This window comes from Castor canadensis, chromosome 3 (assembly GCF_047511655.1).
Source record: "Castor canadensis chromosome 3, mCasCan1.hap1v2, whole genome shotgun sequence".
Lineage (NCBI taxonomy): Eukaryota > Metazoa > Chordata > Mammalia > Rodentia > Castoridae > Castor > Castor canadensis.
The window spans coordinates 5,442,272-5,721,677 of record NC_133388.1 but is presented as its reverse complement, the minus strand read 5'-3'; the positions used below and the strand labels follow the sequence as shown (position 1 = coordinate 5,721,677).

At 51.9% G+C, this 279,406-nt stretch overlaps 9 protein-coding genes, 2 long non-coding RNA genes and 2 other non-coding genes across 35 annotated transcripts; 9 read left to right on the top strand and 4 right to left on the bottom strand.

Annotated features, from left to right (window-relative positions):
- Positions 1-9,701: 9,701 nt before the first annotated feature.
- On the bottom strand, positions 9,702-65,480 carry Brf1 (BRF1 general transcription factor IIIB subunit). Of its 8 annotated transcripts, none has more exons than XM_074067010.1 (18): positions 64,965-65,476; positions 56,968-57,048; positions 49,948-50,121; positions 38,199-38,230; positions 34,244-34,316; positions 26,777-26,926; positions 25,381-25,474; positions 23,732-23,858; positions 22,965-23,004; positions 22,785-22,877; positions 18,857-19,126; positions 16,926-16,984; positions 16,126-16,207; positions 15,992-16,047; positions 15,064-15,320; positions 10,842-10,893; positions 10,508-10,679; positions 9,702-9,978 (listed from the first exon to the last, which is right to left on the bottom strand). In XM_074067010.1, the coding sequence occupies exons 1-18, from the start codon at positions 65,146-65,148 to the stop codon at positions 9,941-9,943; spliced, it is 2,034 nt and encodes a 677-aa protein (XP_073923111.1). In that variant the 5' UTR covers positions 65,149-65,476; the 3' UTR covers positions 9,702-9,940. The 8 variants fall into 8 exon arrangements, with proteins under 8 accessions (XP_073923111.1, XP_020015097.1, XP_073923117.1 ...); XM_020159508.2 differs by having other exon boundaries at positions 16,926-16,987; positions 64,965-65,475; XM_074067016.1 differs by lacking the exon at positions 64,965-65,476 and adding an exon at positions 57,950-58,016 and having other exon boundaries at positions 16,926-16,987.
- Btbd6 (BTB domain containing 6) lies at positions 30,503-33,000 on the top strand. Its single transcript, XM_020159513.2, has 4 exons — positions 30,503-30,979; positions 31,060-31,150; positions 31,252-31,370; positions 31,531-33,000. The coding sequence occupies exons 1-4, from the start codon at positions 30,600-30,602 to the stop codon at positions 32,561-32,563; spliced, it is 1,623 nt and encodes a 540-aa protein (XP_020015102.2). The 5' UTR covers positions 30,503-30,599; the 3' UTR covers positions 32,564-33,000.
- A 3,126-nt stretch (positions 65,481-68,606) lies between the features above and the next one.
- On the bottom strand, positions 68,607-74,827 carry LOC141421464 (uncharacterized). 2 transcript variants are annotated; one of them, XR_012445987.1, is made up of 6 exons: positions 74,675-74,827; positions 72,140-72,173; positions 70,716-70,854; positions 69,486-70,084; positions 69,161-69,372; positions 68,607-68,786 (listed from the first exon to the last, which is right to left on the bottom strand). It is a non-coding gene; the product is annotated as an uncharacterized lncRNA (long non-coding RNA). The 2 variants fall into 2 exon arrangements; XR_012445988.1 differs by having other exon boundaries at positions 68,610-68,786; positions 69,927-70,084.
- Positions 74,828-83,668: 8,841 nt separating this feature from the next.
- Pacs2 (phosphofurin acidic cluster sorting protein 2) lies at positions 83,669-160,313 on the top strand. 11 transcript variants are annotated; one of them, XR_012445984.1, is made up of 26 exons: positions 83,669-83,820; positions 122,402-122,489; positions 125,463-125,552; positions 127,329-127,454; positions 130,772-130,934; positions 131,445-131,518; positions 131,872-131,952; positions 133,256-133,315; positions 140,594-140,751; positions 143,097-143,187; positions 143,540-143,614; positions 144,080-144,222; positions 145,841-145,976; positions 146,310-146,414; positions 146,662-146,768; positions 147,243-147,397; positions 148,293-148,403; positions 148,767-148,875; positions 149,873-149,905; positions 153,303-153,345; positions 154,411-154,453; positions 154,741-154,882; positions 155,583-155,809; positions 156,233-156,346; positions 157,331-157,523; positions 158,087-160,313. XR_012445984.1 is itself a non-coding variant. In XM_074067007.1 (25 exons), the coding sequence occupies exons 1-25, from the start codon at positions 83,702-83,704 to the stop codon at positions 157,447-157,449; spliced, it is 2,688 nt and encodes an 895-aa protein (XP_073923108.1). In that variant the 5' UTR covers positions 83,669-83,701; the 3' UTR covers positions 157,450-160,313. The 11 variants fall into 11 exon arrangements, 8 of the variants coding, with proteins under 8 accessions (XP_073923108.1, XP_073923107.1, XP_073923106.1 ...); XR_012445985.1 differs by having other exon boundaries at positions 157,331-158,281; positions 159,823-160,313; XR_012445983.1 differs by having other exon boundaries at positions 157,331-158,281; positions 159,786-160,313.
- Positions 160,314-160,443: 130 nt separating this feature from the next.
- Tex22 (testis expressed 22) lies at positions 160,444-173,385 on the top strand. Its single transcript, XM_020159493.2, has 3 exons — positions 160,444-161,291; positions 172,949-173,077; positions 173,197-173,385. Exons 1-3 carry the CDS (start codon positions 161,136-161,138, stop codon positions 173,383-173,385), a joined length of 474 nt encoding a protein of 157 aa, XP_020015082.1. The 5' UTR covers positions 160,444-161,135.
- On the bottom strand, positions 172,217-176,003 carry LOC109683560 (uncharacterized). Its single transcript, XR_012445986.1, has 3 exons — positions 175,436-176,003; positions 174,507-174,621; positions 172,217-173,348 (listed from the first exon to the last, which is right to left on the bottom strand). It is a non-coding gene; the product is annotated as an uncharacterized lncRNA (long non-coding RNA).
- Positions 176,004-181,475: 5,472 nt separating this feature from the next.
- Positions 181,476-224,194, top strand: Mta1 (metastasis associated 1). Of its 3 annotated transcripts, XM_020159489.2 has the most exons (21): positions 181,476-181,554; positions 197,533-197,600; positions 202,357-202,450; positions 205,533-205,583; positions 206,207-206,333; positions 206,405-206,468; positions 208,895-209,012; positions 213,283-213,385; positions 214,001-214,100; positions 214,277-214,465; positions 216,786-216,860; positions 217,093-217,151; positions 217,479-217,594; positions 217,887-218,038; positions 218,136-218,325; positions 218,511-218,600; positions 219,546-219,698; positions 219,855-219,890; positions 222,894-222,925; positions 223,273-223,424; positions 223,506-224,194. In XM_020159489.2, exons 1-21 carry the CDS (start codon positions 181,527-181,529, stop codon positions 223,654-223,656), a joined length of 2,148 nt encoding a protein of 715 aa, XP_020015078.1. In that variant the 5' UTR covers positions 181,476-181,526; the 3' UTR covers positions 223,657-224,194. The 3 variants fall into 3 exon arrangements, with proteins under 3 accessions (XP_020015078.1, XP_020015079.1, XP_020015081.1); XM_020159490.2 differs by lacking the exon at positions 205,533-205,583; XM_020159492.2 differs by lacking the exons at positions 219,855-219,890; positions 222,894-222,925; positions 223,273-223,424; positions 223,506-224,194 and having other exon boundaries at positions 217,934-218,038; positions 219,546-219,695.
- On the top strand, positions 208,438-208,508 carry Trnaa-agc (transfer RNA alanine (anticodon AGC)). Its single transcript has one exon. It is a non-coding gene; the product is annotated as a tRNA-Ala (tRNA).
- Positions 224,195-227,838: 3,644 nt separating the features above from the next.
- On the top strand, positions 227,839-232,872 carry Crip2 (cysteine rich protein 2). The gene is made up of 8 exons (XM_020159479.2): positions 227,839-227,985; positions 230,920-231,014; positions 231,101-231,158; positions 231,322-231,462; positions 231,548-231,616; positions 231,692-231,786; positions 232,101-232,158; positions 232,267-232,872. The coding sequence occupies exons 1-8, from the start codon at positions 227,943-227,945 to the stop codon at positions 232,332-232,334; spliced, it is 627 nt and encodes a 208-aa protein (XP_020015068.2). The 5' UTR covers positions 227,839-227,942; the 3' UTR covers positions 232,335-232,872.
- A 6,989-nt stretch (positions 232,873-239,861) lies between these two features.
- Positions 239,862-241,472, top strand: Crip1 (cysteine rich protein 1). The gene is made up of 5 exons (XM_020159488.2): positions 239,862-240,023; positions 240,872-240,966; positions 241,042-241,099; positions 241,191-241,237; positions 241,356-241,472. Exons 1-4 carry the CDS (start codon positions 239,984-239,986, stop codon positions 241,229-241,231), a joined length of 234 nt encoding a protein of 77 aa, XP_020015077.1. The 5' UTR covers positions 239,862-239,983; the 3' UTR covers positions 241,232-241,237; positions 241,356-241,472.
- A 2,987-nt stretch (positions 241,473-244,459) lies between these two features.
- Positions 244,460-259,016, top strand: Tedc1 (tubulin epsilon and delta complex 1). 3 transcript variants are annotated; one of them, XM_020159486.2, is made up of 8 exons: positions 244,460-244,594; positions 244,698-244,776; positions 245,231-245,433; positions 245,687-245,836; positions 247,002-247,100; positions 250,176-250,262; positions 251,017-251,196; positions 252,528-259,016. In XM_020159486.2, the coding sequence occupies exons 1-8, from the start codon at positions 244,460-244,462 to the stop codon at positions 252,861-252,863; spliced, it is 1,269 nt and encodes a 422-aa protein (XP_020015075.2). In that variant the 3' UTR covers positions 252,864-259,016. The 3 variants fall into 3 exon arrangements, with proteins under 3 accessions (XP_020015075.2, XP_020015076.2, XP_073923105.1); XM_020159487.2 differs by having other exon boundaries at positions 251,922-252,670; XM_074067004.1 differs by lacking the exon at positions 247,002-247,100.
- Positions 250,531-250,672, bottom strand: LOC141422245 (small nucleolar RNA SNORA4). The gene has a single exon (XR_012446844.1). It is a non-coding gene; the product is annotated as a small nucleolar RNA SNORA4 (small nucleolar RNA).
- Positions 259,017-270,107: 11,091 nt separating the features above from the next.
- On the top strand, positions 270,108-274,028 carry Tmem121 (transmembrane protein 121). Its single transcript, XM_020159478.2, has 2 exons — positions 270,108-270,173; positions 272,286-274,028. The coding sequence occupies exon 2, from the start codon at positions 272,450-272,452 to the stop codon at positions 273,404-273,406; it is 957 nt and encodes a 318-aa protein (XP_020015067.1). The 5' UTR covers positions 270,108-270,173; positions 272,286-272,449; the 3' UTR covers positions 273,407-274,028.
- Positions 274,029-279,406: the final 5,378 nt, after the last annotated feature.

Below are 279,406 nucleotides of genomic sequence, written 5' to 3'. Positions count from 1 at the left end.
GGAACCAGGCTGGGTGGCTATCAGCCTGCAAATCTTCCTGGGCCCCAGGAAGGGACTGGGGGGTAGGGGTGCTGGTGGTTCCCAGTCCCACTCTGCCCCATGGGGTGAAAATGTGATGGAGCCTTCTCTCCACTACAGGGAAGGCTGCCACCTACACATTCCAGTCCCTTGCTGTCTGCCATGGTAACCTTGGTAGGAAAAGGCCATGTCTGTCCAGCTTCTGGCAGAACAGTGGGGACAGACAAAGGAACAGTGGTCATGATATTGGCAAGAGCTTGTCCAACAGCAGCCCAGCTGTGTGGGACACAGCAACTGTGGGTCCTGGGTAGCAGCTACCCCTCCACTCCTCTGGCCTCACTTTTGGGTTAGTGGGCTGTACTCTGTCAGTTGTGCCCACCCATTCAAGCCCTTCATGACCAATTCCTTGTGTTACCTATGTGAAATATCTGTGGCAGTTTCTGTTTTCTGATTGAGTTGGACTGAGTAAAGACTTTGCAGGGATGGCAGCCTGGGGCTTCAGACAGAGGAACAGCAAGCAGAGGGATAGAAATCACTGCACGGGATCAGAAGGGGGTAGGGGCTGTAACAGTCCTGCCCCTACTGGGTGGTCTCTGGCAGCAGGGTGAGGACTGGTGGACTGTAGCCCTACAGCCAACTCTCTTCTCCCACAGGCCTCACTCCAGCTATGGGTGAGTACACTCCTGAAGCCGGGCCAGAGGGCTAGGTTGGGCTGACCCATGGGCTAAGTGAGGCCCCAGGGAGGTGGTCTGTCCCGGGTGAGGTCAGCAGGCAAGGGCACCACACAGCCAGGAAAGGGCTCCTCCACCCATGCATAGTCCTCCCAATCCAGAGTCCCCAGTGGATTTGTCCTGCAAGTGGGAGTGGGGTTTCCACGTCTGGACACTTGAATTCCACCAGCCTGATGACAGTGGTTCTTAACCTCTTTGAGGCGGTCAGCCCCTACCAGGGATCTGCAGGAGGCAGCAGACCTGGGAGGGGCGCCCCTGTAGAAGGACCTTCCTCCTCCTTCCTCTGCCCCTCCCCCAGCTCTACAGGATCTGATCTCATGAGCCCAGCCACCCAACCTCGCTTCGCAGGGAGGGGACATTCTGGCCCACCCACCCGCCGTGTACGCCGCGAACTGGGCTGAACCCCCGGGACAGAACCCCAGGCCGGACCGGCCTCCGCGTCTTGGTTTCCTGCCGTCCGCCCCCAGCTCGGCCCTGCAGGAAGTGGCCGCCTCCTGAACAAAGGGGCCGGCGGACAATGGCCATTGAATTGGGCCGGGGCGCTCGCGCAGGGACCGGCCGCCAGCTGTCAGCGCTGATAAGACCCTGCCTGTAGGACTCAGCGCAGAGCGGACGCCCGGCGCGCCCGTCCCTCTTGGCAGCGCGTTCCCGCAAGCCGGCGGGACCCCGCAGCATCTCTCCGCTCCAAGCCCGATGCCCAGCGGTGGAGTGCACAGGCGGCGCCCCGCCCATCCAGCTGGAGACCAATGGGGAGCCGGCGCGCTCCGTCTGCCTCTTGCGGACCAATACCGTTAGCGCACCGGCGAGCTGGCTCCGCCCCGCCCCTCTGCGATTGGCCCCGCCCCTGTGGCCGTGGGGTGTAGACTCCGCTGATAGCGGCCTGCCTGAGTCCTGTGCCGGAAAATGAAAAGGCACGTTTTGATGAGGGCGTAATGTCTGCCATTTCTCTCCCAAACCAACAGACGTTATCCGTCCTGATGCTGGGAAACGTGAGCGCCGTGCTGCGCTTCCTTCGCATTGTTCTGGGGTAGAATGGCCGCCTGTGTGGCCAGGGACATTGCCTGGGTTTCTGCAAGGGTCTGGTTGTTGGAGGCCCGCTGTGCCGGTAGGGACAGCTGGACCTCACGCCCACGTGCACAGCAGGAGGCCATGGCCATGGAGGGTTCGTTCCAGGCAAAGTCCTCCTTCATCAGGCACTCTCAGGCTTTCCTCAGCCCTGCAAGACTGTCCAGTAGCCTCCCAGGGGACTCTGGGAACCCACCCTCCTCCTTGGGCCTCTTCCTCCTTCTGAAGCCCCTGGGAAGCTCTTTGTGGAGGCTGGACTGCAGGAAATGGATCCAGGGAGGGGGGGGGGTCCTTCCCGAATCCCTGGGGTCTCACATCCCCACCCCAACTAGGGGTGCCTTTGAGTGAGGAAGAAGAGCTGTGACTAGGAGAAGAAGAGCTGTGACTAGGGCATGGCAGGGCATGTGTGTTGCGCTGTCTGGGAAGAGCCCAGAACCTGGAGACCCAAGATTTGAGAGCCCCAGGACGGAGGCAGGAGCTGGGGCAATTAGTAGAGGTTTGGGGAAATGGAGGCAGGCCTCTCTTCCTGGGCAGCATGAGGTAGCTCTGCCCACTTCAACTCAGGGTTGGCTCCAGATGTTGAGGCAGGGCAGAGGCTGACTCCTATGGCACTGGCCAGTCTACCACACTTCCCGGCTTCATCTCTGCTGGTAGGCAGCTCCTCCCTCAACAAACCTCCAGCTGGCTGGGAACCTCTCCCAGGACAGACAACAGGACACCCAGCGTCAGGATAGAGGGACTCTTGCAAGCTGCAGAGGCCCAGGAGAGGGCTTCACCAAGCCATGGGAGAAGGTGGCAAGAAAGGCTTCTAGGAGAAGGGGACACTGTGTTTGCCAGTGGAGGAGGCAACAGAAGACACAGCAGCCCAGAGGGAAAAGACAGGCATTCAGGGGAAGGGCAAGGCACAGGTGTGGCACTGTTGGGCCTCTGCCCACATAGAAGGGACAATCTCCTTCCATCCTGTCTGCCCCATTTCCCGTGTTGCTTGAGGTCATGATGGTAGCAGTGGCTAAGAAGGTGCAGCCAGGCAAGGAGGCCAGCCTTGGCAGTGAGCATGCCCATGAGGTGAATAGTTGCCAGGGTCCCCAGGTGAGAGGGAGTGACAGCAGTTGACATGGTACATGGTAGATAGTGCTGGGTGTGGGGCTCTGGTAATGCATGATCCTATGGGTGGTGAGCATGATCCCACTGTGGCTCAGCCTGTGGGCTGTGTGTTGTGGCCATAGGCATGGCAGAGCACTGAGGTGCACAAGGGCTGGTCACAGGCGATACAAAGGGACTGCCATGTGACTGGGCACCTCTCAGCAGGGCTTTCCCTTGTGGAGTCATGCCAAGGAGCTGGTACTGCCTGCTCCTCCTAGGAGCAACCCATCTCCTGGGTACCTGTGATCCCTGCTGTGGCCTGGCTCAGTGGACATACCTGCCACCTCTTCCTCTGCCTTCCTGGCCTGGCCCTAGCTGTATCCCTGCTCTAGCTGCCCTCTCCATACTGCCTCAAAACTGCAGCTGTCTTTCCTTCTGGCAGTTGTCTGAGACTCCTTGCACCCACTGGGGCATTTCCCCTCCACACCATCCAAGGGTGCAGCCAGACAGGCCACAGAGCACTTTTGTGTCCTGTTTTGTGAGCCACCCAGCCCAGGCCATGGACAGCTGGGCCTGCATAAACAGATGCCTGCTGGGTGTCTGGCCCCACCACTCAGACCACAGGAAGTGGGAAGCCCAGCGGCTTCCAATCCCTGCCCTTTATCAGCCTTACTGTTTCCTGTGGCCCAAGTGGCCTGGGCCCCCTTGGCGCCAGGACACTGGGTCAGTAGTGACTCACACAGGGCCCAGCATGAGGACGCCTGCCTGCTTGCATCCTCCTGCCCTCTCCCCCCACTTTTCTACCTGGCTAACTCCCTCTCTGCTATCCCACCACTCTCCATTCATCAGCACCACCCCCACATTTTAGAGTCCTGCTCAGCTGCCTGCCCTCAGGAAGCCTCATCCCTTCGTCCCAACCCCAGTCCAGCATGGCTAAGGCACCTCCACCTGTTTTCCCCCAAACCTGGCTACTGCTGCAAGGCCCTCAGACCCCAGCACATAACACAACCTCAGTGACTATACATTAGTTCCCTACCCACAGCTGGGCTGTTCCCCACTCTGCAGTGAGCATGACACCAGCCTTTGGAAACCCTGGCTCCTCCCACCTATAGAAGTCCTCATAGCCCTTTGTTGTAGGCTCCTGTCTTTCCCCAGGTCCCTGCAGCTCCATTGGTGCTGCCTTTACACATTCTGTTGTCACCTGGGTACCAGATAGGTAGGTGCGTGCCTCCTCCTTAAGCCTGAGACTTTTTGTGCATTTTTGCCTGGCCAGATCCTGCTCCCCACCCCTACACACCTCCCACCTGGCCTCCTAGGGCTCTCCTGGCCCTTCACCATCACAGATGCTCCTGTTACTTGGGACTTGTCTCTGAGCTTTACTGGACTGTCAGCAGGACCCTGGAGTATACTGCCTACCAGCAGAACTGACTTCCACTTTCACCTCAGCACACCCTTGGGCCCAGGGATGCTGTTTGTAAGGATGGGAACTGAAGTTGGGGAGGCAGAGAAGGCCCGGGAGGCTGGTTTTGATCTGATGATGCAGATGCGTGATCCTACCTGTATTCAGGTTGCCTCCAGCGAAGTGGGAGAATAGCTGTCTGTCTGGTGGCTCCTGACTACAGGGGAAATACTGCTCCTCCCTTAAGCAGGGCTCTTGTCAGCTTTGGAGCCCCCCCCACCCCCCAGCTAAGACCCATGAGAAGAGGGCCTTCAGTGCTGCCTAGGGGCCAGGACCAAGATCCCCACCCGACTGCTGAGCCTCAAGCAAAGGGGTGCAGCACCTGGGCTCCCCCATACCTGTGCATGCATGTGTGGCCTGGACCTGAGACCTCTGAATTCTCAGCCTGAGATCACTCAGTCAATGGGGTGAGAAATCTTGTTCCAGAATAGCAGCCCTGTCCAGGACCAGGCTGAGGCAGCATGCTGACTAGGGATGTGTTGCCAGGGGCCTTGAAGGTCATCCATAAGCTGGTGAGTCCCAGATTCTACCTCACCATCCAACTCTCCCATCCAAAGACCCCTGCCTATTTCACAGACCCCTAAACTGGGCCCCAACAGAACCCACTCCTTCCCACAAGCTCCTGCCCAGACCCTCACTTGGGAGCCAACCTGGCTTCCTTCTGCTCACCTCGTGCCCACATGGGGTATCTGAGCCCTCCAGCCCCTTTCCATCTCCCCAGTCACAAGCTAGGGGCTTCTGGGAACAGAGAGGGCCAACAGGCCACTCTGCTCAGATCCTGCCTGGCCACCAGAGTGGCCTGTTTTCTCTGCTATCTGCTGCACCTAGCGTCTACTCTCCTTTTACCTGATTTCCCTGAACACTTGTGCCTGTGGATCCATCTACACGCTCAGGCATGTGTGCACTCCAATGGGTTTTAATGCCTAGCTCCTCAACAAGGGAGGGCCTGGCTGCCCCCCTCCCAGCTTCAGAGCAAGTGCTTGATCCTAAGGCTCTGCCAATGCTGTGGAGTGAAATAATTCACAGGTAAATGAGAAGCATGTATTTTCCAGTTTTGAGTACAGATGGAGGGAATGCTTGCTAAGGGGCTTTTTGGGAGAGGGAATCTGAAGGTGAGCACTCAGAGGGGGCAGCCTATCCTACCCACCCCCTCCCAGCCTGAGTCCAGGCACAGGGACAGAAACATCAATGTCTTTCCTATTATCCCCATTTCCAGGGATGCAGATGCACGCCTGTGTCTGTGCACGTAACTGTACGTGTGAAACAAGGAAATGGAAACTTTAACAGCTTAACCGTTATTCCATTACATGAGCGTATCCATGTGAAGCTGAGGCAAAACCTGGACAACCCCTCTAGCTTTGCCTGCTTTGGGTTACTTGTTTTATCCTCCACTTGTCATGTAGCTAAGCAGAATTCTCCTGTTGGCTTTGCTACAGAGTACCCGTGCGTGTGGGTCTTGGTGATCGTGTTCTTCAGGAATTTGGATAGCTCAAATTGGTTGAAACCACCAACCCTTCACTTGGGCCTGCACAAATGTCCCCTTAGTACCATTTTAACTTCAGAGGGCTGAAAACCACCCTCAGGGCCCACACAGTGCCATCTCTGAACATGCCCCTAAGGACAGTGTGCGACCTTGCTCAACCTCTGGGCCCACAGCATTCACTTCCACCTGCCCAAGTCTGACTCATGCCCCCTACCTTAGGGGCATCTCTCAGGGGCCAGCTCAGCTCCACCAGGCTGTGGGAGGCTGGAAGCAGGGTTCTTGGTGGCCCATCCCTTGAGATGTGCCAGGTGACTAAGCCAGGCTGGTGTCATTCTCCCAAGTGTTGCTGAGGCCAAGTGCCTAGAAGACTACACAAAAGGGCTAGCGCAAAGTCTCCCCAGTTGCCAAAGAAAGGGGACCCCATATCACTTGACAGAGTGAGCACTGTCTACAGATCACCAAGGGGACCAGGCCTTTGACACAGTTTTGGCCTCTTTCCCCAGCGTTGGTCCAGCTAGTGCCTCCTGGGCCTGCCAGGCCTCCACCTCAACAGCAGGGCTGGCTGGGGGCTCAGCTTTGCTGCCCAGTGTATGGCGACACCTCTCATTCACCCTACTTGCCTTTGAGTTGGCCTGACTACACAGTACCTCTTCCACCAAGGCCCCTTGGAGCTCCCTGTGAGTGCCCCCCACCCGGTGGGGTGTAGCTCCTCTCTGGCCAGTATCATTTAGAGGTAGATAACAGGGTGGCACTGCAGAATGAGAACCAGTGATAGGCTAGGGTCAAGGCGCAGATTGAAGTTGGGATTACAGTTGACATCAGCACTAGGTTCCACCAGCCAGGGGGCCCCTGCCCTCATGGGTCTCAGCCAGGCCCATTGTGTGGGGACAATGGCCTCCAAAGCCAAGTTCCCCTCCCAGCAGGAAAACCATAAAGAGCTTGCCCTTTGCCACCGCCTACAGCCCCTTTGAAGGCCTGAGCAGGCCTCAGGCGCCAACCTGCAGCCTTGGCCTGACCCTCAGCTTCCATCCCTTGCCAACCTGGCCCAGCCCAGGCCCCCAGGGACTAGCTTGCCCTCCAGGCACGTAGCAGGAAGCAGAGACAGGTGTTGAGCATCAGGGAAGCAGCGGCCTCACACACCAGAGCTCAGCAAGCATACAGAGTCCCAGGTATCTGCCCAGGAGCCCTCTCCTGGAGCTCACCACAGGCTGGGGACCCCTACCTAAGGAACCAACTGACTTCTCATCATCTCTCAAGAGGCCAGGGCACCTTTGCAGGGTGGCTGGACCATGCATATGTGACAGCCAAGGGAGTGGGGCAGGTGCTGGCCATAGGGCAGGGCCCCAGGGCTGAGGAGGGTCTACCACCTTGGCAGAGAGGGGACTGCAGGAGCCACATGTGCCCCATCCCCAATCCAACCAGAGCAGAGTACCAGTCCGCTGGTCCTGGGGCATCCCCTGCAGGCTGGGGCATCCCGAGTTGGGCTGAAAAGAGTGTGTGTGTGTGTGTGTGTGTGTTGAGGGTGGCCAGTGGTGAGACAGTTCTGCAATGGGGTCAGGACTGGGGGGCTCCAGGGTCCTGAGCATCAGCTGTCCCCACAAAGGAGGGGAAGGGACCACAAGGGTTGGCTTCTGCGGAGACCAGGCCTATGAGAAACTCCTTAGATCCCAGAAGGGAAGGAATGCAGAGGCATCTAGACAGCCCAGCAAGGGCACTGCGAGGCAGCAAAGGTGCTTGTGGTCCCATCTTGACTGTTACCTTGGTTGCTACCCTGCCTCGATCGGTCCCAAGGTCATGCCATGTGTAACCACCAGAGGGCACACCACCTGGCTGGTCCCCCCAACCTAGCCAGAGAGCAGCCCACGCGTGTCTCGTGGTACAAGCCGTTGAAGGGCTGTCAACCAGCTTCCACACCAGAGTTCTGCTTCCAGCTATCCTGCTGTGGAAACCTGTATGTATCCCCGATTACCCAGCAGAGGTCAGTAGCCCATCATGGGGCTTCTCTCAGCAACCTCTGCCAGCCATGAAGGTTGGGAAGGAAGGAGATGGCAGGCTCAAGACGGCCCTGACTCTGACAGTGAATGAAGACCACCCTCTCTGCCTCTCCTCAACAGGGAGCAGCAAAAAGGTCTGGACAAATCTGTGTACCTGGGAATGGGGAAGTGACAGGCATGCACTCACATGGAAGTGGTTATGAATAGACAAAGGTGCAGGAGGACATACATTTAAGCAGATGTACATGTAGGCACACATGTAGTGTGTGGTGCATGTGTACACATATGAGCACTCTGAATGGTATGTGTCTGCAAACATGCCCCTTTGAAGCTATGGGCACTGTCCTCTGGCTGCCTGACTCCAGGCCAGCAGCCCCCTACCTCTCAAGCACTCCCCTCCCCTTTGTTTCAGGCCCTCCACATAGGACATGTTGGCAAAGGTGAGTGATAGAGTGGGAAATCACCAAGGAAGTTCAGCAGCAAATGAAGGCAGGACATTCCCACCATGCTCCCTTGGAGCTGGCCCCTGAGACATGAAGCCAGGTCCCCTGCCTCAGCCCAGGGAGTGCTAGGCCTGACAGGCCCAGAGAATTCCTGCAGGAGGGGTGACTACAAAGCAAGCACAATGGGGTCGTAGGCATGCCTCAGTAGGGTGCCCGAGGTTCAGCCTGCCAGAGCAGGGCACCGTGAGCCCAGCAGGGGACCACACAGCAGCCTCAGCCAATTTCTGCTTGGGTAGCAGGTTTTCCTGTCATTCCAAATCATAGCCCCCCAGCCTCCTAGTAATCTGGGACCAGGTTGGCAGCTAAGAACATGCAGGAAGTAGATGGTGGCCACAGGACTCAAAGGCCTGGAACCAGTTTCTGCGCTGGGCTGGGGTCTGGCCCCTGGGAGCCAAGTGGTACAGGTCACCCAGCCCCTCTCACCTGAGGCAGAGGTTGGGCCTGGGGAGGGTGGTGTGGCTTAGCTCTACCACTGCAGCCACCCACTCCTGAGGGGCTGGTGGAATTGGTCGTGTGCCTTGAGACCATAGCCAGGGCGGAAGCCTTCCTTCCCAGGGCTGCATCAAGGAAGAGAGGCCTGAGGTAAGAGCCCTGCTGGTAGGCATCCCATGAGGAGTCCTGGGCCTTCCCATGAGAGGCTCAGGGAACCTCTGTCCCCAGGCATTGAGCCCATTCCCAGCTCAGTCAGGAGACATAAAGATTCTTAAGCCTCACTCTATGCAACGGAGCTGGCTAGGGCCCAGGACTCCATGAAGGCTATGCCCAGCACAGCAGTGACTGTGCTGGGGCAGGGGGTCTGCCATCTCTACCTAGCAATGCTGTCAGATGAACTTTACTGATCCACCATGTGGCAGCCTCATGGATTCCTGGGTGCAGACTTCACAAGACCCTGGGGTCCAAGAGCAAGAAGCTGAGGTCTGTGCTGCTTCAGAGGGTCACAGCAATGAGTGGGCCTTGGAGGTAGGAGGTAATGGGGAACTTGTGCCCACTTCAGAGGGAAGCTGGGACTGCAGCTCAATGCAGAGGGCAAGCTCCAGACTAACCTAGCCACTCAGTGTGGGAACAGCTGGCCATGCCACGTGCCTACTGCCCACAACTTTGGCTCCCTCCCTCCCCAGTATTTTCCTGATTCTAAGTCCCAGCAGTGGGCTGGGTAGTGTTTCTCAGAAAGATAATGGGGACACAGCACTTGGGCTACAGGTAGAGCGGGGTTCTGGTGCACAGGACCTGACCTGTTTCCTCACAACAGGGACACAACAGTGCCTGCCTTTGAGTATTCTTAGGTGGATCAATGACACAGGCTGTCTTGCTGTGAGACCCAGGCCTGGGCACTTATGGCCACATCTGATTAGACACACACAGATCATCAGTTTCCCTTGCTGGGTAAAAATATTCCTTACATTGCTCAAAACATGATCCCAATAGTAAGTACCACGGAAGCCACATGTGACTTTGGGATGAGAGTTTCAAAGCAAGTGGGGCAGTGCTTGGCTGGTCCCAAGTCTTGGCATTCATGCCTATGAGCCATGGCCCAGGGCCCATCTGACCCCCGCAAGACATGCTCAAGGTCCAGTGGCCAGGATGCTGCCTGGCCTTTAGGTTGTTCAGTAGCCATCATCGTCGTCACCGTCACAGCCATAATCTGCAAAGCACAGAGGGCAATTGTGGAAGTCCAGACACCCTCTTCTGCTCCCTCCTTGGTTGGTGCCTTGGTAGCACCAACCCTGCTACCCAGTCTCACGGGCCCACCACTGACGGAGACCACCATTTTGGTGGACCTGGTGTGGGGGTCTTGAGGGTACACATGAGAACTATGGCCAACCTTGCCCCACTCAAGTGCACAGGTCTGTGTCTATGGGTGTAAATCTGAGATCCCCACCTGCTGGCCAAGCAGCTGTCCTGGAAAGCTCAGAACCCACAGTCTTCAGAGGGTGCCTTGCTCTTCCCATGGAGTTGGCCTCCTGGACCCTGGCCAGTTCCTTCTGGCACATTCAAGGGCCTCAGAATCAACATGGCCAATTCACAGTGTTTTAGTTCAATTCCCTTCCTTCTAGACAGGCTTAAGTCCAGGGATTATCAGAGGCAGATGGTTTGTGCCTTTACTTCTCTGAAAGGCCCCCCTATGCTGAATTCCTGTGTCAGGCCCACCAATTATGTGAAGTCACACCCACCATTGCTGCCCATCATCTGCAGGGCACTGACGCAGGGCTCCCCCTCCTCCTCGTCTGCGTCCTCCTCGTCTGCATCCTCATCAGGGTGGTAGGACACAGGGCCACTTTCTACTAGGACTGCCGATGGCCTGATAAGCTCAGCTCCCAAGGCAGGGGAGCTGGACAGCAAGGCCTGGAAGGAAAGGACAAGGCTCTGGGATGTGAGCAGAGCCCAAGCTGCCCTCTTTACCACCACCAGCACAGAAGTGATAATTGCTGGGCCCCTGCCTGCCAATCCTGCCCATAGCTTGTTGTGTTCCTAAGGCCCTTGACCCAGCTAGGCAGGACAACTCACCTCTCCCACAGCTGCTTTCTTAGCTGGTTGCGCAGATACCAGAGGCCTCAACCTGAGAGAAAGCACAGTGTAAAGCCTCAGCAGGGGACCAAAGGCCCTGCCTGGGTGAGGGTCAAGGCTGCAAATCAGGAACCAACTCTGCCACTCCATGGGCAGACACTCCCAGGGACACACAGTTCTCATTGCCTCTGCCACATACCGTGATAAGCAGAGAAGGTACGCTTGGCACTTACTTGAACATACTAGAAGGATCCAACCTGAGGGTCCTGTTCATTGAGGGGCTGCAGGTGTTGCTGTCTGTACAGCCAGCCTCAAGTGGCTTATCCACCTGATGGGTCCCCATCCATCCCAGTGCATCTATCATGGCCCGCTCCCCATATCTCCCCCTTCCTACCAGCCTGGGCATTACTTGCTCTTCATCTTCCTTGTGTACATCCCCTTGCTGTTGGCCTCTTTGAAGCCCAGCTGTGTCCATCCTGAGTCTGCTGTTGTGTGTCTGCCATTGTTCCCATGCTGAATGACAGTATGTGCTCACGATACAAAGCTCAAAAGCCACAACAGGTGCTGCCCTTCCTGACCATGTGGTGGGCACCACGTGGCCAAGGCTCTGGCCCCTCACCTTCGGACAAATATGTGAGAGCCATGGCCACATGGGAGATTCCTGCTCAGTGCTCCCCATAACAACTCTCGCTGGTCAACCTGCAGCCCCTGGAGGTGGGTGAGGACGAGGGGGAAGAAGAGGAAGGGGAAGATGAGGAGGTAAAAGGGGTGGGCAGGGTGCTTCAACACCCACATCTGCCTCTTCTGGTCTGCTGCCCCCCACCTGGCCCACAGCACCGCCCATGCCTTCTGCTAGCAGCACCCATGCACTGGGTCCCAGGTTCCCCAAACCTTTGATGCCAATCCTCACAGGGACAGAAGCAAGCCAAGTCACCTCAAATGGGAGATGAAGTTACCCACACATGAGGAAGTGAGCTTTGTTCCTGTGCCCTGGCTACACAGTGCCAGCCAGGGCAGCAAGAGTGGACTCTGGGCACATGGGGGGATGGCAGGGCCTCTTCCTTCTAGGGTACTGCTGTGTGGGGAGATGGAGGACTCAAGCTGCACACTCTGCTGCTGGACCTTCAGGTCCAAAATTCCCAACTATGACAAGCCAGATGAACCCTGGGGACACTGGGAGGAAATCCTATAACCACTGGATGGTCACAGAACACGAAGTTCAGGAAGCCAGGCCTGTTCCAGGCAGCTGCTGGTGTGACCCAGGATCCATCTCTGTGATCCACAGGAACCAAGGTTGGCTGGCCTCATGGTAGGGTCTGCAAACACCTAGAGAACAGGGTCCTGCCCAAAATTACTTTTGCCCATAGCCTCAGTCCCCAGCCAGTCACAGGCCCAGAGGACCCGGGGCCACCAGTAGTGCAGGTACCCCCACTGTTCCCAAGATCTATTGCTGGCTCCAGCTGACAACCGCTCACTTTTGAAGGCAAATAACACAGTAGATTCCCGTGAATACACCATAACTGAGGATGACAGCCAACTCCCAAACCAGACACTCCTCACTGGACAGTGCAGGGCACATGGGGGCTGGTATCACCCTGAAGCCTGGTACAAACCTAGTCTGGGGGGACTCAGGAGCCTGTGATGAGGGCGGGGGGAGGCAGTTGCTGGGCCTACCAGAGTCCCACTTTCCAGAAGTATATGCTGAGCCCCACGGCTCAAGCCTGGCCCTCTTCCTGCCCAAGAGGGGGACACCTCAGACAGGGGCTTTGTAGCTGTGAGGACAAACAGGACCTGGAGTCTTGTGGCCTCTCTTCCTGCCCTACTGGAGTCACCCAAGCTACCCACACAATGTACAGGTGCCCACAGATGCGGGGTGGGGGGCACACCCAGCCCTGAGGCCATCATATTCCCCTTTAGTTTAGGATAAGAGATATTCAAACTCTGATCCTGGCCACTCAGGAAGGTCAACAGACTTCCCATCTAGGAAGCAGCATGCACACACATCCAGGGCCTGCTAGCCAGTGGGTTGAATAGCCACAAAGGCCATTCAGAAGCGCTGCACTGGGACAGGACTCTCCCGGTGCTGACAGAGGCTGGGCTGGAAGGGGAGGATAAGCCAGGGCCCAAACCCCACTTCAGATTGGACCTGTGAGTGCTCAGGTGTGGACCACAGCCTTTCTACACCCCCTGTCCAGCTGCAAGCAGATAGGTGATGACCGTGCTGTGGCTGCAGTGAGTAACAGTGGTGCCTTCAGGATGGCCAGGTCAGGGGTTAGGAGCCCCTGGACCTGCCCCACCTCACTTACTACATGCACAAGAAGGGGATATAAAACATGACAGATTTCCTCACAGTCTAACACAATCATGCCCAGGACTCACCACAGTAATCTGAAGGAGAGAAGCCATGCAACCATACGGAGAGGCTGAGGTCAGCCAAGAAACCCAACACCCCCTCAGAGGAACCCTAAAGCAGCCACAGACACTCCTCCCACCATTGCTGATGGTGCACAGCAAAGGGCAAAGGAAGTCCTCATGAACAGCAGGAGGTCCATAAGGTTCCAGGAACAAGACGGATGTAGGGACTCAGGCACAGAAGCAGAAGGAAGACATCGTGGAAAGACCCTTCGGGAGACACAAATGCCTGTGGGCCTGGGACTCCAGGAGACTCAGGGATGACTGTGCCCCCAAGTGGGTGAGGGGAACCTTGCAAGAATTTCCCCACTGCACAAGGGAGTCAAAGCGCAGGGGAAAGACTTGGCCCAGACATGACTCTCAGCTCAAGGAAAAACAACAGGCCACAGACAATGCTCTCCTGAGAGACTGGGCCAACACACACTACCATGCTTTGCCAAGTAGAGCAACCAACAGTGCAGTGATGGTGTATGTGTTGACAGGAGACAGCTGAGACCAAACAGGACCCAAAAAAAGCTGAGCCAGCATCACGGGTGGGGCTTCTTAGAGAGAAGCTCCCCATCCACAGCCATCCACCTGGAAATACTCTTGTGGACCTCATCTCACTCCTTTGCCAAAATAAGTTCTAGGTATTATTAAAATTTTTTTTAAATGAAATGATATTAAAAAAATGAAATCATAAAAACATTAGGAGGAAACATGACAGATTTCCTCACACTCTAGACACAGAAGAGGCCTTCACGGGCATAACACCGACCCTAGAAGCTAGAGGCCACGCTGGTAAGTGGACCTCTCACAGAACACTAGTTTTATATTGGACTGGATTTTTTTGTTTTGTTTATCTTTTGTTTTTGGTTTTGAGACAAGGTCTCACTGTGCAGCCTAGGCTGGCCTCAAACTTGCCATCCTCCTGCATCTACCTCCTGAGTGCTGGGATTATAGGCATGTACCATCACACCTGGCTGGTTTCATATTTTTAAAAAGAAAAACAAACAAACCCCTCCCCACCCCCCGCAAAATGGAAGCAACAAAACGAGGGCACATGAAAAGATGTTTGCTTCCACTTGAAATAAAAGCCTTTCCAACCTCTCTCCCTTTCTGAGCACAGACACCAATGAAGCAGCACTCCACAGGGAGGCTCCAGGAAAGTGGATGCTAAGTTCACTGGGCACTTTGACTGTTTCCATGGTCAGGGGTACACCTCACCAGCATTCTGTGACCTCATCAGGAATGCTTATGGCCACCACCCAATAGCAGGCCATGTACAAAGGGACTGAACGCAGCTTATCCACCTTGCTGAGCTGCAGAGCGATGCTGGGTATAGAGCATACTGGCCCTTGACTGGCTCCTGTTCCCCATCAGGAAGTGTCATTGTGGTTGCTGGCATACCTCCTCTATCCATACCCTATTTGTCCAGGAGTGGTTGGCTCTCCCTCCTTTCCCTACTCCCTCCCTCCCTCTTGGCAGAGCCAGCAACACAGCCTTGGTGCATAACAGGGGAGTGGCAGAGGGCAGGGCTAGAGAACTGGCCTGTCCTCACTAAGCGTCCCATCACCTTCTGAGGACAGAACAGACCCTGATACTGCCAAAGGCCCCCTTAGCTCAGGGCTCCACAGGCAAAGTGAGTCAGGACACCTCCATACCCACACCTGGAGATGGCCTATCAATTCCCAGCATGCAGTGGAACAAGTGTGGCTCTTAGGTGCTCCTGAGGTACCAGCTGGCCCTTAACGGAAGAGGTCCAAGGCCTTGGTCCTCTGCGATCCTCTACCTCCTGCCCTCAACCCGCCTGGAGGGGATGGGATAATACCTCTTCCCCATTGTAGTCCCAGGGTCAGTCCCGTTCCTGCTGGCTGCCATTTTCCTCCGTGACAGCTTCTTGGCACTGGCCCTCTCCACAGGCCGCGTGTCTTCCCTCTGTGGGCTGCTCCCACCCTTGCTGTCGAGGTCCCGGAGTACACTGTAGTTGATTTTGCTGGAGATTTTTTTTTGCTCCAGCATCTTTTCAATGGCCTCCCCAGCTGTGCTGGCCAGGATGGGCTCCCGACGTTTGCAGGATTTCTTAGGCTTGATTGAAACATAAAAGTAATGCTCTCTGTGAGTCACTGACCTGCAACCTGCCTTCTCCTCTGGAGCTGCAGCTGTGGCCCACCTGCACAGAAGGCTTCACCTGCTGAGAAGCCCTGGCTAGAGACTTATGCCACATCATGGGTATATTGAGGTTCTCTTTGCGGCTTCAGTCTGAGGCTCAACCCCTCCCAAAGGCACCATTTGGAGGCTGGAGTCACTGTTCAGGCAACAGAGTATGCTGCTAAACCAAGTTATAAAGATGGCCAGCAGGGCAGGGCAGGGAGGGCATCACTGTCAGACTTGCCTAGGTCATCAAGAAAGACAAACAGTCTCTTATGTCCTCAACAAAGAACTCAAGTCCAGGGACCTCTGTATCATCCATGAGTCTCAACTCAGTCTGCCCTTGTACCTGAGCTGGGAACCTGACCCCAAAAATGGGGACATCTGAGAAGGAGCCAAACTACAGACCTCCAGTGCAGGTTGCCAACACAGGGAAATCTGGCAGCCAGGGATATGGGTCTGGGGTCCAAAGCATACGGCTCCTGCTGCCTGTCCTGGGCCCCAGGGCCCTGTGGTCACAGGGAAGGGGACATTCCAGAGACACTTTCCTCCTATCAGCCCAGACACTTGATGGCAGTGTGGGGTCCTGGGCCATCAGAGGCTCCTACCTTGTGCTCCTTGTAGATGCCAAGCTCCTTCTCTTTCGCTATTCTCGCTTCTTTCTCTAGAAGTCAAGTAACGTGGTTAGTGTCAATGAGGGCCCATGCCCTGGGGCCCGGGTGGATGGCAAATGGGTGCTTACCCCTCTGCTCCCGCAGGTACTCTGCATTCTCCCGCATCCACAGCTCAGCCTTCACCCGGGCTTCCGACTCATTCAGGATGTACTGCACAAAGCATGGTGAGGTGGCTTCAGCTTTGAGCTTTTGTACTCAGGGCACAGTAAGAGCTCTCACCACCAAGTACATTGCCCATTTACATGCATTAATCACTACAGGAAGGGGAAATGTGGATGAGCCTCTATTCCAGTAGTAACCTGTCACTCCTTTGACCTTTCCAGCCAAACTTGTACCATAGCCAGGAACCAGAATCCTGGCTCACAGGACCCAGAGTACAGGGGGCATAGGTTCCACAAAGGAACCAAGCTGGGGTATGTTGCCAACTTAGGAGCTAACGGCAGTCTCAGGCACAAGATCAGGAGGAGAAGACCTATAGGACGGGTGCCACTGAGATAAACTGAGGGAGCTAGTGTGTACTCCGGGTCCCATGAGATGACCCAATGGCAACAAAGGTCAGGTAAAGAGCTCAGAATCCTCCAAATAGGAGCCTGCCCCAGAGACTGGCCCAGGCTTCCAGCAGGAAGGGTATGCGGTGGCTGAGGCCACCCTGGCAGAGCTGGGAGTAGAGGAGGCAGGGTCTGGATATGCATGGGTGCTGCCCTAAGACCACTCTCTCTCAGGGAGCATCTGGGGATGCCCACGGAAGGCCACAAAGCCCAGAGAGGCCAAAAACGAGTGACAGGCCCCAGGTTTGGGAGGCCAACCCCACCCTGACCTCCACAGAAGCCAACCACCTCCTGGAAAGGCACTGGAAGCAATCACTTACTCTGTCGATCTCAAGGTCGTCGATGCCACTGAGGTCCAGCTCACCATCCCCTGAGGCATCTTCTAGAGAGAAGTACCATGTCAGTGTCACTTAGGGGCAGTCTCATCAGACAAGCACAGACACCTGGCAATGGGAACTCAGGGCTGGGTCTGAGGGGTTACAGGAGCCTCTTCCTCTGACCAGCAAGTCATGGCTCCAGTCACATGTCCACTCTGAATCCACAGGGGACAGCACTGACATCAGAGTACTACGTGAGAAAACAGTATGCTAGACTGAGGCTACAAAGGAAGTCCCAATACGCCCATGCTGTGGAATAAGAAATGAACTTCTGCAGACAAGACACAGGCTCTCTGGCCCTGACGGGGAGCATATGACCGACCCAAAGCAAGGGCCAGGCAAGGTGCTCCTGGAAGGAAAGACTGCCAGGGTATGGCCGGGAGGCCTGGTCTGGGCATGCTGCTGCCTCATTGCCAGGCCAGAAGACCTGGGGTGGACATAAGGGAGAGTCCAGGAGTCTAGGCTTCTGGAACCTTCTGCCCCCTTCCTGCCCCAGTATGGTCATGAACAGTCTGCACAACCTGGGGTCAGACAGTCCCAGTTCTCCCAACCCCTTGCCCAATGCCCCTAGCCAGATCAGCTAACTCCAGCCCACACTCTCAGGCCATCTGGGTTGCTCTTCTACTTCATCTTTCATGGATAAGAATCTGGGGTGGCTCCTCAGTATCAGAACCACCCATGAAGACACTCTGAGGTCTGTCCCACTGTCCCAGCTCCCTTGGCTCTGCTCCAGGGCCACTGTGCTAGGCTGCCAAAAGCCTTTGCACATATGCTTTACACAGAGCTCTGTGTAAACTGCCTAGGCTCCTTCACAAGCAGGCATATGGTGTCCTGGGTATACCTGGCCTGGGTGTGCATGGGAAATGTCTCTGTAGTGACTGAGTGGCAACCATACAGAGAACCCATGTACAGAAGATGCACTCCAGCACCTGGCCAGGAGGGCTTGAGAACAGGGACAGGGCCAGACCACCTTTCAGAGCCACCGCATCCCTGCTGTTCCCTACAGCCCACTTTGGTGATGTTTTAAGGAAGGAGAAGGGGCTGGGTGAGATGGTTCAAGCATGTAATCCTAGTTCCTTGGGAAGTACAGATTAGGGGGATCACAGTTAGAGGCCAGCCTAAGTAAAAAGTTCCTAAGACCTCATCTCAACCAATAAAAGCTGGATGAGGCAGCACATGCCTGTCATTTCAGCTATGTGGGAAGCATAAATAGAAGGACTGCACTCCAGGCCAGCCTGACCATAAACTGGAGACCCTATCCTAAAAATAATTAAAGCAAAACAAGGGCTGGGGCATGGCTTAAATGGTAGAGCACCTGCCTAGCAAGCATAAGACTTTAAGTTTGAACCCCAGTACCACCAAAAAAAAAAAAAAAAAAAAAAAAAAAATGGCAGAGGGGGAGGTGAATAGCAGTAGGTTTCCTCTCAGGATCCCTCATTCCCATGGTGCTGAAGCTGAGCTGGTGACGCCCTGACCGGAGATGCCCAGGCCAGACTTTCCTGCTACAGCATCAGGGAAGGAGCCTAGTAATGATGCTTCTACCACCTGCAGGACTCTAGGCTCCATCAGTGCTTCCAGTTGCATGGCAGCTACTCAAACCCAGGTATACAGGCCACAAGTCAGCTAGGGCCTCCAGGGCAGGAGGGAGCCTTCAGCCAGTGGAGGGCCCCAGTGATGGTGACAGGACCTGCTGGTATTCTGGGGTGTCATCACACATTCAGCTCCTTACTGGAGACCATTGATCTGCCACATAGCCTACCTACGCCAGCCCTTCCAGAACACCACTCCTCTCAGATGAAACGCAGGGCTCCACCCACTCCACAAGAAGGACCATGTGTACTGGACCACCAAGCCGTGGGCCCTAGGGCACTCACTGGGGTCCAGGCTCGGGGAGGAGATGCACTCGCGTATGGAGTCGGAGATGCCCAGGCTGGCCGCTGTGGGCAGGGGGCCAAGCAGGGACTCCAGGGCCAGGGGCCTACTGCCCCCCTCTGTGCTTTCTTCCGCTTCTGAGCTACCGCCACCACCGCCACCCAGAAGGTCCCGGTAAAAGTCCTTGTTCATGTGGCTGGCGGCAGCCTCTAGCTCCTCATCCTCTGCGTCCTCCTCACCCAATGGGCTGGATGTGCTGTCTTCCGCAGAGCCTAGGAACACACGATGCGCAGATCACCTGTCAGCCAGGCAAAAAGCCAGAGAACCCACTGTGGCAGGAACACTCCTGTCAACTGCAAAGTAACTGAGAACACAAACATCACCAAAAATGGGTCTTTCTGCAGCAAAGAAAGTCCTGCCAGCAGACAGTGCTGGGGGATTTATGCACAGGAATGACTTGACCATTCATTCCTCATGCTTTATGCAAAAGCTCACAGGAAATGGACGCTAGGGCTAAGTGTGAAAGCTAGAAACTTAAGAGTGTCAGGAAAAAGGAAGATGCTTGTGACCTCAGGTCAGGCAAAAACATCTAGACATGACACTAAAAGGAGAGCCCATAAAACATTGATCAAATGGATTTTGAAAGAATCACAAATGTCTGCCCTTTGAAAGACACTGTCAAGATGATGAAGATGACCACAGGCTTCTTTGCAGGTCACACATTTGGCAGAGGACTTTATCTATAATATGTAAAGAGCTCACAAACTCCATGAGCCCAACTAAATTCATAGCCCAACTAAAAAAACAGGAAAAAAAAAATGTGACATATCAAGACAGAGGACACTGAATGACAGAACAGCAAGGAAAGGTGCTCAGATGGCAGATGTTGGGAAAAGGGAGGTAAGCAGAGCCAAAGTACAGGGGCTGCCCCTTCATGGCCCACAGAGCAACCAGGACCAACACTACAGATGGTGGTATCAATGGTCAAGAGGACACAGAGGAGCTGGGCTCTCGTCTGCTGAGCAAACCGCTTGCAGTCTCTTAAAGACTTAAATACTGCCTTTCCAGACCCAGCTATTCCACTCTGTGCCCAAGACAAAAGAAATAAATGTCCACAGACTGCACGCAAGGGTCCAGCAGAGTTTAATTTTAATAGTTCAAAATACAATATATGAAGATAAACAACCTCAGTACATTGATGGCCAATTAACACCATAATAAAAAGGACCAAATTATTGAGGGATGACTCAAAACAATCATTCTGAGGTCAAAAAAAAAAAAGAAGAATGCATATTATGTGTATAAAAGACTTGTATAAAACTCCAGAAAATACCACTGATTCAGTGGAAGAAAGCAGCCAAGTGGCAGGGGCAGGGAAGGTGAGGTGCATCGCAAAGGGCATGAGGACACAGAGGCAGCGACAGGTCTGTGTGTCACTCTGACTGTGGCTTCACAGGTGTGTCCACACTCAACACTCAACAGCCAAAACTGCTTCCTAAACACGTGCTGCTTGCTGTGTGTCCACCACACCCCAAAACCTGTGAGGAATTACCAGATGGTGAGCTGAACTTGAAAGACATATGAAAGCACCTCCCCATTTCAGCTGAGCCAGGGTTAGCTCTGCGTGATACAGGAAGGGGAGGGCCTGCTTCACAGGTGCTCCTCTGAGAGGGAAGAGCAGGAAGACTACCTGGAGTGCTAATCCTTCTTGATAGTGTGGAGTGAGGCTCATCTCCACAGGGGTCAGGGTTGCTGTAGGCAGCTCAGTCCTGACCTAAAGCGGCACCCTTCACATAGGCCACACCTGCCCTAGGCTGAGCTGGCCCAGGACCCGGCTGAGGGCATCAACAGAACTGATGCCTAAAGAGGTACCTCTAGAGGCCACCTAAGCAGGTCTCACCCCCACCAACCTCCACCCTGCAGGACAGCAAGCATCCTCTCAGTAGGTTGAACAGTAAGCACTGATGGAGAAAGTGGCACAGCTTTACCTAGGATACAGGGACCTCCTTCCCAAGTGCCATGGCCACTGTGTGCCCAGAAACTGCATCCAGGAGGAAAACAGAGAAAAAGGAGAAGTTGACACGTAAGAGTCCACCCACCCCAGAACTTCACAGCTAACACAAATGAGGAAGAGTGAATAGAATAACAGTGCTTAAGGACAGCTCCTGAACCAACACCAGTTGACAGAGGTGATCTGGAGGATAGAGTGATTAGAGCTGGCAGGAAGGTGAGGTAAGGCAGAACTGCTGACACAGCAAACAGGAAGGCAGCAGAACTGATGAACAAATGTAGAGGCCAGCTGAATGGGCAACCACTAACCTAGCCAGGAAAAGCCAGAAAACAAAACTGCAAATGAAAAAATGATTTAAAAAGAAAACTAGGACACAAAGAAGTCAAAGAATCATAAAATACAACTGTGCTCAATTTTGCCAATGGATGGGCAGGAAAAGGGTGACCACTACCATCAAGTGCTGCCTCCTAGGAACAGGGCAGGCCCATCAGTGGGACTGTCAAGAAAATGGACTGCATTCATAGATGGCAGAAACTCCGTGGCCTTCTCAGACCCTAAAGACATCTGAAATGCTCGCTGCTGAGATAACACCCCTCTGTGACAACACATGGATGGGCATTTCCTCAATGTAACAGGCAAGGGCAAGTCTCCCAGGTGTAGAGCTGGTTTGCAAGAGCTAGGTGGGGACATGCCCCCTGTTGCCTTGAGATTCAGTGAGGTAATAAGGGCAGGGAGCACCAGACTCAAGAAAGAAATTCAGGACCTAATAACTGGTAAAGAGCAGCAGTAGAACCAATGTATGTAAGTAACATTGTTAATTACTCAGAAAACCCAGTAAGTTGAAAACTACTAAAAGCGACAATAGAATTCCTCACACGTAGAAGCAAATTCAGCACACAGAAACAGTTACTGTCAGTAAGCAGCAAGCAGTCACCGGTTGTGGGACCAAGAGGAAAAATGCCACTTACAACAGCCACAAAGAAGGCAGCAGGACCTGGACGAAGAATTGTTAGCATGCAGAGCAGAGGGTCGACAGGCAGAGATGCCTGCTCTCAGGACGAGAAGGGGGCAGCAGGGAAAGACAAGCTCAGTGGCTTTCTCCAACCTGATGGATGAAGCAGAGGGCAGGCTGGGGAGGGGCAAAAAGGTGGTCCTAAAGTTCACGTGAAACAAAACAAGTGTCTATAAAAACTGGAGGCATGAGGAGATGCTCATCTTTCCTTCCAGACTTCCATGCCTGGCAAGGTGGCACTCAGTGGCAACACACAGTGCTGGCTTGACAGGCAGACAGCACCCCACCCCCAACCCCAAGATACAGACAGGTATCACAGGGAACAAAGAATGTGCATCCCACATTGCCCAGAATGTCAAGGAAGGCTGCAGGCACTTGTGCTCTCCTTCTGCACAGCCCAAAAGAGAGTGGTCTAGCAACACAAACGCCCACAGCAGCTCCAAGAGACCCACAGTGAGAACTGGAGGTGCATGGGCAGCACAAGGGTATGAGCACCGAGCACCAGCTGCACCACAGCTATCGTTCACAGCCCCACATGCAGCCTGAGCAGTCAGACTGCTCAGGGCCTTGGAGTGCAGCTGAAGCTAGGAAATGAGAGACTGACCTCTAGAAGCCAAAGACAGAGAGACTCAGGTGCTGAGGAAGTGCACAGAGACATGGTCTGGAGCTGGGCGGGGCGGGGGGGGGGGGAGGCAAGAGATGCCCAGGAGATAGTTGAACACTCAGTTCAGTGTGTCAGAACCAGAAGATGACCAGTAGCCATGGGTGGACATGGGACCCAGAGATGCAGAACTATGTGGCCATGGAAAGGGTAGGGGAAGGGGCAAGGTTGAGAGTCAGCAAGTTTGGGAGGTCTCAGGGTTGCTAGCCTAGAGTTCTGGAGCCCATGATGGTAGGGAGGACTTACCATCCTTTGACAGGCTGGCAAGGGCCCCCTTTGCCCTTGGCCGGCTGTTTTCTAGTTCAATCTCAATGGCATCCTGATAACTGGATATTTCACCTGAAGTAATGAGATAAAAGCAAAAAGTAAGCATAAGTCAACTTTTCTAACAAACTGAAGCATTTGTGTAGCAATGTTGTTAGTTACCTTCAACTTCCTCCAGTTTTTTTGACAGGACTTGTTCAAGCTGAAAGAGAAGAGAGGACATTGGTGAGTCCAATGCCTGAGGGCCTCACCGTCAACTAGGCCATGGGATGTCGTGGATGCATGCCTCACAGGAGGAAGGCTGGAGTGAGCTATGGGCCTGGCCCAACCCTCAGGCCCCTACCTTCCAGACAATGTCACATCTGGCCCTGGAGAGAGGCAGCCCTCCCCAAGAACCCAGAAAGCAGAGCCCCCTGCCCAGGTCTAGAAGTGCGCCTACTGCACTCCCCCAGACTCAGCCCCACCTGGCTGAAGGCAGTCCTGGCCAGTGAGATCAAGGCTACGAACCCAATGACAACATACTGAAAGGAGATACAGCTGCAGCAGTTGCTGCCTTGGGGCAGGAACAGGAACTTTATTCCTTCTCAGACTTTTGGTGTGTTCCAAAGCGCACATTGCTTGTGGAACTCACTTTACATTCTAGCTTTGTGGAGCAAACCAGAACCGAAGCATGGCTGTAGGGATGGGCTCAGTGGGCTGGAGGGTGAGAGGCTGGAAAACAGCTCCAGTAAGGATAATGCTGGGAGGCTCCATACTCAGCATGTCCTCAAGACCCCTCACTCTTGAGGCCCTGCCAGAACATAGATGGAATTGGACCTACGTTGCCAAGCCACTTGCTTGGAACAACAGACATGAAACATCGGAGCTCAAATGCTCTTAGAAACCCAAGTGCTGATGAGAGGGTGCAGGGGAGTGAGCATCGGTGCCACCTGCTTCATCCGCAGTTTCCTCTGTCCAGCTGTGTATGAGGGAGGGTCACATTCCTCTTCCAAGTCTATCTTCATAAACTCGTCGATGGTCAGCTGACTGGTGGGGGTGTCTTCAAATTCTGTCAGCCTAAAACAGATTAGTGAGCAGGGGGCCAGTGCCCTGCAAACCCACTTAAAACTATGTCTGCAAGCAGATTCCCCCACAAGAACCTATTCGCACCAGCCACTGCCATAGGCCAAGTCCCTTTCCAACAACTTCTCCCCACCCCATCCTACCAGGAGCTCAGGTCCCTGAGAGAAAAGCCTATAGCACCCTCACGGCTTTCACACGTCCATCCCTGGGTCCTGGGGGAAGACTTAGAGGCCTGCAAAGGAGGCAAAGCCAGAATCTCCCTCTGCCCGCAGCCTGGACAAGGATTCTGCATTTCTGCAACTACTAACACTTTAAAATCTTATCAATACCTTTATATATTATACAAAAATGCTTAACAGGAGAACTTTATTTTGTGGGGAGGTAGTACTGCAGTCTTACATTTGCTAGGCAAGTAAGTACTCTACCACTTGAGCCACACCCCCCAGTTCTTCTTGCTTTAGTCATTTTTTAGATAGACCTTATCTGAAAAATGACTAAAGCAAAAAGGATTTTTTTTTTTTTTTTTTTTTGGCTAGGCTGCCCTTGGACCACAATCCTCTTACCTATGCCACCCTCAGAGGTATGCACCATCATGCCTGGCTTTTTTGTTGAGATGGGGTCTCAATAATTTTATGACTGGGCTGCCCCTAAACCATGACTCCCAAGTAGCTGGGATTATAGGGCATGAGTCACTGCACCTGGTTAATAAGTTTTTAAAAAGAATTAAATGGGGGAGGAGTCAAAGGAGGGCTATATGTGAATGTGATGGAAGCGTTTCATATGCACGCATGAAAACAGAATAATAAAACAGATTAAAATTATTTTTAAAAGGGGTGGGGGTATAAGAAAGAATAATGAAGGGGTGCATTTGATCAAAGTACATTATATGCATGTATGGAAATATCACAATGAGATACCTTTGTACAATTAATATACACTAACTTAAAGAGAGAAAAAAATAAAGAGAATTAGAGGTTGACTAAAGCAAAATAATTTTCCACCTGCTGCTGGAAGCTGCTGTAACAGATGACCTCAGCTGAAACACAGCCATCAAGAGTCCAGACTTGGGATGCACACATAGTAGCAATTACAAGTCTGTAAGCATTCTGCTCAGTGTCTGGTCAGGGATGTTCTAGCTGAGCTATGAGTAACCCGTCAGCAGCTGCCAAAGCAGGAATACAAAGCCCCTGCCCTGTCCACCCAACTGACTCCCTGCTTGGCCAACCATGCCACTGCTAAACCGATATGGTGACATTTGTTTGATTCTCACTTTCCTCAGGCTCTCAAAGTCCAGAATGGGCCACACTGAACAAGGGCCTCTTGTGCATCAGAGCAGTTTTCTGCTTGCTTCCTGGCACCTGCGAGTCAGGGCATCTCTACAAACCATGCTCCACCTTGACTTACAACAGAATGGGATTGATAGGGTGCCTTCATAGGGTGGCCCTGTGGGGACAGTGGCAACTCCAATGAGCAGTGTCACCCATGTGGCCAACATATGGTGAACTAGAGCACCTACCTCTTCCGTAGTGTGGACTCACATACTTTGACCACACTGATGACTTCTTTGACAGTTCTCCGGAAGTCATGCATTCTGGCTGCAACTAGAAGTGCTAGAAAAGAAAAAGAGGAGTCCATGAGAACAAGAGGGATCCATGGAAAACTCAGCCAGAAATGGGAACTAAGAAAATAGAATTCCTTGTTGTAACCCCAGAGGGTGAGGGCTGACCCTGGGCAAGACGTGTATGCCACCAGAACAGTGACCTCACCTGGTGCCACAGCTTCTAATGGTGAACAGAGGGGGACAAGGTGGTATCCATCTTCCCTAAACAGATACATGGTACTTCGAACTCCTAAACAATGATATTTCCCATCTCATTTTGGCTTGTGGCTGTATCACACTCCACTTTAAAAGTATAAGGAGAATTAAAATGGAACATTTGAGAACTTCATGGAACCTCTCAAAGCACACAAGCTAACTTAGAGGCAACTTGTGTGTGGAACACTGGTTGCAACAGGAGCTGAGGATTCTGAGAACACAGCCTAGGTTGGGAAAGATAAGGGTATGAGGTCACAGGTGCTGGCTGACACATGTTAACAAAGTGGTAGCAGACTGAGGGGGCTTGGAATCTGCAGCACAAATGTGGACATCATTTAAAATGGAAACTGCAGCATTAGTCCTGCTACTAGCTAATTGCAGAAGCTGTTACCTGGCATTCTAAGAGAAGAGGAATATCAGAGGAGGAACAGGGCCCTGCTGGCCAGGGGCCTCTTCTGGGCAGGGGACCGTGTCTACACCACCACAGACAAGACCATGTCCAAGCACTGAAAGTAAAGCACATGGACCATGGTGGCAGCAGCAACCTGAAGGTCCTCACAGGTATGACAGGAATGACCACCCTGCTGGGCCTAGGGGCACCTTTGCAGCCAGGACTCAGCATCTCATATGATGCCACACTGCTTACCACACCAAGTGTGGATAATTCATCATAAGTGGACAGGCCAGGGTCAAGGTCAGAGCTCCTGATTGGTTGCCTCAGCCTCCGAGGTCCTGTACCTTATCTCAGGACCTGCAGAGGCCAATAGGGGAGCAAGTAGATGTCCTTAAGGGTTGAGGAGCCTGCAAGCCAGATCAGTACTGAGCACAGCAGACAACTCTTATTGCAAGGCCCACTCTCAAAACACAATCCACAACCCATGGGCTTAAGTGCTCAAGGATCAAGGCAGAGATCTGGTTATACAGCATTTGCCTAGCATGCAGGAGGCCTTAGATTTGATTCCCAGTACCACACACACACACACACAGAAAAGTATCAGGGTACAAAATGTCATGATGATATCCATCATGTCCAGCCAGTGTGACTGCCAAATGGAGGCTGCCCACCCAGGGGCAGGCCCGGGGACCCCTGTTGCACCTGCTCCACAGAGACCCGAGGGGCGCCGGCCAGTGTGCATCCAGTCCCTCTTCATCCTCTGCAGGAGCCTCAAGGCTGTCATGGAAACCTCATGGTTCTTCTCCCCAAACTCCAGTAGGTGGGCAAAGCGTGGAATGTACAGGCACGGGTCTGCAGCAGATATACCACCTCAGTGTGAATGTACATGTACTCAGTAACTGCCTGGCACCATCCCCACAGCTGGGGCAACCCTCACCCATGTACAGGCCCCTGGGGGTCAGCCTCTCTGATACTCAGTTGGAGCAGCGTGTTCACTGCACCCAGGGGAGCTGCTGCCCTCCTGCAACCAGGATGCCACTGCTCAGGGCATGCACAGCAAAGTGAGGGGAGTTTCCATCCAGCAGCCTTCCCTCTAAGAATGCAGCCTCCTCAGTGTTCTCCAGGATTCTCATAGCGCAAGGACAGGTTAGAGAGCTGGACAGGTGTGGGCTGTGCACACAAACCACCTTCTCAATTTACTGGGTGGCTTTCAGCTCATGCTCACTGTAAGAGGTACACTGGTGGGCACCAAAGTGCTTTCAGAGTCATAGGCAGTACACACATGCATGTGCACACATACACACAACTGCTCCTTATCGGTGCCTGGCACTCTGCTGGGTGCTGAGAAGACACAGATTTATGGAGCACATAACTGGAGCCAGCAAATGTAACCAAGTTACTTGAATCCAGCTCATTAGTATGATGCCTGAAGTGCACTGAAGAAAGCAATTCACAGGGATGGAGAAGATCCAGGGGCATTATCCAAAAGAACCTCACTAAAAAGGGCCACTCAGGCTCAGGCCTGAGGAGGAGGCAGTCAGGAGACAGCCACAGCTGGAAGCAGGCAAGCACTGGTAGATGACAAGGGAGGGCAACAGTGGGTCACAAAGAGCTTAGAGGCACAGGGAAGGAGGCAATCAGGACAGTTCACTTCATTTTCCAAAGACGGCAGGAGAGGCAAAGCAGGAGCACTGAGTGCTCACCAACACCTAGTGGCCCCCTCCCAAATGTCCAACTGGCCTCTACCATGTGTCTGACCTCAGATCCCAGAACCCCTATGAGATCCTGTAAGGGATCCACCCCTGCAGCTCACACCTGTGGTCTCAGCACTTGGGGGCTGATGCAGGAGGCTCTTGAGGCAGGAGTCCAGGAGTTTGAGACCATCATGAACAACATAACAAAACCCTCTCACGGACCTGACCTATACCCCACACTGACTGCTTGGCTATGCACTAGTGGCTCCAAGCTGTGTTGCACCCTCAGGATCATAGCAGCCACACAAGTCTCCAATTCAGCAGCTGTGGGTCCCCATTCCACTTTCCAGGTGAGCAAAGGGCATGAAGAAGCCACATGGCCACCACAGAGTGGACTCAGGTTTGATTCTGGAGCTATAACCCATTTCCACCTTTTTCCCCCTTTAAGATACCATTAGGAAAAAATAAGAAATTGTACTAATATAATCTTATTTTCAATAAAACACAAGCCATCAGAACTAGGGATCAGAGGCATGCTAATAAAAGATCTCATTCTGAACATTCAGGTCTTTGACACTAGTCCTTGAAATAGAAAATTATGTTGGAAAATATTGGTAAAAGCTAGGCTGGTGGCTCACACTGGTAAACCTAGTTATCTGGGAGGCTGAGAATAGGTGGATCAAGGTTCAAGGCCAGCTGGGAGAAACAGTTCTTGAGATGCCATCTTCAAAAATAACTAGAACAAAATGGACTGGAGGTGGAGCTCAAGTGGTAGAGTGCCAGCTTTGTAAGCACAAAGCCCTGAGTTCAAACCCCAGTCCTACCAAAAAAATTAAAAAAAAAAAGAAAGCACTAGAAATAGCCATTTCAAAACTACAATGATGAACACTTTTAACATAGCTCTCTCAAATTTGAGACAGACCTTAGGAAAAAATACTGAAGGGGGAATGGAAAACATTACTATAAGCTTGGTTTTAGTAAATAGTTTATATTCTTTATCCTATAACTGCAATAAAAACTCAAGTGTAATAAAAAAAACTGTACAAATTAGTCAAAAAGAAAAAACATAAACAGTCCCCTCACTCCAAACACTACTGGGAAATTAAAGAACAATCATTTAGATAACACTATAGACTTAAGCACTTTTTATAAGTAAGGATGAAACAAAGTAATGAACTGAGTAGTTAAGTAACAGAAAATTAAAAGTTAACAGAATTATTTAAAGTAGGCAAAAGGGTAATAAAGAAAAATAAGTAATAAATAAGTAATTAAAAGACCCAGAATGGTACTAGCATAAAGACAGACACACCGACCAATGAGACAGAACAAAGCCCTTGCATGCAGGTCACATGATCCTTGACAAGGTCCCAACAAGATGCGAACGATAAGGATAGGCTCTTCAGCAAACAGATGAGGAGCATTAGATTTCCACATGGAGCCTTATCTTGTACCACACAAAAATTAACTCAAAACAGATTAAAGGATTAAGCAGAGGGCTTGAAACTATCAATCCCCTAAAAAAAATTGGGAAAGGTTTAGGACACTGTTGTTGGCAATGATTCAACAAAAGTAAAACTAGATGAACATGAAAGGAAGGAAGAGAAGGAAGGAAAGGAGGGAGGGGTAACCTACAAAATGGCAGAGTATCTGCAAACCATATATCTGATTAGAGGTTAACATCCAAAACACTGGAAAAACTCAATGGCAAAGAAAAAAACTGGTTAGAAAAGGGGCAGAGCTGGGGTAGTACGGGGCCTGTCTAGCATGCTCAAGTCTCAGAGTTCAACCTCAGTAAATAAAGAGTAAATGAGGGTACAAGAAGAAAATGGGCAAAGGACTTGACCAGACATTTCACCAAAGACATGCAAATGAAAAGATGCTCGACATCATTAATCACCAGGGAAATGCAAATCAAATCACAAGATAACAACCCCCTCACATCCATTATCATGGCCATTATAAACCCAGAAAACTATAACAAGTGTTGGCAAGGAGAAACCAACCTGTGCATACAGTTGGTGGCATGCAAAATGGTGCAGCCACTAAGAAAAAGCCACTGCAAAGTTTCCTCAAAACACCAAATGTAGGGCTCCCACATACTTCAGCAACCCCACTTCTAGGTAAAGACGCAAAAAAACTGAACTCAGGATCTAGAAGGTATATTTGCGCCCCTATGGTCAATGCATGCAACCAATCCAGAGTACATCTACGAGTAAATGGGTTATCACACACAGGGGAATCTTATTCAGCCACATTACAACATGGATGGGCCTTGAGGACATGCTGCTCTGCAAAAGAAGAGAAGAGGGGCAGCCTCGCAGCGTGGGCAGCACGGGGCTGAGGGCGTCGCCGAGCTGCTTAGAGTCTTTTTCCAACGAGTGGCATTAGCCGTCAGGTTTCTCTCCAAAACTCGAGCTCCTAAAAGGGTTACAAAGACTACAGCAATGGAGAGTGCGGGGAACGCCCGCCCCTGCAGGTAGAGGGCTGGGAGCCTCCTCCGCCCCTACCACGCAGAGCCGCAGCCTGCTAGACCCGGGCACCGGGTAGGGCGGGGCCTCGGCACCCCCACACCCGGCGGGGAGGGGCCTTGGGCGCGCACCGAGGCGCGCCGTGACGCACGGTGACGCGCCGGCGCCACAGCTGGTACGTGCAGGACGGCGCCCCCTGCGGCCGGGCCGCAGGCTCCGGGCTCCGAGCTCCGGACGGGGCGGGGCGGGGCGGGGCGGAGCGGGGCGGGCGCCGGGCGGAGTGGGCCCCGTGCGGGCTGAGGCAGGCCGCGGGTGCGGGGCGAGCTCCGTGCGTGCGTGCGGGCGAAGGCTCCGCGCGGCCCCATGCTGCTGCCGCTGGCCTGTCTGCACGGGCGGGTGGCGCAGTGCCTCACCTCCTTGCTGGTGCTGGCAGAGCCGCTCCCCAGGCCCCGGCACGGCGCAAGGGCGCGCGGCGCAGCACCGAGGAGCACCGAGGCCGCCCCCGCTGCCCTGTCAGTGAAGATGGCCGCGGAGCTGTACCCGCCTGCCGGTGCGGCCGCCGCCGCTACCGCCACCGACATCGCTAACAGCAACGCCGCGGGCACGGGCAGGAAGGCCAGCCCGCGCAGCCCGCCCCGCCCGGCGCCCGCCCCGCCGCCGCCCGCGCCCGCTCCCCCCGCGCCCGACAACAACAACCCTGAGAGCCCCAACTGGCAGTCCTTCCACCCGACGCTGCGCGAGAGGTGAGCCGCCGCCGACCACCCCGCCGGCCCCGGGCCCGGGCTCGCGCTCCGTACCAGCCGTGTGCCTCTGCCCTTTGCAGGAACGCGCTGATGTTCAACAACGAGCTCATGGCCGACGTCCACTTCATCGTGGGGCCACTGGGGGCGGCCAGGCGCGTGCCGGCCCACAAGGTAAGTAGGGGTGCATCCCTGTCCCCTTGCCGGGCTAGTGGCTGGACGCAGCCTTCCGGTGCCTTCCTAGTGCTGTGGCTTACTGTGATTCTCACCCACAGTACGTTTTGGCCGTGGGCAGCTCTGTCTTCTATGCCATGTTCTACGGAGATCTTGCAGAAGTCAAGTCAGAAATCCACATTCCCGACGTGGAGCCTGCTGCCTTCCTGGTCTTGTTAAAGTAAGTGCTCCGCTCTGGGCTGGAAGGATGGGTGGTTCCTTTCAGACGGCCCTTGGAGGCCTTTGCAGCCTCAAAGGCCACGTGCACAGGAGCCGGAGAGCTCCTTTCCAGGCCAGTCCTTGCAGCCCCCCACCCCCACAAGAGTCCCTACCCTATCCAGGTACATGTACAGTGATGAGATCGATCTTGAGGCAGACACGGTGCTTGCCACTCTGTATGCTGCTAAGAAGTACATAGTGCCTGCCTTGGCAAAAGCCTGCGTCAACTTTCTGGAGACAAGTCTGGAAGCCAAAAACGCCTGTGTCCTACTGTCCCAGAGCCGGTTGTTTGAGGAGCCTGAGCTGACCCAGCGTTGCTGGGAGGTCATTGATGCACAGGCTGAGATGGCCCTGCTATCTGAAGGCTTCTGTGAAATTGACCGTCAGACGCTGGAGATAATTGTGACTCGGGAGGCCCTCAACATCAAGGAGGCTGTGGTCTTTGAGGCTGTCCTGAACTGGGCTGAGGCAGAGTGCAAGAGGCAGGGTCTGCCAATCACCCCACAGAACAAGAGGCATGTTTTGGGGCAAGCTCTCTATCTGGTCCGAATTCCAACCATGACCCTGGAGGAGTTTGCCAATGGTGCTGCTCAGTCGGACATCCTGACCTTGGAGGAGACCCACAACATCTTCTTGTGGTACACAGCTGCCAACAAGCCCCTCCTCGACTTCCCTCTGACCAAGAGGAAGGGCCTCGCCCCACAGAGGTGCCACCGATTCCAGTCTTCCGCCTATCGCAGCAACCAGTGGCGGTACCGTGGGCGCTGTGATAGCATCCAGTTTGCAGTGGACAGAAGGGTGTTTATTGCTGGGCTGGGCTTATATGGGTCCAGCTCCGGGAAGGCCGAGTACAGTGTGAAGATAGAACTCAAGCGGCTGGGAAAGGTCTTAGCTCAGAACCTGACCAAGTTTGTGTCAGATGGATCCAGTAACACCTTCCCAGTCTGGTTTGAGCACCCAGTCCAAGTCGAACAGGACACCTTCTACACCGCCAGTGCTGTCCTGGATGGCAGCGAGCTCAGCTACTTTGGGCAGGAGGGGATGACCGAAGTACAGTGCGGGAAGGTGGCCTTCCAGTTCCAGTGCTCCTCGGACAGCACCAATGGGACTGGGGTCCAGGGTGGGCAGATCCCAGAACTTATCTTCTACGCCTGAGGCTGTGAGGGGCAGGAGAGGTGCGTTCAGCCTGGCCCTTCCTGGGAGGCACACAGTAAATGCAGGGGAGGTACAATGTGCCGCTAACTACCTTACTGACACCATTAAAGGCGTGGCTTACTTGTATCAGCACATCTGTGGAACAGGCCCCATCTCCATGCAGCCAGGGTCTGTTGTGGCCAAGTTCTGGGTATCCCTTGTACACTGGGGTGCATGCCCCAAGCCAGAGGGCAGACAGGTTCAAGGCAGGCCCTGGCTCCCTGCCCAGTGGCACCCAAGAGCTGTGAGTGATTGGATGTTCCTCCCACCTGTCTGGATTCTAAGTGGCTCCCAAGTTTATCTTGAGACCATCCCTTGAAACCCCAAATTGCTGAAAAGTCACTTAAAATAGTTCATCTATTTAAGTAGACTTTCATAATAAAGGTTTCCCAAAATGAGAGCCATGTGTAGATAAGTAACTATAGGAGTTGTGAATTGAGGTGTTCTCTTTCTCATACTACTTAAAAGAGCTTGTTATCCTGGAGAAAAAAGCTTTGGTTCTATGGTTAGAAACAAATCACATCCTGGAAAAGGCCTTCTGTTCTTGGGGCTTCTGCGCAGTGTCTGGGCTGGCCTCCTTGCCAGGGCTGTGGCTAGGATGTTGTGAAAAGCCAGGTGTCAGGCTGCTTCTACCTTCCAGAGCATCAAAGCCCTATTGCAGGAGTCAGATTTGGGGTGGGTTGTGTTCTGCTGCTGAGTACACTGTAAGTGAGGCAGCTCCATGAGGCCTGGCCTGGCCTCCACTGCACACTCCACAGCAGTTGCATTGTCTTGAAAAGCCTCGGCCTAACTTCCAAAGGGAGAGACGGCCCCACCAGCAGTGGCGTGGTCTCTAAGGAGAGGGTGTGGGCACTAGCTCAGGGTGTGTAGCTGCTGGCCAGCACCAGGGATGTGGTCATGTTGATGACAGAACATACTCCGTCCTCTACCCTGGTAATGCTTCTTTACCATGAGGAGACATTTGACGGTCAAGAGCAAAGGCCACAAGTAGGCCACGAAGATCCTTCTTGGTAAAACTCATATAAAGAGGCTGTGGCTGGGCGAGCATCCATCTCCAGAAGCTCCCCTTACCCCTATGAGAGGTCCTTCCTTCCTCAGGGCACCTGCAGTTAGCTGTGTTCCTCAAACCCTGTTAGATAGGCTTCCAATATACATTATGCCCTTTTCCCTCTGTCTACACGTAACAGGCCCTGGCAGTAGGCCTTCTGGATTTGTACCAGAAATAATGCCCCACCCCACCCCACCCCACAGCTCTACCAGCAGATTTTAGAAGACTTTTTTTTTGGTGGGCAGGGGTGACGGGGGGAGAGGGCACTGGGGTTTGAACTCAGGGTCTCACACTTGTTAGGCAGGTGCTGTTACCACTTGAGCCACTCAGCCAGCCCCTAGGAGATGTTTCTTGCTTTAGGGTCTTGCACTTTGATTTGATGGCCTTCTGACTCTTTGGAACAAACACCTTGGCATGCTGGTTTCCAGAGGCCCAGCACTGCTCCTATCTGAGTTCAGCCTACCTATAGCCATTGCATTGATGCAGAGCTCCCAGGGGCCAAGTGGCACCTGCTTGAGCCTGGCATACCCATGGCTAGTGCATTAACACAGAGCTCCAAGGGGCCCAGTAGCACCTGCCCAAGTCTGGCATACCTATGGCTGGTGCATTGATGCAGAGCTCCCTCGCCAACAGCAGGAACGTCTTCCCTAGCACGTACACGTTCACCTGTGGTGGAAAGAACATAGCCAGAAATACAGTGTTTAAGGAAATGTTTGAGCTTTTTTTCCTTTCTTAAAGTGCCTATTTCACTGTTCAGTCTTCAAAGAATCCAATGTCAGGCTCCCTGCTGGCCCATGGAGCACCTAACCCCCACCTTAGAACCTAGTCTCCGCTGGCCTCTGGGTCAGTGGGGTCAGCCTTCTTGTAGGCGCTGCTCAGGACTCCCCCTGTACTATCTCGTCAATTACTGCATTTCCTTAGGAAACCTGTCTGAAGGATACCTTTCAGGGTGGGATCACATAGTGCATGCTGTGCTTCATTCAAAGTCAACACAACACCTGCAGGCAACACTCATGTCAGACACCTCCTCCACCCCAGGCTCCCACTGGTCCAGGGGTCTCAGCCTCTGAGTTCCTTCCATCTTTGTTCCATTGCTCCCACCTCCAGCCCCTGCTCCTTAACTACCCTCTCACTTGCTATGGCTCTCTTCCTTGTCACAGGGTGGGCAACAGGAGGGCTGTCTCAAGAACTAGCAGTTGGTGGAAGGAGCACTATCACTTGTCAGGAAAGTGAGGATCTGCCTGTACACAGAACTCCCAGGCACATCAGTGTGGCCCCATAATGGACTGGGCTCCCCTAAGGAACCTGGCACTTGCCAGAAACATGGGCAGGTCATAGGGAGTATGTTTCTGGGTGGGGTCAGACAGGCCATCCAGGTATGGCAGTATAGAAGATGTGTAGGGCTGGGAAAGCCCAGGTTTCCACTCCAAGCACATGCTAAGGTTTCAGAGTCCCACCCTGCCTGAGTTTGTAAAAGCCTCTCCATTCTTCAGCTCCTTGGGGACCCAACTGCTGTCTTCCTAGAATCCCCAGGGATTCTAGGGTCTCATGGTGTAAGTGGTTTGGCCTCCCCAAAGCGTCCCTTGCTTGATCTACAGGACTCTGGACAAGGCTCCTTTTCCTGGTATGAAGGTGGCACACCCCCACCCCTCCACCCAGAGCTTGTAGACTTCAAGGGACAGGAAATCTAAGGGATGATACACAGTGGGGTTCACATCAGAGGCAGGAGAAAGAAGAAGGGCTTGGGACATGTCAGCTGAGAGCCAGCCTGCAGGGAGGGCTGGGCCTCAGCTTCTATATCCAAGCAGCTGCAGGTTACAGTCTGCCAGTCACCTCCTACCCCTGGCTGGTCAGTTTCCATCTTCTCTGAGGTACTCCTGAGACAACATCATAAGGTGTTCACAGCACACCTTCTGAAGCAGTGCCATCTTCTCAGGAGTTCCTGGAGTCATCCCCCAAACTGCATGGAGTACATGAATGTGTGTGATGTGTGTATGGTGTGTGGCATTCATGTATGATGTATCTTAAGTATACAGGAGTGTGTGCTTCTCCCAGGAGTACCCTGACCCTTGTGCTGGATCACTGCCCCCCCTCCACCCTGCCAGACTCCTCCTGCACATCCCTGTTTAGGCCACTGTAATTTGGTACTGAGACATCTAGGTCCCACTGGAAAGCTAACTCTGACCTCTGCCTGCCCACCTGACTCCTCACCATCTTAACCTTGGGTCCTAGATGGACACACAGTAGATGATAAGACCAGAATGGTGAGGAAGGAGTTCTCTAAACATATTTCAAATGGAAAGTCAAAATTTTGTTTTTGGTGGGACTGGGGTTTTGAACTCAGGGTTTGTGCTTGGAAAGCAGGTGCTCTACTGCTTGAGCAATATTTCCAGTCCATTTTGCTCTGGTTGTTTTAGAGATGGGCTCTTATACACTATTTGCCTGGGCTGGCCTCAAACTGCAATCTTTCCGATCCCAGCCTCCCAAGTAGCTAGGATTACAAGTGTGAGTCAATGGTCCCTGGCTGGAAAGTCAAAAGTTTCAAAAAGCTCTTTCCAGAGATACTTTTTTTTTTTTGAAACAGGGTCTCACTATGTTGCCTAGACTGGCCTTGAACTCCTGGGCTCAAGTGATTCTCCTGCCTCAGCCTCCTAAGAGCTGGAACTATAGGTATGTGCCACCATGCCCAGCTTCTAAAGATGCAAATGTTTATGAGAATTGTTTATTAGAAATGGTCCTGTTTACAGTTCACTTCCCCATGCTTGTGACTGACAGCTGCTTCCCAGGGCAGGTGGTCAAGGCTGGACATGGCTAACCAGCCCCCTCATTTCTCTCTCAGGACAGCAGTGTATCCTACATGCAGCCGCTCTTGTGGGTCTTGGCTCTGCCTCTGAGGGGCTGTGTACCCAAGCAGGTGAGCAACCCTGTGACTGGTACCTGAACTGCTTCTGTATGGCCTGCAGGAACAATGAAGTATGAGCCAGATGGGCCACAGAGTGATTCTTGTATAGCAACAGTTCTAGCCAGAGGGTCTTAGACAATGGGGAGAAGTTTAACCTTTGGGATGTGCAGGAATCAAGAACTAAGTGAGAATCTACAATCAGAGGCTCGCTGCCAATTATAATCTTTAATTAGTTTCCTCAAAGTAGCCCTTGCCAGACCTGGTGAGGTCCTTGCTGATGTGTGCATGCCCTGCATCCAGATTAGGTGCAGAAATGTGTCCCCAGAATGCCAGGCCATCCCTAGCCCTATCTCAGGGGAACAAAGGAACATGATTTGGACTCCTACAGGAGAAGCCAGCCTTGCCCAGTCCTCACCTGCCAGGTACCCTCATACCAAGCCTGTTAGCATGGCCCTGCCATTTGAGGTGTCAAAGGTCAAAGCAAAGTATGAGTGTCTGTGCAGACCATGCAGCTCTCCCTGGCCAACACAGGGATCTCAGCCTTTACTGGCTACCTTCTTCTATCCTGACAGGCTGACTGGTTTCCTGTTTCCAAATCTATGAAGCCAGAGCTGACTGGCATACCTCCTTTGCCTTCAAGAGGTACCCAAGCCACTTATGTAGCCGCATGACCCTGGCTCTGGCACCAGTCTTTCCTGGTAAGTCACTGGGTTAGAAACCAGGTCATATGGCCTTGCCCTGAATCGAGCACAGTGCTATTGAAAGGTGGAGTCACTGGATTATCACAATTCCAACAGGTTATTTTTAGCTTGACCACAAAATATTTCAGCAGTAGCTGCTGACATACCATTTATAAAGAGGACAAAAATACAAGGTACCATCTGACTCAAGTGGAGTCTAACTGCTGTTCACTATTGGAGGGCACTGAGGCCTGAGCAGCAGAAGCTGGAGCCTTGCCTCTAGGCTCTCAGAACCCCTGGGGGACATCTAGATCTGGATAGAAGAGTTCCCTTCAATTTGAAATCCATGGCATCTTTACACTCCAGACACCTTTGTTTTCAATGACATTTCTCGTTCCTAGTCCTCAGTGGATGATTGCCATGGACCTTAGGGCCCTGCCACAACCCAGGGTGTTGAGGACTTAAGTCAGCCTCCAACCAGCTCCCTAGAGAGCTTTCAGTGGGGACACACTGCAGGGTCTTGATGCTCCACCATCGTCCCAAAATATTTAGTTGTTTGGAAATGAGCAATGCAGCAGAAAATGCTTTCCCTGTACCCAGAAAGCAAGTGACTATAAACAGACTCTAAGTATGAGGCTTTTCCATAGTTTAAAATACAAGCACAGGGTTCCAATTTTCCTTTGTCTTTCAAAGACCCTCTCTTGCCTAGGACCAAAACTCACATGGGTCTCTTAAGTGGTTGTAATTCTGGGCCACAGGGGCCCTGAACAGCACAATGACAGTAAGTTCTGCCAGTAGCTGTCTGCTCCCACCACTGCAGACCCTGGCTTTCACCACACAGCCTCTCTACCCTGCAGAGAAGCCTTTCCGCTACAAAGGCAGCACAGACCTGCCTCCAGGTGTGTGGAGGCTGTGCCCCAGACACCCTCTCAGGTGGGGAAAGACATAAAAATAAAAGCGGTCTACCTGGAGCAGGTCGCTGAGGTCAAGGAGCATATCTGCAGCTGGAGTTAAGGAGAATCTGCACAGAAGCTACCAGGGCCACATGCTTACGGAGCAGGCAGGCACCTTGCTGTCAAATCTAAGCCCAGCATCTGTCCAGGAAGGCTGTCCAGAACCTCTGTTGCTCTAGGCACCGAGGGAGTGGGGAGAAGGGTCAGGGAACCAGAAATGGGGCTTCAGCTCCCACATGCTTGCCCAATCAGGTGCACACCTCACAGAAGGTCCTCTGCCCCAACAGAACACAGACACGTGCACCATGCTCACACTCCATTTCTCAGCACTTACTTAGCACCTGTCAGGTACCAGGCAGCATCTTGATTTGGTACACACAGACTCCCAAGAGAGGGACGCAGGTGTAGCAAGGTAGTGAATGCCCGTCCAGGCCACAGGATGGCTGAGGGAACCCTTATATGGGACCTGTCCTCACTCTCAGTAGATGAGTAAGCAGAACCAAGAACATGTTCCTAGTGAGTTCAAGCTCACATGACCCACTGGTGAGGGTCACTGTCAGTAAAGTATATCTAATGGCAAACTGTGTGCTTAACATGCAAAAGGCCCCAGCATCTCCCTCCACACACAAATTCATCCCATTCATCTGCTATTGGCTTGAGAAGGGACTAAGAAACCCTCATGATGCTGAGTTGGAAGCCCAGAGCAGGTGTCCGGGGGAAAATCTTCAGGACCCAGATGTGCCAGGGAGGAGCAAAGCCCATGATGACACCCTAACCCCAGAGTCACAGGAAGCAAAACATAAGCTCCAAGCTCTTGGAGGAAAAGACATTTCTTAGGGAGAGGTTTCTTTTTTTTTTCTTTTGTCTTTTCTTTTTTGGTGCTGGGATCGAACCCAGGGCCTCAGGCATGCTAGGCAAGCGCTGTACCACCGAGCTACATCCCAGCCCAAGAAAAGACATTTCTTAATCCCAACTGGCACCTACTGCACCATAGAGCGATAACAATAAGACTGACGACACTGTGGCAGAGACCTACAACTGCTGAGAAGAACTGAAAGAAGATAGAGAAAAGCAAAATCAAAAGAAAAAGGAGGTAATCCTAACAGCAGAAATCAAGGCCATTAAAAACAGACAACAGAAAAAAGTGAACAAAGACAAAGAGTTGATTCCCAACTCTGTAAGTGTAGAAGACAGTAAAAAGACCTGTGTTGGCTGGGGTTGAGGGAAGGAGGTGACTAGGTGGAGCACAGAGGGTTTTAGCAGGACCCTAATAAAGAACACTGTAATGGTGGACACAGGTTAAACACACTTGTGTAAGCCCACACCATGCACAACATAAGTAAACTGGACTCAGGATGAAGATATGTCCATTCTGGTTTCCCAGCTGTGGAAGGAATACACCAAGTGGCCGTGGTGTTACATGACTATGAATGATCCCAGCTCTCAGGAGGCTGAGGCAGGAGGATTGAGAGTTTGAGGCTAGGCTGGGCTACGTAGTGAAATCCTGTCTCAAAAAACAACAACAACAAAAAAAAAACACCATAAACCATACTGCGGCAGATCTTGACCATAGGGAACTGCACTTCATACTCGCAGCACAGTTTTCCTTTAAGCCTAAACTGTTGTTAAAAAGCAAAGCCTATTTTAAAAATGATGATAACAAGTCAGGTACTGTGGTCCATACCTGTAGTCCCAACACTCAGGAGACAGAGATCAGGAATATCATAGTTACACAGCCAGAGCTGACAAAAAGTGAGTGAAACCCTGTATCGACCAATTTAAAAAAAAAAAAAAAAAAGGCTGGGTGTGGTAAGTAGAGGAATCATGATACAGGCCGGCCTCGGGGAAAAAATGTGAGACCCTATTTGAAAAATAACTAAAGCAAAAAGGGCTGGGGGCTGGGTGCCTGTAGCTCACGCCTGTTATCCTAGCTACTCAGGAAGCAAAGATCAGGAGGATCGCAGTTTGAAGCCAGTCCAGGCAATAGTTTGTGAGACCCTATCTTAGAAAACCCATCACACAAAAAAAAGGGCTAGTGGAGTGGCTCAAGTGGTAGAGCACTCGCCTAGCAAGCACAAAACCTTAAATTCAAACTTCACTACCGCAAAAATAATTAACTAAAATAAAATAACATAAAGGCCAAAATAAAGCTTTTATGAACAGAAATTTCATGAGGAGAAACAGCTGACACACATGAAAAGAACTTGACCACGGCTGGGCATGGTGGTACATGCCTGTGATCCCTGCTACAAGCCTAAGTAGGAGGACAGAGGTCCAAGCTGGTCCCGGGCAAAAAAAAAACATGAGACTCTACCTGAAAACTAAAGCACAAAGGGCTGGGAACATGTCTCAAGTGGTAATGCACCTGCCTAGGAAGCACAAGACCCTGAGTTCAAACCCCAGTACTGCCAAAAAGACAACACACACACACACACACACACACACACACACACACACACGCTACATCAGTGCTCACAGAAACAAATGCGAGGCACTCACAGCAGTATATCAACTGCTGGCAAGGACACAAACAGCCTCAGCTCACACACGCTGCTGGTGTGGAGGTGTCTTAGAAAACTAAGTACACTCCTACCTTCTGACCTAGCTGTTCCACTCCTAGGCATTTACCTAATAGAAACAAGTGTGCATCCAGGAAGACTTGCACAAGAATGCTCAGAGCAGCTTCATTCATAATGGCTAAAAATTGGGACCAACCCAGCAGTTCATGAATAGAAGGACTGACAAGCTGTCATATGTGTACACAGTGACATTACTCAGTGCAAAAGTAACGTGAACGAATACAAAGCATGCCACTGACAGAAACCTGATAGTAAAGAGCTCAAACCGGGCAACTCCATCTATAGGATGTCCCAGAACAAGACAGTGAGTCTGTAGTCGAAAGAAGAGCATAGTCACAGCCTCTAGGGGCCTGAGGAGTGTTCAGGGATGGTGATGCTGCTGTTGCTTGAAGACAGTGGAGTACACAGGTACACATTTGCCAGAAATCATCTAATAGTATAAGTGAGACCTGTGCATTTTGTTTTATACCAATTTTACCTTTAAAGGAAAAAAAAAGGATTATAAGTGATGAACCTGAATCAGGCAATTGCCTTCCTCTGCAGGGCTGGTGGAGTGGGCAGAGGGCCTGCAGCTTGCTTTGAAATATGTCAAAAATAAGACATTGAGGGATGGAGAACTAGGGGAGAGAGGCAATCAGAACAGAGCAAGGACAGCTAAAGTGTTCACTGGAAATACAAGTACTTCAATTTTGTGGGGTTTGAAATCTTTGTAATAAGTTAATGGGACAGATTGTGTATATTTTAAAGGAAGATTGGAATTAAAGTTTAAACCAAGTCAAACCGATGACTTTATTTTTTTTCTTTGGTGGGCCTGGGATTTGAACTTGGAGCTTCTTACTTGCAGGGGCTCTACCCACCAGGCCATCTGTAGGGGTTTGACAGAGCATGTGAATCGGTCTGTGGCTGTGCCACCACACTACCCTGGCACCATTGTGGCTACTGCTGGGAATGGCAGGGAGAGGGAAGGTGTCAGCTCCTCTGTGAGGAAGGCAGAGGAAACATCTGGCTGACCTCACTGTACTTGCTGGAAGGACAATTGCAGACAGAACCTGATTTAAATTGAAAGACATTCTCTTTTAAGTGTTAAAGTTTACAGATTTTAATAAGACAAAACTAAAAAGAACATGACGTTTCTTTACACAGCCTCATATATAAAAGTTTCCGTTGATTGGAAGTGTGGCTCAAGTGGCAAAGCACCTGTTCTGCAAGCGCAAAGTCCTGAGTTCAAACCCCAGTCCCACAAAAAAAAAAAAAAAAAGAAAGTTTATGTAGATGGTGCTCAAAGAGAAACTGCCCTTTATGTACAGACCAACAAAGAGGTGTGTCCACAACAGTTAGCACATGAATGGGGCCAGTGGAGTTCCTACACAAACCAGCATGACCCCAGGCCCCAAGGGAATGGAGACGACTACAGTAACAGATATGCATCAGGCAGAGGAGTGAAACCTCCACCTACCTGAGGATAACTGGCCCAATACCTACCACAGTCCACTAACTCACCTTTCCCAGTGGACAGCTCCATTTGGCACAGTTGTCCACAGCCCAGCCCACAGTGCGATCTAGATCCAGAGCAGGAGCCCCCAGGACACCCCAGCCAGCAAAGGCCCCAGCATGCCGCAACCTGACCTACACTCACTGGGCAGCATCTACGACAAGCAGCACCCTGCCACCCACTGTCTACCCAACACTCACACCACCGTCTGCACAGCTTTGATGCCTACTGTCCATACAACACTGCCACCCACTGTCTACACAACATTCACACCACCGTCTGCACAGCTTTGATGCCTACTGTCCATACAACACTGCCACCCACTGTCTACCCAACACTCACACCACCGTCTGCACAGCTTTGATGCCTACTGTCCATACAACACTGCCACCCACTGTCTACACAACATTCACACCACTGTCTGCACAGCTTTGATGCCTACTGTCCATACAACACTGCCACCCACTGTCTACACAACATTCACACCACTGTCTGCACAGCTTTGATGCCTACTGTCCATACAACACTGCCACCCACTGTCTACCCAACACTCACACCACCATCTGCACAGCTTTGATGCCTACTGTCCATACATCACTGATGTCTGTTATCTGCAAGGCATTGATGCCCACTGTCTATACAATTGACACCTGCTGTCTGCATGTCATAGATGCCTATTGTCTACACAACACTGACACCACTATCTACACAACACTAATACCTGCTGTCTACATGGCTTTGTTGCCTACTGTCTGTCTATACAATACTGCCACCTGATGTCTACACAACACTGACACCTATCTGCACAGCATTGATGCCCACTATCTACACAACACTGACAACCTGATATCTACACAACACTGATACCAGCTGTCTGCATGGCACTAATGACTACTGTCCATACAATACTGCTCCCTACTGGCTACACAGCATTGATGGCTGCTGTCTATACAACACTGATGCCTGTCTGCACAGCACTGATGCCCACTGTCTACAAACTGACACCTGCTGTCTCCAGAACATTGATGCCTATTGTCTACACAACATTGAAGACTACTGTCTATACAACATTATGGCTGCTATCTGCACAGTGTTGATACCCGCTATATATGTAACGCTGACACTTGCTGTCCGCACAGCATTCATGTCTACAGTCTATAAAACACTGACATCTGCTGTCTAACATTGATGCCCACTATCTACACAACATTGATACCTACTATTTACATAGCACTGATGACTACTGTCTGCACACTGAGCCTGTTACTTACATGGCATTGATGCCTATTGTCTATAACACCTGTTATTTATACAACACTGATGCCTACTGTCTACACAGCATTGATGCCTGATGTCTACACAACTGACACCTGCTGTGTACACAACCCTGACACCTATTATCTATACGACACTGACACTTGATGTCCACACATTAACGCCCATTGTCTGCACAATATTGATGCTAGCTGTCTACCCAGTCCTGACACCTGTTGTCTATACAACACTGATGCCTGCTGTCTACACAACACTCACACCTACTGATATCAGTACTGAACAGCACTGATGTCCACAGTCTACACAACCTGTTGTCTATACAACACTGAAGCCTGTTCTCTGCACAGGATTGATGTGTATTGTCTACACAGCATTGATGCCAGCTGTCTGCACAATCCTGACATCCACTTGTCTACATACTGACATCTGCTGCCTATACAGCACTGATACCTACTGTTTATACAACCTTGACAGAGTCTATACAACTCTGAAGCCTGCTCTCTGCACAGCACTAATGCCTGCTGACTACAGGATCCTAATGCCTGTTCTCTGGCAACATACCAGGGAGGAACTGGAACTGTCCCCTTCCCCTTTTCCTGCTAGGTAACTGACCAAGGTCACCAAGCTCAGAGGCAGAGCAAGAATTAAAACCTAGATAGTCTGGCTCCTGCTGCTCTTGACCCAGCAGACCCTGAGGCCCCAGAACACCCTGACACCCCATCAGAGGGTGAAGCAAACAGCCTCTTGGGATACTGGTGCCTGTCGTCCCCACCCCACCCAAGTGGATGGCTGCAGCAGCAGACGCTCCAAAAGCACACACCCAACCAAGCCCCTGCACGGCACAGCTCCTTGCAAAAGCATACAATTGGGTGTCTGAGGCTGTGAAAGACAAGTAGGCTTATACCTCAGAGCCTTCACCACAGGCTTACTGAAATAGAAACCTGGCTGGACAGAGAGGACGTCCTCAGGCCCCACATCTGCATAGGCCAGGCTCTGATGGTTCTTAGACATAGTTTGGAATGGGGCCAGTCACCTAAACTCAGGTAGCCCCAGTACTCAAGAGCTCCACAAGGACCCTGCTTTCCAGGTCACAAACAGTTCTGTGCCTGAATGCTACCTACGGACACTACTCAGCCTCAAATCTTACCAGAGCACAGGTGCTCTGGGATAGTGTCTTATCGACTGACAAGGGACCTGCTGAAGCCCACCCCTTGGTCCACCTTTCCTCTCCCTAGAAGAACCATGCCCTTATGAAGGACCCTACTCCACTGCTCCCCACAAAGCACCAAAGTCCACAGCCACAGGGGGCTGAAGCAACCTATCGTGGGCTCTCCTTTGTAAACAACACACCTCAGATAATCTAACATATCACTCTCTCTAACAAATGGCATGTAGAGAACACCAGGTGACCTGAGTGCCTTCCCAGAGCCCTGCTTTGAGGACTGAGCCTCTTCCCACATGGCCAGACCACCAGATCCAGAGATGCCCAGCATCACTGCTGCCCGCCAGAAGCTGGGCAGAAAATGCCTGGAGCCAGACTCCACTTAGAGACCACTTGGCTGCACACCCCCAGAAAATGCATGGTCCTGCCTCCCCTGGCCTCTCGGGAAGGCATAGAGCTCTGGTGGCAGCTCCAGGAACCCACCCTGTGTTCAACTCCATCCTGAACCTCTCAGGCGGTCCTGCAAATGATTCAGTCATCTGCTCAAGAGACTTTACTTGTGCTTGTTGCCCTGGTCTCTGTGTGTGTGTGTCCGTGGTGATAACTCAGGGCTTCATGCTTGCTAGGCAGGCACTCTCCCAGTTAATCCATGCCTCCAGCCCAAGCCCTAAACTTTTAAACACATCTGTACAAAAATCAACCTGATGGACCTAAAGGGCTGAGCAGCACGAGCAAAAAGCATCTCCTGATTTCCAGTGCTAGTATCTACTCTCAGTCCCACAGAAGCTGTCTCCTCTACCAAGAATGGTACCCTGCTCTCCCCTCAGGACTTCTGCTGCTCCCAAGGCAAAGCACAGAGACCATCGAAAGAGGCAGCCTAATGCTCACCATTTTGCTTGGTAGGGGAAAACAGAATTGGGTATTCAGGAATGGCCACAACAGCCAGACTTGAAGAACCAAACTGCCCAAAAGAGAGGCAGTCAAGTGAGCCCACCTGGTACATACAAGTTCCCTACAAGGCACAGGCCAAGTCCAGGGCTACACAGCATTCTGTATTTGAAAAGTGGTTAGTGCTGGTGAGATGGAGCAGTTACTGGGGCCTCACATGGCTACAGGGAGCAAAAAACGGCACAGCCACTGTGGAAAACAGCCTGCCAGCTCCTTGAAATGATAACCATGAATAACCAATCACACACCGTGCACTTTCCACTTGTATCAAATGTCCAGAATGGGCAAATACAGAAAGGTGGTGGACTGATGGTTGCCTAAGACTAGAGGCTTCAGAGGTGGGGGATAGAGGGGATGGGGTTTCCTTTCAAAGTGATGAAAATGTCCTAACATTGACTGTGATGATGGCTGAACAACTCTGTAAACAGATTAAATGCCAATGAATTGTACGTTCCTGGAGCTGCCACGAATTATGGTGTGTGAATTTCATCTCCATAAAGCTGTTATTAAAAAAAAAAAAAAGAAAAGACAGGGCTGGGAGCATGGCTCAAATGGCAAAGTGCTTGCCTAACAAGCAGGAAGTTCTGAGTTCAAACTAAGTACCACCAAAAAGAAAAAAGTAATAAAAAACTGACAACCCCCTACCAAGATGGATCCAAGAAAAAAGAGAAAAAGGCAAGCATTCCAACATAAGACATGAAAGAGGGGTATCCCTACAATTTTACAGACACTTAAGAGGTACTAAGGGAGTATCAAGAACAATTTTAGGCAATACATTGGGTAACTGATATGATGTGAATAAACCCTTGCAAAATACAACTTACCAAAAGCAAAACAAGAAAGAACAGTCTGGATAGTCTTAGGTGCATGAAAGAAACTGAATCACTATTCAAACTTTCCCAGAAAGGACACTAAAGGCCCAGATGGCTTCACTGTGTACTTCTTTCAAAATTAAGGAAGAACTAGCTCAGATCATCCCCAGGCTGGTCCCAGAGCACAGCACAAGAGGGTGCTTCTCAGCACCTGGGTGCCAGCATTACCGAGACTCAGACTAGACAGACTTCCTGACAAGAAAGCACAGGACAACTGCGCAGCTTCCTACATAAAACACCAGCAGACCAAACCAGCAATGCATCAAGGATGCACACCACTACCATGCCTGAGTGTCTAGGATTGGCTCAACCTTAAAAGTAACCAATGTGATTTTTTTACGTAATAGTTAAAGGAGCACCCACAGTGACCCTACCAATGAATACACAAAGTGTGTGCTCAATAAAGTTCAATACCCTTCATGATAAAAACTTCTGCAAAATTAAGAACAAGGTAATATTCTTAACCTGATAAAGAACCATCTAGAAAAACCTTGCAGCAAATATTTAACAATGAAGGATAGAAAGCATCCCTGAGACAGGTCTCTTTGACACTGCATTGATGGTTTCAGGCATGTAAAGGGCAACAAAAATAGATAATGGGCAAGTGGACTGAAAAGGAGAACTAAAACTAGCTTTATTAGCAGCAGACACAATGAATACATAAAAAATTCCAAAGTTCAAAGAGACTAACAATTGAATTTTGTAAGATCATTGGATATAACACCAACATACAAAACTCCACTGTATTTCTATACATTAGCACAGAACATACCGTTTACATAAGCTCAAACCATCAAATACTTTGGAGATGTCCAAGACCTCCCACTGGCCAGACAGAGAAGCACAGAGCATGCAGAAGGAGAGCCACTGGATGGAAGTCAGTCTTGTTCAAATGAATGTCATTTTCCCCAAGGGTACACAAACCCCAATCAAAGCCTGTTTTTTTGAGAAACTGACAATTTGATTCAAAACAAATCAAAACCAGAAAGACAAAAAAGACAAAGCATCCTTGAGGCTGAACAAACCAAGTCTGTGATCTCATGCTACAGGTATGAGAAACATTGTCCAACGATGGGGGTCTTCTTTTGTTTGTTTTTTTGCTGGGACTGGGGTTTGAGCTCAGGGCTTCACACTTGCAAAGTAGACGCTCTGCCACTTAAGCCACACCTTCAGTCCACTTTGCTCCAGTTATTTTGAAGATGAGGTCTCGCAAACTATGTGCCTAGGCTGGCCTCAAACCACGATCCTCCCATCTCAGCCTCCCAAATAGTTAGGATTATAGGCATGAACCACCAGTGCCCAGCAAAGGAAATACTTTTTGTTTTGGTGAGACTGGGGTCTGAACTAAGGACTTCACACTTGCAAAGCAGGCACTTAACTACTTGAGCCACACCTCCAGCAACGATGTTTTTACGATAGTCTGGTATTACGTAAGTCTGGGCAAACACCAAGGGCTAAGGGCTCAGATCCTGCCAAAAGACCCACACCCACTGAGTTCACAATGGTGGTGCCACCAGGAAACATGGGACAATAGGGTCTCTGCAGAAGTAGGTACCACATCCTCTGAATACCCAGACGGGAAAAAGCAAACCTTGAGGGTAGAGAGATGGCCTACGAGTACAGGGCCCCAACCTCACAACTGATACTTTTTGGGCTGCAGTAAACACACTTGATGGGTGGCCAAGAGGAGAAGGAACGAGGTTAAATTGTTTGCATCAAGCCCTTGTTCTTTCTGAAGAAGGATTTCCTGTGCCTGGTCCTGGGCCCAGAGCCCCACTTCTACCCATGGGCTGGATAGGAGAATCTCAGAGGTACCTCTCTAAGGTGGACCACATTCCCTGTACCCCCACCTTCACACCATGAACTCACAGCACAGGACTACCAAGTCCCATTGATGGCAGGGTGGCCAAGGAGTAGAAAGAAATGACGGGTTGGTGAGGAACCTAAAAAGGAGTAATGGAGGACCAGCATGGGGCTACATATCGCACCTCCACCATTCTACAGTCTTAGGCGCCTGCCACAACTGCATTGTCACACAGAAGTAGAGCACCAGGTCCACTAAACATGGGATGGCCTCGACAGACCAACTGAGAGAAGCATCTCAAGGGACAAGAGCTCAAGCAGCACACCACTTCCTCTGAGGAGAGATGATGCTACATGTGTGAAGAATGGGCAGAAAAAGAAGAACTACTTGAGCACATGAAGAGCTCTTAGAAGTAAAGGGTGTAAGAGGGTGAATATGGTGGAAATTCTATGTACTCCTATATGAAAATGAAAAAATGAGATCTGTCGAAACTGTTCCAGGAATGGGAGGAGGAAAGATAAAGGAGAATGATGGAGGGGATGGATTTAACTAAGATAGATTGTAAGCACTTTTATAAATGTCACAATGTACAAGTACAATATAATAAAAATGAAAATGAAAATGAAAAGAGCTCTTAGAATTGAAAACCATGAAAGAAGAAATTCATGCGGGAAAGTAAAGTTTAGGAATGATCCCAAAGCAAAAGGATCAGTAAGTGGAAGCAAAGACCACTGGAAGCCCTCAGCAGGGCAGGCAGAGTGAACAAGACAAACACAGCAGAAACCATGGTGACCCAATACATGTTCAAAGCAGGAGGTGGCCAGAGGCGGGGCCACTAGAGAATAGATGTCCCTGCCCCACAGGAAAAAGTACCAACAGTTCCATACCAAGGGTCAGGCCCAGAGGGCACCACCCCAGGCCAAGAATGATGGAGCAAGAATGCACTGAGGCAGTGCTGTGCAGTCTGGGGGGCAGATGACAACCACTTTCAGATATTCCCAGCTTGAAGCAGGTCTCTTTCTTAGGGAGCTTTCAGAGAAGATGCCCCACAAAATGAGGAGAGTGTAGGCCAGGAAGACCTAGAGGAACAGGGAAAGGAAACCAAATGTGGCACGTATATGGTGTACATGGACAGAGGACAGTGCAAAGTGAGTGGACTGGGAGGCACTGGAAGAGGTTTCCTCAGGGCAGAATCCTGGTGCATACCTGCCTGCAGAGCTCAGAACCGGATGCTCAGCAAGTGCACACAAGGACCAGGCCTGACCCTCAAGAATGCAAACCTGCAAGGGGGAGGAAGCAAAGCCAGCAGACATGGTGAGCTGTTGTCTCCTTCTTTCTCCACCACTCAAAGCTGCAGGGACACTGAGCCCAGCCTAGCTGTGCCCCAACTTCTTAAACCAGAGGAGGACACCGAAATTGGTGCCCAAGTCTGAGTTGGTCCAAGAGTGGGAAAAAAGAATCCAGGACACAGTGTCCAGGGGCTAGCAAAGCCCTAGCTCGGTCAGCCCAGTCATCCAATAAGGTGTCTGTGGGCTACAAGCAAACACCAAGCTCCTGCAGCTACCCAGTCAATATCTGAGGAATCAGTCAAGCACCAAGACGAATCCCGAGGCATCTGGACAAAGGATACGCGGCGTGCCTTCTGTGCGGCACACCAAGTACAGGCAGGCGGCGATTACGTGAGCCATCTTCCGGCCTCGTGTCAGGTGCTTGCTAACGGCCATCTTGAAGAAGTTGAAGGCCGTGTCCAGACAGTGCTGATTCAGCTGCAACTGGCTCCCCAGGTGGTGGATGTGGCGCCGCCCTAGGACACAAACATCACTGCTCAATCACAGCTTTCAATTAAAAAACAAGTGTCACAGGACCACAATAGCAATTAAAGATTAAGAATAGAGATTGCCCTTTGTCCTCATAAGTTTTTACATTCACTTTGTGTGTATATTCTGATGAATTTCTATTATGAACACTGAAATGTGAATTCCTTACGGATTTCCCATGCCACAAAATCCTGTTCTTCCCATATCATGTTTCAGGCTCTGAACAAGTCTGTGTGGAGTGGCTGAGTGAGCCTCTGTCGGAGGATCCCTGAAATCTGGGGTGTCTAACAGAGATCAATTTGGGCTGGCCAGTCTGATGCTACTCCCTGGCTGCCCTGTGGCAGAAGTTCCCTTTCTTCCATAGCTATGAGCCTAGGCCTCCTTCCCCACAGCAAAGGGACCAGGTCATCTTACCACACCCTTCCTAGCAGAGCCCTCTGCCAAGTTCAGCCTTGGACATCCTCCCTTCTAAAAGCTGAATGCCTGGCCAGAGAAAGGGATAGCCTAATGAGCCATCCTTTGCACACTTGTGAAGGGAAGGGGCAAATGACAAGGCCACACACAATACCTGGTGGATATGAGGGTGCTGGGCCTTTCTAGGAATTTCAAAGCACTTTGGTGGCTGGGATGGCTGCCTCTCTGTCCACACCCCTGCTTGGAACAAGACCTTCCCAAAAGCTGTGGACTAAGAGACGGCATGGAGAGAGGAAGCAGAGGTAGTACTGTTCCACAGGCAGGAAAAGTAGGGCCTCCTGCACCCTCAACAATGGACACTACACCAGAGCCAGTAGTGAGTGGAGGGTCTCGTGGGGAGAGCTGTTGACACTAGCACTCTGCATAGGCTTCATATACACCCCACCTGTGTGTGGGCACAAGGGGTGAGGGCAGACAGAGCCCACCTCCCAGGCACAAGACCCCTGGGTACCCAGGATAGATCAAGGTCAGGATGCCAAGAAGAACCACCAACACAGAGACTTCTAGTCCCACCAGCATCCTGTGGACCCCAGACCCACTCCTGCAATGCCCAGGCAGCTCCACCTCACCACAGAACATTAAGAGCAGGTTCCCTGGTTTCTTTGATAAGGATGTGTGAGCTGATGTGCCACTGACAGACAAGACTCACTAACCATGACTGCTAGCTAAAGGCATGTACCAGTGAGCCACCAGGGAAGGCACAACTAGGGCGTGTGGCCTAGCAAGTTAGGGAGGAGGCTCCCATTCTGGGCGGTCAGCCTAAATACATAGGGCCCACCGTGCTGCAGCCTTGCTCCTATGAGCACAAGCTCAAGGGATCCAGTCGGCAAGAACTGACATGGAGGGTGTTTCACTGTCCCCATAGCCAAGGCCTGGGCAGAACTAAGACTGACCAACTGGGCAGAAAGAAAGCAGTTCTCATGGCCTCCACCCCATCAGCACAAAGCACAGCAGATATGCCACCCTATGACCCAGCAGGGCTCACAGCCTGACAGCAGACTCACTGAAATGAGGGCTTAAGAGGTACTAGCTCTTCAGTATTTGACAAAGGTGAAAGGCACTCTCCAGAGGGCCCACACCAGAGGCTGGACCTGATCCCAGACTCCAAACCCTCGGGCAGCACACCACACTAATAAAATAAACAGAAAATCTACATAACCATTTCAGTAGGTACAAAGTGATACTAAGCATTTACATGATAAAATGCTTAATAACATCATTCCTAATAGCACAGTTCTGAACACTTCACAGTGAAGCCAGAGGTGGGGCAAGACTGTGGAGTTCATCACTGCTGCAGGATGCTACTGGGCAGTCTAGCAACAAGCAACAAAATGTAACAAGGCACTGAAAATAAATAAAAATAAGGTGGAAAAGAAGTAATAATGCCTGTTCACAGGCATTATGTGGTTGCCAGCATAGAACAGAACCTACAAATCACTAGATTTAATACGTACATGTAGCAACTTTCCAGTTTGATCTACAGATTCAATGTAATCCCAACAAAACCTGGGCAGGTTTTCCTTTGCAAATCAACAAGCTGACTGTAAAATTTATGTTGAAATGCAAAGGAAACAGAATAGCCAAGACATTGTCAACACAGTCAAACAGCAGGAAAACAGGGAACATCACCCCCAGATTTCCAGACACTCTGAAGCACAGAGGGCTCAATGTGATGTGATGTCATTGTGGATCAGCTACAGTAGCAGATGCCCCGCTGTGGGAAGGGAGGCGGGGGGGCAGGGGGGGATACATGAGGACGGGATATATGGGAAGCTCTGTACTGTTTGCTCAATTTTGATGTGAGCCTAAAACTTAACAAGCATTCCAGTGGGAGGACAAATACACACACAGGCAGGGAGTCAAGAGTTTCTCTCTCCAGATCCTTCCCCAGCATGACTCAAGTGTACACCTGACAAGTGCAAAGAGGGAGGAACCCAAGAGAGCACAGGCACAAGAAGCAAGTAAAGCCAAACAGCCCTTGGAGACAGCCAGTTCAGTTACTTCCACTTGTGTTATTTGCTTTTTCTTTTTTTCCATCTTTGTTGTTTTCTAAGAAAGATACTTAAGACTTAACACAGTGATACTCTGAAGTCAAATTCAGATGTCAACCAAATCTCCAGGCTGGGGGTGGAGGCAGGTGATGCTCTCATGACAGACAGCAGCCAGTGGCAGCAGCACAACTGCTAAAAAGTTGGGTAACCAGTATAAGAGTCATCATACTACATAAAACTTCCAGACCCTGGGAGGGTGGGAGGAGGTGAAGAACACAGAATAACAAGGAAAATAAAAAGACACCTGAGCTGGGCATTGTGGTACATAGCTATAATCCTAGCTATTTGGGAGACAAAGGCATGAGGATCATGAGTTCAAGAGCAGCCTGAGCAAAGGTAGCAAGACCTCATCTCAAAAACAAAAACAAAAGGGCTGGAGGTATGGTTCAAGTGGTAGACAGCTTGAGTGTGAGGCCCTGGGTTCAATCCCAAGTATCGTAAAAAAAAAAATAAAGGCATAGAGATAGGGCCAAGATTAAGTAAGCAAAAGACAGTAAAATCTTTTTAAAAGTTGATAAATACAAAATAAAATGTAAGAGGAAGGAAGAGCCCCAACACACCAGAAACACAGCCATAATGGAGGGTCAGAATTATCCTGTTTCCAAGGACATCTAGAAAGGGTGTCGGACACACTCCCAAATTGACAGGAAGGTTCAAGTCAGCATGAGCCTCTAAGGGCAAAGAGAAAAAAACACTTCTGCAGGCAGCAGAGGCCAGGAGCAGGCCATGTTCACCAGGGCCCAGTGGGAAAGGCAAGCAAGGGAGGCACTGTCTGCCCTCAGGACAAGGGTAAGACGTGGTCCCTGCTGCAGGTGCTCAGGCAGCTGACTAGGACCCCAGGTAAGAGCTCCCATGGAATGGTATGCAGTGGGCAACAGCTGAGGCCCTCTAACCACCCAGCAGTAACTCAGCCAGGGTGCAGGGTGCCTACAGTGAGCAGGCACCAAGGGCTTCCTGAGCCCACCCGCCTGCTGCTCCACAGACACCCATGTTTAGGGAGTCTGCACACTGCCTGGATTTCTCACATGGTAAGCATATTTAAAAGACTTAAATAAACAAACAAACAAACAAACAAAAAACACAAGATGAATTATTGCTCTCTGTGTAGTTTCCAATATCACAGCAATTAACATGTCTGCACTAATGCTACTCTTTACAGTTGGTTCTGGGTCTGGGCATAACAACTCTAATGAACACACCACAGGGCTTTTGGAAAAATGCATTATTCTGTATTGGGGGAAAAGTCACAGTCAGCAGAAGCAGAGATGGAGGATGGAGATCATATGAGCACTGTCCAGAAACAAGGGGTGAAGCTGGGCCACACCTAAGTGGGCGAGAAGGTCGCAGCGGAGGGCTCCAAATGCATGGGACCAATCAAGAGGGCTAAGACAGGCAAAGCAAAGCCCACAGAACTATGGGTAGAATTATGCCAGGCATGGTGGCATGCACCTGTAATTCCAGCACTTAAGGAAGCTGAGGTAGAAGGATTTTGAGTTCAAGGTCAGCCTAGGCTAAGCAGCAAAGACACTGCTTCAAAAAAAAGAAAAACTGGTATAGTGATGTGTACTGTAGTTTCAGTTACTCAGATGGCTCAGGCAGGACTGCTTGAGCCCAGGAGTTCAAGAGCAGCTGAAGCAACATAGTGAGAACCCATCTCAAAAAGGAAAACGAAAAGGGGAAAGGGGGGAGGGGATAGGGAAAGGGGAAGGGGGAAAGGAAAGGAAGGGAAGGGAAGGGAAGAGAAGGGAAAGAAGAAAAGCTTAGCACATGAATTATATCTTTCCATATATGTGCCTTTTATTATTTATAATAAAAAATGGAATCATTCTATTTTTTAAATCTATGAATAATTTTGTGTGAAAAAAGAAAAAAAATGTGACTAAAAATGGACAAACCCACAGTCAGGGCTGGAAAGTTGAAGATGCCCTCTCAGTCACAGGCAGAACAAACAGAATCAAAGTCCACAAGGACCTGCACTACACCCCTTAATGCAGGGCAAGGAGCCAGTAACCCATGCCTCCACTTTTGCCTAAACTGACCGTGAGCCGGGCCATGAAGCCAGCCTCAAAGCACTTCAAACTCTGAAGTCCTACAGAACTGGTCTCTGCCTACAGGAGGATCAAGCCAGAACTCAGTAAGAGAAGAGCTAACTATACTTATCTACTATGAAGTCCACAAGATCAGAGCAAAACAGCACAATGGAAATGTATACACATTCGCTCTGAGTAGTAATCACAAGCCCCTCTTGCCCTGTGCCAGTTGGTTGACAGGGATTGGCCTTGCTGGCCAGTAGGAGCTGCTAGCTGTGCCCGTTAGTCACCCACCACCTGCGACCACCAGGAATAGGACAGGTCTACAGAGCTTCAGCCTCCCCAGGATGGTCAAGGAGAAAACCAGGGTGACATGCCTTGTGCACACAAAGACTGCAGGAACTGGGCTACACCTAACCAAGGTGTGCTCTTACATGGTCATAACATTCCTGAAGGAAACAGCCAAGTCTGAGAGGTCCCTCTACCTGGACCAACCCATGGCTGCCACACACTCAATAGTGAAAGAGAAGGGCTCTGCTCTTGCCACTGCTGTTCAACATGGGAATGGAGGTTCAGCAAGTGCCATCAGGCAAGAAAGTTAACAGGCAGCTAGGATGGGAAGGAAAGGAATGCTACATCTCCTTGCAGTAGGCATGATCTTATATTCAGAAAAATCCAAAGGACTCCACTAAAAACTACTAGGACTAATCAATGAGGTCACCAAAGTTACAGGAAAAGGATCAAAATTCAGCTATCAATTGGGAAAAAAGTTAACAAAGTAAGTGTAAAACTTACACTCTGAAGACCTAAATCAGTGGAAATAACGCCCTATGTTCAGGGACCAGGCAACTCAGTACTGCTCAGGTGACAGTACTCCCGATAATGATCTACAGATTAATCTGACCCCCCTCAAAATCCTGACTCCCTTGCAGAAATTGACAAGTGAGCTGGGCGCTAGTGGCTCACGTCTGTAATCCTAGCAACTTGGGAGGCTGAGATAGGCACGATTGAGGTCGAAGCCAGCCTAGGCAAAGCATTTGTGAGACCCCATCTCCAAAATAACAAGAGCAAAAATGGACCAGAGGTGTGGCTGAAGCTGTAGACTACCTGCTTTGCAAGTGTGAAGCCCTAAATTTTAACCCCAGTCCCACAAAAAAAGAAAAAAAATCCTAAGATTTATATTGAAATTGAAATGCAGGGGACTGCCAAGCATAGTGGTGCACACCTGCAATCATGAGTTCAAGGACAGCCTTGGCTACATAGTGAGATCCTGTGTAAAAAGATAAAGGAAAAAAAAAAGGAGAAATCTGAGAGACTGAGAACAGTCAACATAACACTTCTAAAAAGAGCAGGGTTAGACAACTCATTCCTCAATTTCAGAACTTGCTGCACAGCAGTAACCAAAACCATGAGGTGTCAGCTCTAGCACCAGCACAGACCAGTAGTGCAGAACCAAGAATGTGGGAATGATTCTCAGAGAAGGTGCCAACTGGGAAATAGTCTTTCCCACAAAAACATTGAGTATCCACACACAGAAGAAGGAAGCTGGGCCCTTACCATACGCTACAGGCACTGATTAACTTACCAGGACCAACCCCTAAATGCAAGGGCTGACAGTACAACACTGAGGACAGAAGGATCAGGCTCTGTGGTGTGACTGGCTCAGGCCCAGGAGCAAAAGGACAGAATGAAAAATCTTGTACTTCAAAGGACACCATGAAGGAATGAAGACAGCCCATGGAATGAGAGAAAATTTTCTGTAAATAATGTATCTGTATAAACTCATGTCTAAAATAAATAAAGGACTTTTCAATTCAATAAAACAAGGCACCCAATTAAAAACAGGCCAAGAATCTGAACAGACGTTTTTCCAGTCTGCCATGGACTAGCACTTTTTTAAAGAGCACAATGAAAATATCACTGTCATGTCAAATTGCTATAAACTTCCTGATCCTATACTCATCTCCACAAATACCAGGAACATTTCCTGTGGGCCCAGCAGGGTCCAGGAACCTCTTCTGAGTGGCCCTGAAAGAGCTGCTTGATACCCAGAAGGGTTCTGATGACGGGGAAGGAGACTCAGGAGCAATTCCTTCCAGAATGCAAGCAGGCCTGGGCCTTGAGGGTTGCGGGCCACGAAGTAAAGCTGGAGCAGGACGGAAGCTGCAGACCAGAAGCAGCAGCTGAGGCCTATTCTGCTCTCAGCCTTTACCCCAGCATACCAACTCCATCTCCAGGCCCCCACCCCAGGGTCAGCAGTGTCTGCAGTGGGTAATACCGTTTTGCAGGGTCTGTGCTCTTGACTCCTTCCCCAGGTTCACATGGAAGCCACCGCCCAGGGTTGGGGTCTTGCCAGCACCTGGAAAAACAGAGAGAGAGGTTAGCAGAGCCTGGTGGAGAGACCCAGGTAGCTGTTTCACTGCATGCAGAATATAGCAGAGCCCAGCACTCATGCAGGGAAGAGCAGCAGGCCATGCAGAGAAGCCCCTCTGCCCTGCCTAGCCAGCAGGTGTGGCCTCAACCTGGAGCTGAGGATGGGCCCAGCCCATCTGCATGTTCCTAATGCACTACAAGTCAGTAGAGCATTATCATGTGGCTGCCTCCCAACAGAAGTGAGGTGTGCCTGACAGTGTGGGCTTGGTCCCTCATGTCCCTCTTTATAGCCCTCTGCTATGCCCCAGGCCAGCCATCCGACACATTACACTTGTATAGTGACTCCTGCTGGACTATAGGCTCTTGGAGGGCAGGGACCAAGTCCTGTGTGGCCCTAGAGTCCACCAGCCAGCTGGTCTCCAAGAGGCACCCAAGCCTCTACCTACTTGTGTGCTACCCTTCCATAGAGAACAGCTACTATGATCACAGCCATAGCACTCTGCTTTGGAACTCTGCCAACGAAGTGAAACCCAGATGGCCCACTACACACTACCCCACTTTGGGCAGGGGTGGCTTTGGGAGTGAGGGTTGGCCCTAGGTACCCTTTGAAAATATTAGATGTGCATGTGGTTTGTTCATCACACTAGAAACCCTACCATGGAAGCCTGATTTTCACGTGGACACATGCTAGAGTGAGGAAGCCAGGCAGTGTGAGCTGGAATGAGCCTTCTGACTTGCAGTGTTGGCCCTCAGCAGCTGGCACATTTATGAAAAAGCACAGACAGGAGAACTCAACATTTCTACAGTTAGGGCCACATGCACAAAACCTCAGCCCTGTAGGGAAGTTGAGCATGCAGTACCATCAGACGGACAGGGAGAGGAAGAACCTGAAATGCAGAAGTGATAGAGCCCAAGAATGCCACCGCTGAAGTCTGGGTCAGGCCCTCTGGGTAAAACACAAGGCCAGCTACCTACACCAGCAGGAACCTTGTGCCACTCTGGGGACAGCCACCAGCACAGTCAGCACAGAGCAAGCACAGCCTCTGGCTTATCTGTGAATAAAACTGGATCCCAAACAAGTACTAATAAGGCTCTTTAAAGATTGGTAAGGCAACTCTAAAATTCAGCTGGAAGCAAAAAAGGAATTACAGTAGCCAAGAAAATCTGAAAAGAACAAAGCATGGGCCTAGATGGACAGCCATTAAGCCACGTGGAGCTCCAGACCCAAGTGTCAGGGCTGGCCTGGGAAAAGAGCTGAGCAGGGCACCTGCCTCATGGGGTACTCAGCCCTCCTCCATCAGCAGCAGAAGCTGCTGAGGCCCACAGCTGACCAGTGTCCCTCTGCCACCTTCTGGTGGTTAACATGGTCACAAGGCCAGCTGGGTTGGGACCAGGAGCAGATAGTTTGGGTGCCACACTGCAGAGCTGTGTGTTAGTTTCTTGGTGCTACCATAACAAATTGCCACAACCTGTGGCTTTCAAGAAGCTGGGGCAGGACCCAGTAGTGTACCCTCCTCAGAGCTGGAGAGGCCAGGTAGAGACACATCAGGGAGCCTCTAAACACAGGAATCCAGGAGAGAGGCTAGGGGGCAATGTAGGGCCCAGGGGAGACCTGTCCAGCTGGTCCACCTAGACTAAGAATGCAGGGGCTTCAAACACCAACATACTAACTCTGGGTTCTGTAGAATCCAGCCCAGGGCCTCACTGTCTGTATTTCCTACCCTTCTTTATTTTGTGGGTAGTGTTTTTTAAAATGTTAGAATTTTTATGTTTGAAATCTTTTAGATAAAGGAAACCCAAAGAAGAAGACCACAATCATTTGTAGTCACTGGATCAGAACAACCACACCTCAGAAGCTTGTTTCGAACACATACTTCCCCTCCAACTTTTATTTAAAAAAAAAAAAGAAAAGAGTTGTCCTGTTGCTCTAATTTAGGTGACTATTTGCTTTAATAAAAGCCAAATAACACTGAATGAAAAAAAGGACACTGGTCAAAGCATAAAGGTCACTCACTGTCTGGAGACAGGGACTCAATGGCCTCCATTCCAGCCACCTTGCCCTGCTCAGACACAGAGAACAGGTAACCAAAGGTCTCCTGCCAGAACAGGATCATGGAGAGATGGCATGTTAAATGAGTGGTGACTTCAAGTTTGGCTGAGTGTTCAATGCAATATTTTCATGCTCCAAAGCACCCTGCAAAGCCACCAAGTCACTGCTACCTCCACGCGTGTGCACACACACACACACACACACACACACACACACCCTCTGCCCTCCACTCCCCTTCCTCCATCACTCTCCTTGCTCCCTGTGGGGCTCCCATATCTCACCTCTCCCCAACACCCTGCCTGAGCCTGCTGCAGCTGCACCTGCTCTGGAAGAGGCTCCTTAATTTTTGCTTCCCCCAGTCCCCACATGCGCGTGCAGTGGAGAGCATTCCTGGATGGTATAAAAAGCACTTACTCAGCAAATCTCAGCATGCTGAGGCATGGCTCACACTTAGGCTCCCTGAAGTGTGAAAGAAGAAAGTCCAACTGTGACCTCAGGCTGCAATTGCCAACTGGCAATGCTTGCCCTGTAGGTGTGCTCTACTTCTAAGAATATTTGCTGTTTTCTTCATCATTTTCTCTTTTTTTTTTTTTTTTTTTTTGGTGTTGGTTTTTTGAGACAGTCTTGCTATATAGCTCAGAATGTCCTCAATTTTGAGATCCTCCTGCCTCCTCCTCCTAAGTGCTAGAATTACAGGTTTGAACCACCACACCTGGTAACATTTGATATTTTCTATAACAAAAAATACAGTAAACAAAAAAGTACCACGTAAATGGACCTGGCCAAGACTGCCCCCTCGTGGACAGTGGAGTGGAACCTGCAATTCCAGGCCATGCAGAAAAGAGCCCTTAGGTGAACAAAAGGCACAGAGGACTGTGCCCAGGACACCAGGATCATGTCACAGCCTGGCTACTCTGGTGCACACACCACAGCCTAAACAATGGAGCAGACCAAAGGTGAGGGCCAAGTGGCTTCAGCACCTGAAAAGGCCCTCACACAGCACAATCCCTCATTCCACTCACTGACTCTTCTAACACAGAAACAGCTTTTATGAACTGTGTTGATTTAACTTAACCGAGGAGTCCTGTTGTTGCCATGTCACTCCTTTTAACCGAGGAGTCCTGTTGTTGCCATGTCACTCCTTTTAAGAGAAGGTACATGTCTGAGGCCCTGTTGGGTAGTAAAGGATGGAGAGGAATACAGGTGGCCCTGCAGCTGAGCTTGTTACCTCATGTAAGCACCCAAAGAAGGGTTGACAAGACCATGGTGACTCCCACTGCTGGTGACATCTGCAGAGATCACAGCAGTGCTGAATGCAAGCAGAACAAAGCAGCACGGGACACTACAGAAAAAAATAGCTGAACAACAGCAGCAGCCTAAACCTCTTCTAAGAGGGCCCAGCACCAAAGAGCTGGCTTGTAGTGATCACAAGAGATCACTGTGATCGTGGAGACCAAGGAGTGTGGAGCATGGCAGGACAGCAAAGCAGAAGCAACATTTTACAACCCAACTTCTCACCCAGAGTGGAATTCAACCAGCATTTCCTTAGACAGATACCTTCTACCAGGACATGGCCAGGCTTTGAGAGGTCACAGCATAGAAACAGACACTTTGAACTTTCCAACCTGGGAACCAGAGCCCAGCAAGGCTTCTAGGCCCACACTCAGCTCCCAGGACACATGGCAGACTCCGGGCTTCACAGCAGAGAGCTCCCCAGCAGATAGGAGCAGCTCCACCTGCTGGGACCCTCTCCAGGACTGGGGCAGCAAGCTCCCAGTCCCGGTACAGAACTTCGATCACAAAGGAATCTTGGGAATTTCATTAATCGTCACTGAAAACACTAGCATTTCCAAATGCCTTGACGTAGCCTTATGTAGCCATTAAAAGTTGTGATTACAGGGCTGGAGTGAGACTCAGTGGCTACTTTCCTAGCACGCATGAGGCCCTGGGTTCCATTTTCAGCACCACAAACCCAGAAAAAAATTCTGACTTTGGGAACCACAGGAAATACTCCCAACCCACCACCGTGGGTTGTGATGACAGAGAAGGTTTGCTGCTCCCAGCACAGGGGGAAGAGGCAGGAGCAGGTTGCCTGGTGTGGGAGCTCCCTCTGTGCCAAGCATCCTCAGGAGTGACTGCAACAACTCCTGAGAGGACAGTGGAGCATGTAGGTCACCATCCAATGGCAGAGGGGGGCATCGGGGAATGCATGGCACAGGATGCTGGGGTGCATGTACTTTGGGGGAGGCCCTGCTTTGCCCTGGAATCCTTACTCACAGGGGTGAGCCCAGACCCTTTTCAGTGGCACAGCCTTCCTCAGACTTGGCCAAGGCCTAGCCGATCCAACCCACCCACCACCATGCATTCTGCCACTCTTGAGCCTGCAGTCCTCAGATGGCCTGTTCTTTCCTTCAGCGAAGACTATGCTTTGAAAGCCCCCAAACACCAGAGCACAGGTGCAGTGGCTTCTGAAGACAGATTCCACCTCCTGCAGTCCCTTGCCACCCTACCCTGATTGATGTCTTATACATTGCAAAGTAGTCTGTTAAGTGTCCAGCTTAGTTCTCGCTCAATTAGCAAGAACACTTAGGAGACAGTGGCCTTAGAACCTAAAACATAGTCACACGATGAGAATGCTCAGCTTTAAGGATGAAGATGGAGGAAGGGCAAGCTGAGCAAGGGGTTCTGGGAACCAATCTGAGTGCAGGAAACTGACTTGTGATCATGCTGCATGGGGAGGGGGAAGATCTAGAAGTCAGGGGCTGTGCAGAGCAGATGATGGCCTCCAAGTACAACCTGCATTACTCCCAGGGCTGAGAAACCAGGACCACAGTGCATTCCCAAGAGCCCTGATGCTGGTTGCTGGGGCTGCCACTCCTTGGAGAGGTATCCTGGTGCCAGCGAAGAGCCTATTGAGCTTCTGCTCAATGTCCCTGAGCCAGATTTCCTGGTGTGCATAGGTGGGAGTTCACCAACACCTGCTTCACACCACACTTCCCTTACACTCTGGGGACAGACAACATGCTGTTACCAGACCATGGGGCATGCCTGGCCCAGTGCCTTCCCATGAAAAGCCCTGTGTGTCTGCTACCAAGATGACCTGTTTATTACTGTTTTTATCACCTCCACAGGCATCAATGTCTTGGCAACAGTAAGAAGACTGCAGACAATGTGCTAAAAAGCCACTATCCCAGCAGTCCTAAAGACATCCTTGAGAAGTCACCCACAAAGACCCAGTACAGGGAGGGAAAACTCAATTCCAAAGCCAGTTCTTGGGAAAGATCAACAAAACTGGTAAACTTCAAGCAAAAGAGAAAAGGAGAGACAGGACTCAAGATACCAACACTGGAAAGGAAAAGGGATATCACTACAGATCCTACAGACATCCAGGACATAGGAGTGCTACCAAGAATGTGCATGCAAAAACTCTACAATGTAGTCAAGTAGATCCATTCCTCAAAACTGAACTCCCAAGACCTACCCAACATGAACCAATCTGAAACACAACTGCAACCTCTACAGAAGCTGATCCAGTTAAAAACCTGAAAAGGGGAACCTCTAGGTCCAAATGGCTGCACTGATGAATTCCATCAAACATTTAAGAAAGAAATACCACCAGGTGTGATGGTGCATGCCTATAATCCTGGCTATTAGGCAGGCTAAGGTGGGAACGTCATGAGTTCAAGGCCAGCCTCATCTACATAGTGAGACCCTGTCAAAAAACAGGAAGGGCCACTTCTCCAGTGGTTTCATGAGACACAATACCTTGACAGCAAAGGCTGACACAGACATTAAAGAAAACAATAGACCAGGGCTGGGAGTGTGGCTCAAGTGGTAAGCAAGCACAAGGCCCCGAGTTCAAATTCCAGTACCACCAAAGAAAACTACAAATCAATATCCCAAGTGAGCACAGACAAAATATCACCAAACAGTCCAGCATCACATACAAACAACAGTACCCACAACTGAGTGAGTTTACCCCCAAACAATGAACTACGCAGTTCAATGTTCAAGAATCAGCCACACTGGTGGCAGAGTACAAGAATCATGCATGAGGCCCTGGCTCCAATCCCCAGCACAAGGGTTAAAAAAAGAACCAGACACACTGACAGGCTAAAGAAGAAAAGTATCTGATCGAATCACTTGATGCAGAAATAACATCTGATGAAACTCAACATCCATGGTGATAAAAAACTCAGCAAAGTAGGAGTAGAAAGGGAACTTCTTCAAATGTAATGATGAAGTGCAGATTCCAAAAGCATGTATCTAACATTCCACTGAATGGAAGAGACTGAATGCTTCCCTCTACGGCAAAAGTGTCTCTTCTAGGACAAAAAAAGAGCAACAAAAGGAAGAAATAAAACAGTCTGTACTTATCAACAACATGATTATCTATATAGAAAATCCCACAGTCCATAAGCTATTCCTAGAACAAGTAAGGTTAGAAAGTGACGATTACCGGCCAAACAAAAACACATCAGCCATATTGGGCTGAAAGTGCAGCACAGTGGTAGAGCCCTTTTCCAGCATGTGCAAGGCCCTGGGTTCAATCCCCAGCACAAAAAAACAAAACAAAACAAAACAAAAAAACCTCAAACTTACTATAAAATTAAAGGGAAAGGTTGCAACAATTTTGAAAGGGAAGAGTAAAGTTGGAGGACTCATAGTATCTGATTTCAAGACAATATAAAATGTCTTCAAGGGGCTGGCAGAATGGCAAGCAGTAAAGCACTTGCCCAGTAAGCATGAGCCCTGAGTTCAAACCCCAGTATCAAAAAAAAAAAAAAAAAAGTCTTCAAGACAGTGTGGTGGTAACAATGCAAACAGCACAGAACAGAAGGCCCAGAAGCAGACCCCACAGATGCTGCCCTGTGACCTGTGCCAAAGGAGCAAAGGCAGTTCAATGGAAAAGGGGAAGGCTTTTTGCAAAGCTTAACTCAAAATGTAGCATTAATTTCAGTGTAAACAGAAGGGGTTGGGGGTGCAGAGGGCACGCATGCCAGAGGTCCTGAGTGAGATCCCCAGCACTAACATGAATATAAACAAACATAAATATAACATACATAAATAAAAAACATAAACTTTTAGAAGACAAATGTAGTGATTTGGGGGCAGCCTAAGACATTTAAGACATGAAATGAACAATCTTAGAAGAAAAAAATCAACAAATTGAAGTACATCAAAATGTAAAACCTTTGGTCAAGAGTAAGTAACTTCTGCTCAGCGGATTGCATGCACAACGAAGCACTTGTAAGTAGACTACATCAAGGACTCTCAAAAGTCAAACTGTATGGAAACAACACAAATAAAAACTAACAAAGACTTGAACAGATGACTGGACAAAGAGGACTGCGGATAGCCACAGCATCTAAAAAGTGCCTATTGGCTTCACAGTGGTTAGGTGATGCCGTGGATCCCAGGGCAGCAGCCTCACACCTGTCAGAGTGACAAAGGGAAAACAGTGAAGCCAAGTGCGTCTCAACGTGGAGCAGGTGTGAGCCTGCAAAACAACGACCTCCGAAAACAGCCACAGGGACTTCCAGGCTGCCTCCCACATTGGTCTGCCGCGCTCGGATGGGGCGCAGCCCGCGGACACACGCGGATGGGAGACAGGGCGCTGGCCGCCCGACCCCATGAGCGCGCTGGCTCCGGGCAGCCCCTCCGCGCGCCTCTGTTCCCGCGCCAGGCACCGCGGGCTGCCTCAGTTTCCCACTTGGTGCAGTGTCCCCGCCCGGATGGCGCCTCCTGCCCTCTGCCAGTCTCAGTTTCCTGGCCCAGTTCCACACCCCACCTGGCCCAGCTTCCCCGATCCGGCTCACACGCCCCCCGTCCGCCTCAGTTTCCCGACCCACCGTCGAGCGACACGAACTGGCCCACGGCCGACGATCCGCCGCCACTGTTCTCCACGAACTGGACCTCGGACACGATGATGTTGTCCTCGAGCACTGAGCCGCAGCCTGTGCACACCGCGTCGCCGCGCGCCGCGTCCAGCTCGATATCGGTGCCACCGCAGCCGCGGCACACACGGCCCGTCATGGTGAGGCCGCCCGGCCCGCCCGGCCGCCCGGCTCCCCGGAGCTCAGCCCGCGGCCCTCAGCCCGCCGAGCCGCGTCGGTCAGCACCGCACTCTCGCGAGGCCGCCAGCACCGCGCCCGCCGATTCGCGGCAGCAGATTCGCCAAGCGAGCCCGGGCCGCTCCGCCTGCAACGGCCGCGCCGACGGGATCGGGAAGGGTACCCGGGCGGCGGCGAAGACGCGAGGACTCGAACCGGCGACCTCCGGGCCGGGCCGGCGCCGGACCGCCAAACAGCGAGCTAGCAGGCCTCTCCCGAGGCGCGGCGGAGGCGGGACATGCGGGGCGGGGCGGGGCTGGGCGGTGAGCTCAGCTCGGGACGGGACCTGAGCTGTGGGCGGGACCTGGAGCGGGAGCAGTGGCTGTGAGCGCTATCTGGGCAAGGGCTGTGGGCGGGGCCTGGGACAAGCTCCGGAGCTATAGGAAGAAGGACGGAGGGTGAGGGGAAGCGGAAGTTGTGGGCGGGGCCTGTATGTGGGCGGGGCCTAGGTGTGACCACAGCGGAGACCCGAGCCGGAGCTGAGGGCGGGGCGGCATGGTGGGCAGGGTCCGGGGAGCTACCTTGAGTGGCCAGGACCCGCCCCGCCTGCACCCTGTCGTATGTTCAAGGACTTCCTTCTTCCTGGCTGTTAACAGCCTCACCTCGGTGACTCCCAGCGAACGGGACCCGGGCTGTCTGCAGATACGGCTCACAATCACCCCATCACCCTGGCCATCCCTGAAAGTCTAGAAAACATTTTGCGCGCAGCCACTTTTCTCTCCTCCTTTCTGGTGGCACGGGGGTTCGAACTGAGGACTAAAGCACTTGCTAGGCAGGCACTCTACCGCTTGAGCCACGCTCGCAGCCCTGTGGTTTAGGTATTTTTCCAATAGGTTTCTGGATCCGAACCTCCTAATTACGCTTCCTGTGTAATAAGTGGGATGGGCGCGCGCAGCTTTTACTGACTGGCATAGTAGCTCCTGGTTTTGCCCGAACTGGCCTCGAACCGATATCCTCCTAATCTCCACCTCCCTAGTAATTAGGATTAAAAGGCGTGAGCCACCGCTCCTGCCACACCCACATTTTTGAAAACTCAAACCTTTCTTGCAGAATTTAACAGGAGCCCAAACTAAATAAAAAAAACGCCATTCCCCAATGGGAGCAACGTTTATAAATACGTAAATTCTTAACCAGTTTTGTAAAACCGAGGCAATCCCAACAGAAATGTCAACAGGATATTTCACAGAGGTTGGTAACCTAATTCTAAAGTCATTTGGAAGAGATAATCGTCAAGGATAGTTTTGTTTTTTTTTAAATCAGAAGGGGCTGGGCATGGTATCCAGTGTTTGTAATCCCACCTATTCAGTTGGAGGTCAGCCCCAGGCAGTTAGCTGAAGACCCTATCTGAAAAACAAACAAAAAAAGCAAAGAAATCTGGTAGATGACTCAAGTGGTAGAGCAGCTGCCTAGCAAGCATGAAGCCTAGAGTTCAATTCCCAGTACTGCCAAGAAAAAGAGAATTCAATCAAGCACAGAATATCTATGTCTTTTTTAAGGCCGTATGTTATTTGTGCAGGAACAAGTGGAATAGATCCAAGAGTCTAGAAACAAAAGCAAGTAGACAGGAAATGTGAGGTCCACAAATCAACGAGGACATGACTCTTCAAAAGTGTTGGGATTTCTGTGTGCTAAAGGGAAAGGTTAAGTAGAATGTGGACCTCACACTGTTCTAAAATTAAATTCCAGTGGTATTAATAGCTAACAGTGAAATCAAAACTGCAAAACTACTGGAGTTAAATACAAGAGAATATTTTAAGTTCACAGTGGATTTCTGTCACAGGAGCAGTGGAGCTGGCACAGAGCCCCTCCCTAAGCATGAAGCTTCTGTTCCCTGCTACAGCTGCCAGTAGTCCTGAGAACACGGGCAAGCCAACAAGGGACGCTAGAAAACTGTGCCCATGGTTCAGGGGAACACACAACACCTTAGAGGCTAAAGCCAGAAGAATCTCCTGGTGACTTTTCTTTTTTATTTTTTTAAGTAATTTATTACAAGCACATCCCTAAAAATTAAAGAGGAAACAGGAAGAAAAAAAAAGCTCAAGAGACTTAGCTAACACAGAAGTGCAGCACCTTCTCATAACTGCTCTTTGGTCCAGCTCTTTCAGTTTGGGAAGGTTGTTCTGTTTTTGGAGTCTTGGGTTTTTTCAGGGGGGTTGGCAGTATTGGGGGTTGAACTCAAGGCCTTGTGCTTGCTAGGCAGACGCTCTACTGCTTGAGCAACACTGCCAGTTTTTTTGTGCTTTGGTTATTCTTGAGATAGGGTCTTGCTTTATACCTGGCTGGCCTGCACCATGATCCTCTTACATTTTCTGCTTATCTGGGATTACAGAAGTGTGCCACCATGCCATTGGTTGAGATGGGACCTCCAGAACTTTTTGTCCAGGCTGGCCTCAAACTGCAAACTTCCTGATCTGTGCCTCCTAAGTAGCTAGAATTATATGCTTAAATCATGGAACACAGCTGGAGGGTCTGTTTGTTTTTATTTTGTTTTGTTTTAATCTAGAGTTTGCAGAACACAGTCCAGAGTCTTCCTAAAATCTACTCTTTCTCCCTGCCCTGCATTGCCCTGAATAATCACCAACTCAGATAAGTTTTTGTGCTATCCATAAACAGTATGCATTCATCCCACACAGCCACAGGAGATTGATTCCAGGATCTTCGCAGAGCCAAAGTCTGCTGTGCTCAGGTCCCTTATATAAATAGCATAGTCTTTGTATTTAACCTATGCACATCCCCCATATGCTTTTCTCTCCCCACCCCCCTTTTTCTTTTTCTTTTACTGGCCCCCGTGATTGAACCCAAGGCCTTGCACATGCTAAGCACACACTCTACCACTAGGCTACACCCTCTGTCCTCTTGTATGCTCTAGATTGCAATCTCTAGATTGCTCACGGTAACAAATAGAATGTAAACGCTGTGTACATCGTTGTTCCTCTGTGTTGTTCAGAGACTGATGACAAGTTCAATCAGACATAGTTTTTTTCCAGATATTTTCAATCTGAAGTTGGTTGAGGTCAAGGATGCAGAGGCCACAGATATAGAGGACTGACTGCATGCTATTGTTTTGCATGTTTTAAACTGTACATCATACCTAACCTCTGTCAGTTGCTTTTTCTCCTCATCAGTTTTCTGAGATTTGTTTACATTGAGAGCTTCCTTACTGTGAAAAGAACAGAGTGTAACTTATTTACCTGTCCCCTGAGGAAATAGGCTGCTGTAGTGAGCTTTTTGGTGAGGGTGCCCCTGTGTGGGTGCCCCTCCACGGGGAGCTCAGGGGGGCCAGTTCTGAGCACAAGGGACTGTGCCTTCAGCTTTACCCAGTATTGTCACACTAGTCTCCGAGACCATAACATTATAGTCCCATAGTCAAAGGTTGCTGAATATTTCAGACAATTTTTGGTATATTATCTGTTGTTGCAAAACAAATTTCTCCCAAACTAAGCAATTTAAGGAATCAAAGGAATCAAGCATTTATTATCTTACATAGTTGTTGAGGATCACAGTCCTGGAAGATACTTGACTGGATGGTTCTGGCTTAGGGTCTGTGTTAGCTTTCTGTTGCTGTAACAAATATATGAGATAAATCAGCTTAAAAGCAGGAAAGGTTTATTTTGGTTTCTGATTTCAGAAGATTCAGTCCCTGGTTGACTGGCTCTATTGTTTTTGTCCTGTGGTAATACAACTTCATGGTAGGGATATGTGGTAGTGGAGGAGGCTGCTTACTTCACAGCAGCCAGAGAGAGAAAGGGAGAGGGACAGGGACAGGGAGAGGGAGAGGAAGGGAGCTAGGGTCCCAATATCCTCCTCAAGGACATCCCCCAATGACCTACTTCCTCCCACTAGGCTCCACCTCCTAAAGGGCTCCACAGGCTTGGTGACCAAGCCTTCAAAACATGAGCCTTTGGGGGACATTCCAGATCCAAACTATAGCTCACTCTTTGGAGGTTGTGGTGGATTTGTCAGCCAGGACTCCTGAAGACATGAATGGATCTGGAATAGCCACTTTTAAGCCCTCCATGTGGTTACTGGTAGGAGGCCTCCACTTCTGCAGGTGTAGGATCCTCTTCATGGCTGCTTGAGCATCCTCCCAACAAGGTGGATTGCATTCTCCAAAGTGAGTTATTCACAATGCTTCCATGACCTGTTTCTAGGAAGAAGCAAGTCACCATGCCTGACCACACTCAAGGGTGCATGGTAATAAGTGCCACCATCCAGTCACTGCACCACACCCTGATGAACACTTGTATTCATAAAACTTACCGTTGATGGCACTGGATGCTCAAACAACAGAGGAAACTGAAGACTCCAGAGAGGAGGCCAGTGCCAGGACACCTGCCCCCCAACACATGCAAGAAGCCCTTGAGGGCAAATGCTGCCCTCTGCAGTGCAGAAGAAAGATGACATCAACAAGGAGGACCAGGACAGAACCCTACAAGCAGAGCAGCTAGACAGCAGCAAGCTGGGCATGTTGCCTGCTGACCCTCTCTGTCTCTTTCTGTATCTCTTTGTGTGTCTATTTCTGTCTCTCTGTCCAGCACACAGGGAGTACTTGGTGAACACTTAGGATTAATTGATAGGTCTGAGCCTGGCATAGGGAGATATAAGCACCAACAGCCCCTGAACCCCAACTATGGACATCCAGTGCCAGCTGGTTTCCTGCACTCATGAGCCTCTTCCCACTCAGTACTATAGGACACTTACTTGCACCTTACAGAAGAGGGAGCCTGAAGCCTCAGCTGTCATCTCACTGTCACTGAACAGGGACTGAAACCAGTAGACACAGCAGCAGCCAGGGTGTGGCCGGGGTGGGGGAGCTCTGGAATAAACCTTCCTTCACCAGGAGCAACAGGGGTATTGGGCTGAAATGAAGAAGCAGCTTTCATTTAAACTGAACATGCCTGTGACAGGAAAACCAGGAGGTATTTCCTTTCCTCAGGGCCTGAGAAAAGTGACCCACCCACAGGGTTAGTCTGTGAGAGAGTGCCTGGGCCCACAAACTGCCCATTCCTGGTGGCTCCATCTATCATGCTTTTTGCTTTCTATATTTAAGGTGTGTTGACACCTTGGGTTCCATGGACTTGGGGAGGGGCTGCGTCCCTCAGGGCAAGTTCATTCTTAGAAGTGGCAGACCACTTGCCTGCAAGGTGCATTGGATGTGCAGCCCAACCATTCTGATCCCTTTACCAGGCTTGCAAACTAGGACTCCTGGCTGCCCCAAGTCTCTGGGGGCCTGCACGGTCCTGGAAATACCCCTCCAATAGCCCAGAGCCACAGAAATGCTCTGGCCTGAGCTGACTTGGCTGGCCTACCCTGCCTTGCTAGACAACTAGAACAAGGCTTTCACCCATGCCTCTGTCCCTCTTTTCCTTGGCCACCTGGTACTTTCCCCACATGGCCTTGCAGTCTCCGCAAGAGGTCACTTTTCCTGGGGACTATGAGCAGAAACATTTTTTGCAAGGCAGTTGATTCTGTGTCTGTCGCTGAGCACACCTGACTTGACTAACTTGAGTCCACTTTCTTGAGTCCCTTTCTGCTGTGAATAGGCAGGCCTGCAGGCCTTGGTGGCTTCATCTTCTGTCCATTGCGTGGCCTCGAGTCAGTAAGTTCCTGTGGGTTTCCATTTCCTTATCTGCACAACGAGGAAAACAGTCTCTCAGTCCTGGCATTGTGGGGAACACTAGAGAAACACTGTATGCCCAAGGGGACTTGCTATTAGAATACTGCTCCAAATGCAAAGCCCGTTCCTGTCTGTCCCTCTCTCACAATTATGTGAGACTTAGTGAGCTCCAGTCCACCTTTTACCACAGAAGCCAAGGGCCGGAGCCTTCATGGCCCCCCTCCTGGCTGGCCATAGTCATATACTCCCACCTGGACAAGAGGCAGGAGGATTCCTTTGGACAGTGGATCAGCTGCTCAGATGTCAGCTGCCTGGCCAACATCTCTGGGTTCCCTGTCATGGACACGAAGGAGGGAGGCCTGAGTTCTTTCTACATCTTCTTCTGAGCCAGAACTCTGCAGTCCACTGGGATGCTCCTGGAATGTTCAGAGGTAAGGAGCAGCATGCTGGGGTAGGCATGTGGCTTGGCTCCTGCATTTTGGGGATGGAGGCTTTTCCCAGCTCCTTCTGCTCAGAGAAATCACCTCCTTACTTGATAGTTAGAAGTTCACTTGGGGATGCACCCAAGCACCCAGGCAAGGAACAAAGAGTTGGCAGTTTACCATTTGCAAGCCAGGAACCACCCTGACCTTTACCAGTATGAGGGAAGGAGAAGAAGGAAAGTAGAAAAGAGAAAGGAAGGAAGGAAGGGAGAGAGGGATAGAGGGAGGGAGGAATGGAGGGAAGGAGGGATAACAGGGAGGGAGGGAAGGAAGTAGAGCAAGGGACAGAGGGAAGGAGGGAGGAAAGGGAGGGAGGAAGGAAGGGAGGGAGGGAAGCTAAGTTAACATGTATCTGATTCTCTCCAGCCCTCTAATGACTGGACTTGCAAATGAAGAACCTGAAGGACCCTAATAAGGGGCCCCAATCACCTTGTTATGCAACACTCCAGAAGACCCTAGTAAGATAGCCATGGGAGTACCTGGTTCCTCTATGATGGGTATCCTCTGGTGAGGTCCTCAAGGCTAAGGACCAATGTCTGCCAGACCTCCTTAGAGATCATGTGACCAGAGGTGTCTCTGAGCCTTAGCTGTCCCCAGTGACTTCAATACATATTGCAATAAGGGAAAGAAGGGGGCTGGCCTGCAGAAGAGCTGGGAAGAGACAGCACAGTGACACTGCAGGGACCAGGTTGAGCCCAGCATAGCTTGTTTAGAGGAAAGACAGACTCCTCCTTGTGCTGAGGCTCCTGGGTATTTTCCAGAACCCCTTCACTATCTTGTATCTTGTATTTTATCAGGCTGACCCCTAGACTCACCTTGGTCTTGGAAGCAGGGTATGTCTTGCTATACCTGGAATAGACAAGAAAAAGTGAACTGCTTTCCACCTTCTGATCTTTGCATTCTGTTCCCTCCACCAGGCACTTTTCCTCCAGAAATTTACCTTGTAGAGAAAAAATACAGCCTGGAGCTGAGGATCACTGTATTTCAGGAGAAAGGACCCCAAAATGCTTTATTATGGAAAAGTGTCAAACACACTACACATTGAAAGAATGGGGCCGTGAAGCCTTTCTACTCCACACAGATTGTCCAATGAACACTTCCATCGCTTTTACCCACTCCTCTCTCTCCCTCTCTCCATCCCTCTACCCACTCATTGGCCTTGCTCCCTCATGACTGCTTCCCAAGTAAGGCACAGCCATCAGGCCCTCCTGCCAAAGCAGGCCAGCACGCTCTTCCTTAGCTAGAGTTCAATATTTGTTTGCTTGTATAAAATTTGCACACAGGGTACATTCATTTGCCAAGGCTACCATAACAAAGTTCCACTGACTGGGTGGCTTAAACGAAAATTGATTCTCTCATAATTTGGAGGCTGGAAGTCTGACTGAGTGTTGCCAGGTCTGATTCCTTCTGGGGCTTCTCTTTTTGGGTTATAATAGCCACTTTCTTCCTATGCCTCACAGAGTACCTTTGTGTGTCCTGATCTGCTTTTTTTTTTTTTGGCAGTACTAGGGTTTGAACTCAAGGCCTTGCACTTACTAGGCAGGTGCTCCACCACTTGAGCCATGCCTTCACAAAGCCCTCGAGGTCTGTTTTTTAATGTAAACATTTGACCAAGTTATTGAATAGGGTCTTACATTTTCCCCAGAAACTGGCCTCTGATTTTGATCCTCCTACCTATGTTTCCTGCATAGCTGGGATTACAAATATGTACCACCATGTCTGGCCTCTGATCTCCTCTTATAAGGACACCAGTCGTATTGCATTAAGGCCCACCTAGTGATATCATTTCACCTTAACTACCTCTATAAAGGCCATATCTCTAAATACAGACACATTCTGACCTCCTGGGATGGGGACTTCAATATGAATTTGGAGGAGACACAATTCAGTCCATAACATAGTGAAAATGTGCAGATCTTCCAAGTACTGTCCAACGAACTTTGACAAATCAGAACACAGTGTTTTAATATTCTATGGGAGTCAGTGGAATAGTTGAGCCAATAGTCGAACCTATTTTTACAAACTCCCAGCCCATTACAAAATTTAATATTTGGTGTAAATACATAATCTGGCCAATGGGGAAGACATTCACTAGTTACCTGTGATGGGGTAAGCACCCATCCCAGGTGGGGGCACCTGAGGCTCTCCCAGTAAAGGAAGGAGGCTGGGCAAGGCTCCTTCTGTTCTTCCCATAGGTGTCCCTCATAGCTACCTCTCCAATGCATCCAGTTTATTCCCTTCCGCTGCTGTAAAAGTCACCCTTAAACATATCAAGGTGCACCTCATTTGTTTTCAGCATCTGGGAAAGGTTTCCTGTGTGTGTGATCCAGGGCCCCGATGCAGCGGCATAGCAAAAGATGAGTTCTTCCCACATCCCAGACACTGGCATATTTGTTTGTTTTCTTTTTGTTCTGCATTCCACCCCTCCTCACCTCTCTTTCTCCTGGGCTCTCAGTTTCCAAATCTGAACGCCTTTCTCTTCTCCCTCCTCAACCCAAAGTCACATCAAGTCATGCCGAATCTGTCTTCCCAGTGGCTCTCACCCGTGTCCTTCTTCTCTATCTCTTGGCCACCAGCCCCCCTTCCAGGGCAAGTGGGGCTGGCTGTTCTGCATATGGCTTGCGGGGCACTTCCATACTTCCTTGCTCCTCTCAAAAATGTCCATGTCACTCAGGTCTCTTTTTGCCCAAAACCCCAAAGCCTTTTCCACTTCTCTGCTAGCTCCAGATGAAACCCTGCTCTTCAGGCTCTCTCCATCCCACCCTCTGAGGCATGAATGTCCAGGACCCTCCAAATTCTTGCCAGAACCTAGTGCCCAATGTGGCAAGATTAAAAGGTGGGGTAGCTGGGCATGGTAATTCCCACCTGTAATCCCAGCACTTGGGAGACTAAGGAAGGAAGATCACAAGCTCAAGGCCAGCCTGGGCTACATAACAAGACCTTGTCTCAAAAAAAGAGAAAGAAAAAAAAAAGAGGTGGGGAAATCATTATGTCATGAGGCTCTGCTTTCATGAGTGGGATTAGAGCCTTTACAAAAGAGGCTGAAGGGAGAGGCCTTGCCCTTTCCACCACAAGAGGACACAGAAAAAGACACTGTCTATGAAGCAGAGGCTAGCCTTCACCAGACACTGGATCTGCTGGCACTTCAACTTGGAATTCATGGCCATAAGAAATAAATTCTTATAATTTATAAATTACTCAGTCTAAGGTATTTTGTTTATCATCACAGGAAAAGGCCTTTTTTTCCCTTGATTTAAGGAACAATGCTGCTTTCAGATTGGCAGGATCATTATTGTCAATTAACAAACTTTAGAAAAATGAGGAAAACCGGAAATCATTCCTGCACTTACCCCAGTGCTACATGCAGCATCACTGGTGCCTGATATGGATTACTCACGGATGTCATTGGCTGTTCTCTGTATGATGTTCGGGCGTTGTTATTTTCCTTCTTTTCCAATATCTAACTTGTGTGCTTGATTATTTCGTCACTATTCCCGTTGTGGGAGGATATTCATGGTTCCTAAGAGGAGAGTTGCCCGTGAGTCCTTCTGTGCCTCACTCCTGAGCCCAGGTCCCCCCAAACACTCGGCTGTACATCTTGACTTTTCACACTATAACACACCCCGAACGTCCCCATGCGGCCTGCCCGGCAAGAGCATTCCCCCGTGCTGGCCACTCTGGCCCACGGCGGGACATGTCATGGAATGTCGTTAAGACATTCCTCAGTTTCACCATTTGAAATACCGTGCACACCTGTGCCTGGATCCCTGTGGCTACTTCTAGTCTCACCACAGGGTGTTGAGCAATGCTCAAGACCATGGCCATGCCATTTCAGAGGCCCCTGCAGGCCACCACCAGGCGCTGGGTAAGAGAGCCGGGCCACCTGAGCCTTACCTGCATGGGGATGACCCAGGCAGGGCACCAGCCCCAGGGAAAACTGAGACACAGGGTGCCATAGGCCTCCCGCCTGCATCTCTCTATGTCACACAGACAGTTGACACACACGTTGTGTTTCAGCTCATAATTCCCCATAGAGGTGACAACGAATAAAACGGTCTCGTTTATTCCTTTGTGAATCTTCTGCTACTCCTGTGCTTTCCACTGGGATTTTTTAGTGGTTTTTACAGATTCTGAAGCTGAGGGAGGAGAGGGGTACTGGGGGCTCCCCTTGTTCATTTCATTTTCCAGGACTGGGCAAGACCCCAGCTAGAGAGCACCCGGCACTCCAGTACAGCAGCAGCTCGTCCTGATGTGTCTGACCACAGAGCATGCATTACTTTCCCCCACACTTAGTACTTTTAATTATAGATGAAAACTTGAAGTACAGATAAGCAAAAAGGGAGAACAAAATTGACCCAATTCCCAACACACAGAGATAATCTCTTAGCACTTCAGATTAATTCCTGTCCTATCAATATGTATATATATATACAGTGGGGTTTGAACTCAGGGCCTTAAGCTTGCTAGGCAGGTGCTCTATTACTTGAGCCATGCCCCCAGCCTGTTTTGTTTTAAGTATTTTTTGGATCTATTCAAAATATAGATCAGCTCAGGACTGGTCTCGGGCTACCATCTTCCTACCTGTTATTACATGTGTAGCCGAGATTACAGACATATACCACCATGCCTGGCTTATTTGTTGAGATGGGTCTTGTTTGCTTTTTTGCTTGAGCTGGCCTTGAACTGAAATCCTCCTGAGCTCTACCTCCTAAGTGTGAGCCACACATGCCCGGCTGGTCAATATTTTTGAAAATAGTATTTGATATGAATAATCACTTACATATAAACATAGACATGGTTACATGAGACACCTGGAGCTTCTGGTCCACCCTCCAAGTGAGTGACTGCAGAGCCCTTGCAGGTCACCGCAGGCCCATTTCTCTCTGTGCCAGCATAGCACCTGGGTTCCACCCTTGGAAATCTGGCAGGAACAATGGCATCGCCATGCAGGAATTCTGCCTGTAACTCCCAGATGATCCAACTTGGTCTTGGCCTTGGTCTGTCACCATGAATTCCAGTCCACTTACAGAAGGCCTTCACACAACCACAGTCCCAAGCCCGTGACATGTGCCACGACAGGTGCTGAGGAATTTTCCTCCCACTTGCCCTTTTAACTTTGCATGAGGGAATTCTAGCTGCAGAGACATTTGACTGTCTCCAAGTCGACAAGCCCTGGGCTTGACAGCCAGCAATTCCTTTCAGTGTATCTATTCTTAGCCCCTCACAGCCAGAGGCAGTTGTATTTTGATGCCTTTCATATATATATGTATATACATACACATATAGGCAGTACATGGGATTGAACTCAGGGTCTTCTACCACTTGAGTCACATCCTCAGTCCTTTTGCTTATAGTTGGTTTTTCAGATAGGGTTTTGTGCTTTTTCCTGGGTGACTTCAGCCATAATCCTCCTACCTCCACCTCCAGAGTAGCTGGGATTACAGATATGCACCACCACGCCCAGCCCTTAGCGACTTTCATATTTAACTCATTACCTACCTGGTTTTATGTTGGTGTTTTGGGTAAAGTAGCCTTGAGAAGAGGCTGTCCCTCCCTCGAGGCTTGTGGGCCTCCCTCTGGCTAGGCCTCATGCATGTACATGGCATTGTGGGTTATTGATCTCTTCCTGCATTCTTGCAAACACACTGCATGATTTTAGTTACTGATGCCCTGTGAGATACTTAAGTACTGGTTAGGATAATGTCCCTTCTACCTTCAAAGTGTATCCACAGTGATGGTCACCACATTGCTGATCTTCCTCTGTGAGCGCCTGTGGGCACCAGCTCAGCTCGATTTTACACCTGTCCTCGTAGCTCATGAGAAGGGGCAGGGTGTGTGTGGCAGTGGCCCCATCTCACAAGTGAGATGACTCAGGGTGGTTTCTTGGGCGCCATGGTGGTTTATTTTTCCAGTCAAACTTTAGCATAGTTCTCAAGCCCTCCCAGTGCCCTTTCAGGCTCTAGCAATGTGCTGGGAAGTGCTGAGAGCTCCCTTAGTCTCCCCATAGAACAAGGTGCTGTTCTGCTCATACTGACTGTCCTCGTAACCCAGGCACAGTGTCTGTAGACACTGGTAGAAGGCTAGGGAATCTGGTTTCCCTTCTGGGAGGACTTGTGTCCATCCCCAAATTGGGAGCTCTGTCCTGTGGAAGATGGGAGGACAGATGCTGGTGCCCACCAGCTATCTCAGGTGCTACAGATGCTTCTTCCCCCAAAAAATTACAGTGAAACCCTAGCCCCCAAGGTGATGGTGCTGGGAGGTGGGGCTTTTGGGAATGCTCATGTTGGGATTAGTGCCCTATGGAAGGGACCCAGAGAGCAGCCTTGCTCTGTAGACATGGGAGGACATGGTAAGAAGGTGTTACTCATAACAAACACCAAATCTGCCAGTGCTTTGATCTTGGATGTCCAGCCTTCAGAACTGCAAGAAATACACTTTTGTTGTTCATAAGCCATCAAAACTAGGCTATCTGCCATAAAGTATTTTGTTTTATTGCTTTTGCTTTTGGGGTGGGAGACTTTCTTTTGCATCTTATATAAACTCTGACTAGTTTCAGGACTTTCCCAGGTTATCACCAAATTCTATTCACAACAGCAATAACACCTACTTCCCATAAGTCTTACCAGTGTTTTATAGCTTCACTGAGCATTTTAATGGGATGCCCTTGTGTTTTGCCACATCCCTGATGCCGGCCCATAAGTGGTCTGAGATCTGACTCATCCACATTATGGTTTAGCACAAGGCCATTCTCACTACACTCCAAAAAACCCTTCAGGATTTGGGGACATGCTCACAGCAAGGTGATAAATGACAAATGCGGTGTGGACACCTCAACCCAATTTTCAAAAGAAAAGCTAAAGGGTGTATGCAGCTAGAAAAACACTGTGGAAGTCAGAGGAGGGGGCCTGTAATCTCAGCCACAGGAAGCAGAAAGAGCAGGATCATGAGGGTGAGGCCAGCCTGGGCTACACAGTGAGACCCGTTGAGGAAGGAAGGAAGGAGGAAGGCAGGAAGGAGGGAGGAAAGAAAGAGAGGGAGTGAAGGATGGAGGGATGGCTGGAGGAGACTGAGGATATGCACCCTGGGCTAACTCGCTCCTTTCACTTCACTCCGTGCATCCAATGCTGGGGAGCAACATGCGTTGGCCTCTTTGTGCACACCTCTCCATCTTTGCCCACTGTGTTCAGAGTCTGTTATCTATTGTTTAACCCAAGAACATGGCAACTCAAAATAATGGCAACATGGCACCCAGACTGGTTGGGAAAAAGACCACATGATCTGAATGTAGAAAATTCTCCCAAATCCATATAGAAACAACTAGAACTGATGTGGTGCATTGGCTTTTACCTGTAATTCCAGCTACTTGTGAGGTAGAGACAGGAGGATCCAGGTTCAAGACCAGCCCAGGCAAAAAGTTAGTGAGACATCCATCTCAAAGAAAATCCAGGAGTGGTGAGCTGTTTGAGAGGCAGAGGTAAAAGGATTGCTGTCTGAGGCCAAGTCAGGCAAAAGTGTGAGATTCTATCTGAAAAATAACTAAAAACAAAAAGAGCTGGAGGCATGGCTCAAGTGGTAGAGATCTTACCTAGCAGGAATGAGGCCATGGTTTCAAAACCCCAGACCCAAAGGAGGGTTTAAAAAAAAGAAGAAACTACTAGAATCACCCTCTCCATGACAGTGGGTTGGGAAGAGAGCTCATAGGTTTGAACAATACCAAAAGCACGTTCCATAAAGGTACAAGATGGGAAGAACTTCACCAAATGCAAAATTTTGCTCTTCTAACAATGAAGAGTAGCTGTAGGCTACTCTGAGAATGAGTACTTGTCAACCCTCCTCTGCCATATGCTGGTGGCTTCTTTCCTTCAGAAATGTCCTCCCTACCTGGGGCCTTTCTCTGTGGCCATCCTGCAGGGCAACCCCATCTGGTAGCATTTTTCCTCCTGACCTGCTGCTGCTTTGGGCCAATCTTCACCTGGGGGCTGCTGGGCCAAGGGCAGTCCTGACCTACACCTTCAGGGATACCCTGCCCTGAAGAGCCTGGGCCAGGCAGACGAGTTTCTCCCTGGCCAGCCCTGCTCTTTCCTGCAGCTGGCTCTGCACTGCCCTCAGGCCTCGCTCAAACACCATCACACCGCCCCTTCCCCACTCTGCCTCAATTGCCAGATCTGAAAGCATACTGTTTACATGTTAGGCGACCTATTTATATTCTCTCTCCAGGACAATGTTTATTCCTTAAGGCTGAGTACCCATCTGATTTTTTCTTTCCTATGTCCCCAGGGCTTGAAACTGGATTGATAAATTTTTGTGTGTGTGGTACTGGGGATTGTACCCATGGTTTTGAACTGGCACTCTACCTCTTGAGCCAGTCTTTTTGCTCTTTTAGTTTGCTTTTCAGATAAGGTCTCAAGCTTTTTCCTAGGCATCCTCAGACCACAATCCTACTACCTGTGCTTCCTGTGTAGCTGAAATTACAGGAATGTACCACCAGGCTCAGCTTAATAATCACTTATTAAATAAATGAATGAACATAACTTATGACTCCATAACTTTTTGAGATCATTGGGGATATCTTCAATGGTAGCTCCTGGTAGAATTTCTGACTTTGTAACAGTCAGCACCAGTCATTTAGGGCCTGCTCCACATGTCATCAAGCAGGGTGTCCAAGATCCTATACACTGTATTGATATATGGAGCCCAGGCTTTCATGTGGATGGGGCAGACGGACATGCAATTGGGTGAGATAGACATGACAGGAACCTATGAATTTCTAACCTGTTGGTGGTGCCCCAAGAGCAGTCCTCCAACCACAGGCAGTCCTTGTTCTAATTCTCCACATGTCTGATCCATTCTCATGGACCATGCCTGCAATGCTGTGGTGCTCTGTAGTCAGTCTTCCTACTTCTGGCCTTTCCCTGCACTCCTACCTTACACCATGAGGCTCTTTGAGCTCCCAGTCACAGCATTCTTTTCCCTGAAGAGGACTGCATCTCTGGCACTCCATGTGATTACTCCATGTGGTGTGAAGTTTCTGTCCCTAACCTGGCCACACAAGGCCATATACAGGAGTCTGCAGTTCTGTCTCCACCATAGTAGGGGCTGGTCAGGGGCTTGTCCCACACAGAATTGCCTCTAGCCACAAGGAGCTTCAGAACTGTGGACTGGAGTGACTAAGCCGATGGTGCAGGGGTCCTGTAGGAGGCTCTGGCCACTCCTGATGGACTGGAACTGTCCCAAAGGTAACAGCACAGACGAGCTCACAGGTCTTCCACCAGGAAGGTGGGAGGGCTGTAGAAGGCTCAGCACCAGCAAGAGAACAGTCACTAACTGCAAGCACATGAGCCTACTGCACTTCTGGCATACTCAGAGGCATATTGTATTCCCCGTGGTCCTTGTATCTTGGAACAGCCCAAGGTCTCTGGGCCTGGACAGGAGCTCCTCTTAAGCATATGCTTGCTTCATGTTCCCAGGCCACGTTCATATCACCTTAACTTAGGCTAAATAGATTAATAGTTTCCAAGAAACCCACAGCCCAGAGCACTAGCTAGAAATGCCTGCACCCTGACCTGCTGAGGAAACCCCAGTGACAACTGGTGTACCTGCAGAAAAAGGGCTGAAGCCTCTGCCTTGTCCTGTTGCCCAGGGGTAGGACTTTGATCTCTCTTTCTTGCTGTATCTCTCTGGTGAGACTGGGGTTTGAACTCAGGGCTTCACACTCACAGAGCAGGTGCTTTGAGCCATACCTCCAGTCTATTTTGCTCTGGTTATTTTGGAGATGGGTCTCGAAAACTATTTGTATTGGCCTTGAACTGCAGTCCTCTCAATCTCAGCCTCCCAAGTAGCTAAGATTACTGGTACCTGGTGGCTTTGATCTCTTTAACACTGTGGAAGTCCTGTGGGCCATTTGGAAGCCTGATTAATTTACTACAAACACATGTTGCTGGGCAGGCAGCCCAATGTCAGGTTGTCGGCAGTGGCTTTCAGGGTATCCTCTTGGGACCCCAGGTCCCAAGACTCTCTCCTCAGGCTTCCTTCCCAACTTGCCCAGCCACCCCAGTTGTCCAGACAGGTTCATCCTGAACTGAGATCCTGTTTTAAAGAAAAAGTGATCAGAAAGTGCTCCAAATGTGTAGGTGGGGTGTCACACCATGCCTGGCTCACAGGAAGGAGCACCTCCTGGCTTTCAGGATGCTCATCTTGGACCCACAGTCCACAAAAGTAAGACAAAAAAAGCGTCACTTTTGAATACAGACCTATGAGAGTGAAAACTACAGGTTTGGCAAAAAAAAAAGGCAACTCTGATTCAAAGTGCTATCACTACTTGGAAAACATGTTCACCCATCACTACTAACATGTCCACATCTCTCTCTCTCTCTCTCTCTCTCTCTCTTTCACACACACACACACACACACACACACACACACACACACACACGGTGTGCTTGTATGACTGCCTCCCTGCCCTGTAGAACTTAAACATTTCTACTCCCTGACTCCTCCCTTTCCTAGCTGCAGAACCTCACATGCCTCAGTTTCCTCCTCTGTAAAATGGGGATGGCAGAGATGTCATATTCGCTGAGGGCTCACAATGGTGCCTGGTACAAGGGAGGGGCACAGCTCAACCATGGCCACTGGTGTCAAGCCCCAGTGTGCACGGCTTAGTCACCCCACATTTTCTCCCTTGGCCCTGGCTGTACCGCCTGCCTGGTGCACACAGACACGATGTGTCAGACGGCCCATTCATCTGCCTGCCACTGCACCTCCATGCTGTCCCCAGCACTGCTTGCCAAGTGCTGAGGTCAGTGGATATCCGTCCTCTGCCCTCGCATCAAAGGCAGCCTGTCCTTACCAGGCTGCTGCAGCTCTCTGAACGCAGCCTACCCCCTCCTAGGTACAAGCTCCACGGGCGCTGTGCTCGCTGCCTGGACAAGGCTATAGTGTAAGACAATACCCCAGTCAGCTGGCTACAGGCAGACAGACCCTTATAGCTTTCAGTTGTATCACCCCAAACTGAAGGAGCAGGGAACATGTGGGAAACACAGGTCCCCTTGTTCTCCCTGAAGGGGATCCTAGCTTTAAGCAGTGGCAGCTGTTTGCAGCAGGAGGCTGCCTCTTGCAGAGGGGGATGTAGCCCCAAGGGCCTTCTCTGGGACAAGTACTAACAGGAGCTGCTAGGGTTAAACCCCAAGGCAAAGAAAGACAGCCTGGTCAAAGCAGATTGGCCTGGACTGGGGTTGTTTCAATTAAAGCACTTATAAGTAAGTCACAGAGAGGAATGGGAGAAATGTTAACTGTGTAAAGCTGCAGATACAGAGAAACAAGACATGCCAGAAAAGCTTTTCCTACATCTGTTGACTATAGCCAGAGACATGGCAAAAGGACAGGGAGGGATACCTTCCTGAGTCCCAGAACCTAGACATCCTTTCCACAGCTCTGTCCGAGGTCCGGTAGAGTGGGCAGCTCTGGGGGTTGTTGCCTATTGGCTTAGGTCACCAGTTCACCATGAACTGGTCCCCAAGCAGGAGGGACTCTGCCCCATACATTTGTTCTCATGGTCTCGAGAAAAACTCCGAAAAGCGCTGCTGAATAGCAGGGAGGCTGTACAGGAGGAGGTCGCAGCAGGGGGAAGCTAGGGAGGACAGCCCGTGGCTTATCCAGCCTAAGTGCCCCTGAGTGGCAGGGATGGCGCCGGCCTCGCGTCCCACCTGGCCCCGCCACAGAGGGGCACAGGGGGACGGGTGGGTAGTTGGGGACTCTGGGGCATGAAGAGTGGGCCAGTGGCCTACAAGGGCCTGTGCGCGGACACCTGGGACGGCAGGGGAGAGGAGGCACCCGGGAACACGGATGCGTCCAGGCCCCGGGGTCGGGTGTGGGGAACACGGGATGGCTGAGGTACAGTGAGCATTCTCAGGGAGCGCCGGGGGACAGGGGATGCCGGAGGGTGCGAGAGACGGAGCAGAGAAGCATGCGGGCCCCGCGTACGGGGTCACTCCTGAGACCCTCGCGCCTCTTGCTCCTGTCCCTGGGGGGCGGGGCGCGCGCGCCGGGCGGGGCCTATGCGCAGGCGCGTGAACGCGCGCTCCCGCGGCCGACAGCGGGGACGCCCGGTGGGGGGCGCGCGGCACCTCACTTCCGGCGGGCGGTGATTGGGTGTGGGGTGCGAGCCCAACGTGCTCAGCAAATCGGCTGCGCCGCGCGGCGGAGGGGCGGGGCGCGGGTGCAGCCAGGACACCGCCCGCGGGCCTGCTCGACGCCCGCCCGGCCGCCGGCACCATGTGACCGCGCCGCCGCCCTCCGCGCGCCTGGCCCGCCCGCCCGCCCGCCGCGCGCCCGCGGCCCGGCGCAGCCCCAGGCCGCCGAGGGACGGCGGGGCCGGCGCCATGGCCGAGCGGGGCCGCCTCGGCCTCCCCGGCGCGCCCGGCGCGCTCAACACGCCCGTGCCCATGAACCTGTTCGCCACCTGGGAGGTGGACGGCTCCAGTCCCAGCTGCGTGCCCAGGTACGCCCCCCGCGCTCGCCGCGCTTTGTCCGCGCGCACCTGCCGGCTCCCAGGCCTGCAGCAGGCGGGCCAGGACCCCGCGCCCCCAGGGCCGACGCCCGACCGGGAGCGGGGCGCAGGTCCTCCGAGCGGTGCTGGCTGGCCGCCCGGCCCTGCGGCTCGCCTGGCTCGCGTTCAGCCTGCACCTTGACACCTGCCTCCCGGTGCGGGGCTGCGGATTGGACATGGGGTGTTCTTCCTCGCCTCCGGGTACCACAGATTTCCCCTCGCGCCCAGCGGGACTGTCAACCCACAGAGGCCTGGGCCTCAGGCGCACAGTGTCCGGAGGACACACCAACTTAGGACCACGGTGTAACCCTTGCCTGGGCGGGAGGGGGGCCCTGGCTTTCCCCCTCCGTCTTGCGGGTCGGGGTCGGTCCTCTCCTGCCCTGTTGGCACTGCGCCTGCTCCTGTAGAGACATCCCCTGAATCCATACTGCTCTTTGCCTGGAGGTGTTAATTTTGTCGGTGCAAAAGGCTTGCTGACCTCCACTTGGTAGGCGACCGCCCCCTCGCCCAGTGGTAAGGACTGGACAGGGTTTACCCATGGGGCCAGCGTTGTGGCCATCCATACTCTGTGTGGACTTGCATCTTCCTGGTTTCCCTTGCACAGCTTGAAACTTTTGTGATTTCTTGTTGGCTCGGTTCCTGCTGAGGAGGCTCCCAGGCTGGGGAGGAGAGAGGAGCTCTCCTACAAGGCTGTGGTTCTGTACTAGACCCAGGCTAAGAGGGGGATGCGGGTGTGGTGAGACCTCTCCCTGGAGATAGTTGAAGGTGCATGGGCTTCCCAGCGGGGACTTCAGGAGGGCCACCAGGCGCAGGACGTAACCATTGTGCCACCGAGGGGACACGCTGTCCCCGAGTAGAGGTTTGCCAAGGAGCTGTGTTTCACTGCAGGCAGACTTCAGGTAGGCCTTGCACGGGTATTTCTGAGCATGGTGTTAGGGATGCACAGGTGCCTACTGGTCGTGTTTGCCCTTTCCCAGGCAGAGCCAGGACTTTAGGGTCTTGGCTGTGCCCTGTGGAAAGGAAGGACTGGACAGGACTCCCACACCTGTAAAACCTCCTGCAGGACTTAGTGTATGTGAGACCTGCAGGTCAGCATTTGCCTCAAACCCAAGCTCAGGAGTGGTTCCCAGCGCCAGGATCAGGCCCCACACTCAGGGGTGGTGCTGGACCTCCTGCCCCATGTCTCTCCCTCTCTGCATCACCATTGTCACCCAGCCCCTGGCTCCTGTGCTGGCTGTCAGCCGGCCCTGAGCCCATCCCCCACGCCTGAGTGTACCACCACAGGTCCCAGAGCATTGCCTACCTCCCCTGTGCAGCTTCAGCAGCCTCTGGGCCTCCCTGAATGAGGAAAGTCTATTTTCCTTAAGGCAGAGCTATGCCCTGTTTCCCAGGCTGATCTTGTACTCTATCACTTGAGTCACACCCCCAGCCCCCACTCTCTCCCTTTTTTTTTTTTTTGAGACAGGGTCTCCATATGTAGCCCAGGCTGGCCTCAAAGTAGCAATTCTCCTGCCTCAGCTTTCTGAGTTTTGGGATTGCAGGTGTGTAGCACCATGCTGGCTCTGCGCCTTGTTTTTTGGATTGTCTAGAAGATCCCTTTTCTAGAGGGGAAGGCATGGGAAGGCTGGTTAGGACTGGCTCAGCAGATGGTGCAGGGTGGGGTGCCTGGGGCAGGTAGCACCAGATGCTGGGGTGCCCTAGGCTGTTGCCTGGATGATGTAGAGAGGAAGGGACAGACAGGATGGAGGGCAGCTGGCTCTGGTGTGGACACCAGGGGCCTGGGTGGTGGAGTAGATAGTTTGTGCAGAGTGCACACATTCTCAGGTACAATACCACCCCTTACCTGTCTCACGTGCTGTGCTCCTCCCCTGCTTTGCTGTGTGCTGACACCACCTGAGCCCATGTCCTTGGACAGTCTCCTATGTAGTGTTGCTCATCTGGGGATTTTGTGCTAATGGGATCATTCTCTCTGTGTTCTTTTAGCTTCTTGCTTTGGCCTAGTCTTTGGCTTTTTGAGCCACATCTGTGCTGGTGTGTTCTCTGCTGCATAGTATTCCCTGGAATAACAGTTCCTTGCCTCTGCTTCTGTCGAGAGACCATTGGCCTATTTGCGGTTTTTGCCTGCGATCGTAGACATTTTTGTACCTGTCTCCTGTGACTGTGTCTCTCCCTGGTGTTGGCAGGCCTGTTTTGCCTCATGGTAGAATTTAGGGGTGCGAGGCATGTGTGTGCTCAGCATTACTACCCAGTGGCTTACCGGAGCGGTTCTACCAACTCTGGCCCCCAGCAACAGGGATGAGAGTCTCCATTGCTCCACATTCTTGCCAACACAAGTCTGACTTTTAATTTTTGCCAGTCTGGTGGGTGTGAAATGGTATTGTGGTTTTTTAAATTTGAATTTCTGTGATTACGAATTGAGGACATTTGTACTTCCTTGTCAGTGAAATTCCTGTTGATTTCTTTTGCCAATTTTTCTTTCTCCCTTTTTCCTTCTTCTCAGCGGTTTCTGTAGGGGATAGTAATCTTTTCCTGGCTAACAGTGTTGAATACACCCTCTTCTAGGCTGGAGTGTCTCTTTACCCTCCTAACCCAGTCAGGTCAACCTGAGTCTCCCAAGTTGAGTGGATGACTGCTGTGTGCCACCTCGCCCAGCTCATGATGATTCATGGTGTTTTTTTTTTTTTTTTTCCCCTGTGGTGCTGGGAATTGAACTCTGGGCCTTGTGAATGCTAGGCAAGTGTTCTACCACTGAGCCACACCTAACTCCCAGCTTATGTGGGCTCGTTGGGAATCAGAGCTACCACTTAGAATGCAGAATTTCACATTGCATTGTCTAGGTTGGGCTCAAACTCCTGGGCTCAAGCAATCTTCCTGCCTCAGCCTCCTGAGAAGCTGGAACCACAGGTGTATGCTACCCTGCCTGGCTTTAGTTCAGTTGATTGTTGAAGCCAGCAGTTTCACTATTATTTAAACCATAGCTTTTTTGTAGATTATTTTGCATTTTCTATGTGTATGCTTTTGTCTTTTGCAAATGACACACTTCTGTTCTTCATACTTCCCTCCTATTTTCCTCCTCTTGCCTTGCTATGGTGGCTGTCGCAGCATTGACTAGCTGTAGTGCTCATGCTTTGTTTTGTTCTGATTTTATGGAAAGTTTCAGTGGTTCACCACTAAGAATGATGTTTGCTGTAACTTTTTGTAGATACCCTTTGGAAAGTTAAAAGGAGTCCCATCCTATTCATGGATGAATAAGACTTCAAAAAATTGTTAGCTAGGTGCCAGTGGCTCATGCCTGTAATCCTAGCTACTTGGGAGGCTGAGATCAAGAGGATTGTGGTTCAAGGCCAGCCCAGGCAAAAAAATTTGTGAGACCCCTGTCTCAATAGAAGAAAAACTGAGCATGGTGGCGCACCTGCCATCCTGGGAAGCATAAATCAAAGGATCACAGTCCACACTGGCCTCGACAAAAAGTGAGACACCCCTCCCCATCTCCAAAATAGCTAGAACAAAAAGTACTGGAGGTATGGCTCAAGTGATAGAGCACCTGCTTAGCCAGTGTGAAGCCCTAAGTTCAAACTCTAGTCTCTCTCTGTTTCTCTGTCTCACACACACAGAGGTGTGTGTGTGTGTGTGTAGATGGTGTAGAGTCAAAAACACTTCACTTTTTTCTTCGTTTTTGGGGGGTGGGGTGGGGTGGGGTGGGTGCTGGCTTGATGATAGGCAAACACTCTACCACTAAGCCATACCCCCAGCCCAATGCTTTTCTTTTTATTAAGAACACTATGTGATTATTCCCCTGTAATTGGTAGTGTGGTAAATTGCATGAGTTGATTTTCTAGTATTAAACTCACCTGCTGTTGGAAAAACCCCAGCTTGGTCATGTTGTGGTACCTTTTGTGCATTGGTGGATTTAGACTGTTATTACTCAGAGCTGGTACCTCTGTACCTTGATGGTAGAGTGATTGCTTAGTGTGGGTGAGGCCCTAGATTCTGTCCCCAGCAACACAACACAACACAACACACACACACACACACACACACACACACACACACACACACAGCGCGTTTTTTCACCATTAATATTCTGTGTAACGCTCTGCCCCTGTAACTGGGTCCTCAGTCCTCTACTCTTCTGTCATTTTTATGCAGAGGCTGAGGAGTGCATCCTTTTTGCTGCATCATAGTGTAGCTTGTGTAAAATTGGAATTGTTTGTTCCTTAAATGTTTGGGAGAATTCACCTATAAAGTAACCTGACTTTGGAGTTTCTTCATAGAAAAGTTTTGTTTTTGTTTTTGGTTTTTTTTTGAGAGAGGGTCTCACTGTGTAGCCCAGCTGGCCTCAAACTCTGGATTCTCCTACTTCAGCCTCTGGAATGTTAGGATTACAGGCATGCACTGACATGCCCTGCCTTCTTTATAGAAAGTTTAATTATTGATTTAATTTTTTTAGTGATTATAGAACACTTTTTCCCCCATTTTAGTTTGGGTAAGGCATATTTTTTCTGAGAATATGTCCATTTCTTCCAGATTTTCAGGTTTATTGGCATAAAGTTCTTTATAATATTCCTTTGTCTGCCAAGTCTGTAGTACTGTCTCTTTTTAGCTCTTATTTTGGTTATGTGTACTTGCATACATTCACTCCTAATCTCTCATCCCAGTCCATCAGTGTTTTTATTTCCTAACATTTGTACTCTTTGTGTTTATTCTGAGGTTCTGTTTCTAATTTGTTTTGTTTTATTTTTTTGAAACAGGGTCTCTCTATGGCGCTCAGGCTGGCCTCAAATTCATAATCCTCCTGCCTCTACCTCCCACCTTTGCTGGATTACAGGTGTGACCCACCATACCCAGCTCTAAGTTATTCGTCTATTTATTTAGCTGCTTGGGATTGGAGTCCAAGGCCTGAGGATGCTAGGTGAGAGCTATACACTGAGCTACATCCGTAGCCCCTTATTTCTAATTTCTTAAGATAAACACATAGCTAATTATATTTCCTCTTTCTTCCTTTAATGTAAGCGTTTATAGCTGCACATTTTCCTCAAGAAAACCCACCGCAAAAAAGGGCTGGCAGAGTGGCTCAAGTGGTAAGAACTCCTGCCTAGCAAGCATGAGGCCCTGAGTTCAAACCCCAGTGCTGCAAAGGAGAAAAAAAAAAAGGTTTTGGAGCTTGCTTTATGGCTCAGGATGGGGCCAGTTTTCCTCCGTGTTCTGCCTGTACTTAGAGGGAATGTGTGTTCAGCAGTTGACTGTGCAGTGTTTGCCATATGTCCATTAGATCAAGCCTGGCTTATTGTGGTTTTCATATGTTTCCTTTTTTTTTTCTCGAGTATGTCTTTTAACATACTTGAGATATATGTTAAAATCTAATCTGATGGAGGATTTGTCTATTTCTATTACAGCTTTTTTTTTTTTTTTTCAGTCCCTTTCTTGAGACAGGGTCTTGCTATGTAGTGCAGGCTGGCCACGAGCTTGTTATGTAGCCACAGCAGCCTAGAATGTGTGATGTGTTGGATTGTAGGCCTGAACCACCATGCTCGGCTCTTTTACAGTTCTGTGTTTCTGTTGTATACACTTTGAAGCTGTGTTTTAGGTGCATCTTCTAGGTGTTTTGAACTTTTCATTGTGTGACTGTATCTAGTAATACTTTTTGTCTTAATGTTGACTTTGATGATGGCTAGCTATGTAAGCTTTCTTTTGGATAATAATATTTGCTTGGTATATCTTTTTTTAATCTGTTTTTCTTCAAACTTTTGTGTGAAATATAACCTTACATATTAGATGTAGCTGGTTATTCAGCTTGCATTTACATTTCTTTTTCATAAATCTGACCATCTTTATTTTTGAATAGATCATTCAGCCCATTTACGTTTATCTAAATTGGTCAATTTGTTTGGATTTATGTCTACTATTTTATTTTTGTACTTTTTATCATCCTACACTTTTTGTTTGTTTTCTTTTGTCTTATTTTACATTTTTTTTCTTCCTCTTTCTTCTCTATCAGTGGAAATCTTGTCACTTCTTTCTTTAGTGGTTGCCTGTGAACTTTGATGTACATGCTTACTGCTATATTTTAGAGTACACAGATTCTTAGAGCACTTTATTCTAGCTCGGCCCTTGTGTATGAATATGCTTTTGTTACAACATATTTCAAGTGACCTCCTTAGCCCCCACATGCTCTCCTTCTCACTATAACTGTTAATGTTTGGAACTACAAACTCACCACTTTCTTCTTCATTCTTGGATCTCAGAACCTGGAGTCATTATACACACCCTTAGGCTGTTCTTTGGGGAGGATCTCCTAATGGTGAGCTGCCCTTTTTGTCTGAAGGTGTCTTGTCTCCCTCAGTCCCCTGGGGCCTTGCACTGGCTATGTGCTGGTCCAGGGGCAGGATCTGCCCCCAAGGTGGAGGTGTTGTAGCCTGACTTTCGCTTCTGGTCTAGCTATGCAGAAGTCAGCAGTCAGCCAGCCATGACTCACTGGATAGTGGTCTGGCTGGTGGCTTTGTGGTTACTTCCTGTTGTGATGGCCTGCCTGATGATGTGTCCAAGCATAGGGTTCTCTTGTGATAATTCAGGTTGGGGTTATTAGATTTTGTGGATTGGTGGTTTTATTAGTTTTAGGATGCTTTCAGTTACTCTCTCTTCAGTTACTTCTTCTGCCTCATCCTTTCTTCTTTCACCTCTGGAGCACTGGGTAGACATGTGGCCATGCCAGCCCTTCTCACTGGACACTCTACATGTGTAGATGAGCAGGGTGTCATGGTGGACAGCAGGTCTGTGTGTGCCTCTGTGACAGTAGCCCATTGTATCCATGTGCTGGCATGATGCTTCAGGACACATCCCACTCCTCTTATTGTCACAGGGGCTATGGCTCCTTCTGTGGGCACCATGTCTGACTTGTTCAGTGCTGTCCCCAGCCCTGTCCAGGGCCTTTCCCAAGTAGCTACTTGAAGAATGTCCCTGTAATTAAACCAAGATGCCTTGCTAAGGAATGTGGCTTTTGCTTTAAGTAATGGGAAAGACTGTTTTGAAGGTGTGTATTGGGAGAGGGGTGTTGGGTGGTGTGGGGGGTGGCCTGAGATGCTGTATGTTTAGATGGAGGTTGAGCTGGCGGGGAGGGCAGGGAGCAGTCCTGTGTGATTTGAGAGTGGATGCTGGGAGAAGGTTTGAAGCAGGCTAAGGGAGTAGAGCTGTACAGCGTGGGGGACTCTGAGATGGCCATCTTGGGCTGTGCATGGTCTGTGGGCTGAGCATCTCCTTGGTAGAGTCCCAGTGGCAGGATAGTGGAGTCTTTAGCCTGGTGAAGCTGTGGGAATTTGGAGGATCAGCATAGATCCATCTTCTCCACCCCTGCCATCCCCAGGCAGTGCTGAGCCCCAGGCACACACCAGGCCACATGTAGGATATGGACTTAGTAAGCTGCTTGTGACCGCTTCTTTGTCTTGGTGAGGACATAGGGACACTGCCACCCTGTAAGGAGCCAATTTCCTTGGGACTCATTGCTGTGAGCACAATTTTCCTGAAGTGGCTTTCTGTTGAAGCAGTGGCCCATTATGCCTCAGGTGACCCTTGTCTCACTGAATGCTTAATGACCTGAGAGAACTGGGTGGTACTGTGGTGTCCGCCATGGGGTTCTTGTCCCGTGTTCACTCTTTTCTTTGTCTCCTGCATCCCAGGAAGGTTTGGTAGAGCAGAGCTAGGAGTAAGAATCCCATTGCAGAGAGTGGGCCTATAGTCATGTGTGACTGCTGTGAGGGCCTGTGCAGGTGACAGGGTGACATCAGGCAGAGATGGTCTCCAGGGCCTTTTGGGAACCCAGGCATCAGTTGGCATGGCCATGGCAACAGAGGCACGGCTGATCAGGCACATGTGGGAAGGGGTTTGAGTGGGAGGCCCTGGGCTATTGTCTTCCCCAGGCTTGGACAAATCAGTATATTCTCCCCCAGGACCCATGGGCTATTGTCTGGACCTAGCTTGCTGATTCCAGACCTGAGACCCAGGGCTGCTGGTGTCTTCAGGACCTGGCTTGCTGTTGTGTTGCCACTGATGCTGATGCTCAGGAGATGCCACAGAGCGTTTCTATTGCAAGTGTGTGTGAGCACTCACACTGCTGGGTTGATGTTCAGCCTTGTGGAGTCTGATGCTGTGGCCCTGGGTTTCCTGTGTGATTCCCTAGGATTCAGGTACCTGCTAAACAGATGTCTGTAGTTATAAGGGGCCGAAATGGGGGTGGGGGATACCCAAGAAGCCAGTAAGTCTGCCTTCCTGCTCCCAGGCTCCTGGGCCTGGTGGCACATAGCCACTGTCCCAACTGGCCTTTCCTTACCAGTCTCTATTATCTCACCATTCTCCATCTGGACTTTGCATATCCCCTGCCTCCCAGCCATAGGCAGCACCCCACCAAGTGCTGAGTCTCTCTGCAAGAGGGGTGCTTCACCCTGTGGCCCAGCCCTGAGGGCACTGTCATCGTCAGGATGGGCTCTGCTCCTGATGTGTCAGCTCTTCAGGAGTGCATGTCCAGCACAGAGACAGACAAATTATAATGAGCCCCAGTCACTGGGGGCAGAGTGGCCAGGCTGGGAGGGCCCTGGGGGTGGGGGGTCAGGCTTGAGTCCCCTATAGCCCTCTGTACCATCTCTTTACTTCTGACCTCTGGCCTCCAACCACAGGCAGATGAGATTGTGCCTTACCACAATCTGAGCTCAGATAGGCCTCATGTGTTATGTGGACCCTGTGGTCAGGTCCCTCATATGTCTCAAGGTCCTTGCCTTGATTCTGTCCCATCCAGCTTCCGCTCCCTGAAGCAGCATTCACAGGGCAGCCGTGCACACCTGTGCCAAGCTGGTTGCCTGGGAGCCATCCTGGCCACTGAGGTAAGCAGCACAGTGGCCAAGCGGTCCATTCAACATTCAGCCTTCACCAGATCAGTGCTGAGTTGGCCAGTGGGGATGGGCCACCAGTACCAGCAGCCAGGCAGGCACAGATCTGTGCAGGTCAGGCCTGCAGACATATCCTTTCACAGATTTGCTTCTGGAGTGGTGAGCCCAGGGAAAGACAAAGCACATGCAGACCTAAGAGCTTAGCCTGTCCCAGCTGCCTGTTGGCCTGCAGGCTCAACTCCTGCTGTCTCCTTCCTCACAGTGGTTTCCTCCAATCCTCTGTCACTGCTGTGTCACCTGCATTGGAACAGTGGGAACCAGAGATGCATTGGCAGCTGTGGACACAGGAGTATCTTTTGTTTAATTTGAACTTTGCTTCCTACCCTAATCCTGTAGCTACCCTTATAGTAGGCATGATATCCTGTCTCCACTTGGCCAGGGCTTATCCCATGAGCTTTCCCATTAGTTTACATTCCTGGGCTCAGGCACTGCAATATGATTGAGGGTTCTGTGTACATGTCTGCAAGACATCAGGATGGGGTATCCCCATGCTGGGCCTCACTGAAACCAGCACCTTTGTCCCTGGTTCTGGACATGGGTAGGGCTGTCATGGGACCTTTTCCATTGGCCAGGGCCATCATGGTTTTGGTGGGCTTGTCCCTGCTCAGGCTAAGAGTGAACATAGCACATCTTCCAGGTTTCCCATGAAGCGCCTTAGGAGGGTGTTCTGCTGGAGGCTTGCTTCCTGCTGGCAAGTTAGTGCGTTGTAGCCAGGGGCTGTGTTTCTTCATTTGATTTCTAAGAAGAGGGTCGTCTGACCTTGCTCAGTGCCTGCTGAAACCCCACAGAGATGCTTTGTGGTAGGGCCCATGAGGGAAATGGGGTGGATGGGTCCTTCAGATCCTGGAGCAGGGGAGGGGAGGGTTGGGGGGTTGTCTTAGTGCTCAGGGCAGGTATGCAAATGATGAGCCACTCTGTACCTTCAGGGCTTCCCCCACTCCCACCTACCTCAGGCCTGGGATATGCCCTGTTTAGGAGGGCAGAGGGAATTTTGGCTGTGAAGATCTACCAGTTAAGCTCCAGTGACCTGAGCATCCAGGCGGATAGCCATGGATCTGCATCCACCCTGCAGCCAGCCGGTTGCTGCCTGCCCCCTACTTCCCTAACACACTACGCCCTACTGTGGGCCTGCCATTCCCTTAGCTCTGCTGGTTTCCAGACTAGCTCTGGACTTCCTGTTTTAACCACTGAGCACTCCTGCCGCAGCATAACTTATGGGTTATCACACTTGGAAAGTTAAATGAGAGTAGCACAGAAGTCACCACACCCGAACCCACTGCTCTCCAGCTCCTCCAACCATGGCAGGAAATGGAGCTGAGCACAGTGTGTGTTTATAAATACGGCACAGGTCAGATCCAGCACTGGGCAGGATGGTGAACTCATTTATGGGTGGCGTTTGTTTTGGAGTGAGAAACTGGAAGGGGCAGGCCTAGGGATAGTCAGGCAGGAGGCCCGTCTCCCAGGGTGGAGCTGGCAGCAGAAGGGTGTGGGAGGCAAGACCTGGAGCCACTTGCAATCTGAGGGCCACATGGAGTGCTGGATACTGCCTTACACAGAGGGAGCCCTCAGAAGTGGGGACTAGAGCTTCAATAATGAATGTTGCTCCAAAATAAGACGTGTTCAAGATAGTAGACCTTGCTGGGTCAGCTCTGGCCAGGAGCTATCCTATGGGGCCTGTCAGGGGGTAGGGAACCCATGCTTGTTGTGAGACGCTTTGGGAAAGGCAGGGTCACAGCTGCCTCGGGCAGCTCTTGCCCTGTCTTTGCACGACTCTCTGGTGGCAGTGGGAGGACGAGAGCTGGCTTTTGTGTTCTCGCCTTCATCCTGTTCATTTGTGATTGAGTAGGGCTTGGGGACAGGGTCAGGCTGGTTTGGCTGGGATCCAAGACTGTGTGTGCTGGGCAGGGAGTGGTGTTGAAGCCTCTGCCCCCCACAGTCTGGCCTAGGGTGTCTAGTCAGCTGCCATACACACCTCTGCTCAGCTCTGGCAGATAGTTGGAGGTTTCAGACCTTTCTTTAATTGGTTCTGTGAGGTCTAGCAATTGACAGCAGGGCCCTTGCTGGTCCAGGCCCCAGAGGTGGGCTGGGGCCACCCGTGGTCTTGATTTCATCAGCAGGAAATGCCTCTTTCCAGGAGCCAGACCTTCAGATGGCCAGACTCTGGATGCCATTTTGCAGGCTGCTCTCAGGGGAGCTCCCTGCATCGAAAGGGGGTGACTCTAGGTGATGGGTGTCTTCGTGGCAGGAGGTATATAGAGAAGAGGATGAAGGAAGTCCTTACAGCGGTCACTGAGACTGGAGGCCTGAGGGATGGAGAGTGTGTTCAGCTCTTCCTGTGACCTGAGAGAGAGGTGGCTTGTGGAGTAGTCTTCACACCTGTTTTCACTCATCCATGTTTTGCCTCCTGGAGGATGTGTGCCCTCAACAAAGAGCAGCAATGATCTCGTAGAAGCATCTGCTGCGTTCCAGGGTGTTCCAGGTTCAGTGGGCTCTCAGTACCTCTCGAGACATGAGGACATTCCGGTCACCAGTGTTGGACACAGCGTAGGACTTGGCTATGTGGCTGGCAACAATTGCAGGAGGCCTGAGGCAGGGGACTGGCAGGCTGAGTGGGGACAGCTGCCACTACCAGCTGGGGAATGTGCAGTGCAGACGCTACTCAGGGACATGGGAAGCCATTCTGCTCTAGGACCATCAAACCACATGTGCTCTGTACCCAAAATAGAAGCCGGGCCATTGCTGTCTTTCCTCCTAGTGTGTGGTGTGGATGTGATAGTTTAGTGCCTTTCTGCTGAAAGTGCATGGTCCTTAGTACCAGGAAGATGACCTGCTGTTGCAATTCATCTTAATGAAGCTGTTTGCTTAAGAACAAAAGGATAGGCTTGTCTGATTCAACTTACTTAAGAAAGAGTTCTGAGTGAATTTCCTCTTTGGTATCCTCGTTGCCTGTTGTTGCCTGTTGCCCCTAGATGAGAACCCTGGGAACCAGGGCCAACTTGCTGTCACTTACCTCCTGCTCCCCTGCCTCAGGGACCGGTCTGGGTGATCTTTGAGCTTGGTTCCCCAGTTAACAGTGTGGTAGAGTAGGGGTCAGGATCTTGGGCATCTTGGGGGATCCCTGTGGTGTTAGCCAAGTACAGGAAAAGAAAAAAGTGGTAACAAAAGGTAATAAGTGAAAAAAATTACTTTTTTTTTTTTAAAAGTCAATCTGCAGATCCACAGCAAATGTTGTCCTGAAGCACTGTGACTGCAAGCTTTTGCCACCTTGTACCACGGCTTATGGAGGGCCATAATCCAGTGGCCAAGAATCTGTGTTGGAGCATATGGGACCTCAAAGGCTGGCCAGCTTAGTATTGCTGGCCCAAGAGAGCTGAGTACACTGGGGCAACTCATACACCTGCCTGTGCTGGGAGGTCCAGCAGGCTCCACTCTTACCTGGGAACGGTATCCAGACTAGAGAGCAAAGTCACACTCACAGGGCAATTTCAGCAGAATTGGGGAGGGCCTACTAGAGGTTTAGGTCTGTTTGTGGGAGGGAGCAAGGACAGGAAGCTGTAAAGGACAGGTGCAGTTTTGGAAATTTCACTATAGCGTCATCCTTTCTCAGCGGAGGCCATGCAAGTGCAGGGTTGCTGTGTTCTCAAGGCTTGTGTGTATGCCATGGGGACAGGGCACACTAGGGAGCAAGGCCTAGCAGTAGCACTGTCCCCTGGGGCCAGACAGGCTGTAGCCCCTCCCTCTGTGGTTGAGTCCCAGAGTGGCAGCCAGTGCCACTTAGGTCAGCACATGAACACCCACTCCTGCTTGCCCCCGCCCCCACCCCCACCCCCGCCCCACACAGCTAGGCCCACCTAAGCCTTCAACATCTCCCATCTTCTCCAGGAGATGCTGATGATCTGCACGGCTGGCCTTGTCCCAGCTTTCCTGAAGTACCCCATGATTGTTTCTATAATCTTCTGCACCTCACATCCCATATTCCACCTTATATACATCCAGTTCCCACATCATCACTGCCCATAATATCCTGGGTTGCCTCCCACCTGTGGGGCACCATCCTTTCTGGGTCTAGGGGCTTGGCCACACTCTTGTAAGTGGCTTTGTTAAACACCTTTGCATGTTTACCTTGTGAGTCTGTGATGACAGATGTATTTGCATTGACTTGTGTTATTTATATCCTCTTTATTTTTTTTTGTTATTTCTTCCTTGAAAATTCAGATTGACCAAGATTTTATTGCATTTTCTTTATTACCCACTCCAAGAAATCTGCTTTCTAGTCATTTACCTGTTTTTGATTTGTTTAAGATGTGAGACTTACCTATTAAGAATCAGCATCCCTCCCAAACTCCAAAGAAAGCAAGTGATTGCAGGCAAAGGTCCTTATCTCTAGGCTTTCAGTTTTCACCATGTGGCTACTGCACACACAGCGGCTTCTTTGCTTCACTCATGGGTGTGGAGGCACTGTGTTCATCGTTGCCTTCTGGAGTCACCTTCTTTTTTCTGGAGCACGTCCTTCAGTAGTTCTTTCTGGTAGCCTTGTGAGTGGGGGCTCTGTGTTTTAATAAGACCAATGGTGTGTCCCTGTCACACTTGGGAATTGAAGAGTTCTAGGGTAATGATTTGCCTCCGTGGGAGTTTGATGGTTCTAGTTTACTGTCTCCTGGCCTACCTCTGTCATAGTTTGAGAAGTTTGTGATAAGCCTACTCCTTGTTCCTTTGTGGGTAAGGTGCATTCTCTGTGTTGTTCTTAAGAGCTTTCCTTTTAGTCTGGAATGTGCAGGTGTGACTTTATCATGGGCGTTTTTTTTTTCTTGGGACTCAGTTTGTTGTATGAGCATTTCTAACTTTCCTTGTTTTGTCTGGTCATGGCATTTTCCCTTCTGCCATCCAGCCCCTGCCTCTGTGGACACTGTCCAGTTGCTCCCTTCAGTTTCCATGCTTCTGTAAGGAGGTTGGTGCCCTGTGGTGAGTGAGGCTGGGTACACTCTGAGCTCCAAGTTCAACCATTTGTGTTAATCTGTCATTCCCTCCCACCTGTGTATCTGAAGTGTTGCCATTGTTCCCCCAAACCTCAGCTCTGAGCACAAGTGACTTTGCCGGTTGACCCTGTGTTTTCAAGGCCCTTTTGGCCCTGTGGACATCAATGTAGTAGGAGAGGGGTGGTCTGGAGGCTGGTCTTGTGCTCTCAGCCCACTGTGTTCATAGTTTCCTGAGGTCATGAAGGAAGCCATTAGGGGTGGGAGCCTTCCTGCACAGAAGTCTGGCCCTACTGTGCTGATCCTGTCCTGCAGCTGTGACAAGTAAGCCTCAGGGTGCAGAACTTGGACAGGGCCTGGCTGAGTTGGAAGGTTCTGAGCCCTAGCGTAGGCATCTCTGGTGCTTCCCAAGAGCAAACTTCTTCCTTAGGCAGTGGCTTCTCTATATAAAGCCTCTGGGCACAATGCAGGACAGATGTGAGTAGAAGTTGCCTGGACCATCCTCAGACTCAGGTACAGTGATCACTTCTGGGGTCCAAGTCACCACAAGACAGCAGTTCAACACCTGGCAAGTCATACACTCCTTCCTGTGCTTCAGAAGGGCAGTTTTAACTCCTAAACAACTCTAGTCTGAATGCCTCTCCTGCTATGGGGTCAAGAATGAATCCGAGATGGTCTCATGTCCCCACACTGTCCCCTGAAATTTTCGGGGACTGCCTGGGGCAGTATATGCTGTTCTGCTGCCTTCTGACCCCTCCCCAGACCCTGCTTCTGTGCCAGGCCCTTGGCACTTGTTAGGGAGTCATGTATGGCTATGCAGCTGCCATGACTTTTATCTGCTCCTGACTCAGGAGGGACTCTCATCACCTCCTGCCCTTGATACCTCTGGTACTCATTCTTGTCACCTGACAATTGGGGGCCATTCCACCATGCCAGCTGTGCCTCAGTGCCCAACACTTGCCAGGCCTCTCCTCCCCTGCCATCTGCCTTGGGCAGGGACACTGGGAGACTGGTCTGTTGGAGGTGTTCCCACTGTGGCTTGACCTTGGTAGCTACATGTGGCACAGGTACTCTGTGATTAGTTGAGAGATACTGGTCAGGTCCTCATGGAAGCCCATCACTGTGGACTGTCCTGGGCTAGGGGACATAGTGTCTCAGAGAAGGTTCTGGTGCTCACTGATGTGTCTTGCTGATGCAGTGGGCTGTGGAAAGGCTGATAGAGTGTGACCTAGGAATATGCCTGGGATTAGTGGGCTTGGTGACTACTTAGGAGGGCCGAGTGTTTGTGATAGTCAGACCTTTTGTTGCTGTGACAAATACCTGAGCAGAACAACTTAAGACAGGAAGGATTTATTTTGCTCATAGTTTCAGAGGTTTCAGTCTATCATGGCAGGGAGGACATGGCAGAGCAGAGAAGCTTACCTCATGGTGGACAGGAAGCAGAGAGAGACCTATGTTAGGCGGGCTTTACTCTTTTTCCCTTTTATTCCATCTGGCTCCTAGCTGAAGAAGATGGTTCTACAGGTCTTTGCCCTTAGTCAGTCTGCTCTGGAAATGCCCACAGGTGTCCTTTACTAATCTCCTAGGTGTCTATCAATCCAATTAAGTTAATAGTCAAGATTAATCATCACAGGTCAGCATGGTGGTACGTGTGTATAAACCCAACTACTTGGGAGGGTGAAGTAGGAGGATCACGGTCTAAGGCCAGCCCTGAACAAAAGCACATGATCTTTCTGAAAAATAAACTAAAAACAAAAAGATTAGACCAGGCACCATGGCTTATGCCTATAATCCTAGCTACTTGGCAGGCAAAGATCAAGAGGATTGGGGTTTGAGGCCAGCCAGGCCAAAACAAAAAAAGGTTGCAGGGCATGGTGGCACATGCCTACCTATCATCCCAACTAAACTGGAGGTAGAAATAGAAGGATCATGATCCAGGCCAGCCAGGGCAAAAAATGTGAGACATTATTTAAAAAATGACTATAGCAAAAAGGGCTGGAAGCTTGGCTCAGAGCTCTTGAGTTCAAAACCTCAGCCCCACCCCAAAAGCATACACATTGACACATGCTGCATGTGTGCACACAGTAAAGTAGGGGCAGAGCTGAAAGGGACTCCCCTCCTGCCATTGATCAGGTGCACTCGCACACCTGTGTCTCTGTGCACCTACATATGTGGGGGGGGTTGCTGTGGAGAAGCAGGGGGATGACCTCCAGGGCCTTTGGGTCATTGAGCTAGAAGATGCAGGCCTAGCAGGTCTGAGAACAGGGAGCCTCATTATGGCAGGACACAGAGGGGGCAATGGCTGATGGCTCTTATGTGGATGGTGGAGCCCCTTGCTGAGGTCTCTGTGTGTCTCCAGCATGGTCTTCACAGCTCGCTTTGTGACATCCCTAACACAGACACATGCTGTGAGAGGAAGTGGTGCTTCCAGCAGGCACTGTGGAGGTGGCCTCTCTGTGCTGAATGTGCCATCCTCTGGCTCCACTGCACCTGCTACTTCCCTTCCCGTGGTTCCAGAGTCCATGGCGCCAACTCTGCCCCCTTCCTGTCACTCCTGTATGGGCTGGCCTCTGCTGGAATGGGAACGTGGAGATGTGCAGACCCAGTGGCTGGAGGGTGACAGCCTGGTCCTAGCCTGCTGACCCTTGTCTACAATGAGTGCTGGCAGGGGAGGACACTGAGAAGGCACCTCTGACCTTCTCTCTTCATTAGCAGAGAGCAGCCGTGTCCAGATAAGGCTTGAACACTGGAGAAAGTTGAAATCGGCCAGTGAGAGCTGGCAGTGCCCCAGGCCACCTGGTGCAACATGGGCCCCACAAGAGTGACAAGCACTCCCAATGCAAGGCAGAACAAGCCCACAGCCTCTTGTGAAGCTTGCTCCAAAGGACTGTCCTCACGAGGGCTGGCTCATTGGGACCCTTAACAAAAGCCCCCTCCTCAGCCACTTAACACAGTGGGGCCTGGCCCTGTCATGTGGACAACCTTGAAGACACCTATATGTGGGCAGGACACTGCCAAGCCCTCCAGGGTGCTGGCCTGTGACATTCCTCTGACTACAGGGCGTGGGGGATACCTGGCCTGCTGCCACTGCAGGCCCAGCTCCCACATGGGCAGACGCGTGCAGAGGGGTGGTTCCTGAAGACAAAAGGTCTTTTAGTTTTTCCTCCTAACTAAACTCATGGTCAGCAGGTTTGGGACCCACAGATTCAGCCCCACACGAGGCTGGGATCTTAACCATTTGTACTCCCCACATGCCTGAAGGAAAGGGTGGAAATCAGCATTGGAGGCAAGCCAGAGTGCTGGTGTGTTGTTTGGAAATCCATAAAATTCTCTCCTGTCCAACTACAGTCCTCAGTGCCATTGAGTGACTCTCCCTTTGCAGGGTTGCAGAAGTGGCCAGACATCTGCTCTGGGCAAGTACGTTTTCTTGGCAATGATATCACCTGGCCATGGGTCACTGGAGAAGATCCTGGTCATGGCTACTACATAGAGGATGGGAGGCTGTAAACAGGACTGGAGTCCCCTAGTGACCAGAGTCTAGGCAGGAGGGATTGAGGGCTGAATGAGACAGGTTGACCACAGGATGCCAAGGGATGGTGGTCAATGTCCCCAGGCCATCTTTGAGCACCTTGTGTGGTAGCCAGTGGTGTGGACAGGTTCTGCACATTGTCGCGATGAGCTCTTCGCTGGCCTCCACTGCTGTCTTTCACTTCCTGGAGTGTGAGTTTATGTTTGCAAACCTGAGCCTATGCTCTCCCTTTAGGGCTAGTGCCCTTCTTGCTGCTGTTGGTAGACTGTTTAGAGTCACAGTGCAGAATCTGGTGCATCACCCTGAGGTGAGCAGCCTCTCAAGGTGACTGCCCTCTCTGCCTTGTCCCTGATTTCTCAAATAGGCTGTGTTTTTCTGTCAGCTAAGCCTAGCCTGAAGGTGGATTTCTCTCACTTAATCTGGGGGAATTCACACATCTACAGGTATATCCCTGCACTTCTGTGAGCCATGCCTGCACTGGTGGCTTTGGTGTTGGCCACATTTGATATGTTCAGCCATTTGCTTGCTGAGCTATGTGGGCCTAAGTGTTAGTTATGGAGGCTGTCCATGCCACATTGACTCACTCTCTATGAGGAACATTGGCCAAAGCCCTCGTTCATCCTGAACAGTTCGTGTGGCCTGCACGCCAGAGGGCAGGTTAAGGCACAAGCCCAACATGCACTTGCCCTCTGCTTGGCTCCCTGTGCCCCCATCAGGGCCTTTTACTCCCACATTTTGCTACCCAGCATATCTTGGGTAGCAAGATCTTTCAGCAGATCCCAGGCCCCTCACCAAGAACCTTGTCCATCGTCCTCTGTTGCTGGCACCTGCCATCTTGGGGAGAGAAGGTAGAAAGAGCAAGCCTGAGGGCCTGGAGCTCCCCTTGCAACAGGATGGACGAGCAGAGGGGAGGGCCAACACTGTCTAGGATGTGGGGAGGTAGGGCACCTGGGGGTGGCCCCAAGTGGTCAGGACATTGACCAGGTTTTGGAGAAGCCAGGAACATTTCCTTTTAGAGTGAAAATACTAAAAAAAAAGAGGGCAGAGGTGGTGGTTTGCCACAATGGGCACCTCTACTTCCTTCTGGAGCTGAGCAAGAGGCCAGGAAGGGCCTGCAGCCTGAGATGGAGTTTTGTAAGAGCCACTGTGGTGACCTTAGGCTGACTTTGAGGCCACCCTGCAGGGAGGTCAAGGAGGACCAGGCTCTGACTTCCCAGAGGAGCACAGGTGCCCTGGGTACAGAGGGTATCTGACCACAATCTTCGTTCCCTACTCTGGGTGCTAGTACGTACCATGTTCTCTCACAGAAGGGATGAGAAGAGGTGCGTGTTTCAGAGACACATGTGCAGGAATAGGAATTTAGTAGCAGAAGCTGCCATTTACCATCACCACTGCTGTGCTGGTGCTCACAGGCTCTTAGTTCCCTAGGGACTGGAGGTACCTCACTTTAGCCACTTCCACTAGCCTCACACCCTGCTCCCGTAGAGGTGCTTATCCCGGTTATGTGACCTCATCACCCTCTCGAGATACCTCATTTTTGTATCCTCTGTTCACTCTGCCCAAGGTCACCTGGGCACAAGTGCAAGAGTGAGAGGGAGGAAGTGCCCATGTGTGCTCCACATTCTGGGTAAACAGAGGGTGCTATTGAATGAGGGTCTTGCTTCCTTCTTAGGTTATGGAGCTTTGTTTGTGGGAGACAGCTGCAGAACCCCTTCACAAAAGGTTTTAATCGAAGTTAAAGCCAATCCCTGTCGGATTGGTGGGAATGTAAAATAGCATAGCAGTTGCTATGGAAAACAGTATGTAAGTGCCTAAAAATTGAAACTAGAGTTACTGTGTGGCCCAACAATTTCAAAAGAACTTAAAGCAGGGACTGGAAGAGGTATTTGCACACCTGGGATCATCACAGAGTTACATGCAGCCCACGTGCCATGGCAGATGGATGGGTAAATAAAATGTGGTCCATCCACATGATGGAATATTATCAGCCTTCAAAGGAAGGACATTCTGACACATGCTGCTTGTGAATTTGCCCAGGGACGTCATGCTCAGTGAAATAAAAAGGACAAATACTGATTGACTCCTCTTATGCAGGTCCCTAGAGTGGTCAGAGTCACAGAGAAAGGAAGGTGGTAGGGAATGAGGCTGGGGAAGGGATGAAGAGTGAATGTTTAACGGATGCAGTGTCAGATTTGCAACATGAGAAACGTTCTGGAGATGGACGGTGGTAGTGGTTGTACAGCAGTGTGAATGTGCAAATGCCACTGACCTGTGCACTGGAAAATGGTTAAGGTGTTCAGTTGTATGTTATATATACTTCACTGCCATTAGAAAAAGAAAAAAAGAGGTGTGGCTCAGTGGTAGAGTGCCTCCCTTGCAAGCACGAAGGCTGAGTTTGAATGCCAGTCCCACAAAAAGAGATAGAGAGGAGAAGAAATTGATGAGAGAGAGAGAGAGAGAGAGAGAGAGAATGAATAAATCTTTTCTGGGCCTGGCTTGGCTCTGGGTGTCAACCAGGGAGTCACTTGGGTTTCTGCTTAGCCAATCCCCACCTGGGTATCTGCCCAGACCCCACCATTTGAGAGCCTGAGCCCCCCTCCCCCAACAGATTCAACTAACAGATGCCAGCTGGCCCAGGCTTCAGGGGTGCCCACCCCTGTTCCACTGGGGCACATGGATGGCAGGTGCCCTTGTTGGCCATCCCACATGTGTCCCCCAGGGTCAGCAGGACCCTGGCCTCTGTCTGGTTTATATTGCACACAGGAATAGGGGGTGGTTTCAGTTCTCCAAAGAGCCTACATTATCCCCAGATCCTGTCCTTCCCTTCTGAGGGTATGTGGCCAAGAATGTGTTCTGGAGTACTGGCTAGGTTTCTCTAAGGAGGAAGGGGGAGCACAGAGGGCCCCAGCTCCTTGTCAACCCTGCTGAGGCGGTAACTGGGACCGGGGGAAAGGGAAGGGTCCTGCCAGCCCTGGAGAAAGCTGACTGCTACCGCTTCTGTGGAAATGGAAGGCCTCACATACGGGAACTTCCCGAAGTCAGGTTTTGTCTGCAAGTAACAAAAATTAGGGGGAATGGGATTGGAGCCCTGGTGTTACTGCAGGGTGAGTGGGTGAATCCGTGTTTGTCCTTTGTGTCCCCGGCCCCTCCCCACAATGCTTTCTCTGGCCTGAGGGTCCCTCACAGCCCAGCCCAACCTCTTGGCCTGACTCCCTGGGCTGTGCAGAGTTGAGGTCCTGTGGGGTTAGTGGAATGCTTGGTGGTGGATTCTCAGAGTGACCCTGGAGGGTCCCCACTCCCATGGTGTCAGCTTCCCATTTGCTGCCCCCTGGCTTTCTGCTCCTGTGCCTGGTGTCTCTTGCCTCAACCACAACCGTGTGGCATACCCCCAAGCTCCACTGCCCCTGCCCCTGTGCCCATGCCACCAGTTCCCAGGCATCTATCACCATGTGTCAACTCTAGAGTGTCTTGTTTGGTGGAGGGCCTGTGCTTGCTGAAGACCCTTGAATTCCCCTCCTGCCTTCCATACATCCTCCTGCATACATCCTTCCCTTAGACCCTGTACTGCTCTCCTCCAGACCCTCAAGCCAAGGCGGCTGCTGCTTACTTCCGCTTGCTGCAGCCCAGCCTTTGAATGTCCCAGTGTCCAGGCTGTGGTTACCTCAGGCTCTGCTGACCAGGGTTTGACTCTATAGGTTCTTGGGGACATGTGGCTGTCACCTTTGCTCCTTGGTGTTTGCAGGGGTCCCTGTAGCTGAGTTAATGCTGCCAGAGATGGGAAGAGAGGTGGTGTCACATCGTGCTGCTCACACAGAGCCAGACCAGCCACTTTGAAAAGGAGACAGCTCCAAGATACACGTATAGCCATAATATGGGATGGAAGCCTCAGGCGGGGATTTGTGTGGATGAAGAAGGGGCCAGGCTAGCTGGAGCCAGGAGGGGTCCCCCAGGGTGACTGGTGAGCATCTGTGATGCTCTGTGAGGCACTAGCCACAAGCCAGGGCCTGAGAAGCCACCCTTTCCATGCGGGTTCTGAGGACCCCAGAAAGTGTCAAGAAACCGCAGCTACCTGATTGTGAGCAGTGTAGCAGGCAACCACTTGGAAGATGCAGGCCCCTGAAGTAAAAATCCCACGTGGGCCACCAACTCAAGTTATATGATGAGCAGAGTGAGTTTTTTAAAAGTTAGAGGATTAGAGAGTATAAAGAGAGAGTCTTTTCTTTTCTTTTAGATACCAGGTGAACTCAGGGCCTGGTGATTGCTAGGCAAGTGCTCTACCACTTGAGCAACTCTACCAGCCTAAAAGCAAATTTTAATAAAGTAGAAAATAATATCGAATATTAACAAAACCCCGAAGCCAGCTGTTTGGAAAAGCTTAGTAAATGTAGCAGATGTTTGGTAGAAGTAACCAAGAGGATGAAAACTTAGAGTAATTTCCTAGAAAACATATGAATTATTGGTTGAGCATCCCTAATCCAAAATTCAAAATGTTCCAATGTCTGAAACTTTTTGAGCCCATGATTTCCAAAGTAGAAATTCCACACCTGACCTAATGATGTGTCCAAGTTAAATGCAGGTGTGCTAAAAATATTCTATAAAATTACTTTCTGGCTATGTGAACAAGATGTATACGAAACATAAATGAGTTCTGTATATAGACTTGGGTCCCTCCCCAAGGCAGCTCATGGTGTGTATTCAAAAATTCTAAGACCTGACTCCAATCACTGGCCCTTGGCATGTCAGGCAAGGGAAACCCAATAGTACTTAGTGATAGACCAGGCAATATAAACCTGAAGAAGCCACCAGAGACTAGAGATACTGAAAGAGGCCCAACTGGCCACTGGCTAGTATGGTAGCCTCATGAAAAACCCAGGGAGAAAAGGGGGCTCATCTCACCAACCCTTGTGGACCAGAATCCTAAATGTTGACAGAACCCTGCAAGGCATCCAGTGGTACAAATGGCATACAATGAAGTAAGGTTGCCTTGGATACATGGGTGATTTAGATAACATTAGGAGATTTATTAACCTGTCACTCACAGACCGAAAGAGAGAAATCACTGATAAAGTATCTGATGAAAATTGAAGTGTTTTTAGGAATGTAGAAACAAACAGAGTTTAACTTATTATAAGGTTCCTAGTAAGAATCTGTATCTAATATGGCAGTGCACATTTGGTTGTTAGTGAATTGACATTTGGAGTTCAGCTCTGCAGGTGGTAGCTGTTTGCTGCCCTGTTGGTGCTGTTGCCGTCTCTGCAGAAAGTTCCAGACAGTGTGGCATTGGCACGTGGTTATTGATGGCAAACATCAGAAATAACTACTTTTGAAATCAGAAGAAGAAAGGTAGCTATTTAATATTACTCTTGATGTCTTGTGCAGCAAGACATAAAAGTAAGTAAGACTGAGTTGCAAGAAAGAAGATTGCCATTTGCAGGTGACCTTATTGGTCACATGGACAGCATAAGAGTGTACAAGTTGTTAGAACCAATGAGAGTACTAGAAAGCAAATTGGTACAAGATCAATACACAGAACCAACATGCTGAAAGATCTGCAGTAATCAATTTGAAAATAAAATGCCGTTCACAAAAGAAACTAGTAGTTATGTGAAGTAAGTTGAACAAAGGATATTAAAGACTTTTACAGACAGATAGGCATGCTGGCACATGCCTTTAATCCCAGGTACTCAGGAGGCTGAGGCAGGAGGAGTTCAGTGGGAGAGCACTTGCCTAGCATACATGGTGCCCTAGCTTTGATCCCCAGCACAGAAAAGAAAAAGAGAAGCTTCTAACCATTTATTCAAGAATATTGAACACTAAATAAAGATTCAAGTTCATGAAGTGTCTATTGTCCCCAAATGTAATTTGATTTAATAAAGTCCTACATAGATTTTTCTCATAGTCTTGGCAAGCAAATTCTAAAATGTATACGAAATAGGCAAGCAATATTAAAGAAAAATAGGGTTGGTGAGGGTGAAGGAGTGTCAGTGTAGTGGGGCTGCTATAACAGAGCACCACAGCCTGGGGCTTAAACAGCAGACATTTATTCTTCACAGCTCTGGGGCTGGATATCCAAGATCAGGGTGCCAACAGATTCTATCCCTGGGTCATAGATAGCCATCTTCTCACTGTGTCGTCTTGTGGCAGGAGGAACCATAACCCTCTGCATTCCTCATGATCGGTTGCTTTGGGGATGAAGATTTCAATATGAATTTTGGGAGGGCAAAATATTTGGTCCTTGCCAGAGGGTGTTTCCCTAGCAGACACAAACTTATTTAAATGAGCTATACAAATTAAAGCTATATGACATTAGCAGAAGTCCATACACAAGCGAGACATGGTGACACTTGCTTGTAATCCCAGCTACTTAGGAGGTGGAAGCAGGAGGATTTCAAGTTCAAGATTTTCAGCCCAGGAAAAGTTAGCAAGACCATATCTCAAAAAAAAAAAAACAAAATACAGACAAAAGGGCTGAGGATGTGGCTCAGATTATAGAATGTTTGCCTAGCAAGCTGAGGCCCTGGGTTCAATCTCTAGTACTTCAAAAAAATTTTACAAAGGGAAGTATAAATATAAAAGATGTGTTTGATTATGTAAAAAAAAAATTAAAAACTTACTTGTGTGAAGCCTGCTCCTAGGAGGTGATATTTGCAATGAGCACATTAATGATTAATATCTAGAATAAAGAATTCATAGACATCTGTGGGAAAAGCCAACCTTATAGAAACCACACGTACAATTGACAGGTACTGCTCATGACCATGGAATACCTGTCCGTCCAGTCCACAACCTCTCTGCTAATCAGTGACACAGGCCATCTCTGCTCAGGTCCCCTTCTAGGGGCTGTCTTTCTAAAGCAGCAGAAGGTTGTACTCTGCAGGAGTGCACTGAACTGCTTCCCTACTTGCCAGCTTTGAGCAGATAGTAACAGAGGAGGCCATAACACTGGGTACTCAGCACGTCCCCTTATATATTCATGTTGCCTCTGTCTGTGTGATTGTACTTTATAATGATACTCATTAAAATGTTCCTGGAAAGCTGGTCCCCTGGTCTCAATGCCAATTCACAAATAATGAGTAGGGTTTTGAGGAAAAGGAAATGAGATTATTTGTCAGACAAAGAGGAGGATAAGAAGAGTCAACCTCTCAAATCTCTGTCATCCCACATCTAAGATATTTGCTTTTTATTTATATATTTATTTTAGTGGTACCAGGGTTTGAACTCAGGCCCTCATGCTTGCTAGGCAGGTGCTCTACCACTTGAGCCACTCTGCCAGCCCAAATGTCCACTTTTTAAAGGGAAGTTTAGAGGCTTAGTTTGAGTATATGATGAAATGCGTACCCTGTAATAGGTAATGGCCTTGGTTCTCCATATGTCTGGCACCACATCTTCAAAGCTGTATGACTTGGCTGATAGGTTTGTTTCTGGTGATCAGAGAGAGGTAAGAGATAGAGGACTGACTTAATTGAAGAGTAAAGGAAGTTAGCTTGGGCTCTCTAGCATGTCCACAATGAAAGAAAAAAAATGTCAGTTTGATTAACAAATGGAGTAAACTGGCCAATATGCAAGCTGGCTACACCAAAAGTTTTCCCTTTTGTAGTCCCAGTTACAAAATATGACCTACTTGTAATTCTAGCTAAGTGGAAGGCAGAAGGCAGAGATTGGGAGGATCAAGGCTCACGGCCAGCCTGGCAAAAAGTTAGCAAGACCCCATCTCAATCAGTAAGCTGGGTTTGGTGGCATGCACCCATCATCCCAGCTACTTTGATGATAGGGGGATCATGGTCTGAGCCAGCCCCAGGAAAAAAAGTATGAGACCCTACCTGAAAGATAATTCAAGTGAAAAAGGGCTGGGAGTGTGGCTCAAATAGTAGACTGCCTACTTAGTGTAAGGTCTTGAGTTCAAACCCCCAAAATGAAAATATAAAAAACCACTTTGCCTCCTTTCTGTAACTTGAATCTGTCCAATTGCAAGGTTTACTGAATAGGACTCATAGGTAAATGATGTGTGGCCTCTTGGAGTTTGTCTTGTAGGTTTGGTGTCCTTACTCCTGATTTCTTTGAGGGTCACATGTTATGCAGGAACTCTTGTCTTCACTGGCTAGTTGAATCCCAAGGCCTTTCTCTCAGAACCCACCTTGGATTAAAAGCAAATAACATAGTTGGGGTGTGGCTCAAGTGGTAGAGTGCTTGGCTAGCAAACATGAGGCTCTGAGTTCAAACCCCAAATCATTACCACAAATCAATCAGTCATACAAACAATATAGCCTGTTTATATGGGTCACTTCCTATATGCAAATGTTTGTTCTTTTAATATTGTTTGCATAAAACATTAAGGAAACATTCCTTCCAATACAAAACAACATCAATACCAAGGGTGATGTAGGCATGCATAGCTGGAACAGGGATGAGCCCTTGCTCATTGACTAGTATGCTGCAGAACCACATGCTCTCCTTGGACGTCTATAGGCGAGCACCCCTCCCATGAATGGAGCCTAAAGCCCACTGGGCCACCTGCTTCTGAGGTATGGAATCCTTAGAGCAGCAGCTGGGCTGTGCCATCAGACTGATGTTGGCATGCTGTGGACAGTTGTCACTGGACTTGGCCCACTCCAAGTCACAGAAATTTTAAGGAACATACACTTCTACCAATAGGATTCGTTAGAGCACTGAGTGCCAGAAATGGAGACTGAAAACCCCTGCCCCCACAAGGTCATGGGTGTGTGTGTGTGTGTGTGTGTGTGTGTGTGTGTGTATACCTATCTATAAATTATGTATATTTACAATTAGCTTAACCAAAGCAGGATCGAAAAAGGGTTTCTGTAGTTGACTGAAACCTTTTTAAAAAAAAAATTTTTTTTAAAGTTATCACATGGCAGAGTTCCCTCCCACACCTTCTTTTGTTTTAATAGACATAGTTTGAGTTTTAACATAGATTCCTGTGCCTATCACACATTCAGTCCCAGACACGAGACAATTCTGCCTGAGACCAATTCCTTGACTGTCAACGGGGCTCGCCCTAGGCCTACCTACAGCAGTGGTCTCTCTCTGTCTTTTTATGTTGTCTTTTCCAGAATGGGCTGACATACACCAACCTGACGCTGGCATCTGTCATTGTGTGATGCCCCTGGCATTCGCCCTGTCAGGTCCACAGTTGCTTGGATGGACCAGAGATTCTTAGTCAATGTTGGGAGGACATCTAGACTGTTTCCAGTTTGGGGCAATTGTGAATACAGCTGCCATGAGCATTGGTGATTTTTCATTGTGGTTTTAATTTGCATTTCCCTAATTACAAATAAAAAAAATGTTGACGTCTTTTCATGTACTTCTTTGCTGTCAATCTGTCCTTTCTGGGGAAGTGTCTGTTCATACATACTTTGCACTTTTTATTAGGTTCTTTGTTTTCATATGAGTTTTGAGAGTTCTTTAGATACTCTGGATAAAAATCCATTGTGAGGATTTTCTCCCACTCAAAGCTTCTTTCTTAACATTGCTTTGTGCACAGTGAAATCTGATGAAGTTCAGTTTATCACCTTTCTCTCTCTTGCTCATTTTTGTTGATGGCTTCCATCAACATCACACTTTCTTGATTGTCGCAAGTAATGGTGAATCTTGACGTCAGGTGTGAGAGCTTGGCTTTGTTCTTTTTCAAAGTTGTTTTGACTCTTCTAGCTTCTTTGCGTATAAAACTTAAAACCAGCTTGTTGATTTCAACAACAACAAAAAAATTTCCTGGAATTTCACTGGAATAGGGTGAAATGTACAGATCTGTCTAAGGAAAACTGATACTGCAGCCCATAAGCATGGCACGTCTCTCCATTTGCGTAGATCTTTGATTTCTTCCATCCTCACTTAGAAGCTTATAGCATGCAGATCCTCATTTGTTTTAGATTTAAGTGTTTCCTTTATTTGGAGCTAATAGAAGTAAATGTGTTTTAGACACTTGACTTCCAGTTGTTCATTGCTAACATATGGTCTCACCAAGCTGCACTGGTTCTCGGAGCTGTCTTCACAGTTCCTACATTCCTTGGATTTTCTCTACACATAATCATGGTGTCTGCAGAGGAGGGTAGTTTTACTTTTCCCCTTCCTGTCCTTATCCCTCTTCTTTCCTTTCCTTGCTTATTGCTCTGGCAGGACCCACACTGTGTGAGTGACAGTTGTCCTCCATCCCCTCTTAGGGGAAGCAGTCAGGCTCTCACTAGTCCTGTGACATTGACTTTAGGCATTCCATACAAGTTCTTTATCAGACTGAGGAGAATCTTTCTCTTCCTGGCTTGCTAAGTTGTTATCATGAATGGCAGAATTGCCTGTTATGCTCCACTTAGAGCATTCTAGCCTTTCTCTGGCCTGCGCCTCCAAACTTTCAAATTCTGTCTGCAACCCAGTTCCAAAGGCTTTCATGTCGTCAGGTAGAGTCATGGCGATGACCCCATTCTAGGAACCATTTTTCTGTCTTGGTCAGTGTTCCGTCATTATAGCAAACTCCTGAGATATCCATCTTGTAAGGAAGGATTTATTTTGGCTTACGGTTTTAGAGGTTCCAGTTTGTGTTGGCCCCGTGGCCTTTGTTTTGTGGTGAGGCAGCACATCATATGTGGAGCAAACCTTCTCACCTTGTGGCCAGGAAACAAAAAGGAAGAGAAAGAGACTGAGTCCTGACAGTCCCTTTTCAGGGTGTGTCCCCACTAGGCTCCACCTCCTAAAGGTCCCACACCTCCCAATGGCATCGCAGTCTGGGAGCCAAGTCTTTAACACCATAGCATTTTGACTAGGGTTACCTGTGAGTTATTTCTTGTTTATCTTGTTTGTTTAGTGAGCTACATTGATTTTTTTAAAAAGCTTATTAGCGTGTATTAATTGTACAAATAAATACATATTTATTTATTTTAGTCTAGATTCTGTGTTTTGAAGAACACGTGGTGTTTGTCTTTGAGTCTGGCTAATTTCATTTGATATAATATAGACAGTTTCATCCATTTTCCTGCATACAACACAGTTTCATTCTTTATTGCTGAATAATACTCTGTTGTGTATATATACCTCATTTTTCTTTGTCCGTTCATTGTTCATTGGTTGATGGACACCTAGGCAGATTCCATAGCTTGGCTATTGTGAATAGTGTGGCTATAAACATGGATGTGTAGGTGTTTCTTTTGTGTGTGCCAGGAGTGGTATGACACGATCACATGGTAGCTCTATTTTTAGGTTGTTATGTTTTTTTCTTTTTTGGACAATACTGGGTTTGAATTTAAATCCTGGGTTTGGGACAGGATCCTGTGCTTTTTTGCTGGGGGCCAGCCTGAACCACGATCTTCCTACGTATGCTTCCCGAAGAGGTGGAATGACAGGCAGGCACCCCCATGCCCAGTTTTTAATGTTTGAGATGGGGGTCTCCTGAATGTTTTGCATGGGCTGGCCTTGAACCTCGATCCTCCCAATTTGTGTCTTTGGAGCAGCTAGGACTATAAGTGTGAGCCATAGCAGCTGGCTATTTTTAATTTTTCGAGGAACCTCCATGCTGATACCCAGAATAACTGTACTAATTTGCATTTCTGTCACTAGTGTATGATAGTTCTTTCTCCAACTGCTGTGTCTTTTCCAGCATTTGTGTGCTGTTTTCTTGATGACAGCCATTCTGACTGGGCTGAGATGAAATCTCAGCATCATTTTGATTTGCATTTCCTTTATGACTAGGGACATTAAACATTTCTTCATATATTTATTGGCCATTTATACTTTGTTGAGAACTGTAAGTTCAGTTCATTTGCCCATTAATTGGATTATTCTTTTTGTGTTTAGTTTTTTGAGCTCGTTATATATCCTGTATATTAATCCCTTGTCCGATAAATAACTGGCAAAGATTTTTTCATAATCTGTAGTCTATCTCTTCATTCTAGTAATAGTTTCCTTTGATATGCAGAAGGTTTTTAATTTGATACAATCCCATTTGTCAATTCTTGCTCTTATTTTCTGAGCAATATGAATCCTAGTCAGAAAATTGGGCTGGAGGTATGGCTCAAGAGTTAGAATGCCCACCTAGCAAACAAGCCGTGAGGGCCTGAATTCAAACCCCAGTACTACAAAAAAAGGGAAGGAAGAAAGGCAGGGAAAGAGTAACGAAAAGGAAAGAGGAGAGGGGAAAGGGAAAGGATAAGAGTAGTCATTACCTATGCCTAGATCTTGAAGTGTTTCACCTATGTTTTCCTGTAGTAATTTCAGTTTCAGGTCAACATTGAAGGTCTTTAATCTATTTTGAATTGTTTTTTTGTACAGGGTGAGAAATAGGGATCTAGTTTCAGTCTTCTATAAGTGGATATTCAATTTTCCCAACACTATTTGTTGAAGAGGATGTCTTTTCTTCAATATGTTTTTGTCACCTTTGTGGAGAATCAGATGGCTGTAGCTGCATGGATTTATTTCTGAATCTTCTGTTTCATTGGTACCACTACTGTGATGTGTTTATTACTGTGGTGTGTAGTATAGTTAAAAGTCTAGTATTTGTGATGCCTCCGGCATTGCTCTTTTAGCTCAAGATTGCTTTGGCCATTTGGGTTCTTTTGTGCTTCCATTTAATTTTACAGTTCATTTTTCTATTTCTGTGAAGAATTTTGAATGGGATTATATTGAATTTGTAGGTTATTTTTGGTAGTATAGTTGTTTTCACAATATTGTTTCTACCAATCCTCTCTATCTTCTACTGTCTTCAGTTTCCTTGGTGTTTTATAGTTTTCCTTGTAGCAGTCTTTCACTTCCTTAAGTTTATTCCTAGGTTTTTTTTTTTTTTGAGCCTATTGTGAATCAGATTGTTTTCCTGATTTCTTTCTCAGCCCATATGCTATTGTTGTGTAGAAAAGCTACTGATTTTTATATGTTGATTTTATTTCCTACTATTTTGCTGAAAGTTTTATCAGATTTAAGAGTTTTTTGGTGGATTCTGTAGGGTCTTTTAAGTATAGGATCATATCATCTTCAATAAAGATAAATTGGCTTCTTTTCTCTTTGCATCCCTCTTATTTCTTTCTCTTGTTGTACTGCTTTGGCTAAGAATTCAGGTAATACATTAAATAAGAGTGGTCACCCTTGTCTTGTTCCTGATTTTAGAGGGAATACTTTTAATTTTCTCTGTTTAGTGCAATGTTGCCTATAGGTTTGGCACATGCAGCCTTTATTCTGTTGAGGTACGTTCTTTCTATTTCTAGTTTCTTTGGGACTTTTTATCATAAAGTGATGATACTGTATTTTATCAAGGGCTTTTTTTCTGCATCTACTGAGATGACCTTATGGTCTTGTCCTTAGTTCTGTTTATGTGCTACATTGCATTTATTGATTTGTGTATGTTGAAACATCCATGGAATGAAACCAACTTAGCCATGGAGTATGATTTTGGTTTTTTCTTTTTCTTTTTTTTTTTTTTTTCCAATATTGGGGTTTGAATTAAAATCCTCACACTTCTCACACTTGAGTCAACCCCTCACTCCTCACACCCTACCCCCCACCTGCTGTTTTTGCTTTAGTTTTATTTTGGATGGGGTCTCACATTTTTTTCCTGGGAAGGCCTCGAACTGAGATGTTCCTGCCTTTGTATCCTGTGTAGCATTCACCACAAACACACAGCTTTTTTGTTGAGATGGAGTCTTGCAAATTTTTGCCCAGGCTGGCCTCAAACTGCAATCCTCCTTGTGTGTGCCTCCTGAGTATCTAGGATTACAGATGTGAACCATCACATTCAATCAATGCATGGTCTTTTTAATGTGCTGTTGAGTTTGGTTTGCAAGTATTTTCTTGAGAATTTCTGCATCTGTATTCATCAACAAAATTGGTCAGTAACTTTCTTTTTTTGTTTCATGCTTACCCATGAATACTGGGTATCAGGGTAATACTGGCTTTGTAGAATGAGTTTGGTAGTGCTCCTTCCTTTTCTATTTTATGGAATAGTTTGAGGAGCAATGGTGTTGGTTCTTCTTTCAGCAGTCCTAGACTTTTTTGTTGTTGTTGTTGTGAGACAATTACTGTTTCCATCTCATTGCTTATTATGTTGTTTATATTCTATTTCTTCAGTGCTGTTAGGTCATATATCTAGAAATTTATCCATTTCTTTTAGATTTCCCAGTTTCTTAGAATATAAGTTTTCAAAATATTCCCTGATGATCCTCTAAGTATCATTGGAGTTTATTGCAATATCTAGTTTTTCATCTCTAATTTTGTTAATTTGGGCTTTCTCTCTTTTTCTTTTGGTTAATTTGACTAAGGGTTTGTCAGTCTTACTTATCTTTTCCAAGAACCAACTTTTTGTTTCATTGAGTCTTGATATTGTTCTTTTGGTCTCCATTGCACTAATTTCTGACATCTTTATTATTTCTTTATAGCTACTGCTTTGGTGTTTGGCTTGTTCTTGTTTTTGTAAAAGCTTGAGGTGTATTGTTTCATTATTTATTTGAGATCTCTCTGATATTTTTAATGTAGGCACTCAGGATTATAAACTTCCCTCTTAGCACTGCCTCTGCTATGTCCCAAAGGTTCTGGTAGGTTGTATTTTCATTTTCATTTGAGTCTAGGAATTTTTAAAAGCCTTTCCTGATTTCTTCAATGATCCACTGATCACTTAACTGTATTGTTAAATCTTCATGTGTTCAAATAGTTTCTCTTGATAGTGATTTCTAATTTTATTCCATTATGGTCTTTTAAAATACAGGAAATTATTTCGGTCTTCTTTATATTTGTTAAAACTTGCTTTCTGGCCAAAAATGCGATCTATTTTGGGGAACGTTTCATGGGCTGCTGAGAAGACTGTTTATCTGCATCTGTTGGAGGGAATGGAATACGCTACAGATGTCTGTCAAGTCCATTTGGTCAATGGTGCTGTTTAATTCTGAGATATCTTTGTGGATTTTTTGGTCTGGATGGCCTATCTATTGATAGGAGTGGGATGTTAAGGTCACTACTGTTATCGTGTCTGGACCTATCTGTCCCTTTATGTTCAGTAATGTCTTATGACATTTGGTGCACTGACAATCAGTACATTATTTTTTATTATATCTTATTGATGGATTGTTTCCTTTGCTAAGATGTAGTGAACTTTATCTCTTCTGACTAATTTTTGCTTGAAATCTGCTTCGTCAGGTATGAGTATAGCTACTGCTGCTTGCTTTTGACTTCCACTTTCTTGTATAACACTTCCTGTTCTTTCACTTTCAGTCTGTGTGTCTTTGCCTGTGAGATGTTTTCTCATAGATAGCAAATCATTGGATTCATTGATTTTTCAAACACTGAGCCTGCCTTGCATTGCTGGAACAAACTTCCATGTGGTCATAGTATATTATTAGTGATTATCTTTAAATATTGCTAGATTTGTTTTTACACATTTTGTTGAAGAACTTTGCATCTATGTTCATGAGTGATATTTGTCTGTAGTTTTCTTTTGTTTTTTTGAGACCATCTCACCATGTAGCCAAGTCTGACTTGGAACACATGATCCTCCTGCCTCAGTCTTCCAAATTCTGTGATTACAGGCATGCACCACCATGCCTAGATTTTGTGGTTTTATTTTTTGTGCTATTTTTGTTCAGTGTTAATAACTCATAACTGATTATCATAACTTATGAAATTATGAGATTATGAGATTATGAAATTGATTATCATAATTTATGAGATATCATAACTCATAACTGATATCTCATAAATGATTTCATAAAATGCCTTGGGAAGTATCCCTTCCTTTTCTGGTTTCTGGAAGATATCTTACAGAATTGGTGTCATTTCTTCTTGTCTTTATTTGTGTCTTATTTGTTTGCAGTGCTGGAAATGGAATCTAAGGCCTTGCTCGCACTAGCTGGGCAAGTGCTCCGCTACTGAGCTACACCCATCCTTTCTTTTAATATCTGCTTGAATTTGCCTGGAGTTTGTTTGTTTGTTTGTTTTTCCAGAATGTTTTAAACTTAATTGAATTTACTTAACAAACAGGAACCTTCCTGTTACCTGTTTCATCTTTGTGAGTTTGGAGTTGGCTTTCAGGGAATTGTTGCATCATATCTGAGTTGTCAGATTTGTATGTAGGAGTACTGGCTGTGCTTCTCATCTCCTCTTGAATATCTGAGGTCTATCATTCTGTCTTTTATTCCTGAGAAGAAACATTTTTGTCTTCTCTCTTTTTTTTCTTTGTTTAGCTAGAAGATTTATGAATTTTGTTATCTTCCCAAAAAACTAGCATTTAGTTTTATTAAGTACTGGAGATTGAACCCAGGGCCTTGTTGCTTGCTAGGCAACTAGGCAAGTGCTTTACAATTTGAGCTAAACCTCTAGCCCTTTTGTTTTTGTTTTGTTTGTAAGATGGGGGTCTCATACAAACTTTGCCAGGGCTGGCCTTGAACTCGCTATTCTCTTGTTTCTGCCTCCCAAGTAGCCAAGAGACACCCTCTTTGACCCATGTGTCAACATTGTTCAGTTTTCCCAAGTAACTGGGGGCTTTCCAACTACATTCCTATTACAGTAGTTCCCCTTAACTGCGGTTTTACTCTCTGTAGTTTTAGTTCCCCAAGTTCTACCATGGTCTAAAAATCTTACATAGAAAATACCAGAAAGATACAGGAAGTTTTCAAACATGTGGCATCTTCAATAGTCTGATGAAATTATTTGGTGTCTTGGTCTTCTTCCCTTGGTCCGCAGAGCAGTGCATACAGGACGTGGCCTTGCCTGGGGTCTCTAGCATTAGTGCAGACAGGGTATGTCCCTATTTGGAGTCTCTGGTGTCTACTAATTCAGGTTGGCCTGTGCTTGGCCAGTGAGCTAAATCGACCAGGTCCTCTGTAGGAGTTGTACAGCCTGCTGGTGGCTTTTGTTGCTCATTAGGAGCCACTCATCTCTCCCTTACCTGGAGGCCACCAGTATAAGGAGTGTCCCCCTACCCACCCACAGCTTGGCTTCTCTGTCTTGCTCAGCTCTCAACTCTCCCTGGTGTGGAGACTGTGGAGGTGTTTGTCTTTGCCTCCAATCTACTGTCCCTGCTGTTTAGTCAGAGCACATCCTTCCAGGAGAAACCCCCATCATTCTTCCACTTCTCTCAGCCTAATCATCATCATCTGAGCACCCACAATGGGCTGGAGCCCATCTTAATCCTAGGATGGAGTTAAGTCTCCCTTTATCCCGTGGGGTTACTGGTACCAGGGAGCCCATGGCCACTTCTGAGGCCCCACTGGCAGTTTCCTGGCCTGGGTCCAAATCTGAGCTCTCTGTAACCTCCTTTGACCTGGGTGGGAAGTGCGGTTGAAGGGCCCTGTGTCCCATGCACAGTTCTTAGGCAGGGAGATGGTAGCACATGGTGTTCATGTTGGGTATAGAGGTGAACTTCGCTACCTGGTTGTGTCTGGCATCTTCATGCTGCTTTAAATTGACAGGTGGAGGACCTGTGTCAGGATGGGCACAGAAATCCTGATCTCCCAAGTGGGACCCAGGGGCTCATTTGTCCTGGAGCTTAAAGCTAGGCTCGGTGGCCAAGTCTGTCTAAATTTTTACAATTGCTTGTTCACCCTATGCTGTTCCTGGGAACAAGCTTCTTTTTTTTTTAATTTTTATTTTTTTATTACTCATATGTGCATGCAATGCTTGGGTCATTTCTCCCCCATGCCTCCACCCCCTCCTGTACCACCCACTCCTCCCCTCTCTCTCCCCTCCACCCCCTCGATACCCGGCAGAAACTATTTTGCCCTTATTTCTAATTTTGTTGAAGGGAGAGTATAAGCAATAATAGGAAGGAACAAGGGTTTTTGCTTTTAAGGTATCTGCTTTAGTTGCTCTACATTGAGGGCAACAAATGCTAGCTAATTTTTTAGGTGTCTTATCTATCCTAACACCTCCCTTGTGTGCTCTCGCTTTTATCATGTGCTCAAAGTCCAATCCCCTTGTTTTTGCCCTTGATCTAATGTCCGCATATGAGGGAGAACATACGATTTTTGGTCTTTTGGGCCAGGCTAACCTCACTCAGAATGATGTTCTCCAATTCTATCCATTTACCAGCGAATGATAACATTTCGCTCTTCTTCGTGGCTGCATAAAATTCATTGTGTAGAGATACCACATTTTCTTGATCCATTCTTCAGTAGTGGGGCATCTTGGCTGTTTCCATAACTTGGCTATTGTGAATAGTGCTGCAATAAACATGGGTGTGCAGGCGCCTCTGGAGTAACCTGTGTCACAGTCTTTTGGGTATATCCCCAAGAGTAGTATTGCTGGATCAAATGGTAGATCAATGTTTAGCTTTTTAAGTAGCCTCCAAATTTTTTCCCAGAGTGGTAGTACTAGTTTACATTCCCACCAACAGTGTAAGAGGGTTCCTTTTTCCCCCGAATCCTCACCAACACCTGTTGTTGGTGGTGTTGCTAATGATGGCTATTCTAACAGGGGTGAGGTGGAATCTTAGTGTGGTTTTAATTTGCATTTCCTTTATTGCTAAAGATGGTGAGCATTTTTTCATGTGTTTTTTGGCCATTTGAATTTCTTCTTTTGAGAAAGTTCTGTTTAGTTCACTTGCCCATTTCTTTATTGGTTCATTAGTTTTGGGAGAATTCAGTTTTTTAAGTTCCCTATATATTCTGGTTATCAGTCCTTTGTCTGATGTATAGCTGGCAAATATTTTCTCCCACTCTGTGGGTGTTCTCTTCAGTTTAGAGACCATTTCTTTTGATGAGCAGAAGCTTTTTAGTTTTATGAAGACCCATTTATCTATGCTATCTCTTAGTTGCTATGCTGCTGGGGTTCCATTGAGAAAGTTCTTGCCTATACCTACTAACTCCAGAGTATTTCCTACTCTTTCTTGTATCAACTTTAGAGTGTGTGGTCTGATATTAAGATCCTTGATCCATTTTGAGTTAATATTGGTATAGGGTGATATACATGGATCTAGTTTCAGTTTTTTGCAGGCTGCTAACCAGTTTTCCCAGCAGTTTTTGTTGAAGAGGCTGCTTTTTCTCCATCGTATATTTTTAGCACCTTTGTCAAAGACAAGTTGGTTATAGTTGTGTGGCTTCATATCTGGGTCCTCTGTTCTGTTCCACTGGTCTTCATGTCTGTTTTTGTGCCAGTACCATGCTGTTTTTATTGTTATTGCTTTGTAATATAGTTTGAAGTCAGGTATCGTGATACCTCCTGCATTGTTCTTTTGACTAAATATTGCCTTGGCTGTTCGTGGCCTCTTGTGTTCCCATATAAATTTAACGGTAGACTTTTCAATCTCTTTAATGAATGTTATTGGAATTTTGATGGGAATTGCATTAAACATGTAGATTGCTTTTGGGAGTATAGACATTTTTACTATGTTGATTCTACCAATCCATGAGCATGGGAGATCTCTCCACTCTCTATAGTCTTCCTCAATCTCTTTCTTCAGAAGTTTATAGTTTTCCTTATAGAAGTTGTTCACATCTTTTGCTAGGTTTACACCTAAGTATTTTACTTTTTTTGAAGCTATTGTAAATGGAATTGTTTTCATACATTCTTTTTACTTTGCTCATTGTTAGTGTATAGAAATGTTAATGATTTTTCTTGTTGATTTTATATCCTGCTACCTTGCTGTAGCTATTGATGATGTCTAGAAGCTTCTGAGTAGAGTTTTTTGGGTCTTTAAGGTATAGGATCATGTCGTCTGCAAATAGGGATATTTTGACAGTTTTTTTACCTATTTGTATTCCTTTTATTCCTTCTTCTTGCCTAATTGCTCTGGCTAGGAATTCCAGTACTATGTTGAATAGGAGTGGAGATAGTGGGCATCCTTGTTTAGTTCCTGATTTTAGAGGGAATGGTTTTAGTTTTTCTCCATTAAGTATAATGCTGGCTGTAGGTTTGTCATATATAGCTTTTATAATGTTGAGGTACTTTCCTTCTGTTCCTAGTTTTCTTAGAGCTTTTATCATGAAATGGTGTTGGATCTTATCAAAGGCTTTCTCTGCATCTATTGAGATGATCAAGTGGTTTTTGTCTTTGCTTCTGTTAATGTGGTTTATTACGTTTATTGATTTTCGTATGTTGAACCACCCCTGCATTCCTGGGATGAAGCCTACTTGGTCGTGGTGAATAATCTTTTTGATGTGTTGTTGAATTCGGTTTGCCATTATTTTGTTGAGGATTTTTGGGTCAATGTTCATTAAGGAGATTGGCCTATAGTTCTCCTTTTTGGAGGTGTCTTTGCCTGGTTTTGGGATAAGTGTAATACTGGCTTCATAAAATGTGTTAGGCAGTTTTCCTTCCCTTTCTATTTCATGGAACAGTTTAAGGAGGGTTGGTATCCGTTCTTCTTTAAAGGTCTGATAGAATTCAGCAGAGAATCCATCAGGTCCTGGACTTTTCTTTTTGGGGAGACTCTTGATTGCTGCTTCAATTTCATTTTGTGTTATAGATCTATTCAGGTGATTAATGTCCTCTTGGTTCAGTTTTGGATGATCAAATGTATCTAGAAATCTGTCTATTTCTTTAAGATTGGGAACAAGCTTCTTAAAACAGCATCTAAGTAGAAAAGTGATCAGGCTTCAAACAGAGCTGTGGAGAAGTTTCTAGAAAGCTTACCAATGCAGGTGTTGGGCAGCCATACCTTTGGGAGCTGGGGCCTTGGGCATCTTCATAGAGTCATCCAGGGGCCCATGTACACATGCATGTGTGCTGGAAGGTATACATTACCATGGGGAAGCAGCCACACATGCCAGGTTCTGCAGGTGCAGACAGGGTAGCCATATCATATATCCACTCTCCAGGGACAGAGCCACTGGACTTTGGTGTGTCCCCAGATTGTCCCTGGGTGGGGCAACATGGGTTTCCATGATGCCTTAAGGCCTCAGAGCAAAATGTGGAGGTGAAATAACAGATAAAGGAGTGCCTACGCCTGCCTCAGGCAGATGAGCTGCATAGGATGGAGGCCAAGTCTAGGAGGTAGGAGAGCTAAGTGAGATGGTAGGGGGAGGGGTTCTGTGCTTCCACTGCTGGGAGCAGGGCATGGTTTGGAAACCTCTGTTCTGCAGTCTCATGCACCAGGCCCTCAGATTTCCTCTCTGGCCTGTCACTGGGAGGGTATGTGGTATTGGGAGGACCTGAGGATGACCCTTGCTGTCTTGCAGGTTGTGCAGCCTGACACTGAAGAAGCTGGCCGTGCTCAGGGAGCTGGAGAAGGAGCTCATGTCTGTGGTGATTGCTGTTAAGATGCAGGTGAGCCCCTACCCTGCTCCACAATGCCCAGAGCATGGAGGAGGTGGGCCCTGGACACCAGTGCCCTCGCATCCCTCACCCTGGTCTCAGCTATTCTCCTACCCAGAGCCCTCTTACCCCACCTCTAATTTTAAAACTCGCATGGGGTGAGGGGTTTGCCCCCTCAAGGAGGATGACGTAGGAGGTAAGGTCAGCACTAGACCAGAATCCCAGCCATGAGCTCCCCCATCTCTTATAGATTCCTTAGGGAACATGTGACGACTTGGCTTTGGTTTTCCTCGATCCCCTTTCTGAAGGGACGAACCATCTCCTGCCTTGTCCAGACCCAGACCCCACTCTCCTGTGGTAGAGCAATTCCCAGCCTATCCAAATGGTGTCTACTAGCTTTGGGGGCTGCCAGGTTCCAGGTTGACTTCCAGGGGATAGGATGTAGCTTTCAGCCTCTGGCTGTCCAGGTGGATCTCCTCATGACCCTCTGCAGGTGACCCCTTGCAGGTATGCAGTGTGTGCAGGGCCAGTGTGTCCTCACACATGTGGCCTTGTATGCAACTGAGCAAGTGGGAACAGCTGTTTATTACTTACCTGGACTGACTGCCCCAGTAGCACAAGGGTCCTGCCCAGGGAGCTCATATTCTACCCTTTTTATTCAGCTACACTGCCAATGGTTTCTGATACATCCTGACCAACAGGAGAGGCATAGGAAACTCTGGACCCCAAAGGACAGCCCTCCTCCTTCATGTCGTGCCCTCGCCTTCTGCACAGGGCCCACCTGCACACTGAAACTGAATCTAAGGAGGCCTGGGGCCATCCTGACTTCTCCACTCAGGTGCTTCCACCTGTCAAATTTTCTGCTTCCAGTGAAGATCTGGGGCAGAGGGACCCTCCCTGGAGATGCTATTGGGTTCTTGGCATCCAAAAGGAACAAGAGATTCCCCACAAGCCTGGTCTGGCACATATGCCAGAGGGGCCCTGGACAGTGAGGCCTTGCCCAGAGAAGGCCCCCAGGCTGGTGGTCAGGAATGGTTTACTGTGTGGAGTGGGGAAAAAGGTGTCCCTGACCTGCCCTGGAGGACATGGTGTAGCCAAGGTCATTGGGTGCCCTTTGTGTGATGTTGCCACAGACTGTGCTCTGGGCCTCTTGGCTAGGGAGGGGTCAGGACAGGATTTGACCTATTCTAGGCATCTGAATTAGCATGTGGATGTGTGAACTCTGGCATGGCTCACTCACTCCATCCTTTGACCCCATTTCTTGGCCTCTGTCCTTCAGCTACCTGTCTCTGTGACTGCTCCAGACCTTGTCATTACTGAGCCCTCAGCACTGCAGGTTGGGATCCAGGGCCCTCTTAGAATCACCATACTCCAGCACTCTGGAGTATGCCTCCATGGACTGGCCTGTTCCCATCCCTGCTCCCTCAAGCTCAATGTCCTCCCCAGTAGACCCCTAGAAACTCACCTGCTGCTGCTGGGCATTCTTTCCTGCTGAGTTACCTGCTCTGTAGCCTGGACAGGTCAGCAAGGAATCGCCAGCCTCACTGACCACTCCTCTTTGAACCCATACCCCCTGCCATGTTCCCCAGAGTATCCCTGGCCTTCTGTGTGTCAGGCCCCCTCTCCAGCAGAGGTCTTGCTCACCCACCCCTAGAGGTGGCACAAGCATGCACCAGACTCCTTCCGGGGGCAGCCCTCTTACTGCAGCTCCACGTTTGTTCTTGCTTCTTGTCATAGCTGTTGGCTCACATCTGCAATTCTGAAGCTAAGGTAGACCTAATGCTGGGTGGGAAGAGGACTCTGCACCTCACAGGCTGTGTGGGTCAGGGGTGGACAGTTGGATGTCTGAACCGAGCCTCAGCATGACTGCCATACAGGCTGTCCTACACTGTGCCCAAGACCTGCTGCTCCCGTCCATGTGGCCTTGTGGTGGGCTTTTGTGGTCCTGGGCCCTGCACCCTGCTCCTGTCCCCACCTCTCTGCTCCCCTCACCCCCAGGCTTCCCCCTTCATCCTCTCTGCAGCCGCCTGCCACCCCTGCCCCACAGCTTCACCATTTTCTGCTGCGCCTGACCACTTGTAGGAGCCTGAAACCCGACATCCAGCCTTTTCTGCCTGTCTCACTCAGCACAGAGCACTCAGGGTTTGTCCTTATTGGAACAGACACTCTCTGATGGACATCTTTAATCCATTTGGAGTTTAGTTTGGCATAAAGTGGGAGGTTGGAATCCTGTAGTATTTCATACAAAAATTCATTGTCCTGTGTACTGAAGCTCACTTAAATACTAACTGTGCCTTTACATATCTGTGCATTTGAGGATCTATATCTGGATGCCTCCTAACTCCTTGTTTCTGAATTTTAAGTATGGTGCCTTGTAGGACGTTTATTCTGTGAGAGGGCCGGTCAGCCTGTACATTCATGTTTTCCCCCCTGTGCTGGGATTGAAACCAGGGCCTTGTGCATGCTAGGCAAGTGCTCTACCACTTGAGCCAAGCACCCAGCCTTTTTGTGTTTAGTTTTTGAGATAAGGTCTCACCAACTTTGCCTGGAATAACCTCAAACTTGCCTCCTGTCTCTGCTTCCTGAGTAGCTGGGATTACAGGCATGCACCACCATGCCTGGCCTCATTCTGCCTTTTTCAAGAATGCTTGGGACCTGCACTTTGAGCTTGCAGATGAAGTCAGCAGCCTGCTGTGCAAGGCCTGAACTGTGCTGAGGTTTGGTAACTGCATTAACTTTGGCAGGAAACATTCTTGATCTCTCCCATTTCTTGGACAGATCTTAGTGGTGGAATCTGGGCAAAGGATAAGGACATTCTTAAGGTTCCTGACAGATGCCTCTCTGGTGTCTCTAGGAATTATGTTTGCTCATGCCTGTCGAGCCAGTCTTTGTCCAGACAGTTTAGAGAGTGCTCCTATGGCTGTGTCACTAGCTTGTTTCAAGTATTGTCCATCTTTAAACTAGGAGATGTCTGTTTCCTTTCAGGGCTCCAAACGGATCCTGCGATCTCATGAGATTGTGCTGCCCCCAAGTGGACAAGTGGAAACCGATCTGGCCTTAACCTTCTCTCTGCAGGTGAGGCCACCCTTTGGATAATAAGGACACTGCTGGTCAGTGCCCTGGTTGATAAACACATCTTGGTTAGCATCCTAGGTGGGGACACTCCCTAGTCACAGTACCCTGCGTAGTGGACACTCCCTGGTCAGTGCCCCTGTGAGGGACACTCCCTGGTCAGAGCCACCTGGATCCCTTCTTACTGGAATAGTCTCTTGATCCTGGCTTATTCTTAAATGTTACAAATTTTTCTTGGTTTGTTTGTTGTGTTGTCATCCTTTTCCCCTTGTAAAGAAAATGGAATGATAAGGCCAAAATATCAAGGTATTAAGTGAGGGCATTTTATTGTGGGGTTAGAAAAGAGTAGCAGGAATATATGCAAACTCACTATGCTAAATTCAAAGCCCTTTGAGCATCTCAGGTGTGCCTAGTGGTTAAGGGGACTCTCAGTTCAGTTGAGACATGGCTCTGGGTGCCTCCCAAGACTCCCCAGCTTTGATATGAAATAGAGAACTCCTGAGATATCTTTGGAGCTTTGACCATAAGGAGCCAGACTGGCCACAATTCATTCCAAATCCACCAAGTTAATTCATTGTACATCCTCTTTTATCTGTCTATCTGTTTTATCTATCTGGCAGTTTGAACTCAGGACCTCATGCTTGCGAGGCAGGCACTTTACCACTTGAGCCACTCCACCAGTCCTTCTTTTGTGTTGGGCTGCTCATGGTCTGGCTGGCCTCAAACTGTGATCCTCCTTACCTCTGCCTCCCAAGTATGTAGGATTAGAGCCATGCGCCGCCAGGGTTTGCATTGAGGGCTTTGTGCTTGCAAAGCAGACACTCTACTGCCTGAGCCACACCTCCAGTCCATTTTTGCTCAGGTTATTTTTGGAGATGGGCTCTCCTGTTTGCCCAGGCTGTCCTTGAACTGATATCAGCCTCCTAAGTAGCTAGGATTATAGGCATGAGCTGTTGGTACCTCTTTTCTCTTTTTAAATGTATGAGACAGGCTGTGGTTTAGGGAAATGCCAGAGTCTCTGCCAGCTCCAGCTTCTGCCCTCCCCATTGCCACATCACCAGTCCAGCCTGGCTCTGTTCATCCGGACCACTTCCCTTGCTGGTGGCACGGGAGTCTGCCCTAGTGGAACTGACCCCACCAGCACAGCTTCTAGCTTTCATAGTTGGTTGTGTACTTTTGTGGGGGATTCAGCTTATTGAAGTGTAATTTATACTTAGCCTGTTTCAAGTACCTGGTCATATGGCTTCTGAAAAGTATGTACAGGCATGAAACCTGTACTAGTCACAGCTCATTCTGTCTCCTATAGTTTTGTTCTGGGTTCTGTTGTGAACTGAGAATCTGTGAGCATCTGTTTTGACACATAGCCCCTGTGGTAGAAACCCCTGTAACAGCGCACAGGTCCTGGTGTGCAGCAGCCCTCCTGGGTGGGGGTCGTTACCTGGATGCTTGTCTGGAGGGTACATTCTGCTACCCAAAGGAGGCGCCCTTCCTGTCCCCTGCTTTGGTCTTGGACAGAGGATCTGTTGAGCTGTTTCCAAATGTCCACAGGTGCATGTGAGCCCATCCTAAATATCTCAGCAAATAGTTCACTCTTGCAGCTGTTAGTGTGAAAGTTGGCCTCCCACTGATGTGCTGGTTCTGGGGATTGGGTAGATGCAGAGTCCTACTGACCAGGGTGACCCTGGAAGGTCTCATAGACCTTAGGCATAGGCGGCCCAGATTGTGTGGCCCAGGGTGTGATGCTGTGCCAGGCCTCAGGCAGACTTGCTTATTCCCCAGTACCCCCACTTCCTGAAGAGAGAAGGCAACAAGCTCCAGATCATGCTGCAGCGCAGAAAGCGGTACAAGAACCGGACAATCCTGGGCTACAAAACACTGGCCGCGGGTTCCATCAACATGGCTGAGGTGAGTGCCCTTAGGGCCCCAGAGCACTGTGCACAGATGTCCCTAGAGTGTCCAGAGGAGCTCAGCTCTGGCCTCCACCTTCTGTGGGTGTCTCCTCCCAGATCTCTGGCCTCTGATCAACTCAACATGGCTGCTACTGTGCTTATAGTCCCCGGTGCCTAAAGACTCCTGTGCACATCCTGCTTTCCACCCTGGTCTGTCTTGGAGCCCTTCCCAGGAAGTGTTCCTGCAGATATCCCCCAAAATGGTTCCCCCTGGACATCCCGTTAGCTCTTGCCCAACCCCAGTCTAGGGGACAGGCTGCAGCCAAGCAGGGAAGTACCTCAAAAGAAAAACAACCAGTGCTGGGCATAATGGCTCATCCCTGTAGTCCTAGCTATTCAAGAGGTAAAGATCAGGAGGATTGTGGTCCAGACCTTTCTGGGCAAAAATGCGAGACGTATCTGAAAAATAACTAAAGCAAAAGGCCTAGAGGTGTGGCTCAAGTGGTAGAATGCTTGCTTAGTAAGAGGGAAGCCCTGAATTCAAACTCTAGTACCACCGAAAAAACAAAAGCCACCTCCACATCACCTGGAAGCCTCGGTGTTCTGGTAGACTGTAAAGAGACACGAGGAGCTCATGAGTATAGAAGATGTCCCTCAGCTGGGGAGCTGGGACTTTTTCATGAGCCCCCTTTAGCCATAGGAATGACTCTGGGAGAAGGGGCAGCTGAGCCAGTTTATCCCTAGGCTTTGGAACTTGGCCTCAAGTGCTGCATTCAGGGTCTGGGAGCATATGAAACTGTGCTGGGAGGCAGGGCAGCAGCAGATCAGGTTATGTCATGCCATGCTCCCCCACCTCAGCTGCCCAGGGCTCCTGTGTTGTGCATCCCCTGTCTAGTCCATGCACACTCAGGTCTTCCTGCTGTATTCTGAGTGCCCAGGCCTGGCCCTGTCCTGTATGCTATAACTTGCCATTGTCCTCCCAGCCTCACGGCTCCTCCTGAGTCTCTGGGCCATGCTGGAGTGACCATCCCAAAGGTGCACGTGACTGTGGTGCCTGCTGCTTTAATGCCTGTCCTCTTTTCTCTGTCTGTGGAAGAACAGACCCTGGACATGGCCAATGCCCCCCAAGCCTCCCTCACCTAGCACCTGTGGTCCCCCAGAGTCCACCCCCTCACTATCCTAGACTATCTTCTTCTTCCCTATTATCTCCTCCCACCAAGGCCCCTGCCCCAGGCCCAGCTCCACCCTCCTGTGCACCCACAAGCTCTAGGGCCCATTCTTGTCCTCGCCATGTCCTACTGTGTTGTGGTAACTGTTCTTCATCAGTGACTCCTGTGGGCTTGTATGTTGTCATAAGCACTGGTGGACTTGAGCAGAGGCTGGCTTCTGACCTTGCAGTAGAGGTAGGTGGGGCAGGGCTCTGAGACTGCTCTGGGTGGGGCCTGTGCCCAAGAGGCCCCTGTGCTAGCTCAGATACAGTGGTAGGGACCTGCTGCATAAGCCAGGGGGGTGTCAGTGAGACTGGCCACCCAGCCTCTTGTTATCTGAGGCTGATGCTTGGCTAAAGGGCAGAGTCTCTGAGGGTAAGGGTGAGCCAGTGCATGGATGTGAGAAGGGTGGCTGGGCAGAATCAGCTTCCCCACAGAGCCCATGGGCCTCAAGCGGTGGTGACCCCACCCTCCACAGTTCAACCCAGGGAACTTTGGGATGCAGAGGAGCCTGAGCTGGGTGTCTTGGGGGGAGTTGGACATGCAGTCAGAAAGAGGATACAGGAGAAGTAATCTTCAAGTCCTGGGTCTCTGAAAAGGAGGAGCATTACTCCAGGACTCCCAGAGGAGTGGGGACAGGAAGACCTCAGATGTCACCTCCACTCAAATTAGAGAGGACCAGGATGGTCAGGAGGTCTTGAGTAGCCTGTGCCACCCTAGCTCTGCCCCTGCAGGGCTCATGTTCCAAGTAGGCCAAGGCCTAGCACCCCTTGGTTGCTCAACCCTCTCTCGGAGTGGGGATAGTGGAATGGGGTTTCAAGTACTGGGAGATTCAACATCATGGGTTGACTCAGTGGCTCCCTCTTGGCTCCTGGCTAAGACCTCAGCAGTGTAGCACGTGTTACCCTCAGACTTGTGCCCCAGCTGTCCCTATGCCCACCACCTCTTTCTACACAATTCTCAGGATAGTCTGACCAGCAGGCAGGAGGCCGAGAGCTCTGGTCAACAGATGGCCTGTCTCAGAAGGTGGCCTACAGTCCCAGTGATTGCCAGATAGTAAGCATGCTATGAGTGGACTGTGTCATGAGTCCTCAAGGACCCACCACACCATGGAGGAGAGCATGTAGGTGGCATGAGTACCCAGATCCCAGGGCTTGGAGGCCATAAGCACTTGGAGCTGTGCTGCAGAGGGAGGTGGCCTCCTGCATGTGTCCCCTGAGTGCCTACAGGCACATGAAAGCCCAGGAGTATGTGAGTGTTGGCCTAGAGCTGCCAGCTAACCTTCCTGATGTGGTGTCTAAAGTGATGGTGAAAGCAATGCAAGCTTTCTTGAAATTTATTTTCATGACTGATTAGGATTTGCATACCACATCAGGCTCCAAAATTTAAAAAAATCTGACCCATAAAATTTTAACATCTGGATCTGATCAGGTGACCTCAAAGACAGCTTCTAAAGAGCAAAGGGCCCATTGACAAGAGTCTAAAGTCATCCATGCATGTGATGCTGTGGCAGCATGGGGCCCAGGGTAATGCTATGATGGAGACACTAGCTAAGCCTGGTGCCAGGCCATGCTACCCTCTCTGTTTTGTTGAGTCTTTGTGATGGAGTTGGCCCCAGGGGCTTGATGGTCCTATGAGCCAGGCCTGTGGGTCTCTCAATGCTGCTGGAGGTGTACCCTATGCTGGTGGCCACTCCTCCTTGGTTCTTACAGACATGGGTCCCTGGATAGTGGGTCCCAAGGGTTGAGTGTCCATGTCAGAGTGCCATTGTCTGACCTTCATCACCATCCTCTCCTTCCCCTGTCACACTGCTTGACTGCTGCTGAGGTCCCCAGGCTGGGGAGTGGGCAGAGCCAAGTTGGGGGCTGGGACCTGCTTTGGTGACTTCACAGGTACAGCAGGGGTGCTAGAGACCAAGCGCCCCATGGATACTCCTCTCTGCCCACCCTTAGTCTATAGTTGCTAAGCCTGGCACCGACTCCCTCCACACATCCCAGTAGCCTCTTGTGGCCCATCCACCCAATCCCCAGTCCTCCATTCCTACATGGTCTCCTCTTTGCAGCCTTGCTTCTTGCCCAGATGCAGGGACTGTACAAGTGGAACTTACTAGAACTCTGCCTGCTAGGTGATGCAGCACCCTTCTGAAGGCAGCCAGGTACTAAGCCTCTGCAGCAGCATCAAGGAGGCCTCTGTCAAGGTGGCTGAGATCTGGATCGTCTCCCTGTCCAGCCAGCCCATTGACCACGAGGATAGTGCCATGCAGGCTGGTGCCAAGGCCAAGTCCACGGGTGAGTCACCATACCTCTTCCTTCCTCTCTGCTCCCCCCTACACTTCTGGTCACTTGTGTGTCAGAGTGGGTGGAGAAGTTGGGGAGGGGGTGAAGAGTGTGTCAGGTTCTTCTCAGCTAGAAGCTTTGGGGTAGAGTTGCTTGAGGTGTTCTAGGCTGTGACACTTTGGTCATGAGGTATGGTGGATGTGATCCTGTGATACCACCGATGCTCTGGATGCCAGCCCTGGCATGAGGCAGGTGCTTAGCAGCCATGAGGTGCTGCCACCATCACAATTGGGCTCACCATCACTTCCCCACCCTGCCAGCCCCGTTGCCATGGGCTGCTGTCATTGGGCTCCTGGGGCTCAGGGCCACTGTACCAGAGTTGGGTCCTCCTGCTCACATGGGGCTGTCTCCTTGCAGCTCCCCTCTACTTCCAGGAGACGCCTGTGGTTTGGTCACCACATTGCTGCTGTAGCAACAGGTGGAATCTCAAGGTGCCTTCCCTTCCATTTGCTTATTCCGCAGATAACTACTCTGAGGAGGAGTACGAGAGCTTTTCCTCTGAACAGGAGGCCAGTGATGATGCCGTGCAAGGGCAGGTAACAGGACAAGCTTGGGCATGCAGGTGGACCAGCAGGTGGCTGATGCCCCCACTTCAGACCCTGCCACACACGAGCCACATGGGGTCTGAAGGGGGCTTCCCTGTATCTGACCTCCGATAGGTCTGGGGGTTCCTGGGGTCCATGGGAGGCAGGAAGGACAGGAGAGCTGAGCTGGATGTATGATACCTTATGCTCTGTCCTGGTGCTTGAATGCATCATGGGAAGATCTGCAGGGTTGGGAGTGGCTGCTGGGTTAGCCTTGGCAATGGCCTTTCTTGACTGCACTCTAGGCTGGGCCTGCCTGGGTAGGCAGCACCATGGCCTCAGCCACATGCTTGTTGTCTCCATAGGATTTGGATGAGGATGACTTTGATGTGGGGAAGCCCAAGAAGCAGCGGCGATCGATAGTAAGAACGACGTCCATGACCAGGGTCGGTGGAAGCTGAATTTACTAACACTAGGGAAGGGTGAGGGTTGGGGGACATGACTTGAGGGACTCTCGCTGGAAGGCCATGAGTAGGAGGGGAAACTTCCTCTCCTGAAACCAGGTGGGGATGGGCCCAGATATGGCTGGGAAGATGACAGACCCCCATTCCATAACCCTTCCCTCAGGCCAGGAGCCTCTGTAATCGGTACCTACAGAGCCAGGGAGAGCTGTCTTGTAGCAGCTGCTAGCCCCTGCTAGCAATGCTACCCTCTCCTGCTACCATGTGTCCTGGCTTCAACTTCATGTGTTCATGAGACCCACAGGTTTAGGAATAAGACTAGCTGAGGAGCTGCCTTATTCTTCATGGCTCCCCATGAGCAGGGATGTGGAGGAGGCTCTTATGTCTTTGTTCAGTATCCAGACACACTTTGTATGTGGCCAGTAATGTTTTGCTGGGGCCTGGCTGCTGTCACTGTGGACACAGGAGGTGGCTATCAGACCTTCCCTGTAGGAAGAAAACTTGGGGTGGTCCTCAGCTCATTCTTAGCCTGCACAGTGTTCACTACTGTGCAGCAGAGTCCCTTCAAGCTTGGTGCTGGCCTGTGCTCCTGCAGGACTGGCCAGGGTAGCCAGGGAAGCCCCGTGCTGATGCTGGCCAGGGGTGACACTGCTGACCTTTGGCAGGTCTTGTGAGAGGGAGGCTGTGGGCTGATAGTACCTGCAATTTGTGAATCACTCCTGACGCGAGGAAGCTGCATCTCCCTGAACGCAGCAGCACCAGTTAGAGCTCAGTCCCATGCCCTGGGCCAGTCACTGAGGAGAGGCAAGCAGGAGGAGCCCTCCCTGGGCAAGGTTGTCACTGTAAGAGGGCTCCTCATTTGGTGGCTGGTGGCTGGCGTGGAGGCTCTGCTGCCTTGGGTGGCCCACCCAGGCACCACCACATGGCATACGGCAGCCTCCTTCTGGATAGATCAGGGTCTCTCCTGGGATGTGGAGCCATGGGTAGGGCTGTGGAGGTTTCTGGAGGAACCGCAGAGCTAGCATGCACCTTCCCTTGGATCCTCCTCAGAGGTTTTAAACTTCAGCTTCTGGGTATTTCTAAGTCTGACCTTGGCTTGTGATTTCAAACGCTGTGTACATGCACGTGGATAAACTTGTGAGAGCCGTGTTACATTCACCAGTATTGCAGCATTTAAACTGAGCCTCCGACTTGCCCATCTGCCACCATGAGGCCTGGGCTCAGCCTCGCTGTGCTCCATAGATATGTCTCCCACATCATTTCTGACTCAGTATTACTTCTCTTGCAGCAACAGAACTTCAAGCAGAAGGTTGTGGCACTGCTACGGAGGTTTAAAGTGTCAGAGGAGGTAAGTGGCCAGGTTGCACTCTGTAGCACACCCACACCAGGTGCCTTTCTAGGGTGGAGGCACTGAGTTAGAGCTCCACGTTACCTGCATGGGCTCTGAACTTACTGTCTGCAGGACATAGCCCTCTGCACTGCCTCCCAGGGCAGCTACAAGGGACCAGCAGAGTGCCAGGCCAGGGGTCACCTCCTGGCCTTTTGACTCCCAAATAGAGATGCATCCAGAGGAAGACAGATAGAGGGTTGGTGTGCTTGTTTGTTTATATAATCACACTTTATTTGGGGAGCAGTTTTAGGTCCACAGACAAATTGAGCAGAAGATACAGAGAGCTTTAAGACCCCTCTCTTCTCCCCATATGCCAGCCTGCCCTGTGGCCAACATACCATGAGTTGTTAAGTTCTTTTTCTCTAGTCCTCAAACCTTCTATAATGAGTTTGCCTAACTTTCATAATCAGAAGAAAATTATCTTGGCTTTTCTCAAACGTGGTGATGGTTCTGGCCCACAATGAGTGGAGGCATTTGGGTGTTTCTGTACCAAAGCATCACTACCACCTGACACACATGGCAGTTCTGCATCCATGCACATGGGGGCTGCACCCTAGAGCAGCTGGAACTGAGCTCAGTGGCAGCTCTGGGGACATCGCCAGCCTGCCTTGCTGGGATGGTTGGCCAGGCCCTGAGTCTTGTAGGTTGTGTCTTGCAATGGGACAGTCCCAGTCCAGCTGAAGGTGAGGCACTTAGCAAGGTGGGCTCCTTGGCTGGGACAGCAGTGCTCCCATCTGAGCACCTGTGGGTTGAAGAGTGGTCCTCTCAGTTAGATCTTGACCATGGAATTCCTCACTTACCTGGTGACAGGGCTGAGTCGCAGAATGTGCCTTACATGCACAGGTTTGGGTCTGGCTTCTGAGACTCAACCCAAATTGTGGAAAGTTTGGCCAACATCCTGGACACTGTGCTCAAGGGAAAGACTTGGGTGTTTTTATAGGAATAATCTCCCAGGTTTGTGTAGAATTCACACATGCTAGTCAAACCACATGATGTCTTTCCTGTGTCTGCGACATGTCACTCCCTTTTGTCTGAGGTCCAGACTGTCTTGCCATGGCTCTGGCCCTGGATCTTGGTGTTCCTGACCACTAGGAGCTCTGCACCCTGCACCATCCCCAGCCCGCTGCCCTCATAGCCACCTAAACTGTTCTGCTACTGTAACTGACCACCTTAGACTAAATAACTAAGAAATAATCAAGTGTTTTACCCATAGTTCTGGAGGCTGGAAGTCTAAGGTCAAGATGCTGGTGGATTCCTGTTTGTTCCTCATAGATGATTTGTGTGTCCTCACACCACAGAAGGAAGGAGCACACTCCCATAGGTCTCTTTTATAAGGGTACCAATTGCCTCCCAGAGGCCTTGCCTCTTGGTATAGTACTTCAAGGGTTAGGTTTCAACATAAGAATTTTAGGGGGACACAAACATTCAGAACAAAACATTCTGTCTCTGGCTCCCAGAATTCATTCCCTTCTCATATTCAAAATACAGTTAATTCTGTTCCAAGATCCCTCAAAATCTTAACTCATTCCAGCATCAACTCAAAAGCCAGAATCTCTGAATATCATCCATTTCTGATATATCACAGATGAATAAAAATCAAGGTAGGATTCATTCTGGGACAAATTCTTCTTCAGCTGTGAGCCCATGATGAGCTCATGAAGTCACATGAGTTATGTGCTTCCACAGTAACGATGGTGGGCCAGCACAGCACAGATGTTCTATTCCAAAAAAGAGAAATACGAAGGGGGTAGGGAAAGGAAGCTGGGGAATGAAAGAAATAAAAGGAAGGAAGAAAGGGAGGGAGGGAAGAAAAGAGGGAGGAAAGGAAAGAAGAAAGAGGTAACTGGCCTCATGTAAGTCCAAGACCCACCAGGGCTTGAATCGTAAGTCTTGAGAATCATCTTCATTGACTTGATACCCTGATTCTGAACCTACTGGGCTGGAGTTGGGACCTGAGATCCAGGCAGTGTTTCTGGGTGCAGCTGGTGCAGCAGCTCTTGAGTTGCAGCTATGTCATGCTTGTGGTTCTCCCAGGCTAGTGCTGTATGCTGGAAACTACAATCCTGCTGTCTTGGGCAGCATCGGTACCCCATGGCCCTCTGGACTTTACCCAAGTGGGGTGCTCTCTGTCTCTGGCTGTGCTCTACCTAGGTCAGCACTCTTGTGAAAGTTGGGCAGAGGTGGCTACACCCACAGCTCTTGCACATCACTAGAGTTGGCAATGCTACAAAGGTTGACCACTTATGCCCTCTGGATAGCCACTGCTGCCCAAAGTACACCTGAGCCCACTGGAACTGCAGGTGGGTGGCCAAGGAGCAATGCACCTGAATGTGGGATGCAGAGCCTTGAAATTGTGCTGACCTTGAGGCCTGCACCCTGGCCTAGAATGGGCAGGGCAGCCGAAAGACTTCCCAAATCTCTTTGGAGTCATTTTCTCATGATCCTGTTAGATAGCTTCTGACTTCTGTCTATCCATACTGATTTCTTCCTCAAATTTCACTTAGCCATGCAAACACACGTGTTCATTCTTTATAGTCTCACCCAGCTGAAAATTTTCCAGCTCTTTAAGCTCCAGTTCCCTTTTGATTATAAATTCCATCTTTATTTCTCTGCTCACATTTTACTGCAAGCCATTGAGAGACACCATGAAGCACCCTCAACCCTCCACTTAGAGATTTCTTCTGCCAGATATCCTATCTTGACACTTAGAAGTTCTGCCTTCCACAGAGCTCTAGGACACAAACAAAATTTAGCCAAGTTCTTTGCCACTCTACCAACATCCTGTTCATGACAATTTAGATAATCTGTAAGTTTAGACTCTCAACAGTGCTCCTCTTCCAGGCTCTCACCAGTACCACCCTTCCATATACCTCATGCAGTGTAGTTCAGACCTCTTCCAGCCTTCCCCATTCCCCAGTTCCAAAGCCTCTTCCACCTTTTTAGGAATTTGTCATAACAACACTTCACTTCCCTGTATCACTTTCTATTTTGGACTGTTATGGTGGCTATAACTAAACTTAGACTGGGTGGTTTAGAAACAATTAAAACATAGTGTTCACAGTTCTGGAGGCTGGAAGTTCAAGGTCAAGGATCTAGCAGTTGGGAGTCTGGAGAGAGCCTGTATAGATGGTTCATGTGTCCTTACACAGCAGAAGGGAGAAGCACTCTTCTTCAACTCCTTCTGTAAGGTCACTAATCAGTGCCATGAGAGCTCACTCCTGTACCCTAATCCCCTCAAACACCATCACCTTGAGAGAGTAAATTACCACATGGATTTTGGCGTATTACATGTTCAGACTGAGCACAGCCTCTGGCAGCCTCTAACATACTGGGGCATGAGCAGAATCTGCTGAAGGACTAAAATGGAGAGTCTGGGAGGTCTCTGTGCACAAGAGAGATTTGGGGTGGAGTATGACCCTGGAGCCCTCAGCCTCAGTTGAGAGGTTATCCTCAAGTTTTCATTTAGACATATGTAAAGGTGACACACCTGTATTGTGAATTGATTCAACAAAGGTGCCAGAAAAGATCATTTTTTCAATGGAAAACTGAACTTGACACAAAAAGTTTGCTTTCAGTGGACTATAGCCCTAAATTTAAAATCTAAAACTTGATTAACTTAAACTTTAAGCCTTAAAATAACAGAAATTTAAGTCCTATACAAATTTAGAAGAAGCAGTGTGTGGTGGTACATGCCTGTAATCCCAGCACTCAGAAGGCTGAGGTAGGAGCATTGTAACATTGAGGCCGGCTTGGGCTACATAGCCAAACCCTGTCTCAAACAAGAATCTTTGAAGAACACATAGGCAAAACCTTTATGAATCTGTTAGGCAACAATTCATGGACCATAAAAGAAAAAGTGAAGCATCAGGCATCATGGAGAGTGAAAACTGAAGTATACAGACTCAGAAGGACAAATGTCATGTGGTACCACTTCTGTGAGGGGCCCAGAGCAGTCTCCATAGAGTCAGAAGGAAGGGGTTGTTGGGAATGAAGGGGGAGTGGAGTCAGGTGTTTAATGGGAACAGAGTTGGTAAGATGAAAACATTCTGTGAATGGGTGGTATGATGGCTGCACAACACTGGGAATGTGCCCAATGCCATTGACATATACATCTGACAGTAGGTAAGATGGTAGACATTTTTTTTTGCAGTACTGGGATTTGAACTCAGGACCTCATACTTGCTAGGCAGGTGCTCTACTTCTTGAGCCATAACCCCAGCCCTATATTTTGCCATAATAAAAGTCAAAAATTTCCCTGTGAACAATAGTGGTATAAAAATGAAAAGACAAGCCACAGAGTGATTAAAATATTTGCAAACTGGTAAAGATTCATATCCAGTAAATTTATAAAGAACTCTCGCAGGCACTGGTGGCTCATGCCTGTAATCCTAGCTACTCACAGGGTAGAGATCAGGAGGATCACGGGTCAAACCCAGCCCAGGCAAATAGTTCTCAAGACCCTATCTCAAAAAAGCCATCACAAAAACAGGGCTGGTAGAGTGGCTCAAGGTGTAGGCCCTGAGTTCAAACTCCAGTACTAAAAAAAAAAAAAAAAGAAAACTCTCAAAACCCAGTAAGAGGACTGGGAGCATGGCTCAAGTAGGCCCTGAGTTTAAGCCCCAGTACCACAAAGAATGAAGTAAATAAATAAATAAATAAAATAAGAATAACAACCCAGTTTAAAAATAGGCAAGACATACTGTAAAAATGGAAAATGTTGCAGAGAGAATCTAGAGAAGTTATGAACAAGAGGTGAGATATCCCAAGTACGTGAAATGGGGCCTTACTGTTGCCAAGGTGGCAGTACCCCAAGTTAACCTACAAATCTACACAGCTCCCGTCCAATCTCCAGCTGCCTCATAGAAATCCACAGCTCATACTAAAATTAATATGTAAATGCACGGACTCAGACAAAACAATTTGATAAAAACAAAACTGGAAGATCTGTACTTCCTAATTTCAAGACTTACAGCAAAGCTCTAGTGATCAGGTGGTGGTGCTGCTACTAGGCCAGACCAAGGGTCAGTGAAGTGAGAGTTGTATTCATGTCAACTGATTTTTAGCAAGATCTCAAGACCATTCCAAAGGAGAAAGAATAGTCTTTCAAACAAAAGCTGCCAGGACTGCTGCATATCCATACATACTAGAAGGAAATTGAATCCCTTCCTCATACCATATTCAAAAATTAACACAGTGAGGGCTAGTGGAGTGGCAAGCAGTAGAGCACATGAGGCTGAATTCAAACCCAGTACCACACACACAAAAAAAAGCCTGATGTATAAAAATTAACACAGTGGATCAGAGCCCCGTACATGTGAGCTAAGGCTGTAGAGCTTAGAAAAATAACAGGTGGGCAGGCGCCAGTGGATCACAACTATAATCCTAGCCACTCAGGAAGCACAGATTAGGAGGATCGTTGTTTCAAGCCAGCCTGGGCAAATAGTTCGTGAGACCCTAACCCAACACAAGAGCAGAGTTGTAGTAGTGGCTCAGGTGGTAGAGAGCCTGCCTAGCAAGTATGAGGCCTGAGGTTAAGCCCCAGCACTATCAAATATAGAAGAAAATAGTAGAAGTAAACCTTTATGACCCTGGGCTAGGCAGCAGTTTCTTAAACTTGATATCAAAAGTACAAATGACAAAATAAAAATAAACTGGAATGCAGCAACATTTAAAATGTCTGTGCTCCAAACAGTACAATCAGTAATGTGAAACAGCAGCCCACAGGACAGAACATTTTGGCAATTTATGCCAAATGATAAGGATTTACAAAAACCATACATACAAAGAATGCTCATAACCTAGAAATAGATAACCCAATTGTACGTGGATTGTCTGTCTTTTTGAGGAAGATGCAGTTGCAGGTGCTGTGTAGCTTGGGTCCCCCTACCCTTGCTCCTGGCTAACTGTGGCCCACACTTACTGAAGAACAAGTCAGTCAGGAAGCCATGACATAGCCATGGCTTGTGAAGTTACTGGACAGATCCATGGAACCAGAGACAGTGGTTGACACTTTAGAATTACCCTAACCAGCCACCGGGTAAACTTCTGGGAGGCAGTGTGGGGAGGCATGGGGGGGGCGGTCTCAAAGTGAAGGCCCATTCGATATCCAACAATCTCTGAGAATCATGACAAAAAAGATGCCTTGTGGTGAAGATTTAAGGCACAGGGTTATTTCCAGGTGAGACTCTGCAGGCAGCTCAATGACTTACAGTCTTCCCGAGCTTGTCAAGCAGATCCCTTCTGCACCGAGCCAGGAGTAGATGACAAAGTCACCACTGCAGGTGCCTAAGTCAATTATTCTAGTAAATTATTTTTTTCTTTTAAAGAAAAAAAAAAAGAGTCATGGTGGCAGGCTAAAGTTGGAAAATCAAGAGTTTGAGGCCAGTCTGGACTACACAGCAAGACCTTGTCAAAAACCGAAAAAAAATAAGGGGGGGGGCTTAGAGTGGGTATGTGGCTGGGGAAACCCCACACGCTGCTGGTTAGAGTGTACAGTGCAGCTGCTGTGGAAGATGATAACCAGACACTCCACAGTACCCCCTCACACTGTGCCCCAAAAGAGATAAGGATCTGTCCACACACTGACCCACACGTATCCACGTTCATGTTTGTGTTCATAATGCTTCATCTATGATAGCCACAGGCTGGACACAGCCCAGGTATCCATCAGCTGGCAGGTTCCAAAATAGACTGTGTCCCATTCAGTAAAAGGGGTTAGCTCTTGCCACATGACATGGGTGAGCCTTAAATACAGTGTGCTGAGTGAAAGAAGCCAGACACAAGAGACTGTGTCTCATGTGAGTGTGTTTCTGTGATGTTCTGCAACAGGTCAGCTTATGGGGATAGGGCCCAGATCAGAGGTTACCAGGAGGGCTTTCTAGGTTCTTGGTTGAGGTGGCAGTGGCACAGACGCACACTTCATCACACCATGCAGGTTTACATCACTGTGTGCTTTACCAGGTCTGTGTACTGTTTTCGAAGCACACCCTGGACAAGCCTAGCTTGGTAGAAGAGTGACCATACCATGCCCAGCACTAGGTGAACTGAGGTCTTTGGGAGGCAGTTCTGGTTCCTAAGTTAGAAAATAAAATAGAATGTGCGGGCTGCTGAGTGTGATTGGTGGCACTAGATGCCCTCCTCTTGTTCCTGCAGACCCCTCTTCTTTAGCCTGGGGTAGCCCACCAGAGGGTGGTTGGGCCTCTGCTGGGCCCTCATTCATGTCTGCTATTGCTGTAGGTCCTGGACTCTGAGCAGGACCCTGCGGAACATGTACCCGAGGCAGAGGAGGACCTGGACCTTCTGTATGACACACTGGATGTGGAGAACCCCAGTGACAGTGGCCCCGACATGGACGATGACGACAGTGTCCTTAGCACCCCCAAGCCCAAGCTCAGGTGAGTCATGCCAGGACTGAAACCATCAATTCTGATAAGCCTGGCAAAGGGACTTCAGAGTGACCTAGTGAGATATCTGCACACCCGCCTGCCCTCTTGCAGACCTATGCCTGGCCCCAGGTCACCACAGGCAGGCCACTACCTTCCAAGGCTTAGAAGGTTCCTGTGAGCCTGACAGACTGGCAGGAGCAGCTGGAAGGAATTGATATACAGTCAGCCCCAGGTGGTTATTGGTGAATCAAACAGGGCAGCTCTCTTTACCATGGAGATGGAAAGGGTACGTTTGTGGAAAGGCAGGTGGGAGGTGTTACAGAGCTTGGGTCTAGGCTGGCAAGGGGAGTGGTTGCTCCTGACTCTTAACTGGAAGCCAGGTCTGGGATCTTCCCACTGGGCAGAGTGGCTCTTTGGATAGCAAAGCATGTGTGCTTTCACGTTCATTGAGAACTAAGGCAGAACCATCAGGAGTCAGGCAGGATCCGGTCAGAGGGCTGGGCTTGTTTGGAAGGTTCTCTAGAAGGCCAAAGCTTAGGGCATGAGGTAGGTAGGATATGGGGTAGGCTTCTGGGGCCCCCCATTTCTGGAGGGGCTGAGACACCTGGGGGCAGCAGAGCAGAGCCCTGGCCAGCATCCCTCCTGAGGCAGGAAGAGCAGACAGGCAGATCCATTCATAGGTTTGCCATGGACTGTCAGAGGCCCTGGTCTGTGGGGCTATGGAGGCATGGCCCTCAGGACAGATTGTGTGCCACATAGGCCTTGGTTTGGCTACTGAAGACAGGGAGATCCAGACGGGTTGCGGAGGTTTGTAACCTCTTTGTTTTTAAGCTTTTTAACCTGAACAATACAGAGAAGCAAGACTACAATTAACCCAGGCTCCTGCTGCAGCTCTCTATCACCCCTTCTGATGCTGCCCCACAAATGGCATGTCAGTTTTCTGTGGCTATGTGAGATGTGACCACAGATACGGCACTTAAAACATCCATTGTTCTCCCCATGCCAGAGGTGGCATCCTTGGGCTCAGCCTCATTTTCTGCCTATTGTCTTGCTGGGTCCAGGTCAGCGTGTTGACTGCTGGTTCTCACAGGACTGGGAGATGCCCTCCAGGCCTAGCAAGGTAGTGGATGGAGTTCAGTTCCCTCTGGCTTAAGGACAGAGATCTAGCTTCCCTCTTGTCTAATGACGGCATGTCATTCTCACCATCTGGTGGCCTCCCCCACATCTTGGCTCATACCCCTCCTCTGAACAAATCCCCCTTACATTTTGGGTCTGACTTTTCCTGTCTCATTTCTCCTATCTTCAGTCTAAATGAGTTCTCTGCTTGTAGTGGCTCTTGGAACCACATCAACTCTGCCCACATAGTCTAGGTCCTCCCCATTGTGAGCTCCTTGACTTTGACCACATTGTCAGAGTCCCTGGCCACCTGGTACCCACAGTTCTGGTGTGAGATGTGGGCATTTTAGGGCCATGATCTTGAGTGGTCACACAGTGATACCTATGTCTCAACCTCTCTGCACCATCATTCAGGTGGTACACAAGACAGTGCACAGGAACCCTGCTGGCTCTCCTAGCTTAAATGTCTTTTATGTCTCTTGGGTCTCTGCTCTTCCCTTCTTTTTCTTTTTCACTCCTGCTTTATCTACTGGCAGACAGGTTTAACCTGGTTGGTCTGGATTGATCTGGACTGGCCTGGTTGATCTGGGTTAGTCTAGAGTGGCCTAATTGGTTTGAAATGGTCTAGTTGGTCTGGTTGGGTCTAGAATGGCTTGGTTGGTTAGGATTAGTCTGTGATGACCTGATAGGTCTGGATGCATCTGGAATGGCCTGGTTGGTCTGGATGGGTCTGGGATGGTTTGGTTGGTGTAACTGGATCTGGATTGATCTGGAATGGCCTGGATCTACCTGGTTAGCTTGGATTTGCCTGGATCTGCTGGTGGTGTCCTTGTTATGCTGTTTAAAATGCAACTCCCAGGTTCCCAACTGGGACACCCTCCAGCAGGATTGTAGGGGTGGAGCTGGCCTCCAAGCTCCCTTTGTTGCTGGCAGCCCTGCCCTAGTTTTAAGGTCATGAGCAGACAGGGTTTCAGGGACACATGTTTTCTACAGCTGATCTCACAGCTGGTGGAGCCACTGTGCCAGCCTGGTGCTCAGCAGCTTTTGAATCTTGCTCTCTTGTACTGGGTTCCCCCAGGGATGGGTGTGCACTCATGGCTCCTCCCCAGTGCCAGTTCCTTTGGATCCATCTGTGTTCTCCCCCTGGGTTCTCTGCCATCTGTCCCTCTGTGCTTTGAGGGGGCCTCACTTTCGGTGGGGGGTGATTAGAAAATAATGCCCACCCCTCCCTGAGCCAGACCATACTTCGAAGGACTGTCGCACTCCAGCTCGCAGACAGAGATCGGGAGCATCCACAGCACCCGGAGCCACAGAGAGCCTCCAAGCCCGGTGAGTGGGGCCATGGTACGCAGTGACAGGGTCCTTGGGTGAGGCTCGGGCTTTATCCTTCCTGTCCTTATGACTCATGTAGGCTGTGCTGGATGAACACCAAGCAAGCATGTCCCTGGCTGAGCTGGGCTGTATCTTGGGCTCAGAGCCCTGCCCAATGGCAGGTGACGGTTCTGGGGTGACCCTGAGCCCGCAGTCCAGGGAACTCCTACCCAGTTTCCCTGGGCCCCCTGCTCAGAAGTGAAGCAGCCTCAGCACACACTCTCTAGTATTGCTTCAGCTGGCGTCTACGGCCATACCACCCTGAACACGCCTGATCTTGTATTGCTTCATTCCTACCTGTCACCCCCAGGCTGACGTGCCCGAGAAGACGCGGTCCCTGGGAGGTCAGCAGCCGAGTGACAGCATCTCCGACACGGTGCCTCTTGTAAGCAAGCATGGCCAAGCTTGCCTGTCTGTGTGCATCAGGTCTCAAATGTACAGCAAGTTCCACACAGAGGTCCTTGTACTCATGCTACCCTGAGCATAGGACAGGAGGTGGCCAGGCTACTGGGTAGTCAGTGCCCCCGGGAAAAAAACATGTCCCCAGTTTCATTGTCATGCATGGACCCCATCGCAGTGGGTTTGCTCCTGCAGTCCTCATGGAGGGTCTTCTTGAAGAAAGCGCCCTAGGCCACAAGGAGGGCTGGGTCTCTGGCAGGTTTGGTCCTGGTCTCCTTGCAGCAAATAACCAAAAGCTCCCTGGTTAGAAGTATATGGCCAAGCCACATGCTGGGCTGGGGACCAAAGGAGGCCTGAACCCCTCCCATCCCGGGGCACCACAGGTGCAGGAGGCCTGAGGTGCATGAATTTCTAGACAGGCAGGCACACAGATTCCTTCTCTGCTCTCTAGAGTGTGCCAGCCCCACGAGAGCCAGTGGGGCAGCCCGAGGACAGCCCAGAGGCGGAGACCTCTACCCTCGATGTGTTCACTGAGAAGCTGCCACCCAGCGGGAGGATCACCAAGACAGAGTCGCTGGTCATTCCCTCCACCAGGTGTGGGCCTCATGGGGGCCATGCTTCTGCTACATAACTTGTGCTGAGAGGCAGGGCCTGTAGGTCCAGGTGGGGGTCTCTCAGCTGGCTGATTTCAGAGCCTACTCAGGAGCTCCAAGTTGGACCCCACCCAGCCTGTCACTAGCTGCCCCTATCTGGCTTTCTACTAGCTTGCAGCACAAAGGCCAGTGTGCCTAAGAGGTGCCATCTGCTCCCACACTGCTGACCCTGGGGATGAAGCTGCTGAAACCTCAGGGTGCTGGTGGACAAAAGGAGGCTGTTTGCAATGACTGCTCATCACAGGGTTCTGCTGGGTGGCAATGAGGGCAGCTGGTGGGTGAAATTGGACCATTTCCAGGCAGAGACAGGATGGGATAGTGAGGTGCTGCTGCCCTGGCCATTATATGGATTGAGATGCAGGAAAATCATGAGGGCCAAAAGTCAGCATGGATGGTGGTCACACCTTCCCAAGGGCCTTCTCCCCACAGTTGTGTTGGTCAGACCAGGGGCAATGTCTAAGCCCCCTTACCTGGGGACTCGCCAGACCTGCCTCCCACTATCCACAAATATAGACACCCCTGCTCTGTGTTTCTGCCCTTGGAGCCCATTTACTGGAGGCATGCAGCATCTCCTGCTTCTGCTGGACCTTCCTTGGCCCAGCCCAGTTCCTACCACTATGCCCCTGGGCCTTGGCTGTGCCAGGACAGGAGCTGTTGGGAACCGAGACCTGTGTATCAGCTCCTGGCTTGACCTAGGTGGTAGAAGAGGTGAGCATTTCCACTTCCCAGCTCCTCCTTTCTGGGTCACTATCCAGATGGCTGGGCATCCTTGGAGGGACAAGTGGAACTGCTGTGTACTCTTCTGCCACTTTCCTGGGCTTCTCACTGGCCTCTCTGGATGCTGCCCCCATGCCACCTGCACTCCTGTGCTGTGTTAGGATGCCCCACTGGGGTCTTAAAGCATGTGTATGAGGGGTGTTGGGTCAAGGCCCTTCACACCTGACCTTGGCTTGGGCCACCCTCCCTGCAGTTTCCTCTGCCTTCCCCGTGCGTGACCCCCCACTGTGTACCACCCACCTTAACCACCTATGCAGATCTGTGAATAGAAACCCAGCACTGGCATTAAACCCACATTCCTGGATTCCCCTCATTATGATCTGTGGCCTCTGGCCCTTGCTGAAAGGCCTAAGATCAAACAACTTCCCTCTGCACACAGGCTCTCCTGTACATCCTGTGATATTCAAGATTTTCTTGGAAGCAGGAATAGGGCACTGTCATTTACTCAGCAGGGGTCACACTGCCTGGGGCAGGTCTGACAGTGCTCAGCCCTGGCCTGCATGTGACTGCCACCCTCCCTTTCACTCGGAGTCCCCTGCCCATGTGCAAATGAGGAATCAGAGCGGAGTGCTAAGTCCCATATAGGTACCAGTGTCTCCATCTTCACAGAGTTGGGGGCTCTGTGTGTCACAGAATTTTCTGCTCCCATAGGTGACACTGGTCATCCTTCCCTACCCCCTGCAGGGCAGCTATTGCCTGGGACAGTGCAGTGTGCAGTCCTCAGCAAACATGTGGCCTGCCCCCATCCCTGCCCACCCTACTCAGCCTGCCCTGGTCCCCAGCAGGTCTGAGGCAAAGCCAGCAGGCCGCCGGGGCCGGAGCACATCACTGAAGGAGCGGCAGCCAGCTAGACCACAGAACGAGCGCGCCAACAGCCTGGACAATGAGCGCTGCCCAGACACACGGAGCCAGCTGCAGGTGTGGGTGGAGCAGAGGGAGGGTGCACCCAAGAGAAGCAGACTCTCGAGAAGTCTAGGTGCCCAGGACACTTAGAAAACCTGGAGGGCCTGCTGAGAAATGACCCCACTAGACAAGGGCACCACTCATGGGTCCTCTTGTAAGGAGGCTGCCAGTCCCCAGGGTACATGCCAGCCATTCCTTCTACCCTGCTTGCTCCAGGGCTGTTTCAGTCCAGGATGACAGCTCCACCAGCTCCCAGGCCTCTGAGAGGGCAGCTGGAGGCACCAGGCCTGGGAGGTGAGAGTATTGGGCACTGTGTCCCCTGGGTATGGACAGCCTCTGTGTCTTCAGATCCCTAGGAAGACCGTGTATGACCAGCTGAACCATATCCTCATCTCAGATGACCAGCTCCCTGAGAACATCATTCTTGTCAACACCTCCGACTGGCAGGGGCAGGTAGGAGGAACAGCCTTGTGGCCCATCCTCCCCTAGGTTGAGTGAGGGTCAGCATGGTGTAGCTGACCAGCAGCCATATAGAGTGCTCTAGCTCATAGGGATGTAGTGCTGGAGTGGGAGTGATTGTGGTCAGGTTTGCCTGGATGTAGGTGGATTTCTGTTGACCCAGTAGGACCCAAGACTTTAAGCATTGGATAGGGATGGCCTGGCACTGTAGTGAGGTCACCATCTGCCTGTCCCCTCCCAGTTCCTCTCGGACGTCTTACAGAGACACACACTCCCCGTGGTGTGCACATGTTCTGCCGCTGATGTCCAGGCAGCCTTTAGCACCATCGTCTCAAGGATACAGAGATAGTGAGTCCATATCCCCTTCCCTGGGGGTCTGCCCCATGATGACGGGGGTCCTGCACCCTAGCCCTGCCTGTTGCTCTGAGATAGGAAGTGTTGTGTCCTGGGGGCCGTGGATGTTTCCAGACATGTTGACCATCAGGCTTCTCACAGCCCAGGGCTGTACTCTGATTCCTGGTGGGTGTCTTGGAACTTGGGAGGGGTGACAAGAGGTGAAGTAGCCTCTGGTGGCCACCAGCCTGTCTGCAGTGGCCTGGGCAGAGGCCTTAACCACTGTCCCCACCATCATCATGTCCTGGCAGACCCCACCCAAACTCAGGGCTCCTGTGGGCAAAATGTCTGGATTTGGCTGCTCCCTACAGAAGGAGCAGCTGCAGCTGGGGGCACAGGCTTCCCTGGGGCTCAGCAGGGTAGTCCTGGGGCCGAGGACAGCTCCCCTGAGGTCTGTACCCTTTCCGCCCCACCCACCTGGGGTCGCAGCTGCAACTGCAATTCCCAGCCTCCAACCCCCGTGAAGATCGCTGTGGCCGGAGCACAGCATTACCTCAGCGCCATCCTGCGGCTCTTCGTGGAGCAGCTGTCCCACAAGACTCCTGACTGGCTCGGCTACATGCGCTTCCTCATCATCCCACTGGGTGAGGGGCTGCAAGCGGCTGAACCCTCTGGGCCTCAGAGATGGAGGATGGCCACACGGTGGGGAGGGTCAAGGTGCCAATGTGACACGTTTCTATTATCTTTGTTTTTTGTGTAATACCTTTCATACTTTATCAACCTTATTTAAATGAAAAGAGACATAAACTGGGCATTGTGGTGCATACCTGTAATCCCAGCACTAGGGAAGTGGAGGCAGGAGGATTGAAAGGTTAAGACCCATTTATACTACATAGCAAGACCCTATCTCAAAAAAATGAGAGAGAGGGAAGTGAAGGGAGGAAGGAGGGGAAGGATAACTCAATAGTGGTTTTGGTTTCTGCTGTCAGAAATGCAAAGCAGTCCTTTTAGGTTGCCAAGGTCCTATATAGTTGAACTCCAGTAAACTTTTGGTTTATGTAATTCACCTTACTACAAAATGGGCTGGAGATACAGCTCAAGTGGTAGAGCACCTGCCTAGCAATGCAAAACCCTGAGTTCAAACTCTAGTATTGGGGGGGGGGATATATATATCTATATAGATATATAGATATATATATATAGAGAGAGAGAGAGAGAGAGATATAGCAAGGCCAGTCTTGACTTTTTGACACAGAGTGAGGTCTAGGGATGGTGGTATGCCTCAAGTGGTAGAGCACCTGTCCAGCAAGCACAGGCTGTGAATTGAAATCCCTGTACCTCAAAAAAAATGAGGTCTAGATGTGATGCCTCATCAAGGGCCTACCACCTGTGCCATCCCTTTGGGCTTCCTTGATGTAGCTCCAGGAGGTGTGTCTTTGTCACAACTCCTTCACTGGGGCTGGGACCATCCACCACAGAAAGTTGTCCAGTTTGGGTGGCCCAGTTCTGTGAGGTGACAGCTCTGCCCGGGGTTCGCAGGTTCCCATCCTGTGGCCAGGTACCTGGGCTCTGTGGACTACCGCTACAACAACTTCTTCCAGGACCTGGCCTGGAGAGACCTGTTCAACAAGCTGGAGGCCCAGAGTGCTGGTGAGGCCCGGTGTAGTGCCAGTGGGGGCTACCCTGCACCCATAATCCCTTGTTATTGTACCCATAATCCCTTGTCACCCAGTATCTCCCTTCCCAAGAGACCGCTGCAGGCCTGCAGGAACCGCCCTCTCCCAGCCTGGGCCCCAGCCTTGCTGTAGAAGGGGTGGGCACAGGGCTCCAAAATGGGCCTTTAGGATTTGGGGAGAAGCCTCATACCCTCACCCCGGGACCACTGTAGGCAGGCATGCAGGCCTGGGGTGGCCGGTGGGAAGCAGAGGTAGAGATTTGCTGTAGTGTAGTGCCCAGTACACAACCAGACCCCACTGGGCCACAGTGCTGACCCACTACTGCCTCCTCGTGCAGTGCAGGACACACCAGACATCGTGTCGCGCATCACACAGTACATCGCAGGGGCCAACTGTGCCCACCAGCTGCCCATTGCTGAGGCCATGCTGACCTACAAGCAGAAGAGGTAACAAAGTGGGCCCTGGCCAGGGTGGCTCAGAAGAAATGCCCTGCCTCATACCGCAGGTCACTGTCAGCTGCTGCCCTTCTGTGACCTCGCACCCTGCCAGGCTCAGCTGGGCTATGGGATGTACCCTGTGGAGTCCAAGGCCTGGTCAGCAGGAATCAGATCAGAATAGTAGATTGGGTTTTCAGAACCTTCTGTCTGTGCGTGTTGAAGATTCTCACAATGCAGTGGTTCAGCCTTGGATTCAGGCACGCATTCCTCTTTCAGCCTGAGCTTCCTATGGCTCTGGCCTGTGGGTTACTAGTCCACTCATTTTCCCACTTGCCCAGTAGCCAGTGCTATTAGCTGCTGTGAGTGAAAGCTGGGCTTGGTAGAGTCCTGCTGACCTGCCTAGGGGATGTGAACCTGGACCTGGGTTCCTCCCAAGTAGCCGAGTAGCCCTGTACAGGAAGGGCCCCTTGAACAGCCACAAGCAGGGACCAGCCTGTGGTTTTAGAGGACTGAACATCCCTCTCTTGGCTCAGTTCTCTGGACAAGCTGCCTTGTGTGCAGATGAAGGGATAAAGGCACAGAGTTGTGTATCTTTGGGGAGTCCAAGGCGGGTGTGGATTCCCATCCAGAAGAGGCTGGAAAGGAGCAGACCCTACAACTGACGAGGACAAAGTCTAGCATCTCTGCTAACTTCTGCATGACAACAACACCTTCCCCAGATTGAAAGAAGTTAATTTATAGGCCTGTGAAGCACAGTGAAGTCAGTAGAGATGGCCAGTCCTGCTTCCTGTGCTTCCAGGACTTCCTGGCAGAAGGGATAGCACCACACTTGCACAGTCCCTCCGTTCATCCTCAGCTGCTGCCCCAGAGCAAGGCGGGTAGAGCTATGCCTAAGCCCCCAGGAGCTGGGAGTGTGGAGCTCCTGCTGCAGTGTGTGTAGGACTTGTGGCTGCTCCTGAGAGCATCATAACATGTCTGTTTTCTCTTTTGGTGGCTTTCCAAAAAGGAAAAAGCACTTTCACTTTGACTTTACCCTGAGGTACAGCTCTTTGGCCCGCTCCCCCCTTTCTGTCCCCAGGCTGGTCTTCAGGGCTTGTTTAGCAGAGTCACTACCCAAGTCCCTCTGCCCTGGTGCCCAGGGAGTGAGAGAGGTGCCCCACAGGGATCTGTGTGCTGAAGAGTAGACATGGACCCCTTTCCTCAGCCCTGCCTCACAGTGAGAGGAGAGCTGCAGACAGGCCCTGCTGTCCCAGGTGAGCTGACACAGGCCAGTCCTACAGCCTGCTGTGGGAGATGTGACCTCAGAGTCTGTGATTCTGAAGTCAGGACAGACTGAAACTGACTTAAACTGGAGGAAGCACTGCATTATACCGGCCAGTGGTCATTCATGTTGATGTCAGGGCTGCCTCATACTGGGCTTTGCTCACAGCATTAAAAATTGGTTAACCTGGCCACCTGCACACAGCCTCAGGAGGGAGGTGTCAGTACCAATTCTGCCTGTGGGGAAGTCAAGGTAGGAAGCCAAGGAGCTGGTACAGGGTGACATGTGCCTCAGCCATCTTTGCACTGCAGAGTCAGGCTCCCAGGTCAGCAGAGGCACATGGAAGGGATTCCGGTATCATTCGTGGTTTCCCTAGGAGTCAGCCAGATCCTTGAGGCCCCCAAATGGGGGCAGTGTGCTTTAGTCCCAGGGAGGCTCTACCCTCTGAAAACTTGGATGCGTCAAGCTGAGGAGTCCCAGGCATCTGCAGAGCTGCTCCTTCTTTCTGGGCACGTCCTGACCTCTGTCTTTCATACCTATCTCAGATCGTCTGTTCTGCGAAAAGCACTCCCTCCTGCAGTTTCTCAGGACAGGGTCATTGGGTTGTAGGGCCTCATTGCTGGAGCTGTGGGTGGTCAGGACACATGGGGGCTCTGAGTACCAGTCTGCCCTGCTAAACAAGCCCATGAGTAAGAGAAAGACCAGCCCGGCCATTGTGCCTCCCTCCACCCTCGAGACCTGGCCTGTGTTGCCAGTTATGGCAGGAGAAGCCTGCAGCATGCTCTCTTGCAGGCACACTTCTGTCAGAAAAACAAGGCTTGAGGACCCTCTACCCCCAGCGCACCTCCCACCCTTGCCTGCAATACAGTGGTGACACCGGCATTGGGTGGGCGCTAGGCGCCTGCAGGGTGCCAACAAGGACCAGAGTCCTGCCCAACCCTTCCGCAGCCCAGCTCTGTGAGAGCTCTGCAGTGAGGTGCCCAGCTCTCTAAGTGGCTCCTGCCTGCCCTGTCCCTCCACTTCAAATGGCTGGCTGTCTGGGAGTGGGAATGGCCCTTATGCTGCTGACCGCCCAGTCCCTCCAGGAAGCACATGTGTGCTGTGGGTGCTAGCCGCCCTCTGCATTCAGACTTTGGGGTCTCAGTGGTGAGCCGGTGTCACCGCTGTCATGCCTTTGCTGGTCTTGTCTGCATGGCCCAGGATGTAGCTTGGCTTTGAGTTCTGCCAGCTTCTCCATGTTGCAGCATTTTCTGCGTGTTGGCCACATGTGGCCCTCATCAGCCATGCTGTGCCCCCAAGTGCCTCAGAACTTGAGTACAGACAAGAAGCCATTCTGCTATAGTCCTGGGGGCCCAGCAGAGGGTGGGTGGGCTTGAGGGTTGGAGCCTCTGCAAACACTGGGAACCAGCACTATCTGCCTGCCCTCCGTGACCTCCTGAGTCTAGAAGAACTCAGTGCTGCTGATTTCCAAGCACCTACTGAAGAGGATAGGTAGAACACCCATGTGTTCGTGCCTCAAGGCTATGGATGGAGCCAACGAGGGCATAGGGCCAAGAGGCCTGTGGATTGCTATAGGGCTCGGGCAGGAATGGGCACAGGATTTGATTTGTTCTTTGAAGTGGACAAGGGCGGAAGGTCTGTTTTTCAAAACTGTTTGCCTTAGAAAGGAAAGGAAGGCTGGTAATTTGGTCATGTTCAGAATCTGTTTTTTTCAAGGTACCTGCCAGGTCTTCTTTGGGAATTAGGGGAGTGCTGAAGCAAAGGGAGGCCCCTCCTGCCGTGAACAGCCTTGGTCGACAGTACACTAGGCATGCCTTCTGGGCTGGCTCCAGGCAAGGGCCGCTGATTGGTGTGGGCACACTATGTGTGGGGAGCCTTGTGCACAAGTCCCACTGAACTCTAAAGAGATGGGTGCTGGTCCTAGAATGCAGTGCCCAGGCAGGTGACTGCCTGGCCACACATCTCCCCAGGCCTGATTCCTACAAGGGCTTCCTGGAAGACCATGTGCTGGGCAGCACTTGCTGCAAGGCTGCTATACCTGAGGAGTGTCCTACTGGCCTGGGCAGTTCCCTGGAATCCAGGGAGAAGCTCTGTCCTTTGCCCACCCCAGTGCTTGGCCACTTCTTTGGCACCATGGGCACACATACAATCTCCATCTGTGGGAGAGCCACTCTGGCATCAGATTCTGGTTTGAGAATTGAGACAGAAGAGTCAGGAGAACCACCCAGATGGTACCAGCTGCTGACATGCTCTGGACAAGGAGACACCTCCACTCTGAGTGCAAACCAGGGAGCCACTGAGGGAAGTGGCTGGACCTGCCCTGCTCTGCAGACCTCGGAGGCCTAGAAGAACATGCACTCTGGCTGCTAATGGAGATGTGTGCTCTAAGCTGACCTCATGCATCTCAGGTCCCTGGAGACTGGACTGGTCAGCAGGGAGCCCCTACAGAGATGAACCACATGGCCAGCTGTGGCTGGGTGGTGTTGGGAAGGAGGGAAGCAAACAGGTTTTCATCTCCTTGGCTCCTTCCTGGACCCTTGGCATCTTCATAGTAGAGGGCTGTGGCCAGCATTTCCAGGAGATGCTGCAGCTTTTCAAATGCTGTGGAAAACTAAGTCCACACAGTACTTCTAGCTCCCAAGTGTGGTCAGCAACCCATGACACAGCCCCAGAACCTGGCATGTCCCCAGCACTACAGCCAAAGGGATAGACTTGAGGTGAATCACTCAGACTGTGAAGCGGAAACATCCATGCTCTGGCTTGGGACAACCACCCGCAGTTGGTGGAGAAGGTCCAGTCTGTTCCCCAGAAGGTCTGGGCCCATGGAGCTCACACAGCTCTGGGCCAAGTAGGGAGCCAGAGAGAGAAGGCTGGCAGCAGGCAGATGGGATGTGGCTGAGCTGGCACCTGTGCATTGGATACTTGGGACAAAAGAATGAGTTCCTCCTGTGAGCCACATGCTCTGACCCTCGCTCTGCGGCTGCCAGGCTCCGCATGAAGGACACAGAGATGGGCTCACCCTTCCTGCATGTTGGCATGCCGGGAGGGAGCCAAGTGTTGGCCAGGCCACAGTGGGTTGGGATTGGAGATGGGTGGGCCAGGCCCTGGGCCAGGCAAGTGCTACAGCTGGGTTGTGCCTGGAAGGAGTGTGACTGTTTGCTTTTCTTACTCTCAGCCCTGATGAAGAGTCCTCCCAGAGGTTCATTCCCTTTGTTGGGGTGAGTATCACCAGCTTCACCCACTGGGAACACAGGTCTGCCAAGACGCCTTTCATAAGAGTGCTTTCACAGTAGCTTGGGTCTCCAGAACCTTCCTGCCATGTCAGCCAGCTGAGGACTGCCTAAATCCTCCTCATTAAGGTTCCTTGCTTCCTTGTGTTGAGGGATAGAGGCATGGGCTTTTGGTTCCTCCAGTTGATGCATGAAAGCAGAGAGCCCCATCTGGTGGGACTGGTGTCAGACAGCACCTGCCCAACATCCAAAAGAGGAATCTCAGCCCTGTCCTCTGGGAACCAGAAAATGGGGAATGCACATTCTGGTGTGGTTGCTCAGGCCAGGCTGCACCCCTTGGCGAAGTCATTCACACTGGGCTGTAGCTTCAGTACAGCAGCATTGGTTACTCCCTCTGAGGGCCCAAGACTGAGGGCCACGCCCTGCCCCTCTCAGCCCCACTTTCAGTCTTTTCCCAACCCCTTTTTATCTCCAGCACAGGTGTCTTCTGAGGGACCTATAGAGCAGTTTGGTATAGTCTTCAGGCAGGGCGAGGGGTATGTGATAGTGGCCATACCCCTGGGAAGGACAGGACTCCTCTAGAGGATTCTATCCTAGGGTTCTTTCTGTAGTGACAAGAGTACCCTGTGGGTACTTGACTCATCACCGTGTGGCCAAGGCCATGAATTTGGTTTTGTATGTCACTCTAAATTGACACAACCACCATGCTGGACATCATGAGCCTAAGGCACTGTCCCCACTGGCTCACACAGGTCTCTAGAGCTACTTCTGCCTCCGCATCAACATCTCTCGTACTAGTATCCATTGTTGCTAGATGTCTGAGCTTAGCCAGTCACACTGGCATGGAGTTTGCTAATGCCCAGAGCTGGGCTCTGCCCTATAGATGATGGAGGTGGGACCTGGTACTGCCATGGCTCCTGTGTCATGGGCACAGGCTGGGCAGCAATGGGGACACGAGTCTGCCCTGGTTGAGCTTCAGGGTGTAAGCCTACAGGGCAGCGGGACCAGCTAATACCCACCAGCTGCCTCCAGCCAATGTCTGTTGCTTTTCAGGTCGTGAAGGTTGGAATTGTGGAACCATCTTCAGCCACATCAGGTAACCCATTTCTCTTTGAGGCCTGTGGATGGCTCTAGGGACAGTTGATCCCGATGCCCTGGTGGCACACTGAGCCCAGAGGGCATGTCCCTCTGGCCTTGGGAACAAGTCCAGCCCTGCCACTTCTGCTCATTGTGGGGCCACTATCCCCATGAAGCTCCCAGACTGCTGCCCACCTCCCCCACCCAAGGGGTTCTGGTCATCTCTCCACTCCCTGGTCCAGAGGCCCCTCTGTGAGGACAGAGCAGCAGATGGTCTCACCACTGACCTGTGACTCCTCCCCTAAGGTGACTCAGATGACGCAGCCCCCTCTGGCTCCAGCGTGCTCTCTTCCACCCCACCATCCATGTCCACATCTCCTGCCGCCAAGGAGGCCTCACCCACCCCACCTTCCTCCCCTTCCGTGAGTGGAGGCTTGTCCTCCCCCAGGTAAATGGCATGGCTCTTACCTTACTTGTTCTGAAGTGATGTTCATCATCCATGTGCCAAGCTTGTCAAAGCCTTGTAAGCAAGCGCAAGCCTAGGTCCTATGAGGGTCTGAGGACTAGGCCTGCTGCCATAGAACTGAGTGGGCCTAAGTGTCTCTAGTGTATGACATCACTGAGCCTGACATGGCTCTGCACAGGGCCGGCTGGCAAAAGAAGAGCCTAGGGAGGAGACCCAGGAAACAGGCTCTTCAAACCATACCCACAGCCAGCTGAGACCCTGCCAAACCACCTGGGTCTCAAAAGCCAAACTCACCCAAACAGAACAAAGCTGCACTGGCATGGGGTTCCTAATGCCGTGCAGGCCTCAAGGTCCAGGCATGTGACTTGTCTATGGTCCCTCCAGCAAGCCCCCTCTGAGCTTCTCCAACTGCCATATCATACCATCTGGACTGCACATTTGATGGGGCCAATTCATCTGGGCCCTTAGAGAGCAGGTGGACAGCTGCCTTAGTACAGCAACTGTGACAGGGCCACAGGGACAAATGGGAATTTCAGGAGAAATGGTGGGCAGGTAGCTCTACAGAGCACCTTGCACTTTACTGGCCAGCAAGTCGGGAGAGATGCTGCCCACACCTTGCCTTGATAGGACAGTGATGCTGCCATCGCCTGTGGGTGCAAGCACTTCCCTCTGCCTTCCACAGCCAGGGCATCGGCGCTGAGCTCATGGGGCTGCAGGTGGACTACTGGACAGCAGCACAGCCCGCGGACAGGAAGAGAGATACTGAGAAGAAGGACCTACCCACCACCAAAAACACGCTCAAGTGCACTTTCCGGTCCCTCCAGGTCAGCAGGCTGCCCAGCAGTGGTGAGGCCGCAGCCACACCCACCATGTCCATGACCGTGGTCACCAAGGAGAAGAACAAGAAGGGTGAGGTGGGGGAGGGGTGCACTGAGCTGGGCTGGATGTTGGGAGAGGAACAGTGTGGTGATTGTGGGGACAGCAATTACACACTGCCCCCTCTCCAGCAAGTTCCCAATAAACCTGCAGGCCCCTGGCTGGCCTCATAAGGGGGTTGGTCAGACATGCTTGGACAGCAGTGACCCCTCAGCCTTGGGCACTGAGGGTCTGGGCAGTCTCTGGCCAGAAGTGAAGGCTCTGGGTGGGTAGGAGAGCACTGTCTGTGACCACAGCAGGAAGCTGGCATTCCAGGTGAGCAGGGGTCCAAGGGCTGGGGCCAGCCAAGTCCCCTCCCCTCCAGCTCCTGCTCTCCTGCCCTGCTTGCCATGGGGGCTCCAGCCAGCCTGGCCCCGAAGGAGCAGTGGGACCACAGCAGGGCCCTTTTCCTCCCAGTGATGTTTTTGCCCAAGAAAACGAAGGACAGGGATGTGGAGTCCAAAAGCCAGTGCATCGAGGGTATCAGCCGCCTGATTTGTACAGCCAAGCACCAGCAGAACATGCTGCGGGGTGAGCGCTGTGGTGGGTGGGGTGGAGGGATAAGGGAGGGCTTCATGGGGTGCTGGGGAAATTGGTTCCTGATCCAGGGTCCTATTTGACTCTGCCTACAAAATGTGAATGCAGAGCAGATGGGCGTGGCTTTTCAGATTCAGCAGAATCTGTTTGGCTCTGAAAGACATATTACATAATCTATGCTTGGAATACATTTTGATAAGGTACTTGCACTCATGTAACAGCTTTCCAAAGTAGTTTTCAATCTTTTCTTTGGCTGGGCATTGGTGTCTCACACCTATAATCCTAGCTACTCAGGAGGCAGAGGTCAGAAGGATTGAGGTTACAAGCTAGACCTGGGCAAATAGTTCACCAGACCCTATCTAGAAAAAACCCATTACAAAAAAGAGCAGGTGGAGTGGCTCAAGCAGTAAGAGCGCCTGCATAATGCAAGGCCCTTTAGTTCAAACCCTAGTGCCACCAAAAAAAAAAAATTTATTTTTACACTTCAAAGTATCTCATAGAAGGCATTTGACAAACAATCCAGAGTGTGGGGCTGTCAGGCTTTCCTCTTTGTGCACTCAGGTCCTCAAGTTGGAGGATTGGATCACAGTGGTCCATGGCTTTTTTTTTTTTTTTCAGTACTGGGGTTTGAACTTAGGGCCTCAAACTTGTTAGGCAAGCGCTCTAGCACTTGAGCGAAGTCTCCAGCTCCCCAGTGGCAGCATTTTAAATGGGTCTTGCAGTATCTCACATCTGGCCCCTATGAGGAGGAGGTGGCATGCTTGAGCAGTGGCTGAGTTGTGGGCCAGGCTGCTTTCTTGGTAGGACAGGAACAGTGAGTTAGGCCTTAAGTTTTGGGAGGGCAGGTGCCAGAAAATACTGGTGAGTGGGGCTCCCCACAGCTTTGGGTTCTTCATCCTGCTCCCCAGCCGGCTGCCCACCTTCCCAGGTGGTTGCCCCTGGCAGGTGGGCAGGCAGTTAGGTAGCCCTTTCCCACAGTCCTCATCGATGGCGTGGAGTGCAGCGATGTCAAGTTCTTCCAGCTGGCTGCCCAGTGGTCCTCCCACGTGAAGCACTTCCCCATCTGCATCTTCGGACACTCCAAGGCCACCTTTTAGCTCCGCCCACGGAGGGACTGGTGCAGGACAGTGAAGGGGCTCGTGTCCTGCCCTTGGTGGCCACTGCTGGAGGGGTAGCTGCATTTCTGTTAACACTTGTTTACTACAGAGACAGACAAACACAAAGAAACAGTCTTAAGTACAAATGTGCTCAGCCTGGAAACTAAGGGGCAGCTAGCTCCCTGCTTGGTGTCAAGTAACGGCTCTGCTTATTAACCAGGATGACTGGCCAAGTGGGGAGGCTGGAGAGCTGAGGGAGGTGCGTTCTGGCCTCAGAAGCTCCCAGAGCACCCAAGCAAGAGGGTTTTTGCCTTCACATCCTGTCCTTCCTGGAAGCCAGGACTCTGCTTCCTTAGGGAATCTAGGACAGGAGCAGGCCTCAGAACTTGGTGGTCAGAGGCTGAGGGTCATGGGCACCCTCAGCCTCCTGGCATGGGACATCACTTCCCCCAGCACCTCCCATAGTGGCTCCCAATAAACTCCAGCCTTATGGTGGAGGTTTTATAATACCAGATCTTTCTAATGCTCTCAAATACATGTTACAATGTAGCTGCCAAACAGATGTTGCACTCATGTCCCCTTGGGGCAGGACAGAGCCACTGGGCCCCACCCACTTGCCTCACCCCTTCTGCTCCAGTTCCTGAGACACGACGAGGCTTCTGCGTATTGTGCTGCCCTAGACTCAGCCTCACAGGCCCAGGCAGTCCCTGCAAATGTTCCAGTGTCTGGCCTTCGAAATGGGAGACGCGGCTGGGATCTATCTGAGGTCTGCTCTGCCTTGCCCTCCCACCCCTACCCTGCCTGCTGGACAGGAGCATCCAGAACTGACCACGTGGGTATCTAGGTTGATGTCAGGATATCCTAATACCATAGATATCGGGACTGTGATGAACTTGGGGACAGGGAACTGGGTATATATGTGGTACCTGCAGCAACAATGTGGCCAATGAAGGTTCCAGCAGACTGGCCTGTCAGGCAGAGGCCAGACACCCCTGCAGGGCTGGGGCTCCTCCAGGCCAAGCTCCTTCTCAGAGACCACATTTGGGGTCCATCCTAGATGGCAGCCCTGCCCTCTGCCTTCCCATCCATCAGGAGAGGGGCATGCTGACCTGTAGCCAGGGTTGTCCACGAGACCCATAGGGAGGGCACTGCCTCTGTCCACTTCTCAAGAAGAGCCCTACTCCCTGGGGCCTTCATAAGAAGAGCACACCCAGCTCCTGCCCCCTTGGAAGCTGTGGCCCTCCAAGGGACCCTAGTGCCCCTCCCCCACCCCAGCCAGGAGCTCTGGGCCTGGTGTCCTAAGATAGCTGCACAAGGCTATGCTCAGAAAACTGCCAAACGCAGGGTAGGCCAAGTCACAGAGGAGTCCCCACCTTCCTTAGGGTGAGAGATGGCCCATTTTTCTTACCTGTAATCTACCTGCTTACCTGCCTCCACTCCCTGTAGCTGAACATGGCCTATTTTCCAGGGTGAGGACCTTGGGGCCAGTGCTGGGATCTGGGTTTGGCTCTCTGATTATAGGTCTTTTGAACGGCCTGTGAGAATGCCTATCAGAGGCACTGCTAAAATATGCCTGAGGCACTGCCTGGGAAAGACCCCTCTGGACCCTGAGAAGGGGCCTGAGTAGGGCATCAGGCCACTATGACTCCTGAGGCTTCAGACCATTTGACTTGCCTGTCCAGTTTCTTCCCAGAGGTCATCCTTGATAAAGATTTGACTAAGCTTTCTAGCCTCAAAGCCACGGGGGGAGGGGGGGGTCTAGTTCCTGGCTATAGGCAGTCCCTTTCCAGGAGACCTTCATGGCTCTAACTTTGCACACACAAGGGGAGGGCATGAGCAGAGCTTCTGTCCAGCAGCTGGTCTCAGGCCTGGCCTATGGAGCCCAATAGCTGAGCATCATGTATCCACCACCATAGGCTCTATGCCAGGGAGGTGGTGCCAAGACCTGGGCTTCAGTCAGTCACCCCCTCCCAGCCTCAGTTTGCCCATCAGTTAGAGGGATGGTCACATTTCCCCCTGCCTACCTCATGGAGTTGTTTTGAGGATTAATGGAAAAGCACTTTGTCCCCTCAAAGGATGACTAGAAGCCAAAGCCATCTGACATACCAGAGTGGCCCTGAGGACAGTGGAGAGTGGATGTGTGGTGGGTGTGTCCCTCAGGCCTCAGCCCTGGGGCATCCCCCTTAGAAATGGGCTTAGCTTTGCCAGTCTTAAGAGGTTATGCTAGTAACTGCTGGGCAACACCAGGCTCCTCTTGGGCCTGACTGCACTGTCCCTGTGGTGTAGGGACCACTCTCATCCTTGCCAGGTGGGGACCTGCCTCCTTCCTTCTCCAGGTTGGCCCCCTCACCACTGTCTCCTTTGGGCATGCAGGCCAGTGCCCTGGGCCAGTACATCGGCCACAGCTGGCAGAAGAGCAGGCCCCTGGGCTCTGTACAGGGCCGCGCCCTTGCCACGCTGTCCTCACTCCCAATGGAAGACCTGACCGCCTCTAGCCTCCGTCCTCCAATGAATGCCTCATGAGAATGTCCCGGCACTTCCTCCCGGGCCAGGCCTCCGGACCCTCTGTGCTCTCAAACCCCCTCGTCCTCCGAACTCCTTCAGACTGCCCTGTCCTGGTGAGGGGCCAGCAGGGACTGATGGCAGGGCTTGGGGTGGGAGGGCCCCTCCGTTTCTGCAGACGCCGTCTGTGCGTTGTGACTGTTTGGTTTCTAGGGTGTGTGTTGCTAGTTATTTTTTTTTTAATGGAAAGCAGGATTAATGTAAATAGCTTTTCGGGGAACAGATGCTAATCTGTCCCATGTGACTACGTGGACGACTTTAAGGTGCTGAAGCGACACTAATAAACTGAGGGCACTCCCGCCTCCCGCTGCTGTGGTTCCTCTTGCTGTGTTGGGGTGCTGCGAAAAACCTAGGCGCGAGTACCGGTCCGGGGAGGGAGTAGGGCGGGGCGCATGCGCTGTCGAGCGGAAGCGGAAGCAGCGAGCGGGACCCGCGGAACGGAAGTTATGGAGCAAGGCTTCGGACCTCGGGGTGTCCGCTCCGGCCCCCGACCAGTTGAGCTCGACTTGCCCCCACTGAGTAGACCTCACTGACACCGCCCCTCTCGTCCCGTCCCGCTCCCTCCATCGAGCCCGACCCCTCCCTTTCACCCCGCTGAGCCCAGCCCTCTCACACCTGGACTTCACTGTGCCCTCCCTGATCCTCTGGATTCCCTTCCCACCTCGAGTCCTCCTGCCACCACCCACCCTGCCCCTCAGCTGGCCCCTGCTCCGCAGTGCCAGAGAGGGTGGGACCTGGGCTTTGGGTGTGGCGTAGGCGTAGAGGTGAGGTCACAGGAGGGGCGGAGGGCAGGTGCTCCGCAGCGCGCGTTGTCCGCAGGCTGGCCAGGCTGGGAACCGGGGGAGGCTGCAGAAGGCTGACCAGGCGGCGAGGCGGTGAGGGCACTGGCGGGCAGAGAAAGGCGGCGTGCTAGGGGTGCTGATGACGGCAGTGGCCGCAGGGCTGGGGGAGCATGGCACCCAGAGGGGCCAGCCGTTGGGCAAGGGTCTGGTCAGCGCCTGGAAAGTGGCCCTATCAGAGGCTGACATCTGCCTGAGAAGTCCTGAGATCTGTGGCCCCCACCCAATCCTGCTCCTTCCCCCAGAGCTCCAGAGGTGCAGACCCTCTGCCTGTTGGGGGTAGAGATGGACAGCAGGCAGCTGAGTCCCCTGAGAAGGCCGCCCCAATCTCAGCTCGTCCAAGAGCACAGGCAGCCGTCTCCCCCAAGCAGCCCGTCCGCAGCCTGGGGCCAGCCAGACACCCGAAACAGCCCTCAGGAGGAACAGCAGACACAGGACTGGGTGAGCAGGAAGAGGCCCCATCTGGAAACCAAAGCCTTGGGTGGGCTGGTTGGGGGGGATGCAGGAAAGGGGGGTTTCTAGAGCCACCAGGTGACTGAGGAGAAATACATAGTTGGGGGTTCTCTTAACACACCCGCTGTCCTGGCTAGGTAGACCTGCACCCCTTTTGCCTCCCTCTGCAAGTCACCAGGGAGAGGTCACCTGAGGCCAGGAAGAGGGCACAGGACACACTTGCTTTAGCCTTCTTCAGTGCCCCAGATAGTGCCCCCCACTCTGACCAAGAGGGAGAATGAGGTCTCTACAGCAGGAACAGTGCCCTCCTAACCAGGTAGACAACCCCAGATTGGAGCAAATCCCCTGTCTAGTTGCCACTGGAGAGCAGCAGTGTGCTTGGGTCAATGCAGCAGTGAGAGGAACAGGCACAGCCATGCAGAGCTGGTGGTACTCCATGAGCAGAGAAAGCCATGCCACCTGCGTGGTTCCACTGAGTGAACATTCAAAAACCAGGCCACTTGGAGTCTATGGTAAGACTGGTGCACAAGGGGCTTTCTGTTGCTGGTGTCACTCTTTCTTGGTCTGGGTGCTGGTCATGTAGCCAAGTCAGTATGGGGAGCCCATCGAGCAATGCACTTATGCATGTGAATGTCTGCATGAGTGTTCACTGAAGTCAAAGGTGGTGGGAAAAGAAAACAGACTCCTGAGCTGGGCGTAGTGGTGCACTTCTGCAATCTCAGCACTGGGGAGGCTGTGGCAGGAGGATCGTGAGTTCCAAGACAACCTGGGCTACATAGCGAGACCCTGTCTTAAAAAGTATAAGAAAAAGAGGTCTCCTGTGTGACTACTTTGTGTTCTCCAGGGCTCATGCCTTCAAGGCCCCTACAAGAGTGCCAAGTACTCTTGGCACTTGCAGAGATCAACTAGCCTTTGGCTTTCATAAGGCCAACATCTCAGGATGGGCAGTCTTGACAATAAGCATGCATAAGTGTCACCTGTTAGGGGTGAGGTTGTTCAGAAAGAGGAATGGATACATGACTTCCATCCTGGACAGGTGGTAGGGAAGAACCACAGGGCCCTGTGGCTGAAAGATAAGGCCAGAAGGACACACTGGATTCATACCAGCTCCCGGGTTGGGGACAGAGTCTCTTCAGTGTCTGCCACACACAGGCCCCCTTTGGGATTGTCTTCTGTGCAAAGTTCTTTCACTTCTTCCCTCCACTGTTTTACAGCTCTGCTACTGGCTGTGGCCCTGAGGGTACCCAGGCTGCCCTCTCTGACTGTCTTGTTTCCCTTGGTGTGGAATGCTCTTCCTCCAGATCTTCCCACAGCTGTTGCCATTTCAAGCATCATCTCCTGTGCTCCTATGGAGCCAATGGCCTGGCTAACATAAACCTTTGTCCCTCCCTTTTCAACCTGAGCCTCCAGAGGTGCCTTCTCTGTTTTGCTTGCCATGGGCCTACAGTGCCACACACGGTGCCAGACATTGCTCACAGAAGGCAGTGACCTTGGGCTGAGGCCAGAGTTTAAGGAAACCTACCCCAGCAAGAGGGTCCTCAGGCATGCAGTCTGGAGCAACAGGTGGAGCTCCAGCCAACATGACCTCAGAGTAAGATGGGAGCAGAGACAAAACTGGACAGGAGAATCAGTGAACAGGAGGATCAGAAGATAGGAGACCTGGGGGTGGCTACAGGTTGGGCCACGCTGGGAAGGGAACCAACAAAAACAGGACATCTCCCTCTGCCCACGAGCCTGCTGCCTGCTGCCTGCCACTTGCCTCATCCTCCTCTCAAACCATGAGTGCAGCCATGGAGCAGCAGACGTGAAGCTGGTCTCACTTGGAGACCCTGTGACTTTCCTGGTCAGTCCAGAAGAATCCACTGGATTCCACACACAGTAAGAGTGTTCAGATAACGGCCCTAAAGTTAGTAGCCTTTATTGATAGAGCAACAAGCTGGAGAACGTTAACAAGTGAAAAAGACCAACCTACATGGGATGATAGTAATAAACTTAGGAAATATCCAAAACCTATCTGAGGGGAATGTTACAACACCCTCAAAGAATTCAGAGACCTGAATGATGGGGAGCAATATTCTCATAAAGGGGTTCTCCAGAGGCACATTCCCTAATTTGGTGCAGATTGTCTCCTACGTTAAACCCACAAACTGACCAAAATTCACAAGAAAAATAAGAATAGCTTGGCTAACTTCAACTCAGCAGACAGGAATGCATATCGTAAAGCTTTAATTTCCATTGTCAAGGGAAAAAGTGGCATCAATATCTGGATAGAAAAGGTGAAGTAGGCACAATTTGAAGCAATATATTGTCTATCTGGAAATCCACACAAGCTAATTAAAAAATATGAGCACAAGTGAAAGAGGAAGATTGGTTATATGACCACCATTTTAAACTTCCTAGTTTCAATACATTAAAAGTAACCAACCAAAAAATGCAATGGGAAGGATCCTGTTCACTTTATAACAGAAACTAAGAAGTCCTTAGAACTAAATCTGTTTTCTCCACTACCACATATGAGGAACACTAAATGGCACTGAGTAACATAGGATACCTCATGGAAACATGTAGCATGTTACTAGCTGGACAAATATAATCAGTGTAATCCCCTTTTTTTTTTTTTTAGAAAACAAGTTTTCCATGAATCTTGAAATTTTGACTCTAAATCCAAATAGTTTCTGGCACCATATTAGCTATGTGTTGCTGCAAAACATTACCCCAAAAACTTAACAGCTTAAAATGACAATAAGCATTTCCTTCTCAATTTCTGTAGGCCAGGCATCTGAGAGCTGCTGAGCTGGGAGGCTTTGGTTTGGTCTCTCAGGGAGTCATGGTCAAGATGTCAGGCAGAGGTACAGTCCTATGAAACCCTGAGGAGGCTCCCTACCTCCCACAGCAGGCAAGGCAGGTGGATCCTCATCACGTGGATCTCTCCACAGAGAGGCTGATGTAGCCTTGTAGCATGCTGGCTGTCTTCCCCCAGATGAGTGGATGAAGAGGGGGCAGAGTGGAAGCCTGCAAGTCACACTCCATCATCTCCACAATATTCTTTGGGTTATGTTTGCCATCTCTACTTTGGGGGTGATGGGTGACACAGGCTTCACTAGGAGAGAAGAATCACTGGGTGCATCCTGGAGGCCAGCCATCACAGGCAGTAGTTTAGATATGGTGTCGAGTGTTCAATGAAGGTCAAGCAGGATGAACAAAAGGATTGCATACCTAAAGCCATCACAGTGAAACTGAGCAACACCAGAGTCAAAGCTCTCAGAAGCCACCAGATAGGAAAGGCAGAGATCCTGGAGACTCAACAGAGAGACTGGCATGTGACTTATCCACAGCCAGGGAAGCTTTCACAGAGAAGCATGGCTTGTGTGTGCAGAGAGAAAATAACTGTCGACTTTCTTTTGAGTCAGGCTTTCACCATGAAGCCCAGGGTGGGCTTGAACTCAAGATCCTCCTGCGTCTACCTCCCCAGTACTGAGAATACAGGTGTGCACCACCACACCAAGCATAACAGTCATCATTTAACTTTATGCCCAGCAAAAAAGTACATAAAATGAAAAGCAAAAAGAATTTGCCCCCTCACAGATTCTCATCTCAATTTTTTTTTTCTTGGCTTTACTGGAGGTTGAACTCAGAGCCTTGCTAGACAAGTGCTCTACCATGTGAGGCACACCTCTATCCCTTTTTGGCTTTTAGTAATTTCTCAAATTGGGTCTGGATTTCATGCTCTGGGTGGCCTGGACCGTGATCCTTCTATTTATGCTTCCCATCCTAACTGGGATTACAGGTATGTGCCACTACACCCAACTTCTATTGGTTTTGAGATGGGGGTCTCATCAACTGTTTGTGGGCTGGTGTCAAACTGAGAGCCTCCTGATCTCCACCTCCTGACTAGCTAGGATTACAGGTGTGAGCCACCACACCTGGCCTCACCTCAATTCTGAAAACAGACCTCAAAGAGCAGAAAAGTGGTCTCAATAGGCATGAAATAGATAGGAATGAGGGTGAAAAAGAGGAAGCAGGTGTGTAAGTGTAAACTAACACTGATCGGTATGGCAGTCACTGGACATTACCCACAGAAACTCAGGAAGGAATTACTATACCCACCTGCCACACGTACATCAGGCTGGTGCCTGTGAGTGGAGCTGAAGTGCTCTACAGTCCCTGTGTCATTTGAGAACAGGATGGAGATATTTGTCAGTGGTAGACTTTGATGAGCTTACATGCACAACGTGACTCCACCAAAGAACAGAAAGAACTGTGTACCATCAATGGGAAGGGAGGATGGGATAAAAACAACAGAGTAGATCCAGAAGAAAGCAAGATGTGACAAAGAAGCACAAAACAAGCAAGACAAACCGAAAGCACAAGACAGGGTAGCAGATATAATTACTGTTGTATCTTCTAATTCAGCAAATGAAAATGGACTAAATGTTCCAGCAACGTGGGTGAGAATGTGTGTGAAGAGAAATGTGGAAATAAAACAACTCAGGGCCAGGAAGATAGTCTATAAACAGCCTCACATCAGTTCACATCGTATTTTGGCACCAGACTCGGCAAACTCACTCTGGATTTGGGGATTCGATCGTGTGTGGACCTCCCACATCCCACATGTCTGTGAGCTGTGAGCGTGCGACACACAGGCAATTGAAGTCGGCCTCCCTCTGCCACTTGAGCCACGCCCCAGTCCTCTTGCTCTTCAGTTTATTTTTCAGATAGGGTCTTATGCAGACTTTGCCTGGGCTGGCCTTGTGCTGCATTCCTTTTTCCTCTGCCTCCCGAGCAGCTGGGATTATAGCTGTGTACCTGTACCACCACACCACACTAATAGACATATTCTTTAGTGAAAGAAACAATTAACAAAATTATCCATGCTGTGAGGCTCTGTTTGCTCAGAGTTCAGAGACATGCAAAAGTAAATATGTTAATGTTATTAATATATTAAGATATAATTTGAGAAATAAAAATGTTTAAAATTTTACTTTGAGAAGAAACCATGCAACAGTTTTGAAAAACAAAAGTAAGGTCTTGCCTATTTCTAATTACTCTAGCAATTAAAACTGTATGGTATTGGGACAGAAGGTGGTGAACACACCCACAATCCAGGATAAATGGTCCAGAAATCCACCCTCGTATAAATCTGGGGATTACTTTGTGCTTAGTATGGAATCTCAAAGCAGTGCAAAACAGACTCTTCAATAAATGGTATTGGGGTGACAGTAAAGTACAGCCCCCACCTCTCATAACATACACACACTCATAGCATCAAACCCAAATCACAAGAAGCTCTGGGAGAATACAAAAGCAGTATTCAGAATTCCAAATGAGAGAGGCCTTTCTTAGGCCAAACATTAAATCCCTGACAGAAAAGCCTGCCGGGTTTTTAAAGCATGGCACAAAGACACAAAAACATTAAGCCACAGTCTGGAAGAAAATACTTACAATATTTTTAATGCTGAAGTATTTACCAACCAGAATCTATGAAGAGATGCTTAAAAGCAATTAAAAAGCCAGGTGTCTCCCCACACACCCCCCTGCCAATCCTAGCACTTGGGAGGCTGAGACAGGAGCATCTAGTTAAAGGTCAACCTGGGCTACATGGCAAGACCCTGTCACAAAACAACACAAGACAGAAATGAGAGAACTATTATAAAAGCTGAACTGGGTGCCAGTGGCTCACACCTATAATCCTAGCTACCTGGGAGGTTTGCAATCAGGATTGCTGTTCAAAGCAAATTGTTCAAGAGACCCGATCTTGAAAAAACTCGTCACGATAAAAACCATCACAGAAAAGGGCTGGCAGAGTGGTTCAAGGTGTAGGCCCTGAGTTCAAGCCCCAGTACCACAATTAAAAAAAAAGAAAAGGCTAAATGGAGGGTAGGTATGTAGCTTGGTCCTGCAGTATTTTCCAAGCATGCACAGGCCTGGTGTTTGATCCCTAGGACCACAAAACAAACAAAAACTGAAAACTGGGTAGTCTATGGACTTGCAGTTCCCAAAGAAGAAATGGATGTTAAACATGAGTAAGTTTGCAAAACTAAAAAAGATAGATGTATGTGCCAGTGTTTCACACCTGTAATCCTAGCTACTCAGGAGGCAGAGATCAGGAGGATGGCAGTCTGAAGCCAGCCTGAGTGAATAGTTCAAGAGACCCTATCTCGAAAAACCTTTCACAAAAATAGGGCTGGTGGAGTGACTCAAGTTGAAGGCCCTGAGTTCAAGCCCCAGTACAGAAAAAAATATATATATATATATATATATATCTGATATATATGGAACTGGTGAGCATATAGGGAAAAGAGTAATTCTGCTTTGTTGGTTTTTCAGAGCCCATTTGTGATTACTGCCCACTATTTTTTTCTTTTAATTTATTCACTGATCTTTCTTAAGTCCATCTTTGAACTTTCAGTGAATTTCTTTCTTTTTTTTTCCCCTAGCTTCTCAAATGACTTTCCTGGTGACTGTTGGGAGCTTTTTGCTAATGATACATTTAAAGCTATAGATTGTCTTCAGAGGATGGCTTTGGGTTTTGGTGTGTGCTGCGCTCACTGTTCATTTCTAAATAAATTCGTGTTTCAGTCCTGATTTTTTCACTCAGCAGTCCCAGGTTTTATCCTTGGTTAGTAATTTCTAATTGTATCTCTCTGAATTCACAGAATTGTGCCTTAGGGAATCTATTGTGTGGGAGGTCTGTTTGTGGCAGAGGGCCTCTGGTTAGTAATTTCTAACTGTACCACTCTGTAGTCAGCGTGTATTTGGAGATCTGTTGTCTGTCTGTGACTGAGATTGTGGCAAACTTGTGTGAATGTTCCATTTATTTGATAAGAACTTGGATTTTCTATAGGTTAAAGAGCCTCTTATTAGCTACTTACATCTTCATTTTTTAAATGCTTTATTAAAACAGTTGTGTACATTCGTGGAGCAGCAGTCCTGAAGCTGGCTCTCGCAGGTGCTCCTAAAGACGTTCAGTTAAAGGCTGAGCTCACTCTTAATGCTGTTCCCTCTTATTCCTTGGTTTTAGATACTGTTGGTTCGCTGCCACAGAAATGAAGGACTTGGTACCCATCACCACACACACTTCCCTCTCCTCATTCTCCTGTAGTGCTATACTTCTTAGATCCATTCTCGATGGTGGCTTCTTAGTGACCGTAGCGTCACAACTGAAGCATAGACATGGCATGAGGTTCTTTTCTTGTGCAGCTTTTTCTTTCGCCTTAGAAAAAGAGAATTGTTTCTCCTCTTCTTTCTCCCCTACACTTCCTCTTTTTCACCTTCTGTGAGTTAATTATTAATCCTTTCCCAAAGCTTCCAGTGCATCTGTGACTCCTGTCACAGACAGACAAGCACATGGGGTCATTCTGGGAGTCCGTTTTCTTCTTGGCAATGGCCCTCCTCGAACCCCAGCCTTCCTGCTACAGCTGGCCTGCTGCCCACAGGGCCATGTGCAGGCCTCTCCCTGCCTGTCCCAGGAGACTTTGGTTTTCTGTTTCTCTGTTTACTCCCAGAGCACTCCATCTACCAGCTTCTTCCAAAAGGGTTCAGGGGATGTTAAAGTTTTTGAGCTTTTAAAGAATCTATTCCCAACTTGAGCAGTGCTCTGATTGGGTAGGAATTCTTGGTGGGAGAGAATTTTCTCACAGGACTGTTAAAGCACTGCTTTATCCATCACCTTCTAGCTTCCATTACTGCTGGGTAACACCCTAGGCCATGAGAGCTTCTGATTCTTTGTAGGTGACTTGGTTTGTGTGCACACACACGTGTGTGCACTAGGTATTGGGACCAAACCCAGGGCCCTGAGCATTGCAGCAAGCATGCTGCCATCAAGCTGCAGCTCCAGGCCTTGGGCACTGTTTTTAGACATTCCTCCTCTTGCCAGTGCTCTGAAATGTCACCATAATGTGCTCTGCTGAGGCCTCATCACCATAATGTGCTCCCTACTCAATCTGAAGACTTCTGTCATCTCTGGGAATATGGTGTGTGTGCACAGGTATGTGCATGTTTACATGAGTGTTTGTTGTCTCTGCCTCTCAACAGGAGTAATTCTCATGTTTTACTGTCTGTTTTCTGTGTCTTCACTTGTGGTTCTTTAAGTTTAGTCTTCTGTATTAATCAGCATTTGCTACAATGATGCTCAGTAACAAGCAACTCCAAAATTCCAATGATACACAATGAACTTGTTTTGTTTTCCACTTCTGGGTCTGAGGTGGGGAGGTTTATATATCCTCTGCATGCCCCTTCATTCTCAGAGGTCCTCCCAGGATCTGCTGTTCTCAGGATGCCGGCCAAAACACAGAGGCCAGCTTCTTCCACACAACCATGTGCGTGGCACGTGCCCCTCTGGTAGCAACAGCAGTGAGGCAGGATGAGATACTGTAGCAGGAGCCACAGGGATGTCACGTTAGGGGACTGGGAATGGGAACAGCATCAGCCAGCCTCCCCCGAGGTTTTTGCTCTGCAAAGCCGCATGTTCCATCTCTGAGAACCCATTTTTGCCCTTGAGTGGCTCTCGTCTACACCTCCTGCTCATTTCATGGGTATGTCAAGTGCAAGGACAATGGTGAGAGCGGAGACCTAGGTTCTGCTGAGTTTCTCCCAGCCCTGGCTAGCTGTTTAGGGTTGTTTTTCATGTTGGGGCTTACACAGAAGCTGATGGCCCTGCAAACTTGTGTGCTCAGACAGGGCTTCACAAGCACAGCTGGCTTCACTGTGGCCTGATAAGTGGGTTTCTGGTCACTCTCTTGGAGGTACCCCGACTCTCTCAGTGGCTACAGGCCTTTACACTTGGGCTGACTATTTTCCCTGTGCTTCGAAAGGGGAGGTAGAATAAGCCAGACTTCAGAACAGGAGAAAGGGCTGGGGACTTGGGGAGTTCACTTACTTTTGTTTTCCTAGTTCAAACAACAGAAGTTTATTTTCTCATAGTTCTGGAGGTAAGAGGTCTAAAGGCAAGGTGTCAGGATTGGTCTGTCTTCATCAGTTGGGCTTCTATAACAAATGCCACATACTGGGTAGCATATTAACAAACTATTTCTCACAGTTCTGGAGGCTGGAAGTCCAAGATCCAGGTCCTGCCAGACACGGTGTCTGGGAAGGGCCTGCTTCCTGGTTCCTTTTGCTAAAGGCACTAATCCCATTCATGAGGGCTGTACCCTTTGTCATCCAATCACTTCCCAAAGTGATTGATACCATCTGTTGGAAGGGAGAATGCAGCATATGAATCTGTGGGGGGGGGTAGGACACAGATGTTCAGCCTGCAGCAGGGTTCTTTTTGAGGGCTGTGAGGGAACCACTGCTCCAGGAGCTCTTCTTGGTCATCTACCTTCACATCACCTGCCTTCCCAAAGTTCTCTGTGTCAAAATTTCTTTTTCTTTTTTTTTTTCAATCTTAACCAGTTTGTGGGGACAGTGCTGTGGTTTGAACACAGGATCCTCTTTTTTAAATGATTTTTTATTACAATATATTCATTATACAGGGGAGGGATTCATAGTGACAATTCTGATTAGACTTATGGACATTATTTACATTGCCCCCATTGTCTCCCCCTCAACTCCCTCCCCACCCCACTTAAAGCAATTACAAGAGGTTTCTTAGTTCTGTTTCATATAGGTATATGAAGTCCATCTGCCATATACCATCACCGACCCCCTCCCACTACTACCCTCCCCCCCACACACAATGCACCTATTTTATAGTCCTGGTTTTTGTTATTAATATTTAAGTTGATGTTCAAAGGAGTTTCTCAATGTATGCCCACTGTAAGTATACTTTACTTTGGTCCATTCAGCCCCTTTTATTACTCTACCTTACCCCTTTATCTCCCACCCTCCCCTTTCAACAGCTTTCAATACACATCCTTATATCCTCTACTTTCACGTATTATGTTATGCAATATTACTGATGCTCTGTCATTTTCTTTTCCTTTCCCTCTTTCCCCGAGTTCCATAGAGTAGTTCCACTGTAACAAACATGTTTTACAACTCAGTTTGTATATGATTATGCTTGTTTTTGTGTATATGTTTATCTTTGGATCGATCTTCCATGTTTGAGAGAACACATGTGGCTTTTATGTTTCTGGTCCTGGCTTACTTCACTTAACAGGATGTCCTCCAATTGTATCCATGTACCTTCAAACCACATGTCATTATTCCTTATGACTGAGTAATACTCCATTGTGTATATATACCACAATATCTTGATCCATTTATCAGCTGTAGGGTACCTTGAACCTAGAGTCTTGTTCATGCTAAGCACATGCTCCACCACTGAGCTATACCCCCAGCCCCTAACTTCCCAAGTAGAGGAGATTACAGGCTTACTGCGAACTACCACGCCTGACTTGTTCTTTGAGATAGAGTCTCATTAACTCCCAACCCTCTCGTGACTTAGAACCCAGCTTCCTGACTTTGTGTGTGTGTGTGTGTGTGTGTGGTAGTGGGGTTTGAACTCAGGACTTCACAAGCTTGCTAGGCAGATGCTCTACCACTTGAGCCATGCCTCCAGCCCTCTGACCATTTTTAAGTGCAGTTTGGTAGTGCTGAGTCTATTGACAATGTTGTGAAACAGACTTCCATGCAAACCTGAAATCCGTCCCCCACTGCAGCCCCTGTAACCACTGTTCCAATGAGTTGGATTCTATGGACTTTGCGCAACAAAGTTACTATAGTGTAACTTTTAGTGACTTCTTATTCAACTGAGAGCAGTGTCTTAGGGTTCACCCATGTTGCAGCATGTGTCTGAATTTCCTTCTGTAAGACTGAGTAATGTTCTATTGTATGGGTGGACCACATGTCGCTTATCCTTCCTTTGTGCAGTTGGTCTGCTTCTGTGCTTTGACCTGCTAATGCTGCTATGAACATGGGTGCGCACACAACTTTCCAAGATCCTGCTGTCAGTTCTTTTGGGTATGTACCCAGAAGTGGAATTGCTGGGTCATATGGTAATTCGATGATTTTTTTTTTTTAAAAGGGGGAACTTCATTTGGAGTTTGTCTCATACCCTGTTTTTATTTATTTATTTTGGCAGTACTGGGATTTGAACTCAGGGTCTCATGCTTGTTAGGCAGGCACTTTACTACTAGAGTCACTCCCCCAGACCATCCCCTATTTTTAGCATGGCACCCCTCTCTCCTTCCAGAAGGAAGCTGGATGCCCCCCTCCCCCAAAGCTATGCAGAGTCTGGAGGGACTTTCACAGACAGCCCACCTGAAAATTCCACCTAGGCAGGGGCATCTTGCAGCCACTTCTTATGACCTTCCCCTACAAGCTCCCCACTGGCCTTCTTTCTGGCCGCCATCTTCCAGTCTTCTGCTTGCCTCTCGCTGACGGTCCTCCTACTGGCACCTATTCTTTTGTTCCTATGGAATCATGAATGTTATTTTCCCCTCTAAATCTCTCTATGGCCATTTTATTTCTGTCGGTGTTGGGGATGAACCCAACCTTTAAGATCATTTTGGAGAGGACTTGTGGAGGAGTCTTGCGTGGGGCTGATCTTGGAGTACCAACTCTTAAGGCCAGCACTGGAGCAGAAGGGGCTACGGTGCGAAGGCGCGGTCTGCGGGCTGGGGGCTAGCACTGGGGCCGGGCGAGTCGCCACGTGGGGTGCAGAGGGCCAGGGAAGGGGTGGCGACCCTGATCTGTCCCTGCAGGTGTGCGAGCCGCCGGAGCGCAGGCGCTCAGGCCGGCACTGGAGCTTCAGCATCGATGAGCGCCGGCGGCTAGCCATGCTGGGCGCCCGGGAAAGGCAGGACGCAGATGGGACCCCTTCCCAGAGCAGGGTGCGCAGGGGGCCAGGGCTACGCACGTCCCTCCTCCCCAGGCCGTCCCGTCCCGTCCTGAGCTCCGCCCTTGTCCCGCCCCCTCCCTGCGTGGCCCCTGACGCCGCCGTCGCCCGCAGGACATCACGCAAATCGTGGCTGAGCTGGTGTCTGAGGACGTGGACAAGGACGTGCTCCTCCCCCACCTTCCGAGATCCGCCGCGACTTCCACGAGTTCCACCACCTTCCACCGCTTCCTGGCCCGGGGCGCGCCCTTATGGCAGAACTCGACCTTTGAGACCCAGACCTCGAGGTCACCCCCTTCCTAAGAGCCTGGCTCAGCCCAGTGTCTGTGGTCCAGCTCCTTTCCTTGGGTATTTTGTGGCGGGGGTCCCCTTCATGCCCTCTTTGTGCCCTGTCCGGGGGTCACGATCCACCCAGAGAAGAGAAAACAGACCTGGCCCATCTCAGGGCTTTCTGAGATGGTACTGAGTGGGTGTGGGAGCTGTCTAGAGAGGGTTTCCCTGATCCACACAACCTGAGGAGGCCTCTGGAAGAAAGGGGGCAGAGCTGGAAGGAAGGGTTGGCTTTGCTCTGCACTCCCAGGAGAAAGCCCTGGGGCCATCTGAACTGCCCACCCACACCATGCTTGGACATCCTGGTGACAAGCACCTCTGGGTGCCTGGGAGGGCAGGACTCCCACACAGTCTCTGGTTCATGACCTTGCTCCTTTGCTGGCCCCACACGGGGCCTGGGCTGATAGGTAGGGCACTTGCCTGAAGGAGGCATAGTAAGCCCTACCCTGGCCAGAGGTCCTCCCCAGTGCGGGGTGTTCCACATCATGAACTGCCTGGGGAGCCCTGAGTCTTGGGGTCTTGCTTGTGGCTATGGTGGGGGCAGCTGGAGCCAAGAGATCCAGCCAGGTGCTAGAGAGAGGCTTCCTGGAGCAGGGGGTACCTCTCCAGGACAGTGAACTTGGAAGTGAGCAAGGGCTGAGAAGCACTGTGACTGTACACAGAAGGTCTGGGGTAGCTGAGTTGCTGTCTGGAGAAGTGGCCACCAGACTCTAGACCTGAAACTGTGACTACCTTTGCCTCCCAAAAGAGAGGCAGGTCTGTTGAGATGCAGACATGGTCATGCTGGAGACTGGTCCTACCCTGACTTGACTCTCTGCTCTGCCTTCCTTCTCACTAACAAGAGTTAGTGAAAGTCTTTCCTCCAGGAAGTCTGCCTAGATCACCCAATGGGGCACCCCTTCTAGTTCTCTCAGAAGTCCCCTGAATGTAATTTTTGTCCACTCTAGGGGTCCTCTGCATTTGTCAGGATACCCAGGGTAGGAGGCAGTCACCCTGATGGTGGGTTGGGTGCTCTGGGCCAAGCCCCATCCTGGGCAGGAAGATGCACAGTGCAATGGGAGGTAAAGACCATGGTCACCATAGAAGTGACGTACCTTGTGGTAGTCGATCTAGATGGCTTTAAAGGACTTGATTATTTTCACTCTTGGCTGGGGGTTGATTGTGCTCATCTGGTCAATTCTCCTGGTCTTGACTGAGTGTCTCTTGAGGCTGCAGTCAGAAGGTGGGATGATGGGATGGCCAGCCCTGGTCTCTCCACAGGGCTTCCTGCAGGAACCTTCCCCATCACAGCAGCACAAGGCAAAGCCTTGGGGTGTTAGGGCTGAGGCCCAGAACTGGCCCCAGTTCACCTGCCTACTCAGCAGGACAAACTGCCTCTCTGCTGGAGCCCAGTGCTGGGACAGGGCAGTGTGGAGACAGTGTGGTTGCCATATTTGGACTGTGCATTAGTTTCCTATTGCTGCCATAACACATTGCCACAAGCTAGTGTTTTGTTTAAGTTTTAAAGTAACACAAATTCATTCATGAGTTCTAAGTCCACAGTGGGTTTCACTGAGCTACAACCAAGGTGTTGGCAAGTGCTGCCTGCCTCTGGAGGCCTGAGGAGGAGCCTTTCCCAGGGATACCTGCTGCAGTAGCTCCTTGGCTCTCTATCCTCACACCTCCTTTCCTCTTCTGCTTCTCCTACAGTTAGGGACCCTGTGACTGCACTGGGCTCATACAGATGGTCAGGGATAATCTCCAGTTTTATGGTCAGGTTGTTAAGTAACCTTGATTCTGTTTCCTTGCACACTGACAGGCTCCAGGATTAGACTTAGGTCTGTTGGGAAGTGGAGCCTGGTGCCTTCCATGTAGTGCTGCTTGCTTCCAGTGGGCACAGGCAGGTGTTGCTCGAGGTCCCCCAGTGTGCAGGACAGTGCTCCACAACAAGTGATCCAGCCCCCATGACTATAGTGCCCTCCTGGGAAACCCAGGAACAGAGGAAGGTCTGGGTAGGGAGGGAGCCCACGAGAGGGAGACCTACCTTGAGGTGAGTAGAGGTTCACAGCAGATGGGGGCTCATCCTAGGAAGAGAAGAAAGGTCTTGGGGAAGGGTTTCTGGACATCGGAGTCGAGGAGAGACTGGAGAAGGCGGCTTGCCAGTGGGAAGGATCCTGGAAACCTGGCATGGGGACCTGGCCAAAGTCCCCAGCATCATTGTGCTTAGGGCATGTCCCTAGCCACTGCATGTGGACACTTCAGCAAGACCACCATGCTTCTAGATTGCCTTCACTTCTTGGCCACCATGTCAGCCTCTGTCCTTCCCAGGACTTACGGGACATCCCTAGGCAGGTGAGTGAGTGGGGACCCCTCACCCCCGCTCAGGGCAGCGCCTGTGCCTGCAGACGCACACCCCAGTGGCAGAGCGTCTGCGCGCTCCCAGTGCAAGCCGTCCGCGGGCGCGGGCGCGCGCAGGATGGTTTCCGGGTGCAGGCTCGCCGAGACAGAGCTGCCTGCAGGGTCTTCTGGTTCCCCAACACCCTTCTCCGCTGGTGGCCTGCCCGGCTCTCACTGGGAGCAGAGGCCACTCCAGGCACCTGAAGCAGAAGGGACCTCGCGCGGCGACTGAGCCGGGAGCTGAGCCTGCGCTGCGCCTAGGGCCTGCCGGGGCACCTGGGAGATGTAGTTTGCGGCTTTGCCGAGTGTCCCCCACACAATGCCCACCACTGCCCCTTAAAGACTTCATTGGCTTTGCAACAGTACTTGCTCACGATTAAACAGTTCAACAAAGAACGTGTTGTTTTTTAAACTCTTCCATAGTTTGATCGCTGAAGTGTATTACAGTCATTTATAGGGCACATGAGATGAAAGGGCATATGTAAAATATGCAAGTGTAGAGCTACTATTCTTATTTAAAAATATCTAAGATAGCCGAATGCAGTGGCTCACACCTGTAATCCTAGCTACTCAGGAGGATCGTGGTTCAAAGCCAGCCTGTGTGTGAACACATAGTTCACAGAGACCCTATCAAAAATACCCAATACAAAAAAGGGCTGGTGGAGTGGCTCAAGGTTAAGGTCCTGAGTTCAAACCCCAGTACAAGAAAAAAAAATTCTAAGGTAGAAAAAAAACTGCTTTAGTCAGATTACTGCCTCTTCCCCCAAGTTTAAAAGATTCTCCTAGGATTATTCTTAGAAATTAGAGAGGATGGCTGCCACCTGTCCTTCAGCAGCTTGCTCCTGCCTGACTTCTGGCTGAGTGGTGAGGTCCTTTCCTAACTGGGCCTTCCCCATCTCCACCTATTTACATTCCACCCTATTTACACTACTTACCTATTTACACTCAATCCCAACCTCCGGCCCTGCACTGATGCGGTGCGGTGAATTCACCAATGAATCACATTTATCTCTTTATCTCTTTATTGGTTGGATTTAAGTTCTAAGTTTTTTAAGAACTTCATTTCTCATGTTCTTGTGTATCCGAAAGTGTTTTCCTGAGGCCTTTGTACCTGCATGAGAACCTGGGTGGGGAAAGGACCTTGGGGTACCCTTTCCTAAGGACTGTGTATCAGGAGCTTTGGATGCTGTTTGAGAAACAGAGGCCAGTTTTATTTTTTAATCTTTTCTGTGACATGCTTTCTCTGAAAAGTGTTTCTACAATCCTGAAGTTCAGTAACAGGCAAGACAGGTCTCAGTAAATTATGTTGCCCCAATTTTCTGGAACATGCTGTGGACTTCTCCCATGCAGGCTCTGTTGTTTCAGGGACTTTTCTGCAGCCTCTTTGAATACTTTTTATAATCCTCTGCTCCAGCACCAGGTGCCTTGTGCTGGACTTCCTTACTCATTCCTCACCACACAGCCTCAGGGATCCTTGTGAACAAAGATCAGCTCAGGTCACCAGAGCCTCTAAAGTCAAAGCCAAAATTCCTACTGCCCCACAAGGTCCTGCATGGAAATGTGGCCCTGCAGAGTGGCCTCTGTCTACCTGCATGGGGCCCTCCTCCACCTCCTTCCTGGATACACAGTGCCCCTTTAGCTGCCCCCTTTCCCTCACATTGCCTTGAAAGCACTTGACACCACCTGGTATTGTGTACTGTTTATCTCTCTCCTCCTGCTAGGTGGTACACTCCCCAGGGTGGAGCTTGGTGACCTTAACCCTTTGTGCCTACTGTGCTCTGTGGCATGAAGCAGACACTCAGAAAATAACAGTTGAATGAATCAATTCATTTTTTTCAATTGCTTTGTTTTCCCTGAAATGACACAAAAACTTTTCTTCCCTCAGTGATTTAATAATCTGCCTCTTGCTGTTTCTGACTTCTTCCAGCAAAGGTGTGATGTGACCCTTAACATATTCCTTGGCGCTTGACGTTTCCCCTCTGCTGTTTCGTCTGCCTGTTGAGTCTGTGTTACTAGGATCCTTGAAGGCAAAACATTCCTGTGGTGGCATCTGCCCTTTCAGCTGCATCTTTCTCCCTGCTGAGCTTTCACCTGCCCTGTGCCCTCCCTTCTTCTGGTGTTCCTGTGGAATTAAGAGACATGGCCACTGTGCCAGCATCCCTGATTTGCCCAAGTAGCTCTCCTGAATGTCTATGTGCTCTGCTACCAAATGGACAAATAATTCTCCTTCTTCTTGGCAGTACTGGGGTTTGAACTTGCTAGGCAGGCGCTTTACTGCTTGAGCCAAGCCTCTAGCCTAGATGAATTTTTAGTTCCTTTTGCCACTCACCTAAGATCTGCTTGCCTCTAAGTTAGGTTAAAGGCAGGTAATGTAGCCAGTCCGTCTTCTTTAGTCTGCAGTGGGGAAGGCAGAAGGAGGTGGGTGGGCTGTGGGCACTGGCTTGGTGCCTCTTCTGAGGTTACACTGAGTGCCACTCTGCTCTGAGGGCTGTGGCCTCAGCTCTGGCAGGCACTGGCTTGGAATTTGGACACCTTCTTCAGAAGTTGGCCCTGATGGTCTGTGCTGTGGATGTTATTTCTGACCCTCCCACCCCCACTCCAAAGAAAAGGATTATGTCCCTCTGCAGGCCTCTACAAAGCTTGGGACTGGAGATTTCTGGGAGGCAGTCCTGTCTCTGTCAAAGCCTGTCTGTCACTGGGATATAGAGGCAGAGGCGGACACTACAAGATATGGCAATTCTGGGCTCTCTGTCCTGACCACTGTCTGGGTATTGTTTGGTAGTTCTAACTTTTGGCCAGTTTGTTAGTATTAGTAAAAACAGATTTTTTTTATTTTTCTTTTATTATTCATATGTGCATACAAGGCTTGGTTCATTTCTCCCCCCTGCCCCCACCCCCTCCCTTACCACCCACTCCGCCCCCTCCCTCTCCCCCCCAATACCCAGCAGAAACTATTTTGCCCTTATTTCTAATTTTGTTGTAGAGAGAGTATAAGCAATAATAGGAAGGAACAAGGGTTTTTGCTGGTTGAGATAAGGATAGCTATACAGGGGATTGACTCACATTGATTTCCTGTGCATGTGTGTTACCTTCTAGGTTAATTCTTTTTGATCTAACCTTTTCTCTAGTACCTGTTCCTCTTTTCATATTGGCCTCAGTTGCTTTAAGGTGTCTGCTTTAGTTTCTCTGCGTTAAGGGCAACAAATGCTAGCTAGTTTTTTAGGTGTCTTACCTATCCTCACCCCTTCCTTGTGTGCTCTCGCTTTTATCATGTGCTCATAGTCCAATCCCCTTGTTGTGTTTGCCCTTGATCTAATGTCCACATATGAGGGAGAACATACGATTTTTGGTCTTTTGGGCCAGGCTAACCTCACTCAGAATGATGTTCTCCAATTCCATCCACTTACCAGCAAATGATAACATTTCGTTCTTCTTCATGGCTGCATAAAATTCCATTGTGTATAGATACCACATTTTCTTAATCCATTCATCAGTGCTGGGGCATCTTGGCTGTTTCCATAACTTGGCTATTGTGAATAGTGCCGCAATAAACATGGATGTGCAGGTGCCTCTGGAGTAACAGTCTTTTAGGTATATCCCCAAGAGTGGTATTGCTGGATCAAATGGTAGATCGATGTCCAGCTTTTTAAGTAGCCTCCAAATTTTTTTCCAGAGTGGTTGTACTAGTCTACATTCCCACCAACAGTGTAAGAGGGTTCCTTTTTCCCCGCATCCTCGCCAACACCTGTTGTTGGTGGTGTTGCTGATGATGGCTATTCTAACAGGGGTGAGGTGGAATCCTAGTGTGGTTTTAATTTGCATTTCCTTTATTGCTAGAGATGGTAAGCATTTTTTCATGTGTTTTCTGGCCATTTGAATTTCTTCTTTTGAGAAAGTTCTGTTTAGTTCACGTGCCCATTTCTTTATTGGTTCATTAGTTTTGGGAGAATTTAATTTGTAAAAACAGATTTTTCTGTATAGGATGGGCCTATGGGGAGACCAGCCATTTTCCTTCCCACGTTTTGGGGAGACTGCTGTATATCTTCACCTGTTTTCCTGTACTCCTGCTTCTAACTCTTCCCATCAGACAATCCAATAGAAAGCAAGCCCTTTGAGATTCTGCACTCCTCTGCTCCCCTTGGCCAACTTGTCAGCAGGCTTGGGTAGCTCCAATTCCTGACCCCCATCTACTAAACAATGGCATTTCCCACTCCCTCTCAGCACATAGCACTGTGGCCTGGGCCCTCCTTGGGACCCTGCCTGGCTTTGACACAAGCACTGTGCTAATTTCCTGCTCAGATTGCCAGCATCCTGCAGGGACCATGTGTGCCCCGGGCCCTGACACCTGCCCAAACCCTGCACAGTGGGCTGGGGCTCTCTTCTGAGCTCCAGCTCCCTTGTGTTCTGCTTGATGCACAGGGATGCCCCTCTAGCTGGACAGGGTCTCCCTGAAGCTGTAGACCGTCACTGTCTTAAGCAAACAGAGCAGCATTAACAGGCAACCTGGAGCCCCCAAACACCTCTTCCTCACCTTTCTACATTATAGCTGGGATATGACTCTCTCCATCTGGGACCCCATCTCCAGTCCTCAACCCTGGGATGGGGGCAGGGGGGCATCTGGGCACTCCACTCTCCAAAGACCTTAAATGAGCACAGAAGCAAACACATCCTGAGAGGTGCCAAGAGGGAGAGGGAGGTGGCTGCCTTCATATGGAAGAACTGCATGCCCAGAGCTCTCAGCCCCGTTGGTTCCACTGGGGTCCACAGCCTGTGGAATCCCAGCTTCATCTGTGGGATCTGTGGGAGAGGGTCCTTTAGGCACAGCCCCTTCTCTTCTTTGGCCTTATCAGGCCACCATTCATGGAGACCTTGCCAGTTCAGGACCCTGCCCACACTGGGGGTGGAAGGCATGGCCAGGATGTCTAGGGATGACCATACAGCTGGGAGACAAGGGGCACAGATTATCTAGTGCTGGTAGAGGTTAGCTGGGAAGGGAGGTATGGGCAGGAGTCTTGAGGCCAGGGCTGGGCAGTTCACTTCAGGGCAGGCAGGGAACTCCGAGCAGACCCACCTGGGAAGGGGCTAGGGAATGCTGGGAGAAACACCCAAGGGGTGCAGGAAGGGCTAATAGCATGGAGGACCTGGGGTGCTCCGGAATTTACCGGGGGTGTCAAGAGAGCCCATCCGTACAGGGGCCCGCAGGGAGGGCCACCTGGGATGGCGAGTGGGTCCACCTGATCAGGGGCATGCGGGAGGGCCATCCTGGGATGGAGAGAGGGTCCACTCGGCCAGGGGCACGCAAGAGGGCCACCGGGGAACGGCGAGAGGGTCCGCCCGGGCAGGAGCACGCAGGGAGGGCCTCCTGGGACGCTGAGAGGCCCCACACGGGCAGGGGCGCCCCGAGAGGGCCAGCAGGGGATGCCGACAGGACGGCCGGGCAGGGGCGCGCGGGCCGGCGCAGCGCGGGGTCGGATAACGGCCCGCGCGGTGGGCGGCGGCGCCCGAGGCCCCTCCCCGCCGCCCGCGGCCGCTCCTCCTCTTCCTCTCCCGCCCGCGCCGCGGCCCTCCCGTCCCTGCGCGGCCTCGGCGGCCTCGGAGGCGGCGGCGGCGGCGGCGGCGGAGCAGCGCGGCCCCTTTAAACCGCCCGCCGGCGCCCCCGCGCCCGCCCCCGCCCCGGCCCGCGCCAGCCCGCCCGCGCCCCGCGCCCGCCTGCCCGCGGCCCCGCCGCCGGCCCGGACATGGCCGCCAACATGTACAGGGTCGGAGGTAAGGCCCCGCCACGGCCTTTATGCGCCGCGGGCCCGTCGCCCGCCGTTCGTCAGCCCGCCCGCGCCGGACCGGACCCTCCGCGTCCTCCCGCCCCTCCCCCACGCCCGCCCTCGGCGCAGCCCGGCGGCCGCTGGGCCCCGCCGCGCCCCTCCCCCACTGCGGCCCGCCCCCGCCGCCGGCCCGCTTCTCTCCCTTTGCACCCCGCCCGCACCTCCTCGCCCCTTCCCACTCCATCTTTTTTCAGAACACCCCCCCAGACACACACCGTGCTCACCCCAACCCAAAATGGCCCCTTGGGCCAGCCCCAACTGCAGCGGGTGTTTGGTGGGCGAGCTGGCAACCGGGAGGGGGGCTTTGCCCACCTGTTGGGGCCGGGGGGTGGCCCACTGGGCGCCAGCAGAGTAGCCGTGGGAAGGTCTGGGAGACCAGGAGCATCCTGCTGGCCGGTGGGCCAGAGGCCTGGGCCTGGGTCCTGGCCGGCGCCCCTGTGCAGGAGCACGTGGCTCTGAAAGCATCAGCTGCCCTGCTGGGAGCAGGAGTTGGGGGTCTGGGGGGTGTAGGGCTTCCGCGGGGGCCATGCAGAGCTGACTCTGAGTGCTGGGGCCACATGGAGCCCCACTGAAAGGGCCACATTCCTGCCTAGAGCCCCTCCCGCAGCCTGGTCCCATGGGCTTCCCCCCCTGGGGGGGTCATCTGTGCAGAGAGGCATCATCCCAAGTAGGTTTGTGAATCACCCAACTTTTAACTGCCTCCTGCTCACTCCAGCTTAATCTGGATGCAGGAAGTCCCCACTGGATTGGGCCTTGGGGGCTACTTCTCTAGTCCCCCTGTTGCCTGAGCCACAGGAAACCTCTGGCTCTGAGCTGTAGAAAGAGAGCGTGTGTGGTGGGGGGGGTGGTGGCCTTGCATGCCCCCAGCCCATGATGGCCCCTGTCCTCTGGACCAAGAGACCTTTCCCCTGGGTCACAGTGTGGGTGAGCCTCCCCAGGACCCTGTCCCTTGTCTCCCCACCTGTAAGGTCCACTCCTGTGTGAGAGTGATACAGCTGGACAGCACCAAGGGACCAGTTTACCTACTCTCCCTAGCCCTATGACCCTGACTCCTGAAGACCCAGCGTGTCGTTTCCATCCTTAGCACTGAGGAGTGTAGTCCAGGCCCTTTCCACAGGGCACAGCTTGGGTGCTGGGGCCTGTCCCTCTCAAGACTCAGTCTTGCCAGGTCCAAGGTGAGCATGTCAGAGCACTGGACCCTTGAGACTCACTGGCCTTCTCCCTGCCTGACTTCTGGGTGTCCTGTAGTGGCCCTCTGATGTGTGCCCTGCTGTACCCATGGACTGCCTTTTGAGGTGCAGACCCTCTTCTGCCCAACATGAGGCCTGTGGCTCCTGTTGACTTGGCAGCTTCTTACTTAGGCACTGCCTTTAAATCCTCCTCCTCCATTCTGAAAAATTCTCCCTGATCTGTGACAGGCCCTCATTGTCCTGGTTCCCAGATACCCCATCCCCTGGCTGCCCACCCCACTGTGAGTTCATGTTTCTTTGCTGTGGTTTCTGCCCTATGGTTGCACATGTGCTGGTGATGAATGAATGACAAGAATGCAGAGGCTCAGGCTCCTGGATTGGATTTGATGCCAGGCAAGGGGGAGGCAGGGTGTGGGGCTCTGTGTTCTCAGAGCCTCTGCCCCAGGCACTTTTGCCAGTGCCCCCAGTCCTGAGGTCCCCACCCATGCCTGCCTGGCAGGGTGATGTTTATGCCTGGGTTATCCAGAGGGTCCCCACTGTGCAGAGCTCTCCCTGCCCCCACCCAGCTGGGGGGACCACGGATGCCAACCTAGTTCTTCCTGTGTTGTATGGGCTGTCTTGCTTGTCCTTTAAGCCTATCTGCCTGTGAACTTTGTGTAGTCGTGACCATCCCAAACCTTCCTGTGCCTCATTTTCCCCATGATGGATGAGGATCTGTCTTTCTGCCCTCTTTCTGTGTCCTGCAGCAACTCCCCAAGGGAGCATGTACTGCCTTGGCCTGTTGGGAGCCTCACTGACCAAACTGTCCAGGCCCAGGTGCACAGGCCAAGCCTGGGGTCCTGTAGGGTGGGCAGCTGGACCCTGAGCCACAGGCCAGGTGGAGATGTCCATTTTCTGTGTCTGATTGAAGAGCAGGGATAGGTTAGTATCCCTGTTCTTGGTGCACACCCATGCATAGTCCAGGGCATCATCTCTGTGGGCAGGAATGTGGGGGGGGTACAGGGTGCACTTGTGGGAGCTCTTGGCTCCTGGCACTGCCCTGAGGGTGTCCTGGGACGACAGGCTTCCCTCGACTCCATCAGGCCGTAGAGAAGGAAACACATTGATCTTTGCTTTCTGGACAGGAAGTCCCTGGCACCATCCTGTGGGTCCTGGGCAGGGTCTTGTGGTTCTGATGGTCCTGGTGTTGGTTGTTGGCCTCATGCCCCATAGCAAGCCCCAGATGAGACAGGGAGCCATGTCCTTTTCTCTGTGCAGGCCTCTTGTTCTTTTGGCCTGGGGTCTGGCCATCTGGGCAGCCTGCCCTGGCCTGGGGGAGTGGCCGGTAGGGACCTCCTGGACCTCTGTGTTGAGGGGCACATGTAACAAACAGAAGTACAGGGTGCCCAGTTGGGTGTGAATTCTAGATAAACAACCATATTCTACTGTATGTCCCAAATAGCAGTCTGGTCTGTGATGCATAGTGTCCGTGTGTCTTACATCCTACCCAGCAAGCAGTAGAGCGGCCCTGCCAGGTTGGGCTGACCAGGCGAAGGTGCAGTGGCCGTGGTTATGTACCAGCTGACTGGCTAGGTGAAGTGGTCACCCTAGGAAGGAACATGGCTTGTTTCTTCCTTGAGAAGTGAGCTGGCGTGGACAGAGGCCTTCTGTCAGTGCCTGGTGGTGTGGCGGGTGGTTGTCAGGCTTCTGGGACCAGCCGGGGCTCAAGGCACCCTGGGGGCAGTGAGTGAGTGAGTGTGTGTGTGTGTGTCTTCTCTGCACATCTAGTACAAAATGTTAGGTGGTGTTTCAAAAGAAGAAAAGAACACTTGGGAGCCGCTGCACCTCATGGCTGCTCATGTTTGCGGGCTTTTTTTTAAATCAGAGGTTCATTACCATTTTCTGTATTCTTTCATTGCAAGAAGTTGACCCCTGTTCTTTTACGTGGCTTCTTGTTTTTACTGTAATGTACTTGTGGAGGATGACAGAAAATGATAGCCTGAAGCCACACTCGACAGCAAGGCTGGCCCTGTCCCCACTGAGCTGTTGTGCAGCATTTCACGTGCTGGAGACCAGTCTCTTGCTTTTCACCCTGTGCTTTTTTTTTTTTTTTTTTTTTTTTTTGCTTTAGTGTTTTTTTTTTGTTTTGTGGTGCTGGGAATTGAACCCAAGGCCTCTTGGGGGCCAGGCAAGCACTCTGCCACTGAGCTACAGCTTTAGTCTCAGTGTTTTTTGTTTTTTTTTAAACTTAAACTAAGTTATTCCCATGCATGAAGATTCCAAACTTGTTAAGGGTCAGGCTTATGCCCTGAGCCTGAGAGAGCCATGTGGTCTTCCTGCACACAGTTGCTGGGGGTGGTGGTGCTGTCAAGGCTTCTTCTAGGTCCCACCCAGTTTTCTGGGCCACAGGGAAGACCAGAGATGTGGCTTTGGCCCTTCTGAAGGCACAAGTGAGTACATGGTCCACAGCAAAAGTTCTAGAAGCAGGCTCTGGACGAGCATGTCCTTGGAGGAGGGGGATGTGGGGTTGTCCTGCATAGCCCCTGAGAACTGAGAGGAGGGCTCCTGGTCTTACTCCTGCAGGCGTGAGTTCTGCAGCCCTCCTCCCCCCAGGCCTGCACCCACCCTCAGCTGCTGAGCGCTCCTGGCCTGCTCTAGCATGGAGGTGAGGGATGGGCCTGGTGCCTGCTTTTAACTTTCCAAAAAATTTTTTTTGGTAGTACTGGGGTTTGGACTCAGGCTTCATGCTTGCCAGACTGGCACTCTACCATTTGAGCCACTCTGCTAGCCCTCGAATTGCTTTGAGGGAAAAATTTTGCCATTAAATTTCTGGATTAATTTAAAAAAAAAAAAAAAAAGCTATTACTTAAGGAAGTTGGAGTAAATGGTCCAAAGTAGCAGTTCATGCTCGAAGCCCCAGGGGACAATGCTGTCCCCCTCTCCATGTGTGCAGGCTCTTGGGGTCCAGGCGCCTATCTGCAACGATCCCCAGTACTGTCCTCTGGGCAGGACAGGCTGACCAGCGGGCTGGGTGTTGGCATCATGGGGAAGGGCTTGGGGTGCCAGCTGCATGCTGAGAATAGGAGTAGGCCCCATTCTGCCCTGGGCTGCCTCCTACTGAAGTTGGGGTGCTCCTACCCAATTTTAAGCTGCTCTCCAGGAGGCTTCTGCTCTGAGACCTTGGCTGGGCCTAGTAGAGGCCCTGCCCGACACTCCTGCATCCTTCTCAGGGACTTAAGATTTTGGAAAGTGTCTCTCCTTGCTTCCCTGCCTGGGGCTCTTTCTCCTTGGGCCCCACAGTTCTTTGTCCCCTCCCTCGAGCTGCCCATGTCTGAGTGCCTTGGTTAGAGGGCAACAGGCAAAGCCTACCATGGGCCCTGTGCCACTGTGCCAGCCAGGCTCAGCCAGACAGGTGCTGAGGCTGCCTGGACTTCTCCCCCCCCACCCCTAAAATGAGGAGGTCTGGAGAGACTCTGGCTGGGTGTGGCCCCTACAGCCTCTCCTTGGACTGGACATCTGTCCCTGCATCTCCTGAACCTGCACTGATCACCTGTGTGCTATGTTCTGCTGGGTCCCTGGGGTCCTGCCCCCTCCACCCCCTTGCCACAGTGGAGCCTCTGGCCCATGGATGTTGGCCTAGTCCCAGGGCTCGAGCATCAGACCCTGCCGCTTACACGTGGTCTCTGCCTTTCCTGCAGGCCGGGGTCCTTGTGGCGCGCCCTCTCTCTGCAGTGCCCGCCCCCCCACGCAGGCTGTGCGGACAGCCTGTCTGGGGAGATGATCCTTCTGAAGGGCAGATCTGATCTCATATCATGGCTTACAGCTGCTTACCGGCCCCCAGAGTGTGGGAATCCATAGCGCCTTAGAGGGCCCCTAATCCAGCTTCCTGCTGCTGGGCTCTGTGTCCCCTCTGCCTAGACAGTCCTCTTGGCCTGAGGCACTTAGGGTGAGTCAGGTCTGTTGCGAGTGGTAGGATGAGGCCTGGGTTCCTTGGTGCGCCCCCCCCCCCCAGGGGTTTATAGGCGAAGGCCCATGTGGGTGAGGAGGGCTGTGTTGTTGCAGTGTCCTGAGGGAACAGGGTCACTGCCACGTGGGTGTGTGGGACACCACTTGAGATTAGACTGCTTGCCCATCCCTTGAGGCCTCAGAGGGCAGTCAGGATGCAGTGGATGGCCTTCCTGGGTGGGTAGGGCAGTTCTGGGGAAAGGCGTATTCTTTCTGCCCAGCACATGCAGTCCCTGGGCCATCCGGTCATTTACATGCACTGGACAGCACCCTGCAGCCCTTGGGAACTGCTGCCTTGTTCCTGCATTGAAGGAGGACAGGCCCTTTGTTGGTCATGTCCCTCTGCAGGTAGGATCTGTTCTCTGTTTCTGAACTAACGTGGGAAAAGTAAGGTAGCCCCCAGTGCTGGCTGTCTTCCAAGGCCATCACTGTGTTCCCAGGGACCTCTGGGGCATATAGAGTGGGGGCTGAGCTAGGCTGAAAGACCTGTGGGGATTAGTAGGGTACCAGTGGGGAGATAGTAGTTGGGATAAGGGTGGAGGGTGATGGTGATGATGCCCCATGAGGTTAGACCAGGCTGAGGCTTGTAGGAGTGCCCAGGTTTAGCAGGTGGAGATGCAAGACACTTGGGCAAGAGCTGGTTGTGCGGAAGAGCTTTAGAACTTTGGAGAAGTCTGGCTCTGTTTCTCTGGCTTCCACCTCCAATGTGTAAAGAAAGAAAATGCTCCAGTGTCTGACCACAGCAGACATGGCTGTGGTGAACAAGAGTGTGTGTGTTGGGGGTGGGAGTGGGTCTTGGAGAGACCAAAAAGTGGGTCTACAGTTGTTAACGTCATGTGAGATCCTGGGGGTCTTGTTTTGTTCCACCCTGCATCTTCTGTGCCCTGCCTCTGACTAAGGTGTGGGACCCCACCTCAGGACTCCGTTCCCAGTGTTCACACAGGGCAGAAAGTGGATATTCGGGTGCCTGCTGGGTCTGCTTCTGCCTTCTCTGCTGTCCCATAAGATCCCATAAGCAGGGGTCTTCTCTATTAGTGCCACACATTTTGCATTTTTGTGCTTTTGTGTTGGTGACTTCTCTGTTCACAGTGGTCCCCATGGACAGTGCTCAGGTGCTGTCTGACGATCCTGAGTGCAAGGCCAGGCTGTGGTCTGTGCTCCACTGAGTGTGAGTTACTGTGCTGTGGGTCCAATTCGGATGCTAGTGAACAAGGAGACGTATTTAACCAGATGTCTAAACAGAAACACGACAGGAGGTTATGTAGGGGTTACTTGACAAAAACACTGTGATCAGAGGCTCGCAGAACGCTTGTCCATCTTCCCTGAGAGCGGGAGGGTCCATGTTCACAGTCAGCAGTGACTTTATAGAACAGAGACGCTGTTCATGACAAGCGTGGACTCTGCCTGTGTGTTTTTTTTTTAACTTGAGGTCAGGTGTTTTGAAGTGTACTTCACACACCTAGTACTTTATGTGGGTGGGTCCGTGTTTTTTGTTTTTGTTTTTGTTTTTAGGCAAGGTTGGCCTCAAACTCCAGTGCTTAAGCCATCTTCCTGCCTCAGCCTCCTGAGTGCCGGGACTATATATGTGCCACCATATCCCGTTGGATCCGTGCTGCTTGGCAAATGTACACAGCTAGGTAACTACCTCAGACCTCCACACATTTCTCTCATGTCCTCTGGCGGTCAGCCCCTGGAAACACTCCTCTGTACTCTGTCCCTTGCCCAGAATGTCGCATGGGTATAACTGCCCTTGGAGATGGCTTCTTCTCTGAGAATTGCCGCATGTGGAGAATTTGATTTTTTCCTGCTTAGTAGTATTCCCTTGCGTGGATGTGCCACTAGTTTATTTACTACTCCATGGACATTTGGTTATTTTCAGTTTTTGGTGATTCTGAGTTTTAAAAAAAAAAAAAAAAAGGGAAGGCGTTCTCATTTGTCCTGGATGAAAATGCCCAGGTCTGAGGCTGTAGGTTGACTGGGGAGCCTACTGTCAGGCTGGTTTGCATTCGTACGAGCCTGAGAGGGCATTCTGCTTCCTCCACCTCCTCCTTGGCACCGATGGTGTCAGCTCTTGGCATTTGCAGAGCGCACTAATAGGTGCGCGGAGCAGCTTGGTAGAGCTTTAATTTGCATTTCCCTGATGACAAGTTGTGTTCAGCATCTTCTCAGGTGTTTTATAGTTGCGCCTTTAGTGAAATATCTGCCCAAGTCTTTTTTTTTGATAGTACTGGGTTTTGAACTTGGGGATTTATGCTTGCAAACCAGACACTATCACCTGAGCCACACCTGCCCAAGTCTTTTGCTTGGCTTTTTTTGTTTGTGTTTGAAACAAGGTCTCTCTGTGTTGTCCAGCCTTGAACTTATGATCCTTCTGACTTTACTACCTGTAAAGGCAAGTGCTACCACATCTGACTGCCTTTTTTTTTGGCAGCACTGGGGTTTGAACTCAGGGTCTCATGCTTACTAGGCAGGTGCTCTAACCTCTTGAGCCACTCAAGAGGCCCTGTTTTGTTTTTGTGATAGGTTTTTTTTGAGATAGGGTCTTGTGTGCTCTTTCCCCAGGGCTGACTTTGAACCACGATCCTCCTGATCTGTGCCTCCTGAGTAGCTGGAATTACAGGCGTGAGCCACCAGCACTTGTTTTTTTGTTTTCATAATTGAGTAGTATGATTTTTTTTTTTTTTCCCTTTTCCAAGTCCTGGGGATCTGAATAAGGGCCTGGCACATGCTAGTGCTCTACCACTGAGCACAGCCCCAAGAGTTTGCACTGATCCTGTATTTCAGACTTTTTCAGAAAACTGAAATTGTGCATTTTGTGTATCTAAGAAATCCACCTAACCAAGATCACAAAGACTTTATCCTTTTAATCCTCTTTTTTTCTGTGGTACTGGGGTTTGAACTAAGGGCCTTATACTTGCTAGGCAGGTGCTCTACCATTTGAGCTATGCCCCCAGCCCCTTTTTTCAGTTTATTTTTCAGGTAGAGTCTCTAGTTTTTGTCCAGACTAGCCTGAGATTTCCATCTTCCTACCTCTGGCCTCCTGCGTAGGTGGGCTTATTGAGTGAGATGGGGATCTCACTGTTTGCCTGAGTTGGCTTTGAACTGCCATCTTCCCAGTCTCTGCCTCCTGAGTAGCTGGGAGTGTGAGCCACCTGCCTGGCTTATTACAGAATCTTTATAGTTTTGAAGCATCTACTTGAAGTTAATGTTTCTGTAAGAATAAGGGTTAAGAATCTTTCTGTATTTGCATATGAATGTCCCATTGTTGTTAGGTACTGTTTGTTGAAAACACTGTCCTCTCCTCATGGAGTCATTTTGACGATTTTGTTAGAAATCGCATATGCTGTGTGTTGGTCCTTCCATGGGTCTGTGTGTCCTTTGCCAGTCATTGTCTGGCTTACCGTAGTTTCATAGTAATGCTTGAAATGAGGTGGTGTGAGTCCATCAGCTGTGTTCTTTTCAAAACCTGTCCTGCTTGCTTGACTTTTCTTTATAAAGTATAGATTTGGTTTGTTGATTTCTCCAAAACAAAAAAAAACTAGTAAACTAGTAGTTGGGAATCAATCTGGGGGTAGATTGACATTCTGGCCAGAATCAAGGCCTCTCCTTGACTGGCAAACTGCCGCCTGTGCCTGTGTGACTCATGAGCTAAGAATGGCTTTTACATTTTTACATGGTTAAGAAAAAAAAATCAAAAGAAGAATACTTCATGACATGTGAAAATTTTATGTAATTCAAATTTCAGTGCCCATAAATAAAGTTTTATTGGAACACGGCCACACTGATGCTAGCGCATGTATCTCATGGCTGCTTCTGAGCTGTGAGTCCTCCTCATGTGCCCAACACATTGCACTGCAGTTCTCAGCATTGGTGTTGCAGGGGTCTGACTTGTAAAGAGTAAAGGTTTATTTTGGCTCATAGTTTCTGAGTCCCTTGTTGCTTTGGGAGACTGTAGTGAGGCAGAATATCCTGACAGCATGCGTGGTGGACCAAAGCTGCTCACCTCATGGTGGCTAGAAAGCCAAGAGAAGCAGAAAGAGATCTGGGCACACACTCTCCATCCAGGCCATGCCCCGCCCCCCCAATGACCTGGAGACCTCTCACTGGGCCCCACCTCCTAAAGGTTCCATCCCCTTCCCATAGTGCCACTCTGGGGACCATCTCTAACAAATGGGCTTTTCGGGGACATTTGTACCCAAACCGTACAATATATAAGAGATGCTCATCACTGGAGATTCCCAAGGATTTTAGGAGCTATGTGCCAGGAAACAGACCAGATGTGTATTTCTCACTGTCATGGTACCACATGGCCCTGGTTTCCTGCATGTTCAACACACTGCAGATCCCTTGGATGCAGTGGTGCATTCAGCATTTTGAGCCCATGTACATTGGTGTATCTGGATGTATCCTTGGCATGAAAATGAGAAGAGGACTTGGTTGCAGTTTTAAGGCACAGTGTGCCGTGTGCATAGTCATTGGCTCAGGTGGCAAAGTCTAGCTCATCTGGGGAGACATACTTGCCATGCTCAAGGAGCACAGCATCCCTCACTTAAGGAAGGATAATGGTAAGAACAGTTAGAAAATTTAAAAGGAAGAATCTCAGCATAGATTCTTCAGAAAATAAAAAGAGGACGTGAGAGTATAGTCAAATTATTAACCAAGCAACAGCCAGAGAGAGCTGACCAGTGTCCAGCAGAAGTGAGCCCATGCCAGGTGATGGGGGGTGGGGCATGCCCACAGTCAGAGCAGCCAGAGTTGGTGCTGCTCAGGCATTGATGTGAGGCATCAGAGAGGAGGGTGAGCCTCTAGAATCGTCTGCATGGCCAAGAACAGCTAGGGGAAGGTGGGAGCGTGCTAATGTGCTGCAAACCGGAGGGGAATGCGCTAAGATGTGATGGCGGTGGTCGTGGAGCTTGCATAGCAGACAGAGGGCGGCACGATTGGACAGGTTCCTGATAAAAACCCAGGTGCCGGGAGCCTTGTACCCTGTGCTTGAGCAGGTGCTTTGTGGAAAACAGTCTGAGTCTGGGTCAGTCCTGTGGGAGAGCACTCCACTCAACCTCATAGACTTGACTGTTGTTACCAGTTCTGTGAACTTTTGTCAGAAACAATAGCTGAACATCCTGACCTGCTTGTCTGTGCTTGAACTCAGGACCAGAGTGGAAGTTTTCCAGAACAAGATTGTCCCCTCGTAACCACTGTTGTCAAAGCACTGAATGACTTTGGAAATGTTTTCGCTGCACGCTGTGCTCCAGTCTTCATTAACTCGTCCTGAAGTGACACAACCCCAGGCAGAAGTGCATGCATTTGCAAAGCTTGTGCTGTAGTGAAATCATTTTAGCAAATACTGTTGGAGTCTCACTGCTTCATACAAGTTCTGACTGTGGAAAGGTGAAAGGGGAACAAGTCTCTGTTCTCACTGGGTCTGAGTGGGACAGTCTTGGGCTCACGCTGCAGCTGCATTTGAACCCCCTAGTCCATGCTGTATGGGAGCTTTCTCCTCTGTCACTTGAAGTGTTGGTCTGAAGCACCATTGCTTGCTTCAGCTGGGGATCCTCGATACCACCCTTGGGCTCAGTACTTCACTAGAAGACCTCATTAGACTTAGCGGAGTGCTTGAACTCAGGCTTACAACTCAGGGTGTGCTGACTCAGCCAAGGCACCAAGGGCACAGGGCAGAATTCAGGAGAGATGAGGCTTGGCTTCTGTCATCCTTTCCAGGTGAAGGGGTGGCCAGCGGGTACTTCTAGCTACTGATGACATGCATGGAGCTTATGGGGAGGCCCACCTTGGGGTCCAGGAGTTCTTACTAGAGGTTGGTCCTGTGGTCATGGCTGACCACCTTATTGCTGTCTCCAGCCCCTCCAGAGGTGAGACTGTTACCTTGTGGCCCAAGGCCCTCCCTGTAAAGCACAGGGACCACCTGGTGGCTGAGCTGGGTAGGCAAGGATATTCCAAGGACTTTGAGAATACCTCCCAGAAGCAGATCAAGGGCAGACCTGCCTCTGGGCTTGCAGGGTGGACACCCAGGTGGGCAGAGTGAGCACTTGCACAGTAAAGGGAGAGTAGGGCCCAAGAAGAACCCCATGTAGCTCTGCAGTGACCGCTCCCATGGACTGATGCTGCTGCGCAGCACATAACTCCAAACCCCCAAAGAGAATTGTCTTTTGTGTGTGTGTCTGTGTGTGGTACTGAAGTTTGAACTCAGGCCTACACCTTGAACTACTCCACCATCTCTTTTTTGTGAAGGGCTTTTTCAAGATAGGACTGGCTTTTAACCTTGATCCTCCTGATTTCTACCTCCTGAGTAGCTAGGATTACAGGTGTGAGACACCGGCACCCAGCAAATTTCATTCTTTTTAATGCATGTGGGTTTCAAAAAAAAATTGATAACAAATTTTGGAAATTTGTTGTATTAGTACCTACATGCTAGCCTTGGAATTTTAGGTTAGCCTGTACCACCTAACTCCCTATCTGGACCTCTGGGAAAAACGTGCCACACTCTGTTGGAACACGTGACACATTTTAATTACCACTCATGTAGATCTTCCTTTATTCTTCTTACCAGTGTTCTGTACTTTTCAGCATATAGATCTTTGCATAAAAGTTTTGAATTTTAACAATCTAGATCCTTCTTTAAATTTATAATTATTTATTTTTTCTTGGTGCTATTGTGCTACTTTTAAGAATTTCAGTTTTCAAGTGTTTATAAGTAGTATGTAGAAATAAGATAGTTTTTATATACTGACTTTTGTGTTTTATGGGCATCCTAAACACTATTAGTTTTTTCTGGTTTTGGCAGTTACTGGGGCTTAAACGCAGGGCTTAGTGCACTTACTTGAGTGACACTCCCAGCCCTTTTGGCTTTACTTTTTTTTCAGATAGGGTCTTGTGCCTTTGTCAGGCACAGTCCTCCTACTTATGCCTCTCATAAGCTGGGATTATAGGTGTATGCCACCACACCTGTAATAACTTCTTTGTGGAGTGGGAATCCCCACATAGACAGTCGTCTGCATAGAGAAAGTTTTATTTCTTCCTTTTCGATCTGTATGCCTTTCATTTATTCGTTTTTCTTCTTCATCACACTGACTCTGACTTCCACCATGCTAAGCAGTGGTGGAGAGAGTGGCTATCCTTTGTTCTGATATCTGCTGGAAGCCTCCAACTTATCACTGTCAAGTTTGTCAGGTGTGGGGGGGTCTCATAAATGTCTATCAGACTGAGGAGTATTCAGATTTGTAGTTTGCTGGGGTTTTTGTGTGTGTGTGTGGGACTGGGATTTGAACTCAAGACTTCACTCTTGCAAAGCAGGTGTTCTACCATTTGAGTCATACCACACCAGTCCATTTTGCTCTGGTTATTTCAAGGCCCAGGCTGGCCTTGAACTGTTATTCTCCTAATCTCAGTCTTACAAGTAGATAGGATTGCAGGCGTGAGCCACCAGTGCCTGGCTTGCTGATTTTTTCTTTTTCTTTTTTTTAAATCCAGGGATGTGTGTTGGAGTTTTTCAGAGTATTCTGTTGCATTTATTGAGATGGTCATATGGTTTTCCTCTATTTCCCATCAATAGGCTGAGTGATAACTGATTTTACTTTTTTGTTTTTGCTTTGTTTTTTGGTGGGATTGGGGTTTAAACTCAGCCTCACCCTTGCAAAGCACACAGTCTACTGCTTCAGTCACACTTCCAGTCCATTTTGCTCTGGTTATTTTGAAGATGGGATCTTGTGAACTACTTGCCTAGGCTGGCCTTGAACTGTGATCTTCCCAGTCTCAGCCTCTCAAGTAGATAGGATTATAGATGTAAGCTTCCAGTGCCCAGCTTTGTTGTTTTTGAGGCAGACTTTTCCTGCGTGGCCCAGGCTGGCCTTGAACTTGGGCGTTCTTCTGCCTCAGCTTCCCAAGTACTGGGATTAAAGGTGTACATCACCATGCCTGGCACATCATTTGATTTTTGAATGTCGAACCAACCTTATATTCCCAGATAAAACCGTGGTGGGATGTAGTATCCTTTTGGGTGCTGCTGGGTTGGCCTTCTTGTGATGCCTCTGTCTGGCTTTCATGTTAGGGTGATGCTGCCTTGTGAGCTCAGGTGCTCTTTGCTGTGCTCTGGGAGGGCTAGTGTGAGACTAGGAAAGCCAGCTGGGCCTGGACTTTTTGCTGCTCTTGTAAGATTTCTGTCTATAGATCAGACAGGTGTGAGCTACCTGTTTTCCTTGAGTGAGCTTGACCGGTTTATGTCTGGCAGGCAGTTGGTCCTTTTCATCACAGGTGTCACATGATTGGCATAAAACTGCCTGTTACTCCCTCATCCCCTGTTGGCCTGCAGGCCATTCCTGTTGGTTCTCTGTGGCTTCTCTCTTTTACTCTATCAGTCTGGTCAAGACTTACTGATCTTTTTAATCACCTTTTGGTTCTTTTGATTTTTTTTTTTTCCCTCTTTCTTGAGTTCAAGGTTATTTTTGTTCTTCATGATTTTCTGCCTTTTCCATTGTTTTTCCAGTTATTGCAGTGTAATTTCAAAATTTAAAGGTACACAGTTCTGTGAGTTTTGTTAAGTGTAGTCATGTCACTGCTGCCATCTCCATGTCCTGTGTCATCCTTCCTGTTCCTAGCCTTTGGGTGTCCTATGTCCCCATCCCTCCCTGAGAGGGGGGCCTGCAGTGCCCACCTATTCGGTATATGTCAGGCCTCGTCCCTGGGTGCTGCTGAGTTGTTCATTGAATGGATACGGCCCTTCTATCCATCCCATTCCCCACTTGAGGGACATTTTATTTTACTCCTATTTTTAATAAATAGAAATAGTTTAGAGGTTTGGGGTTTAATTTGCTCTATTTAGATTATGAATTTCAGGCCTTTTTTGGGGGGAAGCATTCAACCATTTCAGTCCTTTCAGTTTTTTCATTTGTGGGGTCTTTTTTTTTTTTTTCTTTTTTTGGTGGTACTGGGCTTTGAACTCAGGGCCTTACACTTGCTAGGCAGGTGCTCTGCCACTTGAGCCACTCTGCCAGCCCTGTTTTGTACCTGGCCTTTATTTGTTTTTGAGATGGGGTCTCTTTGCTGCCTGGCCTTGAACTTGTGCCCCTCCTATCTCCACCAAGTGGTGGAGGTTCCAGACATGCGTAGGTATGCCCAACTTGAAACCTTTTTTAAAAGTTTTTTTTTTTTTCTTTTTTTTTTGCGGTACTGGAGCTAAATTCAGGGCCTACACCTTGAGCCGCTCCACCAGCCCTTTTCTGTGAAGGGGTTTTTTTCAAGATAGGGTCTTGTGGAGCTATTTTCCTGGGCTGGCTTCGAACCTCGATCCTCCCGATTCCTGCCTCCTTAGTGGCTAGGATTACTGGCATGAGCCACCAGTGCCCAGCTAAAAAACAGTATGTAATCCACATGTGATGAAATTCACTCGTCGAGAATAAATAATTCAGGGATTTTTTTTTTTTGAGGGATGCACCACCAAGGCCCAGTCTTAAGTTCAGAACCTTCCGCTCCCTCTGAAAAGAAGCCCTGTGGTTTCTGAAAAGAAACCTTGACTTCCTGTGGGCCTTGCTTTTTTTCTGGCACACCATTCACTGTAGCTATGTATATCCCTCTGGGTGCCCCCTGGAGCTCTGAGGGCATGGCCATGTCCAACCCACTGGGCGATGTAGTGACACAGACTCGGGGCAGAGCACACAGTGCACAGGTCTGCACCTGTGTGCCAGAGAGGGCTATGCTCCTGCGCCCTTGCACGGGTGCTGGCTGTGTAGGTTCAAGCTGTGCACAGAGTTAGGCTGAGCTCCTGTGTGCTGGTCCTTAGCTGCTGACTCTGCCCATTTGTGGGCTCTGGTGGACATGTGAGCCCATTTCAGCAAGATGGCCCTCCTGGCCTGGTTGTAGGGTGGGGCAGGGGCCACTCACTAGGTTTGCCAAGGCTCCAGTACCACCTGCTCCCACAGCCGAGCCCCTGTGACTGCCCTGGGACTCCTTGGAGCCTTGAGCTGTGACAGGGTGGTCTGGACTCTCTGGCCTTCCAGAATGTTTGGTCTTTTTTAATCTGTGGTTTCACCAAGGGGTAAAGGTGTGCACTGACCTAACAGTCCCATGAGACCCCCTTCAGGGTGGTAGTGGTGGCACCTCAGGATCACATTTCTCTGGGCTCAGATGAGGGTGACCCTGTGATTCCTGGGGCAGTGGCTCTGTTTCTGAGCCTGTTTGCCTGGGAAGCCCTGGTCTGCACTCTGCTCCTTCTGTTGTTTGGGGGAAAGGTGAATGGGGACTGGTGAACCTCCATGCTGAGACGGCCCCTGGGGGTGGATGGCAGACACATCATCCAGGCCAGCAGCAGCTGCTTGGGAAGGTGCCCCCCCCGGCCCTGGCAGTGTCTCAGGAAAGCTGTGGAGCTCACTCAGGGAGCTGCAGTAGGGGAAGTTGCAGGTGGCCCCCATGACCTCCCCAGGAGGGCCCTTGCTCCTGTGGGCAGTATGCATGTGGACACAGGGTGGGGGCTGCAGTTTCCTGTCTAGAGTCCCCTTTGCCTATCCAGCTATGCTGTGGCCTAGCACCCATCTGCAGTGTGGGTTACTGTGCCTGCCGCCTCTGGTGTTAGGGGCCCTGTTCTTGAGCCCCAGTGATCAGAACTGGGGTAGGGATTCCCCTACCAACAGGATCTGTATGAGCCTCCTAGTCATACAGGAGGTTGGGGAGAACTGAGGGCCATCAAAGAACTGGGCTCTGGATTGATGATGTGCCTAACACTCTTGTATATCTGTTTGCAGACTATGTCTACTTTGAGAACTCCTCCAGCAACCCATACCTCATCCGAAGGATTGAGGAGCTCAACAAGGTAGCACTGCCATCTGGCCTTGGGGATAGGGTGGAGGGTATAGAGTGGGGATGAGTGGTCAGGGTCTTCCTGTGCTTCTGGGCTGCTTAGACCTGGGTCTCCCTCCAGGAGAGGCCATGAGTGGGTGCCTAGTGGTCTCTTTGGGGTCATAATCGGCTTCTGTGAGCACATATTCAGTGTGACCTTGAGCTACCATCAACCTGACCCTTTGCCCAGTGGGTACTGGTCCGCCTGGGGCGCCCTCTTGGGCCTGAGCAGAGTCAGTACTCAGACAGATGACTCTGGAGACCAGCTGAACACCAGTGACAGTGGTCCTCAGTGGCTCTGAGCAGGTGGCCTAATGGGAAGACTGGCTGGCTATTCCCTGCCCCACTTGCCCACCAGCCTCACATTTCACCCAAGTCCTCAACAGCCCCAAGGTGGCTCCCCAGCTACAGGACTCCTGTGGGGCACTGCAGTACTACTCACTTTGCCCACTGCAGCCTAGAGGATGCATGCGGCATTCGTTCTGGGGGGAAGGGGGAGGGGGCTTGATGTCCTCTCGCCGTAGTCACTTCCTGCCCTGGGCTGTGTCTACTGAGAATTCTTGGTAGGCACTTGCACTTGGTCATAGGATGTGATTGTGTCCATAAGCCAAGACCCAGAGAGCACCCAGAGCCTGCGTGGGATGGGGACTGGGGCCGTTCAGACAGGGAGTTGGACACATGAATTCCAAAGCCTGGCTCACTGTTTGGGGTGGCTTCTGCCTCCTGGCACCTGGGGAAGTGAGGTGCAGTTGGGCAGGTCATGCCAAAGTTGCCGTTGGCTCTACTAGAACAAGTGGGTGTATCCCACTGTGGACCATCAGGAGATGGGGACTGCCCACTCGTGGCCTGCCTTCCCCAGGCCGGCTCCTGGTTGGAAACTTCCCAGGGTGCCAAGTCAGGCACGTCCCCTCCTCAGCTGAGTGGCCGGGTGTGGTGCTGGGCACTTCGCAAACCAACATCCTTGTGGCTGCCTTCTCCCAGCCCTATACCCTAGCTTAGGGGTTCCAGGACAACTGTAGTCTCCCTGAGTTCCAGTAGGCCAGTAAGAGGAGCTGTTTCCTGGACTTCGGGCTTGGTGGCAGAGGTGACTTGGGATTCTTTGGATCAGACAGGATGGGGAGGGGAAGGGCAGCGTGCCTCCCAGGCTTCACCATACTGAACCTGACCCTGGGCCCTGGTAGGTGCCTTGGTGTGGCCCAGGGAATAGGCCTCCAGAGTCTGGCCCTGCCAGCTTTGTTGGGCTTGTACTGCCTGTGCTGTGTTGGCTGAAGACCTTGGGCTGTAGCATCTGCCATCAGCTCAGTTAGGGACAAGGCGTGAGGAGGGCTTGTCAGTGATCCAGCAGGTTCCAGGGTCTGGAGTTCTTGGTGGCACAGGTGGGCTCTGGGGTGTCCTCTGGCTTACTTCACTACTCCAGTTGGTGCAGACCCTGCCTGCTTGCATGACAGCCTCCTAACTTGCAAGGCTGCTGGAACTCGAGTCCTGGCAGGCACCTTGCCTGGTGGCCCTGCTCACAGCCTGCCCTGCTCTCAGCATGCAGGAGGAGTGGGGCTGGGGTGAAATGGCTGGTGCTCTCAGCTAGAATAGGCGACTGACCCTATGTGTGGCCCAGCAGGTTCCCATTCACTTCTCAGCATGCGTAGACTTGAGAATGTGAGGACAGTGCTCAGAGCAGCTCCTCCTCTGCAGTGGAGCAGGCTGGGTGTCCACATGTCCCTTTCCACCCTCTGCCTGCAGTGAGATTGCAGCTGGCAGGTAGCCGATAGCCCCACATACCTAGCAGCTGCCAGCCCCATCTTCCCCAGAGATGTGTGGCGGGGTTGCCAAGCTTGTGCGGTACAAGCTTGCCAGGGCAGTGGCGTGAGGCCATGTAAGGAGCGGCTCCCCTTGGCCTTCCGCACCAACGACAGGTGATGGGGAGGAAGGAGCCATGTGTGCCCAGATTCCCAGCTGGAGACCGGTGTCACTGAGCCTCTGTCCAAAGCCCCTGCTGCTGTAAGAATGGGGCTCCTGCTTAGGCCTCGATCTCGTACCTTGACACTGGTCCCCATGTGAATCTGTGAGGAGCATGCTTGCTGTCTTCCACACTTTAGCACAGCTTTGTGACTTGCTTGAGGTCCCTGGCCATCAATGGTAGCTGGCATGCTCAGCCACGTAGAAGAGCTGCAGGAACCCTGACTGAGTACCCAGCAATGAAGAATCCCACGATTCCAGAGGAGAGGGAGGTTGGAGGGGCTTCCAGGAATCCTTCTGTTACCTCACCTGGCACCCTAAAAGAGAACAGGAATGCCACAAGCTGTGCACTGGGGTGGGGGGATGAGGATAGGCCCTTGCCAGAGGTGTCAGGAAGTGAACCGTTTGGTGGAGCCAAGAAGCTCTAGTGCCTGCCCAGGTGTGTGGGATGATGCTCTGTGCCCAACTCAAGAAATAACCAAATGCATAAAATAGGCTAGAAGTACGGAAATCAGAGAAGCCTGCAGAGTCCTCCGGTGGCTGCAGCAAGACCCGCATTCAAGGCACCTGGCCCAGGCAAGCACAGCTCAGACAGGCTTTCCTTGTGAGCATGTTCTTGGGGAGCAGGGTACCACCCAGCCCAGCACTGTGGTGGCTCATATCCCTTGCTCTGAGGTCCCTGTGCACTCAGCTGTTCAGCTTTTATGAAGCTCCCCGTGGACAAGAGGATGAGATGTTTGGGAAAGTTATTAATATGAAAGACAATACAAACGTGAACAGAATGAGGAGAGGTGCTGTGTGGGCATGGAAGGAAACTAAAGACAGAACTGAGCACACTGAAGTGGCTGAGGACTTGGGGTGTGGGCAGCTCTTGAACATGGGCTCTCAAAAGTAGGTGAGAGTTGATGATATGGCCCCCCAAAGTAAGATAGGACAGACTGAAAGACAGAGCTCCAAAAACTAGGGATTCAGCCCTATGGCCCACTATCTACTTGGTGGGAATTACAGGAAACGAGAGCCTGCCAGCAAAGGCAGGAGTGACCTATGAAATCAAGAAGCATCCCAGGACTGACAAAGGGCCTCCTTCAGGACATATCTGAAAATTTCAGACCATGGGAGGGATGAAGTGTTTTTAGAAGGACAAGTAGGTTGTATACGCAGAGCTGGGTACACAGCTGTTTGCCTTCTCCATGGCAGTGCTGCAAGAGAGCAGTCTGAGGTTCCATGAGCCTCGCGAACACGGCCCAGCCAAATGGCCACTGCCTGGTGGATGGCGGGTCCACACTTGCCAGGTCGCAGGAAGCTGGGGAGGCTGCACACTACTGAACAGGGCAGCCAACCTGGAAAGGAAGGCAGAGGAACCCGGCCAAGACACTCAGAGGACAGCGTTTGTTCAGGGGCTCTGCTGCTGAGCCCATTTGGAGGAGTCCAGGATGGTTACGTGGAAAGCAGCTAGGCAAATGGAAGAATGCAAGGTTTGTGAACTCAGGAAACGAGGAAAAGGAGGAACGTGGCTGTGTTGGCTCAGCCATTTTTACATAGTCATATGTAATCAGAGTACAAAGATGGAAAACAGATTTAATAAAAATACGGTGTTGTAGGGTCAGGTAGTGTTTGTTGGGCTGGGTGTGGGGCGAGGGTGAAGAGGCCTGGTCTGTGGTGACAGGGTCGATGGAGGCTGTTGTTGCTTTGATAAACTCAGTTTGTAAAAAATGCTGCACTCCACCATGGCGTAGTGTCAGGGATGTGTGGACCAAAGTGAGGTCCCAGTGGCCACACCAGGATGGCTTAACTGACAGAATGGTTGAGTGTTGATGACTGCTCCAAACACAGCCACGCTGCTGGAAGTGGACAGGTAGACAAATGGGGCAGGGACAAATGTCCTGTGCAGGAGAACTCCAAGTAATTTTATGTAGGCTCTCCACCCACAGGTGGGCAAGAGGTCAGGATCATGCTTACATCATTATCTAGCATTTTTAAGCACTCTGGCTAGTTGGAGATAATAATCCTGGGCTGCGTTCCTTGCTAGTACCAGTGTGTGGACATTAAGTGTTCCAGGAGTCCAGATGGAGGCACACAGTTGGCCTGCGTCCTATCTGGGTGGCTGCATTTGTGAAACAGGTCCAAATCCCAAGCTGTGCTTTTGCCTGCCCTCCTGGTGGACAGTGGTAGAGTTTGGGCCAAATTGGAGGGAGAATGGCTACTCCTCACACCAAAGGCACAGTGGAACTTGGCTGAAGTCTGGGGGCAGAGCAATCTTGGGCATTTCTGACGGAAGCAAGCTGGGATCCCAGTGCAGGGACTCACTCAGCCACCCCACCTCCTCAGGGCTGCTGTCTATGTGGAGTCCCCAGTAACCATCCTAGTATCTCCTGTGTGCCGGTTACTGGGGGTTGTAAGAGAGGCTGGGCTCCAGGGGTGGCCAAGGTCCTGCCAGGCACAGGGGCCTTTTCCGGGATGTTCACAGGCAGCTTACTGAGGGGTGGAGTTTTAGTGTGGATGTAGTCCAGTCTGCATCTTCTGGGTCCTCTTTTTTTTTTTCATTTTTCTTTTATTATTCATATGTGCATACAAGGCTTGGTTCGTTTCTCCCCCCTGCCCCCACCCCCTGGGTCCTCTTGACTGCCCCCAATTCACTGACTGCTTGGGGCCCCCACCAGGGCAAGGTGTTAAGCTTCACCCCTTTCCCAGGGTTCAAAGGGATAGACATGACTGGGATCCTTCGTAGATGTGTCCTTGGCTGGCTGCTGCTCAGACGCTGTGCCTTACTGTTACAGACGGCCAACGGGAACGTGGAGGCCAAGGTGGTGTGTTTCTACCGGAGGCGGGACATCTCCAGCACCCTCATCGCCCTGGCAGACAAGCATGCAAGTGAGTCTCTGCCTTCCCTCGGGGTTGACCTGCCTGGCGAGGGGACCTCCATCTGCCTGGCTCCCCAGGGCCCTCTCTCAGGTTCTAGCTTTCTGAGGCCACTCTCTGCCAGCCTGCTGTATCCTCTCTGCTCTGCAGCTGGGCTTGGGTAAGGCACCTGAGGGCCCCAGCAGATGCACAGACCCTCAGTTTCCCATGGGCTGGGGTGAATAGTGTCCTTCTTGGTGCTTCTCCCTGTCATATGACTGTATTATGGATCAGCTGGGGATGGCGGCTGCCTGGCCTATGGGGTAGGGGCCAGGGGAGGTGCTTGCCCAGGGCAAGGGCTGTTTTCATTTTGCTAGGACATTTCTAAGGGTATTCAGAAAGCAAGTCCTTCCCTCCTTGTTCTTAGAATTCAAACTCAAGTCTCACGAACACTGATTAGAGGGGTTCTTTTCTTCCCCTCCTGGACATTTGCTCTTATCCTTGTTCAGAGTCTGACCTCCTGTGCCAAAATAGGCATCCCTAGACTGGTTCAGTCTTGTGCACTTGGGAGGTCGTTAAGTGTGGAGCAAGGGCTGTGTGAGCCCCAGGCTGCTGGATCCTGGGGGCTTGGCCCTATTTCCCCACATGTCTGGGGACAGAGGTCCCAGCTGCTACATGTGTCTGGTCACCTAGGGTGGGATCTCCCTTAATCTGGGGACTGTGAGCATGTGTGGGATGAGGGGCATGGGTGTTTCTGGCTGTCTTGGCCCTCAGAGTCTGACCACAGGGCTGCCTAGGCTGTCTACTCAGGCACAGGAACTTTCCCACTATGAGCTCTGTAGGCATTGTCCCCAAGTCTCTTCTCCTTGGGGGGCCCAAGACTCACCTGTAGCTCCCACAGTCCTGCTTCTTCTGGGTGGAAGTCAGTCTGCAGGAACTGGGGACCCCCTATGGTGTCCATGGGTCAGGTGGCAGGCCTGTTGATTTTGTCCCCAGCACGTCTGTTTGAGGGAATGTATGTAAGGGCAAGGAAGGAGTCAGAGCTGACAGCAGGGTGGGGAATTATGGGGTGAAGTTGCTGCCATCCTGTCCAGGGCTACCTGCAGCCCTGGGAGACTCTTCCAGTGTGCTGTTGATGGGTCTTTGTTGGGATTGGCTTCCAAAAGGAAGAGGCATCCTCTTTCCCTTCTTACAGAGGGACCTATGCTGGATGCAGGCTTTAGCTGCCCTCCTTCTTGACTCCAAAGCCTGGGGATCTGGGGGTACACAGACTACATGTTCTGGGGGTACTCAGTGTGGCTGCAGGCATGAGGTCCGAGTCTGTGTTTGCCCAGGGGAGTGTGATGGCCTGCTGGAGGAGCTGTGACCTGTTTGGGGCCTGCTGGCCAGGACCTCACTGCTGGTCCAGGTGGCCTGGGTGGCGGGTGTCTCTGAAGAGGAAGATGAGTGTTCTGAGGGCCTCTGGGAGAGGTAGGACGGCTGTCCCAGGATCCCTGCAGGGCTGGCTGCCCAGGCCTCCTGTGAACTAAGCCAAGCTGAGGAAAAGGGCGTTGGGTCTGTGGCTGTCTCTTGGTGATTGCAGGGCCCTTGTCCTTGGGGCTGCCCACTGCTGCTCTTCCTGTTAACAGTGAGCCCCCTGCAGCCAGGGCACACAACTGGCCCCCACAGAAGGGGAGCCCTAATGACAGGAACGTGTCAGGGAGGCCTGTGACCCCCCCCACAGGTCCCTGCTTCCCAAGCCCTGTTGAGGCGTGTAGCTCAATCACTGTGGGCAGGAGGCAAGAACCAGGCTGCTGTCCTTGCAACACAGAAACCACTTCTGGTTGGGGGAACAGGTGGGGACTGACCTGGTATCTCCCCAGCGCTCTCCAGAGTGAGGCTGGGGCTTAGCAGAGCAGCAGGACTCAGGTGGGAGGCAGAACCTGCCCCTGGCTTCCCCAGCTTCCCAACCCTCCCCACCCCGAGGATTCACCCCCATTGAGGGGTTTACTGGGGAGCTGGAGGTCAGAGGTAGTAAATGGGGCTATGTGAGGGCAGCCCTGCTCTTAGGCTGGGATAGGTGGGGGCATCCTGGAGCCACTGTGCCTGAGGAGCTGAAGCCCATGGGTCCCATCTGTCAGTGGGGCCCTGGCCCCGTTCCCTAGCCATGCTGCCCAACATAGGACTGGTGTGAGCAGAAGCTGATGCAGGGGTGGCGAATGGGCATCTGAGGCCCATGTGATGTCTCGAGCTTAGGGTACAGCGTGTGCGCATTTCCTGGCTGCTCCATGGATAGGCTGACCAGCAGCTCAGTGGTGCTGATGCTCCAGGTACTTGGGACCAGCCCGGCCACCCTGGAGCAAACCTAAGTCTCCTCAGTCCTGGCCTCAGTCTGAGCTGTAAAAGGCTGGGGGCTCCCTTGCCCAGATGTGCCAGGACTTCCAATAGTCACCACCAGGTAGCAGCAGACAGCAGCCAGGCCTGGCTGACTGGGTGGGACCTGGGCCTGGGTGACACAGTGGTCGGGGCATCCCCCTGGTGGCCACACTGGGCAGTCCTGGGCCACAGTAGGGAAGGGAGCACTGCTCCACATACCCCAGTTGTGTGTGTGTGGGGGGTGGAGACAGACCAAGAAATATTTTGTTCTTTAGTATGGGGTAGTAGGCAGCAACCAAGCTATCTGAGTGTTGGGCAAGGCCTTGGTGCTCAGTCTGGGCCCCTTCTAGTGGTTAGTACCCTCCAGTTGGAAGCTCCAGCTGCTGACCCATCGGTCCTCTTTCTCTCAGTCTTGGAAGTTGTGTCCAGGGGACCCTGGTCATCTGTCCTTGCCCTCTAAGGAGAAGCTGGCTCCTGACTCCTGTGGTGTGTAGGGGGAGTGGTTTGCCTGGAGAGACCAGGAGCTGATCGTAGGGAGGGTGTCAGGCAGCCATGTGAAGAGGTATGGGCTGCAGGTGGGCGGGAGGCCGAGGTCGGCTGGGTAGGATGCCGAGGCACAAGGGTTCTTCAGCTGGGTGGTCTTTGCCCCCCATTGGGAGGCCTATGGCCCCCGTGTCTCCTCGGTCCGGGCCCTGGGCAGGGAGCAAGCGGCCGGTGCTGGCGCTAACCTGCCATCCGGCGCTGTCTGTCTGTTATGTAGCCCTGTCAGTCTGCTATAGAGCCGGACCGGGGGCGGACACCGGTGAGGAAGGTAAGAGCCGACTTCTGCAAGGAGGGTGTCCTCGCGTCTGTGTCCCTGGGCTGGGGCGGGTGACGCGTGGATGAATATAACCTGGAACGGGCCACCTGCATGCCCGTCCCCGCGTCCCCTGCTGGCTAGCTGAGGAGGGGGCTTCCCCGTGTCTGACCTGCAGCCTAGCCTTGACTGTGTCCCCAGCCCCAAGGGGTTCCTGCTGTGCAGGAAGGTCTGTGGCAGGCTGTGTAGGGCTGGCCTGCCTCGAGGGCAGGAAGAGAGGGCCTGGGACTGAGGGCACCTGCCTCTATCCCTCCTGTCCTGGACGTGTAGCATCTGCCCTTCTTTTTCCTTGCTCTCTCTGGCCTGCTTCTAAGATTGGCTCTGGACACCGTGTCCTTCTCCTCTTCCACCTGATGTCCAGGGGGTACTGCCTTCTAGGTTGGTGCCGGAGCATCTGCAGGGTCCTGCCCAAGCTCCTGGGTTGCTGCCGGGTGGGCAGGGTACGGGCCAGGCAGGGAGGTGGCCATCCTGCACTCAGTGCCCTGCACGTGGGGAGCCAACTTGGGGGCTGGAACTGGGGCTGGGGCTGGCAGCCAGTTCCTGCAGAGTCATATTAACAGGGCCTCTTTGTCCTTCAGGGGAAGTGGAGGAGGAAGTGGAGAACCCAGAGATGGTGGACCTGCCAGAGAAGCTGAAGCACCAGCTGCGGCATCGGGAGCTGTTCCTCTCCCGGCAGCTGGAGTCTCTGCCTGCCACCCACATCAGGTAGCTTCCACGGCCCCTGCCCAGGGCCCTGCTATCCGTTATTCCTCCACCTGCTGATCCTTCTCTTCCAGGGGCAAGTGCAGCGTCACCCTGCTCAACGAGACTGAGTCACTCAAGTCCTACCTGGAACGTGAGGTGAGGCTCAGTGTCTGCCACAGCTGTCCACCCTACCCCCACCCTCCTGCACTGTCCTGGTACCTTTGATCTGGGCAGGCACCTTTCTACCTCACTGGGCCCAGGCCCTTTCTGACCCACAGTGCCCTGAAGACAGCATTCTGAGGAGCAGCAAGATGGTGTCCCAGTGGTCACTTCTTCTAGGTGTCCCCTGGGCAGTGTTTCCCAGGCTTCCCTCCTTTCCGAGTCCCCAGATGCCTGCACTGGGGTCCAGTTCCTCCCAGATGCCCTCCCAGTGGAGGACATGGTTGTGGTAGGTGGGTACTTTTGTCCAGGGCGGATTCTGACAGGAGACTTGACTAACATCACATGGAGAGCAGACAGATAGGCCACCTCTGTCCCTGGCCTGAGGTGACCCTAGGGCTTCTTGCCCAGCCGTGGCACTGCTACATTTGGGGCAGATAGTTCTTTTTTTAGGGCCACCCTATACATTGTGGGCTGTTAAGCACCAGATGCCACCCCAAGCAGTGACAACCCAAACATCTCCAGATAGTGCCACCTGTTCCCAGGGAAGCAATGTCTCTGAGAATGCTGTGGACACAGCTGATGGGAAGGTCAGGTTTCTAAAGCCAGGTGGGCCGGAGTAACTGAGTATGGGAGTTATTTAGAAGACACGTGGCAGTTTAAGGAAACATCTGGGGTCAGGTAAAGGCAGGTGCATCCCCCAGCCTGGGACTTGGCTTCTTTTAGGACTGCTACCCTGGGCTGTAGCCTGAGGCTCTCCTGTATTCAGCTAGCTGAGACCAAACGGTACCACTGAGACTTGGGCCCTAAGGGAGCCAGGATGGTCATGCAGGTCCTGCATTTAAAGCTGCACTCCTTATGCGGGATTCCTGTTACTCTGTGTCCAGTCCCTGAGCGGATGGCGGGCCCACTCTGGGGGCACTGCCATGAGTTCTTGGCCACAGTCCCACTCCTGCCACACAAAACCTGGACATAGACTGGTCTGAACAGTCTGTGGTTCGGGGAGAGCTGCATGGCCTCAGAGCCAGGAGTCTTGAGTAGCCACAAGAAGACGTGCCAGCCTGTCCGCATGCACCCAGTGCCCTTGGCACTGCTTGTCTCCAGGCAGTGGGGTCTGAGTGTTCTTTGATGTTTTCCACTTACCTTTTTAGGAAATGTACATTTCCCAAACACTGAGAAAAACGCAGGCTGTGAATGCTGCCTGGGCACTCGTGTGTGTGTGTGGCAGTAGCCTTTCCCACTTTTTCATCAGGTGGTCTGAGCAGCCTCACAGTGGACTAATCCACTGGGTTCTGGTTGGGTTCACTAGGGTCTGGCAGGTGCAAGTGCCAGCAGACTGTGGGAGGCATGCCATTCCAGGTCTCAGCCCTCACAGGCAAAGTCACGAGAAACAGGGATTTGAGCCGAGAACAGTCAACGTCACAGACAAGCAGGAGCCAGCAGAAGGGACACTCAGCAGTCAGGCCAAGTCCTTGCTGCTAGAGAGACAGGCACAGCAAATTTTGTGGTTTCTGTAATTTAGAGAAATGGTAGTGTGCCCTGAACATAGTGGCAGATCTGGATAAAGAACCAGCTGGAATGGGAACTGGGACAGTGCCCCAGACAGCACAACTCTTGCTCCTAGGACTCATGAGTGTGCAGGGCCAGCATCCAGATGCAGCTGCTGAAAAGAGTTGGTCATTTTCAGAATGGTAGTGGGCAAGGGCTAGACAAAGAGCCAGAGGATTTGAGGACTGTGGAATGCAAGCACAGAGATGAGCAGGAGCCCAGGTACTGTGGTTGGGGTTGAGTGCAGCCACAGGAGCCAGCACCAAGCCAGCTTCATGCTGTTTCTGCCGATGGCTCACGTCTGTAATCCTCGCTACTCAGGAGGCAGAGATCAGGAGGATTGGGTTCAAAGCCAGGCCCGGGCAAATAGTTTGCAAGACCCTATTTCAAAAATACTTGACACAAGAAAGGGCTGGCGGAGTGGCTCAAGTGGTAGAGCACCTGCCTAGCAAGCATGAGGCCCTGGGTTCAAACCCCAGTACAGCAACAACAACAACAACAAAAAAGTACAGGATGGAGTTTGGGAGAGGCTGTGTCTTGGGAGTTTGGGCCCCAAGGGAGCCTGGTAGAGATCTGAGGTATTCACAGACGGGGAAAGGAGCTAGAGCTGCCATGAGAAGCTGCACCCATGCTGTGGTGGGCGTCTGCATCTCCAGAATGTTCTGTGCCTCGTGTGCATGCATAACTGCAGTGCAGCCCATTGGGTCCCCCAGCTCTCACTGCATTTCTCCTGTTGTTGCAGTAGCCTCTGCCCTGGGGTCACCACAGGCATGTACCTATCTCCTGTCCTCCAGGGTGTGACCAGTTTATCGGGAGCAGCCCGCAGGAGGCAAGGGCTTGTCTGACACCTCTGTCTTGTGTGTGGTATTTTTCAGGATTTCTTCTTCTATTCTCTAGTCTACGACCCACAGCAGAAGACCCTTCTGGCTGATAAAGGGGAGATTCGAGTGGGAAACCGATACCAGGCTGATATCACCGACCTGCTGAAGGAAGGTAGGTATGGGTGAGCCAGGGCAGTGTCCAGTTGGCCGGCATGGCTCTGCAGCCAGGCCTTGCGTGTGCATGCATGTATGGGTAGTGGTGGGATACTGGCCAGGTACTGTGTGTCCTGGCTGCCTTCACCCACCCCTTGCAGAGTCTTACTCCTAGAGGGCATTGGGATTGAGAGTTTGGAAAGTGGAATCCTGGCAGCAAACCCTGGAACAGAGTGTGTCCCAGCTTCACTGGCATGTTGAACTCAGGGCCTCATGCTTGCTAGGCAGGTGGCACTTGTCACTCCACCAGCCCATTTTTGCTTTATTTACCTCTGCCTCCCCTGTAGCTGGGATCACAGGTTTGAACCATCTTGCCCAGCTTATTGCTTGAGATGGGGTCTCTAATTTTTTGCCTGAGCTGGCTTGAAATCGTGATCCTTTCCATCTCTTAACTCCTGAGTAGCTGGGGTTACAGAAGTGAGCCACTGAGCCTGACTTGTTTGTTGAGATGGGTTCTTGCTAACTTTTTGCCCAGTATAGCCTTGAACTGCAGTCTTCTCAATTTCTGCCTCTTGAGTGCTAGGATTACAGGCATGCTCATTATACTTTTAAAGCCCTGTTTCTCTCCAAAATACTTTTTTTGAGTGACTTCTCTGGGGTTGGGCAAATTTTGCCTATGGGTGTCCTGCCTTGGGAGCCTCTGAGTGGCTGAGGGCAGGTGGCAGCCATGTGGCCAGTCCCAAAGCAGGCATATCCACAGGCTCTGACCAGGCATTCTCCTGAAGTTGGTAGGTTTTTCCCCCATCTTGATGGGCCCATCTTTTTAGCCTCAAGGCTCTGGCCCACAGTGTCTTGGAAGGGACTTGAATATGTTGTGCATCAGTCTCATTGGGACTCAAAAGTCTGTGAGGAAAGAATAGCGGGTCATGGCTTCTGAGTCCTTGTCCATCTGTGCATGTCCACAGGGTGAGCTTTGACCTCCTAAGCCAGCCCACCCTATAACTGCTTCCTTCAGGTCTGTCCCCCATGTGAACAATGGAGGTCTTTCCTTGGGTCTCAGGGCCAGAGGATTAGCGCCTCCTCCTCTCATCCTTCGTGATGGTCTCTGGTGGCCTCACATGGAGACCTGGGATTTGGCACTTCCTCTTGTTCTCTATGAGGCTGACTCTAGGCTGGGCATCGCCTAGGCAAAAAGTTAGTGAGGCTCCGTCTCTATCAGTAAGCCAGGTGTGGGTGCGTATGCCTGTGATCCCAGCTACACGGGAGGCTTGGTAGGAGGATCTTGGTTAGAGGCAAGCTCTGGGCAAAAACGCAAGACCCTGCTTGAAAAATAAAGCAAAAAAGGGCTGGGGTAGGGTGGTGGCTCAAGTGGTAGAGTGCCTACATAGCAAGCACAAGGCCATGAGTTCAAACCCCCGTATCACCACCACCTACAAAAGGCTGACCCTTGAGTCTGCGCCCTCTTCCTTCTCGTTTTCCATGTAACACAGCATTCTGCTTTTTCTCAACTTCCTCATCATTTTCTGTCATATTTTTCTCTGATTGTACTATATAAACACAATTGTCTTTTTTCTGTGAATGTAGTCCAGTTTCCGTGAGACTATTATTACTACTATTCTGTGGTGTTAGGATGGAACCCAAAGCTAGGCCAGCACTGCACCACTGACCAAGCCCTGACCCTCTCAGAGTGGCTCTTCCATTCTTTACTTTATTTGCATGCCCACCCCTTTCCCTTGTTAGTTTCTGTTTGTCTTTCCTGAGCACTGACTGCAGGTAAGAATGAGGTGCTTAGCCAAGCTGGAAAGCAGCAGTGTGAAAGAGGCTTGGTTCACTGAGCCATGGCTCCTAAGAGGGTGGTCAGTGAGCCAAGGTAGGCACAGGTTAGGTGGACTTCCCTCCAAGCTCCTTGTGCAGGAGGAGGCTCAACCCTGTCACCCTTCTCTGCGACTCTGGGGCATCTGATGCACATGCAGCCCGAGCCCAGACAGCCGCTGGCCACTTGATGGCCTCAGTGTAGCCTCTTCCCTAAGTGGGCCTGGCTCTGAGTCTCCCCAGACTGCCCTAATGGCATCCCAGCTTAGAGCCATCATGTCTGCCTTCCCAGCACAGGGAAGGGTTTGAGGGAAGGAGCAGGAGCCGCAGCTGTGAAATCCACAGGAATGCAGGGGAGGGAGAGGCCTCGAAACTCAGAGGACCTTCATTGTTACCTGGAATCCAGCTGTGCCAGTTGACCCAGGTGCTCCAGCTCACTGGAGCCCCAGGAGACTTGGCCTTGGCTGCAGGACCTGATTGGCCCCTTCCCTAGGCTCAGAAGGGGGCCCAAGTGTGTGCCCCAGCTGTGTAGCACCAGTCTCTGCCCTTCCCATACGCTTGTAATCTTTTGGCTCATGGGCCTCTGGTTGCAGAGGGCAGTGGCCTTGCCAGCCAGTGTCCTTTTAAAGTGACATGAAATTGTGCACTTGCCTTCAGTGCATTTGAATTTTTTTTTTCTAATTTTTTAACAATTTTTTGCTGGAGGAGTGGCTCAAGTGGTAGAGCATCTGCTTAGCAAGTGTGAGGCCCTGAGTTCAAACTCAATGCTGAAAAAAAAAGTATTTTTTTTTATCATTTATTTTATTATTCATCATACAGGAAGATTCATTGACAATTCTACATAGGTTTATATTGTACATTGGTTAGATCACCCCCCCATCACTCCCCATCAACCCCTCCCTGCCCACTTCAAGCAATTATAAGAGGTTTCACTGTTCTATTTCATATAGGAATATGAGTTCCATCAACCATATTCCTTCACCTTAATCTCCTTTGTTCACCCTCTCCACTCCCACAAGTACCCCACCTCCCCCCCACATACACACTCATACTATACCAATTTTAGTCCTTCTTCTGTCAATGCATTTGAAATTTCAAAGAGAATGTGACTGGCTGGTGATGGGAAGACAGCTTGGGACTCTACAGTGGGCTTTGCTTCTCTCTCTGGGCTTGGTCACTGGGTATTTGCTGGGAACAGCATCTCTCCTTGAGACCCTGGAAAGCCAGGAGTTGGACCCCTGCTTCCCCAGAGCAGCACCTGAGGCTCCAGGTGAGGGATTTCAGAGCAGAGTCCACACCAGGACAGGAACCCACCCACAAGTTGGTTCTGCACAGCCTGGTGCTTCTGAAATCTAGCCATAGGCTAGGACCTGCAGGCACCTGCTTAGATCTAAGCCCTGTAATCCTCACAGTGGCCCCTCCTGGGTCTATTGTGTACTTCTGCAGTGCTGGCATCTCTCGACCCCTCCTGGGACCCTGTCCCCAGTGACTGGGTCATGAGGCTTGGCCTTCCTGGACACTTAACTGAAGCTGCCCAGTCTCAGGGCAGGGTTAGGAGATGGTATCCCTTGGCTTCAGCTGGAAGACTTGCCCAGTGCCCTGCCTTAGGACCCAACTTTCCCTGGGGAGCCCCCAAACTCAGGTTATCTCCATCACAATGTGCATTGCTGCCAAGGTCAAAGGGGAACTGATTAGATCTTTTGTGAAATGTGAAGCTTGATCCCTCACTGAATTATGGATGTAGCCTTGGCCTAGAGTCTGACAAAGGACGATTGTGGGATTTCTCCTTGGGGCCTCTCTCCAGAGTAAGGCCTAATCTGGTTCAGGACACACTCTCCTGAGGGCCTCCTGGATGCTGCTGTGCCCGCTGTACACTCCACTCTTTGTGAGTAGAGGGTTATTTCATCAGAAATCCTCCCAAAGCTCTGAGAAGAACAGCAGTGGCCAACAGCAGAGGTCCCACAGGTTCCATGGTGACCCCAGAACCACCAGTACACATGCAAGTCAGCCACTGCCATATCAGGCCTCCTGCCTGCACAGAAAGATGGGCCAAGAGGAACCTTGAGCACCAGCAGGTCTTGGCCACATCCTTGTGTCCTCTATGACAGTGTCCAATAGCCTTGGAAGGACATTTCTCTCAGGGGATGCTGGCTAAATGTGCTACTAACTTTTGAAATTTATCCTGCTGCACCCAAGACCATCTGGTCACTCCCAGCCCCAGTTGTGTAGTATGTTTGCAGATGTGGGAGTCCAAGTGTACCAGGTATGCCCTTGAGTGTGTTTGTGATGTGTGCTGACCTCACCTCCAGGGTTCTGCAGCTCTTCCCCACTGCCAACACCTCCCTGCACCTGGGGAGGAAGGTGTGGCACCATGGGACTCGGGAGCAGACACAGCCTTGGCTAGGATGGCCTCTGGAAGCCACCACGTCTTCTCTGTAACCTTTGTGAATTTCATCAAACCAACTTTTTCCCTGTAGGTGAGGAAGATGGCCGTGATCAGTCCAAACTGGAGACCAAGGTGTGGGAGGCACACAACCCACTTGTAGACAAGCAGATTGACCAATTTCTAGTGGTGGCCCGGTGAGTTTAGGCACTAGGATCAGCTGGGGATTTTGCCTGGACCCCAGGGCAACACCACAAGGAGGCTTGGCCTACAGCCCTGCCCCTATACCCTTGTCAGCTGAGCCCTCACTCATTATGGATACCCTGACGGTTCCCAAAGAGCACAGGAGGCCACAGTACTTACGTGGTGGTCCCCTCTGAGGCTGCTAATACTCCCAGATGCCTGTGGATCCCAGGCTGATAAGCTGGGCCTGGATGGCGGCTGCTGGGAGAAAGGGGGTGGGACCCTAGACTGGTGCTTCCCAGGATCCAGGGTCCCAGAGCAGCTACATCCTAGGCAAACCTCAGGAGGAGCCTGTTCACCTTTCATATCCAAGGCAGCTCCTGATACGGACACTCCCTCAGGTATATGCCGATGGGGGGAGTTTCTCAGCAGGTTGAGACATATGTGTCCCTGGACACATGTGCCATTGATGCTGCATGAGATGCGCATAGTTTCTGGCCTTGGCTTCTCTGGAGCCGAGACCTAGAGGTCACCTGGTGTTGGGGGCATTGCCTTGGCCCTTCCAACCTGCTTGGTGAGGCCACTCTCCTACTCGTCCACCCTGTTGTCAGTACATCTTTTCTCCCTAGCTCTGTGGGTACCTTTGCACGGGCCTTGGACTGCAGCAGCTCCGTGCGACAGCCTAGCCTGCACATGAGTGCCGCAGCGGCCTCCCGAGACATCACCCTGGTGAGTGGGCCTCTGCCACCTCCCCCTGTCCTCCCCTGGGGGCCTTGGCCCCTCCCAGTCCATCCTAGACTTGGCCAGCATGTGCTGGGAAGGGGTTACTGAGGGGGACCCACTAGGGGCCCAGCAGTTGGGATTGTCACCTCAACCTGGGCCTGGTGACCCCTGCTGTATTGCAGTTCCACGCCATGGACACGCTACACAAGAGCATCTACGACATCTCCAAGGCCATTTCGGCCCTTGTGCCACAGGGTGGACCCGTGCTCTGCAGGGACGAGATGGAGGAGTGGTCAGCATCAGAGGCCAACCTTTTTGAGGAAGCCCTGGAAAAGTATGGGAAAGATTTCACAGACATCCAGCAAGATTTTGTAAGTGCTATAGGCAAGCTGATTCCATCTCCAGGTGGGCTGTTGGAGACACCCTTGGGAAGCTGCAAGCATATTTTATGGCCAGGATCCTTTAACCTATTCTGTCCTGGCATGGTGTGGTCACTTTGTACTGAGCAGACATTGTAGGGCATCTGGTGGGCCTGGGCTTACAGAGTTTTGTCTGTCAGAGCCACCACTGCTTGGGACAAAAGTCCCCTAGGGACTTACCAGCTGGCCTACTCCCCCACCAGGGAGGTTTTGACCAGGCAAGCTTACAGCATCTTCATTGTGTGAGGGCCTGTGCCCTCCTGGAACTCCCTAACCCTCTAAGCATTGACCCCTTATTAAACGGAAGGAGCACATCTGTGCAGGTGGCCAGGCCAGGTTGACTGCAGTCCCATAGAATTGGGTAGCCAACGGCCAGGATTCCAAAGGGGAGGGAGCATCATCACAACAGTAGCAAGTCCAAGCTGGGGTGTTAGAGATGGAGCACACAGAGCATCAAGGATGCAATCTCGGGGAGGAGGGCTGTAGGCCAGAAGGAGCGGCTCCAGAGTGGCCCTGGGAGTGCCCAAGGAAGCACCAGCTGGTAAGGGAGAGCCCCAAGTTAAGTGGGGCACAGCTGGGAGAGTGTTGCCAGGGGGGGATGCTTCCCTGGACAAGCCTATAAAAGCAGTGGCCTCTCACATGTGAATTGGCTAAGAACTAAACAAAGCCTTCTCAAACAACAACAGCAAAACACAGTAAGATGCGCGGGACACCACTGCCTCCTGCCTGTAACCCTAGCTATTTGGGAGGCTGAGATAGGGAGGATCAAGGCTTGAGACCAGCTCAGGCAAATAGTTCTCAAGATCCCATCTCCAAAATAACCAGAGCAAAATGGACTAGAGGTGTGGACCATCTGCTTTGCAAACATGAAGCTCTGAGTTCAAACCCCAGTTGTACCAAAAAAAAAAAAAAAAAACCAGTAAGAAGGCTAGGGCCAGAAGTAAAACATGTAAGTTAAACTTAGAATGGAATGGAGCTGGTGGAATTGTAAATTGAATAGGATCTGAGTGGAAAGAGATGCACTCAGTTGATGCAGGAGAGACTGGCCTGGAATCATACCTCAGCTGTCAGAGACTTGGAAGGGGGACTGAAAGAGTCGTACCAGAGAGCAAGGCTGCCTGGCTGCATACGGAAACTTTGAATTCTATATGTAGCAAACAAGCCTGATTTCTTTGATAACTACCTGCTCTGGAACACACTTGTATGCATCTGTTCACAGGAAACCGGTTGCATAGATAAACCAGAGAAGCAGAAACTTTGTTTATGAGTTTTTTTGACCATGATGTTAGGCTTTAAGACTACCCTAGACTGGGATGTAGCTCAGTAGTGTGCACAAGGCTCTGAGTTCTATCCCCAGTACCACAACAAGAAATCAGATCAACCCTTAAGCCATTAGAAATTGAAGGTATCATTCTAAACAATAGCTTAAGGTTGGAGTTCACCCAGCAGCTGATGTCAGAATGCTCTTGGTAAGAGGACTGCAAACTTAGCATTCCTGGGTTGTGTCTAGGGAGCATGAGGAGGGGACTCATAGCATCAGACACTCCTGTGCACTGGGAGGAGAAAACCACATTAGCCTGAGCACTAAAACTAAGGAATTGTAGGGAGAGTAAAGAATATGCAGAGAGAAGCCCAGGATTTAAATCATTTAACCCAGAGAGGTGTGAGGAAATGTGGTGTGCTGAGCAAGGTGAAGTGTAGCGTTCACTTGTGCCTGGGCTGATACAGAGGGTCATCAACACAGACGTGATGCTCTCAGCCTCTATCCCAGCTTCTCATCCTGTCTTGGATCCGCCTGTGCTGCTGGAACAGAACACTTGAGGCTGGGTAATTTATCATTAGCAGAAGTTTATTGAGTCTCAGTTCTGGAGTTTGGGAAATCCAAGATAGAGGGGCCACACCTGGCAAGGGCTCTCGTGATGTGTCATCCCATGGTGGACGGTAGAAGAACAAGACAGCTTGACAGAGAAGTCTGGCAAGCCCATCCTTTTCATCTCTAATCTGGTGAGGGCAAGAGCCAAGTCCTCCTCCAGGTCCCAAATGCAGGCACAGTGGCAGTTGAGTTCCAGTTTGGGTTTGGAGGGGATGGTCAAACCACGTTTCCCCTGGGCTCTCTGTTCCACCCTGAGCTTGAGGGCCCTGACTCATGTCCCCCAGTAGTGGGGACCCAGCCTTGACGCCCCAGCCCTGCCCCATCCCCACCACCTTCCTCCACAGCCTGTCTGAGCAGCAGCTCCATCCCTTCCCTGCATGACAGTCTTTCTTGCTCCAGCTCCCCTGGAAGTCGCTCACCAGCATCATTGAATACTACTACATGTGGAAGACCACCGACAGATACGTCCAGCAGGTTTGTCCCTTCCTGCCCTTCCCACCAGCAGGGAGGTGGGGGGAGGGTCACTCCTGAGTCCCAGCCCCCAGTGTCTAGGAATGTATTCCTGTCCCTGTTGTCCCCCACATTCCTCCCTCTCCTCAGGCTAGAGACAAGGGAGACAGCACTGGGGAAGCACTGGTGTCCCCTTCTCTGTGGTCTCTAAGCTGTGGCTGGCCTGCTGACCTCTTTGACCCTGTTTTGTTTTAAGAAACGCTTGAAAGCTGCTGAAGCAGAGAGCAAGTTAAAGCAAGTTTATATTCCCAACTAGTAAGTCCCGTCTTAGGTCCTGGGAGGTGGCATGGGATGGGCAGGGCTGCTGGGGTCTGATGGGTCAGGTGGTCTCCCTTCACCCCAGGGGAGGGGGGAGGTCCTGTGCTCTGGCTTTTAGACGAGGACAGACAGGAGAGGTCTGATTGGGGTCCTCGTTGGTTGGGGAGGATGGATCAGGGTTGGAATCCTTTTGGCCCAGGGTTAGTGCTGGGGACGCTGGGGCATGGTAGCCACTTTAGGAATGCAGAGGGCTGGGAAAGCGCAGGTCCCCCACGTGGGGCTGCCCCACAGGGCTCCTGTGACGGCTCCTTCTTCTCCACTCAGTAATAAGCCAAATCCAAACCAGATCAGCGTCAACAATGTCAAGGCCAGTGTGGTGAATGGCACCGGGACGCCCGGCCAAAGCCCTGGGGCTGGCCGGGCCTGCGAGAGCTGTTACAGTAAGTGCCCTGCCCGGCACCCACCCCAGGGCAGCAGGGGCCGCAGAGATGCCACTGTGTGATCATGGCACCCAAGTGGCCCCTGGGGACCCCTGTGGTTCCAGCCTGGGTGGGCCCGCTGACGATGGGGCTGTGGTCGGGAGTCACTTGGGGAGTGTGGAGGGTTCCCTTGGTTGGGGTGCCCCGGGCTGGTGGAGAGGGAGTGACGCGGTGGGCGGGGACACTGTGGAATGCTCTCTGCACCGTTGGTTCTGCTTAAGAATCCGTCTATTTCCAACTTTGTTGTCCGTAGCCACACAGTCTTACCAGTGGTATTCTTGGGGTCCCCCTAACATGCAGTGTCGCCTCTGCGCATCTTGTTGGACATATTGGAAGAAATATGGTGGCTTGAAAATGCCAACCCGGTTAGATGGAGAGAGGCCGGGACCAAACCGCAACAACATGGTAAGTGGGACACACCCACTCGCCTGCCGCACGTCAGTCACAGTCTGCGTGCCTCTGGTCATGGCGCTGTGTTGGGGCGGTGCGCCCCCTTCCGCAGAGTCCCCACGGTGTCCCAGCCCGGAGCAGTGGGAGCCCCAAGTTTGCCATGAAGACGAGGCAGGCATTCTACCTGCACACCACCAAGCTGACGCGCATCGCCCGGCGCCTGTGCCGCGAGATCCTGCGCCCCTGGCATGCTGCGCGGCACCCCTACATGCCCATCAACAGCGCAGCAATCAAGGCCGAGTGTGAGTGTGTCCCCTTCTGCCCAGTCTCCCAGAGCAAGCCCCAGTAGCAGTGTCCTAGTTGTCCTTTTCATCCTGGGGGGCCAACAGTGGCCAAGCCCAGGGAGAGCCCTTAATAGCCAGTGCTGTTGGTGAGGGCCCTTGTTCCTAGGAGACCCAGTCCCTCACCCCAGCTGGTTCCCCCACAGGCACAGCCCGGCTGCCCGAAGCTTCCCAGAGTCCACTGGTGCTGAAGCAGGCGGTGCGGAAGCCCCTAGAGGCTGTGCTCCGGTATCTGGGTAAGCTGGGTGAAGGCCTGGGTTGAGGGGAACCACCCTGGATCTGCCTGCCCTATGTCAGGCTCAGACCTACCCAATGGGGCCTGTACTGCTTCCTGTCCTCTCCCTGGCCCCCGTGAGTCCCAGGTTCCTTGGGGCCAGTATACTGGCTAGGGTTTGGGCTGGGCATGCCATGGGTGCTGCAGGGAGGGTACTCCCCAGTCAGGCCCCTCTACCTGGTCAGCACGAAGTCCTCTGCAGGCTCTCTCTGGGTGGGAGGCACACACCTGACCTGCAGCAGCCTCACCAGAGATGTCCTCAGCCAGGTGGCAGAGCTAGGCCATACATTTGGTGTGGGGAGTTTCATTAGTTTGCTGGGCTTGTGTGGGTTCATGAGTCAGTTCTCCTGGGGTGGGGGTGACTGTCCTTCTGGGAAGCACATTCCAGAACCATGAGCTAAGTGTGTTCCACACAGACACAAGTGGTTTGGCATTGCTACTTGTCTAGGGTCCTAGGCCCCAGGCTGGCCTCACCCTTGGCCTGTGGGAGGAGGTGGTCAGTGCCAGGACCAGGCCTCAGTGGGATGTGTCCTCAGTCAGGAAGTCAGTTCAGTGTCTGGCCAGTGGCCAGCTCCCTGCCATCAGTCCCGGTGGCCTGGACCTGGAGGCCGTCTGATGGGCCTGCTGTGTTTATGGCCCTGTCTGGATCTTGTAAGCTGCTGGCACTTGCCCAGCCATCCAGCAGGCAGCCAAGTGTCCAGCTGGGCCTACCAGACTGTGCTCCCTGCTGAGGGGGTCTTGGGCACTCCTGGCCTCAGTGGGCCCTGGTCTCCAAGCCTATTCAGGCTGCCCATGGTCAAAGTAGGGCCTCAGGGTGAGGAGTTGGTGGGGCTGCTATTACCGCAGGGATCCTCCTGCCCTGCTGTCCCTACTGAGAGTGACACCTTTGTCTCTGCTACTCTCACAGAGACCCATCCCCGCCCCCCTAAGCCTGACCCTGTGAAGAGTACCTCCAGTGTGCTCAGCAGCCTGACCCCCGCCAAGTCAGCCCCTGTCATCAACAATGGCTCCCCCACCATCCTGGGCAAGAGGAGCTATGAGCAGCACAACGGGGTGGATGGTGAGTTCGGGTTTCGGCCTCCACCCTGGTGGGGTGGCCAGGCAGGGCCTGCTCAGAGCCTCAGCCGGCCCTGGGGCTGCACACAGCCCTCCAACCTGACTGCCCCTGCTGACGGCATTTTCTCTCCCTCTCTCTCCTGTCCCTGGGCACTGCCAGGCAACATGAAGAAGCGCCTCTTGATGCCCAGTAGGGGTAAGGCCTGGGGCGGCCGCTGGTGGGGTGCTGTGCCAAACCCTGTTGTGATGCTGTGTGTGCTGTCTGCTCGCGCGGTGGGCGGCTCAGGGCACATCCAGGGGCAGTCCACGCAGTCCCATGCTACAGCCCAGACCCCCTGCTCCTCTCCATTTGTCACTTGATGGAGAGCCTGTGACGGGTCACTGTCCCCTCTTGGCCTGAGCCACCAGTGGACTGCCCTTGCATGCTAGCCTGGCGCCCCCACTACCGTCGCGCTGTGACTGCCGCATGCCCTCAGCCTTGCTTGTGGAGCTGCTCCTGCTGCCTGCAGTCCTTTCGCACACCCTGCCCTGTGGGGACAGCAGGGTTGGGTCGGGGGCTCTGCAGAGGCTGTGGGTGGCCTTGGCGCCTCCCATCTGATTGGCCTGGATGCTGAACTGTTGGAGTAGGAGCTGCAGAATATCAGCCCCCTCTGGGGAGGGATAGGACCAAACCTGGCTGTTGTCATTGTGGGAAGTGGGAAATTTCAGGCCTGGTGGATGCCCAGGCCCCTCCCCAGGGGTCAGGATGGTGGGTGTTGGCCAAGGTGGGGGCCAGGCTTGGGGTTCAGGAGGTGGCAGTGACCATCCAGCTGCTCCTGGTCCCCTCAGGATGCTCCCCCTGAGGGCTGCCTTTGGAAGCCTCGCAGACTGCCGGGCACCCTGGGAGGCATGTCTCTGTGGGGTCAGCCAGTGGGAGGGTGAGCTGAGGCCTGGGCCAGGATGTTCCATCTAGCTCCACCTGGACATAAGGCCACTTGCCAGCCTGTGCCCTTCTGACTCTGCCAGTCGAGCACCCATCTGGTGACTGCCCTAGCTTTACTGCCTGCACCCCACAGCAGGGAGCCCAGGATTGGTCTCCTCAAACCTTGCGGTAACAGAGACAAGCTTGGCCTCTCTGTTTTATAAAAAGCTGTTCACACACAAGTTAAAGTGTGCTATTCCGTTTGAATTTTCTAAAACCTACATCTCTCAGTTCAGTGTGCAATCCCCAGGGTATACCATGCAGTGGGCATTGAAGTGGTTGGGAGCACCATCCAGCCTTGTGAGCCTTAGGGCACCTGCACAGATCTGGCTTTAGGTCAGAGAGGCTGGACATGATGAGAAAGTGGCTGTTCTGAGATGCCAAGTCCTGACCTGGATGCTAGAGAGCCTAATAGCCATGGACTGATGATGTGGAGACAGCCTTAGCCTTCTGGGAGTGCTGTGGGGAGGCCACAGGCCTGAGGGCATTGGTACAGGCAGAGTGGGGTCTCTGTCCAGCCTGAGCAGGTGTGAGGATTGGTTGAGGGCTGGTCCCCAGCATTGTGAGTCCTTAACTCACTAACCACGCCCATGGTGTTACTTGCTACTCGGCCTCTCTGTCCCCAGGCTGCCCACAGTGCATGCCACTCACTCTTAACTAGCATGTGTCTTCTTCCCTCTGCCACTCCATCATTCTGGCAGGCACTTATTTGGGTAAGTAGCTTTTGTGCTGGTGACTGTCCCTGGGGACAGGACTGGGGTCCTAGTGGATGCTGTGAGCAAGCTGTTCCTGCCTGGGTACTATAGATCAGGCACCTCAGCCCCATGGGAGCTAAGTGTAATCTGGTGGGGAAAGTTTGGATATGGGACTGCCAGGCCCCATTGCCCTGGGAGCATCCAAGGTTGGGTTAGGGTGCAGGTTGTATCCTAACACCAGAAGCACAGACTTCTGGTCCTTCCCCCCTCCCCCTGCCCAGTGCTGGGGTTTGAACTCAGAGCTTGGACCTTGAGCCACTCCACTGGCCCTTTTTGTGATGGGTTTCTTTCAGATAGGGTCTTGTGAGCTATTTGCCTGGGCTGCCTTCAAAGTGTGATCCTCCTGATCTCTGCCTCGTGGGTAGCTAGGATTATAGGCGTGATCCACTGTGCCCAGCAGGCTTTTGCTCCTCAGGTCCAGGTGTGGTGGTGTATGGTCTAGCACTTGGGAGGTTACACATAAGGGTCAAGAGTTCCAGACCAGCTTGGGCTACATAGCAAGATCTTGTCTCAAAAAAGGAAAAAAACAGGGCTGATGGTGTGGATCAAGTGATGTGAGGCCCTGAGTTCAAACGTCAGTGCTGCAAAAAAAAAAAAAGTCATGGTATTGGGTTGGGAGTGTGGCTCAGGTGGTAGAGCTCTTGCCTGGCAAGTGCAAGGCCCTGAATTTAAACCCAAGTACCATCAAAATACATGCTCAGCTGAGAAGTGTTTGGGAACAGGTGTGACACTGTGCGGCCAGTAGGGCCTGGCCAGGCACTGTGGAGTTGAGATGAGGAATCCTGTCATGCCGCAGGGGCTGGAGACCTTCTGAGCACATATGCTTACCCTTGCAGGCAGGCCTGGGAAACAGCGGCGGCAGCCCTGGATGGGCCTGGCTGGGGTTTCTGGGCTAGGAGGTGGGGTGACAAGGAAGCCAGAGTTCACCTCTCAGCCCTATCCCTACTGGGCCTTCAGCAAGCATGCTGTTCTTGTCAGGGACCTTTGGTGCCAGCCCCCACGTATATATACAAGGGTGGGTGGGCCCAGGTGGCTCTACAAGCTGTGACCTAAGCTCAGAATCTGGTCAGTGATGCAGCTCAGCATTTTGGGGTGCAAGTGACTGCCAAGCTGTGGCAGTGCTACAGAGGGGCTCGATGTGCTGCGGTATTTACAGTCATGCTGGGTGTTGCCTGGTTACTTTGTGTACACCAGGCTTCATTTGTCTTGGCCCAGTGAGGCAGGTGGGTGGCCTGTCTATGTGAGGGGGCACAAGCTGAGACCCTTGGTATCCTGCCTGGAGCATCTTCTGCTGGTCAAAATTCAGGTGGTCCCAAGAGCCTGGAGAGCTGTGAGGCTACCTGGGCACTGGTAGTCCCCACAAGACAGTCCCAAGTGTAGGCTGTCTTGACTGGATGGCCTATGCCATGCTAGGGGCTTTCACCAGGCAGTGTGGGTGCAGGACGAGCTGCTCCATCCTCACTAAGTGTTCTTTTCTCATCAGGTCTGGCAAACCACGGACAGACCAGGCACATGGTAAGAGGGACAGCCAGTAATATGGCACACACAGCACATATGCACAGCACTCTTAAGTGTTTGGGAGGCTGCCCACAAAGCCTGCCATGTGCCTTGGGGAGCATCCAGGAGGTCCAGCCAGGTCCTTCACCTTTGGGCCTGAACCTCCCCCTCACAGGGCTCCCTACTGGCTGTGACACCTGTGAAGCTGTGTGCCCCAGGAGCCTTGTGCAGGTGGAAGCAGGACTCAACCTAGGGCCTGACTGTCTGGAAAACTGCTCCTGGGTTGTGGGTTGTAATATAATGTAAATAGGGAAACCAGTGTACTGTGTTGTGCTCCTTTTGTTCATACCTCTTCTGTGCCACAGGGACCAAGTCGGAACCTCCTGCTCAACGGGAAGTCATACCCCACCAAAGTGCGCCTGATCCGGGGGGGCTCTCTGCCCCCCGTCAAGCGGCGGCGGATGAACTGGATCGATGCCCCAGATGATGTGTTTTACATGGCCACTGAGGAGACCAGGTGGGGCCCTCCTGGGGACAGGGGAAGGGGACACGGCCAGTGAGGTCGGACCCTCACCAGCCTGCCTCTTCTCGCTCACAGGAAGATCCGCAAGCTGCTGTCCTCCTCGGAAACCAAGCGTGCTGCCCGCCGGCCCTACAAGCCCATTGCCCTGCGCCAGAGCCAGGCCCTGCCGCTGCGGCCACCCCCGCCTGCGCCAGTCAATGACGAGCCCATTGTCATCGAGGACTAGGCAGTCACTGCTCTGTGGCCTGCCCAGGCCCCTCCGTCAGCCCCAGAGTGTCCCTTGAGGCCTGCACAGGCCAGGTGGCCTCCTTCCCCCACCAGACTGCTGCCCACCCCACCCTCTGTTTCGGTAGTGCCCCACCTCCCGCCCTCACTTGCAGAGAAACGCTCCTTCGGTGGACACGTGGGGGAAAAGTGCGGTTTAACTTATTCCGAGATGCCGAGGAGTCGTTTTTAGCTTTGTGTTTACTTTTTTGGCTGGAGGAGAGCTGAGGAACCGCCCCATGCCCTGCACTGTGGGGCCTCTCGCCCGGGGTCGGCCCTAAGGTTTTGTTGTGTTCTGTTGAAGGTGCCATTTTAAATTTTATTTTTATTACTTTTTTTGTAGATGAATTTGAGCTCTGTAACTTACACCTGGAATGTTAGGATCGGTGCGGCCAGTGGCGGCCGAGCTGCCTGGCGGGGTTGGCCCCTTGTCTTTTCAAGTAATTTTCATATTAAACAAAAACAAAAGAAAAAAAATCTCATAAAAAGGAAAAAACCCAGCCGACCCTATCCTGTGTCCTTTGTTCCCAGTCTCTCTTCTAGTCTCAGGAGAGACCCTGCCCCCAACACCTTGGAGGACCCCAGGTCCTCCCTTGAAGGTGGTGGCCCAGATCACCTCCCCACTGTTGGCCCCAGGAGCCAGGCCCAGGATGACGGGCAATGGCTGTGGGTGGTCCTAGACTGGTGACTCTGTCCTGGAACAGCTGGGGTTTGTGAGAAGCTTGAGCTTTATATGGCCTCACAGCCATTCTGGACTCCGCCATTCCCTCTGAGACCTGCTCCTGCATAGCCCTGGCCCAGTGCCCACTGCCGTTCCTCCTGGGGCTGGTCTTAAGTGGAGCTGTGCCAAGACAGCATCTATAGCGGGGACTGCTCCAGTGCTGCATGGGGAGACCCTGCCTAAGGCCCCACAGCTCCTCTCCCACCAAGGGTCACCTGGGTTAGCTCAGGGTCCAGGCCCTACCCCAGCTGTCTGAGGCTTTCTGCCCAGAGCCATGCCACCCCTAGCAGGTGTGCTTTTCCTGAGTAGGAATTTGCTCAGATTTCAGTGAGTCCCTGCTTTAGAAATCCTATCTTGGCCCGTACCCTGCACCCACCCTTGCAGACTGAGGGACAGGTGCAGGCCTGGCCAGCCACCAGAGGGAGGAGCCCTGGCTCTGGGGACCACCCCTCAGGCAGTGTTCCCTCAGCTAGCCAGGAGAGGGGTCAGCCAGCCCCTCCCTTGGAGCAATGGGCTCTGCCTCTTCCCTCCCCCACCCAGGCGCCTGTGATGTGTGGAAATCTCAGTCTGGAAATTAAAATAGAAACCACTTCTGCTCCCACCCTGGGGACAGATACGGGGGTATCTGGGTGTCCTGGCCTCCCTCTGTGAGCCTGTGATGGGGCCCAACAGGGTGACAGGCCTTGGGTGTCAGGGACAAGGCTGCAAGATATACCACATCCTCCTCCCAGGGTCATTGGGTCACTCCTGCTGATCCTGGTCTGTAGTCTGCCCCCACTTTGTGTCCCCCACTGACCAAGGACTGTCAGATCCTTAGGGGCCTCCTTGGATGCCTTTTCCAACCCTGGAGGTTCTGGAGGAAGAAGAGGAGGCTCCAGATCAGTTCAAGCCGTTGAGTGAAACTCCTAATCCTCTGTGCCCCACTACCCTTTGTCTCCTTAAGCACAGGGTCTTCCTCTGAAGACTCTCCTTTTCTGGTAAGTGTGGGCAGTGAGATGTCCCCAAGTCCTGGATGAGAGCTCTGTCTCGGGTGAGAGGGCTGTGAGGAGACAGCTGGGTCCCTACTCCCATCTGGGGTCTGTACCCTCCCCAACAACCCAGCTGCAAAGCCCATTACAGGGATAGACTCTGGCTGTCTGGGCTGGCCTGGTGGGCTGTGTGTCCATTTCCACTTTCTTGAGGATCTCAGCCAGAACTTAGGAGTGGGAAGTGGACATGAGCAGGAGTGAGCAAGGCCCCAGGGATGGTTTCCCCTGCTTTGGTCCATTCTCCCAAAGCCCTGCTGGTAGGGAAAACAGCCTGGAGCCCCAGAGGGGTAGGGGCCATCCCAGGGTGACCTGGTGATCATGCCCTGGGGAACGTGACAGCTTGCACACACCCCTAAGGCTGTATTTCAAAACTACTCAGCCTAGGCCTCATAGTTCACTACCCAGTCCACCCCAGATTCCCCCGCAGCAAAGCTGGGACCAGGTCCTGCCTGTGATTGTGTGGCAGAGGGCAGAACTACAGACACTATGTTTCTAGGACCCTAGGGGAGGGCCCTGCCCTCAGCCTGAACATCTGGCCTGGCCACCCAGGCCCCTGCCAAACTCCACCCAGCCCAGGTCAGGTACCTCCCAACCTGCCCATCCTGACCTGCCCAGTGCTCTAGCCTGTTGCCTTCTGTGGCCATGTCCATGGCTACTCATGGACCCCAAGGCCACTCACTGCTCTGCCTCCACTGACCATGCCACTTCCTCAGAATAGCTTCTGCCTGGACCCAGGGACTTGCAGCTAGACTCTCCTGCCCCTCTCCATCCCTCTCCTGGGCACCTGGCCAGTGCTGAGTGCCATTCCTTTACTGCCAACCTTTTGAGGGGCCCCCACCCCTATCCATTCTTCAGACAAAGCTGGAAGCCCTTAAAGTCCCTCTCCTTCCAGAAGACTGTGCCCAGCGAGCCATCCTCTAAAGCAGTCCTGCTAGTACGTGGGGAGGGTGGTGCCCAGGGCTCCCAAGGTAGGAAGGGAACTAGAGAGGGCACAGTAATGGGCAAGTTGGGGGGCGGGCAGGAGCCTATGAATGCAGCCTAGGCAAGGAGCCAGCTAGGAACGAAGGGACCCTGCCCAAGAAGGCACTGGCTGAGTCCCTGCCGGTTTCCCGCCTTGGCTGGCACACATCCAGAAGCGCCCAGGGGGAGCTGGCCCAGGGGGAGCTGGTCAGGCTGGTCAGTCAGGCTGGAGGTGGGGGGAGGCACATGTTTCTGGTCTGTTGTTGCCAAGGAGATGGCAGTGGCTGCGGGATGTGTGTGTAAGGCGGAGGGAGGCCCCATGAGCACTTGTTCCAGAGGGTTCGCCAACATGCCTGGAACCAGGGACCTGGGGGGGGCGGGTGATGGAGGCCACTTGGCCCCACTCCTTGGGCTAAACAGGTTCTCCAGACAAGATGAAGATGATGTTGGTGTCCAGCACAGAGCAGGAAAGACACGTGGGGGGAGTGAGGGAAGATGAGGAAGAAGTGTCTTGAGTCACCTGCCTAGGCTAGGTCTGATCAACCGGGCTTGAAGCAGCAGGTGGTGTCTGTCCTGCAGATCCAAGTACTGTGGATCCCAAGGTCCACCCTCCTGGGGCCAGATCCTGCTGACAGGACAGGCTCCAGGTAGGACGGACACGGGGCAAGGAGGGTTGGTAGACGGAAGGGGGTTCCTGAGAGCTGGCAGGTGGGCCCTACAGGATGATTTGGGGCCAGAAGACAAAGTCATAGGCCCTGGGCCACGGAGGGATGCTGGCAGGATTCCTAGGCTTTGGGAGTGCTCAGATGGGTGTGTCAGCGTCTGCAGCACCTGGCGCGGAGGGCATGCGCAAGTGTCCTATTCCTTCTGGGGTGGCAGTGCATGGAGAGAGGCCTTAGCGCGCAAGTGCACCCGTGGCTCCCTCAGTCGCCCCTTCCCCGCCTCTCACCCATTCCAGCGGTTTCTCGCGCTGTTTTTGGAAGTGGCGGCGACTCCTGGAGAGCCCCGCCCGCCCCGCCTTCAGCACCACAGACAGGACCGCGGCTCCCCGCCCGGAATCCGACGCCTTTTGCTGCCGTTGCTATGGAAACCGGGCAACAAAGGGAGGCGGCGCCGTGGGGTGGGAGGGGGTGGGTCCGCGAGCAGCTCGCGCCCCCTCCCGCCGCGAGCCGGCCGGGGCGCCGTGGGCCGGAGTCGGGGACCCCAGGCCAGCTCGCTGGGGGAATGCGCCAGCTAGGAACCCGGACATTGCCATGGAAACCCTGGGAGGGCCCTGTGCCAGCCGCCTCGCTCACGGGTGAGGGGTGCCAGGCAGGTCTTGTAGTCCCTGGCAGGTGCGCCCCGCCCTAGACGCCCCCGGCAGCCCGCGTCTTCGGGGGGGCGGGCTCCCGAAGCCCCGCCTCTGCCGCAGGACCAATGGACGGCGAGAGGCGGGCGGGGGACGGGCGGGGGACGGGCGGGGGACGGGCGGGACTGACGCGGGCGACGACGCGGGGACGAGCGCGGGCGGAGGGTGCGGACTTACCGGGAGCATCGACCATGGCTTCCAAGTGTCCCAAGTGCGACAAGACTGTGTACTTCGGTAAGTACCCGCCCGCCAGCCTCCTGCCGCAGAGCCGCCCCCGGCGATGTACCCGGGTCGGGGTGCCGGGCCCGGAGCCCGGCTCGCCATGCTGCCCATGCGGATGCGGCCGGAGGGTGGGGCGAGCCAGGCTGGGGTAGCCACGCCGGGTCTCGCCCGAAGCGGCCGGCTGGGGCGGGCGGGCGGCGGGTGGGGTGCGCGACCTCCCCGTGAGGTCGAGGCTTGGAGCACGCTCCGGAATGTGGATGCATCGTCTTTCTCCCGCGGCGCCGCTTGGGGTGGGATCGGGCGTGGCCGCACGCCCGGGACTCGTCCCGCAAGCTTCCTTCGGACCTGTTTACGCCGAACCCTGGTCCCGCTTGCCCCGACAGCACATGGCACCTCTGGCGTGGCCCCGAGCAGTGACCCCAGCCCTCATTCCGACGGTCTGGGCTGGTCAGAATTAAGACGGAGCGGGACCGCAGGTTCAAATCTGGGTTCCGTCGGGACTCAGTCCAAGCGGGGGCGATCTTGGCCTCTGCCTCCCGCGTGTCCCAGCGCGCTCCCTTCCTTGGCTAGTTGCTCCCAAAGTTTCGCACGGGTTGGGGTGGGGTAACAGGCAGGTCCCCATGAGCTTGAAAATGTACCGGGTGGCCAAGACACTTGCCTCTTGGAGGTAAGGGCAACCAGTGAAAGAGACAGTACTGGGCTGGAAGAATTGGTCTCACCCCCCACCCCCAGGAATTCCCTTCACCTGGCAGCCACCTGACCCTCAGGCCTGCTCAGCAGTGTCCCTGGTCTGCACCCCACTGCTCTGTCCTTCCTGCTTGAGCCACCTTGCCAGGGTAGCAACTTCCTTGCCCACTGACAGGGCAGACTTAGGGCCAGAATTGAGGATGGCAGAGAGGCTTGGAGACAAAGTCCCTTCCCTAGTCCATCCTAGTTACAGGATTTCAGAAGGCCACTGGGCTTCCCCTCTGACTGGAGGGAAGAGAGGAGAGGAGAGGCCACTTTGTTGTTTGCTGTTCCCAGAGGGGAGGAACCGGATTTGGCCTGGAGTGCTTCTGGGTGGCTTGGAGCCAGGGGCTTCCTGCTGCCTCCTCAGAGGCCTGCCCAACCTCAATCTCTGTCCTAGACAGGGCTTCTTTGGCAAGTCTCAGAGCAGGGGGACAGTCCCCAGGGTCTCCGTGCAGTACCCCTGCCCATGACTTTGCCCCAGGCAGGCCAGCTCTGGGCTGTCCCAGGGCCTTGGCCAACAGGCAACCAGCAAAAACGCTCTGCCTGCTTGGGCGCCACCGCTGTCACTGCCACCGCTGTTGCAGACTCTCAGCAGAAACAAAGGCGCCTCAGTCATCTGGCTTCTGTCCTGTGGGGAGGCACTGTCGGGGGTCCAGAATCCTGTCTACTCCACCAGCCAGTCTACACCTGGGTAGACGCTGGCCAGGATGTTCCAGGAGACCTCAGGACACTGTGCCTCTGTGTACTCCAGAGCACATGGAGCTAAGTGGGGAACCTGCTCCTTTCTAAGCTATTAGACCCAATCGATTCTGTGTTCCCAACTCTGGCCTGTAAAGCGGTCATCGACCCAGCCAGTGAGTCTGAGGGTCAGTTTCCTGCCCCCCTCATGGCCCCAGTCCCAGAGCAGTGTGGTTCTGGCAGCCCTGAGTTGCAGCTGCCACGGTCACCGATGGCCATCCGGACAACCTCCTTATCGAAGTGCTAGGAGGATGCCAGGCTGCTATGGGAGCCAAGCCTGTCTCCTGTCCAGCTAGCTCCTGCCTCCCCTGGCTTGGACATAGCAGGGTCCTGGCCAACATGTATCCTAGAGGGAGCTCAGTGGGAGGAGGTGGAGGTAGAGGTGAAGGTATAAGGGCTCCCCCGGGGGGATACCCTGGCCCGGCCATGCCCAGCAGGTTCTGCCAGGGCCATGGAGAGCCAGCACTCTGGCTCTGTACTTTGGCCACCTAGAGGATGCAGGTGCATTACCCCGGAGCAAGCACCCTCAAGCTTCTCAGGGTAGGTTACCCTCCTTGCCGTTTGCCAGGGTTGTCCAGGGGAGCCTGATGTCAAAGCAATGCGCTGCACAACTCTGAGAAGGGAGCCTGAAGAGTCATTGGTCCTCAGCAGATTCTGCCATTTCTGCCATCCACAGGGTCACTGGAGCCTAGCACTCCTCCCCCATGCCTTCAGCTTGGCCCCTTCCCTTTGGAATTCCAGCTTTGTCTGGCCCTTCTTCCTGCCCTCTTCTCCACCCTTTTCCTGCCTCACTCCCTTGGGGAAGCCTAGGCTTCCGTCCATTGGGAGGCCCCCACTTCCGTCCACTGGGAGGTGGCTCAGCAGCCCTAGCACTGGGGGTGGAGGTAGCAGGGCACCCGATCCTCAGCAGCTGGTCTCAAACCTTTGACGCCAAAGTAGCAGCTGGAGGCAGCAAGGTAGAAGGAGGTCTCAAGGCTTAGGATAAAGAGGTCAAATAGGAGTCTTGCCTGGACTCACAGCTGGTGCTGGAAGTCTAGGGTAGCTCCCTCAGCTCCACTAGGCCCTGTGGTGGGGGGTGGTCAGGAGTATGTGTGAAGGATGTGTGGTGAGTCTATGGGGCTGGTGAGGGGGAGGCAGATGGAGCAGATGTCAGGGTGAGGGAGGAGCAAGTGGAAACAGGTGCAATCACAGTAGACGTTAAGGGGTTAACATGTGCCTGAGCTCGAATCACAGATTGATGAGGGAGTCCCTCCAGAGAGCTGGGTCCTGATTTGGCCTGAGGCTGAGGGGATTTCCCTAAGAAGGATGTGAAGGAAGTGGGACTCAGCTTGGAGCCCCTGCTCAGTGGAAGGCAGCAGTACTGGGGAGTGTTGTGGCTTCCAGGTCTGGGGGTGAAGGGGAGGGGTGGGGTGCAGCAGCTGTGGGATTGCTGAGGAAAGGGGTAGGTGCACTGCCCTGACCCCTTCCACCTTCCCACAGCTGAGAAGGTAAGCTCCCTGGGCAAGGACTGGCACAAGTTCTGCCTCAAGTGCGAGCGCTGCAACAAGACGCTGACCCCGGGGGGCCATGCCGAGGTGAGTGTGGTCTGGGCCAGGGATGGGGGTGGGGGCTGGGATGGGTGGGGGTCCTTGGCATCACTCAACACAACTTCTCTGCCTAGCACGATGGGAAGCCCTTCTGTCACAAGCCCTGTTATGCCACACTGTTTGGACCCAAAGGTGAGTGCGGCTTAGGCAGATGCTCCTGGGGAGGGCTGGGGGTTCCCGCTCCTCCTGCCGGCCACTGGGAGGGCTGGGAGGACTGTCTTCTAAGAGAAGCTGGTGTGTGAGCTGGGTAGGTTTGAGGCAATTGGAAGACTGATGACTTGCCTGCTGCCCTCAGGAGTGAATATTGGGGGTGCTGGCTCCTACATCTATGAGAAACCCCCAGCTGAGAGTCCCCAGGTCACTGGCCCCATCGAGGTTCCAGTGGCCCGAGCTGAGGAGCGAAAGGCCAGTGGTCCTCCCAAGGGACCCAGCAAAGGTGGGCTGGGTTCTGAGTGGAGGGTGAGAGTGTGGGGAGGTGGCCAAGGTCTGCCCTGACCTAGCCCCACCCCTGCACCCTCCAGCCTCCAGTGTCACCACATTCACCGGAGAGCCCAACATGTGTCCTCGCTGCAACAAGAGGGTCTACTTTGGTGAGTGACTGGCCAGCCTCAGCCTTTCGGAGCCTATGCCTCTGGACCAGGCTTCACCATTCTCTTCCCTCCCAGCTGAGAAGGTAACATCTCTGGGCAAGGATTGGCACCGGCCCTGCCTGCGTTGTGAGCGCTGCTCCAAAACGCTGACCCCTGGAGGGCACGCGGAGGTAAGGGGCCTGGGGCTAGGCTGGGCCCAATGGGGCAATGGGGAGGGAGCCGGGAGCACGTGGAGCCTCGGACAGGCCCTGGTGGGCTGAGCCAGGCTTTGAGGGCTGCCGCCTGGTGGCCTGAGTGCAGACTCACAGGTACTGTGCTTGCTGGGGCTGTGCTGTCTCCCTACCCAAGGTGAATGGGCCTGAAGGTGGCTTTGGGAACCAGAGGGCTCTCTGGGAGGAAGACCCAAAGGACACGATGATCTCACCATCATGGGGGATGGGGAAAGAGGGTCTGTGCTCAGCACATCCCCCATCACTTTCTACAGCACGACGGGCAGCCCTATTGCCACAAGCCTTGTTACGGAATTCTCTTTGGACCCAAGGGTGAGTGGGGCCAGGGCTTGGGGGTTGAGGGTGGGCAGTGGGGACCTCATCTCCTCCCCAGAACCCTGCCTGCTCCTGCTCTGCCACCCCAGCCATCTCTCTCTACAGGAGTGAATACCGGGGGCGTGGGCAGCTACATCTATGACAAGGACCCTGAAGGCACAGTTCAGCCCTAGACCCACAGCCCCTTCTATGGGGCAGGGCCCGCCTGTCTCCTGCCAGATCCTGCCCTGAGGACCCCTGCTTGACTCTGTGGGGGAAGTGCCCCTGCCTCAGTGTGTCCTGCCTGCAAGCCCAGGGCTGGAGTGTTGGAGGAGGAAGCCTCTTGGGCAGTCTCCAGAGCAGCCCCTAAACCCAGCCCCGTTTCTTAGTGTCACTAAGCATCCTGTGTCCCCCATGGTTGGTTGTGTCTGTGTACCTCCATGGTCCCATGTGTCCCTGTGCCCCAGCATTCTCTATCCTGTGTGTCCCCATGACCCCAGTGGCTCTCTGAGGTCACTGTCCTGTCCCTCCCCATTGCCCATGCCAGCTCACCAGTATTATTTATGCTCCGCTTGCTGGCAATGGCTACGCTCTCACAGCGTGCCAAGGCAGAGGTACCCCCTGCCAGGACCCTCTGCCTGGCTCTCATACTGCCCACCTCCCGCCCCTCACATGGTTCACACTCAGCTGTTGAGACTTTTGCTGTCAATAAAAGGTTTGAGGATTTCTGGACTCAGTGCGGTTTGTGCTTATCGATGGATGTGAATCCAGGACAATGTCCCTTGGTCCCTTCACCGATACTCCTGTCCTAGCAGCTGCCCCCAGGCTTGGCTTCTGGTGAGAAGGGATATTTTTGAGGTGGGATGGGGGCTGGTTCAGGCAGCAGTGCTATACCTGAGGTGGGTAGACGGCACAGCAGAGCTGGACTGGGCAGAGGTGAGGGGGTGTCCTGGGAAGGAGTCCAGATAAGGGGCGGGTGGGGTCCATGGAGGCTGAGCCTGGACTCCGGTGAGCAGCTTTGGGCACTGGAGCCAGGACCAGCCTGAGAACAGCAGAGGACATGCAGTGGAGAGAATGGGGACAGGTGACCAAAGGAGGGGTCCTGTGCAGAAGGTGGGAAGCTGGGTTGAGACCCAGGTGAGATACAGCCTTGGACTGGACTGGGAAGTCCAAAGGGAGGGCTGCAGTTGGACCAAGTCTGACCTGCCTTTGTCAATGGTTGATTGACACATGCCAAGGCCTTCATGGACCTGGTTTGCCTTAAGTGGGTGGGTGTGCCCCAGGGACAGAATGAGGACAGTCTGTGCCAGGCAGTCTGGGAACTAAAGTCTCTCTGCCCCAGGGCTCTGGTGATTGGGTTTGCAGTGAAAACAGAATTCCCCCAGGCTCTCCATGTAGTCCAGGCTCTGCCCCCTTCTTACCACTGATGCTCGCTCTACCTGCCACCCTGGTAAAGCCCACTAGAGGGCGCCCATGTCCTATGGATCCACGCTGGGGGCATCGCAAGACCTGCCCTGGCCCACTCCTGACCTCAGCCCCAGGGTTCTGTCTCACCACACACCACAACCCAGGTGCCAGGCTCCCTAGCTCCCAGGCTTGGTTAAGCCACGAGAGACTGTGATGTTTCAGTCCTGGGCTCCCTGACCAGCCCTTCAAGCCTCAGGCCTGACTGATTGTGGATGCAGGGCCCATTATCCTCTAAGCAGTGTCCTTGTCTCTGGGTGAATGTCTGGCAATGTCCTAACTACCCTCCCATCCCCTCCTGGACCATGGCCAGTGTGCAGGGCCAGTGACCTGCAGGGTGGCAGCTCTCCACCACAGGCACAGCTGTAGGTTATACAGGTAGCAGAAGCCAGACTTCTGCTCAGAGGCATGGATGGGACCCCTCCCCTCCCCTTTCATCACCTCTCCAGCCCATATGAGGCTTCTTGAGGGGGTGATTGAAGAGAGCTCAGCCTGGACTCATCCAGGCTCCCAGCCGGGATGGATTTGTCCGCCCACTGCAGGGCAGAGGCTGCTGGAGTGAGCAACCCGCCTCTGAACCTCTGAAGAGCTTTCCCCAAATCCTGGGTGGAAAGGATGCCTGTTAGGGCAGAAAGACAACCCCCACCCCTGTACCGACTGGGTCCGGGCAGAGGGGCAGGAGTCTTTCTGGGGGCAGATTGCCCCCCACTTCCCTCCCTGTGGCTGGGCAATGCTCCAGCACTCAGGCTGGGCGGGGCAGGACCTGCCCTTTTCCTGCTGGGGAAGATGACGGTCGCTGTCTTGTTTGTTTCCAAAGGGTTGTCTTGGAAACCTGTGGTGCTGCTGCTGTTTGTCTGGGCCTTGTTGCCAGGCGATGTCCACTGTACCGCCAGGGCCCCTCCAGTGGCATGATGCCCCAAGGATGGAGGGGAGAGGGAATGGGCTCCTTTGTCCCGGAGAGTGGGTCTTTCCACCGTTCCCTGGGAAGCTGCCCTGGGCCCCCACTGTTAACCTTCTCTGATGGGCATTCAGCCAGTGAGGCAGCTCCAAAATGATATGTATGGCTGGGGATATAACACTGAAGTACAGTGCCTGCCTAGCATACACAAGACCCTGGGTTCCATCCCAGGCATTGGAAAAAAAAAAAAAATCCATCTGACCGCCACCTCACATCCCCTCTGGGAGCCTTGACCAGGGACCCACAAATTGCCTCGCATCCCATGCTGCTCTGGGCAAGCTGGCTGTGCTGGGGGTCAAGCTCCAGTGCAGGCTTCTTCACTGCTTTCACTGCCCTGCTCCCCAGACGCAGCACCTCATCCCACCCCAGCACTCCACTCTTGCTGTACTTCCCAGCCAGGTCCCCTTAGGCTCCTCTCTGCTTCTACCCCCCAGACTACAAGACCCTTGTGGGTGTCCCCAGCTGGCATCTCTGTGGGGCTGGCTCAGCCTGTGTTCATTCATCCCCACTTCCCTTAGTCTTAGATCCTCTGAGGATCCGCACTGCAGACCCCCAGAACCAGCCCTTCAGGCCCAGCCCAGTTTCGCCTAGTCCAGTGCCCCCTGCACCAGCCCTGGGCAACTGCTTCCTGGAGTCTTCCCAGCTCTGGTTCCCTATGGACCCTATTCATCTTTGGCTAGCTTCCCTGAACTTGGGAACCTAGGACCTGGGGTGGCATCATGACCCCTCCTGTGCCTGGATACTGACTGTAGCCCCAGGGGCTGGCTGTACCCAATGGGCTGGGTATCAGAAAATCACTGTGCATCAGTGCCCCCAGCTCTGGCTATTGGGTGGGCACAGGCAGAGGCTGGCCAGGGATCAGGACACCAGGTGTGAACAGTCCTTTTTCGCAGGGCCAGGCTGGCCGCTGAAGGTGGGCTCAGGGCCATGAACAGAGCCTCAGCTGCTGGGCTGGGGAGGCTGGAATTCCAGTCAGTTCTCCCTGGGCTTTGACTTCAGGAAACAGACTGGGCACCAGGCCTGGCCTCAAGGGAGTGTAGGGGGGCGGTCAAGGGCACCCCATCTGACCAGGCTACAGGCTCTAGTCAGGTGGTACAGCCCCATTGGAGGAGTGCTGGCTGAGGATTCCCCAGTCCTTCATTGTCCCCCTGGTCATGTTATGTCGGTTCTAGGAAAAGAGGAACATAAAACCTGGGCTCGAGGTATAAGGGCAGAGGAGCCTGTCTGGCTCAGAAAGTATCCACTTCTCCTGACCCTGACCACACCATCTGTCCCAGCAGGCCCACTCTGGGGCCAGATCTCAGGCCAGACAGGGGTCTCAGGGGACAAGCTGCTGAAAATAGACCCTGGGAACTTGTGAATGTCTTTAATTGGGACCCTGGGGAGACCCAAACTGTGTCTGGTTGGGCTTGGTCCGTTTTCCTGCGGCGTGTGCTCAGAGCACATGGCCCTGAGTGCAGAGGGCACAAGGCAGGTCCAGTGGGCCTCCAGCCCTTGGTGTGTGGGGGTGTCTTCACACTTGTCCACACTCTCAGGTGGTTAACCAGGCGAGGCACGGGACTAAGGACAGTTTCTGGCACACTCTGCAGAGGGAAGGGCTCTTCACTCATGAGCTGAACTTTCCTGGTGGGGGTGGGTGGATGGTGGGATTCCTCAGCGGTCAGCAGGCCCTGTGGGACCCAGCCTGCCTTTTCTGGCTGGCCTCAGGGTGCTGCAGCCTGGCCAGCTAAGGTCGGAGGGGGTTGTGCAGAGGGAAGGCTGAACTGATAGAGGAGGATCCTGCAGAGTGTAACCCTCACTTCCACTCTCCTGTTGTCTCAGTGAGGTGGAAAGTTCTGTAACAGAGGCACCTGGGGTAGGCAGCTTGGGAACTAGGTGTCCTGTCCTCATCACCACTCTGGCCTCAGTGTGCTAGTGCAACACATTCCTTCAGCACCCACAGTGGCCTCTAGCCGGTCCACTGGTTCAGTCATGTAAACCCTGTAGGCTTAGTAGTCCCTGTGGACCTAGTTAGGGCCAGGTGAAAGAAGAAAGGGCCTTGCACCAGGGTGGAGCCGGGGTCCCTGGGAGGCTGCAACTGGCACCAGCTATACCTCAGCAGGGAGTGGGGATAGTGCCAGCAGCCTGGACATGGAGACTGGGTAGAGGAAGGAGCTGGGATGGGGTGGGGGGTTGCAGATAAAGAGAGCCCACTCCCCGCTAGGCAGGACAGGTGGGGAGCACATGGAGACAGAGCCTTTGAGGCCACATCAGCCTATAGCTGAAGTTTTGGGGGAGTTCCAGGAATAGGTGGAGGCACGTCTGTGTGTCAGCGTGTGTCTTTGCACATGTGCCTTTGTGTGTGTCTATCTTTGTGAGCGTGTGTCAGTCTTTATATGTGTCTGTGTGTTTGTGCATGGTCTTTTTTGTTTTATTTTTATACTTTTTTGGAACAGGGTCTGCCTGTGTAGCCCAGGTTGGCCTTGAACTCATGATCCTCCTGTCTTATCCTCCAGGACAGCTAGGAAGCTAGGATTACAGGCGTGCACTGCCACACCCAGCTTGGGCATGTCTTTGTGAGTGTGAGTATGTATTTGAGTTGAGTGTCTGGAAAAACTGCTATGTACTAACACAGAGGGCACTGCCCCATGGCCCTTGGCTCCCCCTTGCCCTCCCCCGCTGCCAGTGACTATGGCAACAGGAAATAACAGTAGGGCAAGCCAGGAAGGACTCATCGCGGGTTTTCAAGGGGGGCTCCTTGGGCAGGGTGTGGTTGGAAATTGGGGTGTGAGAGAAGGAGCCATCCCTGGGGTGGGGTAGTGGAAGGGGGGTTGAGGACCTGGCCATTGACCCCCCCTTGCTCCAGCAAATGTCCTTTAGGTGAGAGCTTCAACTCTGCCCAGGAGCCCTGGGATAGGGTGGGGTGGGGCTGTTCAGAAACGTGGCCAGCCATGTGCTCTGAGAGGATTCTAGGGACATCACAAACACATAGGTATGCCTGCAGGCTCAGGAGACACGTGAGCATCCAGGCACCCCATCCCTTGCACCCCTGGAACACAATGATCCTCCTGGTGGAGATGGAGGCAGACTGCCCGACGCCCTGTGTCCTCCACCCATTGCACACCCCAGGAGAGCACTGTTGGCTTTCTCTGTGAATAGCAAGGTGGTGTGTGCGGTGTATGTGGCGAGACCCCAGGGACCTGCAGTGGCAAAGATCCCGATTCTCCAAGACAATCCTGGTCCTCACCCCCTCCCCATCCCAACCTCTCTTCATATCCCCAGGAGTTCTGCTCATTGCTTCTCCCCTTCCATAGCATATGCCTGTAGGCTGCGTTTCTCGTCCTTGCTTCCCCTCTGCCCCTTGATCTCTCTTGTCTCACTGGTCTCCAGACCCTGGGGTCTGGAGGTGAGGGAAGTCAGGATCTCTTGTTATCATACTGGCTGAGGAGACCCCAAGGGATGGGTGGGTGGTGGTCTTAAGTACAGAAACCACACAGGGTGCCCCTGCTGGGAAGAGATTGCAGGTGGGCCTAAGTCTTAGGTGGGTTTCAAGGCTCCCCAGGCTAGTGACTGAGGCATGCACCCTTGCAGAGCCTGTGTGCACCCCACTCTGGAAACCCCAGCCCAAGAGAGAGGGGCTTGGGGAATGTCTTATGGACCCCTGCACTTACAAGCCCCAGTAGGGGTAGAACTGTGGCCTCATAAAGGAGTCCCAGGGAGGAGGGCCAAGACTGGAGAGCATTGAGGAGGGGGTTAGGAGTCCCACCTCTAGGGACTGCCTGGAATGTGGCCTTTGCACCAGACACAAGGTGCCTCCATACTCCCACAGGCCTGAGAGATCTGACCCTCATCCCAGCTGGGATCCAGTGAGGGATGTCAGGTAGACACTTAGAGATGGAGGCACTGGAGCTTTCTCTCCCACCCTCCCCCAGCATGAGGCCTGAGGGTTGATGATGGGTAGGTGGGCTTCAGCATTAGGCCTGGGGGCTGACAATGATAGGTGAGGTGCAGACCACAAGGTACAGTCAGGGCTGAGCGCCCTCAGGGAGTCCAGGGCCCCCAGGCATTGTGGGGGGATGGTCTCCTGTGAGCAGGATAGGACTTAAGCCCAGAGGTGATGTCTTGTTTTTTGAGATGGGTGTGTCCAGGGGAGACAAAGAGGCTGGTAAGACAAGACTGGCTAAAAGTGGGGGGAACACTGTAAAGGGAGGAAGGGTCCTGGGGGCAGGGTAGAGAGGGGGATGGGCACTTAGGGCAAGGATGTCCACAGGGCAGGGAGGTGAAGGGTCTACAGAGAGAGGGCACGAGGGCGAGAGGGGCCTGGCGCGACAGTGACCCCAGTACCAGAGTTTTAGGCAAGAGAATAGGAGGCAAAAGAATAGGCTGAGGCCTGGATTTAGGGAGGGGGAGGGCTCCTCCAGTCCCTGAGGCTGCAGGCCACACCTCACTCCATGTCTTCACTGTCCACCGCCAGCCCCTCATCCACCCTCTTTCTCTGCGGAAGGTCTCTGCCTGATACAGGTTGGTGGGTGGTGGACTTGGACGGCTCCTGGTGCTCAGGCACTTCCCACAGAGATAAGGACCTTTCTCCTCGAAGGCGGCCAGGCGCCTTGGGCGTGGCTACACTCTCCTTCCTCCGCCAGACCTCCAATCCCAGCCCATAGGTCCCCAAGTTAGGCTGTCGCTGCGGAGTAAGGGGCTGTCCTGGATGGGAGTCCCCTCTGCTGAATTCCCCGGGGATGTTCCAGTTGTAGTCTAGTGGACTTCCCAGAGAGCAGCGGTGTCGGAGGGTCGGGGGCTGAGGTTCAGGTGGGCGGGCCGCCGAGGGCCTCCTGGCCTCCCTGCAGGCTGGAACCCGAGCAGGGATCCTGAAGGAGGAGGGCTGCAAGACTGACTCTCGTGATGTGTGTTCAGCCCTCTTTCTGGGGGAAGGCAGGGTCAAAGTGTGTGAGGAGAAATTCTCGCACGCTAATTTGCTTCTCTCTGCACTAGTGACCTGTCCGCCGGTCACCAGCTCCAGCTGGTACCGTCCGGAGGCGGCATGGGTGGGGCGCGTTTTACTGCTGCGGAGAGTCCCTTGTTCCAGATCCCCGACCGTAGGGTGCACTGCCCCGTGTGTGGGGTGGGGCGTGGACCTGCCTGAGCAGCCCCACCCCTCAGAGGGTCCCCAAGAGCGCCCCCGCTCCCTATCGGCCCTCGGGCTTGCTGGATTGGTCCTGCGGGAGGCAGGCGCGGAGCAGATGACCATTCCCGTCTAGTCGGCCTGGATTCAAGGTCCCCGGGGTCCAAGTCCCCGACTCAGGGGGCGGGCTCGAGGCGGGGTCTCAAGGGGCGGAGCCCCGGGGTCCTTGAAAGGCGCGGACCCGCGGGCGCCACCCCAGTCTACTGCCTGTAACCTGTCCCAGCTTCACAGCCGCCGCTGGTTCCAGACCCGACGCCACCATGCCCAAGTGCCCCAAGTGCAACAAGGAGGTGTACTTCGGTAAGCGCGCCCCGCCACCCCGGCTTCTCCCTTCCGCGCCATCGGGCGCACTGCCGGCCCGACGCGGAAGCGCGGCCGAGAGGGCGACCCGCTAGGGACAATCAGGTGGGAGGGGGCGCCTCCTGGGAGCCAACCCGCCTCCCACACGGCGGCTGCAAGATGGGAGGGTGGGGGAAGCCTGCAGTCCCGCAGTCTCGGCTCATTCGCTGTTTCTTGGCTCTGTCTCTCGTTGCCTCTGGTTCTCCCAGTCTCTGAACCTCCTCCATGACGCCATGCCTCTGGGCCACCCACTCTCCGTGAGCCCCAGCCTCTGGGTCTTCCAGTTTCCGTGACCTCGGGTCTCCGGGACCCGTTGTCTCTCCCGCCTCTTCTCGGCGCGCCCTGGGCGGGGTCCCCGCGGGATAGGAAGGAACGCAGTGTTGGGGCCGCCCCTCCCAGCGCTAAGTAGAAACAGACGCGGAAATCGACGCCTGGGGCGCGATCCTGGGTGCTCTCCTTCCTGCCCCGTGCGCGCGGTGGGCCCCCCCAAGCGGGGCAAGGAAGTGAGAGATCACTTAAGATGGGCGTCCACAGGCTCCACCCAGCCACCGGCGCAGAGGCTAGGGCAGCCTGGCCATCTGCCTTCCAGACCCGCACCCCCTCCAAACCCCCATTCGTCCTCAGGGGGCACGTCCCAGGGGCCAGAGACCTTTCCAGTATGTTTGGCTGGATCTGCCTGAGGGGCCCAGTGGATTGCAAGGTTGAGAATGCGGCTGCAGTGTGTTCAAGTACTGGAGGAGGGGTGTGTTGAGCAGTGGGTGTGCCAAGACCCCAACGTCTCATGGGGGGTATGGTCTGTGCCTTTGCAGCTGAACGGGTGACCTCGCTGGGTAAGGACTGGCATCGGCCCTGTCTGAAGTGTGAGAAATGTGGAAAGACGCTGACCTCTGGGAGCCATGCAGAGGTAGGTGGGACTGGGGTGCTGGGGAGAGGTAGGGGCTGTGACGAAGGCGCTCCCACACCGCCCTTTTCTCTGCAGCATGAAGGGAAGCCCTACTGCAACCATCCCTGCTACTCAGCCATGTTTGGGCCCAAAGGTATGTTTTGGTCTGGTGGAAGCCCCTGCCCCACCCCACCCCACCCCAGGCTCCCTTCCCTAACCTGACGACCTTCTTGTCTTTGCTGCAGGCTTTGGACGGGGTGGAGCTGAGAGTCACACTTTCAAGTAGACCCAGGTAGAGCCCCAGCTCCAGTCCAACCCAGCTGAGAGTGAGGATAGCCCCAGGCTCCATCACTGGTGGGGCCCGGTGACATGGATCAGAGATGCATTCACATCTGTCCTTCTCTGTACAGGTTGTGGAGACTCTATCCTCAGCCACCCGCTGGACCCTTGGCTGTCCAGGCCTTACCCCCAGAAACCCTGGGCTCGTGGTAGCCCTTCATGCCCTCAATAAACCCAAGTACTTGGAAGACCTGTCTGTGTATGTGTGCACCCATGTACACGTGTGTGTGTGTTCACTGGGGGCTGGTAGAGGTGAGTTGCAGCAGGGGTTCCAACTCCAGGCCCAGCCAAGGATGCTTTTCTTCCTGCTGCAGGAGACACTGATGTCCATTACCCTCCTAGGAACCCTTTGAAGGCCACCACAGGCAGAGCCCCCTCTGCAAGGCAACAGTCCAAGTCTAACTCTCAATTACCATACCCATAGCCATCCTCAGTGGTTCTGGCCCTGGCCAAAGGATCAGCAAGAATGTGAAGGAGGCCTGGGTGGTGGTAAGGGGTTGGCTGCGGGTCAGAGGGTGAATCACCTGAGACTGTTTGCAAGTTCCCTTTGTGAGAATCTTTGGGGGAGTTGTGTGGGCGCCTTGCCTGTCTCCTTCCCACTTCCTCCCACCTCACTCTGTCCTCATCTCCTCCCATTTTTGCAGGGGCATGTTGTAGCTGCTTTAGCTCGTGATCCAAACACCACCTCCTTTGCCCTCTTCCCTGCTCAGGGATGTCCCAAATGGCCTGGTGCTGAAATGAGATTTGGGGGCTGGCTTGAAGCAGTGGAAGGGGCTTTCTGGAAACTCCTTTGTCCACTCAGGCAGCAGATGCTCACTTAGACACCCACCTTTCACTGGCCACTGACTCCTGTGGGCCTAAGAGCATGTCTCCCAGGTCCCTTTAGATCGCTGGCAGATGTAAAGAACCCAGATGATTTGGCCTGTCTTAGGCTTTGGTGGGTATATTGCAGGCATGAGCAGGATGTGCTGTGGGGAAGCACTCAGGTCATCTGTAGGACAGAGTGTGTCCCATTGGGTGATTCTGCAGTTCCAAGAGGTGGAGGCCATAGTTCTTTAGATGGCATGGGATGCGGAGTGAGGAGTGAGCACAGGATGCCATACAGAGGCTTGAGTCCCTGGTTTAGGTGGACCAGATTCCCTTCCCGGCGGAGAGAGGGTGTGTGGGGGGGACCAAGGACTTTAAGACCCAGTGACACCTGTCAGCCTGGGCAGGCACTGCAGGGTGTGGGGTGTGTGAGAGAGAGGCAGCAGCTTCTTCCCTGTCCCATCTTCCCCTTTCTTGTCCCCCACCTCTTTGGTCCCTGTCCCCCTCCAAAGGCTACCTGTCTCCTGCTCCATCGCTGTGGCTCTTGCCCTCTATATAGCATACAGCTAAGTTGGGGTGGACTTGGGGTGAACTCGCAGCCAGGTGAAGCTTGAAGGAAGAGTTGTGGTCAGCAAGATCCCAATGTGGGGGGAGCACACTCCGGACAGAAGATACCACAGTGCAAAGACCCTGAGAGGCAAAGGGCTCCTTGGAGGGCACATCAGAAGCGGGAGCCAAGACTTAAAGGTGCTGTTGAGATGTCAGGGTTCTGTGGAGGCCAGGGCCGGCTTCATCCAGAGGAAAAGGACAAGCAGGAGCATACCCCAAGCTGGGGAGGGACTCCTGGTCCACCTCGCAGCACGGGTTAATGGGGCAGATTCTGGCTTCAGGAAGCCACGTGGAAGGAGGTGGCCACAGCAGTTTAGCCGAGGGGGAGGCTCAGACGCAGGAGAGCCCAGGGCACCTGGGCGAAGCTGATAAGCGTCTGCTGCTCCGAGTGCGGAGCAGCGTCAGGATGAAGGGTTGGGGGCAGACGAGGACACGAGGAAAGAGAAAACGGAGGGGTGGAACCCTGTTCAGGCACATCCTGTGCGCGTGGCCGTCTTGTGGGCGCGGCCCAGCCGGCAGGTGCATGGGGTTCTCTCGCCTTCCCTTTCACCTGGATTTCCTCCTCTCTTTCGCACATCCGCCCTCTCCACCTGCCTTCTTTCCGGCGCTATTCGCGTGAGGCCTACACACCGTACAGTCCACCGCCCCAGCTACACTTCTGGTAACAGGACGTGCACGGAGCGTGCCGTACCACCGTTCCGGTCAACCGCGTCTATCCGCTCGCCAGCTCATTTCAGGCAGCCAGTGGCTTGTTCTCTGCATGTAAACTCGCCTTCTCTGGGCACTCTATATGCACAGGCCCATTCGATGTGGCCTCTCGCACGTGGCCTTCTGCACTCAGGGAGGTCACTCTGGCTTCCCCCACGTTGTCGCCACACAGGGTGGTCATGTCCATGGCTGAATAGGTTTCCTAACTGCAGGTGCTGCGTCCTTCTCCACTCACCAGTGTGGACTCTGCCATTGTCATGTGGCTGCTGAGAACTCCTGCGTGTGTACTTGAAGGACGCTCGTGGCCTGCCAGGACTGGCACTGGGCTGTGCGGAAAACTTGTGTTTAAGTTCGAAGGAGAAAGCTACTCTGCTTCCTAAAGTGTCGACTTTTCCTTACACCTGTCTCTTAGTGGCGGGAGAGGGAGGCTGAAGGTAGGGACAGTGAGGACTGGGGCTGGATATAGGCTGGGGAAGGGCCGAGAGGCCGGGGACAGAGGGACTTTCGCTTCTAAAGGCTCGCTTTCCCAAGAGACATTGGGCTACGTTGTCCGCGGAGCCCCCACCGCGTTTGCAGCGATAAGCCAGCCGCAGGGGCCGGTGGCGCTGCGGGATCTCTGCGCCTCCTGGCGGCCTGGCCCAGGAGGCTTCAAGGAACTGCACCAGCCACAGCTGCGTAGGCAGAGGGCCTGGGTCCTCAGAGGTTCCCATGGGCGCCTCCGGCTCATGCGCACTCTCCAGCCTCGCGCAGGCGGTGCCCTCCCGCAGTTGCTTGGTAGCCAGCGGCGCGAGGCGTTGATTGGCCGGCTCCGGACGAGGCGGGAGAAGATTGGGCCTGCGAGCGCCAACTCCATGGAGTCAACAACACGGAAGGCCCCACGCTCCGAAGCCCGGAAGTGGCTCCGCATCGAGTAGCACAGACCGCAATTAAACTCTAAGGTCACCGCTCATTGGGTCAGGGCCGTGGAGGCGGGTCCCCACCGACGCTGTGATTGATCGCTGGTCCCGGCCGGCTGCGGCGGGTGATCCGAGGCTCCTGGTGCAGGCTGTACATGGGGAGGCGCCGGCGCCGGGTGGACGGGGCGGCCGGGGCCCTGCCCGAGGCCATCGCCGCGCTAAGTCGGTCGCTGCCCGCTGGGCCCAGCCCGGAGATCTTCCGCCGCGCCAAGTTCGACCGTCCGGAAGCGGTGAGACTCGCGTGGTGGGCAGGCAACCGGGTCGGGAGTTGTCCTGGGCAAACGCAGGGGAGTGGCTCGGCCCTGCTGACCGGGCGCTCTTTGTTTGCCGCAGGCCCCCGCGCTCTGGCAGCTCCTCTTTCGCTTGTTCTCGCCGCTCGCGGCAGACAACACCTCGGTCCCGCCCGCCCCGGGTAAGCCCCGCCCTCCCGGAAAGCCCCACTTGCTCCACCCAAACTCTAAGGCCCGGCCTCGTTAGGGTTTCTTGGTCGGTCCTGTCCGACTCTGTAAGGCCACGCCCCTGGAGGCTCTGCCTCCACCCCCGTGGCACTAGCTCCGCCCAACTCTGTCCCTATCTAGTGGCCGCCCTCTCCTCCTGCCCCAGCACCGCCTTGCAAGTTCTGGCCCCGTTTACCTGGGTATCAATGGCTTCCCCCACTCCAATGGAGCTCTGCTCCTGGCTAGATCCTGATTCAACCACTCACAAAAGCGCTGCCCGTGGTTAGCACCTGGCTTCCACATCCTTCCTCTCCCCCATGGTCCTCTCTCAGCCTAGCCTTCGCTGTCTGTGTGTGTGGTCCCTTGAGGGATTCAGGTGTCCTCACCTTGAGGTGGGGGCCCTCCTGAGCCGGTGGCCTCCTACTCCAGAGACCCAAGCCCGCTTCGTGAAGTCAGTGCTGCGCTCCCAGGGCTACCCGAGGTCTGCGCTGTCGCAGCTCCCTGAGGACAACTCACAGGGCAGCCGGGAGCTGCTGCTAGCCCTGTCCTGGCTCCTGGCCCGAGGGCCCCTTCTTGAGCGGCTGCTTGCCCAGACCCGTGTGCATCTTGGTGACCATGTGCCCCAGTGGGAGGTGAGTATGGAGTGATGGTACAGCCCTGCCTGGAATCCTGGGTGTCTCTGTGTCCCAAGTCCTGTGTACCAAGCAAGGACAGGCCTTGGCCAGCTTTTCTGTTTCTGCCCTTCAGGGCAGTACTCTGAGAGACTCACTAGCTGCCTAGCTGAGACTTGGTCCTGTGCAGGACCTCTCTCCCATCTTGGCCTCTCCTTCAGGGCAGGGTGGGGCATGGAAGAGAGCCTGACACTTGCTCCCTCTCTTGTGCGAGGCCCCAGCTAGCCCTGGCCTACCTACATCCCATGTGGAAGCAGAGGGCCCTGTGGACCTCCGCCAAGTGCAGTGGCTGATGGGAAAACTGCGGTTCCGGTGGCGACGCCTGGTCTCCAGTCAGCAGGAGCAGTGCACCCTGCTGAGCAAGGTAACGTCGGCATGTGGCTCTCCATCCAGGGGCTACATATCCTGCACCCCAGTCCCAGGCTGCCTTTTCCCATGACACATCCCATTAGGCCCTGCAGGAGCTCGAGCCCAGTCTTCTGGCTGGATGTGGTCCTTCCCAGGCCTACCTGGGCTGGTGGGGGTAGGACTGCCTGCGCCCACTGCTCTGGGTTGTCCAGGTAGGGGCCCAAGGCAGGCTGGTATTGGGTGGGCCATGCTTGGGCAGGGGGCTAGTGGTCAGGGTTCTGAGCTTTGTTGGTAGAGCAAAGCTGAGTATCAGAGAGCCCATGAGGTTGATATTGTTGCCAGAAGTGGCTAGTGGCCTTCAGACTCTGCCTCACTAAGCTGTGGAATGGTTTATTTTCCCTGGACAACCTGCTGCCTCCTGGGCACTCAAGGGTGAAGGGGCATCTGCTTTCTTCCGCATCTTGGGTGTAGGCTGTTTTGGGGAGTGGGCAGCTTCTGTAGGAGCCTCTGCAGGCTGGTAGGGGCCACCTACAGGGACCCAGATAGCCAGCATTGTGCTTACTGCCCTTTGAGGCTAAGACTCCCATTCTGCATGCCTGCCCCTGGTAGAGGTCTTTCCCAAGATCCCTCACTGCCTCTTGCCTGGCCTTGGTTCTAGTGGCTCCAGTAGCTCCACCTGCTTAGGACGTGCCCACCTGTTAACTCTGTGCCACCTTCTGGCCTCACCTCTCTGAGCACTTTCCCTGTCTTCTAGACCTGGGTAGTTGCTATGTGTCCCCACCATTGACTCAACGGACTCATGTATCTGTCCAGAATTTATTCCTTTGCCACTCAGGCCTTTGAGTCAAGTCTCAAGAGCCTGGCTGTTGGAGGGCAAGCAAGGCAGTTCCCACTTTGCCATACCATATGTCCTGGCGAGTTGGGTGGGGAAGCTCTTAGTGAGATTGCCTGTTGCCCCTCCTTCTGCAAGGGTGGAGGTCTCCCAGAAGAGCTGATAGCTGTCCTGGGATAGCCTGGCATTGCCTTGGGCAGCTTGGGCAAGGTGTGGTCCTCTCTGAGCCTGTTTCCTTATCTGTAAGTTGGGCTCTGAAGATCATCCATGCTGGACTAGTAATGGAGACCCAGTGCTGAGGGGCGGTACCCACTGTTCCCCAGCCTGAAATCTGCACTGTCTGTATCAGATTCACTTGTACACCCGTGGATGTCATAGTGACCAGAGCCTCCGCCATCTGTCTGTAGCTGAAACAGAGATGCTCAGGGACCCAGAGGGCGGCCATCAGGTGAGGGCTGGAAAGGTGTTGGGGTAGGCCCTTCCTGCAGTGGGCTGCAGCCTGTTAAGGGAGTACCCGGGGCTGGTGTTGGGGTCTGACCTTTGTCTCTGGGTGTTTGCCAAGCTCACTGTCATTGTCAGTGTTGGTGACAGGTGTGTCCTCTGGTATTCTCCCTGGCCCATGGACTGTCTCCCTGTGCAGTCATCTAGATTAGGTACTGTGTGTGCATGTCCTCTGGCTAGACATGGGCAAAGTCCAAGGGGCGTGGTATCTGGGCTGGGCTTGTAGGGCTAAGGGAGGGGACCACTGGAATTGAGGAATACTGATATCAAGTCTGAGTGAGCTATATAGGTGTCACCTGCTGCCAAATAGTATATTTGGGGGTGGGAGGAGCTGTTCATAGGGCTGACTTCAGGCAGGAGATGACTGCCGTTCAGAGGCTGGGACCAGACTCCAGGAATCTGTTGGAAAGTTTCTGCTGAGGTAAACCAACCTGCAGGCCCTGGAAACCTGCAGGCCTCAATTCTGCTTGCTGACCAGGGTCCACTTCTGGGGATCCCAGGCAGACTAGGTCTTGGAGAGCACAGGCCTAGAGGGAAGCTGGGCTCTAAGCTTGGGTGGCCATGAGGCCTCAGACAAATAGTGCCCACTGTCTGAGGCTGCTGGGGCACTGACAAGAAGAATGTCAGGGATGGCCCCATCCCATGCTTCTCCCCAGAATGTCCAGTTCCTCCTACTTCTGCTGTTCCCTCTGAAGTCCCCACTGCTGATCTTCCATTCCCATTCCTTTTTCCTGGGGCCTTCCATCACCACTAGTTCCTTTTGGCCAGCTTCCCCCTGAGGCTTCTAGGGCAGGCCCAGGTCTGGGATTTGGACCATCCTGAGTAGTTGGCTGGCCCTGCCTGGCCCTGAACATATACTGCTGGGCAGGAGGGCCAGAGCTCAGGCCCAGCTCCCCTCTTTGCCTGCTTTATCCTGTGCCCGGAGACCTGGCTTCTCCACCTCATCCCAAGTCCTATGGCCTGGGCAGGTGGGACCAAGGACACCCAAGGGTCTGGGGCAGGTGACCTGGTCTGTCATCCTCCGGGGCTTACGTGAGTCTGGCTGGCATATTCCAGCTGGAACTTCATGCTCCTGAGTGATTTTTGTGCCTCACTGTGGGTCAAGAGCGCCTACCTGGTAAGCTTGCTGGGCCCTGATTAAAGCTGGGCCTGCAGCCCTGGCTAATAGGACCTGCGTTTGGGCTTGAGGTGCTGAGGCAGCATTTGGGTGTTTCCACATACCCTTGGCTCTGCCCCCCTTCCAGAGGCGACTCAGCATAGCCAGGCTTTCAGCCCCTAGTCCCTGGGTTGGAGCAGAGGCTGCCTTTACTCAGCCTGGTCCTGGCACCTTTTTGTGGGACCATCCTCAGTCTGGGATGAGGGCCTGGTGGGTGAGGCACCCCTTGTCTCAGAGTCTGGCATGCGTTGGTGCTGCAGGACTACAGATGGCAGTGGCCAGGTGGACTAGGGCCATAGGTTGGCTTCTTTCCAGATTTCTGGACGGGAAGCTGGCCAAAGCCTGTATCTGTTCTATCCAAAGGGCCTGTGATGCTGGGACAGGTCCCAGAAGCTTCTGGAATGATCCATGACTAGTGTGTGAGCAGCCAGGCATACTGTTGAGTGACTGGGCAGTTCCCTTGGTCGCTGGTGTAGGTTCAACCTTCTTCCGTTTGCATCCCCTGTGCCCTGGTTCCTGCCCAAAAGGAGGCACAGGGAGGTGGCTGCCTCAGGAGACTGCAGAATTGGAGGGTGGACACTGGGAGCAAGGGGATGGAGGCTTATTTGCTCCTCCATTTTGCCTGCCCATCTGTGGTCTAGGGGTGCCAGGCGTCCTAAGGACTATTCTTGCAGGCTGTATCAACTGCCTTCTGGCTGCCATGTTTAGGCACCCTGACTGGAGTTTTTGCTTTATGGGAGGTAGACCTGTGGACCCACTCTGTGCATTCCCCTCACCCTGGTCTGGCTTCCCACATCTCGCAGGCCTCCCATTTGTCCATGACTGCATGTGGTCTGTGTGTGCTAGGCCTAGTGGACTGGCCCTTGCTGACATTCAAGGCTCAGGCCCCTGCCTTTCCTGTCTGCTTTCAATGCTCCATGGAGCCAGGAGTGGGAGATTTGGGTGCAGAGGGCCTGGCGTGTGCTATTCTCAGCAGGGGTCCTCTCCCTGCCCAGGAGCTCTGGGGTCCTGATGCAGGTGTCCATGGGTTGGTGCGCTCGCCTTCAGTGTGTGCCAGGCATCTGCCTGGACACAAACCCACAAGATGTCTGAAGGCTCTTGCTTGTAGGTCCTTTAGAGCTGTAGGGAACAGGGAGGTATATTTAGTGACTGTTCAGAAAGCCACCAGGGGACTGGGGGCTGAGGGCTAGGGTCACTTCGGGCTCCAGTCAGGCTGGGGAGGTTCCTCTGAAGGCAGAGGTCAGAGAAGGGCCCATGGTGCTGGGGTGCTCTGTGAGCCACTATGCTAGGTGTCTTCCTGTCTGTGCTCTGCTGCACATCTACTTGTGCAGGGTCAGTAGGCTCTGGGCTGCTGGGAGGGTGACTGTCTCTTGCCCTGGTCCTCCCTTCTCTCTAGAGTGTAGCTCAACTCTGCACTCCTCCAGCCCTTCACCTACCACTTGGGCCAGGTACAAACTGTCCCTTGCCTTTGGAGTTCCCAAAGTTACAGGGGAGCGAGGCCCCTGCCCCAGAGCTGATAGGCTCTGGACTTCCTCTGTCTTTACCTCCCTAGGACAGCCCCTAATCAGTGGGAAGTGGGCAGAGCGCTCCAGTCAAGGGGCACCTGGTCTCAGCCCTTACCTCTGTGGGCCTTGCAACCTGGGCCAGTGTGGGGACTACAGGTGTGTTAGATGGGGAAGGCAGTCAGCCTGGGTGTGCATGGAGGTGGGGCATCCCTGCCCTGAACGAAGTACTCCAAAGCTCACAGGGGGGCCTGGGGGGATGGGCCCCGCTGATTCCCCAGTGAGAGCCTGGTGCGGGAGGTGAGCAGGGGGCATCTGGGTGGTCCTGCCTGTGCAATCTGGCCCAGCTGTGGCTGTTCCCCAGCTACTGCAGGCACTGCAGCATGAGAATGCGCGCCTGGAGGCGGCTCTAGAGTGGCGGCGCCTGGAACTGGTCTTCTGGAAGTGGATGGTGAGGAAGCCCGCCCCTGCCTCCTAACCTCATTTGGCAGTTGACCGTGGCAACCCTAGTTCCTTGTGGGGTGTGTAGGGGGTTCCTCCCAACCTCCAGATAGAAAGAGGAGGGGATCCTTGAGGGCATTGCCCAGGACATCATTTGTTTTCTTTTTGGGGGTTGAACTGAGGCTTGAACTGAGGGCCTTATGCTTGCTAGGCAGGTGCTCTGCCACTTGAGCCTTCCACCAACCCTTTTTTGTGTTGGGTATTTTTTTTTTTTTCATAATATAGGCCACAAAATAGTAATGAACTACACTTAGTCGTATAGCCCACTGTAGAGTATGTGGTCATATTTAGTCTCCCAAACAGCCCAAGTTGGCAAAGGTTATTAAAAAACCTCCCCCCAGTAAAATTGACTTTGTGTTGGGTATTTTTGACATAGGGTTTCGTGAACTATTTGCCTGGCTGGCTTTGAACCACAATCGTGATCTCTGCTTTCCAAGTACCTGTAGTGGGATTACAGATGTGAGCCACCGCACCCAGCCATTATCTGTTTTCTAGAGAGGCCCAATGTCACTGGCCTCGCCTTTGGCATCCTCGGAAATCTGTCTCCCTGCATACTGGGGTGTCAATAGTTGGAGTGTTAATAGCTGTCCAGCCCATGGTGGGATTAGGGTCATCACTACCCCCTGGATCTCTGCAATCTGTGTCCCTGCTAGCTGGAAGCCCATGCCTGATGCACATCCTCTCACCTCTCTTGGTCTCTGTAGGACACAGTTCTGGGTGCCTGCCCTCCAGAGGGCCCCACTGGGGCCTCGCAGCCCACCTTTCTGCCCTCGATCCCTGGGCCCAGGCTTGGCGAGTTAGAGCTGGTAGCTCAGGAGCTACAAGCCCTGCAGGAGGAGCTTCAGAAGGTGGTGGAGACCCGATGGGTGACCTGGGAGGCCCAGGTAAGCCCTGTATAATAGTTCTGTCCTGTCCTGTCCTGTCCCCGCCCATTCCCCTGTCCTACCTGGCTAAATTGGATTAAGTTTGGTAGTTTGTTGATGCACTCATACACCAATTCCAACAGAGGAGGAGGGTGCATGGGGAAGGGACTCTACTGTCCCTTGTGACAGCCTTTGGTCTTGGGATCTTCCCTCTCCCAGGGACTCTGTGTAGACAGGGACAAACCAGTGTAGAATTGTCCACCCTTCCACTCTTCTCCATGTGTGCTGGCTCATGACCTATTCCTGCTGTTGATGGATTCTGCCCCCGACGCCAGCGGTCCTCTCCCTGAGCAGGCTCACAGCTGCAAACACCCCTCACTGCTGCATTTCTTTTCTTTTTCTGGAGCATTTTAATATGAACCTCAAGCAGATACCCCCTTAAGCCCTTCCGTAAGACTCCAGGAGGAGCAGGGGCATCCTGTGTGTGCCTACACACACACACTCTGGTGAGGTTGTCTTACCTGCAGGCTGCTTAGGGGAGCTAGGGTCCCCCCCACCACACACACACGCACAGAGTGACTGAATAAAATCTGCTCCTGTCCTGTCCCAGCTTGGGACTTTGCCATCCTTTTTTGAGAACCATGAGCCCATTCAGCAGGGTCCCCAGAAGCTCCGAGTGGCTTCCTGGTGTCATCTGAAGTGGATAGGGCTTAAAGTCTTTGTCATTGTGTCCCTTTGTCCACAAGGTCTCTGAATACCGACTGCCCCAAAGGCCAGAGGTAACAACATGGCAGCCCTATCTGTCCCTTGGGCCAGCTTTACCTCGTACATACCAGTCCTGGAGGGCAGTAAGAAGGTGGGAAGTTCTGGAGCAGAGGATGGTGGAGATGGCTGCATTGAACCTTGGAATGGGGGGTGTTCTCAAGGAATTTTGAGCTCTGAAGGGCCTTGTGGGACAGGATCTACTGGGAGCTACCCAGCCCATCCCCACCCCTGCCCATGAGCCAGTTGGGCCTGCAGCTGGAGGTTGTCATGGAGGAGACCTAGGAGCCAAGGCCAGAGACCCTGTCCCCCTGAGCTTTGGGGGGTTCCTGTGGCCCAGCTGCTGCTAGAATAGGGCTCACATTCTTTGTGAAGGTGAAGCAGAGCACAGGCTGGATGTGAGCCAGGTGGGCTTTCTGTTCTGACCCCAGGGTGACCCACTTTACTCTGGCAGTAGTGATACACAGGCATCAGCTCTTCTCTGGATCCTTGGGGCTGCAGGGCTGCTGGGAGTGCTGAGAGGACCTGAGTCCTACATCCTAGCGGATAGAGCTGCCCAGGGCTTAGGAATCCCCACATCTCCCATGCAGGCTGGAGGCCTAGGCCGGGGACCAGAGTGGAGCACCACACGGAGGGCCTTGCAGGAGGCTGTGGAGCAGGAGCTGGTGGCCCTGCGGGAGTCCTGGGAACAATCTAGGGACCCTGCTCAGCCCCGAGGGCCCTACCGACTGGTAAGAAGTGAGGACAAGGATGGGAAACCAGGGGCCCAGGGCCTGCGAGCAGCTGAGGTGATCAAGGTGCTGAGGACCCAGGAATCCTGTCTGGAGACAACACTGCGCCAACTACAGGAACAGTGTCGGCAAGAGCTGGCCAGGCTGGCAGGAGCCCTGCCTGGCCTAATTTGGATCCTGCCACCCAGACGCTGAGGGCTCATGGACGTGCCCACTTGGGTGGAGAGCCTGACTGAGGCTCAGAGGAGCAGATCTTGGGGCCGACCTGGGTGCAGAGGTCCAGGCCACATACTCATTCCTGGGTTGGGCTATTCTGACTATGGTCAGAATCGAGGCCTTTGGCCTGCAGTGGGGCAAGCATGGTCTGGTCATCCTGAGGAGGTCCTGGGCATTCAGGGTATGGAGGGCACCTAGAAATACATGGTGGAGCCCTCCCTGTGGGGACCAGGCCCTCCTCCGCTGCCCTTTCAGATCTCTTTGTCTGGGGATGGGGAGAGCTCAGGTTGAGAGGAGGAAGCCCCTGGGCAGTGGTAGCATGGGCTTGGCAGGTGTTGGAGAGATGTGCATGGTCTGTGGCACAGGGTGAGTTTGGACCTGGGAGGTGGCTGTGGCCCACGTGTCCCCTGACAGAACTGTGCTGGCCTACTCCCTGCACCCTGTCCCTGGGCTCCCACTATGCACTAGCTACAGCCTGAGCAGCCCCCTTCTGTACTGGACTTTGGATGTGCCTGCTGTGTGAAGTGGGGGCCGGAAGGGAACCCTGGGGGCTTTGCTGTTTTCTGGGGGTGGTGCCTAGGGGTGAGAAGGACAGAGAGCCTTTGTTCTGGAGGCTGCTGGGCGAGTTCAACCCTCACAAAGCCGCCTGTGTTCAGGATGTGCCCACAGTGGGTTGGAATGGCCCTCTCCCATCCCATTCTCCCCCAGCCAGCACACTCAAGCAGGCCCTGCGGCCTCCAGCCCTGTCTTCCCCTCCATCCCCAAGCTCCAAACCTTGACCTGACAATGGGCAGGTGGTAGGCCTACTAGGTGACCTCTGGCTTCCTGCCATCCTGGGCCTGGGGCTAGAAATGACCTCAGTACCCTGGGCCCTCTGCCAGAACATTCTTCCATGGAGTTTTACTGCATACTTGGGATGTGTGCTGGATTGACAGCCTGTACCTGGAGCACAGCTCTGGTCCAGGCCTTGTCTGTGTCTGGGCCGGGTGCCATGCGCCCTTGTGCTCTGCCTGGCTGTTTCTAGCACATTGTTGCATAGGGCAGTGTCCAGCACGCCCTCCCTGACCCTCATGGATGTGGTCCTCTGAGAGTCACTGGGGTTACCTGTGTGCCACTGGGCCTTTTTGCACTCCCTTACCTGGAGCCCCTCCTCCCACCCACAGCCCCCCCCTCTAAGCTCCTCTTCCTGCTTCTGCCTGTGGGTTCAAGCTCTGGTCCAGTGCTCTCGGGACCTTGACCCTCCTGAAGTCACCTCTGGGCATCTGCAGCCATTCCCCCCAGTGTGCCCTCAGCCTCCTCTTGACCACCATACAGGACTTGGGTTATCAGCTAGTCCACTAAAGCTTCCTGCTTTCTAAAACCACCCTGACCTAGACTCCTACTGGCCTTTGGGAGCTTCACTTTCAAAAACGCAGATGCAGGGCTGGGGTCATGATTCAAGTGGTAGAATACCTGCCTTAGCCTGCAAGCTTGAGGCCCTCTGTTCAAACCCGAGTTCTGCCAAAAACCCAGAAGCAGACCCAATGTTATGGGGCTGACACTTCTCTCAGTTGCTTTGCAAATTCAGTACTGTGCCTCTTAGCATCCTGTGTGTGTCTGTGTGTGCATGCGTGTGTCTGTGGGACTCAGGATATCAAGGGTGGGTTGGGGCCCTAAGACCATGTGAAGGATAGAGCCCATGGGGGGCTTGCCCATGGAACTTAAGATTTACTTAAGCTGTTGTGATGGACAGGGACCTCTGGTGTCCAGCTCCAGCTGTTTCACACTTAGTAGGTTGCAGTAGCCCAATTTATGACCTCACCATCCTGGTGTGAGCTCCCACACAGCCACACAGGGTTACAATCAAGTGTCAAGGCTACAACTTCCTCAGGGTACCCTCCAGAGAGGCCCTGGGGCAGAATCCCTAACAACTCCATGGGTTGTTGACCTAGACTGCTCCTGGGTCCTTTCCTATAGCCTAACATCTCAGAGCAGGCATCACAGGCTGCCTGACACTCTCCTGCCCCTTCTCTGACTTTGAAAGAAGCCTGTGTGATCGCATTGTCCCCAGCATCTCCAGATAACCTTAATCCCTGAAACCAGGGCTGGAACAGGCCTACTCTCCGACCCATGGGCACAGTTGGGGCCCTGTGCCCTGAACCAGCGAGGATGTACAGTTAGCCCTTGGGTTCCCACAAAGGCGCAAAGACAGGCACACCCCAGAGGGATAGAGGACACTGGGGTGGCTTCCTAAGACCAAAGTTCTAAATCTTGGTAATTTCATCTGCATCAAAACTAGAAACTTCTGCTTATTAACAGGCAACACAGCTGAGACTGTAGCTCTGTGAGCACTTGCCTACCACATGTGAGGCCCTGGGTTCCATCCCTAGCACCTCTGGGGTTGGAGGCCAGAGGTGAGGAGGGTGTAGGAAAGACCATAAAATAAAAAGAAGCCCAGTGTTGGTGGCTCACATCTGTCAGGACTATCAGTCACAACAGGACAGGAGGAACTGGGTAGTCTCAATAAGTGAGTCACAATCTTCACCTTCATTGTAAATGGCTAATGGAGTCAGCACACGAGGCATCTGTCATACGTGCTGGTTAGGCATGTTGAGACACTGCCCAGTGCCCAGAAGGTTGGCTTTGTCATGGCAGGTAGATTGGAAGAACCACTTTGGAAAGACATGTGTCCTGCAAATGAGAGTCCCTTAGTGCTACCATAGAGAATCAGGCTTAGGCGCATGGAGGCCTGGCATGGTTAGTCCAGTAGCAGCGTTTGTGGCTTTAGGAAGGAGCCAGAAATGGCCATGGTGTGTGACCAAAAAAGAAGGGCTTTATGGTTATGAGAAACAAAGGATGCTGTGATCCTGAGTAAAAAAGTTCAGGATCTTCAAGAACAACAACAACAACAACAAAAAGCCCATATCTCCGAGTATGACATATAATAAGGCCATTAAAAAATAATAGCCAGGCACCTGTGGCTCACACCTGTAATCCTAGCTACTCAGGAGGTTGAGATCAGGAGGACTGAGGTTTGAAAGCAGCCTGGGCAAATAGTTTGTGAGACCCTATCTTGAAAAAACCCATCACAAAAAAGGGCTGGTGGAATGGCCCAAGGTGTAGGCCCGGAGTTCACGACCCAGTACCACAAAAATAATAATAAACCAAGGCTGGGGATGTGGTTCTGGTAGAGGGCTTGCCTAGCAAGCCCTGGGTTCAATACCAATACCATGGGAAAAAAATTAAAAACCCAACCATCAATTTGGCAGGGAAGGGGCTAAAATTTACACAGTAACCTCACCCACAGGATATGGGGTGGGACCAAGGAGGACATGGGCTGGAAAGTTCTCTGCTGCAGATGGTTTTGTGGCCCTTGGTTTTATTATTTATAACTTGCATATAATACATCTGTTCTTCTAGTATATCAAATATTACATTGTAAGGAAAAATTAAAGATACTCTTGTATTGCAACATCATGTGCAGTCCTATGTTATCTCATGCAGGGTTCTGTAGTTTTGTCTGGTTCCAACCCATTAGCCCTTGGGGCATAGGGTCTCTTTCATGTGGTGTGACTGTAGGATGAAGCTGGTTGGAATGCCTGCCAGGTCAGGACCACAGCCTTCCTGACTCTGCACCACTGTGTGGACATCCTAGGGTGTGTCCCTTGTCCTGTGACATCCCACTTTGTTTGAGAAAGTGTTTAGGTGCTGTTGTTAGGAGTGAAATTCAGTTGGTTGGGCATGGTAGGCTCCTGTTTAATCATGGGGACCTTTGGTGATCACTGTTGCCAAAAAGCTGGCTGGGATCTTCTTGTTCTATTTGGGTGGAAATTGAGAACAGGAGAGGAATAGTTTTAGTGTTGGCTATCCTGGGCCCTTAAGTGCCAAAGGCTTATGAGACAGACTGACAGACTCAGGAGCTTATAGTTCCAAGTTCTGAGAACAAGAGACGTCAGGCTCCAGGTACTTGGGTTAGAGGCTTACTGTTCTGGTTTTGACCTCCAGGGCCTCAGCGCGTGGCAGCTGGCAAAATCCTCAGCTCTGATCAACAGCTGTTGACAAAGGCAGTCACTGTCAGCCAGTTACAGTCCTGCCCTTAAGTGTCAGGATCCTCAGCAGTTACAGCAGCGGGTGTTGCAGGACTTGATGCTCAGGTGGTTGGAACCCTCTGCACCCAAGGCTTGGCAGCTCCCAGGACCTCTTTCAGTGAGCAGGGGCTGCAGTCTCGCTCACCACCTTCAACCTTTTGCCTTTTGACTCTTTGCCTTCTTTCATCTTTTCCACACTTGCTTTATCTTCTGTAGCCTTTACTCCCCACTCTCTGGAGCCACCCTCTTGCCATTATTGCTACCTTCGTGGGGTTGCCACTGCCTCTTGCTGCTCCTACTTTGTGTTACCAGCTCAGGCTGGTTATTTATGGTAAAAATCACTAGCAGGCAAGAAAAGACTGTTCTGGAGAAGCCTTTTTGCCTAGGGGCAATATAGGAGAGTTCCTCCTGCTGACTTGAAAAATGAGTTGAACAGCCAGCCTGGTTATATAGCCAGGAAGTAGGGGTGGCATGGGTGTGGCAGGCAAATGAAGGATTGTATTTGCACCAGTCACAGCACAGCTTTCAGTTCCACCAATCACTGGCTTTTTGCTGAGTTACTGAGGAGTACTGCTGCTGCTTTTTTTTTTTTCTGGTGGGATTGGGGTTTGAACTCATGGCTTTGTGCTTGCAAAGCAGACACTCTGTTGCTGCCACATTTCCAGTCCAGTACTGGGTCTTGAGTAAGAATAGCCACAGGGTCACCTACAGTTCACTGATGCTTGTCTCGCCTGGGATGTTGCCCTCTAAGGTTGGTGCAGTTTGTCTGGAGTGACTGTTGCTGGAGCAAGGCCTCCTAGAGTAGGAGTCGTGGCTTTGGTTGCAGGAATACTTGTAGATGAAGGGTTGTCAGAGTGATCGTAAAATGTCCAAAACAGCCTTCTGCCTTGAAGGTAACCTGGCCAGCCCAGAGAAGGGAGCTGCTTGGCTGACAACCTCCTCCTCTTCCCCCTCACACACTCCAGGCTGCCAGGCATAAGCGAAGGGCTTGTCTGCTACCATTCAGAGGTCTGAATGCCCACCCTGGCGATTTACTCATTCACAGAACTGAAGTAGGGATCACACTAATGTTCTCAATGGCATTTGGCAGCACTTGACAAGGGTTAGTAATGCTCAAAGTGCTCATCTCCCACCCCATGCCCCAGGACAGGTGGGAACCACTATCTGTCTCATTACTGCGTTTCTCTCAACTCCATAGCCTTTTTCCTCCCATGCTCTGGAGGGTGGTCCTGGCCGGTGGCCATGAGGTCTCATGCACATCCTCAGCCTCCTGCCTGTGGGCCTTCATGCATGCACCAATTCTGTAGCTGAGGCAAGCTAGAATAGGGACTCAAAGCAAACCAGAACTAGGAGCTAAGACTGCAAAATGAAATATTGTACTAAATAATCTTTTTTTATGTAGTACTAGGGTTTGAACTCAGGGTCTCACATTTACTACTTGCTAGAGGCTCTCTATTACTTGAGCCACACCTCTAGCCCCTAAATAATCTTTGAAGAAAGCACTAACATTCCTTTTGCAAGCAACCTTCCCCATTAGTTACAATACATAGTAGAAAGCTGGGCACTTGTGGCTCATGCCTGTAATCTTAGCTATTTGGGAGGCTGAGATCAGGAGGACTTCAGTTCTAGGCCATTCCAGGCAAGTAGCTCTTGAGACACCCATCTCCAAAATAACCAGAGCAAGATAGACTAGAGATGTGGCTCAAGTGGTAGAGTGTCTATTTTGCAAGCGTGAAGCCCTGAGTTCAAACTCCAGTCCTGCAAAAAAAAAAATTATAAAAACCAGGCATCCATGCCAAAGACCCCAGGTCAATGTCTCCATGCTTGGTTGATAACTTCAAAACATTGCAACAGCAAAATGATTGAAAGCTACCAGGTGCCTAACACAAACCACTTATCTGGAGGAACCTACTTTGGCTAATATAAATAGCCCCAATGGAAGATCCACAGATTGTGTTTCTAGGACTCATGGTCCAACCTCTTCCTGTGTTTCCCTTTCCTCCATTGCTTGCTGCTTTATCTTGTCTAATAAAATCTTTTCCCACCTTCTCGTTGTGAATTGTCTTGATTTTTTTTTTCACTGACATACTCAAGAGCCCCCAGACTGGGCACTGAATAATGAGTTGAGGTTTTCTCCTCTGTTGGAAGAACCTTCCAACTCTTCTCCTGTGACATAGCCTCTAAGCTTTGTCCTGTAGGAGGAGCTCTGGGTCTGGAGTCGTCACTGCCCATATGGTCTTGGGTGCTGAAGGTGTCCAACCCCACCCCACCCTGGCTTCTCTTTCCCTGCCTGACCATGCTTAGCTCATTCCTTCACTCACGCATTTGGCCAGAATTCATGAAGTGCCTGTATGAGGTGGTGGGAACAGAAAGGATGACCCTAAGCGTGAATCTGGAGGGGAGAGGAAGGAGCGAACACCATAAGCAAACGCATATAATGGGCCAGGTGGCCATGAATGCTGAGGGACACAGCTGGGGAGGGTGGTGGTCAGAGGAGGCCTGTGAAGCATGGAGAGGATCCTAACGGAGACCTAATGAGGGTGGGGCAGGCTGGGGACACGGGTGCTTGTCACTTGACAAGGTGTGAGCTGGTGAGGTGAGTTACATGGGTGAGTGAGGAGAGAGTGGTAGGACTGAGCTGACAGAAGGGCAGGGCCTGAGTCTGGTCTTCCTTTTGAGTGGCCTCCTCTGCCCCTGGAGCAGGGCATCCTGGGACTCAGCAGAGGACAGGTGGGGACTGACCAGGGAGTGAGGTGAATCCTGGTGGCTCTGGCACAGGATCTCTGTCCTGGATATGAACTATCATGGAGAAGCCCTCAGTTGGACGTCTGAGCTGAGGTGTGCGTAGCCAGCGTGGGAGCCCAGCTTTGGCACCTTCACTTCAGCATTGAAATGGGGATGTCTGGCCAGCAGTAGATTGCACGAACCTAGAATTTGGGACTGGAGAATAGAATGTGAGGCCCCATGGGCATGGGTATGACCACACTTGAGTGGTGAGTCCAGGACCCAAGGCTGAGGCCAGAGCTCCAAACCTTCCATGTACAACACAGTGGGTAGGAAGACCAGGGCAGAGGGACTGAGGGACAGGCAGAAGTGGTTCGGGAGGGGGGCGGGTCAAGAAGGAGATCCAAGTGGCCGAGGATGAGGACTGACCATTGAATTTGGCAGCCTGGAGTGGGATGGGGGTGAGTGCCTGACAACAGTAGGCTCAGGGGAAGTGTGGACAGTGTGCCCACCAGTTCTCACAGAGTCTGCTGAAGAAGCACAGAGGAGCAGGATGTTGGCTGGACGGTCCTGGATGCAGTGTCTGAAACTTTGGGTCTCCATGTGTTTTAATCACGGATGGCAGGACATGCAGACTAAGCCTGACTGTCATGAAGGAGGAGGAGGCCATACAGAACAGCCCAGGGAAGTACTAGGGCTGGGAGTGGGGCTAAGAATTAGGGGAAGGCATGAGCAAGAGCCCTCATTGTGGTTTCCACAGGAAGGAAAGGGTGAGGCAGGGCAAATGGGCTGGATTAATAATTTCATAGGTTATGGAGGATGGGAGTTGCCACTAGGTGTCTAGACTTGACTCCAGGGTGACTAAGGCAGGGCAGGGGATAGTGGCTCAGAAAGTAAATGTGGGCTGTGAGCTCTGGATGGGTGGTTTGTGTATGAAAGGCATGCTCATAGGCCAAAATCCTCACGTCTGCAGGAATTGGCAGACCCTGTGGGGCCATCCCTCCAGGACCCACAAGGCCCTAGATGTCCGAGCATCAAAAATACAGAAAATAAAGACAAGCTTCAAGGGCTGATGGAGTGACTCAAGTGGTAGAGCACCTGCCCAGCAAGCCTAGCAGACACGAGGCTCTGAGTTCAAGCCTCAGTACCACCAAACAAACAAACAAACAAACAGACAAACCAAACCAAAATAAAACATGCTCCATACAACATGACTCAGCTAATACAAAAACATGCACCTTGACGTCAGGTGTGTTGCTGTTGGGACCAGGACCGAAAGCTGAGGCCTAGGCTGTGGCTGTGGACTGACTGCCCTAGTGGCTTGGAAGCAGCCTCTGTATTCCAAGTCTGAAGTCACTGGGATGTGAGAGGAAGAGGTCCTGACGTTACTGTGGGAAGGCTGGCTGCACCTAGCTTTATATACCCGAAAGAAGTGAAGTGGAGCAGGCAACTTAGGAAACAGGAAGGGCGGGGTATTGGGGCTTTGGAGGTGGGGAAACCCTGTTACTCCCAGTTCCCAGAGTACAGGACAGAAGTTCCACCTGTAGCTACAAAAGCCTGTTGACATCCCTCAGTGAACTGAAGGGTCTCAGCCTTCTGGGAACATCCTCCCAAGGGTGTGGCCATCACAGAGGCAGCACCACCTGGATGGGGCAGGCCTCTGGGTGTGTGCTGCCCAGCTCTGACCGATGCTGACTGCATGTTGGATAGAAACTCAAGCCTGGCTGGAGACAGCCAGGGCTGCAGGGTGGCATGGTGAGGAAGAACCAAGAGCTGGGAGGGTGGGTACCTTCATGCCCACTCTAAAGAGAGGACGAGTAGGCCACCAGTGCCACAGTGCCCAGTGGCCAAAGGAGTTTTTACTGATCTCAGAGGGAACGAGGGCCAGTGTCTTGTCCAGCATGGCCTCTCTGCTGCCAGGCTTCCCCTTTGCAGACTGGAGCTTTCTACCACTGCCCATTCTCCATTGTACAATTCTCCATTGTACGCTGGAGGCTGTGTGAGTAGTGATGGAGACACAGCACATGGTGGAGACAACTGTGGTGCCCCAGAGGTCCTGGAATGTGAGTTGGGAACAGGGACTAGAAGAGGCAGGTGTCTCCCCCCACCCAGCCCCTGCTGCTCATGGGCTCCTGGGTCTGTCTACTTCCAGACTTGGAGGTACTGAGCCTTCTCCATTCATGGTACTCTTAGCATCTCAGTAATTTTTTCATGGCGACCTTTGGTCAAAAGAAATATTTAACAGTTCTGATCATTTATTAAGGTCAAACAGCTTAAGTATTTGTGTCCTAAAAAAGTTAGTAGCTGTAATTTGGAAATGAGTAAAAACCACATATATTAAAAAAGAAAACTTTGATTTAATTTTCTTTGGTAGTACTGGGGCTTGAACTCAGGGCCTCACACTTGCTAGGCTTAGCTAGGCGGGCACTCTACCATTTGAGTCACTCTACCAGTTCTGTTTTACATTGTATTTTTCAAGGTAGGGTCTTGTGAACTATTTACCTTGGGGTGCCTTTAAACCATGATCCTCCTGATCTCTGCCTCCTGAGTTGCTAGGATAACAGGCATGAGCCACTCATACCTGGCAAATCTCATCTTTTAAAAATGTATTTTAATTTACATAAAGTAAAACTAACTCTTTACTTGTGAGGTGGGGTTCTTTTTTTTTCAGTACCGGGAACTGAATCCAGATCAACCACTGAGCTACATCCCTAGCCCCTTTTCTGAGTTTCTAAATTAAATTAAATTTCTTTTTGGTGGGACTGGAGTTTGAACTCAGGGCTTTACTCTTGCAAAGCAGATACTCTACCACTTGAGCCACACTTCCTGTCCAGGTTCTGTGAGTTTGTGACTTGTGTTTTCCATACAGAAATTGTTTCAGTACCTTTCGAGGAAGAAACATGACTCATCATTTTCTGCTGCTCTGCAGCTGCTGGTAAGAGAGCTGGTGTTCGTGTGTTGTCTTCTGGGTTCTCTGTTTGGTTCCTGGCTGTTCGTGCTGCTCCCTTGGTGAGCAGCACACGAGTTCACCACTCTGCCTTGGCGTAACCTCACATGAGCAAGGCAGGGCTTGCTCTCTTGCGCTTCAGGGGTGGTCTCCCTGCGTGACCATGGATGTCTTAAAACCAGTTTGTCAGATGGACATTAGGAAAAAAGCTGCTTGTTGAGACTTTATGTGGGATTATATAAAAATCTTTTTAATACTGGTTCTTCTAGCTTATAAACACATCTCTCCATTTATGTAGGTGTTCACTGACTTTTAAAAAAACTATAATAAGCATTGCACTCTATCACTTGAGCCATGCTCCTGGTGCTTTTGCTTTTTAGTTTGTTTTTTCAGATGGAGCCTCATGCTTTTGCTGGGGCCGGCCTCAAACCTTGGTCCTCCTACCGCTACCTTCTGTGTAGCTGGGCCCCCAGGCAGGTAGCCCTGGCTCTTCAGTAATGCTTCATGGTTCCTTGGATAAGGAATTGTACCTACTGGGGCTGGTGGAGCGGCTCAGCTGGTAGAGTGCCTGCTTAGCAAGTGCAAGTCTCTGAGTTCAAACCCAGTACCACCAAAAAAGGAAAAAAACATATAACTTCATGTTGATTAGAATATCTAAATATTTTGGCCCGGGCGCTGGTGGATCGCAGTTCAAAGCCACCCTGGGCAAATACTTCATGAGACTCTATCTTGAAAAACCCATCACAAAAACAGGGCTGGTGGAGTAGCTTAAGGTGTAGGCCCTGAGTTCAAACTCCAGTACCCCCCACCCAAAAAAAAAAGAATTGTACCATCTCATCTGTTAGGTTTATTTCTTGGTGTTTGGCCTTTTTTGAAATATGGTTAACTCTGTGTGTGTGTTTGTTTACATTTCAATTTCTAGCTCTCTGCTAAAAACCATAGAAATACAATTGACTTCCATCTATATTGACCTGGTGTAAACAATCTTTCTAAGCTCACTCATTAGTCTAAAAATTTATCTCCAGTCCTTTTAGAAATTTCACACACACAATTATATCACCATAAAAACTATGATTTCATTTTTAAATCCCCAGTTCTTACTCCTTGCACGTCTTTTCCCTGCCTTCTGGTGTTCCCAGAATAACGTGGAGTAGATGCGGCAGCCTGGGCATCTGTTGGCTTTTGGCCCAAACAGAATTCTTCTGACATTTCATTTCTGAGCTCGCTACTTGTGTAGGATTCTTGTAGGTGCATTTTATCGGATTAGAAACAGTCTTTTCCATTCTTAGTCTCACAAGAGTCCCTTTCTTAGAAGTCATGAACAGCTAGCTATTAGATTCTATTAAATGTCTTTTCCGCATCTACTGACATGATCATATTTTCCCCTCAAATTTGTTGATGTGAAGAATCACATTTATTGATTTAAAAAAATACTTTTGATGTAAGAAATAATTTCAAGTAAAAAAATCTGTAGAAGTAATATTCATAGTTCTCATATTCCTTCATCCTAACTCCCCAATTATTTAGTTTTGCTTTTTGCAGTTCTGGGGTTTGAATTTACAGCTTTGCACTTGCTAGATAGGTGCTCTACCCACTTGAGCCACACTTCCAGCCCTTTTTCCTGTGGTTATTTTTGAGATGGGGAGGGTCTTGCTTTTTTTGACCTTGAACCACAGTCCTCCTGATCTCAGCCTCCTCAAGTAGCTAGGATTACAGGTATGAACCACAGGTGTCTGGCTTCTCATTCCCCGGTTGTTGACATTTTACCTATCTCTCTCTCATTGTAAGACAGTCTTCAGAGTCTTGTTATTTAGTCCAGGTAGGCCTGAACTTTCAATTCTCCTGCCTCAGCTTCCCTACAGGAATTACAGGATTACACAGGATTACAGGAGTGAAGCATCAGGCCTGATTTTTTATTTTTTTTTTGGAGGTTTTAGGGGGTTTGAACTCAGGGTTTCACACTTGCAAGGCAGGCATTCAACCATTTCAGTCGTGCCTCCAGCCCTCATTCTTTTAGTGACTTTTACAAAAAAGTGTATGTGTGTGTGTGTGGTGCACAGGCAATAGGATACTTGGGATTGAACCAAGGGCCTCCCTCATACACCTCTACCCAAGCAAAAGGTTTTAGATTTTGATGAAGTTAAGTTTATTTATCTTTTTTTGTGTGTGTGTGTGTGGGGCTGGGGATTGAACCCAACACACATCCTAGGCAAGTGCTCTACCACTGAGCTATATCCCCAGTATAGCTTTTATGGATGGTGCTTTTTATTTTCACGAAGTTTTTTTTTCTTTGTCTAACCCTAGGTCTTAAAGATTTTCTTCTAAATATTTTATCATTTACATTTTAAATTTAGATCTATGTCCATTATGATTTAATTTTTGGATAAGGAACAAGGTAGACTGAAGATCATTTCTTTTTGCCTGTGTGAATATACTAAAACCCACTGAACTAGAAACTTTACTTATTTATTTATTTATGTGGGACTGGGATTTGAATGTGCTAAACCTTTTCAAAGCAGGCACTCTACTGTTTGAGCCACACCTCTAGTCCACTTTGTTCTGAACTTCTGTCATTTGATCTCAGTCTCCCAAGTAACTAGGATTACAGGAGTGAGCCACCATGCCCAGCTGAGCTACACACTTAATGAGTGAACCGTTTGGCACGTGAATTACATCACGATGAGGCCGTTAGCAAATCTCATGGTCAGTGTGAGTCAGCTCTTACAATGCTTTATTCCCTTGACCGGTGTGCCTCTCCCTCTGCCAGCATGTACCGCCTTGATTTCTCAGCTTAAAGTGAGTTGAGTCTCAACACCCATCAGTGAGGGCTGACGGTGTAGCTCAGTGGTACCGCACTTGCCTAGTCCATGCAAGGGCAGGGTTCTGTCTCCAACATGTCAGTAATGTTTACCCTCTTTTTCAGAATTGTCTTGGCTCTCGATTTACATTTCCACACATTTTAGAGTTAGCTTGTCTCTATGCACAAAACTTGATTGGAAGTACATTAAGTCTGTAGGTCGTTGTGGGGAGAATTGGCGGGAACTTTCAGTTCGTGAGTGCAGCACCTGTCTCCTTTGACTTTTCCATCAGTGTTTTGCAGTTTTAAGCACGTTCATGTCTTATTAGATGATACTAAATACTTCATTTATTGACAGCTATTAGAAATGTTATTGCTTTTAAAATTTTGGTTTTTCAATTGCTCATTGTATGTTTCTACGGGATCAAATTCCGTGTTTTGATCTGGTATCCTTTACAAGTATCTGGGTTGGTCTGGGGAATGCTGTGGAGATTTCCACATAGACCCTTACGTCACTATCACTAGGGACAGTCCATCTCTCCCTTTCTAATATGTATGTCCCTTATTTAGTTTTCTTCTTTTCTGCTTTGGCCGGGACTGTTGGAATCAGTTGAAAGGGAGGGAATGGAGTGGACATCTTTGCCCCGTTTCTGACCTTATGGCAGAGCATTTCATTCAGTATCAAGTATCATATTGGCTGTGGGGTTTTTTTGTTGCTTTTTGTAATTGTCCTGTGTTAGATTAATAAGTTCCCTTCTGTTTCAGCTTTGCTGAAAAGTATTTATCATGGATAGATACTAAATTCTGTCCAGAATTTTGTCCAGTGCTTTCTCTGCGTCATCTGATATGACCGAATGGCTTTCTTCTTTAGACTGTTAACATGGCGGATCCAGCTTCTTTCTAAATTCACATATTGGGCCAGCCTAGCATTGCTATATCACCTCCATTGGTTTTGTTTGCTTTCATGTTGCCTGTCTGCTGACATGTAGTGGGAGGTTTCTGTGCCTTTCAGCACTGGGGGCTGTTGGTTTTCTGTCCCTTGTGGGTTAGGCTTTCCTGGTTCTTTGCATAAGGAGTTTTGGAGTGTATCCTACACATTCCAACTCTGTGCTCTGAGCTGGGCTTGTGAAATCCCTCTAAAAGGGCTGATGTTTTGTTTCAGCAGGCCACCACCCACTGGACACAGGGCCCAGGTTCCTGGACCCCCTGTAGTTGTAACTTCTGCCTCTCCTGTTGGTAGGTTCTCAGTCTTGGGGTGCTGATCACCCACACACAGATCCCCACACACAGAGCTGGTGGTGGGGCTCAAGGGTGTGAACACCTTCATGAAGCTGCCTTTTGGATCTCCTCTGTCTCCTTCCTCTCCCTGGGGACCACAAGTTCTCCAACCTCAAGGAAGTCTTCTTTCCCTTTGGGCTTTATGTGTTGACCTGGCCACCATGGAACTGCAAGGGGCCAGGGCATGAGAGAACAGGGAAAAGTAAAAACACTACTACTACCGTAAACACCACCCCTCAGACAAAACCATCCCCATGCCCTCCTCCCTCCCCCAGGGGGATTCTCCTCTGAGAGCAGTGGGGATCCTGTTCCTTCCTGTCCCTGAACCAGCCTGAGGCTTCTCCTGGAGCTCTCTGCCCATGTCCCAGACATCTCTGACTTGCAGGTTGTGTGCAAATCTGGGACCACCAGTTTGCTGGTGTCTCAAATGCAGGCCCTCCTGGATCACCTGTGACCCTGCTTTCTGAGAGCTCATGTGTGTCATGCTGTCTGTCCTGCCTGAAGTGCTTCAGAGGGGAGACAGGGCCACCAGTGTTTGCCCCTTACCTCAAGTGGGAGCCCAGAAAATATGAGAGAATAATGCAGATATCAAACATAAACCTTTTCCTAGACTCAGCAACTCTTCTTGTTTTGCCATACTCAAGGCATCCATCCTTATCTGTGTGTGTGGGGGCCTAAATATACACCTTGTTCTGGACCACCTGAAGTATACTTCTGAACACTTCCCACATCGCTCTCCTTTAAAAAATAATTTTGAAAAAAGTTAAACCAGCACATAACTGTATGTATTTTTGGGGTTCTGTGTGGCATCTCCACACATGAAAACAATGTGCATTGATTGGACCAGGGTAACTGACTATCCATCACCTCTGATAAGATCACTTGTGTGTGGGGACACTCAAAGTCCTCTCTGCTGACTACACCTGAGTCTTATGACAGCAGCAGTCCTCTCTCTCCCCCACCCCACACACACTGGCAACTGGTTGATTGTTTTGGGATCAGAAAGATCATCTTGGTCTCCCAGTGAGAATATTTTGTCTTTTACATTTAGTGTAATTACTGACACATTGGTATTTAAATCTGCTGTCTCTTGTGATTTCACCAGCTGCTCTATTTTCCCCTCTCTTTTCAGTTTTCCTTTAGGTTATTAGTATTATTACTATTATTATTTTACTTTTTGGTGGTACTGGGGTTTGAACTCAGAGCCTTGCACTTGCTAAGGGAGTGCTTTACCACTTGAGCCATGCTTCCAGCCTGGCTGATAATTTTTTTTATTTTTGAATATATTTACTGCTTTTTTTTTTTTTTTTTTGCAGTATTGAGGTTTGAACTCAGGGCCTTCACCTTGAGCCACTCCACCAGCACTTTTTTGTGATTTTTTTTTTTTCAAGATAGTGTCTCACGAACTATTTGCCCTGGATTGTCTGTGACACTCCTGATCTCTGCCTCCTGAGTAGGATTACAGGTTTGAGTCACTGGTGCCCAGCTTATACCACATTTTTTTAACCATTCGTCAGTCATAGGGTATCTGGACTGTTTCCATATAGTGGTTATCATGAATAGTGCTGCAATAAACATAGGTGTAAGCTGGGCACCGGTGGCTCACACCTGTAATCCTACCTACTCAGGATGCAGAGATCAGGAGGATGTTGGTTTGAAGCCAGCCTGGGCAAATAGTTTATGAGACCCTATTTCTATTGTATCCTGATTTACATTCCTTCAGGCCTATGCCCAGAAGTGGTATCACTGGATAGAATGGCAGTTCTACTTTTAGTTGTTTGAGGATCCTCCATACTGCTTCCCGTAGTGGTTGCACTAATTTACTTTCTCACAATAGTGAATAAAATTTCCTTTTTCCCCTGCAACCTCACCAACATTTGTTGTTTCTGTTCTTGATGATAGCCATTCTGACTGGAGTGAGGTGAAATCTCAATGACATTTTGATTTGCATTTCCTTTATGGCCAGGGATGCTAAGCATTTCTTCATGTATTTATTGGCTATGTATACTTCTTTTTGTGAAATCTGTTCAGTTCATTTACCTTTTGGTAGTTTTTTTTTTTTTCGGTACTGGGGCTTGAACTGAGGGCCTCACGCTTCCTAGGCAGGCACTCTACCACTGGAACCACTCCAGTGGCCCTGGGAGTTTAGTTTTTTGAGCTGCCTGTATGTTCTGGTTATAAATCCCTTGTCAGATGTATAGCTGGCAGAGATTCTGTAGGCTGTCTCTTCAGTCTCATGACTGCTTCCTTTGTTGTGCAGAAGCTTTTTAGTTTGATGCAGTCCCATTCATCAATCCTTTCTCTTATTTGCAGAGTGATTGGAGTTCTATCCAGGAAGTTATTGACTATGCCCATATGGTCCTGCGTTTTCCCTATTCTTTCCTGTAGTAGTTTCACAGTTCGGGTCTTTCATTAAGATCTTTGATCCATTTTGAATTGTGGCCTGCTGTCCTTGCTTCCCACCAGTGAGATGCTTGCCTGGTCCCCAGGGCTGAGGGTGGGCCACAATTGGTCACCTGAACAGAATCTACCACCTGCTGGCATTTGGCCACCAGCAAACACTTAGCCTCCTGTGCAAGACCTCTGGACACAGACCTGGGAGGGAGCCAGGCTCTGCCCCTTTCCAGCAGAAGGCCTGAGTGTCCCTTCACCTCCCTGACCCTCAGTCCTCTCTGTCAAAGGGAAGTGAGCAGCTCTGAGGAGGAGGGCAAGCAGTCAGTAGGTGTCCTTTCCATTCTCCTGTCATACCCAGAACATCCATTCCTTGCCCTCGGAGAGTGGCAGATGGGAGGTGGGTGGGGGTTCAGAGACAGAACAGGGTGGGGAGAGGAAACTTGAGTCCCTGAGCCATAGCTTGTCCCTTTGATGGTCATCGTCCCTTCCTCTGCGGCAAGAGAGACCCAGGGCTGGAGTTCTCCCACAGGGCACAGAGGACCCCAGCCTCGAGCTGGAGCCAAGAACCAGGACCTCACCGTGTGTGTCCTACGGGCCACAGCTGAGATTCGGTGGGGCCAACTGCAGCGAGACTGGTGGTCGGCCCTGCCCTTAGGTCCGGGCCAGCGTTGTACTTTCTTTCTCTGGCGAACGGGGTTATTAGTTGTGGCCAGGGTCTGAGCCCTGAGGGCTGGAGCAGAATCTCAGGGCGTGAGGACTGAGCGACTCTCCGCTGTTGGGTGAGGCGAGGTGGACAGACCTCCGGGCCTGTGGATGGACCCTGGGGTGTCCGGCTCCCAGGGCCACCGGCCCAACGCGTCGGGGCAGCGCAGAGCTGACGCCATTGCAATCGCCTTTGCACAGGGGCACCAGCACCCCGGCTCTCTCCTGGCGGGGGTCTGGGCGCCCGGAGTCGCGGGGCGGGGCCTCGGCCGGGGGCGGTGCCGGCGGCGGGGTGGGGGGCGGAGCGCAGCGGAGAGCGCCGGGCTCGGCGCAGAGGCTCGGCGGGGCCGGCCGGCGCGTAGCATCTGGCCCGCGGCGAGGTAGGCGCGAGAGGCGGGCGACGGGCGGCGGGCGGCGGGGCCGGGGCTGGGTCCGCGGAGCACGGTGGTGGGCGGCCGGGGCTGCCAGCCGGGCCTTACGAGTCGTGCCTCCAGGCCGCAGGGCGTGGGATGGGCGGGGGGCGCTGCAGGGGTGAGGCCTTGGGGCGGGCGGCGTGACCCTCACCAGGCCCAGCTGGCGAAGCCTTTGGTGTGGAAGAGACAAGCCGAGGTGCAACCTGCTGGGAGCGGCTCGACCCTCCTAATCGCGGTGGGGGAGGGGCGGCGGCTCTTACTCTGCCCAGCCCCCTTCTTGTGGACACAGAGGGGGTGGGGGTCCGTGCGAAGCGCGGTAGGAGGGGCGGGCATGTGAGGTTTGAGCAGCCCCGCAGGGCGGTGGGGGGGGGTGGGCACTCTGCCCGGCGCGGGAGACCCAGGCAGGTGGGCCTGGGCCAGGTCCCTGGGAGCAGGGCCAGGGCAGGGAGTGGGGGAAGGGGCTCCAGACCTCGGCTCTGGCTTCCTGGGCCGGGGGCTCCCCTACAGGTTGGGGGTCTGTCCCACCACTAGCGCAGAGCCCTCAGCCTCTTTTGATGAGTGACTGAGCGAACAAGGGGAGGGGTGGTAGAGGATGGCGTCGAAAGGGTTAGCGGTGCAGCGGCTATTTGGCCTGAACAAGTGCAGAGAGAAAGGAATTCCCAGTCTGCAGCCGCTGCCAGAGGAGGCCCAGGTGGGCAGGAATGGGCCCAGAGTGGGTTTCCCCGGCGGAGTGCCTACCAGTGGGCGTGAAAACGGGGCGAGCGTGTAGCTGGGGAGAAGTAGCGAATGGAACACCAGAGGCTGGGCAGTGGGCCCATAACCTCCTAAGCACCCTCTACTGAAGGCGTCAGAACTCCAGGTGGTGCTGGGGGTCCTGTGTGTGGCAGTGCGGACACCCGGGAGGTGGGTGCTGGATGCGAGGAGCAGCTGGGATGAGGCAGGGGTGCTGGTGTGGAGTTTGAGGCCTTTCCTCGGTCAGAGGGGTTGTGGTGTCACCAGAAGCAGGCTGAGCGCTGCACTGTCACGGGTGACAATAAATTTTATGTCTTTGTCTAGACAGGGCAGTAAATGGAGCCCCCAGGCCAAGTGCTGTGGAGGGGACAGGAGGGGTCTGGCTGGGAGTGACTTTCCTGCAGGTGAGGGCTGCAGGAGGTGTAAGCAGGTCCAGGTGCGGGGACTCACAGTCTGGTGGGGGTCTCCCACCAGCACACCCATGACACCCAGTGCCAGGTGCATGAGAAGAGCCGGTTGGCGTCCTGAGTTTGGCCTTGAAAGTGAAGAGGAGCTCTGGCAGAGCAGTGTGGGGCAGTGTGGGTGTCTTGGGGCACAGCGAGGAGGGACAGTATGGCAGGAGATGCGGTGGGGACAAGAACACACCTCTCTGGGGCAGTGGAGAGTCATGGTAGGATTATGGCAGAGAATGCTCCGCACTCCCGTGGAGGGTGGAGAGGAGGGGAGAGGGGAGAGATGGTTGGTCTGCAAGGCAGGGGTACGGAGGCACAGAGGGGCTTACAGGATGGATGTCTCGGGACTTGGGTGATTCTCGATCCTGCGTCGAAAAACCTGCCCAGAGGCCCCTGTTCCCGGGATGGGGGCCTGGGCCTTGAGCACTCCTTGAGCACTAGGGGACAAGGCGCAGGCCCACCTCGCTGCCCACCATCCTGAACCCGGGAGAGGACTCTTGGAATCCCAACAGACGTGGCCTAGGGCTGCCGGCCCGGGCGTGAAGTCCAGGCCGCCAAGCCAGGAGGGACGGCGGCGCGGGCCCAGCAACGACAAATCATCAGGGCTCTGGGAGCGCGCGCGGCGGGGAGAAACCACTTCCGTTACATTTCCTTCCTGGCGGTGGCGGGAATGAGGTCTTCGGTCCCTCAGGTGGGGCCGCAGCGCCCCCTGGAGGCCTCGCTCCCAGGCTCCTGGTCTCCAGTGCGCCCAGCGGCGCGTGCGTGCGACCCAGACCTCGGGCGTCCCGCGCGGTGACAGCGCTCGCGCAGGGAAACACAGTAGGGGTTGGGGGCGGTCGCCGGGGACCCGATGCTACCCGGGACCACACCCTGACCTGTCTGTGATTTTCCCCAGGTTCCGAGCTCGCCGGCCCGGAGCGGCGGAGCCTTTAGGGCAGCTGGACGAGCCCAGCGTCAGGCAGCGCCACGCCATGCCAGCGGGCTGAGCGCCGCCGCAGGATCTTGTCCCGCCTCGTGTGGGGTCAGTGCGCGCCCGGGCCAGGGCCCCGGCGGCCGACCATGGTGCTGCCTCCCCCGGACCGGCGCCACGTGTGCCTGACCACGCTGGTAATCATGGGCAGCATGGCTGTCATGGACGCGTACCTGGTGGAACAGAACCAGGGTCCCCGCAAGATCGGCGTGTGCATCATCGTACTGGTGGGCGACGTGTGTTTCCTGCTGGTGCTGCGCTACGTGGCCGTGTGGGTGGGCGCCGAGGTGCGCACGGCCAAGCGCGGCTATGCCATGATCCTTTGGTTCCTCTACATCTTCGTGCTGGAGATCAAGCTGTACTTCATCTTTCAGAACTACAAGGCGGCGCGGCGCGGTGCAGCCGACCCGGTGGCGCGCAAGGCGCTGACGCTGCTGCTGTCGGTGTGCGTGCCTGGCCTCTTCCTGCTGCTCGTTGCTCTTGACCGCATGGAGTACGTGCGCACCTTCCGCAAGCGCGAGGACCTGCGCGGCCGACTCTTCTGGGTGGCGCTCGACCTGCTGGACCTGCTGGACATGCAGGCCAACCTGTGGGAGCCGCCACGCACCGGGCTGCCACTGTGGGCCGAGGGCCTCACCTTCTTCTACTGCTACATGCTGCTGCTGGTGCTGCCCTGTGTAGCGCTCAGCGAGGTCAGCATGCAGGGCGAGCACATCGCGCCGCAGAAGATGATGCTGTACCCGGTGCTCAGCCTTGCCACAGTCAACGTGGTGGCCGTGCTGGCGCGAGCCGCCAACATGGCGCTCTTCCGCGACAGCCGCGTCTCGGCTATCTTCGTTGGCAAGAACGTGGTGGCGCTGGCCACCAAAGCCTGCACGTTCCTTGAGTACCGCCGCCAAGTGCGTGACTTCCCGCCACCTGCTCTTGCACTGGAGTTGCAGCCACCGCCTCCACAGCGCAACTCGGTGCCGCCTGCTCCACCGCTGCACGGCGCTCCTGGGCGTCCCCATGGGCCCTCACCCACGCGCGATGCGCTGGACACGTGACAGGGTCTCGCAGGTCCCCTGGTGTGGAGAGACTCTGGACCAGCAGGGCGAGGCTTGCATGGGATGGGGTCGGGCGGGCTCCCTTTGGGGGCAAGTACGGAGAACGCCTGTGCTGTGCCCGGGGCTGCCTCGGCTGCTTCTTCATCTCAGGAATCCCTCGGACCACGGACCCTCAGTCCCCACTCCACCAGCCCGCCCCAGCGGGTGAGGCAGTCTGGGAGGTCGGGGGCCCAAATGGAGGTGGCTTGGCCCCTGCCTGCTGGGCCGCCGGGGTGGGAAGGGAGAGCAGTGTGAGCGGATATCTGGGCCCTTGGTGGGGGCCTTTTGGGGCCAAGGAGGCCTCTGTCATTTTAAAGACTAGTGTTTACAGTTTTGTATGCAAAGCTTCACTGCTGAATCTGTTTCACAGGGGTGATAAGGAGGGGTGAGTGAAGGGAGCCAGAGGGTAGTGCTTCAGTGCTGGTGGCCATGGGGCCAGCCTGGCACTTCCTGGGCCTCTCCCAGGAGGCTCTCAGAGGTTCCAGAGTGGGGAATCATTGCAGCCCTGTGCCAGTTACCACTTCCCCTCCTGTCTCACTGCTACCACAGTCACAGGTATCAATCTGAATTTTGTTCTTTCTGGGATAGCATAACTTCCATTCCTCACCCTCTCCCCAGGTGTCCAGGCCCCATGACCCTGTCCTTCCCACCTCAGGCCCAGAAGTGCCCCTCACTCTTGGCCCCCCCTTCCACACAAGCCTGACCTTGGGCTCCTCTGCCCAGGACTGCTAGTGCCAGATGGGATCCAGTGCCAGCTCTGTTCCCAAGGTGAAGTTGCAGCCTCAGCCAGAAGCTGCAGCCTGGCCCCGCCCCAGATACTTGCCCATCCCGCAGTGCCCTGGACGGGCAGTACAAGCCCTGAATTCCATCTGCAGCTCTTTTCTGCTCTGACCTCCACGCTCTTTGCCTGTGTGACTCTGGAATCCTCAGGCCCAGGAGGGTCTTGGGGGCGTTTGGGGAGGGAGGGGCCTTTATGAGGCTGGTGGGGTGGCTGTTTGAGGTGATGGTTGCATCCATCTCTCACCTGGCACAGGCAGCATTGTGGAGCTCCATGCCCTGCCAGGCAGGTGGTCACTGCATTGGCCTTCACCTGCCCTGAGGCAGGCCTCACCATCCATACTGCCCAGAGGCAGAAGGTTTGCTTTCCATCTGTAACCAGTCCCAGAAAGGCAAGGAGCTGGTTGGGCACAGTGGGGTCATCGCTGAGCACACCCCTAACTGCAGCAGTTTAGGGGCTGGCCTGGCTCCCCACCAGGCCCATCTCTGGGCAAACCAATTATTCCCTCTCCCACCCCAGTTAGCTGGTGCTGGAGTCAGGCTTTTGGGAGTCACCTGTCTTCCAGGCAGCTGGCCTTGGGGGAACCACTGTCCACAGATGCACAGGGATCACTTCCAAGGCTGTACCCTGCCCTCCATTCCTCGGCATTGGTGGTGCCTCTGATTACTCCCGGGTGTGCATGCAGCTCTGGGCTGCCCACTCTCTGCAAGACACTGCAACCAGCGCATGGGGAGATGGAGGGCCTGTGGGGCGTGACAGTGGCCCTGAAGAGGCCACAGGTGGGATATGGAAAGAGGCTGTGTGCTGCCAGTGGGCAGGCCTGGGCTTTTCTTGGTCCTGTCCTGTCTGGGGTGAGGGTGGGAGTAGCAGGTGAGGCTTGAGGGGTGAGTTGTGATTGTCTAGAGTCTGTCCTGCTGAAGCCAGAGCCACGCATCTTGACTGCCTGGTCTCTTGGATGTAGACCAGTCCTTAGCCCCTCCTGGTTCTAGGCAGCTCGGGACTAGTCCTAGAGTAGACAGGGATGGCTGGAATGAGGACCCATGTCTCTGCTGTCCCTTTTGCCAGAGGGACCAGGGACCCTGGTTTTACCATGTCCTGACCTGTTCTCCCCTGCATCACTGCTACCCGTGTACTGGGGATTGAGTCCAGGGCTTTGTGCTAGGCAAATTCTCTTGAGTCATGCCCCTAAACCTTTTGTTTGTATTTTGTTTCTGACAGGGTCTCATTGATTTTTGCTTGGGCTGGCCTTGAACTCTGGATCCTCCTGTCTCTGTCTCCCTAGTAACTAGACTAACTAGACTTAACAGACATGTGCCACCACACCCTGGCCCCTGACAGGGCTTAATGCTCACCTGCTCCCTACCCCAACTCTCTGAGAGCATCTGAACAGTGGTGGCCATGGAGCAGGGCTGTGTCTATGGCAAGGCTGGGAACTAAGTAGTCGTCAGGTTTGTTCTGAGGTTTCTGTACTGTGGGGTCTCCCAGGGACAGGCTAAGACCCTGGTGACATCTCAGCCTGCCCTTCCCTGGCTTCCTGAGTGGCTTGCAATAACCAGGTGCAGCAGAGAGAAACCAGCCGGGGGTCCCCTTGTCCTCATTAATTTGTGTATCAGCTAAACTGGACACTGAGACCCTCAGGAGAGCTTAATGTGTTGGGCACCTGGAGAGGCAGGGTGGGATCTGAAAGCCACTGGGCAGTGGCCGGCCCTCTGGCATGGAAAGACACTAGGGCCCCCAGACAGCAGCAACCAGGGTGTAGGTGGGGATCAAGGCTGGGGGAGGCCACTTTGTGGGGAGCAAAGGGGAGAGGTAGCCGTGGTCATGGGGACCCTGGTGGACACCTCTTGCCTCAGGTGAGAGGTGTCAGGTGAGGGAGTCAGTTGAGATTTTAGAGGAGAAGGGAGGTGGGTGGTGAGGACCGGGGACCCACCATCTGTGTGTTATGGTTGTTGTTACAGATGCCCTAGGCCTGAACCCCAGGTGGGGAGCAAAGGAGAATTACATGAGGGGTTTTGGAGGAATCAAAAGTTCTTCATGGAGCTGGGTGGGGAGGCTCGCAGGGGTAGGGGAGCTACTCAAGAGGCAGAAATTGGAAGGAGTGAGGTTCAAGACCAGCCTAGGCAGAAAGTTAGTAAGAGCCCCCCACCCCCAGCCAATGAAAGCATGGTGGTTTCATGCCTGCCAGTCCAGCTACTCAGGAGACAAATGGGAGGATCGTGGTTCAGGCTGCCAGGGCAAAACCAAGCCACTGTTTGAAAAATAACCAAGCCAAAGGGCTGGGATGTGGCTCAAGCACCTGCCTAGGGAGCACAAGGCCCTGAGTTCAAGCCCCAGTTCCACAAAGGAAAAAAAAGTTTCACAGGCTGAGTTAGCTGTGAGGAGTCCAAATGCAAGTTGTATTTAGATTTCATCCTGTCTCAGAAGAGGGTTCTGGGGTTTGATGAGAAATAACAGGTCAAAGGTTGTCCCCCCTCCAGTCCCCCAGAGGCACATCAGAGCTAGGAAAGGAGGCCCAAAGAGGGGGGAGGGGGAGTAGGAGGGGAATGCTGAGTACAGTGTGGACAGGCAGTGTCCACGGGGTCAGTCAGAAAGCTGTTGGCCACTTGAGGATGGTGTCCTTACAGGGCGGACATGGGGAAGATAGAAGTGCCACTGAGGGTGTGGGAGGAGTGCAGAGTGCAGACAGCCCAGACAGCCAGCCCAGCCAGCTCTGGCACCATTTGGGGAGGGGGCAAAGGGAGAGAATTGGGGCAGACAAGCCATATCTTGGGGGAAGGCTGTCCCCAGGTGCAATGCCCTTCCAAAAACCTGGCCCACTTCCGATGTCTGTCCACCCTTTCTGTCCTGTTCCCCCAGGAAAGGCCACTTCCCCAATCTCTGTGGGCAGGAGACAATCAAGGGCCAAAGAAGAAACCCCCATTTGTATGCACTAATGGCATCCTTGCCAATGCCCCAGTGTGGGAGCTGCCATTTCCCCAACTTGAGCTGTCCTAAGAGACACCTCCCACTTTCCAATTTTCAAAGACCTTTTCTCACCCAGATCCAAGGTGCTAACCAGAACTCAGACATGTCTTCAGTCCTGGAGCCTGGCCTTGCTGTGCCCATGGACAATTCAGGCACAGCCAAAAGTCCATCTCCCTACATGGAAGGACATGAGCTCTCTCCCAGAAGTGCAGAGCCCACTGTAGCCAGAAGGGGTCGCCACAGCAGCCCGGACAGGTCAAGGAGGTCCCAGCTCTGTCCATCTTTACTGATGGGTACCCCACTCTGGAAAGATATGGGGTTTTGGCCAGGGCTGTTCAGGGTCCAGTGACCACTAGGAACTTCCCAGGGATGTATTAGCTGCCCAGGCTCTGCTGTTGGAATCACCTGGGAAGAGATGTGATTAGCTGGTTATTTTGGAGATAGGGGGTGGGTCTCATGAACTGTTTGCCTAGACTGGCCTCAATCCGTGATCCTCCCGAGCTCAGCTAGGATTAGAGGTGTGAGCCACCATGCCCAGCCTTTTGTTTTTGAGATTCAGTCTCACTACTTTGCCCAGGATGGGCTTGAACTAGGCTCAAGTGATCTTCCTGCCTTGAACTGGGAGCTGGGACCACAAGTGATGCATGCCTAGATTACACATTTTTTTTTTTCTTCTGGTACTGGGGATTGAACCCAGGGGCCTCAGGTTTGCTAAGCAAGTACGCTACTATTTGAGCCATTCCTCCAGTCCTTTTGCTTTTAGTTAGTTTTTTTCTTTTTTAAGCTAGCAGGGTGCTAACTTTGCTCAGGCTGGCCTCCACTGGAGATCCTCCTGATCTCTGCCTCTTGAATAGCTAGGATTACAGACTTGAGCTACTGGTGCCCGACTTTTTTTCTTTTTCTTTTTTTTTTTTAAGGCAGAGCTATACAAACATGCTGTCTCCTCCTTTTGGCAAAACCATAAAACAATCCTAATCGTAGCTGTTTTGTAGTGCAGTGTAGGGTCCCTGACTTTGGTAGTTGTGATGGTGGTGACGAGGATCAGTAAATGCTTCTTGTGTGTCAGGCACTGGGCAGAATCTCCTGGGACTCAAATGTTGCCCAGTGTTTTGGATGCCACATTTGTTAACGCCAGCCGAGGGTGGGCTCCTTTTAGTGGCGTGTGCACATCTGCTGAGCCCTCACTGTCTCTCAGGGGCCTTGTGGGCATGGGCAGGCCAGACCTCACACTGCCTGCAGTGCTACGTGTAGCCAAGTCCTTCATCTTGGACCCAGGAGTTTCATTTCCTCTCCTGCACCTATGGAGAGTGGCAGGTTCAGACCTGACCAGGTATGGTTGCCCCATTGCTCATGGCTGGAGGAAGGTACAGGGGTTGTCGTGGGAACCAGTTGTGGCCATGGGACCCATGGGAACTCAAGCTGGGGTCTCTGAAATGGCCTTTCCTACCAGGAGGAGGGAGACTCACAGAAGGGGCCGCGTCCCATTGCTCCCTCGTTTGGATGCTGTGCGGTAGGGGCAGACCACCCTTACCTGCTGCTGGGGAGGTAGATCAGTCTAATCCCACTACAGCCACAGGACTAGCACTGGAAACGACAAAAAATGATCTGGATCTCTGACCCTTCATCTTCCACTCCCAAGCACATTCACATTTTCTGTAGAAAACAGCCTCATGATAATAAAATCTGGATTAGCCAAATTGAACCCCACAAGCAACAGGCAAAACATTACAGGGTCAGATTCCTCTTGAGCTGTAAAATTAGGAGATCTAGCAGCCGATAACCCCAGAAAAAAAGTTACCCAGACCTGGCCTCCCTTGGATGCCAGGTTGTTTCTTCTGCCTCCCGGGAGCCCTCCTTGCTCATGGCACAGGCATAGGGTGGGCTGCAAAGTCACAAGTTAATCGAGACACAGTAACTGCCATTTTGCAAGAGAAAGACTAAGCCCTACCCCCTGTCAGAGGAGGTTTGGGGGCTGCAGCCTGGGGTGGGGCAGATGTGTGCCAGGCCTATGGGTACAGGCGTGCCCTGGGGGCAGAGCTGCACCAGGGCTGAGAGACGAGCAGGGCTAGGCAGGAAGCAGGCAAGGAAGGAGGGTGGCGTGAAATTTCGAAGTGTTGGGATCACCGGTAAGCAGACTGGGCCACGTGCAGGAGACAAGAGGCCTGGATCCTAAGGAGGCCCTCTGGTGGTGCCCAGTAGCCGCCCCCTCCAGGTGAGGC

Excerpts from the sequence above, each read along its gene's own strand:
- Tedc1 (XM_020159486.2), top strand. The coding sequence starts at position 244,460 with ATGGGGAGGCGCCGGCGCCGGGTGGACGGGGCGGCCGGGGCCCTGCCC. Across the intron at positions 247,101-250,175 it reads ACCCAGAGGGCGGCCATCAG|CTACTGCAGGCACTGCAGCA; the intron begins GTGAGGGCTGGA and ends GCTGTTCCCCAG. Across the intron at positions 250,263-251,016 it reads TGGTCTTCTGGAAGTGGATG|GACACAGTTCTGGGTGCCTG; the intron begins GTGAGGAAGCCC and ends TGGTCTCTGTAG.
- Brf1 (XM_020159508.2), bottom strand. The coding sequence starts at position 65,148 with ATGACGGGCCGTGTGTGCCGCGGCTGCGGTGGCACCGATATCGAGCTG. Across the intron at positions 23,859-25,380 it reads GAGTCCACACTACGGAAGAG|GCTGACAGAATTTGAAGACA; the intron begins GTAGGTGCTCTA and ends AATCTGTTTTAG. Across the intron at positions 10,680-10,841 it reads AGAAAGCAGCTGTGGGAGAG|GCCTTGCTGTCCAGCTCCCC; the intron begins GTGAGTTGTCCT and ends CTTTCCTTCCAG.
- Crip2 (XM_020159479.2), top strand. The coding sequence starts at position 227,943 with ATGGCTTCCAAGTGTCCCAAGTGCGACAAGACTGTGTACTTCG. Across the intron at positions 227,986-230,919 it reads CGACAAGACTGTGTACTTCG|CTGAGAAGGTAAGCTCCCTG; the intron begins GTAAGTACCCGC and ends ACCTTCCCACAG. Across the intron at positions 231,787-232,100 it reads CCCCTGGAGGGCACGCGGAG|CACGACGGGCAGCCCTATTG; the intron begins GTAAGGGGCCTG and ends CACTTTCTACAG.
- Tmem121 (XM_020159478.2), top strand. The coding sequence starts at position 272,450 with ATGGTGCTGCCTCCCCCGGACCGGCGCCACGTGTGCCTGACCACGCTG.
- Mta1 (XM_020159489.2), top strand. The coding sequence starts at position 181,527 with ATGGCCGCCAACATGTACAGGGTCGGAG. Across the intron at positions 217,152-217,478 it reads CAAGTTTATATTCCCAACTA|TAATAAGCCAAATCCAAACC; the intron begins GTAAGTCCCGTC and ends TTCTCCACTCAG. Across the intron at positions 218,039-218,135 it reads GACCAAACCGCAACAACATG|AGTCCCCACGGTGTCCCAGC; the intron begins GTAAGTGGGACA and ends CCCCTTCCGCAG.
- Crip1 (XM_020159488.2), top strand. The coding sequence starts at position 239,984 with ATGCCCAAGTGCCCCAAGTGCAACAAGGAGGTGTACTTCG. Across the intron at positions 240,024-240,871 it reads CAACAAGGAGGTGTACTTCG|CTGAACGGGTGACCTCGCTG; the intron begins GTAAGCGCGCCC and ends GTGCCTTTGCAG. Across the intron at positions 241,100-241,190 it reads AGCCATGTTTGGGCCCAAAG|GCTTTGGACGGGGTGGAGCT; the intron begins GTATGTTTTGGT and ends TCTTTGCTGCAG.
- Pacs2 (XM_074067005.1), top strand. The coding sequence starts at position 83,702 with ATGGCCGAGCGGGGCCGCCTCGGCCTCCCCGGCGCGCCCGGCGCGCTC. Across the intron at positions 131,519-131,871 it reads ATGATGCCGTGCAAGGGCAG|GATTTGGATGAGGATGACTT; the intron begins GTAACAGGACAA and ends TTGTCTCCATAG. Across the intron at positions 144,223-145,840 it reads CTGGTCATTCCCTCCACCAG|CAGGTCTGAGGCAAAGCCAG; the intron begins GTGTGGGCCTCA and ends CCTGGTCCCCAG.
- Tex22 (XM_020159493.2), top strand. The coding sequence starts at position 161,136 with ATGGACAGCAGGCAGCTGAGTCCCCTGAGAAGGCCGCCCCAATCTCAG. Across the intron at positions 161,292-172,948 it reads AACAGCAGACACAGGACTGG|GTGTGCGAGCCGCCGGAGCG; the intron begins GTGAGCAGGAAG and ends CTGTCCCTGCAG. Across the intron at positions 173,078-173,196 it reads GGACCCCTTCCCAGAGCAGG|GACATCACGCAAATCGTGGC; the intron begins GTGCGCAGGGGG and ends CGTCGCCCGCAG.
- Btbd6 (XM_020159513.2), top strand. The coding sequence starts at position 30,600 with ATGCTGCTGCCGCTGGCCTGTCTGCACGGGCGGGTGGCGCAGTGCCTC. Across the intron at positions 31,151-31,251 it reads GGCGCGTGCCGGCCCACAAG|TACGTTTTGGCCGTGGGCAG; the intron begins GTAAGTAGGGGT and ends TCTCACCCACAG. Across the intron at positions 31,371-31,530 it reads GCCTTCCTGGTCTTGTTAAA|GTACATGTACAGTGATGAGA; the intron begins GTAAGTGCTCCG and ends TACCCTATCCAG.